At 47.7% G+C, this 246394-nt stretch overlaps 1 protein-coding gene and 2 long non-coding RNA genes across 8 annotated transcripts; 2 read left to right on the plus strand and 1 right to left on the minus strand.

Annotated features, from left to right (window-relative positions):
• Nucleotides 1-14598: 14598 nt before the first annotated feature.
• On the plus strand, nucleotides 14599-22001 carry LOC149353308 (uncharacterized). 2 transcript variants are annotated; one of them, XR_016290955.1, is made up of 3 exons: nucleotides 14599-15373; nucleotides 17493-17735; nucleotides 21665-22001. It is a non-coding gene; the product is annotated as an uncharacterized LOC149353308 (long non-coding RNA). The 2 variants fall into 2 exon arrangements; XR_016290954.1 differs by lacking the exon at nucleotides 14599-15373 and having other exon boundaries at nucleotides 17315-17735.
• Nucleotides 22002-27192: 5191 nt separating this feature from the next.
• LOC149353309 (uncharacterized) lies at nucleotides 27193-34744 on the minus strand. Its single transcript, XR_016290953.1, has 2 exons — nucleotides 34225-34744; nucleotides 27193-33493 (listed from the first exon to the last, which is right to left on the minus strand). It is a non-coding gene; the product is annotated as an uncharacterized LOC149353309 (long non-coding RNA).
• A 43-nt stretch (nucleotides 34745-34787) lies between these two features.
• Nucleotides 34788-152515, plus strand: LOC149353310 (long-chain-fatty-acid--CoA ligase 1). 5 transcript variants are annotated; one of them, XM_089582460.1, is made up of 21 exons: nucleotides 34788-34980; nucleotides 36507-36595; nucleotides 115303-115472; nucleotides 122044-122158; nucleotides 122803-122870; nucleotides 122988-123089; nucleotides 123180-123279; nucleotides 124886-125058; nucleotides 127261-127293; nucleotides 128799-128921; nucleotides 131787-131864; nucleotides 133870-134004; nucleotides 134194-134276; nucleotides 135634-135784; nucleotides 138580-138652; nucleotides 138752-138840; nucleotides 140282-140398; nucleotides 143359-143502; nucleotides 144887-144988; nucleotides 148540-148611; nucleotides 150689-152515. In XM_089582460.1, the coding sequence occupies exons 2-21, from the start codon at nucleotides 36514-36516 to the stop codon at nucleotides 150824-150826; spliced, it is 2148 nt and encodes a 715-aa protein (XP_089438586.1). In that variant the 5' UTR covers nucleotides 34788-34980; nucleotides 36507-36513; the 3' UTR covers nucleotides 150827-152515. The 5 variants fall into 5 exon arrangements, with proteins under 5 accessions (XP_089438586.1, XP_089438587.1, XP_089438590.1 ...); XM_089582461.1 differs by lacking the exon at nucleotides 34788-34980 and adding an exon at nucleotides 36222-36261; XM_089582464.1 differs by lacking the exons at nucleotides 34788-34980; nucleotides 36507-36595 and adding an exon at nucleotides 73892-74074.
• Nucleotides 152516-246394: the final 93879 nt, after the last annotated feature.

Here is a 246394-nt window from a genome sequence, read left to right on the forward strand (position 1 = left end):
CCCTCTATAGGACCGCTGGGCGCATGATGGCCTTAGATGCCTATGTGCCATTAAACCCAGCACAACACAACAACCCTGCATAGGACCAATGGACTTCGTGTGGGTTTTACCTGAAAAACAGCGACAAACATCCGCCGAAAAAAAAAGTTGGCAGTGGCTTAGCTCTGCTAGCAGTGACCTCACGTAGCTCTGCGCCGGCGGCAGCGGCGAGCGCTCGCGGCGAGGCGAGGCGCACCAGCTGTGCGCAGTGACGTCACTCGATCCTCGCGCATGCGCAGTATGGTCGACGGAGGGAGAACGCGAAACGGCGAGACTGTGGCCAGTGTAGCTCACGCTACAAAATTATGGACTCGATTAAAACCGAGACACACCGGTTTCTGGGCATTTTGAGGCTAGCCGACGACAGTTGTCCCCGAAAAACTTTAGTACTCTTCTCTATTTCAAAGCACAGAAACACTCAAAACACTGCCGCCGAACTTTTAAGTATATGTCGAGGTGAGTATCACCACAAGGTTTCTTTTCCTCCTTCAAGGAACCCATAGTCATAGTGGAGCACGCATGAGCAAGCAGCCTACTAGATTCTTGGAAAGTTTCTTGTCATTAGTGCCGAATCTTGCTGGCCGATGCGTGGAACCATTTTTTAAATCTATGGTGAAGAAAGCTCGGGTCCGGCCGAGCTCACGATTATTTCGCTGGGCGGAGTGAACTGGATCACGGCTCTCACCAAGTGCTGCCAGCAACTGGGACTTTAAGTTCAGTGCTCTCTATCATTTATATTACAAAAGAACCTCTTCATGGCGAGACCACCAGAATGATTTTATACCACGCTCTCACATACGTTGGGAAGCAATCGCGCCTATTTTTTTTTCTTTTCTCAAGAACAGTGACGCCCGTCAGAGAGAGGATCCTTTGTCTAAACTCTAGAATATTGACAAAATCTTTATAGAGTCTCCTTTCAATACAAGACATCTGCTTTATCACTAGAGGCTTTGAATACGCTTCAGTCGGGGAAGAACCTCGTATAAGAGGTGTGTCTTCTCCTTGATGCGAAACTTGTCGCCGTGCTGAAGAAGTGGAATCAGGCACCAACAGCAGGCCACTGAAGCGTGGACAACCTACTGAGCATGGTGGATAAACTAAGGATGCACGGCTGCAGCGGAAAAAGATCAGCACGAGTGATTGATGACTGGTGCGAAATAATCTCCATTCGCGGCGCTACGGTTCACGAAAATGCCAAAACGAGAATTGCATGCCTTCCCTAATCCCCAGTCTTATGGAAGGTTTACCAGAAAGTCACCCCCCCCCCCCCCCCCCCGAAATTATCCAGTTTTTTCCCCGCTCAGCCGGTCATCGGTCACTCGTGCTGATTTTTTTCTCTGCAGCTGTACCTCGCAACAATTTTACAGCATTTTACAAGGTGCTGAGACAAGTTGCTTAAGCCCACAGGTGGCCCATAAAGCGATGCCCAAATTGTTGACCTTTGTGGAAAACGGAGTTGCATTCGCTCTCTACGAACAGACCTATACAGGGTGTCCGGGCTAACTTTAGCCAAGGGTTAAAAGATAAAATGTTTGAGGTAGGCCAGGGAAACCACTACATACACGTACCTACCAATCGGCTTGTGCATCATAGGCAATATTTTGTTTTGGAATTAATTAATTAGCAATTAAGATATTTTTTCTAAACGCGTAAATATTTACTTCAGAGAGCAAATGTGAACAACAAAGTTGGAGTGCACTTTCAGAAACCCCCATTCTATTTTTTTGCGAAAAAGAAAGCCTCACGTGTGTCGTTTTTCCGAGCTTCAAAGAAAGTCCGCAAAATACGAAAAATTCACGTGACTAGCGCATTCGCGCGCCACGGTTGTGCTGCTCTCAATCCTGGCTTGAGTGAACGAAATCACCTGCTGGCAAGGCGCGACGACCTCATTGCTACGGCAGGCTGATATGTCGATGGTGGTTGCGGCACAACTTGCGCCGTCACGCTTGCAGACTGACTCGCGCGGGCGTCGTAACCACCTTCGACATATCGGCCTGCCGGAGCAGTTTCTTATTTCGTTCACTCAGGCCAGTATTGAGAGCAGCACAATCGTGGCGCGCGAATGCGCTAGTCCCGTGATGTTTTTTTGTATTTCGCGGACTTTCTTTGGAGCTCGGGAAAACGATACACGTGAGGCTTTCTTTATCGCAAATAAATAGAATGGGGGTTTCTGAAGGTGCTCTCCAACTTTGCTGCTCACATTTGCCGTCTAAAGTCAATATTTATCCATTTAGAAAAATTATCTTAATTACTCCTTAATTAATAGCAATACAAAACATTGTCTAGAAGCGCAAGCCGGCTGGTAGCTGTATGTAAGTGGTTTCCCTGGCCTACCTCAAATATCTTATTTTTTAACCCTTGGCTAAAGTTAGCGTGGGAAACCTGTATATTCGAAGTGGGGGACGAATGCAGCCTGAAGAAGCTTCAGGTGGAGGCCCAAACTTCACGCCACATCGGGTCAGTGCTGTCGTCGTCGCACCGTCGTTCTCAAAACTAAATGCGTGCGGCTAGCCGGCATTGTTCCGGACGTCTTTTAAAATATCGTGCAGTAATGTTTAACGAGTACTTTCGAAATTGGGTTGCTGTGAACACAATCATGTTGACACGGTCAAATGAGCTGGTCAACAAGCACACTCTGCAACCTACTGTGCATACAGCATGTGTACGTCGTCCTTGCCAAGAGTTACCGGGCTTCGTGGCTTGCTTCTGATTCGTATAGTGGAGCGCTTATGACATTATTCAGGCTGTAAATCACGCCGCCTATTTACTTTTGGAAAAGACGATACCTACGAGGTAAAAAAAAATGGTACTCTTTAATTACGCCACACCTAATATCTATGCAGGTACAGTTAGCTCCAATATGATAGGGAACACGTTATCCGCATTCGAGCAATGATTACTCCACTAGTACGACGACTATTGTACGAGCCAAAGCACACTTTTTCGACAAACCCACTACTAAGCTACGCGGACATCACTAAGAATAATATAGCTTTGGTTTTATGGCGTTTAACGTCCCAAAGCGCCCCATGCTATGAGGGACGCCGTAGAGGAGGGCTCAGAATAATTTCTATACCACCTGAACGTGCACTCACGTCACACAGTACACGGGTCTCAAGCATTCTGCTACCATTGAAATGCGACCGCCACGGCCGGTATCGAGCCCCCGTCTTTGGGTTTAGCAGCTGAGCACCATAACCTCTAAGCTACCGCGGCGGCTTACAGAATACTATAGGGTGAGGAGAAGAGTTTTTCCCACAAACTAGCACTTCGCATAATCCAGTCACTATGAACACATGGTACCCCGACATACATGACCCAACCTGCCCCCTATACGGAGAAGCGGGTATAATGTTTCGCATGACATGGCTGTAATTTCAAGACACAAGAAACATTTGCACAACCTATAAGCGTTGAGAGGCTGCCCTGCGCCGCGAGGACCCCGCTGTCCAGAACAACCTGGCGGAAAGGGGATGAGCGGCACTTCAGGCCATTGGACTCACGGACAAAGACCAACTAGCTTTCAATCTCTCGGTAAATATTTTTCTTCCTTTGTTCTAAACAGTTTTCCTCGAACGGATAATAGTCTAGAGTCATTTTCAGGTTCAAGTGTAGAATTAAAAACAGAATTACATCCCTCGTTCAAACTGAGTGCTTCCTTTCATATCGTAGCTAGCTGTGCTTAGCGAGCATGGTCTAAGGAGTGCGTGTGCGGGCCTATGTTCGGGTTCGTGGGGACGAGAATTCTCACAGCACTGTTGGCCACAGCGAGCGTCTGCGGCTGCAAAAGGCTGCAAAAGACGACGCGCCGTCGCACGTACGCATCCGCGCGAGCTGCCCAGCTTCACGAAAGAAAGGAACGGTAAGAAAATTTTCGCAAGCTGATTGGTCATGCCCAGCTTTCCTGGACCATGGCCTCCGAGATCATCTGTGCGCTCGTCTAGCGGGTGATCTCGGAGGCCACGCCTGAACATTCAGCAACTAGCGTCAAACTCGCCATTTTTAAGAAAAATAGAGAGTCCCGAGAGGGTTCTGCGTTAACATGGTGATCTTCACGGTCGACTGTTCCTCCTCACTGTAAAATTTGACCACTAAGATGCTTCCTGCGCTCACACCAACTATTTCCGAAGGCCATGGCCAAGCCATGGCGCTGGCAGCCGGCAGCCGTGTGAACAGTAGAGCGTTTGTCCAGATTTCCTGCTTGTGCATGCTCACGGCTGCTGACTGAACCCTTCAATATCTGGTTGCATTATCCATCACCATGGCTGCACTATTTTCTGCATACCATTGAACCCGTGTGAACTGTCTAGTATGGTTTTTGGTGTTTCAAAAAACTTTTCTTCGGTCCACCTCAACCGCTTATGCGCAGGTGGCTGCGGTGCACGTTATAAGCATTACGACTGTCTGTAAACGCATTTAGGAAGTCATTACGCAATAGCCGGCACAAATTGAGTGCGTCCCCTCTTGCCTGCCCCTCCGGACTCCCCTCATCCGCTTTCCACCTTACGATTCCGCCTTTCCCTCTTCCACCGCTACTCCCTTCCCTGCAATTTCACTCTCGCCCTACTTTCATCCTTTGCCGTACCCTCCACTTTGATAAACACGGTTTTGACGTTTTGACGCCTGTAAACAAACAAGGGTGCTGATGATGATACCATACCCAAAACTCTTCCGGTATCAATGGCATACCGTCTGAAAATGTTTGCGCCGGTGCAGACCACGCGTGTCGCGCTGGTTTTAACAATGCAGCACGGCAAGCGAAGCATCCCGCGCAGTATTTGATGAGGTGCCGGTGCAGGTAACACTCCAGCTTTCGATACTTCTCTCTTTCCATGGGGTTATTGCTTTCTCGAAAAACGCACCCGTCCAAACTCTTCAAAGAGGAAGTGTTCTGGGGCTGAATCGCTGTCTTGCCAGAACAAAAAAAAACGTTCGACAAAGCCGTGTGTAGTCTTGCCGGTTCACCGTGCTCTTCGCTTGGCTATAGCTCTGCCGGTTACGCCGACGACGACGTGCAAGCCAGGAACGAGCGCCTAGCTGCGTTCTAAGATAAAGCGCGAGTAAGCAAAGTAGCCGGCGTGTAAACAGCCGCAGGCGCCGTCAACCGTCGGACGCAGGCGGCGGCGGCAGCTGCCGTAGCGACCGTAGCCGCGCAGCGGGGGCACGCCGTGACGTCACGCATCACGAAAGCGCGCGCGCGAGCGTATGCGCGCCGTGGGAGAGCCCAGCTACTCCACGTGGCCTCTGCTTATCGCGGTGACGTGGATCTCGGCGGCAGCTCGGCCCGGTGGCGTGTTTCCGTTTGCTAGCCGCTACAGACAAGCCCAATGTTGGCCACGCCCGTTCCCGACAAGTGCAATGTTGCCAAAACAGACGCTGCAGCCAAGTTCAGTGTTGCTCACGCCCGTTCCCGACAAAATCAATGTTGCCAAGGTGTTGTCTGCTGTTGCCATGACGCCCAAACAGACGCCCCGCTGGGTGAATGCTAGGGAGCCTACATGTTGCGCGCCACTGTCCTTTTACATGTAGGCTCTCTAGTGAATGCAGCGCCGCGTCTTTCCTGGCCCAAGTGTATTGTAGCAACGTTTGCCTGGCCTGCATATGTGCGAAAATTATCGGTGAGTGGTTCAGCGGTAGAGTGAGATTCCTGGCCTTTCAAGCCAGCATTGGTGGCACTTGTTTTGATTGTCGGTGATTTGACTGTGTAACTGTCGCTTTTTTGAGTCTTTTCTCTTAGCGGGTTTCGTGTAAAGTCCACGGCGGAGTGGTGTTTGTATGATCTAGGTTTTGAGCGTATATTTTCGTGGTTTACTGCAAAAATTGTCGTGACAGCCCGTACTCATTGTGCCCATTCTTCGTCTTAGGTTGTGGCACAATTTTTTCAAATTGCTGAATCGTCAAACTCATATCTATCTCACACCTCTCATGAAAGCTGCAGTTACGGATGACGTTGTCGCAAAACTGAAATAAGGGAGCTGGAGTCAGGTAACCTAGAACAGTGCATTGGGCTGTAAGATCATTTCCTTTAGACATTGTTGCAAACAGTTTCATGATGGCATATACCTGTTGTCTTATCTTATATTGGACACAGGAATGATGATACGTCCACACAAAGTACTAGTGTTAAACGGTTCCGAGTGCAAACAGTAGGCGTTAGTAATATTGCACCCACTGCTCTGTGTGTAATCTGAGATGGATGTGGCAGCCACATATTTTCTGCAGTCTGTGATTTTGTTGGTAGTTCCTAAGCATAGATGATCTGAAAGTGCAAGCTTCTCTCATCTAGAGACCAGCTTTCCATGCTTGGCATATGTGCTTGCTCCTTTTCTCCAATGCATAATGACTCTTTTGGTGTAAATCGTGCCTTGATGGAAACAGCGCTGCTAGCGATTTTTTTAGACAATTTACAACTTCTACATTGACACTTTGTTCCTCAATTCAATAATGAAAAAGTTAGCTAATTATGCTGAACTAATTAATTAACTTTGAAGCACGAAAAAAAAACTGCAGACTAGGTCCATAGGTCGGCACACTCACTCTTGAGTGCACTCATATCAGCTCACATGTGAGTGAGTGGTCGTGCGTGTGAGTGGACGCGAGTGCGAGTGAGTGTGGGTGGTGATGGGTGTGAGTGCGAATGAGTGGACGTGAGTGTGAGTGAGAAGTTGTGATTGCTAGTGAGTGATCGTTGTGAATGCAAGTGGTCATGAGTGTGAGAGTAAGTCGTGAGTGCGAGTGGTTAAGAGCGTGAGTAGACATGAGTACGAGTGTGAGTGAGTGGTTGAGAATGCGAGTGGTTACGAGTGTGAGTTGACATGAGTGTGAATGCGAGTGATTGGTTACGAGTGTGAGTGCACATGAGTGTGAGTACGAGTGAGTGGATGTGAGGGTGAGTGGCTGTGAGTGCGAATGTTATTGAGACACCCCCCATGGTGCCGAGGTATGACTAGGTCACATGACTCTGAACTACCCTCAGTTGGTCTCACGCAGCTAGGACATTCTGTGTTTCTTAAAAGCTTGGATACTTTTAGCTGGGGCACCTCGTATATGACGCATGATAAAATATGGTAGATAGCAACTGCATACCGGAAAAAGGTGCAGTGGGAATAAACAATCATAACAAAACATTTTATTAAGCATGCTCAATTTTACAAACATATTAAGGAGCACCGCAAAAAGAGAACACAATACGATATAAAAGCACTCAAGCAATAAAAGCCGTACACAATAAACACAGGGTTCATTGGCATGGCAAATGAAGGTATTTAAAAAGGACACACTTTTTCAAGTTTTTATGGAATGATGCTTCTGTACTCGATGATTTGATGATTGTTAGTAGTGAGTTCCAGACACAAATTAATAAAACATAAATGAACAAAATGAATAATGAATAAAAACGAAATATCATCATTTTTCAAGCCAGGTATAGGGCTGTTGTCCTCACCAATATCTCTCACGTATTCCAATTACTCCGGGGAATTAAATGCCTTGTACTTTTGGTACACTTACTGCTAACTTTGTATAAGGGTTCCTAAGTCAGCACTGAACCGTAGTTTATCTCAAGCTTGCCTAGAGAATAAACTCTTGCCAGGACAGAAGCATTGCATATTTGAAACACTTTCTCTGCAATTTATTTATTTATTTATTTAGAGCATACTGCAGTTCCAGTGAAGGGCCCTGGCAGGAGGGGCACAATAAGCACAAAACAAATTTGTACAAGGCAAGTCATGAAACAAAAGCAATTCAATGAACGGCCTGTTCTAAAGCATCAGTGTCAACTGCTGATGATGGTGGTAGCTGATTCCACTCGGTAATGGTGCGGGGAAAAAAAAGAAAATTTGGATATGTTAGTTGTAGCAGCTCTGCATGCAGCACACTTGTCCGTTTTCGTTCGATGTTATATGAAACTAGTTGGGACGATGTGCTGTCTTTAAAAGACGTGAATGACGCATATAATGCTTTTTTGTTCAAAGTTAAAACTGTCTATGATAAATGTTTTCCACTAGTCCGTCCGTGCAAACGCAATCCAAAGAAACCGTGGGTTACGCAAGAACTGCTGCGCAAAATAAGGACCAAAGAGAAAATGTTTGCGCAATTCATGAAATCACGGGAGCCTTGCAAGCTTGAGAAATATAAGAAATACCGAAACCAGCTGAATAGAGAATTGCGAACTGCTAAGCTAAGCTATTTTAGTAATGCATTTTCAGTGGGGTCCAATAGAAGTGTTCACAACCATTGTGACCAACTGAACAAATTACGAAATCGCACCTCAAAAACAACTATTACGACAATAATGAAGGATGGTACACCAAGAGGTGGGGAGGAACTGTGTAATGAATGTAATAATTACTTTGTTAACATTACCAAAACATTATGCTGTCCCTCTGACACACCTGTGGGTTACGCGTATAATACACCATGCATTCCTGAATCCCTGTTCATGTATCCCACTGATGAAGGTGAAACAGTGACAGTGTTTAGAAATCTAAGAAATAGCAGAGCTGAAGATAAAGATGGCTTTCAGATCAAACCCTTCAAATTTGTAGTTGACATACTAGCTCCAATACTAATGCATATCTATAATCTAGCTATAGAATCTGGCGTGTTTCCAAAAGAAATGCAGGTAGCAAAAGTGGCTGTCATTCACAAAGGTGGTGCTACCTCAGATATGGCTAACTACAGGCCTATTTCCATTCTTCCGATATTATCCAAAGATCTGGAAAAGATTATTTATGTGAGAATCAATACTTTTCTAGCCAAACATTCAGTTCTATCAGACAGTCAGTTTGATTTCAGAAAACAGAGGTCCACGGAAACGGCACTAATTAAGCAAAAAGAAATAATAATAAATGCGTTTGAGGAAAAGCTCCTTGTACTAGGAATATTTGTTGATTTTTCCAAAGCATTTGACCTGCTTAATCATGCTTTACTGGTACATAAACTCAATAACTATGGAATTAGAGGTAACAGCTTATCTTTAATTGAATCATATCTGAAATATCGTAAACAAATCAACCTTGCAAGCTACCCTCTCTGGTGTACCACAAGGCAGCATTCTGGGCCCCCTATTATTTAATATTTACATTAATGATATATTTTCTGCTCCCCTTCCTCTCAACATAATAGCGTATGCAGACGACCTCAAAATGCTTTCCTCAGGTAACACAGAAACAGACCTGCTAGAACACGTCAATAAGTTCTTAGAATTCCTGCGTCAATGGTCCTTTAAGAACTACCTAAGGGTAAACATCACGAAGACCAATGCAATAACATTCTGAGCTAAAAACAGAATGGTGCGTGCAAATTTTGACCTTTGGTTAGCAAACAAAAAAATTGATGTCGTGCCAGCTGTGAAATGTCTTGGTGTTGTTTGGACTGAATCACTTAATTGGGATAAACATACTGAGAATATCTGCGCTAAAATAAACAAGATTAATGGCATCCTATGCCGCCAGAGGCATACACTTCCGCCTAGAGTTAAAGTATTAATTTACAATGCATTAATATTGCCACATATAACTTATTGTCTCATGGTCTGGGGGACAACAACCAAGCAAAAGCAAATGAAAATTCTAATGGCGCAAAAACGAGCAATTAGATTAATAGCTAATGTGCTGTGGTGTACTCATACGGGTTCTTACTTTGTAAGGTTCAGTATAATGAAAATCTCTGAGTTATTCCCATTCAAGTTAATCTCTATGTATAAAAATGCTGTTTCAACTAAGAATGATTTCCTCTTATCAAGTTTCAACCTCATTCGTTCGATTCCATCTTATAACACACGGAACAAAATGTTATGGTCCGTACCTTTCTGCCGCACTACATACGGTAAGCAGTCACCGACATACAGTCTACCACATTACCTCAATATTGTGCACAAGAACAACATCATACTTGAAAAGACTTCACGGCATAAATTAATAACACTTATTCCTTTGTTTCAATGTGCATAATTTTTGACGTCATGATTAGAACATATACATATAGCTTTGTGTATCTTCTTTCTACTTGATTTGTATCTCGGTTGATTATAAATGCGTTTCCTGTACATAAATATTTTGAGCATCTTTTGTCAAATAATGTCGAGTGATAATAGAGGCATAACATCATGCAAATGTTAATGTATATATTTTGTGGCTGTATTTTCTTTTGTGCTTGCGAGTGCGCTCTTCCACTGCTGTTGTGATTAGCTGCCAGGCGATACCGCCGGCAGAGGGCGCAGGGTGGCCCTCAAGCTGCACCAACGCAGCTTTTTGCCTTGCGTCTTCTCTCCTCTGTTGCTAATGTAACCTTGTGAGAGTTAATAAAGATGTATGTATGTATGTATATGTATGTTTTAGTTAAAAATGCAGAATCAAGCCTGGCTTTCACAAATGCACAGAACTGTCTCAAAGAGGAAACTTACTGAAGCGTTTTAACACACAAGGGACAAAAACACTGACTGGGCTGCTTTACCAATGGCTGTTCTGACAGAGTTGCTCGATGGGAATGCTTACAAGGTGATCTTGAGGCCCAAGATCAGATTATGTTTGATTGGTGCAGCAAGCATATACTTTCTAGAAAGCCCAAGAGGGAACCTGAACTCAAATGTCAGCATGTGTTAGTTAATCCTCTAGGTCATCCTGCTAGGATTGCAGCCACAGCAAAAAAATGTGAAGTTGCTTCCATGCATGTTGCACAAAGCATTATCTAACATTATCTCTAATCCTAAGTTTCAATGTACTCCATAAATGCAGAAAGATGACCCCGAGAAACTGCTAGAAGGCACATGTTAGGTCCAACAGGTTTGCAGCATAAGAATCCAGGTATCTTAAAGCTCTGCTACATTTTATTCCATTGCAATGACAGTAACTTCGAACACTCTGTGGACTGCAGCTACTAGCCTGCTAAATGTACCTATTAATTGAAACAGGTGCAGTCAGACTCCACAGCCTTGGCAAAAGAAAAATAGGAAATTGGAAAGGGGTAGGTAATGCAGCCAGCACTACAGCAGAAACCCTCCCATAACCAAACAGTAAACATGAACATTCATCGTGAGAGTCACTGAATGGAAGAACTGTAAAGTGAGAGTGTGATTGATTTGTGTCCTAAGTCTGTGTACACAATGCTGTATCAAAAGTATCGTTACAACAGGATGCATATATTCTCAAAGACTGAATAGAAAATTCCTGTTGACAGTGTCAGCATGGAGCCTCTTGTTTTGTTTTGAGTTTCAGATCGCTATCTGTTTTGGGGCAAGGAGAATTTTGGGGAATGGAAGATGCCCTTGGAGTGCACATTCAAAATGTAGTCCATTAAGGGAAACACCCTAGGTGAAGTACATTTCAATTAGGCAGTAATTACTCATGAGTTTGTACTTGATCGCAATTATACGGTTGTAGAGCAAAGCTAAACAGCTTTCTCAGAACCTTTGCAGCTGAAGAGAAATCCGTCTTAGTCTGGCGATAGAGCCAGGGACCACTGCCTGCCTGGGCAGTCACTCTACATTTAAGCTAACCAGGGTGCCTAGCAGATGCCATGGTGAGGCCGAATTGATCAGCAACCCGAAGCAAGAACGGTGTTAGTCTCGCTCTGAGTTGATCAATTAGCTCTCTTTATCTAAATGGTGTGAAGCTTCTGACACCATGAGACACTGTGCAGGAAATAGTTGGGGATAGCCCTTGGCCTTTTGCTTCTGACAGCCTATGCAAAAGTTCTCGAGGCAGCATGGTCACATTGCATCAAGTGTATGTCTCTTCAGTCTTCTTTAGATGCTTTAAATTAATCCAGAGCCCTCCACTAAGATGACCCTTGTAGCCAGCGGGTTCGTTTAGGATGTTAAACCGTACAATTTACAATTTTTTTCACGCGCGGGATGCTGGAGCCATAGATGGGGCCGAGAGAAAGTCAAGAAGAGAGGCAATCCATTGATCTTTACGCTGCTCACGAGGCATGACGCAGGTGGTGAGTGAAGGCACAGCGGAGTGGAGGGCGGAGAGGCTGGCAAGCTCGGCCGGGAGCGGGACAGGGCATCAGTGTCCTGGTGCTTGCGGCCCGACCAATAAACGACACGTATGTTTTATTCTTGTAGACGGAAAGCCCATCAAGCAAGGCCGCCGGAGCTAAGAAAGCCAACATAGGGCATGGTGGTTGGTGATCACGTGAAAATGACGCCCATAGAGATAAAGTCTAAACTTGCCAAGGGCCCAGGCAATGGCCAAGCACTCTTTTTCTGTCACGGAGTAGCTGGATCCGGCTTTCATGATGGTGCGACTGGCGTAAGCAATGACACATTGTTCGAAGCCAGACTTGCGTTGGGTGAGCACAGCCCTGAGGCCAATGCCACTGGCGTCCGTGTGTGGTTGGAGCTTTGCGGGTCGAAGTGATGCAAGATGGGTGGTGCCATGAGGAGACTTCGCAAGGTGTTGTAGGCGTTGTCACAGGAAGGCGACCAACTCGAAAAAATCCACGTTGCTGCCGAGAAGCTGAGTTAAAGGGGCAACAATGGCCACAAAGTTGCGACTAAAATAGGAACAGAGGCCTAGGAAGCTGTGCAGTTCCTTAATGCAAGTAGGTTTTGGAAATGCAGTCACAGCATGAAGTTTGGCGGGGTCGGGGCAGACGCCCCCTTTTGACACACAGCGTGGCCTAAAATTTTCAGTTCACGAGCAGCAAATCGACACTTCTTTAAGTTCAGCTGAAGGCCAGCATCCGTAAGGCAGGTTAAGACGTGCTTCAGCCAGGACTGATGAGTCGCAAAGTCGGGCGAAAAGATCACGATGTCGTCGAGATAACGGAGGCACAACTTCCACTTCAGGCCGCACAGAATGGTGTCCATCATGCGCTCAAAAATAGCTGGAGCACTACAGAGGCCAAAAGGCATGACATTAAATTCATACAGGCCATCAGGGGTCACAAATGCGGTTTTAGGGCGATCGTTGGCTGCCATGGTGACCTGCCAGTAGCCAGAGCATATATCGAGAGAAGAGAAAAGTTCCGCTCCTTGAAAGCAGTCCAGAGCATCATCAATGCGGGGAAGAGGGTAAACATCCTTTTGCGTGATTCAGGTGGCAGTAATCAATGCAGAAGCGAATAGAGCCATCTTTCTTCTTCTCGAGTACCACGGGTGAGGCCCAGGGACTGTGTGAGGCCTGAATCACGCCGCTCTGAAACATGGTGTCAACTTGTTGTTGAATAACTTAGCGCTCACTGGCGGAGACACAATATGGGTGCTGACGCAGAGGGGCATGGTCACTGGTGTCGATGTGGTGGGCGACAGTCAACGTGCAGGTCAAAGTAGGTTGGTGTAAATTGAAGGAGGAACGAAAGTGATGAAGCAGTGCGAGAAGTTGAGTGCGTTGAGGTGCAGAGAGAGAGGCGTTGATGGAGGGAAGGAAAACGTCTGGAGGTGAAGTGTTGAGCGAAGTGTGGAGGGCATCTACGTCGAGGGACAGCGAAGCGTCAGTCTCATCGCAATAGAGAATGAAATCAATGATCTGGACGGTACCAAGGCACTCACCGCGACACACAACGGAAGCATATGTAAACAGACTGGTCATGAACAATGCGCTAAGGCCAGCTGACAGGGTGAGGACGGCGTAAGGTATGGGCATGTACTTGTGGCACAGAAAGAGGCGATGGCGTAAAAAGTATGTTGCCGTCGCGAACAAAGTCAGAAGCGATGGGCACAAGAACAGAAGAACAGGGAGGCAGTTGAGTGTCTTCAGCAGTGACGGCTTTGGCAGGAGCAGCAGAAGGGGCATCGGGCAACGAAGAACCGCTGATAGCAAAAAGAACTCGAGTTCAGCCCGAGCACCATCGATGACTGCGTTTTGGCGCGATAGGAAGTCCAAACCCAAGATGATTTCATGAGAACAGTTTGGCAGAATGATGAATTCAATCATGTAGAGGAACTCCTGAATAACGACGCGAGCTGTGCACGTCGCTAATGGCGCAGTAGCCTGCGCGCTTGCGGTGCACAGCGAGAACCCAGAAAGTGGGGGCGTCACTTTTCGCAAGGAGCGGCAAAAGGTGACTGACTAGCGAGGTGGAGCTACAATGGACGTTTTTCCAAGAACTCTCGTCCAGCAAACTTTTGTCCCCGATAGTACATATGTGAACAGCGGCGCGTCGCGTCCGCAAAATATACGGTGCGGCACTGCTGCATTCTTGTACACGCAGCTTATCTTGGCCTGCATTCTTTACCCGTCCTTGTGAATCGCAATACGACGCCTTGAGAAAAGGGATTGAGACTGCAAAATTAATAGCTTCGCCACATATTCCGTGAACCTCCATGAATGCTAGCACCTCCGTTCAGCCGCTGCTGTGGTTATTGTGTTCGGCTTCTGACCCAAAAGACGCGGGTTCGACCCCGGCAGCTGTCGTATTTCGATGGAGGCGTTAATGCTAGAGGCCCGTGTACTGTCCAATGCAGTGCACGCTGAGGAACCGAAATCAATCCTGTTTATTTATTTATTTATTTATTCAAAATACCTTACAGGGCCCAGAAGGGCATTGAGTAAGGGGGGCAAAAACAATAGATTAAGCAAATAGGAACACTGAGTTAAAAACAACGCGCGATACAAGGCAAAAAGTAAACACAATTATAAATATACAGGGCAAAACGTAACTACAAGACATACATCACCGCATCGAAAGAAAAAGCAGTAGCCATAAAAAATATACTAATGGTTGAAATTGCACAAGAAACCAAAACTTAATACTATACCAACGAGAAGAAAAGGGAACCAAGGACAAAGAACAACCTGAAACAAGACACAATGTCGTTAAAGAAAATGTTTGTGCAGCTGGTCTTGAAATGATTGGTGGTTGCCGATAGATGCGATACAGTTGGGAAGATCATTCCAAAGAATAATGGCACGTGGAAGTGCAGATGAATTGAAGGCTAGGGTTCTTCCGTAAATGCATTTAATGCTGTACTGATTATGTAGGCGGTGTGAAATGCGTGAAGGCTCTTCGAGGGGCAAGGGAGATGGCCTGGTGCTGTGACGATATTTATGAAGTAAGCATAAAAGAGCGATGGAAAGGCAAATATGTAATGGTTCGAGGGAGATATCAAGTTTGATCTTAGTGATGCTGGACGGGGGTGGTACTTTTGTGTGATGAAACGAGTGGCTCTATTTTGTACGGGTTCAAGCATGTTGATTAGGTAATTTTGATAAGGAGACCACGTAGGTGAAAAAAATTCTAGTTGAGGACGCACGATTGTTAAGTAAGCGACTTTTCTCACGTTATTAGGGGTGTTTCGCAAGTTCCGCCGCCGGTACCCAAGTGATCTTGAAGCTTTGGCACAGATGGATTGAATGTGCGTGGCCCATGAAAGATTATCCGTGAGGTGAATACCTAAATACTTATAAGATGATGCCCGAGACACTACAGTACCTTCAATGGAGTACGAGAAATTAGAATTAGTATGCTTGCGGGTGAAAGAGATAACCTTGCATTTAGATGAGTTGAGCATCATTTGCCATTTACTACACCAATTTGAAATTAAGTTCAGGTCAGTTTGGAGAGCAAGGTGATCATCCATAGAATTAATGGGCCGATAAATGATGCAGTCGTCAGCAAAGAGTCGTATAGAAGAATATATGTCTGTGGCCAAGTCGTTAATGTATATTAGAAACAATAAGGGGCCAAGAACACTGCCTTGGGGTACGCCAGACTCTACATCACTTAGTGGGGAGGTGAAATTGTTTACTGTAGTGAACTGCTGGCGAAATGAAAGAAAGTTACGTAGCCATGACAGGGTTAAAGAATCTAGGCACAGAGCAGACAATTTTGAGAACAAGCGGGAATGTGCAATACGGTCGAAGGCTTTAGCAAAATCTAAAAAGATAGTCACTTTGAAGGTTACCATCCATGTTGAAATCCAAGTCAGTTGTAAATTCTAGCAGTTGGGTGTCACAAGAAAAACCTTTCCGGAAGCCGTGCTGATTAAGAAAAAAGAAAGAATTAAGTTCCAGATGGCAGTAAATGTGGGAAGCGACAACATGCTTGAGTAATTCACAGCAAATGCAGGTTAGCGAAATGGGGTGGTAGTTTTCTGGTGAATTTCTGTTTCCACTTTTGAACACTGGAATGATCTTAGCAATTTTCCAATCTGTAGGAAGTAAACCAGATGATAATGATTGCTGATAGATGAGGCATAGAATTTCACTGGAGATTGATACAGTGTTTTTCAATATTTTAGAATTTATGTTGTCAACACCAGCTGATGAGGAAACCTTAAGATTTGCAATGAGACGAGCGATACCTTCAGCGGTAATGGTAATAGGGGCCATATATTGGTAATCACGATCAGGAACAATGGGTATGTTGGAATGATCTTCCCGAGTGAACACTGACGCAAAATATCTGTTAAATGCTTGGGGACATTCACTCTCCGAAAGCTGCACGTGATCGTCGCTGTACAATGAAAATTGGTTGCTAGTACTGTCGGGAGATATCACACGCCAGAGCTTTTTGGGATTAGATTTTAGGAGGGCGGGTAGGTCATGAGAAAAATATTTTTTCTTTGATGCCCGGAGGGCCGAACAGTGAGATTTCAGACAATCGTATTTTTTCCAAGCATCCGATGTAGATATACCAACCGAGCTTTTCTGTACAAACGCTTTTTTTTGTTTCGATGACGGCGGAGAGATCTATTGAACCATGGATTAGATTTGTTGTTTGAAATTGAAACCAAGGGAACATATTTGTAAACTAGATTGGACATCATGATCTTATAAAGTACCCAGTTCTGATCGACGGACCTGTCTGCAAATGAGGGCAAGAACGTTTGAATAAAAAAATCATTAAGTGCAATATTCATATCTCTATAATTAGCTCTACTGTAATCGCGAATTTTCCTGGATGTAAGACCTTGAAACGCTAATGGGACATTAAGTCGTAGATGAATGAGCTTATGGTCACTAAAACCGTCAAGGAGTAACACTTCGTTAATCGTTTCGGGCGCATTGCAGAAAGCTAAATCTAAAATGTTTGAACCGCGAGTGGGTTGGTTAATCACCTGAAAGAAATTAAAATCTAACATAATGTTGATAAGCTCTGTTGAGGCGCGGCAAGATGACAAATGTCACCAACCAGTAAGAGACAGCATTTCTAGACCTCCGATATACATATACAGCTTCTAAAGTTCTGCTTGAAATATTACTCGCGCCTGGCAGAATTGCCGCTGCCGTGACGCAGACGCGACTCATACAGAAAAAATAATTGTGCCGCTTTCAGGAATAACAGCGTTTCAATGGCAAAAAAAAAAAAAAAAACCAAAGTCGCTTGTCGAGTTTCAGTTTTGATTTCATGGTTGGCAGTTTTGTGTAAAATCTATTCTTTCGTTATTTTTGCTGTCAGCTCTCATTATTTTTATAGTGCTATTGTGGTGTCGTTTCTTACGAATTTTGAGCCATGCTTCCAGCGCATTTCGCATCAGTTGCAAAAAAAATTGCATTTCGTAGGTGGCGCAGCAGCGCCATCTGCCTGGGACGGCCTGCCTATCGACATCAGCATCATTCTCTGCGTGCCGCGGGTTGTTTATATCTGTGGCTGGATTGGTGCTGTTCGTGCTGTTCGTGTTTTTGTTGCGGTCGTGTACGTTCCAGCTTCAGTTTATTGTGCAGTTGTAACACTAAATGCATTTTTAAGCGTAAACAAAAAGTCATGCTGCAGTGTTCAAGTATGACACGTTGGAACCAGTTCAGGTGAGCTCTCCGTGCTGCGCAGCTGCCTACACGGCCTTCTTTGGTACTGTACTAATTTATGAGAAAACAGCGGTTGAGGTACCTTATGGTCACTTTTTTATCATTTACTTTTATTTTATCATCCAGAAATCTTGAGTCACAGTCATGACCTTGTGCTGCACTGCTATCTTCTGTTTTGTCAGCCTCAAAAGTTTGCGGAATGTGGCTGTATAGGAAAAACTTCATTGCTGTGCCTTGTGTACCAGTTTCCTGGCATTACGCCAGTGAATGGAGCGTGCATGTTCTCTCATGATTGCCTTGCAAATGTTGCTATGGGTTATGGCGCATGTATATGGGTTTTTCTGCGCACCCAAATTTCGTTGGGTTTTGTCAAGATCATACATGTCAGAAGGGCTGGTGGTTATTACATCAGAGCAGTGTGAATGTGAAAAATTTACTGCAGTGGGTAAATGAAAACTAAAAAGCATGGTACAAGGCAAAGCTGCCGAAACCGCTCACCAGTTCTTGAAACAAAGTGAACATAGCAGCACTAATTCTGTTTGGGCGAGTAGGTAATGATCCATTTTCTTCAGCAGTTGTGTTGCTTGTCTTCCTTTCATGTGTCTTCTCTTTCCGCACTGTTTAACAATGATATCACTACTATGCCTCACCATTTTTTACCTAATGTGTTTCTCTTGGGTGGCTTGCAAAAATGGCTCACGCTGGCATATCATGGTCCACTGAATGTTAAATTATGGAATAACTTGGATGGTTCTCTGTGTGCATTGCCGAATAATCAGTTTCAAAGAGAACTGCCATACCATTTCTTTGACATTGCTGTAATCAAATGCTGTGTAACCCATCCCTGTTATGCCTCTAACAGAAGAGACAGCAGTATGTGTAAGTAAATAAAAAATACTTGAATGCTTCCTTCTCAAAATTGACGCCATGCAATGACACCATTTTAGTGAGCAAATTAGTCATGAACTGATAATTCTTATCACATGCTTTGTAGCATTTCAATGCCTGTTTTTGTCAGCCTGTCTGTAAAGGCTTTCTTTGTTTTTGTTTAGGCAAATTAGGTGCCGATTAAACCAAGGCGCAGTGTTAGTGCATGAATCTGTCAATAAGAGCAGCATGTTTATTACTGAACAGGTTCCAGTTGACCTCCACTGAACGTGTTCAAAAATTGAGAAGAAAGTGCTCAGAAAAAACTGTCAACTCAGCATTTATTTTGGCGAAGTTTGCTCGGTTGTAGCACTTGATTTGTTTTTTGCGAGTTGCTTTTTTGTGGGGCTCGAAATTGAGATTTCCCGTGATTATGGAACAATTAGTAAGGCCTTCTAAAAGCGTAATATTGGAACAAAGGTTTACTGGTTAGGATAAGATCAAGAACTGTGGTAGAACGACGCGTGGGTTCAGAAATATGTTGTTGCAATAAAAAAACAAGGCAAGACTGGAGGAAAGTCTGAGCTTAGGATCATTAGCTGGAGCTGTTAGTGAGGACCAACTAATTGCTGGAAAGTTAAAATCACCTATCAATAGTAAGCCTGAATTAGGAAATTGAACAGTAACTTTCCTTAACATTTTACAGAATTCACATAAGATTAAATGTTCATGTCAGAAGGGTAGTAAACACCAATAATGACATCCGTAGAGTCACATTTCACACGAACCCACACTGGCTCGAGGCATGACATGACCTCAATAAGCACAGCAGTGACTTCTTTTTGTAATGGCAAGAAGTACACCCCTACGGCTTACGCGGTCACTATGAAGTATGTTAAATTCGGAGTCGCAGAGGAAAATGCAATTGTCAGGAACCATGTCATTTAACCAGGTCTCGGTAAGTGCGATGATAGACAAACTGCATGAATCAATTAGTGAAGAAAGAGCCTTATTTTCAGATGGAACGCTTCTTATGTTAGTGTACAGGAAACTAACATGTGTCTCGTCTCCCCTTTCTGCGTCCTTCGTGAAGTTCGCGCTGTTTTCGTGTGTGTGCTAACATCTAAATCAGTGTGGCGCTGCATGTGACTGAGAGTGTGGTTTGACTGCCAGTTTATGAGGACTGGAAGGAATACATCACTCGTTTAACATCCGCACTGTGCAGAAGAGTTGTCCAGTTCCTTAACTTATGTTTCGAACAGAGAACTCGCAGTGCCTTGGTGCGAAGTACATTGTAGGAAATGTCTTGTTCGTTGAGAAGGGGTCTGGTCTCGCAGCATCAGTACTAGTAATTTTTATTTTTGGTTAAGTACACAGACAATGAAGACAGAGGAAAGGATGACACACTGCTGCTGCTGCTTGCCATTTACTAATCGCACTCTTGCACAGACTTGTGCAGTAAAGAGTGCTGGCACTGTGAATGCATAAGCATCATCATGACTGCAGGTTTTTGCAGTAAAATGTCGGATGGAGTAGACGTGCATTTTTTTCTTTTCAGACGAGGGATTATTTCTGCTCATACAATTTCTCGGTTTATCAGAAATGCTTCTTCCCGTGACAATATGTCAAAGGTATGTTGGCATCTGCATACTCTGCAACGAAAGTTGAGGAAACCACCATTCTGTGACTTTGATATTTTTGCAATGCTCATGAAAACAGTCATTTTAATGTACCCCAGTCTGCCGTTGAAGAAACCGTACCTAAGACAGCGGGATCCAATGTACAGTGAATCCTGCGCACTGAACAAATCTGATATTATGTTTGTTTGTTTTTTCACATTCTTTTCATGCATGAAATGGCTGGCCTAGTCATCTGGCATAACGATTGCAGCTCGTCTGGCACAGAAAACAACCACTTTGACATTGCATCACTGTCCAATTTTCTCTTGGCTATATATATGGCAGTTTGGTTGCTCTGATGAGCAATGAGGAGACAGTGCCTTAATAAAGGACTGCTTCTGTACAATTCATTCCACCGTAAACTTGTCAAGACAGCTATCGTGAAGACAGCTCTTGAATGTCATGTTCACACCATGTTGGCGTCAGGTCCTCAAACAATGCACACTTAGCAGAAGCACAGGACCTTAACTACATTTTGGCCAATGTTGCTGAAGGCTTCACTGATATAGTCTCCAGGGCACCTTAGCTGTCGCATAGCTTGAAGAAAATCAGACAGCGAAATAATGTCAGTGGTTTTTTCGTGCATAGCACAAGCTGCAGTACTTTGTTGGATGACGGGGGCAACCACTTCTGGAAAAAAAAAATGTTCAAAGATACATGGAAGGGAAAAAATCTTCACTGCACAATATTCATTGTATATTAGATTCTGCTGTCATTGGGCAGGTGTTTAGAAGGGCACACTGGGGTATATTTTTTCTTTCATCTCCTCATGCCACAGTTTCACCTGAGGCTGCAAGATGTGAAGATAAATGTTCAAATGGCCATCTCCATAAACGTTTAAACATTGTAAGAAAAGAATGGAAGCTTCCTCAACCTTTGTTGCGCCAACCTGCATTGCAAATTAAGCAATGTTTGGTATTGAGATATGACTGCGGTTAAGCGCAGAAGAACTCAGCTTAACAGCAGTTCGAAGCTCTAAATTTATAGGTATAAGCAGCAGGAACAATTTTAGTCCAACCAATGAGGGATGAAACTGAAATTAAACTTTGGGAGTTAGGCAGGTCCCACGCTTGACCTCAGCTTTGACACACACTCTAGCATCGATACTGCTGGACTGGGGAACGGCTCAACTCAGGAGTGCAGTGTCTGTCATTGTGGAGCAACATCAGAATGGGGATTTGGTCAGGGAACATGCAGATGGTGCTGTCATGAACAGAGAACCATATGCAAACAAATAGATGTACCAGGGAATCTATGACTCCAGTACAAAAGGTGCAAATGCACACACAAACCTAGAAGGATTCCGCAAAGTCAACAAAGCCCACCTATACATTGGCTCACCATCGTTGTCACAGATCAGCCAAGAAACCGCATTCCTCGCAGGAAGGTCACAGGCAAATGAATGTGCGCATCAATGACATCCTCCTTGCAAGTCTTCAGGAATGCCTGCAGCTGATGCAGTAGACCCAGGAAGTGGTGAACAACAAGTCATCTACAGGGCCATTGTGAATACAACAGCAAACGCAGAATCGGACACCCAGTGCTAATCCTGACATGTCTCTCAAGGCCTGGGAGGCATTTCGCACTGCAGTGCAATTTTTGTGACCAGGAAAATGTTCAATTTTCCAAGATTATAATTTGGAATTCACTGCTTGCTGTTATGCAGAAAAGCATACTGTAACCTTAGTGTATATATCTGAATAAATGTGTGTTTGTTTTATTTTTCTTCCCAATTTGTTATGGACAGTTTTGATGGAGGACCAATGTACCATAATTAACGAGGCACGCCTGTATAACCATACAGTATCCAAAAAACACCACCTGGTTTTGCATGATATGTATGGCCTTCCTAAGAAACATCCCTCGTCCCTGCTATGACAAAGCAAATGCAAAAATGGTAGAGCAGTTAGTTGAGCTCACAGAAAAGGTATTATGCAAAACTTTCTGAAGTAAACAGCAGCCAGCCAAACAAGTGTCGGTGCTCATTTTCAGAGTCCTTTCAATGCTCCTGTTATGAGGAAGCCCACTAACTTTGCATGCATCTTCTACTGCTGTGCCTGTATCAAAGGATGAACAGCACGATAAACACTGCCACTATAGTGGGAGCAATGTATAGGAGGACTCTCAGGATACCAATGATGGCAGGGGGTCACCTTTATTTTGGCCATGGTAGAACAGATGCAGTAACTTGCAGACAGTGGCTATTTAAGAGGGCTAGAAGGTGGCATTTCTGGAGTGCACCCATGCCAATAAACAGCCTCACAGTAAAGGTGTTCCTGCATCACAGTCGGCTGCTGAAGTGTCGAGAAGCTTGATTTCTGCATATTTCCAACCAGTGTGTCGCCGTTTAGTGACTGCAACGAATATGACCGCTGCTTCAAACTACATTTCTGGTCATGTACCGCTCTAGTGTCAAAAAGAGGTGGCACCTTGCTCATTTTAAAAGTTCACTCGCACTTGACAAGGAAATGTGAGAACCAGTCAGAAAGGCAAAGTAGCAAGCAGTACGGCACTTGATGTAAATGATAGGATTTCAAGTCAACGTAATGTGCCCAGCAGTCTGTACCACATCTCCATTTGAAGGGACACAGCTTTCAGCAAAATTTACTTTATTTCTAGCAGTATGAGGATCCATAGCGCACAAAATTGAAGGGACACAACACTTCGAATGAGACTAGAGCTTGTGTTGTGTCGCTTCAATTTTGTGCGCTATGGATCCTCATGTTGACTACCCACTAGCCCGAACCCTGACCCTTCTAGCTGTATCTACATGAATTTTTTTTTAGCAATTTAAAAATAATTTTACTCATCAAATGTCACTGTTTTATGTGCAGAAAATTATTTTCTGATATATATTTTTCCTAAATCTTATGAAAAGGCTGCAAAGCTAAGAAAATGTGGCAGAAGGCTAGTTCAGCATTCATTGCTCTTGCAGGGTGAAGTCATGTAATTTTTTTTTGTTTTGCAAAGGTCAAATTTTTGTTTTGAATTTTTGAGATTCAGTGTTTGTTGACATATTCAAGTTAGAAGACAATTTCATACACGAAGTTTAAAATTTTTAAATGTGAAAAACAAAGGTTGCCTAGACCTGCCGCTGTGGTCCTAGGAGTGCAACAAAACAAGTGCTCAAAAAAGATAAAACTGTTGTGAAGAAGTATGCTCCAGGAGGCAGTATCTAGGCAGAAAACCTTAACAGAGAAAATTGCCCGTTTCTTGAATGTTTCGTCACAATTCACAGCCGCCGAGGTTCACGAAACAATTTTTTTACAGTACTTCCCAGTTTATTTCAAAAATAAAATTTCGGGACTGGAGGGTCATTCCACGCGAAAGGAGATGCGCCAAATTTTTGACATTGTAGATTTGGCTGAGGAAATTCATGCCAGTTAAGACCAGTCCCAACAGAAGTGTAGAGACCTTTCGAAGAAAAAAAAATTTTCTCCAAATATCATGCTCCAAAGTGTAAGAAATCCCCTTCATGTGGGCATTTTGTGAAAATTATGGTTCAGGAGCCGTTCTGCCGGCAAAGTTTCTCTCCGCATGTAGTCTGGTATTGAGATGCCCTGTCATGCCTCAAAAAATAAACCGTGGATGATGCCATTTTGGTTTCAAATGGAAGTGCTTAACATGGTTTAAAATGGAAGTGAAGATTTCCGCATTTTTTGAACTAAACTTGGAGTCTAAATTTAAGCAAACTTTTTTGCAGTTTTGCCTGAAACCTTGAAATAGCACTGTTTGCATTAAAGTTGAACCTTGCGTTGTTCTGTAATTTAATTACAAGTATATCGATTTCTCCGAAAACGGCCACATTGTGGACCAGAAAGCTCTAAGTGGGCAACTGTGCTAGACACAAAAAAAAATCCAAATGGTCAGCCCATTCAATTAGTTTCACATATAAAAAAAACTAGAAAAGTATTTTTTGTTGGTGAGAAATAAATTTTTAAAAAGGAGTTGCAGAATGTGGCGCCAGCATCTGTTATGGTACGATAAAACACTGCTTTTATTTCCAGCCTCGCTAAACTCTAGTAGCTGCCATTAGCATTTGGACATACTGTGAGAAGCCACTGCACTGTTTCAGTTATCTTTAAAGAATATGTTTGGGCAGAATACTCATGGTATACAGGGTGTGCCATGTTATTCCCTATAGATCTGACCTAAACGCAGGATTTAAAAAGCCAGTCTGAACGGGTTAGATGGATAAGCATTTATTATTTACATTTGACTTGACTGAGGCATCAGCCTGTCAGATTATTCAACTTCCAAAGCTGTGGTGTATAGCGAATACATGCAATGTTTAATAGACCATTTGTATTGAATTAAACAGGATGCGCTGTATATACACAAAATATGAAGGGGAGATTGCATAGTACAACAACAAAAAAAAAAAAGCATTATAACATCATGTAGGTCTCTTCTGTGAATACTGAAAATTTTTAAATACCGAATCCAATATCCTGGTATTTTATTTGGTGAATGAATGAAACAGCGTATGTTTAAAATTATTTGGAATGAACTGAATCTGTCCTCAAGTTTGCTAATCATAAGCAAGTTCGAATAGAGCACGTCAAGCAGAACCTGCTCTGGCATTGCACAACTTGTTGTAGCTATCCGTCTGTGCAGAAAGGAGGGTCCAGCACCACGGCACAGTTAATTCGTGAGACGGCATTCATAATGCTCATATATCGCCTTCAAGATTGTGCGATGCTGCAGGGTTGAACCTGGTTTAGCAAACACTGCCGTTTTGCCCAGTCTCTGAGGTCGTGGCCTAAACTGTCGTTCCTCTCATCAACCGAGATATTGCATTAGTTTGTATGCTGTCATCATCGGTAGCAAAAGGTAAATGCCCTATGCAAATTTCCTAAAGATCATAGTGGTAACATACAGACTTCGTGTTGCATGTCCCCTGGAGGACGTCGGTGCTGCGTCTTTCGATTGCTACAGCTGCAATTTCATGACTTATAGCGTAGCCGTTGGTGATTCCTTGTTTCACTTAAACATTTGTTTTGCACTAATATTCGTATAAGTCTGCACAAGCAACTTCAAAGCTGCAAATAATCGCACATATATTCAATTCATATTTCATTCGGTCCTTTCACTGTTTGATTCCTGTTCGATTTGGTTTTTAACTACATTATTCATGTTTTATTCGCAAAGCTGGCCTGCTTGTATTAGATTCAATTTCAAAATAACGCTGTTCGCACGCCCCTAATGCTGGATTTCCCAAACAAGTTTGCAAATTGGGCTCTTGTACACCTATTACATACGCTGGAAGAGGTGCAGACAGTACTCTGTAGTGCAGAATTTTCAAATATCATTCAGTTTCGGAAGACTGAATAGAGGCTGATACAGGGGCAAAGAACGGCGTCCCTCATAGCCTGAGTTGCTTTGGGGCGTTAAACCGCAATAAACCAAACAGAGGCAAAGAACAAACTCATAGCAAGTTCAGCATGTGTACCATTGACTGCTTATTCTTTTGTCTTCTGCGGTAAGTCAGCTGAGTATGCTCAAAAACAAAAATGCACCAACTTGCCGAACTTTCACTTGTAACTGTAATATCCGAGAAATTAAAAATGTGTAATGACAGGCATAGTCCCTTGACCTCCGCAGACTGCCACTAGTGACAATTTCGGTGCACTCAACAAAAGCTCTTTTCAGCTCATAATCGGAGCATCAGGAACAATTCAATAAGTGAGTTGCTGAAAGACTGCCAAACAAAAAATACTGCTAGCTGCTTTCTATGCAAGGGTGTGCGTTAGCAATTTTTCAAAACCGAATCAAATACGGAAGTAAAGCTGGAAAGTGGATAGAATATGAATAGGATAACTTTACAAATATTCACTGTTTCACCACTTGAACGAATATTTGTATGAAACAAGTATGATGTAAAACAGTGAAGCGAAAGTGGTGGCATTGTAGCACGCTGCTATGCTATAATTTATCAATTTTTAGCTACAGCTGTCAAAAAACAGCAGTGGTGACCTCAGCTAGGGACTATGCAGCACTAAGAATATCTATCATCATGTCCAATGTATAGAAAAAATTACATTTGCTATTGATTGCACTATGCTCTGCAAGACCTTCATGCGCGTGTGACTTGTATATATGTTATTATGTTAATATGTAAATGGATTAGTTGCCAGTGTACCTCTCCCCTGTCCTTTCTACTTTCCCCTCACCTCTTTCAATTCCTTTCTACACACTGCCTGCTATCCTTTATTTCAGCTGCCCCAGCTCAGATGCTTCCAGCAGCAATGGCAGATGCCAGGGCGAGCAAAAATCTTTTTCCTTCCATTTACCATGTTTAATAAAACTACTTACTATTGATTGCAACAGCAAATACACCAACGCCCTGCGTCGATAAACACATGAGAGGCAAGAAATACCTATAAGTATGGCCTCAGAGATCAGGGCCATTTGGTAAACCTGCCAGAACACTGTTGCGTCGCCCAATCTTGGGGGCCATGAGTGAGCATTGTGAATCCCACCACACAAATGGATGCCGTCACGAAACTGAAGCCTCTATCTCATGCAGACCAGTACCAGCAAAATGCTGTGTGGTGTTGTAGAGAACGCTGTTTTTAAAACGGTCATCAAAGAAAACTATGAAAACTATGGTGTGCCTGATTCAAGCTTCATGCCCATTATACAGAAACTATTTGAGAACAAAAGAGCATATTCGAACCATTTCATATAATTTTGAAAGTGTGCTATTGAAGGCGTTCAGAGTATTGAATAACATGATGATTCGCTATAACAATTTTTTAAACGTTTGCTCACCCATAGTTTCATGGCATAGCATCACCGTCATTTCATCTAGCTACAGGCTTGGGCAGTATTGAAGATACATATATCTTCTATACTATTTTATGTATCGGTATTAGGTATCGCTTGCCAAGAATGAAAGAATCAGAGTATCCGTATCAAAAACATATATTTACTATACCGTGCATTTTAAAGATACAGTGAATGAAGGCACATTAATGAAGGCAGTGATAGCATAGCAGTAGAGCATCTGCCTCACGTGCAAGATGACCGGGTTCGAATTTCGGTGTTACGCAATTCTCCACCGGGTTAAAACAAAAAACCATGTCGATCGAATTGCACAACCAGGCCTGGTTGTGAAATTCGATCAACATGTTTTTTTGTTTTAACCCGGTGGAGAATTGCGTAACCGGTGACCAGAACCGACAACGCACTCCCTCACCAGAACAGGATTTGGCCGCGTTTGAGTTAATGGCATGATCGTAATATTGACATTTTTTCACGCAAGTCGAAGAGTTTCAAAATGAGTGATTGTGTCTTGTTTGTTTCCTTTTAACTCATCCTGAGGCATCTTTTGACACCACTCACTGTTAACCCTAGCCTTTCCATAAAAACACCATCAATTACTTCCTTTTCCAGGTCGTCACTAGTCTCCTCGCTTAGCTTTTTTATACTGTAAATGACCAGGTTATTTCTGCTGCCTGTTTCTTAAACAGAGGTTCCTAACTGTACTGAGCCGCTCCCGAAGTTCCAATATTGCCGATTCTATGTCTTTTACCTTCGTGGCTAAGACATTTAGGCTCTACAGCAGTTTCTCAATACCATCAATTACGAATGCTCAGTTAAATTGGAAAGTTTGTTCTCAATTATGTTTTCAGATGCCTGCAAGCCCTACATTGTCAAATTAATCTTGCTCTGGCCTTCTAGCAATTCCAATAGCATTTGTTTTTCAGTCGGGCCAGGATTTGCTTCAACATCGCTACAATGTCACGGATCCCCCGAGAACACTCGGGCCGAAAGAATGGACTAGGCGAAAGGTGTACCCCCACAGACGCACATTTAATACACCCTACATGACACAAACACTAGCACACAAAACTAATACAAAACACAAAGACTACCAATACACACGACCCGGGAACACCCAGTCAGCAACTAGCGTTCGGCGTTCGTGCTCATGGTTTGGTGCTGATGAAGCGTTGCATGGGTCCAGTCAGGGGCATCTAGGTAGCCGACGTCGAGGTGGCATTCGAAGTGCTCAGGCTGGCGTCGCCTCTTTAAAGGAGGCATTCAGAGGACTGGATTGGGAACAGTTGGGGATAAGAGTCAATGGAGAATGACTTAATGATCTGCGATTCACTGATGATATTGCCTTGCTAAGTCACTCAAGAGATGAATTGTACATCATCAATGACTTACCTAAAATATAACACGCAGAAAACCAAAGTAATGTTGAACTGTCTCGCAAGGGAACAGCAGTTCGCAGTTGGTAGCAGATGCTAGAATTGGTAGGGCAATATGTCTACTTAGGGCTGTAGTGACCACTGATCTGTATTATGGCAGGGAAATAACTAGAAGGAAAAGATTGGGGTGGAGCACATATGACAGGTTCTCTCAGATAATGAATGGCAGTTTACCAATATCCCTCAAGAGAAAAGTATACAACAGCTGTATCTTGCCGTTACTCACCTATGGGGCAGAAACGTGGAGGCTCACAAAAAGGGTTCAGCTTAAGTTAAGGACAACGCAGCGAGCTATGGAAAGGAAAATGATAGGTGTAATGGAGGTGGGCAGAGTGGGTGAGGGAACAAATGTGAGTTAATGACATCTTAGTCGAAATGAAGAAGAAGGAATGGGCTTGGGCAGGGCATGTAATGTGAAGGCGACATAACCGCTGGTCCTTAATGGTAACGGAGTGGATCCCAAGAGAAGGCAAGCATAGCAGGAGGCGGCGGAAAGTTAGGTGGGCAAATGAGATTAAGAAGTTTACGGGGATAAAGAAGCTGCAGCTGACAAGGGACACTTAATTGGAGAGACATGGGAGAGGCCTTTGCCTTGCATTACACACAGTCAGGCTGATGATGATAATCATGCAGAAGATAGACGGCGTGCTCATATACTTTTGTCGGCATTCTTGGCGATATGAAAGCCTCAGTTACCTTCCTTTCAGTGTTACCTCTTGCCTTTGCAAAGAACACTGTGTTTTCAAGGACAGGGCAGCAGCCATGCTTCTTGCACTTACTACAGTGCATTGCCAAATGGGCATACTCCCACATGGTAGGCGAATCTCAGCCTGCATTCCAATGTGTGTCCCCTTTGAAAACATCCCTTTCAGCGATACCTGATTGGCCAAAATGCCAGAAGCAGATGTGCATTCACTTCCGCCATTTGGGCCAATCAGTTGTCACCGAATGGAATTTTGAAAAAAGATGATGCGCAAAACAGACAACACAGGAGAAAGACAGGCGAAACACGCGCAACTTTGCAACTGTTTATCCACTTAAGCGAGTGAATAAAAGGCAAGAGCAGGCTTCAGCAAGCTGGCTATCCTACTTTGCTGATAAGCTCAGTTGCCGAAGCATTACTGAAAAAGGTGAAAAAGTAAGTGCAATAACAGTGCAAAAAACGATGTTACCAAACAGAAACTTGTGATAATTGCTTATGTTCATAAGATGGCACACAATCTGAAACATGTTGAGAGAAAGTTTAATGTTCCTGTAGTTTTTTCCACCCGCAAGAAGCTGTTCTCCTTGTGTGGCAAAATGGATCCCAACAAACTGAAAAAAGCAGAATGCCAGAAAAAGCATGTGATGCCGCTTGTAAAATGTGCAGTGGGCATAGTTTATCAGATCCCGCCAACGTGTGGGAAATCTTACATTGGCCAAACGGGCTGATGTATTAATTAATGATTGCCTTGCTGACCATAATCGCGCGTTAAAGAAAGGCTCGGGTACTCTTTTACCACGTAATTGTAAAGCCTGCGGGGAAAAAGAGAAAAAATTTCAGGCGAAGCTGAAGGAAACAAAAATTCTACGCAGGGGCAAAGACACCACAGCCCATGTAAGCACGCCCTGTCTTACAATTTACAAAAAAGAAGGTGTCTTTTTAGATATGTGCCGAGACACATTTTTTTCCTTGAGCCTTTTGTTATCTTTTTGTTTCTACTTGTGCGCATGTGTGGGTCCCTCTCTGGTTTTGCCTATATATTCACTCGCTCCCTAGGTGAATAAACAGTTGCACTTGTTTCGTCTGTCTTCCTCCTGCATTGTCTGTTTTGCACGTCTGTTTTCAAAACCATGCACCAACTAGCCCCCCCCAGCATGTATTACTGAATGGGATGTTTTTGAATGAGCCGCAAGTTGGAATACAGGTCCTCGTTGATGGTCATGAGGCATATTGTGTTTGCTGATGTCTTTTTTTTTAACTCTTTCAGCTATTAATCTTTTGGTCAACCTTGGGTACACCTCAGCAAGCTTACGAGAAGAGGTCTAAAATTTTTGGCCTTTAGCTGATGGAACGAAAGACAAGGGTTGTACCAAAAGAGTGTATTCATGCAAACATTTTCAACGTATTTGCCACTGATGTCAGTGCGTTTTTTCTTGTAACAGATTTATTTTTCCTAATATGCTTTGAAATCATTCCTTTGTGACTTTTGCAATTCACTGTTCCCAGTGGCAGTGGTCTCATTTGTGGAAATAAACAGTGGTCCTAGATGAATCTTCACTCCAAAGATGCTGTTGTAGCTCGAAAAGTCGATAGGTGGGCCTGAGACCACAGTGAAAATGGTACAGTATCTTTGTTCATTTTTGTTCTTTCAAGAATGCCGCTGTTGTCTTTGTACCATCTCCACTTTTTTCTCATATTTATAGTCAGTATGTGTATTTGGAAAAGCACCATGAAGCAGTTATGGTTCAAAAACGACGTAGAAACACCACTGTAAGCTTGACAAGACAGAACATTCATGTATTGCCAAAGTTCACAAAAATTGGACCTCGTTGCATAAATGGCATCAAAAACAGGCTTACTCGTTACCTGCCTGCAACTTTCTTGACGTTGTGGGAAACGTAATGCAGGTAATGCACAGAACACACTTGCTTCCTCTCTTCCTTGCTCTTCAAATGGTGTGTGTGTGTGTGTGTAGTTCTCATTTCTCCTCCTTCCTTCCTCCTTGCTTTTTCACGCAGTTTTTTTTAAAAGGAATATATAGCCACTAAATATTTTCTTGCATGTTTTCTTGTTTGAAACGATGCCTTAAGATATTAGTATATATGGATCACCCCGTGTATGCCAGGACTGCTAAATAATTTACAATCGAATTTCATCTTGGTGCTCTTTCGGTTCCAGTGGCTGGGAGATGGGATGGTTGTGACATCAAAGGTCTGCGTATGCCACATGCGCATAAAAAAAAACTGCAATATAATTGCTCCTTCTTTGTTTCCATTAAGTGCAATGCTAAAACCAGCCTGTCTCAAGAGCGATAGTGACTACAAATGAAGAAGCAGTGACCTATATTGACCTTTGATGTCATAGTGATCGTCTGGCTGTGTAAACTGTTCAAAAACAGCGCAAGAAAATAAATTGAATTTCAAATTATTTAGCAGTTGTAGCTAAATACCATGTGGTGATCCATGTATTCTAATATTGTGTGCTTCACTACAGAGAAAACAACATGCAACTAAAACTAGGTGTCATTTCCAAAAGTGAGTGACAGTATGACATTCACTGCGACCTCCCTTTATCCTTGTTTAACCATGTTAGGACCTTGTTCATAATTCATCAACCTTTTCATGCAGTTCAGATGATAGTAACTGCATGAAGCTTATCTATGTAATAAGGTACACTACCTGTGCAATATATGACACAACTCGGATTGGCACCTACAAAATGTGCCATCTTCTGTCAGGAGCATGTTTGCAATTCGTAACAGTGGGAGAAAGCTAAGCTGGTAGCACAAGCGGCCACTTCAGTGAGAATGAAGCAATTAATGAACTCATTGACACCGCGCCTGGCCTCTTCTTTTTTTTTAAATGCATATAATTTCGTGTATGTAGAATTGCTAGCAAAATTAGCAGAGCTCAAAATGGGACTAAGAGCCTTTGCAAGTTTGTCCAGTGTTACACTATGTGTATGACCCTTTTAATTGTTGAGGACTGGAAGTGATTTCCTCACTAAATTCCCTTGAGATATAGTTTCATGCATCTACATTTCGAGCAATCTATCCCGAGTCAACATACACTGCAGCTGGGTGCAACACTAATGAGGTGTATACTTCAGTGTTTGCCATTCAGCAACTTTGTACACCACAGCTGTCTGGAATATGAAATTGCACACACGAAAGCTCTGTTTTTAGATGGACAAGCTTATTATTAATCATTACACAACCTCACTTACACAGCTTTAGACTGGATATCTAAAAGCAATCTTTGTACAACGTGCAGTTATGAGCAGGTTTTATTGCTCTCTCAATGCATAGCAATCGTGAACTTCATGTTAACAGTAAATTATTTAAAGAGAAAGTGCACTTTTTAAAGTAATTTTAAAGAAAGCTGCATAACTACACACAACTTAAGCTTCAGTTATCACTGGACAACCAACTGATCTTAAAAGGGAAGCCGCCGCTATGGCTCATTGGTTATGGTGCTCGGCTTCTGACCCGAAAGACGCCAGTTGGATCTTGGCAGTGGCAGTCGCATTTCGATGGTGGTGAAATGCTACAGACCCATGTTCTGTGTGATGTCAGTGCACTTAAAGGAACCCCAGGTAGTCAATATTATCTGGAACCCTCTATTACAGCATCCCTCACAGCTTAAGTCGCTTTGGGACGTTAAACCCCATAAATCAGACAAAAATTAAAAGGACACTGAGGATAAATTAAAGTTGACCTGCTTTTCGACAGACTATGATATTTTAATGACAAAGGAACTGCTCTCGCCAAAAACTAAGCTTTAATAAGATGAAAAACACCAAAAGTCGAACTACAGGTGTTGTCATCACCAGCTGATTTTGCAAGTAAACTGCGTGCGTAAGCACCAAATTTTTGGGTGTGGATTGCAAAGGCTATGCAACATTGCCATTCACTTCAAAACAGCGGTAACCCGACCTCCTCAGTTCGGATATCATGAGTGTGACCATAGAGTATAAAGGAGGCTATGGTGTGACTCATGGGGCGGGGAAATTTTTAAATTCAAATTCCTCAGCCATAATTAGCGTTTGCCGGACAAACTTCAGCATATCAAAAAAAAAAAAACTCGAAAATACCAGAAGATTCTAAAACATTTGCATGACTGAACAAGATGAAAATAGCCCAAGTTGTGGGAAGTGGACAATAGTGGCTTCACCCCGACAACACACCAGCACACAAAGCTGCCTGTGTGTGAACCAAAAACAGCATTACCTAGAATATTTACCTCTACCATTCACATCACCTTGTTCTTCACAACTTCTTTCTGTTCCCTGAAAGAAGAAAGTCCACAGGGTAAACTATTCTGTGGTCGTGAAAGAGGTAGAGAGAAAAAAAGGTGCAGCCACTGAAAGACCCCACTTCTCGCAAGAATTTCTGGACTGGTTCAAAAAAGTGAAAAACAAATTTCACAGCAGAGCATTGGATCAAATGGGCGTTACCTTGAAGGAGATTAAATGTGGGGCACCGCAAACTAATTACACAATTTTTTTTTATACCAAATCTCTCCTTTTAAAACAAAATGTTTAGTTCATTTCGGCCATATATTTGTTCACAGTATAAAGGACGATTTTGTGACAGAGGTGACAAGATGCACAACAAAAGAAGCACTAAAAAAAAACATATCTCTATATGCGGCTCACAAAGTCATAATTTCACACATTTGTAAAATCATGCGTAAAGTTCGTAAAGTTAGTCATGTATTTCATGCAGTCACCGTGGTGAAAAATGCTACTTATTCAAGTCCGAGTTCCTCAACTATAACAACTGCTGTACAATGTTGAGCAAGTGGAAAAATAGATGTGAGAGTAAACTGTTACACTTGAAGAGAGAAATATAAAATGAATATGGTTTTATTTTCCTGCATTAAACATCCCAAGCGGCAGACATCGTTGCTTCTCAAATGGCGTGTAAAATTACTCACCGGCATAAAATAGATTACCTGCGTTATCGAAAAGCACGACAAGCTGCCATCGAAAAGCATGAAAGCGAATAAATTACTCACCTTGAATTAAGCTTGTCCAAACGGCACTGTGATGGTCATCGCAAGCGGCAGACATCGTTGCTTCCGAACTGGTGGGCATCGATACGCCCTAAGCTTGCCCAAACGGCACACATCGTCGCTCCTGATAATCACCGCCTCACCGGCGTTAAATAAATTTACCTGCGTTGTCGAAAAGCTGGACAACTTGTTATCCTAAAGGCACGAAAACCGGAAGGCGGCAGGGCGCCGCCATTTGCAATTACCAGCGTCGCATTTTCTTGCCTGAGTTGTCGTAGCAACAGCTGCTCCGCGCGCGCGTTGGCGTAGGCAACATTGGCGTGTTCATAGTTGTCATGGCAACAGGTCCTCCGCGCGCGCGTTGGTGTGGGCAACATTGCGTTTGTCTGTAGCGGCTAGCAAACGGAAACACGCGGCCCGGTGCGCACGCACGCGACTTTACACGACCGGCCACCTCTTCCCCCTTGGTCTCTACGCGTCGCCCTCCTTTCTCTCGTTCCCTATCACTTTTCCCTCTCGCGCAATGCTGCTTTCTTTCTCCGTCGTTAGCTGTACAGCGCCCTCTCCGTGTGTACGATAGCGTGGCTGCTGCCAGTATAACCGCACGCGACCCAAGACGCGGTCGCGAGAAGACAACACTCTCGACTCGTCGCGGAGCTGCGCCTGTTGCTTTTGCTGAGCGCTGCCCAACTCTGCCGCTGCTTTGACGTTCTGTGACTCTCGTCCGTGATCTGCCGCTCTGAGCTGCGCGACCGAAATGTGAGTACTTATAAGACTCCATGTACTGTCAGTATACTTAATTCATCGCCGGGGCTGCCCGAAAGCCGCGAACAATAAATAAAACAAATAGTGCGCTTAGTTGAGGCAGCAGATTAAGTTTCACAACTGAGGTCGTTTACTTATGCTCGCGGATGTATGTACTCTCCCGATAAAAAAGAAATGCGAACAGCGGAGTGCCAGACGCTGCGCTGTTCGAATTTCTTTTTATTACCCCTGCAGGTATGTCCACGGAAGAGACAGAGAAGAAAAAAATGATTGAGTGCTTACATGCCACAGTTACGTCCGTGCTATGAATCGCGCCGTAGTTAAATACTCCTGGTAATTCTTGGCCACGTGCGGTCGTTTAACGTTCCTCTAAATCTTAGCACACCGATGCATTCCATTCCGCCTCCATAGAAATGAGACCGGCATCGCACGCGCGACCTCACGCTCAGTAGCAAAACGTCACAGCCAGTGGGTTACCGCCTAGAGAGTTTACATTTGCTTGTCAAATCGCTCTCCTTTGAAAATTTTGTCAGCAAAATAGTAATAGATCGTTTTCTTTCTCAGTAAACTGGCCCGGAGCACCCAATTTGTCGCTTTTCGCCTCGAATTATTATTTATGTGTGTGTGTGTGTGATTCTCTTAACGAACCCTTGACAGAGTCGTCAAAGAGAGCTTCACAACTCGTCCATTTCTCCCTTCCTCGTAATTTCCGCCCACAGCGTCGTAAACTTCCTTTTCCTCTTGTCGCCGAAAGAGTGAGGCGGCGTGGATTTTGATTGCTTCTCAGCCAACCGGGCGTGCAAAGAAAAAACTGGGCAGATTTCTCAAATCTTCACGGAGTGGGCTAAGCGGACAGGAGACGGTTGAGTTCAAACAGACTGCTGAGTTCCGCCTTTCAGTCCGCGGACGAGGTGTCATAGGCCGCACAAACGAGGTTATTGGATGTTGCTGAGTCACTCGACGCTCAGTCCCGTGGCAGAAACGACGGTTCCGCCTGCCGTCAATCTCTGTCTCTCTCTCTCTCTCTCTCTCAGTCGTGCGGCATCTCTTGTGGGTTATGCTACGCCTCTTAATGCGAAGTGCCACCATTGGTCGGGCTCCCCTCGTGTACGAGAATGGAGGAGAGCGCATTCGTGACGCCAGCGTCAGGAAAGATGATGCAAGAGATGCAGCATATCGACTCGCGATTGGCCGATGATGTCGGGCGTTACCTGTGCGGCGCCCGCGCTGCACGTTCCAGTGTGCCAGCAGCGCCGAGAAGGAGACGACCTGCAGGTAAAGAAGCTGCGCCGTCACGGGAAGCATTTCAGGTCCCCTTTGAATGTGTCATAACGAGAACCCTGGAGCCCTGTAGGTGCGTTCAGTTTAATATTAATCGGCGACCATCTTAATTTAAACTACGGCTCCTCGGACATTTGTTTCAATAAAGCACTGCGGCAAAGGAAAACCAGAATACACGGGTGAATAGTTCATTACTTCATTTTGCTCATGTGCGGTTATATTTTTCTCTCCCTAAACAGAGCTGCAATGGCTGACACTGGCGCGAGACAAAAGCAGGAGAGGGACGACAAAGCTGGGGCCCGGGAGACCACGGAAGTCGCCAAAAAAAGTGAGCATCCGCGGTGTACTTTATTTTCCTGCTTTTTCTGTACTTTATTTTTCTCTGAGCACCATCGTTGACGCATGTGAATGACTGATACAGTGCACAGCCTTGAGGGTTAGTTGGGGGACGTGCAAATTCGGTGTCGCTTTCAGGGAGAGAATGGAAATTCTCATTCGGAATGGATGTGGGTGAAGCTAATACGCGCTCGAAATTTCTTGCAGCGCGCACCAATTTTCAGCCAACATTATTTTTTTTTTCATTTATATAGGTCTCTCATTAGGCCTTCCGTTTTTCTTTTTTAGATAAAAGCATTTTCCACAATGTTACTGGTGCACTAAAACATTGCAAGAAGAGCAAAGGAGGAACCACATTGAGCACCCTCTCAAGCAAAATAGTCTGAATACGTTGTTTGCGCTCAGCGCTTATTGTTACCTTGAAAACCGCTATTTCGACAGCATAATTTTATATTGCGTTTTATAGCAAACGAGTACCGTTGTTTTTCAATTAAGTTCCCGAAGCACCGGTATCAAGGCTACACACGTGAAGTGAGTGCGCCGGAATGCGAATGGCACTCCTTTGAAAGTAACATTAAATTTGCAGGTGGCCCGTTTGACAAGAGTTTAAATCTTGGGTGAGAGCTGTCATCTTCTTGAATCTTATAGAATGTTGAATCAGAGCTAGCAAACTTCACCGGCACAGCCTTCTCTACCCAATAACAATAGCTCTTAAAATGTTTCTCGCGCATTTTACAACGTTGCAGTGTGCAGCGACCTCTCTATGTATGTCGCGTCATTCACTACGCTTCAACGATTTCTTCTTTGTGACCAGGTGGTAGTTTTTACACGCTCGCGCCGCCTGCAGACTCCCTCTTCTTTTCATTGATATTTTCTTTTTCATTACTGACTCCGATGTAACCTCACTAGAAAATGGCAACGCGGCTTTGAGATCCATAAATTAAAATGCATATGCCTTGGAGGTTCATACATAAAGAAAGAATTCGTAATTGTTAATTCTGTAAAAGCTGCGGTGGCGCAAAAATTTATGGAGAAATTAAATGTGCAAAGTAAATATTTGCGAACAACTGTGGTTGTGGTGTTACTTGTTCACGAATCACCGTATCGACTGTTTTTATTTGCCGCCGCCGCCTACTAGAACCCTGGGCCGTGAATTCACAAGCGTTCACGTTTCTGGTCCGGGAGGAACCAACCTCACAGTGCAACAGCGAAGCAAAGTATTTGCGACTCTAGCTCTTTCCAGACCTGTAATAATAACAGTGCTTTGGGCAGTACAGTGAGAATTCTTCCGTATGGGGGTCAATAAAATGAGCCGCGTAGGCTTTTGCAAAGGCCAGAAGAACTTACTGTGTACGGGAAGCGTAGCGGAAGTCTAAATACGGCACTCACGCGCAAACAGAACGGCATGGCAACGCGGTGTTCCGGAATATCAGCGTGCCAGAGTTGAAAATTGAGGTCCTGCGACAGTGTCCACCTATTTGAAAGAGCGTGAAACGTGTGCCAAGTGCCGGGCCCTAAAAATTCAGGGGGCACTTTGACTGTCTAAAGTGGGTAGAGGCGAAAGCGTTTTCCGCATCACTTTGCCTGCTTCTGTAGCACTGGTGGCGTCACATGTAATTGAGTAGTAATTACTAAGTGATGACAAATCACTAATTAATGATTAATTACTTATTAGTGTCTGAATACTAATTAACTGCTGATTAATGACGCTTAAGCTTCGCCTTTAGGAGTGGAACGCGACAGCGTGTTGAAGCGCTGCCAGGGAGTCCACGGAACGCCACTACCCGTTCGGCGCGACGCTTTGCCGTTTGAACGCAACGCTTTTTGAGGAAAGAAAATGGCGCAGTAATTCTCTGTCATCTCGGTGGACACCTGAACCGCACCGTAGAGGAAGGGAGGAATTGGGAGTGAAAGAAGAAAGACAAAGATGGCCCGTAATGAAGAAAATGAAAATTGTATTTGAGGAAAGGAAATTACGCAGTAACTGTCTCACATATCTCGGTGGAAACCCGTGAAAATTCAGGGGGGGTGCACTTTTTTTACCTAAAGTGCGGTCACTGATGTGTGGTTAAGATGTTAAGCTTCGCCTCTCAGAGCGGAACGCGACAGCGTCTTGCAACGCTGCCAGGGTGTCCATAGAACGCCATCGCCCATTCGGTTCTACGCCTCGCTCGTCGGTAAATTGGTTTTTGAGGAAAGGAAGTGTATCAGTCTCTCATATCTCGGTGGACACCTAAACCTCGCCGGAAGGGAAGGGAGGAGAATGGCAGTGAGCGAAGACACCGTATTCACTAGACGCGCCTTTGTTCATTCCAAACCACCGAGCTGGCATGGCGGAGTGGATAGCATGCTCGTCTCGCACTCCGAAGACCGGGGTTCGATTCCCGAGCTCGAGTAATTTCCTACTCGGTTTTATTGATTTATATGGCCTGACTAGAAAAGATAATTAGGCTAATTGGGTAATTAAGCAATTAACTAAGCTCAATCCCATTTACTTGGAGCATCACTATATGATCCCTTCAATTGGTTGCATGGTTACTAGCCAAAGTACAATTGGCCCCGTTTGAAATTGGCGCACTGTGACGTCACGACCGTTTCGACCAACTGAAAAGCGTGACATTTCTGTCGACAACTGCTGCTTACAACGATGAGACATTAAAGGCTTTCGCCTTAATATATTTATTCAGTATCTTCCTTGAACCTCCCGACCGATTGCTCGCGCCGACGGGCGGTCTCTTTCTTCATTAAGCTGGCAAAAGCTTTGTACTACATTTTTCTCGTGGGTCCCATTCTCACCAGTTCCTCCTTTCCTTTTATTCGCAGCAGCTATCAAAGAGCCAGCACTGTGCAAGGTAAAAGTCGGTCGCACATAGCGCCGTAGTTCGACCGTGTACCGGCGACCGCGGCAGGGCCGAAATCAATCGCTCGCGTTTCTCGGCGGCATTGAGGTGCATGGCGCGACTAGGAGCGTGGTAGGTGAGTCGATTCTCTCGGGGGTCGCCAAGGCGGAGGACATTTGGCTTTTGCTTCCGCCCGGCGAGAAAGAAAGACGCGCGGCGCGCTGTCCCAGAAGACCTCGCTCAGCTCGAGGTCTTATTCTTAAGCACAGCACGTGCAGTCGCAATGACACGCTGCCCGCCCAGAGGAAAAGGACATCCGTCGGTGATTGTGCCTGCCTGACCGCATCGCATGGTCATATGCCGGCACGCTGTGAAGGCCCTCGTACACATATGAACCTAGAAGACCGAACTGAACTTCAGCGATGCTCGCATTTCTCTTTTCTCCCGTTACGGCTTATTTCGGTCGGTCGGGCAGCGATACCGTACTGAATGCCTCGAAATGGCCTGCTGGAACTGTTACTTCCCTCGGGTGATTACGCAGGGGATATATGAAGGCGAATCTCCATGGGCCCGTCCGAGGCGCACGAGCGCAGCGCCTACGCGTACCAGCGTACGCCGGAGCCGGTCTGCGCATGCGCGAGGCGCAGACCCGAGCTGGCGCTGGCGCTTGGCTATAGTGAACTAGAATACTATTCTAGTTCACTATACGCTTGGCAAATATCTGTCCATGTCAGATATTCGCGCCGGCGCCGGAAGTGGCTCGCTGGTTTGCGGTCGGTGTAACCAATCAGAGAACGCAGTTCTCTCGCCATCCTGTAGGGCCCTTCGCGCCGTTTTATTCGCTGAGCTGAGCTAAACGCGAGTACCAGCGACAGGAGGCGACAGGCCATCGAGTTGCATATGTTTTCCGACACTTGTCCTGGCGCGGCGCTGGGCGCGTAGCCGCTGCGCTCGTGCTCCTCGAATGTGTCCATGGAGGTGCACCTTAAGTGAGTTTATTGCCTTCGGCCACTCTGCCGGCCCAGTTGTGTCTCATATAATTAGAAAACTTCCTGCATCATCACAAGTGTCACAGGTCTGGACGAGCAAGAGTACTGTCGCTAACATGACAGAGATGGGTCGGCTAAATCCAGAGTGCTAGTGCATTTGCGAAGCTGTTGCCCGAAGCTTGCCCGAAGTCGAAAACTTCTCGATAAAAGTGGATGCTCGTCAACAGATCAGAGCTAGAGAAAAAAAAAAGTGTTTCCCAAGAGAAACACCTTTTCTGGTTTCATATGAAGCGGGGTCTGCGTCCCGTGATGCGTGCAGGTGAGGAGAGTGATGAGATGATAGGGTGGCGAGTGAAATAAATAAGGGTATTTAGTTCCCGTCTTTTGCACGTCTTGCAAAATCGCTACCATGTGACTATTATGGCAACTACGACCTTTTCGCTTGTCGAAACTTGTAATGGAACACGTTCGCATTGTGGCACAGGCAGTCGTTGGTTGGGTTCAGGGGCCCCGTAATGAAATGTTCTTCAAGATTATGTCAAAAGAATATAAAGACGCTACCTAAAAGAAGAGAGAAAGGAAGCACATGGCAACTTGCTGCACGTCAGCCGCATAAAGGCCTCCGAGACAATGGGCCATGCGTTACTCATTGTATTTTGTTTAGATCATAGGAAAGGGCAAAATTTTACCACAAAAAACACGCCCACACACAAAGACAGGCAAACGGACTTAAATCAGGAGTAAAGGAAGGCCACGGCATACAAGTCGGCAAAGTGAGTGCGAGGGTGAGAATACATTCCAGGAAGGATTTATGTATACACAATTAAAAGAAAAGCGGAATATCAGAATTGCGCAGCGCAAATTCAGGAAATTCAGGAACAAATGAGGTGCTTCTCACAAATATTCATACATAAAAAGATGGCACTAATGAAAACGTAAATGCAATATATGGGGAAAATTAGAAGCGAACTTAGTCACGAGAGAAATTTTATAAGTGACGGGAAGATAACTGTATCATTTGTAAGTGCGTTTCGTTTTCTGACTGCTTATGGAAAGAATACCTAAATGTATCACGATAAAATCTATATTATTTTAAATGATTATATTGTTTTTGTGAGTGTTTCGTGCTCATGAAGAGGGCGAGCACTTATTTACATCAACTTTTAGTGTTCCACTCAAAAGCAGAAAAAGGAACTTCAGACGTCGAGAAACGGGCTCGGCTAGTGATAGAGGGAAGGCAAGATTAAGAAGATCGCTAGGAGAATCGTCTCTTCGATATGTATTACACAAAAATCGAACTGCCTTTCTTTGGGTACCCTCTATTTTCTTATTAGTTGTTTTAGGTTAGGGAACCAACAAATATTCTTGTACTCATGTGTAGAATGAACCAGTAGAGGGACAACTCGTTTTGAGGGAGGAAAGCACGAAGAGAGTTTTACCGTTAGAAAAGTAACGAACAGGAATGCGCGCTCGTTCGCTCACTTACTCTCTATTATTTTCTTCCGTGCATGCTGCACAGGAAAGCCGTTGTGTCACGTTGGGTAATCAAGCGTTTGCGCCTAATTACGACTCCTGCTTCGTGCCTGTAGCTTTCGGTTAAACAGAGTGCCAAACAATCTTTGACACTCAGGGTAATGCAGAACAACCGAGCTTTTTTTGATGACGCAAGTGCGAACTGTGAGCATGTAAAACAGGGCAATCACATGGTCAGTTAATAATGCCGACCTGCACGCGTTTTACGTATAATGTGTTTCGCAGGGGAAAAATAAAACTGCTCCGCAAAACGTCCGGACTGAATGACTTGATTTTGTGTTCAGGGATGCGTCAATGGTGTTATTGCTCCTTCGTGAGTGGTCAAGTTACCTTTGATGATCAAGGAGGGTCCTCTCGCGTTCAGCGCCATATTTATCATACGTACACAGCTTCGATCCCCACCAAACCTTGGTGTCAGCAGCCTCGGAGATTGGTTGGTAAAGTGCGATTAAACGAAAGATTTTGAAACAATCAGAGTGTTTCGCTTAATTGGTGCCCTCGGAAGTTTTTCACCTCCACTTTCCCTCCTTCTCTACAAGGAAAGATAGGAAGACGAGACGTTCACTCTTTAAGTATACGGCGTTGCAGTCTTTCAGTTTCATGCACCCGCTTGAAAACATGTGCTAGTCCATATCGCGTTAACCCTGACTGTCCGTAATAAATGACGTTGATTAACGTTTTTTTTTTTTAATTTTGATACAATGAATAGCTTTTGTGCGGAGTCGTAGATCAATGGGTGGTCACGTGCGCTGTTGCATTTTTGAGAGGGATGGCCGGAACCTTGGCGTTTCGCTAAAAACATGCTCAATGCGGAGTCTGTGTTCTTAATACGGACTATAAGTTTCCCCGATCACAATATAGTTGTTGAGAGAACTGAGACAGACGCTCATTAAAATTTCCGCCACGTCCGAAGTCACATACGCAGTTTTCAGAAACGCACGCGTTTCAACCTTTAGGCACGCAGCCACTTCGTGGAAAGTTTCTGGGAAGTACGTAATTCTTACGAACTTGCCAAGCAGGATTATCTTTTTGAAAGGGCTAGAAGCTTCCAATATGTGTAGCGCATGGCCGGCTCAGTGGAAAGGATAAAAAAGAATAAGGGCATGAGCGAAAATTGCACCATTGCTATAGCGTTAGAGTGAGGCAGCGTCACGTAACTTTCGCTTTCACAACTCAAGTCAAGTCATCTTTATTTCAACATCACAAGGATGCTAGGGGCGCAGCCAAAAAGCCTATTAAAGGCTTGACGAGGGGCTGAGCCCCGTACAAAAACTTGGTAACTTCGGCGTAAGAGTTGACTATGCAATGAAATATATTTTTAACAGAAACAACAGGGCGAAATGGCACTTTCATATAATGTTTAACTAAAGACTGTAGAAAAGGGGACATACGATTGCGGCAAAGAAGAAAAAAAAAACTCAAGAGCAACGTCCTCCGCCTCGGCGCCGTTCCCTGAGAACAGATTTTGTGAACGGCTTATTTTTCGCGAGCTTAATATTTGGCGAATGCAAGTAAAGTCGCAGCATCAGAATATTTCGCGAGTGCTAAATTTCGCGAAGCAGAGATGATAGGCACCTTAGCTCTCCTTTTGCCCAAATTATTCGCGAGGCAAATTTTTTGCGACGCCCATGTGGTTCGCGAAAAACGCAAAGGTTAGGTCTCGTCGGAAGTTAAGTCGTTTACATTTATATGTATATACTGTACACGGCTTACGTTTCGCTGAGACCCAACCTAACCTAGCCAAAAGGCTATGGACAGAGGGCCTTTTGAAAGCTTCGCTTCTGTGGAGGCTTGCGTCTCACGTTGTTTGGATTGGTTCAAGTCTGATGCCCCCCCCACCCACCCATCTATCTATCCTACCTATATACGCACACTGTACTTGCCCAGAAGTATCGAACAATAAGGGAGTAATTACTCCCTAACAGAAAGCTACTGTACATTGATGCAACCGAATACATTGGGCTGACCGTCTCGGCAGTGCTCGTTTTGGCGACCTCGGAGTTTATTTCCGGTCTTTTTGTATGTATACAGAGTGCTTCAGCCAACGTGCGCCAAGAGCCTGATTTGATAATTATTAACGAAAAATTACTAAGACTGCATATATCTTTCTTCGATATGTAGGTTCCCGTTAAACACTTGTAAAGACTATACAGAGCCACTCATCTGGACACCGCGTTAGTGTTGACCCATGGATCACGCCAACCGTTTTTGCACAGCACACGAGTCATGTGTCGACTTGGTTCAGTTCGAGGCCAACGCCGCCAGTCTAGTCGTCGACACTGGGGCTGGGGTAATGCAAGGATTTTCTTCTTAATCTACTATACCTTCTCGCTTTTCGTCTTTGGCTCAAGAGTCGCCACGTCTCTGTTACCGCGCCGGGAACAGCCAGTTATGGTTTCGGACTATCGATAAGTATGTAGAAGAACCGAAAAAAAATTATTACTATACTTTACTGGCCCAGGTGAAATTCCTCGTGACTGCCATTTTCTACCTGCCCCGCCACCTCATTACACCCGCCAATTTTTGCGTGTGTGTGCTTGTGGTTAAATTTATGCACAGAGGAAGCAACGACGTTGTCACTGTGCACGGAATGCATGATGTGAGTGGCGCCGGTCGCGTCGCAGTGAGAACGCAACCCATTCGTCAGCCACGCAGGATATGTGTCTCAGTCCCGTCCGCAAAACAACATCCACGACAGGGAGCCGCCGAACAGGGCCGGAAAAGCGATTTCTCGTGTGTGTTTGCATAGTCGGCGGGTGGTACTGGGTGGTAGTCGCATAGTCGGCGGGTGGCGGGTGGCTGGGTGGTACTAAGAGAAGACGCCAGCCCAACTGCACAGCTTGAAGCGACTGCGCGATAAAAAGTAGCCGCGACCAGTGACCGGCCGGAAGAGCGGCTGAAACATATGGCTCACGCAACGATAGGAGGTATCGCCAGCAGCTTCCATGGAGAGAACTCGGCCGGCTCCTCACACACTCAGTTCTCCCTTCTGTCCATCTGGACCGCGTAAGCCACGCCATTAAGCGGTAGATAAGGTTTTCCTCATTTTTGGAAGGAACGACTTCTTCCCTCTCGTTCATCCTTCGCGCCATCTCCATTTCGGAAAAAAAGACAGGGCGGCTGAAACGCCAGCTTCACATATCCGCCACGATGAGCGGAAAGGCAGAGTTTTTACCAACAGCTCCCATATATAAACCGAGTGTTATGAATTTGACTCGCCATTGGGAGCCCTTTTCCGTCTTTCGCGCGCTCATGAAAGCGCTCATGCGCTTTGACACGCAGAAAAGCAATGGGAAAGTCGACATTCTTTCTTCTTGCGCGTATTATTTCGCCGCCGGTATCCGCCAACGGTTATCTGCATCCTGCGGCGCCCTTTGTTTGTGCTCCACGCGCTGAGAGGGCTGCGTCCGTTCAACGTCACCTTCCTTGTAGGAGATCCTTTATTTTTCATGCAAGTGGTCCCGTCCTCGTGTCAACGCAGTGCGGCTATCGGCACTGGAACGCTCTGAAATTTTGGTAGCGGAATTTTGCTGCGGACGTCGCCTTTCTGGCGGTTGCATTAGCCTATACACACTGCTGAATCGTTGCTCTCGGGGACGAGTACAGGCCTCGCGCTGTGTGCCGCAATAGTTTCAAAGTAAGAGGAACGTCTTACTTGCTGCAATCTGACCGATTTCGTTCTGGAAGATTTGGTGGGGTGCTTCTGCATGTAGAAGGGAGATACTTAAAAGAAAAGCAAAATGTACTCAGTGCGTCGCTCCGCAACGCACGAAATGTAAAACGCTCGTGACGAATGTCAGCTGTCGGGATCGTCAGCTCTACGTTGAAAGGAGTAGAGGCGCCAAATTTTAAAAGGATACAGACAAAATGTCGAATGAAAGAAAACGGAATGGTTTCTTTCATGGGCGTAAGCAGATGTCTTCCAGCACGTTGAGTGGAACGTGTTTAATGTCATTGTTAATGTTGCCCGAGGAGCCGCTCGGCATTTCCACCCATATCGTGTGATGTCAGGGTGCACTTGCTCTAATTAATGTGACGTCACCGAACTCAGTGGTTGTTCAGTGGTTGTCCTATGGAATGTGGTAGTCCAGGCTGGCCGGCTGACCGTGACGTCAGTGAGCACTTCAGCGCAGGAGCCGACCGAGACCGTTACTGGCAGTACAAAATCGTTTGAAATGAAGTATTATCTCTGAGCGCTGGTGGTTTGAGCTAATTTTCATTATTACTAGGCCAGTAGGCCTTTTTCAAGGCAGAAAAAAAAACGGACACCCAAAAACCCCTTTAAGGCAGCTCACCGAATCCCGCTTCTTGTTTTACTTCCACAAGGAGGCGTACAGGCAAGTATCAATGGCAGGCAGTGCCTAGAACGTATTTTTCGTTCCTATTTTAAAACATGAGCAATCGCGTTTTATCGACGTCGAGAACATATCGCGAGCGGCATCAACGTGACGCATGAAAGGGTTTCACTGATACGGAGCCCTCCTGACCTACGTCACCGGCGCACGTATACTGGCTTGGTGGGCAAAACATTCGGCTGCCGTTAGCGCGGCTCAGCAGGGGCGTGACGCGCATGAGCCCCTCTGATGGTACAAGGAAACGCGGCGGGCAGACTCGCCAGGGTATGCATGCGAAGCACGTTTTTGAATCCGCGCGAGCAACTGTGCACTGCTGTGCTTCCCCACCTGTGACGCATTACTGCTGCCCCAACTCACAGAAAGCGAAACTACCGCGCTGATGTCGCGCGTCATTAAGCCACCAAAGGCGCACAGGGGAATAAATATATCGTGTTCCAGGGTTATGATGCTGTACGCGACGCTGGTGGCGAAAAAAAAGAAATATGATCCGTAAATTTGATGTCTAATCTTTTGTAAAATAGCCCGAACAACGTCGGACAAGAACAAGGACACGAGACGAGCGCTGACTCTCAATTAAGGTTTTATTAGCAACACCTGGTGCTTGTAAAGGAAAAAAACACACACAAAGTACATCACATGTTACACTAAAAATCGATAAAACATGAGGCAGAGAAGCACGCGACGCTCAAAGGCCACCAAGAAAAGCTATCTCTTGGTCACTCAGAGTGACTGACGGTTTGCTGACACACTTTGGCTCTTGACTGATGTGGAAGGCTTCCATTACTTCTCGCGTGGCCTGATCACAGTGCGTGTAAAGATTCTTTGTGCTACGCCACATGTGGCTGTGCATTTTTTCTTCTTCTTTTTCATTACCTCACAATTTTTACAGTGGCTTACAAAGTACGAAAATTTCTTGTGGTTGTCTAGATTATTTCTGTGCTCCTGCAACCTTTCATTTAAGCAACATCCCGTCTGCCCGATGTACCGGGCTCCGCAGGAGAGTGGAATTCCGTACACAACCCCTTTGCGACAGGCGACGAACTTGTCTCTGTGCGCGGGGCCACAACCTTTCCTTTTTTCCGATGGTTCCCTCTTCCTTTGGATTGCCGTACATAACTGCTTTAGTTTCATGGGAGCTGATATAGCTACATTTACTTCATATCGGCTTGCCACATTTTTTAGCCCATGGGTGATGTGATATAGGTAAGGAAGAACAGGAACTTTTTCTTTTAAATTTTTTTATTTTTGGTTGTCACGGGTTTGCTGAGTCTCGGAGAAGAGCACGTGGCAACAGCATGTGTCTCTCTTTCTGCATCGAGGCCTTTCATCCCTGTGCGTCAGTGACCCATTAAGGATTCTGAATTCCGCTGCGCTCGTTCCTTTCCGGAAGGATCGCAGCCCAGGAAGCCGTGTAGCCTTCAGTATCGACGTCAAAGTCTTGTATTACAGTGTACTGTATGCCAAACGGTTGGAACGTGTAAAAATGTGTATTACAGAAGATAATGAAGAGCTAGCCTTCGTCACGAAGTGTGGTCTGACAGTTGAAAGTTTCCTAGAGCTACCCCGGTTTTACCTGTGTTCGACTGTCGTGGGTTGGCAGAGCAAACTTTATTCACAGAAGGCAGGAGTGTGTATCGTGTCAAGCGTCGCCCCGGTCCTTAGCGAAATTTTTCTCATGTACGTGGATAGGGACCTGGAGAGGGAACTATCGGGAGTGCGCTATAAGACCGTCAGGTATGTGGACGACTACCTGGTGTTTACAGAGCGCGATCGCTTAGAAGCGCACATGGCTGACATTTTGGAGGTATTCAGAAAATGTGGTGCAGGGCTGGAATTCACTTTAGAGGCACCATCTGACGATGAGTTGCAGTTCTTGCATTTGCGTTTGCGGTTCGGTCTTGGTCATGTCTGCTAGAAATACAACCCTATAGATCAACAAAACCGCTCCTTAGTTCCCTATTTAGTCATTCAAAAATTGTTAAAAACGGCATTGTCAGTTCCGGCCTTCGGAATTCTATGACAAAATCCTGTCACCATGTTGCTGTTCTTCCTTACCTACAACGCATCACCCATGGGCTGAAAAATGTGGCAAGCCGATATGAAGCAAATGTAGCTATATCACCTCCCATCAAACTAAAGCTGTTATGTCCGGCAATCCAAAGGGAGAGGGAACCGTGGGAAAAAAAGGAAAGGTTGTGGCACCGCGCGCAGAGACAAGTTCGTCTCTTGTCGCAAGAGGTTGTGTACGGAATTCCACTCTCCTGCGGAGCTAGGTACATCGGTCAGACGGGACGTTGCTTAAATAAAAGGTTGCAGGAGCGCAGAAATCATCTAGACAATAACAAGGAACTTTCATACTTGGTAAGCCATGTAGCTGTAAAAATTGTGAGGTAATGAAAAAGAAGAAGAAAAAATGCACAGCCATGTGGCGTAGCACAAAGATTCTTTACACGCACTGTGATCAGACCACGCGAGAAGTAATGGAAGCCTTCCATATCAGTCAAGAGCCAAAGTGTGTCAGCAAACTGTCAGTCACACTCAATGACAAAGAGATAGCTTTTCTTGGTGGCCTTTGAGCGTCGCGTGCTTTTCTGCCTCATGTATTGACGATTGTTAGTGTAACATGTGATGTGCTTTGTGCGTGTGTTTTTCCTTTATAAGCACCGGGTGTTGGTAATAAAACGGTAGTTTAGAGTCAGCGCTCGTCCCGTGTCCTTCTTGTTCTTGTCCGACGTTGTTCGCGTGGTTTTACAAAAGATGCATCTGTACCAACTTGCCCAACCGAACGTTCTACTTGATGTCTCTGCTTCTTTGAAGCCACACTTCGTTCGTAAGAAGAAAATGAGGCTGCACAGTTCGTCTTTAATTTTCATTTCACATTGACTAACTTTTCTAGGGGGAAAAAAGGACACAGCAATGGCTTCAGGGGAAGTTACTTGCTGTTCCCTTCGGCCTCCAGTGTGATGCTGCCTTTACGAGTAACCGACCGTAAAAGACTGCGAACTGCACGTTGCTGGGCGATGCGACCGATGATAGCGGTGTTCAAGAACGCCCCTTTTACCCAACCTGAACCCTTGATCAGCATTGACTACTCCTTTCGGTCTATTTGGGCAAATGTAAGCACTCCCTAGATTTTGTTAACTTGATTCGTGAAAGGTATATGCCAAGAAACTTGCTCTTGTTCCACTTCAACGCCGATTTAGTTCGTATAGCTTGCTTCGCAGGTGATGCCCTTGGTGGGAAATGAGCGCGGTGGGATGAATACCGCATGTTTCAGCTTTTACGGATATGCCTTCATGTGACTGAAACGTGTCGCAAGTCCATTATTCAGAAAGACATCACTGCCAATTGCGTGTCTAGTTATAAAAAAAAAAGTTATTAAAGCTATTTGTAGAGATCATGAGCTGCGTGTCTCAACCCTTCAACTCACAGTCACGGCCAGACTTATAGGGCGCTCGAGCGGTGCTCTCCGGAGCAAAGAAAGCGAAACTTTAAAAGTGATACTGGGTTCCACCGCAGACTATGCTTGCGTTCTATACAGCGTAGACACATATACATAAAAGCGGCATGGACACGAGCATTGGGTCTTTAGCAGATCAGCTGAGCTGAGAGTTCCCTACACATGAAAACCCTGTTAATTAGGATTTCACGGGACCGGAGAAAATGTCCAAATTAGCGAAACGTCTTAGCCTGAATTGACTTTTGCACACATGCTTTTGAATTTCTGAGGCGCGGAAAATACAACGGGTACTTCATACTTTGTAGCCACTTTTTTTAGCCTGTGAGACAAGGCATGCACATATGGCAAAACAACAGGTCTCTTATCTCTTTCACTCGCACTTGCAGGCTTCCCTTTCAAAACTTTCCGTCTTCAAAACTTTTTCCGCGACCGAGACCAGCGACGGGTTTGTGTATCCAGCGTCCTTCAGACTTGCAGCCTACAAATTAACGCTAACAGGCCTCAGCTATGTTCCGCTTAATCAGCTTGGAGTGTGCGGAGTTGTAAAGAAGCAAGCCCTTTTCGCTCCTTGTTTTGTACTGCCAGCAAATGTGAGGGCCAATTTCAATGTCTAAGTCAAGAAATTGGCGGCAGTTGCCAGAGGGGGTTTCATACGTGAATGAGAGACCTGGATGAGCTAGCTGGAATTCGATCAGCGTACTTTCCACCAAATCGTTCATTGCGCATCCCACTTCGGCACATATCAGAAAATCGTCAAAGTACCTATAGCACGCCGTGATGCCAAGCGGAAACAGTGTGTCACGTAGGACACGGTCGCCTCTGGCTAGAAAAATGTTGGACAGCACTGGCGCGATGTTGGAGCCAATGCATATCCCGTCCTTCTGCAAAAAGACCTCGCCACCAAACTGCAAGTACAGGGAAGAGAAATTGCGATTGGACAACAGCTTTTGTGGCAAACAGCTTTCGGGCTCCAGTCACACGTGCGGCCGACGCTGAGGTATAGGGCACTTCGTGCTCCATAGAGCAATGTGTGGTTGCGTTTCTCTTGAAGCATCTCGCATTAAAGTACCCTGCAGGGGAAAAAAAAAAAAGACAAGCGTTCTTGAACACGTGTGTCAGTAAGATTTTCCGTCAATGAATTTGTCTGCAACCTAACCACGCGCATCCTGCCACGTGAAAAAGAGAATTGACCTTGACTGTCTCTGATTCCCTCAAATCGATGAAGGCTAACGCTTGAGAGACGGTGAACGGTTACCTGTCACTAAGAGCTCATGAAAGCCCTTTCGCAACCATCGTAAAGCGACTGAAATCCGCACAAGTCTCCTTGTATTCCATAAGCCTCCATTGGGCCTCCTTTCAACCAGTCCGTCATGAACCAGCGATTGGCGTACCCGATGCCACCACAGAACTACGCGTGACTGAGCTTCCAAACGAACCTTTCCTCGAAGCGGTTTTCGTGGCAGTTATTTCTCGGCGAAAGCTCTCGTGCGGCAAAAAAGAAAAAGGAAAGAAACACGTGGAATCGCTTATCAGCGCAATGCCCCGCAGGGAGTTTCGCAAACTGCGAATGCTTCCAACAGACGCCATTAAGCCTTCCCCGATGTCAATAAAGCGTTACAGTGACCGGTCTTCGCGAGGAAAAAGAAACACGCGTGTGCCTGATTTACTTGCGCCCATTAGTCACAGCGCGTGTGAATAACCCTCGAGAACGCGAGGACCCAGCTTTTGCATTTAATGTTTGTCCATCATCTCCGATGCGCTGTCGTTTCTGGTCATTTTCTGAAGCTGCAAAAAGGCTAGCGAACACATATTTGGAGCGTATACTGTAAGGCCCCGCGCAAATGTTATGCTTGTCCTGCTAGACACCAGTGTGGTCAGTAACACGCTATACTGCAGGCGCTGTTTCGAATGTATAAAACATACGGACGGCTACGCGCCACTAACCAGCATTCAGCGCCAGAATACGCGTTGCCGATCAAGCGACGCGATGCGCTTCCCCGCGTTGTGTACCTTGTGGTCCCTTTTCGAGTCTCAGTTTCACAAGCACGAAACTCGGCGGATTCTGCGACCCGCTGAGCCCATGTCAAGCTAGGCACGCAAACTGAACTCAGAAAACTGCCGTTGAGATGAATGTCTCCGCTTTTGTGGTAAGCGCCGGTGTGGCTCCGGAAAATCTGTTCCCGTCCTCTTGTTTTGTGTGCCTTAGCGCTTTAAAAGGCCGGAAATAAGGTGAATTGTTTACGTAATGTCTTCTTGCAGAAATGAGTCAAAAGAAGCGTGACCGAGGCCCTAAAATTTATGTAAAGACACTTTGCGGCGACGTGAGAACTAGACTGAAATTGCAAAAATAATATTCATGGAGGGCGGAATTTTTTCCCGCGCAATCTGAAATTTTCATAGTTTTCATATTACTTGAATCTTGACTGAAGAGGCTGTGCCTTATTTAGCCCTTTTTTTTCTCTGGGATCTATTATTTTCAAAAATTCGATCTTAAGCGCTGAACAAAACTTGATTCAGTTGTCCTCAAAACATTTGGCTGCTAGCACGTGTAGCATGTAAACCAGTTCATTATCTATATGGTGTGAGGGACGTCCTATATACGCGCAGCCCTTCCTACATGATTTCTCCGCTTGTAGCCTTGCTCTCCGCTGAGCACGTCATTGGTCATAAGCGGTGCTGCAGCGCTCGCTGCTGTGTAGCGCTGCCACCGGCATGAAATTCCCACCAGGCCGAACATCGTCACTCTGACCGCCGGAGACGCCGCTGCCGCTCGAAACAGGATTTGCGCTGCGGCGACCGAAATAGCGAGAGATTTCGCTTGTTTGTGAAACAGCCTCTAGGAAAGGCCACGGTCTGAAGGAAAACGAGAATAGACCTCTGTGCGTCGATAATTTGCGACGATCGTAACCAGCTTTCCTAGGAGAAAGTGTATACGCGAACATCTTTCTCGCTGTATAGCTCAAACATTGCCGTCTTCTCGTCTGTACGCTTCTCGCAGTATACTTGTGCTAAAAGAAGAGTATACAGCTTAGCCATTCGTGTCGACGCTGCAGTTGGTGCCGGATAAACATTTCTGAGGTAGTTAGGCGAAGATGAGCTAGAACCGTTAACCGATTTCTCTTTGAAGACAATCAAAGTGCGACGAGCGGGCGGAGGAAAAAGTACTCCGCGCTTTTAGGTGATGCGCTGGTCGCATACGAACATGCGTCCACGCCTGCAGTTCATCCGCGTCAATCTGCGTCCTTGGACATTCGTTCCTTGGGCTGAAACTGGAGCTCATTCAGAAGCAAACAAGGCAGTGTCACGTTGTCGCCGGGAGATAAGGTTCTGCCCTTGCTTCTCTAGCATTCTGCGCGCCAGACAAGAAGTTGACGAACGCATGCACAACAAACACCAACCCCGCGGCATTGTAACACGAGCGAATAGTCGCGCGCACTCTGCGGAAACTTTGCTACCCTGCGCACCCTTATCGCGTCCCGGTAAGATAGCAAGCGGCTCACGGTCTGCACGAACTCCTGCTTTCCCCGGAATCCGACCAAAGCCCGAGCCGAAGAATGGCCGGTGCCTGGCGCTTGCGCGCTTTTCAATTCGCTCGAATCGAACCAAGAAGCCTCCTTTCGGCGCGTGCTGCGCTATAGTCCGCGTGGCGCGTTTGATTCGTCGACTCATTAACTTCCTGTTTTTCTTCCGCCTTTGAGAGCACGCACGCTTCCGCTTGGCATCTCTGGTCACGGGTTTTGTCGCTGCCGATTTTTCTCGCGGTCGCCGAGAATCGCTCCCAGCCGCATAGCGGAGCTTTCGTTTTTTCCTGCTTCCACTGTTTCTTCTTTTTTTTTTGTTCCCCTGTTTCGCTTCCTTTTTTCCACTCATCCAGTTCAAGGTCGGTTACGAGGAAAGCGAGAGAAATAAAAGCGCACCCTTCCCACAGCCTTAGCGACCTGGCTGGCACCGGCAAGGTCGGCCCCTTCGCTCGTGGCGCGCATTGTTTTATCAGCAGTCCAGTTCCTCTGGGAAAGGACGGTCGCCGCCGCGCGCCGGCTCTCTCGTTGTCCTTCCCGTTGATTCTCGGTCTTTAGGCCGCCGCCGGACCTCGACGAGGGAGTGAACGCGCGGTGAACTGCTTCCACTGAAACATGTTTCTTTCTTTGTTTTTCTTTTTTTCCTTTTGCAACGAGGCTTCGTCTCGCTGTGGAGTGCGATTGCAGACGGCCAGCATAGGAAAGATGATGGCGTAAAATCTGCGAGAGGAGTGACGTCGGAGTTAGGTTGTACGATCATTTGCATTATCGTTATCATCATTGTGTTAGGCTTGTTTGTGCGCTGACGGAGCCGGATACTATGGCGGCGAAAGGTTTTCCTTATAGTATCGAGTACACGAGAAGAGATGAGGCTTGGGCATGTTGGTATGACATACTTAAGGGAAATAAATAGCGCACAATAGAAGACGGGACAAGCGAGGGGAGACAGACAAGCGCTAACTTTCAACAGACGGTTTATTGCAAAATCGGGAGCATATCTTGTCTTCGATCCTGTTCTTGGTTGCCTTTCTGGACATGTGTATATATGCTCCCGATTTTGCAATAAACCGTCTGTTGAAAGTTAGCGCTTGTCTGTGTCTCCTTGCTTGTCCCGTCTTCTCTTGTGCGCTATTTATTTCCCTTAAGAGTACACGAGGTTTTACTGCCTGAGCACAGACCAGACCTATACATACACGGGTCGTTAGGCTCCCTTGAATTCCTTAGCTAACTGACACTCAGGGCCGGCGTTTCGAACCGCTGGGTTTTCTTCTGTTTGAGAGCCATACGTAACTTGGTGAGACAGCAGCATGCTTTCTTGGAGGGTATTTTTTTTTTTGCGCCTTGTCATTCGCAAGGAATTAAAAGAATGGCCCCTGAAGGACTTCTCGATTTGGAAATCAAATGCTTATTGTTCGATTGTTTTTGTTTCGTACTCTTGCAATACCTTCGTAGACCTGCTTTGTGCATAGACCTGCTTTGGTGTGAACACCAAGGTAGAAGAAGCGACGTGCTTGTTTGAACCAGTTATTGGTTTTTGTTTTTTAAGAAAGGAAATAGCGCAGTATCTGTCTCACATCTCGGTGGATACCTGAAAGAAAGAAAGAAAGAAAGAAAGAAAGAGAGAGAGAAAGAAAGAAAGAAAGAAAGAAAGAAAGAAAGAAAGAAAGAAAGAAAGAAGGAAAGAAAGAAAGAAAGAGAGAAAGAAAGGGAGAAATGAAGAAAGAAAGAAAGAAAGAAAGAAAGAAAGAAAGAAAGAAAGAAAGAAAGAAAGAAAGAAAGAAAGAAAGAAAGAAAGAAAGAAAGAAAGAAAGAAAGAAAGAAAGAAAGAAAGAAAGAAAGAAAGAAAGAAAGAAAGAAAGAGAGAAGGAGGTGCCGTAGTTGAAGGTTCCATAATAATTTCGACTGCCTGGAGTTCTTTAACGTGCACTAACATCGCACAGCACACGGGAGCCTTTCCGTTTCGCCTCCATCGAAACGGGGCCGCTGCGGCCGGGTTCGAACCCAGGAGCTCCGGCTTAGTAGCCGAGCGCCCTAACCAGTGAGCCACCGCGCCTCCGAACCAGTTAGCATTCTAATTTTATGAAGCACGCAGCACGAGAAGGAAGGGATACGAAGGAAAACGTCGATTGCGCACTGTTTGCGTTAACGCCTCCCTTTGTGCCCCGTGTTTTCGCGCTGTCTGCTCCGTCAAAATAAAATGAGCGAAACGAGAGAAAGACATTACCCCGCCTATTGAGGAAAAAAGTGGCAGTAGCTGCGAACGCCCATTGTAGAAGAACAACGATCGAACGAAGTACGCTGAGGAAAAACTGTACTTCCATAGATTGATGGTTTCGGGGCAGACGTGAGAGGTGGCTTGTTTTTCTCCCGTGCACCGGCCAGCAGATGCGCTAGTGGGCACAGTCACGCCCCTCGAGCTTAATATGCGGTAGCTCACGATGCAGAGGGGCACCGATGCAGGCACCGCCGCAACGCAGGCGTCTTGTGAAGAAAAGAGGACTCGGTAAACTTTATGCTCGTGGGCATATCTTTTGTGCACAATGTCTGTGGCTTGCCACCTAGTGTTAATAACTGGTTGCTCTACACCCCATATTTACGCAATGGCTCGTTTCACAACTCGTCTCGCGTTGTATTAGGCAGTCCAGCTTGACATGTCGGGTTTTACTTTACTCTGTTTCGTCGCTCTCAGAAATGACAGCCACGTAGTTGACGATGATTGCACTTTTTCTTGCACCAAGCTAAGAAGCACGAGAAAGTTGAAGCCATCGTACAGTAGCGCTGGCAGTTTTAGGTGCCTGGTCAACGACGACATTTCGAATTTGGCGCCATAGGCATTCACTGCAAGACGTCACCAGCGGACGGCTGCGTTTTCACTGAACCTCTTGCGCATCTCAAAAGCTCAGTTTCGGTTTTGTGCGGTAAATTTGGCGCCATAGGCATTCACTGCAAGACGTCGGTTTTGTGCGGTAAATTTGCGGTTTCGGTTTTGTGCGGTAAATAGTGGCAGGGCTTTAGAGAACGCAATTTTGTTCGCTTTAAAAACAGATATGAAATCTTCTTGGCCGTGGCTGCGAACTCGACATTAGCCCTAGTCACTAGACTGCGTTAATTTAAAATATAATTGATGATTTTACTTAATTAACAGCTAAATAGCATGGTTTTCAGTATAACTGACGTCCATTGCGGCTGGCAGTTTTTTTTTTTAATATTTCCTTTCTATTTAGACCAGCAATTTTTAGGAATATTTTAGGGCTCGCTTAAGACAGCTGGTATATTACCAGAATAACATTGCCAAACTTGCTCGTTTTCTTCCTTTTTTCAAGACATCAAGAATTAAAAGTGACACTGGCTCCAAAACATTCAAGCTAGTGGTACTTATAGCAGATGCCGTTGATATATGTATCACCTTTCTTTTGGCCGCATTGACATTAGCTGGCATTATTCAGAATACGGTTCCTGTGTAATGTTCCAATAATGGAGGGTATGGAAGCCTACATGGAGCTTCCTTCTGTTATGGTGCCGGTTTTTCGCGCCAGCGCAGGGGAAGAAGGAGCCCCAACCGAGGCCAGTTGCACAATGGCAGACACTCCGCAGTGGAGGAAAAAATAGCATGATCGATACATGCTACGCGGCTGTTTTTTCGTGCGGATAAAACGCAGGAGATTCCTTGTGTTATTATTTCTGGGGCTACCTAAAGCAAGCCAGGGTAAACTACTGCACTTATTCTATCGAGCTCTTCTCTGCAGTGACCCTAACAATCCGATTAGTTAAATGACGTAAATTATGTACAAGTTTGCGCTAAATGAAGATGTGTATGTTGTTGTTATTTGTTTGTTTTTGGTTTATGGGTGTTTAACGTCGCAAAGCTACTCAGGCTATGAGGGACGCCGTAGTGAAGGGCTCCGGAAATTTCGACCACCTGGGGTTCTTTAACGTGCACTGACATCGCACAGTACATGAGTCTCTGTAATTTCGCCTGCATCGAAATTAAACCGCCGCGGCCGCGATCGAACCCGCGTCTTTCGGGTCAGCAGCCGAGCGCCACAACCACTGAGCCTCCGCGGCGGCCCTGTGTGTGTTGCGTTGCTTACAACATCCCCGGCTACCATTTCGTGGATGCGAGGACGCTTAGTGCTGATGTGAAAACATATCCAGGGTTGCACGTGCAAAAGTTTTCTTAGGCTCTGCGTGGTCCGTTGGACGCCTAGTCGCTACGCGCCTCTTCGTGGTTCCTGCGGGATAATTCTCACCTTCATGTCTTGTGTGCGCCTTATTTTCGTAGCCTTTAAATTACACCGTTTCGTGTTAAGTTTCCCAAGAAACGAACTAACCCTCATCGATGCCCTCCTCTCCCCCCCCTACCCCCCGCCCTCCACCCTCCACTTTTTTTCTTCTCGCACCAGGCGCGGCACGTGGGCTTTCTTGCCTCGCGCGTGCCAGCGTCATTAAACCACAGTCACAGGCGATCCCATCGTGCCGGGCGTATTTTTCTGTTTTCTCAGCAGCGACTCCAACCTCGCATCGGCGACCTTGATCTTCACGCGATAGTGGACGTGGGGGTTGCCCGACGGGTAACCGACGGGCGCCGCAGTAACGCATGTCTGCTTAGCCATCGATTGATGCGGCATGGTCACCGCTAATGATGAGCGGTGACCGCTCACGCGAGTCATCGCGTGGGGAAAGCAGTGACGACATGTCGAGAGCTGCCAGCGCGTGATTAATATCTTTCGACCTGCAATTTCTTCATATGTGTTGCTATCCCTGCAGTCAGTTATTATGTAAGTCCAGCATTTACGGACGCACTGACAATTTGCGCAAGAAAACACTAAGGGCCCATTCACACTTGCGAGTCCCAAAGGGCATGCGACCAGGCAGCAGCTCAGCAACACCGTTGTTCACACTTGCAAGCCCGACCTGCGGGTCGCCTTCACGTTTGAAGCGAAAGCGCTTGGGAGTGACGTTGTTTGCGCGCTTCTCGGGGCCGGCCTGCCAGCCTGTATGCCAGCCGCCGGCGCCAGAAAAATGCGCCAATATTTGTTTGTTCGATAGAGTTCATACCAAGCCCTGGGGTACAGGAATGTCAAAAATGAATCATTTTTGTAGATCGTTGGCCAATACAGAGTTGCTGATAGAAGTGACAACTGCGATGCAAGGAAATTTCTTCCCGTAACCGCGTTGCTGCTGCCCTGTGTGGCTCGCCTGGCGTCTGCTATAACTGCTGCTGAAGGCGTCGCGGAAATCGAGCATATCATTAATTTAATATGAGACGAGGTTCACAGTAAAAGGATGGCGAGAATAGCACCTTTATTACAATGCTAGGCAGTTCCTAGGCGCCCTCAGCTACGGCATCGATGAGAAACGGTTAGGCTTAGCTACGACTACGGAAGCGAGAGAATAGCTCAGTTCATTGCCCGGTGCGTCCGCGGTCGGCGTCGTTGCCGAAAGCTCGACTCCCTAGCTGATTGGTTCAGCGGATTGCTACTCGCAGTCGTAAGGCTGGAAAATCGAGCAGCGGGCGACTGGCTTGCGACTGTCGCTTTTCGACCAATGCGACCGTTTGCGACTGCTTTTCGACTAAAACAGTCGCACAACCTCTGCGACTCGCAATTGTGAATGGGCTCCGGTGCTGTGTACCGCACTAGTACGCAGTGAATCGTCTGAAGGAACTATTCTACTGGTTTTAAGAGGGCCCGCCTAGAGCCACAGAGAAATAGGCAAGGACGTCCGCAGAACACTTTTTCCAGGGGGGGGAAGGGGGGGGGGGGGGGGCACCTGATGTCCGGGGATGGGGGCGGCGGTAGGTTAGCACCAAAAAGGAACTAGTACATAAATAATATCCGTATTTCCAGGGGGGGGGGGGGGGCAACCGCCCCCCCTTGCCCCCCCCCCCCCCCCCTTCCAAACGCTGATGGAAATAGGGGTCATTTCATGCCTCACGGAAGCGATCAGCTTGAATAAGAGTGTCGACCACTCTCCACGAGACTCGGTGGCAGGCGTGCCCCGTTCGGAAGTCGTTCTCGAACGCTCGAGCCGCGGTTCTCCCACCGGGACGCACACATGAAACGCGGAGAACGTGACGCCAACAAACTGCATGGAATGGCTCGCTGCTGGTGCATGTGCGCGCGCTAGTCAGCGAATGTCGAGGCGGCGACGACGACGACGAAGGGCGATCACGGCTGACCGCGCAGATGAGCTGCTCGCGCTGGTCGCCCGTTCGGGGCATTTCTTCTTCTTTGCAACGGTCCACGTTACCAGGCGCTGGCAACCACGCGGGGGCGTGTGCCACGCCACGAACGCGTTTGGCTCTCGGGTTAGCGGCGGTGGAACGATCGCAGACCGATCGCGAGTCGTGTGACAACGCGGCGCCGTAGTCGCACCACGCATCGGAAGGGCCTCAGAAGATTCACGCCTCGCCCAGCCACCGCGGTTCCACCGGCAACCCGAGTCGTCGTCCTCCGCGCGGGCCGCTTCCAAGCCGTCCCCGACGCGCCACAGTAAGGTGATATTTCCTGCCTGGCGTTCTTCAGTGCCCGCTCTCCTACCCCCGCACGGGGAGGTGCGCTGTGCTGGCTTCTTTTTTTTTGTTTTTGCGCTATCACGCGTGTACGCTCTCTGCGTACAGCAGTGTCGGTGGGAGAGCGCCTTGGGTTCCCGGCGGCGCCTCGCTTTTGTCTTTGCCGCGGCGTCTACTGTTGCGGCGCCATGGTCACGCGTGTAAGCGCGATCTGTGCGACGTGGCCGACTGGTTGAGCTTAGTCAGACGCTTTTGGCTTGTCCGGCGTAGCCGGTTTGATCATGTTCGAAGGTGTCAGGAATAGAACAGCCGTTTGTCTCTGCTCACTCCGCGTGTCGTATTAGTGCGGCAGACAAGTTTTTAAGCGATGCATTCGCTTGACCCTTCTTTGCGACGCAGTGTAGCTATGCCTTTCGGGGCCGGTGGCAGAGACCAAAACCATTCCTTGTTCGCGAGTCACGTGCGCCCTACGCGGACGCTGCCGGCTCGTGATCCACTCCACGTGGACTGAGGTCACTCCATACGTGCACGAGTCATGGCTGTTCTACACATGGCTTCTGAAAGCGAGCTAGCGCGTGGCCCGCGTTCCAACCTAGGAGAGCGGCCGGCGTCTCGTGAAGAGCTCTGCGCGAGCCGGACAACAGGTGGCGCTTGGAAACGTCGTCCGTTGCTGCACCTGAGGAGATACGGTCAACGAAGACGAATGGCAAAACGTACTACTTGAAGCGGGGACCACACATCCGCTTCTGCTTATTCGTAGCGGAGTGCTGCGCGCACTGAGAGCAGAGTACCTGATAGTACTGCACAGGAGTTCCAGTCGTCTGCTTTCAATTCGCGGCCTACCGAGCGGTGTAAATTTTTTGTGGCATATACGTGCAGAACCTAAGCAGACTCACGCTGTGCCGTGGTCGCGTATTGAAACGCGAAGAGCGGAGCGCGTTCCTTGTCGTATGGCGCGATGGAAACGTGTATAGTGATCTCGGCGCGAGGGCACCAATCTCATACCCATTATGCGCGCGACTGCCCGCTCGGTTGCCTTCGCGTTTCGGTGCGCTGCCGCGACGTGCTGCAAGCTCATTCACACCAGGCTGGGTGGGAAATTTTCCCCGAACACACGTATTCGTCGCACTAATTCACCGCAATTCGCTTCCCTGCTCGCTGGTCACGTGCACAGCGTACGATAGCACCAGTGAGCGACGCACCGCTCTCCTCATTCGCTGCCGTACGCTGCGAGCCAGGCCGCTCGCCGATGGAAGTGGGCGGTCATGCCCACTACCGTATGCTTACTGCGTCACTTCTACCGTGCGCGTTGAGAACACAGTAGCATGAAGTTAAAAGCTCAATGACGCGCTCCTCAGGCTCTGCTCGCAAAAAAAAAAAATAGAGGTCGACTTACAATTGTGAGCATACACAGTTTAACCTTGTTATGGCAAAGTTAAAGAGGCCCGGCGATCACTTCGTTATAGCCGTAGCTTCGTTATAGCCCGTGTTGACCGAGCTTCCATGGGGAATCGTCATTCCTTCGTTATATCCATTATTTCGTTATAACGATGTTCGCCTGTATAGAACTAATACGGAGCATGCTTCGGCAAGCAACTTACTCTCATAACTTGGGTAGTGGAAATTATATTGTACTTAGTACAATGCCGCCGCTGCGCTCTCGCATGAATACAAGTCACCTTCATACTTCCTTTACGTAACTCGTAAGAACTCCGTATCCTGCTCGCGACAGTACGTTTCCTAAACAGGCAGAAAAACTACGAATCTGATTAAGGCGGTAAGGCCTATATTGACGCGTTTGATTGTCATGGAGCACCGAATCCTGGCTGAGGTTACTGATAGGTCGCAAACTCGTATCACGGTTATGACGAAACAAACTGTAAACATTGAAGGTTTTATTGCGGAGCAGGAGTGCAATAAATTGTCCCCGGCATGATCACTGGCGTTCACAGGAAAAGAATGCAGAAACTGCATGTCTGTGCTCAAGACAGTCATTCTCTCTGTCACGAACAAAGCGACGCGGGCGCTTGCAGCCTCTTGCGTGAGCGCTCAGACGCAATCAAAGAGCGAGCGAGCGACGATGCGCCTACAGAGCTCGCCGGAAGCGCGCCCTCGAAGCGTGCATGGGCCAGCGCAAGATCCCGCACGCCTCCCCCCCCCCCCCCCCCTCCCATTCCCTCTCCATCCCTCAAATTCGAATGCCATGCTCGTGTATTTTCCTTCAGTGCCGCTATGAGGCACCACCGGTGTCAGCAGACACGCGCTCCTCTGTTCGCGTTTCAGTAAGCGAGTACTGTTCTCGCGGCAGCATACTTTAACAACGCGTGAACATCATGTGAGGAAAACGACTGTGCTATAAGGATTATTTTCGTCCAAGAGCAGGAAAAATCAGCGCAGGTCCAGCTGCTGATATCCGCTAACTTTCCGCTCGATCATTATACATTGCGACATTCGTGCTCTGGGCGTACCATCGCAACGGCGTAACGGCCGTGTCTCGATGCGATATTTGTCGTTCTTCAAGGATCTCTGTGGCTGGTTTCTGTTAGGGCACCATTCCAAAAGACATCGAAAAGGGGGTTTGCCGTAGCGTGTGGGGATTAAACGTCCCGAAGCTGCACGTTGGCTATGAGATGCGCCCACGGTGTAAGTGGTGGATGCGCCTGAGCGGAGGGCTCCGTGTTTGTTGCTACCTCCTTGGGATTTTTAATGTGGTCAAGAATCTCGTTGAACGAGCGTTCTTGAAATTGACCTCCGTCAAAATGTGGGCGCCGCGGCCCGGAATCGACACCTCGGTGTTGTGCCGAGGTGCATAATTTCATTTCCCCAAAGCCACCGCGGTGCATCTGAGCTATTGTTTTACCCGCGTGATGCTGTTGAGAGTAAACCCTCGGCATTGCAGTATCTGCAGTCGTGATGGACCCGCTGAGATTCTTGAGACTGCGCTCGGACGCTACAGTACACTACACAGCTCCGAAAACAAAAGAAAGAGAGGCCTTGTTGCCCTTTGATTCTTTTTGTTGCCAGTTATGTAGGTGCCTCTTTACTACAATCTGCTGTTGGTTTCGAGCCAATTCCTTTGTTTGGTTCGACGGTGGGTGAAGTTTTAGGTTGGCTCTTTCTCGCTATCCAAAACGGGCGTCGTCATCGGGACGCTCGTGATGCTAAAGAGCATATGTGAAGATTAACGAAGCCTGACAGTCGTCGCGTTACTCGATTTCAGATGGGAACCAGGTGAGTCCCTCAGAGGCAAACGCGTGCGTTTTAACCCGGCCGCTCCTGCTCGCGCGCGATTTCCCCTCCGCCCCGTAATGCTCGGCCCTGCTATTTCTGACCGGCGGGCCATGCGCGCGAGTACTGTGTGCAGATAGCGGCGAGCCAACTTGGCACCAGCGCCTCTCGCGCCCTTTTCGCATCTTGTCCCACAGACGCTTCGCGAACGGGCTTGCACGAGGGCCTGTCTTGCGCCGGCAAGGCTGGCAACGGCAACGCTCTGCAACGGCAGCACGCTGGATCGCCGGCGGTATACCTGGGTATCTAGTACACGCTAACCAGGGTACACGGCATCTTACTTCCCGCCCGCGTTGGGATGCTCACGGCCGCCTGGATCGGGTGCACAGCGAGGTTCCAGGCGGCCGTGGGGAGCTCATCGCACCGCTAGGGTGTCCTAGCACCGCGAAATCTCCCGCCTGTGCACTGAACTGCAGCAGCGTGTGAATGCAGCAGTGTAGCGATCGCCGCGGCGACGCCGCTTTCAACCTGACCTCGCGCGCGCGCTGCGCGCTTCAAAGCTCTGCTGCCGATGCGGTCGCCGCAGTGGTTCCCCGTGCTGCGTGTATGTATGTACTTGCAAGTCAGTTTTGAAACGACGTGTTCGCTCACGCTTCTCGCAAACACGATGATACGGGCGCTGTTCTTACGAAGAAACGTGTGAGCGGGAAGAGAGAGAGGAAGAGGAAAAAGAAACGTGCGAGAAAACGGATTTTTTCCCCTAATCGGTAACGATGCCAAAGACACCTTGCTGTCGTGACAAAGGGGGCCTCTCCTCTTCCTTCCGTTCCGCCAAACCGTCGTCCTTTCATCGAACACGAATGTAGGTCATCCGGGCACCGCACTTGAGCCGGAAACCTCATCGGACCAGCGGAGACTGCGCGGATGCTGCGTCCTCGTCCAGTCACGCTGGCCAACGACCGCGTGGCGGCGCTTTCGTCGCCGCGGTGGCATGCGGCGGCCCGCTGGAGCGCCGAGTGGCCGAGTCTGCGCTACTTCTGCTGCAGCCCCAGGCAGAGTGGCTGGCGGGCAGCCAGGTCAGGCCGAATTGAAGACATTTTGTAATTCAGGGTGGCATTTAGATCCCGGCTGTGGGACTTCGTTGGGTGCGCAGTAGAGTGGCAGCTTTGAGTCAGCTCGCGTTGATCCGCAGTTCGCACAGAGTGGCTGAGTGTAAGTCTGCGAAAGGTCGTGTCGTGAAGCGTTATATCGAACTCCACGGTTACCTGTCTGATTTGGTCCCGTGGAGGCTCCCGACTGTCAAGTGTGGTCACGTGTATATATATCCTCTGCTGGCAGCGTGCGTGGACGGTGACTGACGAGGCAACGGTTTAAGCGTGTGCTCAAACCAGTTGCGTGTTGCATATAGAATGACAGTGTTTTCATACTGCAGCCTCTTGTTATCGCCTCCCCTTCGACACTTGTTTGTATTCGCCCGATTATGCCTGCACAACTCACAGTTAACTGTGCTATATAAGCTTTCATATTCAGCTGCCGCGGTGGCTCACCGGTTTTGGCACTCGGCTGCTGACCCGAAAGACGCGGGTTCGATCCCGGCCGCGGCGGTCGAATTTCGATGGAGGCGGCGAAGTTCTAGAGGCCCGTGCACTGTGCGATGTCTGTGCACGTTAAAGGAACTCAGATGGTCGAAATTGCCGGAGTTCTTCACCATGGCATCCCTCATAGCCTGAGGCGCTTTGGGACGTCAAACGCCCATAAACCATAAACATTCTTATTCGTTTTAGACATTCAGAGCAGTTGTATGTCGTGCACATGTGCGTTTCGAGAAAATCTCCGAGTTGTTACTATCCTCTAGTCAGTAGACGTATAACTATTTAGTCGAGAGACGCGTTCTGGGTACCATTATCTTAAACTGCTGTTATAACTGACTTAATTAAGACTATTATGTCCAAAGTTTGGCTAAACATGTTTTGCGTCGCCTTGCTAGCCTATTTTTCTTCCATCGTCGCTGCATTCTAACACCATAGTTGCAGCTTTTCCGCCGAAGTCGAATGCTGGAGTTACCTCGTGCAGAATCGAACTTCTCGTAGGCCACAAGATGGGTGAAACTTGACATAGGCGGAACCATAGCGCCGAGAAGCTGCCCTCCGACTCGTCGTGGCCGGCAAATCAGTCCACCGCTCCGTACTCAAGCGACATAAGCGTACAGTTAGCGTTGCCTTGTTAGGGCGGTAAACTTTTCACACCGTGCTGTAATGTTCTGACGACTTTGTAGGCGCCGTGTGTTGTAACCGGAAACACCCGTTTTTGGTCGCGGTAGGTCAGAATGTTGGCTTGTTTGCTGCACCAATGAGAGCGCGTCGTGTTATAAGCTCTTGCGAGACTCGTTTTCACTGTGTTTTTACACTGATCTTGGCGGCCGGAGAGCCTACTGCAAGGTCATATACCGTGCGAAGCATTACGCTTGCAGACGAGCGGGCTCGTCACTTGCCTTTTCCGTCGGCACTCATTGTTTGCTGCCTGCATATGGCGTAGCGCCTTGGCCGCGTGCCCCGGCGACGGCACAGCGGAAGGGAAAGAGAGGGAGATGCGGCCGCTGACTAGCAGAGCGCGGCTCTGTTGGGTCATCAGTGCCGGTGTATACATTGTATAAGCAGCAGCTGGTTGCGTCAGCCCTTCGACGCAGCGCCGCGGACGCTGTGCAGTCTGGAATGGCGCCGCGCCAACCCGACGCATTTCCAATGCGTGGCTGCTGGCCGCGTTAGCAGCCCCAAGCCCTGCCAGCTGCTCCAGCGCGTTTAATCTCTTTGTAAGCAAAGCAGAACGCTCGCTTTCGTTCTCATTTCAAACCGAACGACGCCTGGGAGTATCGCTGTCCACTACATCGGCTTTTTTTTTTTTTTTTAGTGCGAAAGCTTTATTAGCCACATGTGAATCCATGGGGTCGTACGTTCATGATTGTCGACGACCGACTTTTCAGACTGAAAAATCGGCCAGTCCGAAAAATCAAATTTTGGTTTGGTTTATAATGGTCTAACGTCCCAAAGCGACTCAGGATGCGGGACGCCGTAGTGAAGGGCTTCGGAAATTTCGACCACCTGGAGTTCTTTAAGGTGCACTGACATCGCACAGTACACAAGCCTCTAGAATTTCGCCTCCATCGAAATTCGACCGCCGCGGCCGGTATCGAACCCGCGTCATTCGGGTCAGCAGCCGACCGCTATTACCCCTGAGCCACCGCGGTGGCTGTAAAATCAAATTTCATCGAAAAAATCGCTTTAACTATTGCCAATATGCTGGAGGAAGGGGGTCAGAAGTCTTGTGCACATTCTGAAGCTCCTGATGAATTAATCTCGCCGCGCTTCGTGTACGTGGACGATGCGCGACGACCGCTTTAACGAGCTTTGCGTGCGATGGCTGTACCGCCTTGGGCATGTCGCCGACGAACGCAATGGTTCGGTCAAAGTGTAGACGCGAAAGCGAACCCTCCGCTACGGAAACTACGCCGCCACCGCAGCACGAATAGCCCGCGGAACAAGAGGGCGAATATAGTGAAATTACAAGAACCGATAAACGGCCGAAGCAAGCGCTCCGTCGTCGTTGTCCTTCATAATTGGGGAGCCAAAATCGGCATCGTAGCCGGCGATACGCACTCAGCGGTGGTTTGCGTATAATTATAGTTGTCTTGCCTGTCATCAAAACTTCATTTGTTGACGGTTTTTTGAAAGGAGAGTCAGGATTGAGGTGCGTTTTGCCGCGAGTACGCTCACCTTGCTTTGAAATATCCGCGCTCGCCGTCTCTGTGAAGCTGTACGCCTCCCACGCGCTTCGCTGTTACATCTTCCCGCATTCGGGACGAAAGACTGGGCACAGACAAGTTCCGCGAACTGTGACAAGTTTTCAAGTCTGCCCGGCGGACGACGTCTAAGAACGGTAGGAATTCGAAACCACGCAGGCGCAATGTGCCGACTCGTGGAGAATATCAGCCGCGCCACTTAAGAGGCTCCATTTGATCGTGAATTTCGTTTTGTTTGATTGAGTTTTCGATCTCTCTAGCAGTTTTAATTAACAAGGTTTCACTGTACACATTATATGGCGGCTTGGGTATTGGCAGCGAGTGCGAACGAGGTCCGAAAAATCGAGCAGTCAGTTGAGGTGCGTCCGAAATTTCAGGCGCTCTTATACATTGGCTCTATGGGCCATGTCGCGGTGCAGCGATAAAGTCCGAATAATCAGGGCTGTCCGAATTTTCGGTCGGCGACGTACGGTTACCTTGCGCACCGTTCACTACTGTCGCGTGAGGAGCTACGTGGGGGTGAGCCCATCCATGCGGTGGCTTATCGGGCCAGATATTTGCATACGAGAGAAACGAACGCAGTAACACGTGATTTACAAACACGTGTCATATGACGCATTTGTGTCGGTTGCCATGGGCATGTGCAGGTAGCCAAACCCATTGGAAAGTGCAGTTAGCGATACGCGCCTTTGGCTGCCTGTCGGCAGCCGGGAATATGGCGGCGTGCCGAGCGACGCTACACCCATGGTTAAACCTATCGGCGGCCGCCTTTGAGGAGAGGGGACGGCATCTCTCGCTGCTATCGCGTTTCTCGTCACGCCATGGGATGCGGAAGGCTCTGGCGGCGCTGTCACGTGGTCTGGGCCTGGTCATGGCAACAGCTACGACGTACAGGTCGGAGAAACGAGCGGATCCGGTGCGAGCCCAGTCGCGCAGGCCAACCGGAGACGGCGCCACCAAAAGCGACAGGAAAAAAACGCATAGACATTCATTCCTTGATTCCGAGCCACTAGCCGAATAAGACACACGCGTCGTTATCTTGTTTAAATATGTTCTGTTTACCTTCAGAGGAAAAAACGTTCATTATCCCTGTACTGCAGCCAGTAGAAATGCGAACTCTGCAGCTTAGTTAATACGTGAACTAACAGAGAAAGAAACTTTGCTAACAGGTATACTTTGACTCGTGGGCAGTGAGTCAAGCGCGTCGGTTTATCGGCAGATACGGGACAGGACCAACTTATATGAAATGAGCGATTTCTTGAAACCGTGCCAGCTTCTTGGGGCGCCTGTCCGGAACTTTATTTATTCGTCCGCGCCGCTCCCTCGCATTCCATCTCGTTACACGCTATAGCAGTGCGTTGTTGACGGCTGTGAACTTTGTGTGTGAACGGGAAAGCCGAGGAAAGAATAAAAAACGCACCAATACCTTTTTTCATAGATCAAACAAATCAGGGTCAATCGCCAATCAGCTCGTCAGTTGATCGGCCTGTAAGTTGATAATTTAAAAATCCTACCAGTCTAGCATATTACGAGCGAGAGATCATGGTGCTAAGTTGGTACAAATGGAAGTGGGGGGGGGGGGGGGGGGGGGCGAGGAATGTCGCGTTCTAGCTTGCAGCATTGCGGTTATCTTGGTGTCGGGGCGAAAGGAGCAGGTGTACGTGCTCTGGCTTGTCTTTTCTTAGACTATTTATTTAAGACTGGGGTGCAGTACTGTTTTAGACTCCTCTAAATATAGCAGGAATATCGGGAAAGCTATATAAAGCTCACCCTCTTCCAGCGTAAAGCAAGTGACAGTGAATACCCGGCCCGTGCCATTGTTACTCGACGACTACTCAAACGAGCGTGGTCACTGCGAACGCCCTCCCCATTTTTTTTTTTTAACTCGTGCACTTGTAACGCAGTCCTAAGTGCCAGGAATGTACCTGACTAGTAGTGCGCTGCGCTTATACTAACGTGTACAAAGCTAAAACTGTAGCGACAGGGAGTTGCAATGGCACAAAAAAACAAAAAATGGAACAAAATGTGCGAGTCGTAACGTTGACGTTATATTTTCACTTTCACTTCTGCGTGTGATTACGTATGAAACGTACGACAAAGCTCAGCCTGTTCTGGTGGGCATGTTTAAGAAATAAACGTCATCCCTTTCGACATTATTTTATGATTGCAGATAACATTAATGACTTTGTTTGCGCTACCGTGCCAAGCGCTTTCAACAGAGTATACAAGCTAAAGAGAGGGGCACTCAGCGGCATGTAATCCTTGCACACTTTTCGACCCCAGAGCTATATCTTCATGGTACGCGCTCTGCGCGAGGGCACGGTCTGTATATTCGGGCTTATGCTTATATACCGTCAGCGCTGTAGCTTACTCAGGAGAATGGTAAGAATTGTTTCTTGGGATCATCAGTCAGCTAAGAGTGTTATCAGCTTTAACTGTCTTGCGATGCCTCCATCATCGATTGGCACTAATTTGCATAGGTCGCAGCTTGGCTCACTGCCCGGTGTCTGGGGTGGATATTTCGGTTAAGTGTAACAAGGTGCGCTGCTGTCAACACTGCCGCAAAGAGCTTGACCTCTCATTCCCGATCTTTCCATTGTTTACGCACAGGAGACAATAGAAGACTGTTGCGAGCAGGTTCAGAACGCTCTACAGCTACCACTCTCCCCCGTGCTTGCGCTGCGTGCTAGCCCACCGAGGGACAGGGCGAAGCACATAGGAAGGTTTTTTTGGGAAGAGCTGTTCAGTTTTCATCAGCTGGAGTGTCAAGTTCGGACACCCATAGCTGCCGCCTGCATGCAGAAAAACGCACCCCTTTTGCTTGGTTTGGTTTAGTTTATGGGGTTTAACGTCCCAAAGCGACTAAGGCTATGAGAGACGCCGTAGTGGAGGGCTCCGGAAATTTCGACCACCTGGGGTTCTTTAACGTGCACTGACATCGCACAGTACACGGGCCTCGAATTTCTCCTCCAAAGAAATTCAGCCGCCGCCAATGCTAAACCCAATTCGCCGAACGAGTGCCGCCTTCGCTTGCCAGCGGAGCAGGGTCGTCTTCTCAAATGCCCTAGAGCTTAGAAGCTATACCTATAGGAGCGAAGGCCCACGCTCCTCATTTCGCGCGAGCGCAACCGAGGCTTTCCCAGAAACACTACAGCTCCTTGGAAAATATGCCGCTCTCCCGGCGCGCGCGCTGTAAAGAAGTCGGCGGGGGTGAGTGAATGTTGCCATTCCGGCAAGCGGTGGAGCGGCCGCAAACAACCGCCGAGCGACGTGCGACGCGGTGTTTACTGAACCTGCAGTCGAGCCCTTGGATGCAGTCCAAGTGGGTCGCTGGCTCAACCCCCTCGCCGAGCTCCCACAAGGGGGCTTCCCTCGAGTGCGCTGCCGCTGACGTCTTGCCGCGGCGACGTAAGACTGCCGCGCGCTAGGGCCGGGCCGAGATCAGGCGGCACATGCGGCGTCGTGCGGTCGGCGCATTTCGCTGGCACATGGCGTTCCGCTCTGTAAGCCGCCTTGACGACTTCTTGTGCGCCGCTGCGGCTTACAGCAACCCGCTTGACGCAAAGCATTGCTGGCCATTCGAGCTAATCCAGCACGCGTCGTTGTGTTGTGTGTCGGGCGCTGATTGGACGGCTGCGTGCTGCTATTTACTGCAATGGCGCACGCACTGAGCGCTTGCCTGGTGCGGCGCCTAACGTGATTAGAGGGTCTGCCCTCAACTCAGCTCCTTCTCGCAAGCTTAATTTACACTCATTGTAAGTGGCTTCTAGAATAAATGACAAAAACCAGCGATATTTTTTAACGAGAAACTGCCACTCATTTTTTTTTCGGAAATTTTGAATAATGTTGGAATATGACATATGCGGGGCGAGGAAGGGGGGGGGGGTGCATTGCTATGACAGCGTTTTTTTTTTTTTTTCAGCTATGCGCGCCGAAAGCGGGCGTACGTGCTTTCGTCATTTGACGTGGCCCGCAGAAGGTACAGGAGGAGGAGGAACAAACATTTATTTGTTATATGACAAAGAGGGTAAGGGAAGGGGTTAGGAATGGGGTTTAGACAGGCGCGTGCACCTCTCGACTGCGCCAGGTGGCTTGAAGCTCATGCTTATTGGCGATCTCCAGGCTACAACCCACTATCCGGAGTTGTACCTGCGGGTCAGAGCTTAACAGCGCAGTCTCCCGCTGACTTTGGTTTGAGATTCGGAGGCTCAGAGCGGGTTGGCCCTCTGGGCACTCGAATAGGACGTGATTGAGGTTTTCTTTAGAGTGACTGAAGTGATTGCAGCGGGAATTTTATTCCGCCGTATACATCAGGGATTAGACATAAGGATTTGTGAATGCACCCGTTTGAAGCTGCGCCAGGCAACCTGCTCTGCTTGGTGAGGGATTTGTGCGGGGGTGGGTATTTGAACCTATTGTTACGATAGTGGACGGTGATTTCATGTCAGGTCACCAGCGCTCCCTTCTGAACCAGAACGTACAGTCGTTAAATGTTTCGTTTTACATCTCGTCGCTTTCTTAAGGATCTACCTATGAAGCGGTAATCGCCTGGGGCGATGTTTCGTCGCCATGCGACTCTATGGCGACGGCTCTCGCCTATCGCTGCCGCTGGTACATCCGCACGAAGCGACGAGACTTTGCGATACAGCGACGTGTTTTCAGTGTTTCTGGGTTATGTGGTTCTTATAAATGGAAGGAATTACGTGCAGTACTTGCTATTGTCTCCGCTGAGGGTCACGATCGCTGCACTGCACAGGGGTTGGGGAGGGGAAGTAAAGAAGATAGAGTAGGGCCGTGTTTCTGGGTTGCCGCTGCTTCAACGTTGTCACCGCGTGTTATCAGGGATACAGCACAATGGCGCCGAACTGTATTTTGTGGTGCTGAGACTTGTAAGAACTGAGACATACGCCACAAAACCCTTTCTTCACTACTCCTGCCGCCAGCCGCACTAGAAAACTAGCTTCGCTGGCAAATTCGCTAGATCGGAAGTTTTGTACCCGCAAAGCCTCCTGCTATTGGAGGAGGCTTTGCGTAAAACGTAAAACGGGCCCTGAAATGCGCAGTGCGTAAAGGACTACCCGCCGCATACTTGGAAGCTTCTTGTGTCTTTTAAACGTTGGCAGTGAAGCCGCAGCAAATGGTGGGAGGGTGAGGGAGTGTCGCGACGTCATTTCCACCAGAAGTTCCATCCCGCGAAGCACAGTCGTCCATTAAAACGCAGTCGACTTACCGATTCGACCTAGCAATTTCTTTGTTGTAATTGTTGTTGGGCATTCTTGACGAAGGCTGTGCAAGGACTTGTAGCGGTCCTCAGTTAACCTCCTGGTGAACTTAGATTAGGAAGCAAATGGCTATGGCGAGGTATGAAATAGGCGAAGCAAAAAGCGTGTGTATAGTCAGTTACGTCTACTTAATTGCCGCTTTGTTGAGACACAAATGTGATTTCAATGGCAGCTGCCAGCGAAGAACTCGTGGCACGTATGCTTTGGCTACGACAAAGCAATAGCTAAGAGCCGTAGCGAAAATTATAATAGCAGAACTAATAGACTATCTGCTTAAAAACTAATAGATAATTAGTCTAATAAGAAATTCATCAAATAGTAAGTCTCATAGGCTATTAGAATCTCTGACACTCGGAAGTAGCGTTTTCAAGGCTGTCACCTAAGCATGCGTACACTAACGTCCTTTTGGGAACATACCGACATCACAAGGACATTCACAGCATACATCCTCCACATCTTACCGTGTATAAATATGAAGCCTTCGCTGGGCTTTATAGCCCCTCTGAACAGTGTACCCATACGTACTGGTGGTCAGTTGTTCATCAGCACAGCTACCTAAAAAAAATATACTATATATTCGTTATGTGCCGTGTATAAGTCAGCATGTTCGCCTGTGACGTTCTGTTAACTGAGAACCGCAATAACTACTGACGCCAAACAAGTTGGTGCTGTTCTTGTTTCAAATTGCATATGTCGCTTTCCCTCAGACTAACACAGATAAGATTGATAAAAGACCTGTAAGCAAATACAGGAATGTTTTATACCAACACATACTGTGTTTATTTCTTCATTTATAATACCTTCAGGGTACAAATGTACACTGCAGAGGGGAGGAGGAAAACAAAAGCAGAAGATACAAAATAATGTCAAAATATAGAACATAACTATACAAAAGGCGTTTAAAGCAAGGTCAAAGGGAAACGCTTGAAAATTGAGGTATACAAGAAACAATTGTCCTGGAAGTGTCTTAGTTACATTAGAATTTTTGCTAGGGAATAATAGGAGAGTAACGTCACTTCACTTCTTGCTTTGTTTTTGTTTGCACTGCAGCAGTTGTGCTTCGAAAAGTCGAAAGAGACGCGGCTAATCCTTCCATCGAAAATACGCGCGCGCGCCTCGCCGCAAAGAAGCCACATTTTTCAGTTAAAACTTGTATCTCATACACAGCCGCGCTAATTTCGCGCCTTCCCCAGCGGTGCCTCTTCCCACAGTAACGACGCCCTGCAATTTCGCGCCACACACGGCGATGTTCAGACCGAGCACGACGCTTTTCGGACATGACACGTGACAACAGGAAAGCCGATCGGCAGCGTAGAAGATACCGCGGCGGTTCATGCCAGCAATTTTAGCATCTTCACGAATGGTAGCTTACAGCAGCTGTTTTGATCCGAGAAGAATTTCGGCGTGAGGAAGTGCCGCGCATATAGGCCGCATCGGAGAAGCTCGGCCGTACGAGGCCAGCAGGGTACGCTCAACCACGCCGCGGCCTCTCGCGTGCTTACGCAAGCGCCGTCTGTTCTCATCGCCTGATGTGCGTCAGCCAATGGGAAGCCATATCGAGACACCTGTCCCAAAGCCGCGTGACGTCAGCTGGCCGCGCGGCCATTTTTGATGCAAGGAAAAGGTCGATAAAGGCGTTGGGAAAGCCCGGCCTAGGCGCCTCTTTTCTGCTTGCTGTCCCATCGATTTTGGAGCGCGGTATGCCGGGATTCCCTTTGGAGGCGCCGTACCCTCGTGTTTCCCGGTTCCAGACTCATGCGCAGTACAGAAAGGCACTGTGGAAACGCCGGCTTTTTGGTTTCGTCCACGAGCGATATTGGCCTGTTGTTTCTGTAGTTTCGGTCGTCATAGCTGCGCAAATATATACCGGACTTCTCGGACCATCCAGAGTCGAGTCGCAGAGGAACCGACGCATGAACGATAGTGTCTGAAAGATCTTCAGGTCTCTCTTCCCAGGTGGGCACAGTTCGATTCATTCACGGCCGGCACGGCAGTACCAGCAGATGTGTAGCATAAATCTCAACGGATGCTGTTTAGTTGAAAATATCACTTATGCTGCTCTAGGCAAAAGTTCTCCCCATGTCACACATATTTCCGCAGACTGGGGCTGCAATGCCAGAAAGGTCACACCATGTCCAGTGGTTAATTACGCAGCATACGAGCAGGTGTAAAATTTGCACGTTGGCGTGATTGTGGTGCTAAAAGCAACCCTTTTATCTAACAATAAAAAAAAAGTTTGTGCACTAAACAGTCATGCTATATGTTTACCGCTAAAACGTTATTTGGTCACGTGAGAGATCAATAAAAGGGAAAGCAGTGATGACATTATTGATATCGCGGTGTGGTGCACTGCGTCACTTCCTTGACAAGGTGGTGCGCTCATGCGTGGGACCCTTTTTATTTTTATTTTAAAAAATGGGAGATAACATGATGCCATTTTTCAGTTCCCCCAAGTACGATTTTCTATCAAGTTATTTCTATCCATAAAAATTTGTCCCCGAGCGCTAGTTTTCTCTTCTTTCTTTTTTTTTTTTGCAGGACGTAAGACGCCATATATTCACAAGCAAGCTTTAAATTTCCTTAGTTTTTATTTTAGTTCTTGCATTTCGTTCCTACTTTACCATTCGCATTCGCAGTATTTCTATTTTCATGCCACGTCCGCGTGTTCCTGCGCATGCATGCTCTGCGAAAAAGAGGCTTTCAACGCTGCATCTAACATTTGGACATTAGGAATGCCAGGTGTGGCTCCTCCCTCTTCACTAGCGGGCTGTATCTGGCGGAGGCCTTCAAAAAGTATCGAGGGAAAGAAGGCACGCTGGAAAATGGCGAATCCTTTTACCTAAATGCGTGAACACATTTTTACTGAGGAATATTCAGATATTTCTTTTTATTGCTCCGTTCACTGCTTAACCGGAACGCAAGCGCATGAAACGACTAAACGCGCTATTGCGCAATAGTGTTGTGATAGGCATTTTTTTCTTCTTGTAATTAGATTTGTGCCATTGCAACGCAATAAGCATACTTTACATGGGCGGCATAGTCGAGCCCTTATTCTTTCGTGCTAAGCAATATCAAATAGTTTAGAAGAACTTCTTGTTGGGCAAATTGGTGCATTGCTTTGAATGAACCAAGTTGCGCTATAAAAAAGAGAGCCACAGGAAAAAGCCAAGGAGACAGACAGAGCGCAATTACAGGAAAAAGCCAAGGAGACAGAGAGCTCTGTCTGTCTCCTTGGCTTTTTCCTGTGGCTGTATTTTTTATAGCGCAACTTGGTTCCTTCAAAGCAATATCAAATGCAGTTGGATTACATTACTGGGAAAGTCTTTTCTGGCGTTGGCGCAAAAAATAAAAATAAAAAAGTACTTGGTCTCTAGCGCAGGAATATTTCAACGCAGAGAGCCAAGCACGTACGTGACGTAGCGCGTTAGTGAAAAAAAAAAAAGTTCTGAAACCGCTGTTCGCAGTTATATTTAGTCTTTCACCGAAGGCACATGACATCAATTTTAGACGAGCTTAGTGTACAGTCATTCACAGACCAGTCTAGAGCGCTCGAAAGATGCGCTGTGCTGTGCATTTGTGGCAACTGCCTGTGCTTGGCGGGCCGGGTGCAGCTTTTAAAGACATGGAGCGTTAAAAACAGTCAATGGGGATGTGCATGCGCGGTAAGGCCTTGTTTCGAGCCCTAGGCCACTCTTAAATGACGCAAGTATACTCCCCGATGCGCCGTCTGAGTGCTCTAGACAGGTGTGTGGACTGCTGTATGTGCGTGGGTACTCGGCAAATATGCAGCTGCCCCTGCGGGAAAACCCTGGTCCACTTAATCCTCATCGGCCGGCTCGTATGTGCTCCAGTGGAGCTAAAGAAAAACTTATCTTGCGCTCTGTACACGTAGCAGCCAACGTTTATATAGCGGGCGCATAAATTTTCACTAGTATTTTTTTCATTTTTACGGTAACTCGTTTGAACACTTTCTAACACGTTCGTACCAGAGAATTTTGAGTGGTGTTCGCCACACAACACGTGTATTTTTAGGTTTGTTTGTGCTGTTTTTACTACCCTTTTGCCACCTGGTGTCGCTCGTCACAACGATGGAACGATGATTTCCGTTCTGCCGCCTAGGTGGCGCTACACGTATATTCACTCGTTCTACGTATTTAGTGTATTGTCCTCTGCGTGTGGTGGTGGTGGTGGTGGTTGTCGCGGGTTACGGTGGTGTTTGTCTGCGGGGTGTTAACGTCCGTTTGTACTTAGTGTGGCCTTTATGTTGTTTGTTCCGCGTAAGTTAACGTTTCTACCGCTAATAATCCCTGAGGAAAGCAGCGGCTTATGGTAGCAACTTTTGCAACGCTGTGCTGATTTCGCCGTCAGCTGCCGGCATGGTCGTCCATTCAAACCCGCTGAAAAACCTCGGTGCGTATCACCTTTGTGCTCTCTCTCCTCGGCCGTATGCGCGCCAGCGTTTCGGCGGCGTACGTCTTTGTTTGACAGCTCGGTTTGTTGAGCGCCTTATTGCATAGAAAAGTGCTCAGTCCGTTAATGTTTCTGCTGTAATAGTTTCTTCCGATTTTTTAAAAAAGTTGTATGTAGTGTTCTTGTAACGTGCCGCACTTTCAGCTTGTTCAAAATCAGAATTGAAAAAGGAAAAATAAAGCAAAGGGTTCAGTGCAGTCAGTAGCGCGCCGCAGCGCTTTGATGAGTTCACTAGACTTTCATATGTTAACGGTCCCGTGTCCTTGACGGAGCGCTGCGACGCTGATCGCCGCTAGAAGTTTAGCTGGCTAATTGGAAAGTGTTGTGCTTTGAGCGTCGTTTGAGGGTCATGTGTGGGCAGGTGTGTGTCGCGCACAACGCATAGTCGCTGCGGCAAGTACACCGGCGTAGAGGTCAACGACTCTGCATTGTGGCACCACCGTACCGAAACGCTCTGGCGTGCCCTTCTTGTTCTTTAACGCATCGCGAGCTTTGCCTGCATGCCTAGGCGCGCCTCTCTAGCGGGTCTCGTGCGCTCAGTGCAGAGACCGGTCCACGTTGTGCTCACCGTAACACGCATTTTCCTCAGGTCAACCAGGATCGACGCCATGCGCGTCTTCTCTCTACAAAAATTAATCGTAGTTATCGAAAAAAAAAAAGATGAAAAATGAAAGGAGGAGGAGGCAGGGATGTCAGGAGCGCGCAGCGCGACTTAGCTGGTCACCTCGTTGGATCTTATCGCGGGCAGGGTTCTTTGCGTAAAGTCGGCTTCTTTCATCGGATGCTGTACGCCCGGTCGACGTTGCTCCTCTTTCACGCGGTTTTATTCTTTCTGTACGGCCTACGAAAAAAAAAGGGGGGGGGGGAGAGGGGGGATTTCCAGCTGGCCCCTGTCCGGCCGCGAAGGCAGCTGCGAGTCTGGTCTCTATCGGTACCGATGAGGTTGCTGCGGAGTTGGTTTAGCGTGCCTATTCCCGTACCCTGTCATTTTTGTGATCTAGATTTCGCTCCGTACTTTTGGAATTTTTTTTTCGCGCTTGTTTTGTAATCTGTAACTTTGCGCGTAGTGTACTGATGATTTCGTGCCTTGAACAGCGATTCTGTCGCGGCTTTTCTTATATTCTACCGCGTTGACTCGGAACTTATCCATTGCCTTAATCAAACCGTTAAGCAAATTTTCCTCCTCATTTCGCTGTTCGTTTTTTATTATTGATGAGTGAAATGTGGGTGTTGTTTTTGCTTTTCCGAAGAAGCGTGCTCACACAAGAGTGAAAAATGCTGGTTGTCCACAAAATGCACTTCGATCAGCATTGTTTTAATGTTTTTTAAAAAGCAGTTTCCAGTGCAGCAGGGCGTCAGATAAAAAAGCCAGCGTGGCGAACCCGCTTTGTGAGGAGTGCTTCGGTTAAGCGAAAAAATTAATGCAAAAAAAAGCAAGTGGCGTTCGCCTGGCCACGTCACCTTTTCCCGCGGTGGATTGTTGTGGTGCGGGTCGTTAACGTTCGTCAGGACGGCGCGCAGGATATTCGTTGAACTTTTACTTCGCATCCTCTGCAGCTTTGCAATGCAAGACATTCTGAACGCCTTAATGTGAAACGAATAATAGCGTCTCTCCCAGTTTACACAATGTAGCCATTTTCGCTTGAGCTGCCAGCTGGCAGATCGAAAGAGCGAGTGTGCGTGTTGCATTATTTCGTTTTTTTTTCTTTTTCCTTGTTCTTAGTGACCTTTCACAGTGTGCCACGTAGCAGGGCGCTACGATTTGAAATTTCAGCAGGTCGGTCTCGCCTCAGAGACTCATTTGCCTGTAATCTACTGCAGCTCGAAGTTGTAACGTAAGGACGGGCCAATTTCTGGGTTGTAATGTCTCTCTTTTAACTTGTCGACGCAGTTTTGCTGTGCCAGAAAACTGATAAAGTGATGTATTGGAATCGAGTTTTTTTGTTTTTTCATTACTGCGTGGTCGTTCTAACGCCGCCCGATGGTGGCGGCATGACCTAACTTACCTTGGGGGGGGCGATATGTAGTTCGAGCAATATAAATTATTATTATTTTTAGCGGCTCGGTTGCCACTGAAGAAGCAACATCGAGACGCTCGTTCTATCCCGGCCGTGTCCGTCGAATTTGGGTGGAGGTGAATCCGGAGCCCTTCACTACGGCGTCCCTAATAGCTAGTTGCTTTGGGACGTTAAACCTCCATACACCAAACTAATTGAAGGTAAACGTTCTAGTCCTCAGATTGCGCGGTGCTGATGACGTCACGCTCCTCTCGACCTATCAGGGAATTTCGTCACGGAGAAAACTGGTGGTTTTTTCAAGACAGCCGCAACGCTATCGCATTAATGGGCGGTAAATTATCTCGGCTTTCAACTTGCTTGACGCAGATTATCTCAGTGACAGTTCATTCTTACGCTTTTCGTTTGGTTTTTATGGGGCTTAACGTGCCACAGCAACTGAGGCTATGAGGGACGCCGTGGCGGAGGGCTCCGTGTAATTTCTACCTGGGGCCCTTTAACGTGCACTGACATCGCACAGTGCACGGGCCTATAGAATTTCTCCTCCATCAAAATGCGACCTCCGCGGCCGGGATCGAACCTCCTTGTGGGTCAGCAGCGACCCTGCACCGTTCAGGCGGCATTGACAGTTTCGAACCTCGTGCGTTCTGGCGGCGTTCGAACTAAAGGTGAGAATGCCTCAATACATTCTGGCTGTCAAAGGGGCGCGTTGGTCGCGTATTGTATGGGGCGAGTGGGAACCCGCCGACTGTCATCGACGGTGCGCAGCAGCGCAGCGTGACGCGGTGATAAGCTTTCACGCAGAAACGACGGCGCAGACAAAAAAAAAAAAAAAGTGGCAAGTTGGGAATTCTCCGGCGGCAAAGAGAGGAATAAACACGAAATGTGCGTCGCGAAGTTAATAATGAAAATTACATCTTTTTTGTTGTTGTTGTTGGAGAAGGCAGCTACGAGAAGGGCAAGGGCGGAGGAAGGGGTTCTGACCTCCCCGCAGTTTCTCAGCCCTCGCCCTCCACCTCCTTTTCAACTGCGTCGATTCTTGTATGCTTCGCCTGTCATTCGGCTGCCGCATCCAGCCTTGCGTTTTAACTTCTGCACCCATTTGAAAGGTGCGGGCGTTCCGCGCCCTTTCAGAGCAACTCGGCGCACATTCTGTTTAACCGGGTGTTTCAGCGAACGCTGGAAAGAATTCCCAATAATGGAGTGCTTGAAATGGAAAGAGAAGCTTCTCAGAAACACATTGTCAGCCGCGGCGGACGTAAGAATAACTCCAATTAACTAATTAACTCAGGTGTACTGTTAAGCTTGTGAAGTCTGTTAGTTAATGTCAATGGCGAGCTTGCAGCCTTGGACAAGACTATGCCATATCCGTTTTTGAAGCGAAGAAACAGTTGTCTGAAGCCCTGCAGCGCCGGTATATGGTGCTTTTTTTTTTTTCGCACAATGCCGAAACTTGGCCCACGATGCGTGCAGGAAGCCCAGTGCAAACGCAACGTCCGCTACTGACGTGTTTCAAGGCCTACGGCGCCTAATTGGCACCGCCTGCCTTATTGCACCACGACATGCACTTTCTTTTAAGTCGGCGTTCAAAACAATAACTGCTACGTGTACGCCATTTTCCTAACACCAAGCGATCGAAGCAGAAGAGAGTGCTTGACGTGGTACAGTAACGCTGGCAGTTCGAATTTTGCGCCGTAGTGTCGGCAACACGTCACGGGAGGAGATTGTGTGTTCCTGAGAAATATTTCAAACACCCAGTTTTTTTTTAGGAATTTTTTAAACGCCCGGCATAATCAACGTTGTTCGATTTGGCCAATACCCGAAGCATCCCGTCTTTGTGCGCTTAAATTTCCCCGAATATAGGGTTAAGCTTGGCATCTCTCTGGAAGTGTTTGTCCGGAAACTGCAATTGTTCGACGCCTGCTGTCATCCGGATAGATTTCAGTAATGTCTTCATTTGTCCATCGTAACTTGCAGGGCCACTTTCAAGCCAGCTTTAAGACAAGCCCTTATAAAGCTAGCTTCACGAATCGAGCATAAGTCATCCGCCCCAGACAGCCGGCCTCATTCGCAGCCGGCTGGACAGCATTTGCATTGCTTGCGCAGGATCCGCTGTCGCTCGGCTGCCTGTCAATCGCCGCCGGCCGGTGACGCTACAGCAAAGGAAAGGTTCGCGTAGGGGAAAGCATTCTATACTGATCCGATGTTGAGGCTGCGTTCCAACAGCCGACAGGGGTTCAGAGGGAAGGCTTTAGGACGCATGCTGCAAAGCGGATGGCCGCGTTCACAAGTGATAACTTCGGAGATAAATGAAAGTAACAAATGATGGTTTGGTCTATGGGGTTTAACGTCCCAAAGCGACCCAGGCTGAGGGACGCCGTAGTGAAGGGCTCCGGAAATTTCGTCCACCTGGGGTTCTTTAACGTGCACTGACACCGCACAGGACACGGGCCTCTAGAATTTCGCCTCCATAGAAATTCAACCGCCGCGGCCGGGGTCGATCCCGGCCGCGGCGGCCGAATTTCGAATAAATTCATGTTAGAACGCGCGTTACGACACAGTGTATTACACATGAAAAGCTTACTAGCTTGGTTTCGTGCTGTGTAAAAGGAATGGGCGTGGCTGTCGGGTGGGAGCTATTCCGGGCCAACTATAGCGCGTCGCTTGGTGTTTTACTTCGCGTGTGCTTGATACCCGAGCCCACGGAAGCAGAAGTGCGTGTTTTCCACTGGATCGCGTGTTTCCAAGCTGTCACGCGACTTTCGCAAGAGGGGAGTCGCCGCTGCTTGAAACTCTAGAAGTCCCACTGGACGGTCTCTGCCTTTTCTGTTGATAGGAGTTTGGCGAGTTCGCGGAGTGTTTTTAGCGAACATTGCGGTGATAAGGCCGGCGCCGGAGCTGCGTAATACTAGAAGTCTTGCGGAAGGCACTGGAGGCGATAGGGGGGTCAGCGGTCCGATGTAAACACAGCGCGAGGGCACGGACTCTAATGACCTTTCTTGAGCTGATCGGTGGTGTTTGTTTCCACGGTGTCTGTTCGTGGTTCTAGCACGGAACTCGTAGGTAAAGGGCGTTTGCGTTTTTGGGAACCGACATTATCGGCGGGATGCGGAGCACGTGTTGATGTATTTCAGTTTTGTGTGTCGTGAGTCAGGCCTACCTTGCGACGAATGTGGCTGGCTCACAGTGCCGCCTGTGCCATCTAAAATACTGCGGCAACATCTGTGGCAACCGCGTATTTTCCCAAGCAGTGCTTGCTTTGAAATTTTCTCTCGTCCGCTTATTTGCTGTTGCGTTTATGAAAGCCGGTTATTTATGGGCAGCTGTGGATGGCAGTGTGATCGGCGGGCCTTTGATGACCGAAAGCTTTGTCTCTTTTTGTGGCTGTTTCCGTTCATTCATTATCGTGGGTACGTTTCTGCAGCGCATTCTTTGGATGCGTCCAGGGGTGGTCGGCCCCGCGTTCCTGTAGCTTGTTTAATGAATGCAGTTTTCTGCCGTTGTCTTTACCAGGCGTACTTAGTTGAGTCTTCGTATGCCTGGCGTGCTCGAATAAAGCGCGAACAGTAAGCGTACTAGGGGATTAGAAAAAAAAAAAGAAAACGCTGATGTACTTCTGAGACATTTTGTAGTTTGCGGACGGATCCGCCCTCCGCAGCATGTAATTTCGCATGTAGAACAGGAGTACATGCTGCCGGGATAGTTGAAGTAGTCAGCGCGAAAACTAGATGAGGACAGAAGAGAAGAAACATAACAAGTTCAGGGAATGTCTATGCGTGCTTGCATTATGATATCGAGCTGCGAAACCTGACTGTTCTCAGCTGCTTTCATCCTTAATGGAGGTTAGCGTGGCACACGCGGAGAGAAACCGGCTTTCGTAAAGCGTTGTCGAAGCGGAGACAATTTTTCTTACACCCGTATACGCGAACGGAGGTTGCTTCCACACGCCTAACTGGTCTATCGACGTCCCATATCGGTTCCGCGGAACGATCTGTTTCCCTTGTTTTTGTTTTTCTCGCTTTCGTTTGCACTCGCTCAAAATGGTTCATTGCCGCGGCCGCCGCAGACGACACGGATGAAACAGTAGCGAGAGGCAGAGAAGGAAAGAAATGCAGTCCGTGGTTAGCGCCCTTTTGATGAACGCTTATGCGTTCAGTGATTGCAGACGTCTCTCTTCACTGTTTGCCTACTGTATAGAGTGTACTCTAGTGGCTCTCAAGATAGCGGCTGCTTTTTTATTCTGGATCGCGTCCTCTCGATGCCGTCTCTCTGGAATACTTGGACCTAGTCCAAGATTGAACGGGGTCGGGTTGTTTCCCCCTTGTACGCGACTCTAAATACGAACGTCTGTGAGGAACTCCTCAAAATTACAGATAGGTCCCGTAATAGCATGCGCGAAAGGCAAATCTACTTTGTTTTGACTCGTGACATGGATACCTGGGTGGGATCGTGGCGTGGAGAGAATTGTGAATGCCGACTTCCTGAACAAATCCGTTCACTTCGCATGTGCTCTGACTCGAAAAGCTCGTTGCCGAGTGGCTTTCGTACGACCGTGCGCGGCGCGTCTGCAGTTTCTTCGTACTCTCGCTTTAAAGGAACCTAAAGCGGACGAGAACGTGAGGTTATATACAGAATTAGCCATGATTTGACGTGCTAAACGAGGAATTCGTTCGGCGCAGAAGATCGCATAAAACAAGATGAAGCGGCTTTCTACGGTGAATGTGTGGTGCTGTTGGTGTATCCCAACAATAATTGACGTACGTAAGCTAGGTGTTGTTAAATTCAACTTTTACAATTCATCATCGTCATGTATTTTATCTGCTATTACGCTCTCTCCACTACGTCCGCTATACACTTGTCGGAAAAGCGGCGTCCCGGGACTTCGCGTCGACGTATCGGGCGACGGAGGAACGGCAGAATAGTTGCGGCCCTCAAACATGGCACGCACATAAGTGTCCTTGTACCTTGCATGCTTAAACACACACTTGTACAAGCTTGTAGTGTCGCGATAAAACTGAAGTGCGAACAGCGGAGCGCGTAGATACCGCTCTATGCACATTTCTTTTATCGCCCTTGTACGCGCATACCGGATGTTTCACCTTAGATGTTCGGCGTGCAATTTTTTTTTAAATAGGCTTTTCGAGTTAGAAGCGCGCTTTTTTTTTCGGAGTAGAATTCTTAGCGGTATAGTGCATCAGAATACAGCTAAGACGTGTAACTTGCAGGCTGGTTAACTAACAGTGAGATTTAACTTTTTACCCATTTTTGTTAGTCACCTTATTTATTAACGCGCATGTCGCCCACCGTAATTAATATCAATATCAGTTTTTAGAATCTCGAAAACGCTGTGATCCAACAAATTGTGGCTATTTTGAGCTTACGTGGTCTGGAGTGGTTGCTTTGTTTGCAGGTTTATCGAGAGCGCATGTATTCTGGCGCGATTTAGCGAAAATTTGTTGGGCCACAGCCCAATAAAACCCACATCACTTTGGGCCACAGCCCAAACTGATGTGGACATTACTAATGGTGGGTTAACACGCCTCTCAGTAAGCAAGAAGGCTAATACCCGTGCCACACGGGCAGATTTAATGCCATTAAGTGCTTACTGCCTTAAGTTTTAATGGCATTCGTGCGGTGCCACACGCATAAATTTAATGGCATTAGCCTTACTGCCATTCGCGACCTACTGAGTTCGCCACAACTCATTCGCCCGTGCAACGTGTACTCTCGTTCCCATTCCACACGCAGAAAAGCATGCAGCTTTGTCAGTTACAACTGCCTAGCCCACTATAAAATGGTTAATTCTCAACTTTCAGCCAGATGAGGCACCTAAACCGCATTTTCGATGCGAATGGAGCCATTTTAACCAGCCTTATTGACTGGTACTCTCGACTTATGTGCTGACATGCGAGTTTATGGCTACTTTTTCGACTTGTAAAGCAGGAACAGCCGTATTTTCTGGAAAATCGTTTTTACATTACATTTGAACATCATTCCCGATATATTCTGCTCATCAGGAATGTTTATATTAAGATGAAACTTTTGACTACCTTGCAAGCGTTATCGTCATCGTCACTTTCGATAATGGCATTAAAAGTGGACGTGTAGCACCAACTCCGAAAATAATGGCATTAACAAACTTAAGGCCTTAAGCATTTACTGCCATTTCTTGTGCGCGTGTGGCACGAGTATTACAGTGATAGGTAAAAGGTTAACTACTGAATTGTTGTTAACCAGCCTACTAGTTAGCACGTCTTAGCCGTATTTGGCGCGCTACACCGCTTAAAATGCTATGCAGAAAAAAATAAAGCTTTTCTAACTCAAAAAGCCCATTTTTATAAATTGCAATCCCGAAGGAATATGCTGATATACGGAGGATAGCACTGTTCGACGAAGGGATTGCGTTTTCGCTGTTTTAGCGCCTCATTCGTTTCCGATTTCCCTCACTTCCCAGCTTGCACTTATTGTGCTCGCATTTCATTACTTCCAGCGTCAGGTTAGGCAAAAACGAGTGCACCCAGTGATGGGGAAAATTTCTCTTATGAAATTTTTATGGACGGTTCTAACGCTGCCGCAGCCGGATTGTGCCAACGAAGAGGGAAACAAGTACTTGAAAATGAGACGTCAGTCCCGATAAACTAATCAGCTTACGTTTGTGTGTGCGTACAATGCGTGTAGAGTGTGTCGGAAACTTATTTTTTTTTACATTTCTTCTTTTATAGCTGTGTCCTTCCGTCTGCTTGCACTTACGGGGGTTTGTGTAGAAAGAGCTGAGGATGTCCATTTTGCATTTCTCGTTTTTTGTAGCTGCGTCGCTTGTGCGCTGCTTCGTATAAGTCTGAATATATAATCCTAAGTGCTTGCCAGGTAATCTGATCTGTTCTTACCTGAAGCAATTTATTGTTGCTGAAGTTGTGGTGCCTGTGGCGGCTTCAAGCTGCTTTGCGGTAATTTCCAGGGCGGAACCCCGCCCTCATCTTCACCCTCATCTGGGCGGTGGCTCCCCCCCCCCCCAACCTGAAAAAAAAAAAAAAAATTCCGAATGTCCGTTTTCGGGCTCTCATAAACTGCGTTTACATGAATGCGGCAGAAGTCGTGTCCAGTCCACTTTTTGAGGGAAAGTGCAAAAACGTCGTGGAAGAGAGTAGAGGACGAGTCACGCTTTCCTTCTCAAAACCTGCTCTCCCTCTCAAAAAGTTGACTGGAGTGAACTTCTGTCGCATTCATGTAAACGCGGCTATAGGGCGAGATGTGAATTTTGACGTAGAACTGCAAAACTTTTTCGTCTGCGATGCATCAGGTAGTCCCCTGCCTTGTACGTTCACCATGTTAGCGGCTGTCTTAATTCACACAATTCTACGTTCGGCAGGTTAATAGCTATACGAGTACAATTCGTAGTGATTGTCGAGGTATAGTGGTCCTGCCGTGCCCCCGCCGTTGTCTTGCTTTGGCGCCGGCGCGGCGACGACAGCCGCGGCGGTGCTATTCACCTCCGGTTGCGGTGGCCAGCAACCTCGTCGGGGCGGCAAGGAGCCACCCGTTCATCCCACCATGGGGGCACAGCGACGCCAGAGAGGGGATCATCCCTTTTGTTGGCTTGACAAGGAGCGCCGACCAGCCAGCGCCTTGTCGGAGGGGACCGAGGGCGGAACAAATCCTCTTCCCAGAACTGAGTAATGAAGGCCGCCAAACCTGCTCGTGAAATGCCCGGGCAGGTGATTTGACCTTCCTGGACACGCCGTGGCGGGATATCGCAGCTGACGAAATGCTCACGTAACCGTTAGCATTCAAAGCATGAATTATGGTATGACATCTATATCGGTCGCCATTTATTTTTCAACAGAACGCACAAAAATTGTACAAATAAAATGTGAATAAAAAATAATTTCTGTATTTTCTTTTTTGGCATCCAATCTCTGGGACCGCCACTGGACGTGGTACACTGTGCCAGCATTAGCATTCGCATTGGAATCCGGCAGCTGGGACCTCTACACAACGACGGCCGTTCGATCTCCGTCGCAATTAGGCCTGACCTGTCAACTGTCGTTGTGTTTTAGTTACCGGATTTAAAGCACAGCTGAATGGCGGTCCTTCGTGTTTTGCGGTTTGTAAATCACCACTTTCCGAACAGAGCGTCTGCCTCGTTGAATACTGTGATGCCTACAACTGAGGAGACGAACTTCCCCCTTTTTTTTTCTCCTCTGATGCGCCCGCTAAGAGCCCTTTCATTCTGCCATTTTGCAGCTATTGAAATCTATCAGATTTTCGTTGTAATAACTGTCAGAGGTATTGACGCCTCTGTGTCAGTTTAGTGGCGCCGCGGGGAGTGAGGCCGTAATGCGCCAAACACATCGTTTCGGAAAACCTTGATGTGTAAAAAAAAAAAAAAAAGACGATTGATATTAGCGCAGTGCATCGTTGAAAACTCTTATAACAGTATTGTCTGCGCGTAACTGTTGAACAAAAATGAACCAGCATTACTCGTACAGTGTCAGTGATAAGGGGAGGTCTACTGTTAGTGATGTTTTGCTTGAGTAGTTCGTTTCCTCTTTGTGTACTCCTACGTCAAAAATAAAAATAACCCCGTTTCTGTTGAACGGCGCAGATGAATTTCAGGGAGGTGCTTTTATATAGCAGTGACGTGGTAATTTGTCGTGTTCTCTAACGCTTTGGGTTGTGCAGTTAAATGTTGAGACCGCGTCACCCTTAGTTCTATTATTAGTCCACATTTTCGCTTCCAAGTGTGTTTAGATAACGGCGGACGCCGACTTGATGTCAAATATCGCCAGCTGCTCGCTTCAAAATGCTCGGCTCAAATACTTTGTCGTGACTGGGTCACAAGCAGCTCCGCCATCTGTGCCCACATGTGGAGCATTGTAACCGTGCGGGCAACGACAGGGATGTGACAGTGCTGCCAGTCGTTGGGTTTCCGGAGTAAGGGGACAGAACGTCACATTGTGTCGCAGTTGTCTTGCACCCGAGTGGGATGTGCAAGTACGTTGCTTGTAATGGGAGGTGCGCGTTGGTTTTATTTTTTCCGGGATGAAGAAACAAGAGCAACATGTGCGCGCGACCTGGTATTGCAGGATGTGTAACAGCACAACAGGATGTTGTATTTATTTCCCGTATCTAGGCGTCAACATGCGTCTTACTGCTGCGTTTTTATTCGATTTTCGCTCATTTTTGGTTTTCATGCCAGTCGTTTGCGAGTCTAGCCGGATTAACTCAACACGTCCGGCGCACGCGTCCGACTTGTATCACCGTTTGCAAGCCCTCGCTGGCTGTGGTGGAAGCAAGCAGTTCCTCGCGATGAATTTTTGTTTTTGTTTTTATTTAGTGTTTACGCTACTGCAGATTGCGTGTGCAGAGCCTGTAGGCTGCTTGCTGAAAGCGGAAATGTGGGCATTCGCTGATTTGCAGCAGGCGTTTCGTAGCTGTCTTCCAGACGTTTCTGCTTTCCGGTGTACGCCCGCCGCGGTGGCTCAGTGGTTACGGCGCTCGGCTGCTGGCCCGAAAGACGAGGGTTCGATCCCGGCCGCGGCGGTCGAATTTCGATGGAGGCGAAATTCTAGAGGCCCGTGTACTGTGCGTTGTCAGTGCACGTTAAAGAACCCCAGGCGATCGAAATTTCCGGAGCCCTTCACTACGGCGTCCCTCATAGCCTGAGTCGCTTTGGGACGTTAAACCCCAATAAACCAAACCAAACCTTTCCGGTGTACGCCCTTGACACCGTGTACATATATAGTATAGCTGACGTTGTGTCTTGTAACAAGTATTAAGGTACATTTAGCATTGCTTTTTTTTTTTTTCGAGCCAGGAGTGGTGGCGCAGTTTCGCTGCGTTTTCTTATGCTGCACGTTTCGAAAGCCGGGCCGATATTTTTTTTTTTTTTTCTGTAGTAAACACTTGGGAGCCGTGTGTGCCGCAGAGCTGGCGTGTGGGACAAATATAGCGCCTGCAGTGATGCATATATGCGAACGCCGGTATTATTAATCCATGTGCGACCTCCGCGTTGGCCCTTATTCATCCCCGGTCCGGAGAGCCGTACAGTCGACGTAGTTCAGAGGAATGCGACGTGTGTACGAATCGAGGGCCTCTTTACTCGCGTTTCGAGCGCTCGTTGTCGTTCGAGTGGCTATCATTGGCAGCGACGTTTTCTTGCGTACACACCGATAAGGGCCAGTCGTTCGCGCATGCAAAAAAAAGGGCTGAGCCTGGACGTGACACACGCCAGCTTCATATTTCCGTCAGTCGCCACCGCGCGCGCGCATAGCCCATCCCATCACGATTACGGCGGCAGCGAGCTGTCAGAAGTGTGCTAGCCAAACTTGCCGGCGTCCCACTTCTCAACTGCGGTGGCCCCGGGTCGCTCTCTCTATCCGCTCGCTTTCTGGCGATTGTGGCTGGGTGCACCCGCCGTACCACTTGGCACTGACGGTGGGGGAGGTGACTTGTGCCGGGCGCCTGTTGTGATTATCGACAGACGTTCATCTTCGGTCGCGTGGTGCGAAGCCGTTATCTTCCGTCGGCGGCTGGCCTGTATTCGTATGTCCAGCCTTGCGAGCGCGCGACTGGCGCACCACTCGGGACGTGCGCACGCTACGTGTCTTATCTTGAAGCGAGGCACCGACGAAAGACGAGCCGCTTTCCCGTGATTTGCGGCAGCTGACAGTTCGTCAGCTGTTCCGCTCCCCTCCTCGGCCCTAGGTGGCGTGATTTCGCTGCTTGTTTTGGCCCTGGAGCACTTCTCGGGGGATTAGGGTATCGCTTGTCATGCGAGCTTGCTCGGAGCGCCGAGGATTCGGGTATGGGAGAAGTGAGGTGTAATTAACTTGTTTACGTGGCAGAGGAACTGGGGATTGGGACAGAGTTTGGGATATGCAATCTTGGCTGTGCGGGGGGGGGGGGGGGGGGCGTAATTTAACGGCACAGTACGGGCACGTGACCATATGTGTGCGGGTGATGCATCATGCCTGTCTTTCGGAGCTAGCTTTGTCGGAAGGCTAGACAAGTTTTTCAACTCTTGCAAGTAGCGCATTTCAGTGGTGCAGAAGAAACTCGCTGAGGACTTGAGCGTTCCATCGATAGCACGCTTGGTCCGCTTGAACCAAGCGCGACCAACAGCCGCAATATTTTGCCCGTCATGCAGAAAAAGATGGCCATTCAAAATGCCAGGCCTCGTCAGTTTATCACCTCACAACCACGGGGAGTCTAACAGTGCATATACTCCGCTGCAGGTAATATACCCTCAGATACAAGCTAACTGAGCTTCCCTCCCGAAGTTACTCGGGCCACTCTTCCGCCTTAAACGGCCGCCGCGGTGGCTCAGCGGTTATGGTGCTCGGCTGCTGACCCAAAAGACGCGGGTTCGATCCCGGCCGCGGCGGCTAGAATTTCTTTGGAGGAGAAATTCTAGAGGCCCGTGTACTGTGCGATGTCAGTGCACGTTAAAGAACCCCAGGTGGTCGAAATTTCCGGAGCCCTCCACTACGGCGTCTCTCATAGCCTTAGTCGCTTTGGGACGTTAAACCCCATAAACCACAAACCATCTTCCGCCTTAAACTCGTCCAGTCTAACCGACAGTGCTCGTCTCTCGCCCTCGGATCGGCAGGCGCAGTAGGTGGCCCGGTCCCAAAAATAAAGGCCTCCTGCCCGGTATAGACAAGTCTGGCTGGCCCCGTTCTCCGGCTGGCCGAGACCAGCGGCGGCGGCAGCTGGCCGTGCACTCCTCTGCGTCTGGATGATGACGCCGGGGCTCTCCCCCATCCCTGGAGGGCTGCCAGCCGCAGGTGAAGAGGCCGCCGAACACGGGCCGAGAGCCGTTTGCGAGTGCGGGCCAGTGGCGCGGACACGCTGCGCAATTACGGAATCATAACCTTGTTTCTGTCGGACGCGGGCGGCGCACGATGAAGCGCCCGCGCAACAAGCCTGGCACGCTGCCGAACGCTCCGCGCCGGGGGTCGTCGACGCTGTGCATATTTACGGAAGGCAAACAACCGCGCGTAACGGCACCCGTTGTGCCTGCTGAGGCGGGCTTTGTGGAGTGTGTGTAGTGCGCTCTGCACGTGAGTCATTTCGATGGCGAAAGCTTTGCTCCCTCTCTTTTTACTGCTTCCAGGCGTGGTTTACTGTGCGCTAATGTGTCATTCTGACGTATACGTCTGGCATGCAGTGGGAAAGGTTGTTCACTTGTCGGTCGGCCGGTGCCAATTTTCTCAGTCGAGTTTACCTTATATTTTACCCGCGAGTAAATATAGGTCGCGTGTCGCTCCCGAGCCACGCGAAGAGAGGATGACCGAACTCTGGGCGCTTGGATCGATGGCTAGCGCTAGGTAAAGGATGCATGCCAAGTAGGTCAGTGTACTCGGACGTTGCGATGTTCTTAACGTCAGGAAAAAAAAAGGGAGGGGAGGGGGGGAAGGGCAGTCGTTAGGGTTAGTCCGGCACACGCGTTTAATTGATAGGGTGTGCGCGCGCATAGCGGTCTGGTCACCAACAGGCGAGGCCTGGTTACGACGCGGACTGCGTCGCTTTCCTTATACGCAAGTATAGTACTAGAAAACCAGTCTGGCAGCTGCAATCACGTAGTTCACTGCCGTGAATTCTCCTTAACAGTTTGCTGACGCCAGTAATTATGCTCAGAAAAACGGCGCTGCGAGGTATACTACCGTTCTGTAGGGTCAGGTCCTTTTTCTTGTATTGAGATTCGTATAATTTCTCGCGCATTTATTCTTACTAAAGTCCTAAAAGAAAAGTTCCCAAGTCTGCTTTGAAAAAAAAAAAGTTACAAATGAAAGGGTGAGGGGCAGAATTTTAACAGCTTGCGCTAAGGGTTTACCTGCTTTTACGGTACAAGCACTATTATCGTTTGTTAGTCAGGAAAAAAAATGCGCGTAATAGGCTTCTTGCAACACTGATGCTGCTTCTTTACTCAGCATTTCTACAAATGCCCCCTTTTTTAGGGGCCAAGGCTCTCTTCCGTCGTATAATCGAGCAAAAGCTGTTTGACGTGCTGTTTCATCTTTCCTGGTTACCGTTCTGCGAAGGTGCATTCAGAAAAATTTGTCGCGCCTCATCGAATCTTGCTTGCATGCAGCCACTACGCGCTTTTTAGCTGCAGGCTTTGGGGCTATCGGAAGAGTCCGCCTTCGAGGTGGTTTCGCGCACATGGCTTCAGATTACGGGGCGAAAAATCGCTGGCCTGTTCCTGATGGTATGGGGCTCCTGGTGATGTCGGGTCGCTTGTTACTGTTTACTTTTCTGTGTTCTGTCCCAGGCGCGCTGATTGTTTTGCATTCTTCTTGTAGTAATAATATAGCTTGTGTTTGTGATTTTTTTTTTTGTAACACTCTTCAATTCTGCGCCACTTAGGCGCTGTTGCAAATTATTTACATTCTCAGTGATTCGGTAGGAATAATCTTGGAAAGAAATCCTCATGTGCAGACATAATTTTAAAAACTGCCTAAGGCACACTTTACGTGAGCATTAATGACTAGATTCACCGCATTCAGTTGTCATCAGCCGGAGCACAAGCAGATAAATACATCCTCTTTATACCGCGCATTTCTACGTCCTTCTGAGACAATCTAGTTGTAATCACGTCAACAAACGGTGACGAACAAAACATGCGAAAGCTCGACAGGCAACAGCTTCTTGTGTGTCACGGAGTTGTATTGTTCATTTCGGGGTTTAGAGCTAAGTGTGGGGAGAAGGTATGCTGGGTCGGGGCTTCACAATTTACTGTTGCAGGTAGTGTGGGGCACGTGTGTGTGTGTTTTCTGTAACGAAGCACGGCCGTTCTGTGCGCCGTGGGGGTCCCTGAGAACGGCGGAACGTGTGTATGTCTGTGGTGGCTGGGCCTTCTTCTAGTCGTTGCATCTCGAACGCTGCATCTGCCGCCGGTTATTCCTTCTGGCCTTCTCCGGAGCGCGTCCCTTTCTGCTCTTGTGCTGGAAGAAACGGTCAGTTGACAGCGCTCGGACTCTCTGTAACACACTGTCGGCAATTTATGGGATTGAGTCAGTGGACGATTGTTTGGGAAACGAAACGCGGTGTTCTTTGTTTTGTTTTTTCAAGTAACTAAAATGAAGCGAAACAAGCCAGAGCTCGAAGCTCCCAGCTCCGTTCGCTTTCTGACTGAGGCCAGTCGAAAGCTTTGTCATTGTTGCACACGTTGCGAGAGCTATGAGGTCCGTTTAACGCGTTTTGACTTCACGGCAGCAGAACGTGCAACACAAGGAAAATGTGCCAAGCGCCGGCCTTAAAGAAAACGCGCGACGAAACGAAAACAAACTGGTGTGTTTAATCCCCGATTTCTGCGGCGCGTTATTACTATAGGCCGATTTGTTTTGCCTCAGACATTGCCGTTCTTTTCTTCCAGCGCTTTGCCCCCAGTGGCTGTTGCTCCGCGGTCCTCTCACCATCGCTTCTTTGCGAAAAAGGTCGTGTTTGTGTGTACAAGGGCTGACCCTGGAGTCTCCCGTTCTGTGTATAGGCTTATAGCTCTGCTCTGTGTGGCTCGCAACTTGTTCATGCTTGCAGGGAGCGCTCGAGTGAAGGGTGGTGCTTGAGTGTTTTTTCAGCCTCTGGCTTTACTCGCCCAGTTTACGAGTGCTTTGCTTGTTTCCCAGCCTTTCGTTCGCCGAGCTTGCTCCACAGTAGCGCCGGCACCGTACAGGCTGAGAGTTGTTCTCTTAGCTTACTATTTGTCTCTGTTTTCCTGTTTCGCTTGGCATCGTTCCCATATTTCGAGCCTCACCAAGCGCGGAGCAGTGAATTGACATTGTCTCGAGTCATTGTTGCCGCAGCTATTTATAAAGTTCCGCCTATTTCGAAGCGGCTGTGAAAGGCGCCGCGGAAGGCCCGCGACGCTGTGTTTTCAACGATGCATCGATCATATCGTGGTGATGAACATTTGTCTCCGCCAACTAACTAGAGCGCCTATCTGAGGTTGGTAGACGGAATCGGGGGGTTATGGAAGGTGGCATGAATTTTCCGCGAGAATGACTGCTATGACCGGTAACATAGCGACCAGTTTAGCCATTTTATGGGTGTAACTTAGCGAGTTCAGTGCTAATCAGTCGGGCGTGACAGCTACACTTGCGGCCCGAAGCGACATGAAGGTGATCGTTCGTTGTTAAGTTCGTTCAGTAAAGCGACATTTTGACTAAGTGAAATGTATACCTTAATTATCTTGGACGAAGTTGTCTGAGTATCCGATTCTGTTGTAGGCGCAGGTGCCTGTCCTGATTTCATTTTTCCTGACCACTGCACGTCCTCCTCTCTGCACGTCCACTGTGCCTCGCCAATAAGAAAACTTCTTGTTCTGACGCGTTCGTTTCAGTTTAGCTGTTTAATGGGAAGATAGACAGACAAGGTAATGTTCGCTGTTCACGTCACTGTGTTATTTGTACGTGTATCGCGCGTCACTCTACTCTGTCATCCCGCGGCACATTTATTGCGGCTTCAAGTTATGGCTTCTGTTCCACGCACAGGTCACTGTTCTCATCACTTAAGTATTCGCAGACAGCGTGGAGAAGCTCGAACTGTAACCAGATGTTTCAGCAGACATCAGAGAGTTTTAGTTTTGCGGGCTTTGCGTAATTGCGTGCATAGCGGAATAGCGGGTCCAGAGTGCGCATGCGCAGAACACTAACGGGGAAATAGCGTTAGCGTACGCACGCAACTTTCAGAATTTAGCGTTGCGGCTTTTGCGCCCTTAGCGTGGAAACATGGCGGCGTCCTTTCAAGCGAGAGCCGCCCGCTTCAGCCGATTCAGCAGCTCTTGCGATTCCGGTCGGCATGTTTACCGGCAACTACTGGTGTTGTTGGTTTTCGCTATGACTTACCTTGCTTCGACAATAAAGTTTAAGCTGCAATTCAGCCCAGTTTTTGAGATACGCTCTCGATTCTGGAGCGCGCAAGCCTAATGGAAACTCAAGCTGCACTGCTACCGTCTGCAACGGCCCGAAACGCAGCAGAAACCTAGCAAACACGTCTGGAACGAGACAAAAATAAATTTGGAGGTTTTTCGCGATGTTTTATGGACTTAAATTATGTAAAAAGAGTTTATATTAAATTTACATAAGTTTTTTGAACATTAGACGTCATGTGATGGCAAATATTCTTGCTCCAACGGCTTGTAGTTAACATTGCCTTTACTAGATGGCGCCACTGTTTTACGTTTTTATTTCATTTTATTGTAATTTCGGGGTCATTTTGCAGACGAAAATGAACACTGCACTAATAATTCGTATAAAAAACTCGGAAATATTATAATTTGGCAAGTTAGCGGCCGTGTCGACCATTTTAGAAGGACCATTCGCATCCATGTCAAGCAGATGGCGTTTAACGTTTTCAAAACGCTACACTAAAACTGTCTGTGGGGATAAGTTGCTTGCGGCACGCTAACGTAATTTCCCTTAGGTCCGCTATCACGCTAACGCTATACTAAAACTCTCTATTGTGCGGTGCACGAAACTTTTTACATTCATGTCAACACTGAGGGCAAAGCTCGCTGCATGTGACGGAGAAAAATCAGCCTCTGTTCATTCTGTAACGAGGGGTCAGGTGTATCCATAAGCTGTAGCGATGAGAAGGAAGTCTAAAGCGGACCCTAACATCCCTCACCGAGTTTGAGTTAAGTGTGTGACGACTGAAGATTTCAATCGAGGTTAAAAGGGAGCCTTGTTATTCGTGCACAGGAGACGCGCGTTTATTGCGCTGTTCAGTCGATATGTGCACTCCCGTATCGTTAGCAGGCCGTGCGTTATGTCGCAGGGATACATCCTGGATCAGTTTGGAACGTCGTGTAACGAACAATAGCCCACACCAGGGAATCCAAATCACGACCTATATTGGAGCAGATCGGCAGTCTGATGCCGGTATGGTGCCTGGCACGGGCTCTTCAATTGCCGAGTGCAAGTCGACATGCGTCGTTCACGTGAACCCGCAGCAGGCGCCTCACCGAAACCAGCTTTCGGCCTGAGTTCTCCTTTTTACTTGATAAACTGCGGCGCGGGTCTCCGTAGACCGTGTTTATCTCGGTGTCTCCTGCAGATGGACTGAGGAGCGGATGAGCAAGTCGTCGCGTGATTGTTCTGTCTCTCTCTCCTGTCCGGCTATCGCTCCGCTCTGCAATTCTTCCGGTTAACGATAAAGCTAGAGACTCTGAATGGAGAGATTCTAATCTGGATGTATTGGACACCGGGGTAGTCCCAAAGAGTCTCTGAGACCGGCCTTGATAAACTTAGTCCCAATCGCGAAGCTTGAATTAGAAGGCACTGATTTCGAAGAAGTGGTTGAGGTCGTCTTACTTCATTGTGGCGCAACGCATTCATATACGCGAACGGCCGCGTACAGACTGTGCAGAATCGCAGTGCCGCATCGCTCGGAGATGTTCGCTGTACGCTCACCACCGCACGTAAGTGGTACGGCTGCGCGAAGCTCGGCTATTGCGCGCGCGTGCATGGAGAAGCTCAACGCGCGGAGCACCCTGACTTCAGTGGACTACGAGTGTGTAGTCGGGCTAGTTGGTACTCTCTGCAAGATTGGGTTGGGACACATGTCAGGATCCGTGAACTGCCGCATCCTCGGCCCGCAAAGGACCTAATACTTGAAAGGATGTATGTGCAGTAGGCGATGATTCGGAGGTCAAGAAAGTTGACTCCTCTGCGATCAGGCAGCCATTTCAGTTGTTTTCTATCTTGTAGGGTCAAGCCGAAAAGCTCGTTAAGCGTTGTGCTGTTTGCATGTTGTTCCTGGTTATTCTTGCACGAATTGGGAAAAAGGTTAGGCTATGCTGCTCGTGTTTTTCGTCTCAAAACATGTGGCTCAAACGTGTACGTGTTCATTATATCATGAGATAGTAGTGTAACAGGAAGTTTGTGAGTGTGCAATGTCGCGCCGGCAGTGTCGTCGTGTTACACCGATGCCTTCGCCACCCTATAGCTGTTTTCCACGCTTGTCGGGGTCGCTTGCGTAAAATCGCGAGGTACGATTTCCGTAGGCGTCCGCATTGAAAAGAACGCGCTCAGTGAGATTCGGTATCCTACAAATGTATGCTGTCACACTCGTACGGTGTGGCATGAGCGTCACTGCACTCAGCGACAGCACTGTGCAAAATACGCATGACCTTTGTCCGGTTGCAGTAACGAAGTGTGTGCCTCGGTTATCTTAGAACATAGATTGATTGGCCCCGATGACGGTCATCAACGCAGAAGTTCGCATTCAAAACGTGTCTCGTGGTAGCCGTCTTAATAAGTTGTGTGAGGACATTTAAAAGCGCTACTTTCTTCCATTGGCCCCGATGACGGTCATCAACGCAGAAGTTCGCATTCAAAACGTGTCTCGTGGTAGCCGTCTTAATAAGTTGTGTGAGGACATTTAAAAGCGCTACTTTCTTCCCTTCGGCTCACAGAATTACCGGCCTCCGTGCTTTCTGCTTCTGAGCAGGTGAGGGTTCGTATCCCGGCCGTGGGCGTGTTTCGATGGAGGTTAAATGCAACTACGTTGTGCCTCACTGCACGGGTATAACTTGAGTGCATCACTACCGTCAGATCTTGGCCTTCAAAAGTGGTTCCGTCCACAAACGCAGTCGCTAAAAGTCCTGTAGCCATTTATGACGTAGATCCATGCATTCATTTACAGGTCGTCATGAACAGAGCGATGGAACGCGTTCTCGTGTAGTTGATAAAACATGTTATGTTGTGTGGCTAAGAGTTGGCAGTCTTAGTGAGTAGGTCCTGTTTTGCGTTGTCACAAAATGCCAACCATTGCCCCAGTCGCCGGACCATGCAGCAGTGGGGTTTTGTGCGCCCGAGTCATGCATGTTGCAGCGTTTCGAATCCTGACCCACGGAAACGTATGTTCTACGGAGGGCTTACGCGTCTCAAGGGGTAACGCGTGTATTGCAAAAGGAGAAAATGTTACTGCGGTCTTGGTTGCTTTTCCCACTGCAGTATTAAAACCACTTCTATGCTACATAATTAACATGTACGCACCGGCTTTTTGCTCTCCCTGGTAACGCGTGCCGTGCCTGCATGCGGTACCTGCGACACTAGGCGCTTACTGTGCTTGCATATCACGGAATAAGAAGTGCATGTCAAGAATATGCTATCTTCGGAATAAGAAAGCGTATGTTAGCGACAGCGACAATACGAGTTACGACGAGCGTTCTGAGAGTAATGCCTGCTGTTCATTTCCTTGGAAACTTTAGGAGATGCAAACGGCCTGAGAGCGCGTCTTCATATCGCGCGTGAACAGCTGTAGCACTCAATTTTTAGGCCTATATTTGCCTGTGTATTTTCCCCAACGATGACTTAAGAGCCTCCGTGCCGCGCCGGTAAAAAGTCTGCACCAACTTTGAGGGCCCACTGTAGCGGGCCATAGTGGTCTGGCCGAAGACCACGACACGCAACACGTCTGCGAAGCGCGGGCAGGTGGGATTCTGTGGCTTCGCGACCGAATGCCGGCGGCCCCGTTCCGCCGATTCACACGACGGTCCGTTCGCCCGCGGCCCGCTCACTACGTGTTCAAGCGTCACCACATTGAGAGGCGCGCTGTCGGCCCGCGGCCTGGTCAGCGCGCCTCTCAGTGTGCTGACATGAACACGTGATGCGCGGGCCGCGGGCGAACGGACCGTCGTGTGAATCGGTTTTAGCAGGTCCTGTCAAATGTATTGTGGAGACTGCGCATTTACTTTTTGTCTGGGATTATTCTCCGCAAATTTATTGCTCGGGGTATGGCTGATAAGCTAGTTTGCTCACAACGCGAGAACGGTGGCATACAGGGATTTGTGCCGCCTCGCCGACAGAAAAATTTACCCGACGCCAACTTCATTGTGGCGAAGACGAAGTCGCAACGTGTCATATTCGGATGAGGCGTAACATCCCAGTCGAAATTGGCGATGTGCAGCGCGGCCTTCTGTTTGTTCTCGATTGAAATGGCGCTCAGATTGCCATCAGAAAAGACACACATATGCGTCTGACCGCGTATGTGATGTCATCTGAGCGCCGTTCCAAATGGGGACATGCACCACTTTAACCAAAGTCTGCCTTTTTGATATGTCTTCGGATTTGTTTGGGTCGTGATGCTGCCGTGTTGCGAGGTAAACATTTCTCCCTGTCTCTTGCCTGACTTCGGAAAATAGTGATTTTAGTGTTGTCGTTCTTATTCGACAGGCTTAAAGAAATCCATAAGGTGTGCCCCGTTTTGTTTCCCGAAAGACTGTGGTCATCAGTTTAGCTGTTGAAGGCTACGTGCGAACTTTTTTTTCGCCGGTGGCGAAGGAACGTGTCGCCGCTGTATGGACTGCCGTTCTGACTCGGGTTCGTAGTGCCGTGCCCACGTCGTCGCCGGTGGTGGTAATATCGAGGAGGCTGCTACGTTTTAGCGTCTCGTTGGTCTAGAATGTACCGGTAAGTTTGCACAAGATGTTCCTTGTGCTATCATTCAGGGACTCACTCAGCGCAAACTCTGCGATACGGCAGCGCTGACTACATTGTTCTAAATACATTTAAGCCGATATACAGCTGCGTATAGTTATTTTGTCGCAGTTCGCCGATTCGTGCGGATGATCTGATCGAGCAGTTTCGTCATTTTGCGCGGAGAAGGTCGTGCAGAGCCATTCTGAACGCGGTTTCCCTTTTTCATCTCTGTCGTCAGCCGTAAGGGCTCTACAAGCGTCGATGCATATGCCGTACTCACACACAACTCAGTAGCGCGCCTAAGCGTCTTAGGCACGTCAGTATCAAGTTGCTTGTTGGTAATTCTTGACGCAACGGCGCACAAAACAGCACAACGTCACGAGCGCTGACACAGCGCTCGTGACGTTAGCGCTCGTGTCGTCGTCTGCCTCTATGTAGTGCACTGCCCTACATCCGAGGTACCTATAGCGCGCCTGCCTGCGTGTTTCATGGTTTAAACTGGCTATGCTGTAAACATCCGCACATCTTGGGCTGACATGATGAAATATGAGTCTTAATTTCGGAGCGACCCTCGTAGCAAAGCGCCAACATCGCGGCATGACGTTCCGTATACGGCAGTTGCGTTTGCGGGCGTACGTGTCCAAGCTGCACGATTTCTTCCGCTTGCAACCTAACGGATCGCCTTCAACTATGCCTCCCTCGAAGCAGTATACGTGCTATGCTATAAATAGTCTCTTATATAACTGTTGTGTCCCCATATTGCTTTTGTGTGTGTGCGCCCCCTCCTAACGACCACTCGATCCTCCTCCTAACGACCACTCAATCCTCCTCCTAACGACCACTCAATCCTCCTCCTAACGACCACTCGCATCCTCCTCCTAACGACCGCTTGCCCCTCGTCGCACGCTGTCGCCGGATGCCCCCCCCCCCACGGTGCGCCCCCGCACCCTCCTCCTGTTCTGGGAAGCCACTCCCTGCCGTGGACGCTTCTCCACTCCCTCCTTTCTTCGGGCGGCCAGTTCGGCTCCTGCCTCGGTCGACGCTGGTCGCACCCTCTTCAGCTTTAAATAAACGAAGTCTAAAAGTACCGTGTGCGTCTTTCGCTGCATTCAACACAGCGACCGGACACGACAGTGGCGACGAGAAAGTGGATTCGACCCGCGCTACGCAACGCTATTGACAAGCCATGGCTACGCGAGGGTTTCCCAATCAGATACCAGAATTCAACGGCTCATCGTGGTCATCGTGGGTTGGACGCCTTCAGTTCTACTTTGAAGCTAACAACATCACAGACCCAGCCTTGAAGAGGGCCAACCTGCTGACGCTGTGCGGGGAGCAGACCTACGATACTGTCTGCGCCCTTATTCAGCCAAGCACACCAGCGGCAGTGTCTTACGACGACATCGTAAAAGCGCTGCAAAACCACTACGACCCAAGGCCATCCGAGGTCTACAGCCGGGCTCGCTTCCAACGACGAGATCAACTGGGAGGAGAAACTGTGAGCGCCTACGTAGCCGCGCTCGAGAAACTCGCTGCCGACTGCAATTTTGGAACGCTGTCGACAACAGCTACCGGGCAGGAGGGAGACGCAGCTTCTTCTGCTAACACCACCATGCTTCCCTTGGACGTGATGTTACGCGACAGATTTGTGTGCGGACTGAGTGACGAGTCACTGCAGCAGCGCCTGTTCGCTGAGAAGGACCTCACATTCAGCAAAGCTTACGACATCGCCGTTCGAGCGGAGAGCGCCGGTCACCAGCAGAGAGGGATTCGCCGGAACACCGAGCCGGTACACCAGACAAGCAACCAGGTGCGCAAGCCTTCTGTTGTTGTAAAATCGGTCAAAAAGGCACAACGCTGCTGGCGGTGTGACGACCAACACAACCCCCAGGGATGTCGATTCCAGTCAGCCACGTGTAATTTTTGCCACAAGCGAGGGCATATCGAAAGAGCATGCATTACGAAACGGAGACTTGCCAAGATAAAGTCACCTTCCCAGCCTAATCACAGCGTCAACGCCTCAGAGAATACGCCGCTATCTGATCTCCATGGAACAACATCAGCAACACCATCTGTGTTGTACGACCTGAACACCATGAGTCTCGGCACGCGACCGAAGATTTTTACAGAAGTAAGCGTACATCACCAGCTGATTAAGTTCGAGGTGGACTCCGGCGCAGCCTGTACTCTGATCAGTGAGGACACGTTCCGAACTTCATGGCCATCTGACGCACCAGCCCTGCAACAAGACGACACGCACCTGCGAACGTGGTCAGCACAGAATCTGCCACTATTGGGCTCTGCCAACGTGCAGGTTAACTACAACGGCCAGACCCATACGCTACCTCTGCTTGTTGTGAAGGGCACAGGATCAAGCCTTCTAGGGAGAAATTGGTTTTCTCCACTAGGCGTGATGATATGCGGCATACACCAGACGCCGAGCCAGAACATGGTTGAGCAACTGCAAGAGAAATACGAAAGAGTATTCTCGGAAGAGATTCCAGGAAACGAAGGGCCCCCGGTCACACTGGAGTTGTTGGACAACGCGCAACCCAAATTTCTGAAGGCCAGGCCGGTGCCGTTTGCTCTCCGAGATTCAGTTGAAAAAGAGTTGGACAAACTGGAGCAGCAAGGTGTCATCGAGCCGACGCAGCATTCCATCAAACTCTCAGCGTACGACTACGCTCTGGTCTACCGCAATGGGAGTAAACATCAAAACGCCGATGCGCTAAGCCGTCTGCCACTAGACGCAACTGTTGACGAACCATTTCCACCAGGAGACGTTCTGATGTTCGAAGCACTGCCAGAACCTCCGCTTACAGCAGGCACAGTTGCAGCATCTACGCAGAAGTGCGCAGCTCTCCGGCTAGTTTACACAGCTGTTCAACAAGGCAACGTGCATAAACTCAAAGGGGACAACTTCGACGCTTACCGCAGGCGAGCTACAGAGTTGAGCACCCATCGCGGCTGCATCATATTTGGGTCCCGAGTTGTGATGCCGAGAGAACTACGCGCACAAGCTATGTCTCTCATCCACGCCGGACATCGGGGCATCGTTGCAATGAAAAAGTGTGCCAGAAGCTACATGTGGTGGCCTGGCATTGACAACGACATCGAAACAGTGGTGCGAGAATGCAAGCCTTGCCAGAGCAGCCGGAGCGCCCCGCCGAAAGCTCCTGTCCCAGAATGGGAAAAGCCAGACACACCATGGCACACACTGCACATTGATTTTGCAGGACCAATTGAGGGCTGCACTTTCCTTGTGGTCGTAGATGCCTACACAAAGTGGCTTGAGATAAGGCAAATGGGACAGACGACTTCGGCAGCAGTCATTGACAACCTCCGATCACTATTTGCAACGTTCGGCCTGCCGCGCAAGGTAGTGTCGGACAACGGAACACCGTTTGTGTCTGCGGAGATCCTCAAGTTTTATCGCGACAACGGGATCTCATCAGTTACATCGGCCCCCTACCACCCAGTGACAAACGGACAAGCCGAGCGCTACGTAGCCGAGCTAAAACGCGCCCTTGAAAGAGATCAGACAGGCTCGCTGCAGCGCCGCCTTGCGCGCTTTCTCTTCAAGCAGCACACGACGGTTCAGAGCACAACAGGCGAGACCCCCTCGAAAATGATGTTCGAGCGTGAAATGCGAACCCAGCTCACAGCCATCCTCCCCGAGCCAAAGGCAGAGACGTTCCGGGAAGAAAAAGCAATTCCGCGCTGCGGCACGCTTAATGAGGGGCAGCGCGTCCTCGCCCGACAGTTTCTGAAAAAGCCACGCTGGGAGGAAGCTACAATTGTCAGACGCATAGGCCTGCGCTCTTGGCTCGTCAACATACATGGCACAGTAGCACGCCGACATCTCAACCAGCTGCGTAGATTTACGACGCCGTCTGAGAGCTGTCCGCCAGCGGAGAGAACACGTGCACCATCTTCCCACATAGCCTGGCACCTCTTCTCGGAAAAAGAGACTTCGCCCAGGACAGACCTAGGAGACACAGCGAACAACAGCCAGCCTACAAGTCTTTCTCCCCCGAGCGCACAAAGCCAGCGCGCCTCCACGCGTGAGCGCCGACCCCCTGCACGATACCAGGCAACTTTCTAAGGGGGAAGGAAGTGTTGTGTCCCCATATTGCTTTTGTGTGTGTGCGCCCCCTCCTAACGACCACTCGATCCTCCTCCTAACGACCACTCAATCCTCCTCCTAACGACCACTCAATCCTCCTCCTAACGACCACTCGCATCCTCCTCCTAACGACCGCTTGCCCCTCGTCGCACGCTGTCGCCGGATGCCCCCCCCACGGTGCGCCCCCGCACCCTCCTCCTGTTCTGGGAAGCCACTCCCTGCCGTGGACGCTTCTCCACTCCCTCCTTTCTTCGGGCGGCCAGTTCGGCTCCTGCCTCGGTCGACGCTGGTCGCACCCTCTTCAGCTTTAAATAAACGAAGTCTAAAAGTACCGTGTGCGTCTTTCGCTGCATTCAACACAGCGACCGGACACGACAATAACTGTCTTGTGGCGGTTGTTTAGGCGCAGTCTGCAGTTCCGTGCTTCTCGTTCGCGTCGTCGTCTTTCTGTGCTTGTGCCTTCCCAAACATGCCACGCGCTGCGCGCCTGCGCTACGGGCAGAAAGGGACGGAATAATTTTCCGCAGCTTGGTCCCCGTGCACAACGCTCGCTTTGTTTGGCGTGTCAGTCTCGGGGGCTTTCGTTCTGAGCCGAACGCGTTCATGGAGGCGTGGAGTATGCCTGGGCTGTTGCTGTCTTGCGTATTCTTTTCGCATCCACCCTGTATTGTGTACCCCTCAATCATTAGCGCCTCCTTCTGGGATAGCCCGGCGTGGAATGATATGTAGTTTGTTCCTCCGTGCTCCAGAAACTCCATACTGCGCCTAAAATTTTCCCATAAGCTTCCATGGATGCGACTCCGGGTCCATGTTTTTCCATTCTCCTCCTGCTGCATTTCCGTTATTTTTTCTTTCCATTTCCGTTGTTTTTTTCTCTTTGATGGCAGACTGAAACCGAATGCGGCACACAGGCCATAAGAGTTAGCGTGCGGGGGCGCTTTTGCGTTACACGGGCTGATGCTGAAAATACCGTGGTAATGACTAGCTGTGGAAATTACTAACAGTTGATCGTAAATGTAAAAACGGCGCCCAGAACAGCGTGTCTTTTTTTTTTTTTTTTAAAGAGCGCGATTGCTTTTAACTTACTCGCCGCGCACAGCTATAGGTTACGCTTAGGTTGGTTGAGGCATTTCAGATCGAAAAAAGCGTCGACGGGTGTGTGATCCAGCCTGCCCTGTCATTTCATTAGAAAGGGCTCGCTTCTACTGGTGGCCACTAGTTATTTGTATGGCGTGGTTATTCGTTTGAAAGCTGTTGTCATTCATGGCTTCTGTGTATACATTCTTGAGTTATAGGTTTATGGGGGTTTAACGTCCCAAAGCGACTCAGGCTGCGGGACGCCGTAGTGACGGGCTCCGGAAATTTCGACCACCTGGGGTTATTTAACGTGCACTGACATCGCACAGTACACGGGCCTCTAGAATTTCGCCTCGATCGAAATTCGACCGCCGCGGCCGGGATCGTACCCATGTCTTTTGGGTCAGCAGCCGAGTGCCATAACCGCTGAGCCACCACGGCGGCATACATTATTGAGTTCAGTTATAGCCGCGTGCCAGGTTTTCAGCGATCATTCTGATTTTCTCGCTGTTTTTATCTGCTATAATGAACATACCGATTTGCGAAAGTTTAGAAGCGCTCATTAAAACACCTTAGTCAGTTTTCTGCTTCGACGTGTGCTACAGTAATGCAGTGTCGGTATAATGTGCGATATTATACGCTCGCTGCATGGGCGTCCGGAGGGGGGGGCAAGGGGGGGCGGCTGCACCCCCCTGGAAAATCACTCACTCGAACCGTGAGTGATGGCCGCACGTCAGGGGCGGCGGTGCGCTCAGCCAAAAGAGTAAAAGCGGCCCTGCTTCCACGCTTTGGGTCACATCTGCAAAGTGCCGCGTCCGGGGACGCGTCGTTGCAGACATACAGCGGCACCGGCGAGCATGTGTTTCGAGCCGTCTTGAGATGTGTGCCTGTTTCTTTGATCTCTAGAGAGATAGCGACACGGAGGCAGACAGTGCACACCCCGGCCACCGATGAATTCTTCAGGAGGGAGGGACAAATCAGCCGTGTCCATCCCCGCTTTGTCGGACTGCTCAGGGGCAAGCGGGCGATGAGTTGGCGCCGCCGCCGCTCGCTGTCTCCTCCGATCCACGGGAGAGCGCAGTTCGGTACAAGCGCCGCTTTCAGAATTTTCGGCAAAGGGGATTAGCTGCTTTTGTTCACGGCGACGCAGTCTCCAGAGGCGCCCCCACACCAGCGTTCCTTGCGTCTTCTCCGGAAACCAGCGCCTTTGGTCAAGGCAGCCCGATGGCGCCTGCCTGGCTCGCCTGTCACCTCTGGCTGGGCCTCAAATACCAACAGCGCCCATGTACTGTCCGATGTCAGTGCATGGTAAAGAGACCGTCCGTCCCTCATAGCCTGAGTCGTTTTGGGGCTCTGAACCTCATAAAAACACACAAAACAAATTTTCCGACCGGAGTGGCGAGTGTCCCTTCCCCTCTGAAGTCGCGCGGCGTTCCTTGCGTGTGCTGTAATGATCGGAGGCCCAGCCAGCGGAGAACGGCGAGACAGTCAGGCGTCATCAGGTATGCGGCCAAAAGCGCTGCTGTTTCTCGGAGAAGACGCAAGGAAAAGCTGGCCTGGAGGCGGCTTCTGGCTCGGCGTTTGCGGGGACAAAGGCTCTAATCCCCTTCGCCGGCGATGCTGAATGCGGCTCTGGTGCCGGACTGCGTTCCTGGGGACTGGCAGCGGAAACAGGCGAGCCAGACCGGCGTCATCAGGCTACTGCGACGGAAAGCGCTGCTGTCCGGGGGAGACAAAAGAGACACTGCGTGGGGCAGCTACTGGCGACGGCGTCGGCGTACACAAAGACGTCTAATCCCTTCGCCGGGAAGGCTGAGCGCGGTGCTTCTCCCGGACTGCCCGTGGACTGACCGACGAGACCCAGTGGCGACGACGGCGGGGCGGCGGCGCCGCTAACTCATTACCCGCGTGCGCCCTGGGCAGCAGACAAAGCCGAGGGGCGACACGGCTGATTTGTCCCTTCCACCGAACTGAAGAGGTCACCGGTGTGAGCGGTCAGCGCTCGCGTCCCCATCGATCAGGATCGTCACTCAGCAGCAAACGACCTTTGGGCCTGGGAAAACAGTTCGCGACTCAGAGACGCCAAGTTCCTCCTTGCCCGTGTATGTGTGTGTCTGTGCGGTGTGCGCCGTCACGTGGGGAGGGCGGAGCCAAAGAAGACGCTAGCAGCCCATTGGACGCTCAACCCGAGATCAGATTCCCTACCTGGGTACCTGGGGAATCTGAACTGCATTTAAGCAGCAATCTGTGGGGTGCCAGATCATCCTCCCTCATTTTCTGACTTTGGTCTCCGTGCTACTGTACAAAATGTAAAATAAACCTTCCAGCTTTGCTATTCCTCCCGAAGGCTTCCCTCCGTAGTCTGGCTGCTTCGTCCTAATGCGGTGAAGACCCTGGTCCCGATCTCCGAGCACAACAGTGCGCGCCTCTTTGTTTGTGCTTCGGTGTTTTTAGTGGCCGGTTGTCAACGAAGCTGAGAACAACCAAGACAGCGGACGAGAAAACGACGAGCGGCGAGTAGTGTGTGTGCAAATACTCGACTGTGCGGTTGCGCGAGCAAGATGGAGCGAGGTGTATGAAGCTGCGAGCGTGCATTTATCTTGTAAATAAGTTTTCGCTGCATACATAGTCATTTTTTGTTTTCAACGTACGCATTCAACCGTTTTTCCAATCAATGTGTATATATTTTTAACACTACCAACCCCGAGGAACTCCATAGCCAGCTTTGTCTCGCGCGGTCCCGAATGATGGATATTCGACGCTTCTTCAAGCGTCAGCGGTTGTCTGACGAAGCATTATCCAAATGCGCCCCTGCAGATTCTGGTGTGACATGTGACAACGGTGTAGCATTTGAACAGAGTGATGCAAGCTTTTATCACCGGACAGTAGCTGATGTCGTCGACTCCATGGAAGGGACTCTGTCAACAGTGAGTTCAGGTGATGCAGCAGGCCGAGATGATTCCATTTCTCCTTTCTTGGGATTCAAGTCCGGATTTGACCAGAGCGATGCAACCTTTCATCACCGGACAGTAGCCGGCGTCGTCGTCTCCATGGAAGGAACTCCACCAGCGAGCTCCGGTCACGCAGTAAGCCGAAACGATTCCCTTTCTCCTTGCTTGGGATCGAAGTCCGGAGACAACATCAGGAAAACAAATAACTTGCCTCAAGAATATGACTTAGGAGAGTTTCTAGGCAAAGCTAAACTCACTGGCATACCGGACTTTTTGAAGTTACGTCTTCTTACTAAGCCATGGTCGCCAAATGTCACATATGATTTTAAAAAGGATGTAACACCTGGAAAGAGGCCTTTTCGACATCAGTGGCTGGGAGATTACGCCCCCTGGCTTGCGTACTCAGCGACAGCGAAAGGCGCCTTTTGTCGTTTTTGCGTCATTTTTCCTCCGCGTGTTCACCGGGGTACTCAAGGTAGTTTTATCGTGCGCGCTTTCAGTAACTACACAAAAATGCACGAGGCGTGCAGGGATCACGTAAAATCCCAATGGCACCATGAGGCAATGACGGCCTCACAGAACTTTATGGATGTGATGAAAGGCAAGCAGCTACCCGTTGTACAGCAGCTGAACAGAGCACTGCACGCGCAAGTTGAAAGGAACCGTGAGAAACTATTTCCAATAGTTTCCACCATTGTCTTTTGCGCGACGCATGACTTGCCGATTCGCGGCAAGCAGTCCGATAGTGGAGTCTTCAATGATCTGCTTGACTTTCGTGTAGAAGCTGGAGATACTCTACTTCAGGAGCACTTCGCTTCTTCTGCTGGCAATGCCAAGTACACTTCTGTCCGCGTCCAGAACGAGATCATCACAATCTGTGGCGACATCCTGAGAGAGCAGATAGTTACCGAAACTAACAAAGCGTTTGCTTTTTCCGTTCTTGCTGACGAAACTGCAGATATTTCAGGAAAAAGAGCAGATGTCTATAGGCGTTCGCTTTATTGACAAGGCGGAAGTCGAAGTGTGCGTTCGAGAGCAGTTTTTGGGATTTGTAGAGCTGGAGCAATTAAACTCCGCTTGCATCGCCGCGGCAATCTTGAAGCTTTTGACGAATGTCCGACTGATTCTTTCGAACCTCGTTGGACAGGGGTACGATGGATGCTCTACAATGGCTGGAAAAGAAGCTGGAGTGAACAAAATTATACAAAAACAGTTCCCGAAGGCACTATTTTTCCGCTGTGCAAGTCACAAACTAAATCTCGTCATCAACGATTTGAACGACGTCTCTGAAATTCGAAACACAATTGGGATAATCAAACAAACCATAAACTTCTTCCGCGAGAGCGTGCTCCGGAGAAAATTGGTGCCCAACATTCCGATGCTGTGTGAGACAAGATGGTCTGCAAAGTACAAGTCTATTAGGATCTTCTCTCAGCATTACGTGGCCATAGTCGAAGCACTCGAGCAGCTCGCGTCCACGGAATCATGCTCGAACGCTGCAACTAGACAACGAGCTCACATCCTCTACTGCGCAACAACAAGCTCATCTTTCATCGTCTGCTTGCATATTGTAGCGAAGTACAGCGCTCGGCTCGAACCAGCTACGAACATTCTGCAAGGTGTATCCATGGACTTCCATTCTGTGCATGGCCACATCACTGAGCTACAACGTATTTTTCGCGGCCACCGGACAAACGCTGTAGAGGAGTTCTCTAACATCATGAATGCAGCAAGGGAGGCAGCCAATCACTTAAATGTGGTGATATCTGTACCAAGACAAGTCTCTCGTCAGGCCCACCGAGACAACTACGGGATTCAGTCGCCAGAGGAATACTACCGTGTGGCAATATATGTGCCGTACTTGGACTCCCTCACTGCTTCTTTAGCTCGGCGCTTTTCTGAAAGCAATGAGAGGAGCTTCAAACTTCTCCAGCTGCATCCATCAAAAATGAAGCACTTGAGCCGTGTTGAGTTCGCTGTTCTCGCCGAAGAACTCCAGTGCTTTTACGGCATCGACAACTTCAAGGAAGAGGCCATCTCTTGGTACGAGATGTGGTGCAACAAAACTGGGGACCCATCAGAAATAACTTACTGCGAGCTTCTACATCAGGCCAAGACATTCTTCCCTGGTGTTGCAAAAGCCATTGAGGTGGCTCTGGCTTTGCCAGTTACTACCTGTACGGTCGAACGCTCCTTCAGTACAATGAGGAGAGTGAAAACGTGGCTACGCTCAACGATGACAAACGACAGACTGGACGGCCTTTGTATGATGAGTGTGCACCGAGAGCGTGTAATGAAGCACAGAAATGAATTTATCACCAGTGTCATCACGCAATTCGCCCAGAAAAATCCGAGGCGTCTACAGTTTCTGTTCAAGGAAGACTGACTGAGTGACTGTCGTTGCGTGTTTGTGAACATATTGTGCTGTGTGCTGGTCATCAATCCGGGTGTGTCGAGAACCCGTATGCAGCAAGACTGAGCACTCTTCTTCACGAAGTGATAGTATCTTTTTGCATTTTTATTAATTTTAATTGTTTCTTCGTTGATAAACTCCAATGTATCTCTCCTAGCCTCGCTTTAATTTGCTGTTTGTAATTTTTCTTTCATGCGTGTATTTTACTTATTTATTTTATTTGTATATAAATAAATAAATTTACTCCGCAAATAGTGCCTTTTTGCTACGAACATACCCCCCCCCTCCGGCGCCAACAACCAATGGGGCCCCCCCCTGCAAAAAATTCTGCGGACGCCCTTGGCTCGCTGTCTCGGGTTTCTTGTCCTTCCTTTTCTTTTTGTCACGGGCAAGATCGCTGAAGCTGAATTATTTCACTTCGCGTGCACTGCAGCCGCGCGGCTCGATCCTCAGTGCCGACGGTAGCCACCGGTTTAACAATACGTACGAGTTTTTTTCCTGGCCCAGTGCTCTTCTTCTATTGGGTGAATGCTTGAGAAAATGAGCCTTCGGCCTCACCTCGTGCGGACCGAAATACGCTATCCGCGGGGCTGTTTGGCCGATCAGCCTTTGTTCCATTAAATTAAATCATGATCGTCGTCATCGTATTTCACTGCGCTTTTAGACGCCATGGAGTGATTGCACATGACTTTTGCGCGGCTCCGTGTTCGCACTGTAGGGCGCATTGCGGCTCAGTCTTTCGCGTGATTCATCCGGATGCCGTTTCTTTTCATTTTGTCTGGCGTCCCGTACAGCTTCAGGGGAGAGGCGGGGCGGTTTCCGTCGTGAGGCGTTTTGCGATATATCGAAAAAACAGCTGTTGGTTCAATAACCGTCTCCCTATATGCGGCGCGTACTAAGCGGACGTATAAGCGCAAAAGTCGTCCCATCTTTCGGACACGCCCACGACCCCATTACCTGGAAATTGCTCCTGCGGCATAGTTTCTGTGATCCAGGATAATGTGGATAGCATGCTTGGCGCTTGCAGTAATGCCGCGCATTATTCTACGCAGTCGTCGAAGCCGGCTGCTGCGGCCTTCCCGTGTTCTGTCTGGGGCCTTCAGGGACCCCGCGCTATAGGGTTTCGATTGAGGCCTTCTCTTTCCCTGCGTTGGTGGTTTGCCGGAGGTTGCAGGAGCATCCGCGGTGCTTGTGCAGCGCTCGACAACGCACCTACCACGCGGCGTCATTTTTTGTTTTTGTTTTAACGATATTCATTTTCTTTTGTGTGAGGAGCCAGTTTTAGTGACATGTTAATTTTTTTTTTCGTTTTTGGACGCATTTAAAGGCGTAATTTCGCACGAAAGACGGCCGCACTCGGGGACAACTTTCTGTGGCGCAGCAGTGAGGCGAGGATCGAATCGCAAGTTTCATTACACGTCAGAACTCATTGACACAAAATATCCCACCCCTCTTTCGCCCTCTAAACGAGGGCGATCGCGCAAGCCGCCTCTCGCAATTATTGGGTTAGGGGAGAAAGCAGCTGTCAATGTATGCGTCGACGGTGTGTACGACCGAAGCTTCGGTGTTCGGTAAACAAACACTAGCGCAGCAGCACACGAAAGACAGCCACGCCGCTTCGGTATAGTGAACTGGAATGTTCTAGTACACTGTAGCTTTGGTGTTCGGTTTAAGGGGGGGGGGGGGTGAAGGAAACAACTCTCATTAGATACTTTCAGTATAGCGCGTACCGCTACCGCTTACTGTGTACCGCGAGCCGCCACGTTCCCGTCAACAGAAGTCAACAGCGCTTGCGTCTTGAGCGTCGGGACCAATCAGCGTGTGTGTAGTAGCGGGCCGCGGTAAGCTGTAGCGATACTTGGCGCAGTGTCACGGCACTGGGACAAAGGACGTTTCCAACCCCCTTCCTGTCTGGCCTCTGCTGCAGTGCCACAGAAAGTTGACCGCGAGTGTAGCGCTATTAAAGAATCGAGACTTTTGGCATAGCGCATACCGCTGCTATACTGCTACCGCGCACCGTAGCGGTGCGCGCTAAGCTAAAGGTCTAATGTTGGCACCGTCGTACGGTAAAATACGCTAAATGCGGCACAGTGTGGCCTGGCAACCGCAGCAGCGGTAGCAACAGCTACGCACTGTCCGGCACTGCTAAAACTCAGTTCACGCGGAGTACTCCGGCGCGAAGGGATGCGCTGGGCGACCGCTCCCGGCTGCGCACCCTCTCCCGCGCCGCATTCACACGTGCAGCCGGGAGCCGAGGGGGACATCATTGTTACCATACGACCCACCGGCCAAAAAAAGTAAGAGGGAGGGGGGGGGGGGGGTGCAGCCGCAGACGCCCGCAGAACACGGGCTGCAAACTTGACAGACGCGAAGAAAACGCCGCTCAGCAGAATCTCTTAAAAAAATAAAAATACGGCTGGGGAGGGGACCGTTTGTGCCGATCGAGCAAACAATGCCCGCCTTCGCCGCTGGACGAAACCGGAAGCTGCGTCGCCACGCAGCCTCTGGAAGGCGTGACTTGCGCGCAGTCGCCCTTGCTTAGGGATTCCATTGCTCGTGTGAATACCGTGTAGAGGGTTGCAGGGATGGCTCTGGGGCCTTTTAAAGCGGACCATAAAAGTGGTGTGCGTTCTGTACGCTAAGCCGCATAGAAGGGCTGCTCCAGTGGCCCTCCTCATGAATCGGCACAAAATTTCCGATCGTAAAGCGTGGTTCTGTCGCGTCGACCTCGCGCCCTCTGAGATGTGACGGATGCCAAGCCGCTCCATGTATGACGAACGATTCTGTTTTTCAGCGGCGCACGCACGCTAAGTATACACACGCCCGTCCTCTCAGCGCCCAGATGAGGCGTTGCAGCTGCCGTGCTCGAAATCGGCCGGAGAGTCAAGATCGGCGCGATGGATCATCGCGAGCGCGCGCGTGTGCAAACCCAGCGCTGGCGTCGCGACGCCGCGACTTCGTTGCACTCGTCGGAGCTGATGACGTGCGCGTGTAGCGTTGGGAGCAGCTGTGTACTTTCACATCCTGGTGTACTCCCCTGCACTCCTTTCCGAGCGACTGCCATGCGCTGCTTCGCCCAGTGATCAAGGACCGCGCACTATTCCTCTGCACACCCTTGAAAGAGGAACCGACGCGCTCTTCCGGTCGCGGCCTCAAGCGTGCGCTCGCACACAGCGTTGTCCTTCAGTTAGTTGCTTTTTAGTGCCAGCGCCTTTCGTCCGCGCGCACTGAGGGCAGACACGATGGTGAGCTCGGTGTAAGCGCGTTTCATCAGGCTGCTGGGACTGTTAAGTCATTCGCGCTCCTGGCACTTTCGTGCGCCTCGAGTTTTGGCTTGCAATGCTGAAGGCTTGCAACGCTGAAACCAGTATTCTGTCTTCGCATTGTGTTCGAATCGCTTGTTTCTCGCAGCAGCCGTTGCTGGCACTCTAGCGGGCGGTGCGTTCGATCACTGAGCGAGAGCAGTGTCGTATCCCAGCGTTGTTCGCGAGCGGACAGCTTCCGCGGTGGTGCTTCGTGCGCAAGCCCGGAACAATGAAAGGCTCTCCCAGATGCGTACGGGGGCGCAGGGCAAGCGGAGAGCGGCGCATTTTGCGTTGCAACTTGATCTTCCGCGCACAGCGACGGCGGATGCACATGTCCGTGCTTTTATTTTGCGCATTAAGCTGCCTGCGCGCTGTCTCTCCCTCCCTCCCTTGCGTCGCCGTGTGCAACTGCGCATGTGAGATGGGCTGTTTCGCTTCCCTTGTGTTTTTTTTTTAATTTGCCTCTCCTACTTGTCGCGCTCGCAAAAGGTACTATTGTTACTCGAACTTCTTTATAGATTTTGTGAGTTTGTGCTAGCGTGTCCCGAATTTTGTCTAATGGCTGCCGTAACACTTTCGTTCGGTTTCGATAAGTTTGCCCGTCAGCGCAACATTACCTGCAGCTTTCGCATTTTACTGGCGCATAAATAAAAAAAATGCCCGCAGACGCTGAGAATCTTGTTAACTTCTGCAAAAATCCGCGCAAACGACACAAAGGACGTAGGAAATAACATACACGACGACAGGCGCTGTTCTTCTTTCCTACGTCCCTTGTGTCGTTTATGCTCTCTTGAAAACTTCGCACGGCGTGATTCACTCCCGATTAGTATTCCGGAGAGGTCAAGCCCAACACTCGCCGTTAATTTCCTCGCAATGGCGAATATGTAGGGAGTGCAGTTTCCATGAGAATAAAGTTGCTCGAGGCAGCCACAAATCCTTTTGGCGGTTGGGTTGCTTTCGATCGGCATGACATCGCTTCCTTCCGGCGTTAGCTGCGAAAGCGGCGAGCTCTCCTGCCAGCGAGAAGGACCGGGGAGGAGTGCCGTAGGCCTTTCGCGCCACGTGTCGAGAAATATATACGCGCTCCTTTTTTTTTTTTTTTTTACTTCCGGAAGCCTCTCGATGCATGGTGCCGACGTCAATTTCGCCGCTACGTCAGCGCGTAACATGGGTCGTTGAGAAGCGTAGTCCATGCTCGCCCGTTTTTCTTTCTTTTTTTAAATTGGGAGCACGGCCCTCGGGTGTTTGGTGCACGCGCGTCACGGACTGACTGTGGGAGGCGAGGCAGGGCGCTTCCGCCTCGGGCGTCGCGGGGGTCGTTCTGACGCTCGGCGTGCCGGTTCGTCTGCAGTGGCGCGTTTTCGTCCACGTTTCGGTTGGCTGAGCTGGCGCCGCATCCTTCCCCCCCCCCCCCCCCCCCCTGTTTGTCGTCCCCGATGATGGTGCCACTGTGCCAAGGTGCGCAGTCATCGCAATCCGCTCTCTCGTCACACGTGCGGGATTCATCGTGTGGCGTCGGGCTTGTGTCGAGTGCGCATTTCCCTCTTCCGAAATGCAAACCCCAAAGTAACTGCCCTCTTACCTGGCTTGTAGCTGCATTATTTTCATGAAACACGATGTCGCCGGAGCAAATGAAAAACTCCTCTTACTCCTTTTCTCTCTCCTTCCTCTTTTTTTTTCTTTTTTTAAGCGGACTGTGTAAGATCGGTAAGATCAGTAAGACCGTGACAACGAGTACACTCTGCTCAGGCGCATCATGGCGGAGGGATAGTGGCAGTTGACGACACTAGATGCGTAACGGGCGGCGGAGCGGAGTAGTTGCGTGGCAGTTGCATTCCTTCATTATGAAACTGAAGCAGCTTGCGTCCTGTTAGTGTTTTCCGCTAAGTCCATAAGCTTCAGCGCGAAGTGCACGGATCACTGCTATTACTGTGTGTTTGCCGGTGCCTCGTGAAATATCGCGCTTTCCCCCGGCAACAGCCTCCTTTGGCTTGAATGTCGCGATGCGCTCACGTTCTAGGCCGTTGGTCGGCGCAGCTTTCAGTGCTCTCCCTTTCGCTCAACTTGCACACCTAAGCAAGTTCATAAAGCCAACAGCCGTATGCGGTGCAAATCCAAGTGTCATGTAGCATGAAACGGACATCGCGTGAAGCACCGGCTGGAGCTGCTGGCACTCAGAGAGCTTTCTAATTCGTGTCTTACTTGAAGACTGGCACGTGTAAATATACTCGCAAAGTCAGGGGAGCTTGGACGAAGCGGGTGGGCTAGGGGGTGAAAGAAAAGGCTGTTTCCCGAAGCTCGCAGTCAAGCCACAGATGGCGTCCGTTGACTTGGTGAAAGAGAGAATCCTTCCAGAGGCTTTGGCGGTGTGTCTGACCGTGTTTGATCCCGTTCTCTGCAGGACCATCCCTGTTCGGGATGAGCGAATACCTGTCGTACGTGGGCGGCGTGCACGGCCTGGCGGCAGCGGCGGGAGCGGCGGCGGCGCTCGGACTCACCTACATGTTCGGTCGCTCGGCGAACACCATCGAGCCCACGGTCAGCCTGGACAACCAGAGCAGGCTGCTCACGGTAAGTTCGCGCCGGAGTTTTTTTTTTTTTGCCGTCTCCCTGAGGGACAGTGGGGGAGGGGCACCAGTTTTTTTTTTCATGTCTCTGTAACGACCTTCTAACCTAGTTGGGTTCGATTTATGTGCATTCCGTTCGAGCTTGATAACTGGCTGTGAAACGTCTCGACTTTTTATTTTTGCTTTAGGTGCTGTTTTGATCAGGTAAAAGTAGCTCTGTACATTGCACACACGTATGTATAGCCTTTGTAGGAGCCCAAGGGTTTGGCTTCTAAGCCGCTTAATAATGCCCGCATAACATCCGTGTAAGTCCTAACATTGGAGTATTGAGGAAGAGAGTTCCTCTCAGCTTCAAGAGATCTGGAATTCTAGCGATGCATAACGAGCCGCAGAAGCGAACCCTGTGGGCTCTATAAAGTTTTCACAACGGCTGAACAACATGCTTACATCGCGCACATTCAGGTGCGTTTAACTGCTCCTTGTGGCATTTTACCGGTCTCCGCATGTACCAACGTAAGCAGTCACCTAGTTATGCTAAGAGAGTTATTATTTGTAATGTTTAATGCGTATTTGAATAATTTAGGTTCCAGCACACAGAGCTTGTGCTGGCAACTTCATGGTGCCAGCACAGGTGGGGCTCATTTAGGAACTCGTGCATTCCCCATATCCTTTGTTAATGGTGATGCAGCATTATTTTGAGAATCCCATGCTTGCATGCATGGTTTAGAACTTTTTGTTGGGCTAGATGGTGCATGTTGTAAGAAAAGAACAGTAGCGCAACCAAGACGAACACAAGAGTCCTGTGTGGTCCTCTCTTGTGTTCGTCTTGGTTGCGCTACTGTTCTTTTCTTACATTTGCATGCATGTAACTTTTTTTGTCTTGTTTTAGATGAAAAAAGAATTTTATTAACTTCTGTTTAGTTTCTGCTCGCCAAGGTTCAACTGGTTTTTGCTTAGTAAGGGCTGAATGGCTTCCTGCCTGTAGCTACTACAAACATGGGATGTAAGAGTCTGGAGCACTTGTGTCCCCACATTCTGCTGATAAGGGAGGAGTACTTGTGGGGGCTCTTATTTAGAGTGTGTGTGTGTATGCTCTTCTGTTATCACACGTGCTTATCATTTCAAGCAGCTGAAAGCAGGAAGGTTGAATGTGGGCTCCGGTTCAAGTGTGCAATTTGTTACAAACATATGTCATTGGTATTTGTTTTCTTTAAAAGTGAAAGCCCTGGCCTTTGAAGTTTCCCAGAAGCATGTTTATAAACTGCAATCATCAGGGGTGAGGTAAATGAAGATTGCTTGGATTGACTTTCAAGATGCAATCAATAATTTATGGAAGGAAATATGGAGAGGTTGACCTGAACAGACTCTGAAGCAGTGGGATGATATGGAAAGGGGGATAAGTGGTGAAGACAGAACAGGCTAAAGTTGACCACGGTAACCGTGCGTTTCGCTTAAAGTTTGCCTCACGCAGCAGAATCTCGTTATTTCGAACGGGCTTAATTCGAGCCTGTTTTTTGTTTTGTTTTTTTTTTTGTACTCACCTTTCGGTTCCACCAAAAGCATGTGTATTTAAACTGTATGCAACGGCTCGAAATAACCGCGCAGCCGCAGCCGGCGAAAACTTGCGCCAAGAAGCCCGGCGGTGCGGGGTAAAGGAATGCGGTACTCCCTGAAACGCCGCCCAAGATTCCATCCTGAAGTGATCACTGCATGGCGCGACATCCTGTGCGCCTGCCCCGTATAGCAGCGCAGCAGTTACGATAAAGCCGCCAGCGGCGACGTGGCTGCTCATCAGTCGCGTTGCGAAGGGCCATGGATGTAGCCGAGGCGTAGCGTCGGGCGCTGAACGCTGCACGTATGCGGAAAGCAGGAGGCACATATACGTGCGGCGGGTCGAACGCAGGGGGCGAATGCTCTCGGGAATGCTCACGTCCGTGCCAACGCATTTCCCACACAACAAGGCAATCGTTGTAACCCTCCCAAAGCGAAAACTCAATCGTCACCCGTTCACTCGTGTCAGCAGCATTCAAAGCAAATGCAGCAGTTGCGGGCATGCTAGCGCTGATCGTTCGCATTACGGCGGGTGTAATCGTCATTAACTTTTTTTATTTGCTTCAGATAATAGTCGGAACTGCGCACAGGTCGCACATACTCAGGAATGCTGGACAAGCGCCTTTTTCAACGGGAAGTTGTTTATATGAGCGCAGTTTTTTAAGGCGGAAGCCTTACTAGCCCCATTACGAGAAGAACTGGCGGCGTGTGTTTATTGTTAACAGAGAGCTTTAGTATAGGGTCACCCTATCGCTTTGGGGCATAGGGGAATAGCGGGACGCTACTGCGCGTGCGCAGAACGCTAACGGCCCTTGGGTGTTTGGGTGAGCGGGCGACGCTAACGCTAAATCGGCGAAATAGCGTGCGTTGTTGTTAGTGGCTATTTATTGGTAATAAGAAATAAAATATGAAGGGAAAAGATGTTGCTAGCCGCGGCATCTGCCATCGAAGCCTGAAGCACCTGAGCTGCGGCTAGCGGGAATAAAATGAGACGGAGAGGACAGGGAGAAGGAAAGAAAGGGGGGAGCGATAGAAGAAATGATAGAGGTAGGGCGGCAGTATACACTATGTACGAATACAGGGAATAAAAATAAAGAAATAAAATAAGTATGGGGTGCTGCCCGCGCAAGGTTGTTGAGAGTGCGCGGGCGTGCAAATTGCGTGGAGGAGGGGGAGCGGCCGGCTGCAGTCCCCGCGATGACTTTCCAGCCGGCACAGGTGCGTTGCCCTGCGCCAGTGAGGGCATCGCGCGGGCCATTGTTCGTGGGGGAGCATAGGGCACGCGTACATTCACTTGGTCGTCGCAGGCCGGCCGCTCAAAGGTAAATATTGGAATGCCTCGCGCGTGCCGTGTTCTGTCCCGAGGGAAGAAAGGAAAAACGGGACAAAAGCACACGCTCGCGGCTCACTGTACAGATAAGCTGGTGTGGGGGCGCCCAGCTGTAAAGCGTCCGAAGGTAGCACACGCGGAGCGTTTTGACACTGCGAATAACTACCTGGCGCGGAACAAAACGGGACGTCAAGCCCGTCTGTTCGAAGTATACACAGAGGCTCACCAGAATTCGCTCACGGGTGCGCGTACTGCCCTTGGGCCACAGGAGCGCCGAGACACTGTCCGGGATGAGTCCCTGCGCCCTGTAAGCCGCAAGCGTGTCGCGACGCGGTTGGGCAAGCGTGGTACAGCGGAGGAGCAAGTGCTCCAGTGTTTAAACTGCACCACAATCGCCACACACGTCGCGTGTAGCTAGTCCGTGGCGCAGCCGTCTGTCCCCGGGCCACACGCATCCTACACGCGCACGGAGGATCATCGCGCGCTGCTGCCGTGTCAGGGAGCGGGCACTGATGCTGTTGATGCGCTCCCCTCGTGCGATGCGCTGGTCGGGGTGCTTCTGTCAGAGGTGGTCTAAGATGACCGCGCGCACGTCCTCCAGTGCGAGAGGGATCGCTAGGAGGTAACTGATGTGCGGCGGTCGCGAGTTCGTCGGCTTGCTCGTTGCCCGCTATTCCGCAGTGGCCGGGCACCCACTGTGCAGGTATGACGCAGCCGTGCTGCGCCAGTCGCTCTAGGCGCGAGCGGATTTCACACAGTAGAGGGGTACCGCAGCCTCGGGTTTGCAGGCGGCGGAGGGCGGCGCGGGAGTCGCATAGCAGAGCGCATCTGGGCGGCGGCGCGGAGCAAGGGAGAGGAACAAGTCGAGCCCCAGACGGATGCCCGCAAGCTCCGCCGTGGTGGAGGAGCCCGTAGAGGCGACGTGTCTGTCTGTGCAGGTGCAGGGCGGGGATGGTCGCCGCCGCTGCAAGCGAGCAGCTTTCGCCCGCCACGGAGCCGTCGGTGCACACGAGGAGGTGGTCTCGAAGTTCCTCGTAGATGACGGCTCCGGTCAACTGCTGTACTGCACAGAGCGGGGTGCTCCGCTTTCCCGCGATGCCGACGATGTTTCGACGAGGGGGGCGTGGCGTTGGTTAGTTGCTCGTAAATAGCATGCGCCCCAAAGCCGCTGGGTCAACTTGGCGGCGCCCATCGAAGCGGGCCCTCTCGCTTCATCACCGATTCGTCGTTGCCGCTACTCTGTGGCTCACGCTCACGGCAAACTAAAGGCGCACGAGGCTTTCGCTTTGACTGAAGTTGCCTGAACCACAAAATTTTAACGATAACACACGCCAAATTTTCAGATTGCTTCCGTGTTTACAGAACTGCTAGGCTTAGCGAGTACGCGTCGACTGACGTCAGAAAGCGCGGGAGGTTCGAACTACTGATCTCCAATTTTGGCCCCAAAAAGGAGTCTCAAAGAATTGGCATCCCGGTAACACGCTTTTCTTATTTACGCAGTATATTTTATTAGCGCGGACGTAAATAAAACTGAAAATAATTACATTTGCGAGAGTTACCATTCCGGGTTCCGCCCGTGATGGCGCTGCGCGTGGCAAACAATAAAAAAAAATATGAAAAGCATTTCTTGTACAGCTAGCGCCAAAGCAAGCGCAGAACTTATGCATAAAAATGAAGCAAGCACGCTCACGGAGGAGCGATCGGCTGTTAGTACTGTTAGCGACGGCAACTTCTGTGTGGGTAGTCTTGGCTCGGATTGAACATGTCCGCATTATAAAAAAATATTTGCATCATTTTTCGCATTTCCTAAGTAGAAATTGGTAATTGCAACAGTTTGCGTGTCATTTTATTTACACAATGAAAAAGTGCAGCATATATATTAACTTATTTGTTCTGAAAGCTTCTCTTTCCCGCCGTTATGGCGCTGCCTTCAAGCAACGCAAAGCGACCATCCGCGTTCCCATAACGCTAAGCGCATGCGGATGGGGTCACTCTATAGTGTGCTCGCAGATGATACAGAAAATACTTATCGATGGCAAGAAAAATAGGCCGACGTCATCAAGCGGCCCGCATACAGCAAGCCGAGCACCGCCAGTTCAGACTCATATTCGCTCGTCTGATCTCAGTGTGGCGCCAGTTTTCCAGACTACAATTCGTGCCAGAATTGTGAACAACCGTTCGTCGTACGCCGTTGCGTGTGGTTTCGTACGATTTCTCGTTGCGTCGTGCGTATAGCATACGTCTCCCAGGTTGGAGGCCCTTGGGCCTTTATGGATTCAGTGTTTGTGGAATCAGCGTACGGATGCGCTTCTTTGTTTAATTTCTCACCTTGCAACCTGCGTCGAGGTCGAACGCTCACGATGACACACTAATGTTTTAGAGGCTCGTGTACTGTGCGATGTCAGTGCACGATAAAGAACCCCAGGCGGTCGAAGTTTCCGGAGCCCTTCACTACGCGTCTCTCGTAGCCTGAGTCGCTTTGAGACGTTAAGCCCCATAGACAAAACCAAAACCACGGCCGTTTGATGCAAAGCGCCAAAACAATCCGAAAACGTTTCCCGTGTTTTTTCGAAAGAAATATCTTGCTACGCATCAGAAGAATGGAATATTTCATAGCAGCCGCCGCGGTGTCTGAGTTATGGTGCTCGGCACTACCTGAAATACACGGGTTCGATCCCTACCGCAGCGGTAGATGCCACAGTCGCGCGCTGCGCCAAGGAGGTTTGAGGAGGAAACCGGCAGGAAAGGGAGGCTGAGGCCAAGCGCGGCAGCTCATTGGCTCGCCTCCGGCTGAGCAGCAGCAAGCGGTCCCCCGCCGTTAATCATGGGTACCGATCACATGATAATCTTGAGCGCGCCGTCATAGGTGCTGCTGGTGCTATGTACGCGCGCTGATTATCATCCGTGAACACCTGTCAGCGCATGTTCGCCGTCGCTAGCTGTGTTCTCCCACCGCAAGTGCGCGGAGCAACCCGAAAATCAAGACCTCTTCGCCTGCTTCTAATCGCGGAGGTCCCGGCCCCCGCCACCGAGGCCTGCGTTTCGTGGACGGGGAGTAGGGGGCTTCCTTATCTGGCGGAAAATCAAGTTGATATCATCATCAAAAACGAGCACCCATCTCCGCGCTCTGGCAACCCGTGGTCAGCCTTCAGGCAGCCCCTGGTGGACAGTCGTAGAGGTCCTTTGTTCGGTGTGCGCTACGCACGTTGCCTTGGCACCTTCCGTCAAGGCAGTCGTCGTTCCGCACTTTTTCTCCCGTGCACCTTTCTCGGGAGGTTTCCGCGGGGATATTTTCTAAAATACGTACCGCATACTGAGGCGCAGTACGTCAGCCCCGTCCGGTCGGCCTTTGTGTAATTCGAACCCCGCGAAATGTTTGTGCAAGGGGTGCTCTTTGTGTGGTGCATCTGCACCTGTGGGGACACCGGTCGCCTGTGGAAGAAAGAAAAAGAGGGTTACCTTTTGGAAGGTAACCCACTTGAGCACCCTCAGAAGGTAAATGCTAGAATGAGGTCAATTGATTTTGGGCTCTTTGTAAGTACCTTTGTCCATATTTGATGCTGTGTAGCACTTCTCTCAGGGTGACATTTTTTAGAGTGTGGCTGAGATGCTTATAGTTCTCAAGATGTTTTTAGGTTATAGAGCAGGGTCTTTTGAGACAAACTGTCATTGTGTGTTCTTTTCTTCTTTGCAGGGGCTGGAACGCATCAGGACATCAAGGTTATGCCCAGATGGGGAGCACATAGAGTACCTCTATGAAGACTGCAGGACATTATTTGATGTCATGTACAGAGGGGCCAGGGTCTCCAGTAAGCAGCCTTGACATTTTGTTGTGCACTTGATTCTGAATTGCTGCTGACTGGCATGCTTTTGTTGTATTATATCTTTGTGGTCATTGTGCAATGCAGCCATTATGTGAGCTTATAATGACCAGTAAATATACTAAAATCAAGGATGCAGTGTGCATTCTTGGGTGAGGCATGTTTATAAGAGTTTGGATATGTGCTTCCATTCCCTTATGTTACTGCAAGACGAGCTTATTTTTATATGCCACAAAATTCAACACTACAAATTTACTCTGCGCATGCTATACTGAATAAATGTTCAGTTGTTACTTCTTTTTGTTGCCATAGAATTGCTTGACTGACAAGAAACATGAGTGGTGTTTCCCAGAATACCGATTAATTCAATGCATCTTGTGCTTAGCTCACTAGTGCCTCAGAAAAGGCTTATGTGGCATTGGAGCGTTGGCCAGTTTGTACTGCACATTTTTGGAGGTAACAATGAAAAAAGAAGTGCAGACTGAGAGGAGCATGCAGTGCTTGTTATGCTGTGTGTTCTCTGCTCCCCTCCATCCACATCTTTTTTTTTTTTTTTCTACTGTTGCCCACATGTGGGACTTGTGGGAGTGGTGCACTGGGTGTTATATCTATGCTGATACTTATCTTTCTAGATAATGGCCCTTGCATGGGGTGGAGGGTCCCAGGATCGGGCGAGTACAAGTGGATCCACTACAACCAGGTGAATTCTGCAGTGCATTCTTGGAAGCTTTCTCTGCTTCCTCCTTTTTTAAAAAAAAATCTGACTGAAGTGGGGATAAACTGAATTTTTTCCTGGCTTTCTTATTTGCTGGCATAGGTGTTGGAAAGAATAAAATGCATTGCCTGTGGCCTTGTGAAACTGGGGGAGAAACCTGGGCAGCAGACATTTATAGGCCTTTACACACAGAACTGCGTTGAGGTAAGTTTTATATAATGGCAGAATCATGTGGTCCTTTGACAGTGCTTGCTGTGAATTTTTTGTGACTGTTTTTTCATTCTTCTTTTGTAGTGGATTGTCACAGAACAGGCCTGCTACTACTTCTCAATGATCATTGTTCCTTTATATGATACACTGGGAGCTGCGGCCTGTGCGTTCATTATTAACCAAGGTTTGTTACCAATTCAAGCAAATAATCATTCCATTCACTTTTTGGCAGAAGCATGGAAGGCTCACTTGCTTGTGTTTTTTTTTATCATTCGATGGCAGTGAAATCAGCATAAAATGTTGAGGTTTGAGTGTGTGATAGGTTGAAGTGTAACAAGTGTTTGTCTTCAAATATTAAGGCCCTACTATCTTGCTGTTGTTGATGCCTGGACACATTAAAGTTGGTGCTGGAATGCACTTAGCCTATGACTGAGGCTTCGACTTGTGCATCTAGATAAGTTTACTGCTGGTCATTGCTGACTTTGGCCTCTAATAATTGTCTTAGAGTTCATGGTCATTTGTGTGTGATGACAAGTAGGCAAGCAATTAGGCAAGCAATTAAGAGGGAAGACAGCCATGCAACAAGATGAAGGCTTTCGAAGTAAACTGTTTATTTGGACACAAAAGAAACTTGATGGGGATGTGTTACATATTTGTCAAAAACTACCATGGCTTTTGACCACATGATTAAAGCATGACATAGAGCAGGTCCCATCATTTGCGAGCCTTGTGGAACAAAGCATGTGTCCTCCCAGTCATATGTGAACAACCTTGCCAACTGTTGTGATGTACCGTCTGTCGCAAAAGTTTACAATCCACCGCGCTGTTCATTCCAGTGGCGCAGTGGACTGTAAACTTTTGCAACAGACTGCACCATTGTTTTCATTGGCTTTTGATAACTTGTCCTGCGTAGCAAAAAAAAAAAAAATGTAAGAGTGTGCTGATGATTATCAGAAAACGAGAAAGATGAAAAGCAGCTAAGCAGAGCAGGAGTTTGGGAACTTATGAATGAAGCATTTCAGATCAGCAGCCTTTCTGAAACCTGTTTTTGTCTGCTCCCAGTTTTTGTATATTTCTGATAGTGCGAAGTTGAATTTCCTGCTTTAAGTTGTGCTGTGAGTTCTGTTAGAATTGGTGCTCTGTAAAGGGAAGTTATTCCTCTTTTTGTGCTTTGAAGGGGTCTGCACCAGCAACTATTACGAGGCTGTGGTTGCTTATTTGTAGTCAGAATTTGTAAAACTGGCAAGCATAATTTGATGCCTGTTACACTTTAAATGGGAAACAGCTAGTGTAGGGACAATATTTATGCGTACTTGTCATGTTCTTTAATGCTTCTTACACTTCAAATGGGAAACAGTGCAGGAACAATATTTATGAGCACCTGTGGTGTTCTTTATTGCTCACAGATTACATTTTGCATGTTTATTTAATCTGTATGAAAATAATCTTTCTTGCCTATTCTTTCCTGTCCACAGATGTCAAATAAGATAGTACCTTGGGAGATGTCACAGTTCCTTATTCTGTGTTAAAATGATGTGGTCTCGGAATTTTTCTTTCATGGGTTTACATAGGCATGCACAACACAAATTAGTCTAGAGTTGTGTTTCATGTTTCTGTGGATTCCTGTATCCTTCACAGTTAGCTTGAATTCAGTCCGAAAAAAATGTGCCCTGGTACGAAAGGGCTTCTGATTGTGCATAACTTTGGTTTATTTGATGGAAACATTTTCTGCCGTAGTCATGGATTTGTGCTGGGTGCACTTCCCTGAGTGTCGGTGTATTTGTTCTCAGCTGACATTGAGACAGTGGTGTGTGATACTCAAGAGAAAGTGGAGTGCCTGCTGAGACAGGCAGCGGAGACACCCAAGTTGAAAAGGATCATTGTCATCAAAAATGTCTCGGAGGACGTCAAAGAAAAGGCCAGGAATGCAAATATCATGCTCATGAAGTTCTGCGAGCTTGAGGTAAATGCTGGTTCTTGATGTGCATTAAAAAGCATCTAGCATTTGGTGACTTTTGCTGACTGATAGCACTCGGCATAGGATGCTTCCGACTCAAGAAATGCATCTAAATATGGAAAACCTGCTTTTTTTTCGACAGTTCAGTACTCATACAGATGCAAGAACTTAAGCGTGCGTGTGGGGAGAGACATTATTCAGATTTTGATAGTGTGCATTTCCTAAAACAGTTTACCTTGTATACTTTTCAGGTAAAAATATTTGTTCCAATGAGTGCTAAAATTTTCTGGAAAAAATCGTAAAAGTGGCTGCATGTGTTATTGTCCTCCTTTCTAAGCATGCATGGCCGCCGCGGTGGCTCAGTGGTTATGGTGCTCGGCTGCTGACCCGAAAGACGAGGGTTCGATCCCTGCCGCAGCGGTTGAATTTCTTTGGAGGAGAAATTCTAGAGGCCCGTGTACTGTGCGATGTCAGTGCACGTTAAAGAACCCCAGGTGGTCGAAATTTCCGGAGCCCTTCACTACGGCGTCTCTCATAGCCTGAGTCGCTTTGGGACGTTAAACCCCATAAACCAAACCAAACCATCTAAGCATGCATGTTGTACTTGCAGGTTATCTGCATGCATGCTTTTATGTACAGAGCTTTGATTTCAAGTGTTATATCTTTAAAAATTTGAGGGATAACTATTGCGCGCTATTTTTTGGGTTTAAAAGCTGGCGGACATTTTTTGTTTTTAACTTTTCTGAAGTCCAGATTCAATTGGGTGCTTTTTTTTCAGTGCATGTCACGAGCACTTGTTTTGTTGCAGGAATTGAAATACATTAAAGATGCAGTGAAGCGGAATCTGAACTCGTCTTTTTGCCGTGGGAACTCAATCTACACGTTTCGAGCATTCTTAGAAACTTCGACTGATTGCCCTGTGTGGCCGATTTCCCTAATTAAACCAGATTAATGTCCAGCTCCAGCCTTTTTTTTTTTAATTCTCCCCGTACGGTGGGCGGAGTCGACCAACGCGTCGAGTGCCTTTCAGCCAGCTCCGTGGAGGCTTTGCTTTCGCTTTATTTTGTTTTTTAGGTTTCCATGAATAAATAGTTTCATTCGCAGATAATATAGCCGCAAAACAAGCCCACAGAAATAAAAATACGCGCACACTATTTGCTTTCACGTATTACTACGTATTACTCCGCCGATGGCAGAGCGGCAAGCCTCCACGGAGCTGGCTGAAAGGCACTCCATGCGTTTGTCAACTGCACCCACCGTGCGGGGAGAATTAAAAAAAAAAAGGCGGGAGCCGGGCGTTAATCCAATTTAATCAGGGAAATCGGCCACACAGGGCAGTAAGTCGAAGTTTCTAAGCATGCTCGGAACATGTCGATTGAATTCCCGCGGCAGAAAGACGAGTTCAGATTCCTCTTAACTGCACCTTTAAGCTGTAAAAACTAGATTGTGCCAAACAAATGATTTAAATGAGCATATTTTTTCTTTTTTTTTAAGTTTTCAATTGTTATTTTTCCATTTATATTATCGCATTCACTGAATTCCTGGGCATGCTCTAGGCTGCTGAGCCTTTGTATGCACACAAGTGCGATTCGATAATGTAATTGCCTTTTGGAACGTACAGCTACTTCAGATCAGTGCAGGCTAGTGAAGGTAGCACTTGCCGCATTGATGGTAACCTGTGCTTTGGGAGCTTGCTTTTTATGGCTGATGTCGTAATTGCCTTTTGGAACGTACAGATACTTCAGATCAGTGCAGGCTAGTGAAGGTAGCACTTGCCGCATTGATGGTAACCTGTGCTTTGGGAGCTTGCTTTTTATGGCTGATGTCCTACTTCATTTGGAAGTGAATTCATTCCTGGAACAGCAAGGGCTAACGAAGGGTTAAGATATGTGAAGTATGTGAAACGGGATATCTTAGGTGGCCCTGTGATGAAACCACTGGTTTAGATATGGTACCTCAGAAGCATGGTACTATATTTTTGTTGGGTAAAGATCTTTTTTTTTGGGGGTAAAGGTGGGGTGTGTCCTGAAATAACAAAAATAGCGTGAAAAATGATTTTTAGAAAACATTTTCAAGGGTGCAGAAATCGTAGGAAATTTGTTTTTCGTAAAAACAAGAGGCCATATATGTATAGTAGATTGTATACTCATGCAAAGATCAGTGTCACTGTGTTTTGGTCTTACTTTATGGTCCTTTTTTGTTTTGCAGGAACTTGGAGAGAAAAACTTCCGGCACCCCTTGGTAAGACACACACATAGTCTTGACATCGCCATCTGTTTCAGGCCCACTTAATGCACAATTTCTTTGCTGTAAATTTTTGTAAGCTGCCTAAAGAGCATTTCTTGTAGGGTACTGGTGGACAGTGTTGTAGCAAATGTGTGAAAAGACACGACGATGGTAGAGGAGACAGGACCAGTGCTGGACTTCAACTGCAGTTGAAATCCAGCATTCGTCCTGTCTCCTGTACCTTCGTCCGTGCCTTTTTTAGCTGCTGGAATGTCTCACAGTTGTACTGGCAACCAACTAGCCCAGCTTTCTACGCTTAGTGTGGCAATGAATTTGATGGAAATCTTTGGGACTGCTCTAATGATCCATAATAAAATCATTGAGACCTTATTGGCATACTGGCAGGAGAGAGAGAAACGTATTGGTTCTTTCAAGTTGGTCTGAGCTGACACCTTCTTGTAGCAGTGGAATATACAGTAGATTTGTGGTAATTCAAACTTTAAAACTTCACACTTTCGGTTATTTCAAGCAAAAGCAAATTTTTTAACTTTGTTTGGCTGGCCATATTTTTAATGCTTTTCTTTATTCGTACTATTTTGGAGCAGTCCTGCTTCAACAGTTCAGGCTGTGTGTGCACGAAATAAAGCATTGGCTAAACAGTGAGAAATATACGTTTCCGTGGAGTTTTCGCTCAAAAGTAGACGGCCATTGCCTTTTTTCTCACCGGTTAAATTTATTATGATGCCAGGTGATCTTTAACAGTGTCTTGAGGGGTCGTTTGACCTTTGGATGATCGGATGTTTGTTCCAGTCCCTTGAGACCCCAATTAATGCAGTTTTGCTGTATTGGGAAACCAGTGCATTTTTTATAACTCTCTTCAACCACAGAACCAGATCGAGACTGCTGGTTGAGTAAACACATCAGTGTCTTTCACCCTTATTTTATGGTGTGTGAACGCTTATACTATCTACGTTTCCACCGAGGAAACTTTCCAAAATGCTATTAATGTGCATCGATATCTATAAAGTAAATTGCATTTAGCCTTGGATCACATTATGACGCAGTAAACAAAAATTTCTGGTCCCTTGAAGTTTGCAAAGCTGTACTACTCAAACCAGGAACTACATCTTCCTTTTTTCCTCCCTTGCATTGATTGAAGTTGGGATGCGTAACGAATGTTTCCCTGTAATGTGCATGTATATAAGTGCCAAGAGTCGATGGATCTACTATTGAGTACATTGTTGCATACTGGCCTTTTGAGAAAGAGGGGAACTTTTTATTGGTTCTTTCAAGTTAGGAGGGTGGTTCTCTCTTAAGTCCGGGAATCCAAGGATGGTTGCAGCCTATCAGGCCCATACTTCGCTTCTTGTAGAACTGGACTTCCGGGCGAATGCCCTAATGGCCTGACTGTCTTGTTACCTTTGTAGGCTGGGGTTGCTCCGATTATAGGAGTTTCTTGCATGCTGTTTCTGGTTGATCTGATGAGCTCTTTCTCTCCTCTTCTTGTTCTCTTGTATTAGCCTCCACACACAACTGACCTGGCCACAGTGTGCTACACAAGCGGCACTACGGGTAACCCCAAGGGGGTCATGCTGACTCACCTCAACATCATCTCGGACCTGTCTGCTGTCATGCGTCAACTGGTGGGTCCTCTGGTTGTTGTATTGTTCGAAACATTTTACCTTAGCTCAATGAGTGCCACTGTCTGCTCTTGGTTGTGTAATGGGAAAATGTTCTCATTGCTGCACTCAGTGGGGCTAGCAGCTTCACACAACGTCAAAGGTGTGTGCAAAAATTACTTAGCTTTTAAAATTGGCTTTAAAGGCTGCATGCTTTGTGATACAGTTTGAAAGGTTACATACTAATCAGCTTTTCAGCATTTGATGCGGTGGTACCTATCAAACTGTTAATTTTATGTTTTACTACAGCATGGAGTGTGCTTTTCAGGAGTAGCTCACCAGTGCATGGAAGTGTATAGCAGAGTGGGTAAACCATTGGCACTGAACACGGCTTCTCATTTCCTTACCAAGATATATGGGGAGGGCGTCTTCAATTTAAGGAAAGGTTTTGTTGCAGACAAAAACAATTTGCTTGTGCCTTATTGTCATTCTTGTGATGTTACCTTTGCATGGGAAAATTGCTAATGCTTCCTTGTGGACACACCTGCCATGGTAGCTCAAAAGTGTGTGGCTGCCGAGTCCAAAGTGACGTTTCGATTTCAGTGCATGTTAACGCTGTAATGCCTTGAGTGTCACACACGTACAGCCCTTAGTTTCCCGCGATTCCGGGAAAAATCGCAGAGTTCAGCATTTTTTGCTGAATTGTCTACTGTTAGCAGCGAAACACTTCTTCTTTTATGGTATAGTGTTTGTGCATGTCAGTAGTGATGAATGAATGATGGGAGTGTGATTGATTTAATCGTCTGAATTATCTTCAAATGTAGAATCTGGAAACAAACAACGTCCTGCTGGCTTGACATGCTTTTTCCCCCATCTGCTCAAACAAGATAGTGCGTCAAGCAGTACGGTTCTGGCAGCAACTTGCCCGCACCCTTTTGTGGGATTAGTCACGATATTGGCGTCTGTTGAAAGCAATACAGTAGAAGCCTGCTGTTATGCCCCCGGGGGCTGTGTTTTCCCTGCTGCAACATTCTCGTGAGCCAGTCCCGTCCAGGGTTCGGCGCAACGCGAAGTAGTCTGTTGCGTCGCAGCTGTGACAGCATTCCCACATACTGTATTGCGAATGTCATTTCACGATAGTGCTTTACCCCGTGCTGGCATTTTGATAGGCTATGTTTAGTGCACGCAGAATGGCGGCAGCATAGCAGCCAAAGCTGGGCTCTCGACTCTATTGCCGCTTGGCAGCCACCGTGTTCTGCGGCTTCCGGCGTTTTGCACCCGTGCTGACACAGAGCGCGCTTACGGGCGGCGTGAATCGTGTTGCGGCTGTTTTGTTGGTGCAGTTCCATTGCTGCTGTGGCACGAACGGCCGAAAGCGCGATAACGAAACTATGCAGCGGTAACCGCCGCGTGGGCAGCTCTGTACAAGATACAGTTGAACGGTTTGGCTCCGGGGCATGTTTCTATCATCCGCGCTTTCCTAGTCTCCTGCAGCTTTTTGAAGCGCAATTTCTAGGTTCAAATCGACGAGGATTGTGTAGGATTAAATTGGCTGTCCGAAAACTGCACAGAAGTGCACATGCGTGTCCAAACTTTGTCCGCTCCGCATGCCCTCCCACTTCGCTGCTGCCTCCTTTCCACAGGATGTTAGGACATTCTGTGCGTGTGAACAAACGAGTGCTGAATCTCACTCACATGAAGGCAAATGCTAGGGCTGTGGGCGCACCTGGTGTTATTGCTGCTGTTATCTGTTTACATTGGCTGTTTCACAGCTGGAGGTTCGCCGAGAATTTATGCTTACGATCGAGTTCTCTTCTCCTCTTCCCTTCCGATCTCTTCTTCGTGCTCTTTACTGTTCCTTTTACCCTTCTATATCTTCTCTTCTGTATTGTGTCTCTGTTTACCACTCTATCGGATTTGTTTTGGTGTGATACTGCTGCCTATCACTTCTCTGCTCTAGAAGAGACGGGGGTGACAAGTCTGGGAGTTCAGAGAAGCTTGTTGTGCTTGTGAGAACTAAGAAACAAAAAAAGACGACGGACTATGATGTGCATTTCGTTCTACTGTACTACTGTAATCAAACAAATGTCATGCATTTTTTTTCTTGAATTATCTGCTTCCTACTACCTCGCGCTATGTTTGGAACTAAACTGCAAAGTTGTTTTTTCGCTGTTGTTTGAGATACCTACAGCAAGCTCACCCACTAAGCTCGTGAGCTGTGTGGAAAAGCCAATTTCTCAGTGACCGTCGGCCATCAAAGCGCGCATGCTGCTGCTGCGCAAAAGACTGCATCTGATACGTGCGGGAGGCTTCCCGCGGAATGCTGCAGATTTTTTTGCTCTCAATTCGGGGAATTAAAAATTTTCTGCCGCAGAAAGTTAGGACCCTTACAAATACAGTACTGACTACAAATGTCAGTATAGTTCTTGCTTCTGGTTACAAAAGAATATCAGATCCTCTAAATGCTTTGAACTCACTTACTCTAAAACTTTTATCTTCTTGGCAAGACAGCCTGAAATTTAAATGACAAACTGCTGCATAAGCAGGTATTGAAATCGTGTTGAATTTCACTAATTATATATTACAGGTGTCTGAGGATGTGTACTTAGTTTTATTGTGTTCAGGCATTCTTAAATTAGTTTAAGCTGCTAATTTAAATTTTTATCATGTGGGCTTGGGAAGTGGGAGTTCATGAGAATGCACCATTTCTCATCATTTGGAGAAGATGGACCTGGGAATGAGTGCACTTGAAGGAATGTGGAGGTAGGGTGCAGTACAGTGATCAACACTAGAGTAATTTAAAGGTTTAATCCACAGCTTTACCAGGGATATGTTGTAACTGAACATGTGTGGCTTTAATGACTTCTGTTTTGTGCTGTTATTTTGCAGGGTGATGTCGCTCCAACAGGTGATGATGTGATGCTGTCATTTCTTCCTCTGGCCCACATGCTGGAAAGGTGTTGTGAGGTAAGCACTTACAGTTCAGCGTTAGTGAGTGAGTTATTAAAGGTGTGAATGCCATTGGTACAACATTAGTGAATTATTATTGTGAGTCTTTTGACTGAACTACTTTTTGTTGGTTTGTCTGTTTAAAAGATGTTTTCCTTATCTAACAGTTTCAGCTGGTTCATAGAGCTGAAAAGAACAATGTTTACATGCTAAGTATATTTACTGTTAGGACCAGCCTAAAAGTTCAGCTCATTAAATTAATTGTTATAGGGTTAACAGTATAACAGGTTAACTTTGTTTTAAGCTTTCTTTACTGTTATATACTTCACGTAATACCCCATACCTGGGGCCTTTAAGGTGTACTCTGAAATAAATTCAGTAGACTGTTCTACTACCATCTGGAGTTCATTACTATAGTGAAGGCTTTCTGGTGACTGCCAGGTTGTCTGTAAAGATGAAATTGAAGTGGGCCGAACAAAGTGGAGAACCCAGCTATTTTACTACTTCGAGCGATTAGAAGATGCAGTACAGAAGGCTTCAGTATTTGTCTCAGAAGTGCCTTCTTAAGATTTCTTCACTTTATCCTTTGATGATGTTGTCACTGAGCATCGGTACTGGTGTGGAAGGCTGTGCTTTAGGCCTCAATTTTAGTCACTTCATAATAAGGGCGCCTTTAAGCACCAATTTGTCGGCATCGATAAGTGCTGTGGAATCTGTAAGGAGCCTCCATAGCAACATTTTATTTTTAGAATCTTTCCTAAACATGCAAGCAGAGCAGTGGAACTAAAGGTACAGTGTTTAGCTTTTGCAGTTCAAACTACTGTTCTCGCAATTTTATCTTAACTTGGTCCTATAGGAGTGATACCCTACATCATACCAAGGCTGTGATCAGTCGCCATTGCCCATGATGATCTGGCTTTTACCGCTGTCTTTAGGAGTGGTGCTGGAGGCTGTACAGTGGATCGCAGGTGCTCATCTCTCATGGGCAGCTGCTCTATGAGAGCATAAATCTGATGCAAAAGCTTTCGTAAGGAATGCAGGAGAGCTTACTTTTTTATTTTGTTTGTGAGCACTGTGCATCGTGAAAGACTGCATATCTTGGCTGAGATGTTTGCAGTAACATACCTGCTTTGCCAGAAGCACCAACTCGTGACACTCATTATTGCAGTGCAGGGCATTCAAGCATGAGACAGACAGAAATCAGAAGCTTAGACTGTAGCATAAAAAGCATACTTACCTCACTAATGGCCTCCTTATCGGCCGGAGAGATGTGCACCTGCCTTCTTCAGTGTGCATTTAGATTTATTCTTTTGCTTTTTGCCTCACTTCAAAAACAAAACTTTCTGTCAAGTTGAAAACACATAGTGGAAAGAATTGCCAGATGTGTTCATTTGGAAACTGTAAGATGGCTCCACAATCTAGATGCTCAGATGAATTCGTGTTTTTATTAGCCAAAAAGTAGTCATATTTAATAATGTTTTACCAATATATAAGTTACAAAACTTTTAAACATTCTTACATAGTTAACGGGATCTGCAAAGAGAAAGCATCTTAAGTTTGATCATTTTTGTTGGTGAAGGCTCCCAACTTTGCACAATTACTCTGTGTGAAAATTGCGAGCGTGTATGTTTGAAGATAATTGCAAGCTGTTGTATTAGCGGCACATCTCTAGCGTAATCTCTTGCACAGAAAAGTTGTGCATTTCAGTTTGTGCATTTTGCATGAATTTATTTTTAGCACAGACTCAGTGGTTGAGCTAGTTTATTTGAAATTTATGGAAAAAGTCTACTCTACGATCTCAGGAAGAACATTGTTGACTTGTTGAATTGGGATGGGATGTATGCCTAAGCTATAACAACTTTTTATAGCATGTTGTGCTATGAACTTGCACATACCGTTTTTAAGGTGCTGTTGTCTTATTTCTTTGGGTTCTGCTTTGCTTAACAATAGCAAGAGCCTTGTGAGGTGCATGCAAGTTGCAACCCAATTGAGTTCATGTTCTTGACGTCCACTATCTGCTCAGATGGCAATCTACATGATTGGTGGCAAGGTTGGCTTCTTCAGTGGTGATATCAAGGAGCTCGGTGAAGACATGAAAGCCCTGCGCCCGACAATCAGTCCCACTGTGCCACGTCTGCTGAACAGAATTCATGATAAGGTGTGTTGTTGGCTTTCTGCGGCTTACATTATGGTCTCAGGTTAGTGTTTGCGTGGTCTTCACGTCACCATTGTATGTTCATGTGTCTCCCCTCTCGCTGCATGTGTGTAGTCATAGCAGCGCTCTCCAGTCATTTACAGCTAGTTTATGGAGGGCCCGGCTAACACAGCTGAAATCTTCTTTCCAAAGGTGATCTCTGCCAGCTGTGGCAGCTTCTTCAAGCGCACGCTGCTGAACCTGGCCCTTAAAAGCAAGGAGGCTGAGCTCCAAAAGTAAGTATTGTTGTGTAGCTGCTGCTGAACTGTTTGTTCTGTTTGTCACATTCTTTTGCTTGCCACGGTGGCTCTGTAGTTATAGTGCTCGGCTGCTGGCTCGAAAGGTGCGGTGTCGATCGTGGCTGCAGCGGTCGCATTTCGATGGAGGTGAAATGCTAGAGGCCGTGTGGTGGGCAACGTCACTGTGCGTTACGAAGTTATCCGGAGTCTTCCACTATGGCGTCCTTCGTAGCCTGAGTCACTTTGGTACGTTAAGCCCCATGAAATCAAATCAAATCAAGCAGCTATTGCTGCCAAAAAATTGGCAACAGGAGGTAAATATATCTCACACATGCACATATCCTTTAGTTCCGTAGCGGTTGGGCTCCCTAAATGTTGCACACTGCCGATGGATGCCCCTGTTGGTGATGGGAACGCTATACCGAGAGACATACCGCATTTATTCGAATCTAGGCCGGTAGTCTTTTTGAAAACGCGAGGCATGAAACTTTTAGTACGGCTTAGATTCGAGGATTTCGTTGTATTTTTAATGAACTTTTTGCTTGCGCCACAACGAGGAGGGCCATCACAGGCCCGAAGAAAGGCTGCATCCCGAAGTAGGATCAGCACTAGCAGAGTTTGGGAAATTGTGGAGGTCAGCGGCGCTTCCAGTGACCACAAAAGTGGTACAGGCAAAAGTGAGAGAGCTGGTAAGAAAACGAGGCATTCCACGGGACCAGTGAGACACACGAGCTTACTCCAACAGGTCACATCAAGCGCGCGTCGCTAGGAGTTGTAGCTGGCTAGATTGGTGCAGCCTGGGATGACATCCTGGAATGCTTGGTTGCGCGCTCGTTCCAAAAGTGCAGCATTTCCAGTGCACTTGATGGCACAGGAGATTGTGCTGTGTACGAGGAGGACAGTGATAAGGAGGCCAGCAATGACGAGGACGAGTGAGCGGGAGCAGGTTTGTTTAAATAAATGCCACTTGTGTGCTGCCCCTGCTGTCGTTCTCAATTGTTTTCTCAGGCAGCTTGCATTTGAGGAAAGTTGTTTTTTTTTATTTGGCCTTCAACTTTCGGGTGTCTGCTTAGTATTGAGGCCAGCCTAGATTTGAGTAAATACAGTAGCATTCCCATCACCCCCTTCTGACTATGCTCACTTCATTCATTTGACAGGGATAATTGCATCATTTTGCCCATAACTGTTTGCTATCATATACATTGTGTGATAACGTCTTTAAACAACTGCTTCATCTGTGTGCCTATAGCACCACATCAGTTTTGACACCAGTTTCGCACATTGTCAGACTCATGAACAGAAATATTGCTGTGCTTGTTTTTTAAAGCATTCTTCTTTGTTTTCACCAAAACAGCTTCATTGTGCGGCGAAACGGCCTGTGGGACAGGCTGATCTTCAAGTCTGTCCACGAAAGCATGGGAGGTCGCCTTCGGCTCATGGTGGTTGGCTCTGCACCACTTGCACCTAGTGTGATCACTTTTGTCAGATGTGCCCTGGGCTGTGTGGTGAGTGTGCATCTAAAACACACTTTTGCTTGTTGCATCTCTGCTAACACTTTGGTGGCAAGGAACTGCCGGTGGGATAACTTGCAGCGGGCATGGTTAGGTCTGGTCTGGCTTGAAACAGGATAGCTGATGCACCACCGTTACAGGCTGTGCCACATATTCAGTTTGTTACTTTTGAAAATGGCCAGCAAAGCTTCTTTTTGAATGGGTTTTTAAGTGAAAAGAAAAAGCTTAGGTATTCACATTGGGCACCTTGAAGTTTCATGTGCATGCATTTTATGAATTTCAATGCACATACAGTCGGCGACAGATTTTTCGGACTCTCTAGGGACCGCGAAAACGACCGAAAAATCAGGCAGTCCGGAAAATCAAATTTCACCGAAAAAATCACGAATTTATTACCAGTATGCCGGAGAAAGCGGCCATTTGTATTGCACACATTCTAAAGCTCCTCATGACTATATTTCGCCGCGCGACATACCGTATAAACGCGTATAAGGGCCGCACTTTTTTTTTTTCGAGATTCGAGGGCCAATTTTTGGGGTGCGACCCATACATGTGCGAAAAAATTTTTTTTTTTTTTTAAGTGAAAACACACCAACCAGGGAATGAGCGACATTTATTCTACGTTCAGTTGTCACTCGCGAAGTATTTCGACTCTTGAGCTGGTGCTGTCCTCTGGTGTACACTCATCCCAAAAGAAGCCGCGCAGCATGTCCGCTGTCAATGCATAGCCGTTGTTCCGAAAATTCCATCACATAGAGGAGCAGCTCTTCTTCCAGTTCGAGAAACTCGCACGACTTGCCTCGGAAAGCGCACTTTTTGCAGCTTGTTTTTCTCTTTTGGTTGCACCATCATCGGACGCACTTCTCGGCCACGTCGAATTTCCTGCCCGCCGCACGCTTACCGTGTTCGAGAGCTAACTCCCAGCCGTGTAGCTTAACGTGCTTGCTCATCGCGCTAAAACTGCGAAACTCGGCGGCAGCATGCGAAAGCCACAATCACAACTATTACGGCGAACGAGCTAACACACCACAAAAGGCTGGAGCTGGTGATACCAATGCCGATGTGGATAGCGGAAAATCGCGGCGGAGAAAAAAGTTGTTGATGATGATGATCACGGCCTAGGGCGCCATGCATGACGGCACTTGGAAGCTCCTGTGCACGCGTTGGCATCCGCGAACGGCGTCGTGTCGGAGCAGATCGCGGAGGCCATGGCGCGCGCCGTGGCCGCTGCGATCTGCTCCGGCGGCGCGCCCAAAGCGCACTTCGATCGCGGAGGCCACGGCACGCGCGTAGCCTCCGCAATCGTATTCGCGTTCCGTATTCGGGGCGAAAGACGCGGCACAGATGAGTTCCGTGAACTCAGACTACGGTTCAAGTTCGTGCGGCGGAAGAAATTCAAGAACAGTACGAATTCGAAAACACGCAAGCGCAATGTGCTGACTGGCACAGAATTTCAGCATCGCAACTTAAGAGGCTTTCTTTAAGCTTTAATTTCGTTTTGTTTGATCAAGTGTTCGATCTCTCCTGCAGTTTGAGTTAATGAGGTTCCACTGTACACATTATATGGCGGCTTGGGTACTGGCGGCGAGTGCGAACGAGGTTTGAAAAATCGGATGGTCAGTTGCGGTGCGTTCAAAATTTCAAGCGCTCTTACACATTGGCTCTATGGACCATGTCGTGGTGCCGCGAAAAAGTCCGAATAATCAAGCATGTCCGAAAAATCAGGCGTCCGAATTTTCGGTCGTTGACTGTGTCATCTTGCAAGTGCATTTTTTGTCTAAACTAAGAAGTGCACTGTACATGGGATTGCAGTAGCTTATGTTTGAACTTTTTCCTTCACCAAAACTGGCTCATGGCCTTTGCTTTCTTGTTGTAAACAACATGTCTGATACTTCAAAGCTGCAGAAATTGAGATAGGCTGTTCCCCTCAGTCTTTAGGTTTTTGGGGCTGCTGGGGTGCTGTGCGAGCTCAGCTACATAGACTAATATCAGCTTCAGTCTTGCATGCATAAGCCATATATTTTTGGCTATTGTACCTTCATGTACAGGTTGCATTTTACAGGTCGTGTCAGAGCTCAGCATATGATGTGTAGGAGTGAATTCTGTGATAGTTTAGAAGGTTTGGACATGAGCTAATATGATATGTAGTACGTTTCTGTCGAATAGGGTGTTTGCATTTGCATGGCATGCATTGAAGGGGCCTTATACTGCTGAACTCTCACAAGTAATTTTTTTGTACCCTGCCTTCCTTTATGACTTTCAGCTTGCCACTCTTGAAACACATCACTGCAGATAAAATGCTACCATTGGCCTATTGCCTTACACGAGTGTAGAGGAGGGCACACTCACAAGTGTATTGTCAGAGAAGGGGATAAAAGGACTACCATTGGAGCATATCATTTGCTGAGCATCTAGAGTAGTGTATGCCTACATCAGTAGGCCTGCTCCGGTAGCTTCTAGCACTTGGAATAAGAAGCAGAGAAAGAGAAAGCCTCATGTGCCAAGACACCCCAACTGTTGCAAGAGATGTTCTAAGTCCCATTGTGGTTATTGCGTTGTTTTACTACTGTTATTTTTATTTCATTGAGTGAACAGTTACTGTGTTTCTGCATTGTGACTGGTAGAAATTTCGTGTGCAGCATTTTTGATTATCTTGCCCTTCCCTTTTATTACTTCCAAATGAAGTGATTATTTGCTAGAAATCAGCAGTACAGGCAATCCAGGCACTGTTTTTTAACATGAAAATGGCATGATTTTTCAATTATACACATTCATTCCCTCTTTATTAGATCGTGGAAGGCTATGGGCAGACTGAATGCACTGCACCGTGCACCCTGACATTTCCTGGTGACTACAATGCAGGTGAGATGAGCAGAATGACATGAACCTTGCCAACGTATAGAGTGCCAGTGAAGAAAAGTGTCAATTGATTGCTTTTATACTTTTCTTTCTGGAATGCAGGTCATGTGGGCCCTCCCATCGGAGCCTGCAACGTGAAACTAGTGGATGTGCCGGACATGGAGTACTATGCAAGCAACAATGAAGGAGAGGTGGGTAAATTACATTGTCCCCTGATTAGTGCTGAAAAATGATTATCTAGTACTGTCGAAATGTGAAAAATGTGCTGAAGTGTACACTGCTTTATTTTTTTTTCGCTGTGAAGGCCTGTATTTCTCCTTGTTTAGAGGACATCTGCATTAGTTTACTGAATCGTACGTGAACTACATTATATTGCAGTCCATAATACCGTATATACTCGTGTAAGGGCCGCACTTTTTTTCAGTAGTTCTGACGGGGTGCGGCCCTTGCATGGAACTGGCGTTTTCCGCTAAAAATTTCTGCTACAGTGCAGCCCCGGTTACGCATCCATTTTTTATGTGGCGATAGCCATTTTTATGATGAATTAGAGCAGGTGCGACGAATCCTTCGAATACACAATGCATTAAATGTGTAGATTGTGCTCGCGCGATCTGCGCGATTACCACCCGCAGTAAGACAGGTTGCTAGCGGTTGCTTGGTCACTGTATTACTTTACTGGCAAATTTCACGTGATCCTAAGTTTAGATCCACCTAAGGTGCGGCGCTTGTGACGGCTTGGAGCAGCGCGTCACCGACCTAAAACGCGCCACTCGCATTTTCTTGCACGGTGAGGCACACCCATCACGCCTGCACCCCATCCTGGCTTTTGCACAGCATAACGTTTTGTCAATCCTTTCTGGTGCGAACTCCGAGCGAGCTAGCGTCGATGACGGACCGCGTGTGCGGGGTTCCAGGCCGAGCATGGCGCGCGGGACGACGCATTCGTGGTCGTAGCGATTTTTACGCGGCCAAAATTATGCGCGCATGAAACAGATTTTGGCTCACTTTATTTCGAATTGCCAGCGGCCAAGTTGGGGGTGCGGCCCTTACTTGGGGGCGGCCCTTACACGAGTATATACGGTATGTGTTTTGGCCAGTCCCCATGTTACAGTTGCAATTGAGGGCTGCTGCTTGCCATAAAGCATAGAAATTTTTTGTAGCTAGAAATCATTGTACATAAAATAGGCTAAAGCTTCTAGTGGCCTCTACATTGGTGTCTGTTTTTTATCTGTCGTCATGTATAATGCAGCCAGTGTGTTTCCATGGGATGCTAACCTTCACATTTGATTGTCAAGCTTTGGGAATCGAGTCAGCAATTCGGTATACATATAAACATAATCTGCCTTTTAGTGGCTCTTGACTTGACACTGGCAAGGCAAGTGAAGTTAGCTGAACACTAATCTCCTGTGTAACAAATCTTTTCGGTGTAGCAAGCCATTTGTAGATGGCCCAGTTGTATGTTTGTGTGTGATACTTCGTCATTGCGTCACAGAAGTCTGTTGTCTGGAAAGAGTATAAAAATGTATGCAAAGTAGAAGTTATGTGATGAAAACATTTTGATGAGGGAACTGTTTCTAGCGTAATAAAATGTTGCTGTGATGAAAAATATTATATTTACACTTTTTTTTCTAGATTTGTGTGAAGGGACCAACAGTCTTCCAAGGCTACCTGAAAGATCCTGAGAAGACAGCAGAAGTGCTGGATAAAGATGGCTGGCTGCACACGGGTGACATTGGCAAGTGGCTGGATGTAAGTGGGGAATCCTCAAGCTGATATTATCAGCTCACAGCTGAAGCACAAACTGCAGCTTGTGGCTTGCTGCAATTCGAAGTGTGTGTGCACATTTCATGCTTGCTAAAATTTTATTTATCGCGATGACAGTTTACTAGTTAGCGTCATTTTGGCATCTCATGCTAGTCGATGGTACTTGCAGTTGTCCTTGTGCCTATCAATTTATTATGAGGACAAAATCTTGACAGACTGTTGTGTTGTGCAGAGAAAATCTAAGAATAATTACCTCAGCTAAACAGCTGGCTTGTTTCCGCTCAGATTTCTCACAGGGGTGGAATTTGGCGGCGATTTTAGTCCGAAAGTTCTACTTCACACGGTCCCAACCAAGCATCTTGTGTGAAGCCTCGGAGTAACTCGAGTAAGCTCGAGTTAGTCTGGAAGAACGTCGCGCCAGTTGTAGCCAGTGGGAGAGTAACCCTGAGGGTGACCTTGGCCAAACCTAGCATAGCGACAGGCCTTGCAGAAAGAAAATAAATATTCCCGCAACTGGCTGAACAGATCAGCTTCACTGGCCACTGCACGAGAGCGCTATGCTATCACCGTAGCCAATCATGCCTCCGCCAATCATGCCGTAGCCAATCATGCACCCTCGCACTGTGCATTGCACATCGTCATCTTCATCAACTTCCATCTGCGGTGCGAACAAATCAGATAAGCTTAACCTCGATCAGAACCCGAGTATAATATCGTTGCCAGACTTGCTGATGACCCAGCAAAGCAAAACCATGTACCAATCAGGCTAAACACATGATTTCGCATGTCTACTCGGTTTAACTACGATAGAATCCTACTACTCGTGTTTTTAGTACGTTTTGGGTATCCCTTTTAGTACGTTTTGGGTGGGATACTTGCCTGATTCGGTCAGGATAATCAGAAATCCGCATCATTGGGTATGATGCCGAACAAGAACAAAGAAAAGCAAGCTTTCACAGAAACACGGTCGCTAGCCCCATCTCCTGCCTGCCAGAGGAATTAGCACTCTGCCATGCAGGTTGTGGTGAAATGCTGAATGGGGGAGAGGTTGTGCAGCTGATTTGAAGGTGCTATTTTTTTGCTTTATCTTGTTTGTTTGCCATCTTTGTTTCGCATCGTCTGCTTTCGTCTTTCTGCCACCGACAACAGCTGTGCTGAGTTTGTATGCGAATATTTCGGCTTTTGTACTTTTTCCTTCGAGATATCGGAACGTCAATCATAATGTGAGTGTACAGTGAACAAGAGCGGTCCATGGCTGTCACTTGGCTGTGTGAGTCCAACAGCCTGTGTGACATGCAAAAGCAGTTCATAGTGAGGTTTCATCGCTGACTGCCCCATTGCTCCTGCGTGGAGAGGTGAATTCCAAGCTCAAAGAGCTGTATTGAAGGCAAGGAGATGAGATGCTGAGAGCCTCCCGTAGCTGTACTGGAGATGCCATTGAAGGCACATTGAAGGGGTTCGTGAAAAGAGAGCACAAAGCATAGCACTGGCTGCTGCTTTATCAGAACAATTACTGCTCAATTTACGGCCCTGCTCAGGGCTCTCCAGTTATCAGCCTGGTGAGAGATTGCGCACCATTGCGGCTTTGCACCCTATCCTCTGCAGATAAAGCAAAGCAGAATGCTGACCACACAGACAGTGTGGCCCAGTAACTGCTTGTGATATTAAATTATGACAAAGTCTGTCATCATCAAATTCTAGTCGGTAGCAGAATGGCAAAGGCATCTGATGTTGAAACAAAGGTCAAAACGCTGTATTAGGATTGACAGAAACCAAACCGTCGAACTTTGAGGCAGTATCGTGCAAACAGTGTTTGCTGTGCATAGTGCTGATAAAATAGTTGAGAAAGGATCTTCATACCACACCCAGCTGTGCATTTTATTTCATCACACTCTCTACGGCTGAGCATTCATTACTCTGGCAGGTGCAAAATGGTGCCACTAGTACTGTCTTCTACAAAGGCTTGTATTTTTGGTTCGGCATCACTGCAGACTATTTGGATTTGCAGTTACCTCTGCCTAAATGAACCAAGTGCCCCACCTAAACGTAGTACAAAACAACAATTACTGTAAAGTGCCACCTCTGTACAAAATATCAGCACAAACAGACCAGCAGGTTAGCCAAGAGAATTATTCTCCTGTTTTCTCTGTGTGATGCTGCACACTGTATGTCTAAAGATGAAAAATAAAGCAGCACAAATGTTTGGTACAATCATTAGCGCTTCCAAGACTGATCGTTGGGAGAGGGTGAGATGAGGTTAAGCTAAGTTATGTTAGGCTAGCATCCTGTGAGAGGCCACTGTGTGGTGTATGTAATATGTCTCATGAGTGGCCCAGAAAGTTGTGTGAGACTGGTTAAAGGGTCCCTGAAATGATTTCGATGGGCATATTCTAGTGCGACAGATCTGTAGAGGTGGTCTTTGTGGTTATTCGAGTCAAATTTGAAAGTCCTGCGTGGGCCCTATAATTAAGAAATAGTTTTTAAAAATCACTGCTCGCAGTACTCCGCAACCAATTAAGGCGACACACCTCGCCGCGCGTCCCGTACCCCAATGATGTCAGTGGGCAGAAGCGCCAGCTCAGCCCGTCTGCCCACTGACATCATTGGGGTAGGGGACGCGCGGTGAGGTGTGTCACCTTAATTGGTTGCGGAGTACTGCGAGCAGTGATTTTTAAAAATTATTTCTAAATTATAGGGCCCACGCAGGGCTTTCAAATTTGACTCGAATAACCACAAAGACCACCTCTACAGATCTGTCGCACTAGAATATGCCCATCGAAATCATTTCAGGGTCCCTTTAAACTTAAAGAAGCTGCTTTAACTTAGCTCAGTGCTAACTGTAGTGTCTTTCATTTTGATATTTGTTTCTACCTTGCACAGCAGAAACATATGCCCTAGATATTTGCAGTTGACGTCTGGTGAAGACTTGGTGTTATTTTTTCCAGAATGGTTGCCTGAAAGTCATTGACCGCAAGAAACACATCTTCAAGCTGTCCCAGGGCGAGTACATTGCACCCGAGAAGTTGGAAAACATCTTCATTCGCTCCCTCTTTGTGGCCCAGATCTTTGTTCATGGGGAAAGCCTCAAGGTATGTGGCTGGGCCATGAGAAAGAGTCCTTTGCAATGTCCACAGAAGTATCAGTATGAACACAGCAGTATGTGGGATACGGTACTTTCCTTCCTATGCCTCTTAATGTTGACTAGTTTGAATGACAGAGCAAAGCACCACAAAAAACATGCTCTCGTCTATTTCTGGATGTGTAACTTCACCCTATGTGTATAGCTGGGAAACTGTACTACAGCTTCAACTTCTGTTTTCTTATCGTCCATAACAGGATGGTGTCTTTGTGTTCATTGTGGTATGTTATTGAATGTGGTAGCATGTCAAGCTGACTGTGCTGTGACAGCAGCTCTTACCACTCAGTTTTGTTGTGTCAGCATTAATTTCTTTGACGTTTGTGATAATGATGGCTTTGTAGTTTGCACCCATCCAGTAACTTAGTGACATCAACGTCTAAGGTGATCAGCCTCAGTCGAATTTTGAAAAGAAAACATAAGCCGCAGGCCATGAAGGAGTGTTGAAACTGCGAGTTTTGCCCGAAAAATGCTGAACAGAATGAAAGACAGATCAGCTGAAACCACCTAGTTGGTCTCGTTGGTGCGAATTAAAAATTGAAACAAACCAGTGCACTCAAGAAGAAGGACAAGCAAGAGAAATGCATGCCAAGACATATGCTGAACTGATCTTGCTAGTTGGTCTACTTTGCAGACATTCATGGCAAACAAACCAGCATGCTCAAGATGGAGCCATGTTAGTAGTGGTGTTTCTCTCTTGCTTGACATTCATCTTGGGTGCACTGGTTTGTCATAAATGTGACGAGTAGTATATAAATTTTTTTTTTTATGACTGTGAGTTGCTTCTGTACTTAATAAAAACCACCTCAGACTGCTTTGGAAATGGCATAGTGGTCACAGGAGGCTAGCTTTATTTTTTTTTCACAGATTGGGAAGTTTGGCACTTGAGAGTTTTGCAGCTTTTTACTGTCTTTTTCTTTTCCAATATAGTAAGCTATGAAGTGTATTTTTGGAACCTTTTTGTCCTATTTGTTGGTTTCCTAAATTCACTTTTCTTTATGAACTTTTGTCGGTCAAACTAACTTTACCACTAAAAAAAAAATTTTTTCATGATATGCAATGACAGTCCTATGATTTTCTATACATTTCTGAAAGAAAAGTTTCTTTAACTACATTTCTGCTCTTCAGTAAACTAAGATTATAATAAAATCCGAATCAAATTTTTACTGTTTCAAAGACTACAAAAGAAATATACTTGAAGGTTCTCTAATCTGCTAGCTGAGCACTGGGTACAATGGGGATGTTAGGAAATTGATAATGATTGCAGCTGCACATTTAACGGTTACATATTAAAGTTGGAGTTTACTCACTTGAAAATTTTTGTTTTTCTCTTTCAGTCCTGCCTCGTGGCAGTAGTCATTCCCGATCAGGAATACTTGATGCAGTGGGCAAGAGAAAACTCTATATCAGGCACCTTTCAGGAACTCTGCAGGAACAACGTAAGTTGATGTTTTTTTTTTTTGTATCAGCCAGTCTGTCTGTCTCTGTGTGCATACATGCTTGTGCGTGTCTGTACACATGCACGTGCGTGAAAATGATAAATTGTAAGGTTTAATGTTCTGAAGCAACACATGAGCTCTAAGGGACAGTAAAGTGGAGGGCTCCGGAATAATTTAAGCAACCTGAGGTTTTTAAACGTGCGCTGACATCACGCAGCACATGGGCACCCTTTTATGTTTCGCTTCTATAGAAACACAGCCTCCGTGCGTGCATGCATGCATTCATGATGTTGAGTAGTGCACAAAATTTATTATGATTTTTATCGGGCCTGGTCTTGTGTAGCTATAGAAGCACTCAACGATTTCTCCCCAGTAGGGCGATTGTATAACTTCCATATGCCATCTTGCACACTGCTGCATTGTAATGCTGAAGTGCTGCATTGTAATGCTGAAGTGCTGCATTGTAATGCTGAAGTGCTGCATTAGCTTTGCCCAGCCAGTCAGAAAAAGTGAAATCTCGGCCATGCAGTCATTGTCGTACTTTGAGAGTTGTTCAATATTCAGTAGACCTCCAGAATAAAAGCTTACTACTGAATTGATGGATGTGTTAGGGCAAGACTGCTGCTGGTGCATGCATTTGGTGGTGGATGGCATTTCATCGTCACTTGTAGTTGGTTCTCGCTATATATGCTCATGATCCAATGCATGTTAACCTGTACTCAAAGGAGGATTGCTGTATACAAATGGCATGTCATTTGTTAGTCTAGTAAGCTTGTAAGCATGTCATTACGTATGTGATTATATAGTTACCCATCTATCAAAAAATTGATCTAGAGGCCACATTACACATGATAAAAACTACAGAAGTCTCAATAATATCTGTGATTGATTACCTTTAGGTCGTGACCTTGAGGCTGTTCTAGATATGTGGGCTTGTTTTTGTTGTTCTAAAATGCCTAAAGCATGAAAAGCAATTCTAGAAGGCTAAACGTTTGTCATGAGTAGCTTGATATGCTCAAATTGCTTATCAAAGTTCTGTTTCTCGGATAATGTATGCATGTATTTTGGTGACACTTCGCTGTCCAAAATGTTTTCCATAACATACATATAAGCTAAATCATGTAGCTTTATTTAGTAGTTAGCCCCGCCGCGGTGGCTCAGTGGTTAGGGCACTCAACTGCTGAGCCTGAGGATGCGGATTCGATCCCAGCCATGATGGCCACATTTCAATGGAGGTGAAACACAAGGTGCCTGTGTACTGTGCGATGCTAGTGAACATTAAAAGAACCCCAGGGGGTCGAAATTAATCTGGAGCCTTTCACTAGGGTGTTTCCGCAGCCTGTGTCGCTTTAGGACGTTAAATGCTACACCTCGCCTCGCCTCACACCTCACCTCACCATCATACCATACCATTTAGGTAGTGCATTTAAATCACATTGGTGTATTTGAATACTTCAGTGAAAACAATTTGTATCTGTACCAAGCCTATTTTTCCTCACTGCCTGGAACTATTCTGAGATTGAGCCGCCGCGGTGGCTCAGTGGTTATGGTGCTCGGCTGGTGACCCGAAAGACGCGGGTTCAATCCCAGCCGCGGCGGTTTAATTTATTTGGAGGAGAAATTCCAGAGGCCCGTGTACTGTGCGATGTCAGTGCATGTTAAAGAACCCCAGGTGGTCGAAATTTCCGGAGCCCTTCACTACGGCGTCTCTCATAGCCTGAGTCACTTTGGGACGTTAAACCCCACAAACGAAACCAAACCTATTCTGAGATTGAATCCAATTTGCATCACTGTCTGTGAGTTTTTGCATAATTTCATTAACTGGGGTAAGGTACCTGCAGCTTTTAATGGTGGCACTGTGGCTATGTGTTGACCCTTTACTCGAAGATAATTGCTTCCTGTCACTGCTGTCTTCATGGATTCAGAGTGTGCAAGAACGCTGTATGAATTCTGGAGCGTTCAATGTTTTTCTGAAACAAGTCGAGCAGTGTCATTATTGCCAGCCTAAGTTCTTGAGCAAAATATGAAATGTCATCAGAAAATTGTTAATTTTTTTTTAGGAGCTATTTGTCCACCAGCACAAGAGTGAGATCTTACTAACCCTGTGTTTGGTGCATAATAGCCTCAGCTGCTTACGTGCCATAAAACCCAACACACACGTACATGCATGCATGCACACGCACCACACGCACCATGTGTACGCGCATGCATGTGCACACACATGCACAGTCATGTGCACACATGCACACACATTTTTGCTAACTGCTGAACAAGTGAGGGAAATGGTCTCAAAATGTTTGTGCAGTATAACCCCGCTATAGTAAACTCGGATATAGTCAAAACTCCGATATAATAAAGTGCAACTGCAGTCCCATTTCGTCTCCCATAGATGACTGTACATTTTTTTTTTTCGGTTATAGTAGAGATTACTTTCTAATGGCTGTAGTAAAGTGTCTGGCTGTGGCGACGTACCTCCCGCGGAATGATGAAAATGCAGCACGGGCGAGGCCGACATTCGGAGGCAAATGCATACCAAAGATGATAAAACGGTGCTCTTTGCGATGGTTTGGCCACGAGGCTCAGAAGCTGGAGGAGAAGCCAACTTCTTAAAGTTTTTGAGGCCGTGAGGCAAAGCGCGAAGCATGCATAAAAAAAAAAGTAGAGCTGGCAATGAACACAGAAAGGAGGAGGCGAGGCTCACTGACAAAGGAAATACAGTAAACTTTAGTGAAGAGTAAGGAAGGGAAGAAAAGGGTGAACATTCGCAGCAGGGCTGCGCGAAGCTCAGGGAAATGGTGGCAAAAAATGGAGGTGCGGCGGCACTGCTTCACTGCGCCTCGACTGTGTCGTAGATTTGGCTGTTTCCTTTTAAACGACGCTGAGGCTGCAGAAAATGATGCCATGTTCACGCAAGACTTTGGTTTTTCACATGAAATTAAACTCTTGTTGTATTCATAGCCTCATTTTATTTGTGCAAATGTGGTACTTCCTCAAGATGTAAACAGAATCGAAAATGTGGTAACGTGAAATGTGATAACTGAAAATGATTATCACATAAAGGGACAATAAGAGCAGGATGGAAGGTATCTGTGAGCTTATTTTTTTTTATAAACCGGCTCTGTGTTTAGTAAGTATCCAATCAATTACCAGCGAGCATCCTCATGACCATGCCATCACCAACAACTGATATAGTAAAGACCCTGACATAGTAAAGATATTTGCTGGCCCGAGTCACTGTACTATAGAGGGGCTCTACTGTATGGTATCTTCTTCGAAAGGTTTGCCTGTGCTTTGGCCCTTTTACTTCATTTACTGTACTGGCTATTCTGAATGCTACTACTAATCATTGGCAGTGGGCTACCATATTTATCTTCACACAGTTTGAATTTTTCGAAGAACAAGCAGCGCAAAATAGTGGACAAAGGGGATGAAGAGACTTATGCACTCGTGTGTGTCCTTCGCCTTTTGCACTGTTTTTCATTCAAAATGTTCAGTTGTCAACTTGGCCAGAAACATACACCCACTGCTTGTTATGTTTACTTGTATAACAGATTGTCAAGAAATCCATTCTGGATGATCTCTCTCGACTGGGAAAGCTGGCTGGACTCAAGTCTTTCGAGCTGGTATGTTTTGCTGTAATTATACAATGTTCTGAATGTATTTTGTGTCTTATGTGGCTTATGCTGCATTTATTTTTCGTGTTCTTGTGTTTGAAAAGTTACATTATTTGCCTTTATTTTAAGCAATAAAGGGAGGGCCTTATAACCGCATTCTTTGTTATGTAATATGAGTGCACATGCTCAGAAATTCAGTTTACTAGTGTCTAGCATGGCTGATAATAGTTGCTATGGTACTCTTGTGTGTGTTAGTATACTTAAATTTGGTTTTTTTAAGAGCTTTGTTTTTTTCCTTTGGCTTTGCCTGGGAACTGTTTTTTTTTATCTGTTCATTGTAAGATACCTCTGTATGTAGTCATTTTGCTGTAGTATAATGCTTGTGGCTTGCAGTGTGAAGGAATACAGTAAAACCTCGTTAATATGTACCCGCTTACCAAGTAGTTGCAGTTAAAACGTGGTTGTGAGAATTCCCAGCTTAGTCAGCATTGAAACCGGCGTATTGGCTGACCACTTAAGGCATAGTGGCTCATGAAATGCCTACCACTTAATGCATACTTGCCGTCGCAGTTTGGCAGGCGCTGTGCTGTGACGCAAAACATAGTCCGCCTTTCCGAAAAGCATTATCAACATGCGGACTGCAGGTGATACAACATTGCGACCATTTCAGCCATGTTCCCCTGAGTAATATCGTCACCAGCCCTATCACAGTAACCATCACCATCCATCCTGCCCATGTAACCTCACGACCTCGCGCTAACCTCTCACTGCGCGCATTATGTTGCGCGTGCAGTTGCGTTGTGGATGTGTTGTGGGCCGTGGTTGTGGGTAGTCAACACACGTTTTGCGGTGGCGTCCTTTGTCCCGAGCTAGTGCTGTGCAAAGCATAAAGCGGTTCTTGCTTCAGTGTGTGTGCGCGAACGATTGGCTCTCTGCCGAAAACTACTCGACCGAAGTATCGCGTACTGGCAGTGATGGAGAGGTGGGACGCTATTCATTCCATTGCAAATGGAACAATGAAGAGTGCACTAATGCGTTCGTGGGCAACTGAAAAGGACAGAATTTTGGTCAGCAGCAAACAAATGCAAATAAAGTGCATGTGCTTACATGTTTTTGTGGGAAATTTACTGTGCCTAAACTTTTCCTATTTTGGTGTAGGAATAATGGCAGATTTGCACTGGTCAGTTAAGGTGTACTTGCGGATAGTGTGTACTTTTCCTGCGTCCCTGCCAACTACATATTAACGGGGTTTTACTGAAGCATATTAAAGGGCAACTCTGGTGGTTTTGCAACATTTTTATCGCATCACATTCCTTGGTGTCCTTTATCCTTGGTGCAGCAGACCATTTTTCAGAATACCAAGTAGAACTGCTTTAAAACAGCAAGAGCAGCAAACTGAAACCAAAACTCTGTTCATAACCAGGGATGCTCCAATTAACACAGCAGTGGCGTTGGACATTACTGGAAAACGTGTGTGTGTTGATTAGCTGAAATAGCGACTGGAAATGAAAACTCTGTTCATAAAATGCCTAAGATGACCTGCTACAAGCCCCAATATTTGTCGTGCACGGAGGGAGCTGGCAATAACTTGCATTGAATATTTGTGATGTCGCAAACACAAGTGTTGCCCGCAGAAACCACGTGAAATTGCCTGGAACGGCAAACATTAAAATCAATTTGTGAAGGAATGAATTACTGCACAGCCTCTAAACTTAGTGGAACAGCGGAGAGCAAAACCTACAGGAAATGTTTTATTAGGATACATCAGTCTTGAAAAACTGCTTGAGTTGCCCTGTAAACATGTACTAATTTGACTTTTATTGAGGGCTCTGCAATGAGTAGTAATTTAGGGAGTATGTTTTGCTCTACCATTAGCACAGTACTGCTAGAGAAGTAGAAATGTAACAAATATTGCTATAGAGCTGCAGTTAAGGATTCCTGAGGTTTTTAGTTTTGGGGAGCATGTGCTAGTTTAAGAAAGTAGCAGCTATAAACTTCATCCTCATTTTTCTCTCTTGGTAGATTGTGAAGTGCAGTTTTGAGTTATGTGGGAACTAAATGGTGTTCTTGTTTCTCTTGTGCGCAGCTGAAGGACATTTACCTTCACAGTGATGTTCTGAGTGTTGACAACGGCCTCCTGACGCCCACTTTGAAGACCAAGCGGCCCGAGTGCCGGAAGTACTTCCTGTCCCAAATTGAAAATATGTACAGGAGTCTAGCCTAGAGCCCTAGGGGTAGTCAAGAAGAGACTTCTTTTCCTTTTTCTTTTTCTTTTCAAGCAATAGAGGCATCGTAGCAGAGGGCACAGAAGCCACCTTTCTCCATACTACCACGCATTGCCCTCCCGTGCTTCTAGTACATAGAAGAGGCAGCATATGACCGGTGCACTTACTTTCCATGCCAGTTCTCGCTGTCATTTTTTTTTTCTCTTTCTCTCTCCAAAGCTTAGCGGCTCTGGAAAAAAGTGCACCAAGTGTACTACTGCTGCTCTTTCTCAAGGACCACTCCTTCTAGATTGTGTAAAATGTTGACCTTGCGTTGCTGTTCTCTTTGTGTCATGCTCTGCGATTGTGTGCTCTTTTTCTTTTTTCTCATTGTGTGCAGTACTTGTTTCCCTCTTGAATAGTGTGGCATTTGCAGACTCTGGATTTGAGCTGAAGTAACCTAGTGGTACGGCTCAGGTAGAATGGATATACACAAGTTATCCTTCTTTTTTTTCTGTCGATAAGGGCAGCTTAAGGTTTGGGGATGCCCTTGTCGCATGGGAGTAGTGAAACATCAGCTTGTACGTTTACAGGCAAGCACAGTTTTAACAGTTCCTTTCTGCAGTGTTTCTTGAAATGATGTGGTTGCCTGAGCCTGAAATAGTGTGTTTATTCTCTTGCAAATTGTTATACGTGTTTCCTTGTTCAACTTTTTTTAACATTCTTTTATTCCTTCAACTTACCCCAGCTGCTTGCTTTCATGGGTGTCTGTGGCCGGCCCTGCCATTGTCAGTGAGAAGGACATGTTGTGTGTTGCATGTATCATCTGATTAGTGTTGTTTATTCTAAGTTTGCTGTTTGCAAATCCAGAGACTGTGTGTGCAGTTGCAAAATGAGATATGAAGAATCGTCATTTTCATGTTTTCACAATTCAAGCACCCATGCTTGCAGCATTCTTGCTGCTTTGTGAAATTTTCTCTCTAAGAGTACATAGAAAAGTATCATACATGTATTTATTCTGAAGTTAACTTTTCTTCTAGAAAACTCTTTCTGGTGAAGCCTTTCGAGCACTGTGAAAGACTTTCTTTGCTTTACCTCTGGTTTGGATGTCATATCATGTGATAGCGCTGAAGTCAGAACTACAGACTCTAGTCCAAACAGAATTTTCCTCTGTTTGAAGCTTGCTGTGACAGTGGTAATATAATGTAGCAACTATGTAGAGCAAAAATTGGGATCATGTGCTGTGTGGCTGACCACCTTTTTAACTGAGCATGTCCATTTGGCGCAGTTCTGTCTTGGCTAGAATGGTGCTCTTTCTCCTTCGCTTTTATACTTAAAATTTAGGTTAACACATCGAAGTTGTTTAGTACCATTTTTGTGCTTGTTCTTTCTGATCATAATTTTTTACATTCCACGCTCCCAATTACTACTCAAAGGTTTTAGGCCTTCCACCTTTATAGCCATCTCTTACGATGGCGTCTATGCGACTTTGGCGACTAGAAGTTTTTGCATTGACACATTGCTTGACTTGACCATCTTTTGGCATGCTAGCGAGTGTTTTGCAATAATCATGAGCAAAAAATAGAACATATATTAGTTACACTTTCTAGTACCAAATGACCAAAGAGTTAGTAGTACTTAAAAAGACATTTGAATGTATCTATGACACTCATGTTAGGCTTTCAATAATAAAAAGTCTGTGATCTTCACCTGCTTTCATTTTTTGTACTTTATTGGTATCTTGTTGGCTTAGTGGCCTGATTTGTAACTACTACAGTGTCTTTAATTGCATACTCGAACAAGTATATGGGATGTATATGGGAGGTCTAGCTGTTGCGTAGCAACAAAAATTGGGCAGGCTGACTTCAGTGCAGAGAAGCTGCTGCTGCTGTGCTACTGTCGTTTATTACCAAGAAGACTTATTTTAATGGAACTGTCAAGAACATGGAATGCATTCAGGCTCTTTATAGTGCGAGAGCATGGGCGCTGCTGCTTTTGGTCACGTGATCTTTCTGGCATCACTGGCTTTCCGGTTTACATAGATGACTGCTGGCGCGCTGGTGCCCTGCTGCAAGGCACTGTTCTCGCTCTCACTGTGAAAAACGAGCTGGTGGATGGCACAAAAACTTCGTTGTCAAACTGCACAGATTGCAGGCAGAGTATTTTCTGAGGTTGCTTTCTAGAGCTCTGTATTTTTGGTGAAAAGGGGGAAACCGACTTAGAAATGTTCACCGCTTTTACAGGATTGACAACTGACCGTGCACGCACTTGTGATCAGACGGTAATTGCTCACATACTTTGCATTCTGCTAACGTTCCAATTTCCAAAGGAAGTCTGTGTGTCGGTGCAAATGCAGAGGCATTCAGGTATGCGTTCTGGCGAAGAAAGACTGAAAACTAGTGCTGAAGTTCAGGTCCTGAAGGTGCGTTCAGTCAGAGCAGGCAGAAATATATAATCTTTTGGCGAGAAATTTCACCAGTGTCCCATGCATTTAAAAACTAAAAGCTTAAGATATTCGATGTATTGGACCAGCAGTGTCGTCAAAATTGAGCAAGGTTGCAGGCAGGCACACGTTGCTTTCTCTATGCATTGACTTTATTTAAAGACTTATGCACTAATAGGTGCAACAAGGTTGTTTTTAAATTTCGATTGTGTGTTTTCTTCTTCATAATGAGGCGTACGAAAAAAAATTAGGGGGACACATTAAGGAAGCTCTGCCCTAACAGCACGACTCCATAGCATTTATAGGTCTCTTCAGCGGCCTGGGGCACTCTCTGCGTATCACTTGGTAGACGAACACAGACACTTATCACTTATATTATTTTTTATTTAATTTATCTTACCGCCAGGCTTCCCTTTAACCAATTCTAACGATCGTTCCTCGGTGGTTGGGGGTCAGCGCGCCCGACTCGCTACCCAAGGGGTAACTGTTCAAATCCGGCTCGATTTTTTCTTTTCAGTGCAATTACTTTTCTTTATTTATTGTGAGAGGGAAATAACTGGAAAAATAAGAATGGGGTGGAGCGCACATGGCAGGTTCTTTCAGATCATTAATGGCAGTTAAGCAATGTCCCTCAAGTGAAAGCTATGCAGCAGCTGTATCTTACCGGTACTCACCTATGGGGCAGAGACGTGGAGGCTAACAAAGAGGGTTCAGCTCAAGTTAAGGACCACAGCGAGCTATGGTGAGAAAAATAGGTGGAACGTTGAGAGACGGGAAGCGGGCACAGTGGAGCAAACGCTGGTTGACATCCTAGTTGAAATCAAGAGGAAGAAACTGGCAGGGGTAGGGCATGTAATGCGAGGGCAAGGTAACCTCTTGTCCTTAAAGGGACACTGAGGAGAAATTGAAGTTGGCTTGTATCGACAGAATACGAGCTCCTGATTACAAAAATGCCACTCATACTGACAACAAAGCTCTTGTAACCTAGAAAAGAGCAACAACCAAAATACAGTTATCGCCGCCACAGGCCAAACTCGCAACGACAAGCGTGATGACGTCATAGGACAAAACAGTGTTGCTAGAACCAATGGTTCTAAAACACTAGAACACGAGGAGCCACGAATCACTGAGGCGCAGCCAACGCATGCGCAAATCTCCTTGACGTCGCCAGATGGCGCCACGTACGCCGCGCGCGCCTGCAGCATCGGGACCAATCAGCGCCTGCTCACCGGCGGTAGGCGGGCTCCCGGTATTCCGCTAACGGTAACAAGGTACACGGTATGCTAAAGGTGTGTATTTGCTAGAACTTCGTTGACGACTTCGAGAACGGAGTTGTCGCGCCGCAGCTAGCGTGCGTCGTGGTAAAGTGTGAGGAGTGTCGCCGAAGGGGAGCAGGGGAATGCGCAGACAAAAGGAGAAGGACCTAAAACGGCGTAGCGTGCGAGTGTCGTGCTTCTCGGCCCCAGCGAGTGGGGAATGGTGTCTTCTCCGAAGTCGGTTTGAAACACGAGACGACAGGACGGCTGGGGTGGACTGGCGCTGTGCTTGTTTTCGTTCCTGCTAGCTGGCCAGAGCGGCTAACAGTGGAGCGTGTGTTTTAAATTGTGTTTGTATCTTCTTGTAATAGCTTCTAGTTAGCCACGGAGGCTTACAGCGAGGTGTGTGTTTTATATTGTGTACTTGTCTTTTGCGTTGTGACATCTTTCGTCTCAACGATGGCGGGAAAGTCATCTATTGGCTAAAAAGTAAGTTTTAGCGGGAGGATTGTCTATTGGCTGAGTTGTATGGAGGTTTTGGCGCGAATGTGACGAGATGGGTGCGCGCGAAGGAGAGCGCCGGGGTTGCGTGTGTGGCAGCCGGACAGATCGGTCGTGTGTGGCCGGTGGTGGTCCCGGGGCCGAGAGTGTAGAGTTGGAGACGCGAGTTAGTTGAGCGGCTGCCGGACGGGTTGGCCGTGTGGTGGCCAGCGGTGGTCCGGAGTCGTGGAAGTTTTGAGGTTTTATTTTTAGTTAAAGTGGAGAGGCCGAAATCATTCGGCATATGTAAATAAGTTGTGTATACATTTGTAATAAATAATTTCTTGAAGAAAGCCTTCCAAGTGCCTCACCATCCGAAGACCTGCACACCTGTCTAAACTCACCAGTCGCGAAGTACGTCCCCCGGGTCACTCATGAGACCCGCCCTCTACCGCTCCACATCAACATCGAAGGAGAGCAACATCAACGAGAAAGAGAGAGGGAAAGAAAATTCGTCACTGGGATCCATCGTAACGCTGGCAAAACGCCGGTGCAAACGTAAACGAAGCGACGGCCGCAATAGCCGATAGATGCCTTCAACGTGCGGCCGGCGGTAGCTTTCGTTTCGGCTGTTGCTAGACCGCACTGCTGGCCGCCAGAAATCACGGAGCCTGCGTTACGTCATGTGCATGTCATGTTCACGTCACTTAGTCCTGTGTCGTCATAGGAGAATCCCAAGTTTGAATCGGAGCGGCGGGAAAAACTTTTTCAACTTCGAATCCAAATTTCTTAGAAATAAATGCATCTTTCGCTGCCGGCCAAGTGGCAACAAAGCCATGAAATGCCGAACTATCGGATTTTGCTGTAAAAAAAAAATATTAATAGAGCTCTCCTCACTGTCCCTTTAAGGGTAATGGAATGGATTCCGAGATTAAGAAGTTTGCCGGGATACGGCGGCCGCACCTGGCAAAGGACAGGGTTAATTGGAAAGACGAGAGAGAGGCCTTTGCCCTGCAATGGGTGTAGCCAGGCTGATGATCGATGATTCATAGGCACTACATAATGATGGTAGAATGACGTCACGACCCTGTAGACCAGTCAGGAATTGTGTAGTGACGTATCACTGTTGTACTGTGGTCGTTGTGGGGTGTTTTTATTACCCGCTCGAGGTCGTGTGGTTGTGACTGACCTCCCTCTCGACCAGTTCCAATTCTCTCGACAAGCAGACGCCAACTACACCGTTTTCTCCGCTGAACGGGACTCTTAACGCATCGCGGTAACGTCAACTGGAATTTGTATACATCGGTCGCCACGTGGTGCCTGTTTCGGTGTCGGTTTCAACAGCCGAGCGATGGCTCTAAAGGTATGACCAAAGTCCCCAGGGGCTTTGGGTAGGACGAGAGCAGTGGAATGTGCACCCTGAGGGTTACGGTGGAAGGAGGAGGGTATTGCGAATGCGAGGAACGCGCATTCCATTAAATACCTCAACAGCTGTCGCTGAACTTCGCGTTACACAGTGGTACCGTCCTGACGGTTTTTTTGACGCGTCAACTCGGAGACGTTATTTCCTCACAGATATCTCTGCTATCCTGGCTACTTCATTTTCGAGCACACGGAAGCAGTTATCAGCTATTTAGAAATTGCTCAATTCCTTGCTTTATTTAACGCTGTCTTACCTTAAACCTATATTAACGCATCTTCAGTGGATTAAATATATGAGTTGAATGAATGACGCTAATAAAAACCGCGGCTTAGTGGGAGACCTAATACAAGCGCGACAGGGTTGCCGACACTGGAATCAGTGGGTACATACAGGTTTTAATTTGAACTCTGAGAAGTGCCCAACATTTGTAGGTGTGTTCTAAATATTTATACCATTCTTATTTGACACTTTTTCTGGGTAAACTTGCTTTTATCCGCGCACACTGAACCGAGAAAAACGTCCTCTCAGATCAGCATGTTACCGGCACCTGTCCCTGTGCAAAAAAAAAGTACCTCGCCTCCTCACCCCCTCCCCCCGCAACCCCTGTTGGCTGCTTGGAGAAAAAAAGTAACTGGATGACCAGAAAACCTTATGCGAGAAAGCTGCGATAGCAGTTGGATTTAGCCTAGATTACTTTTGCGCTTTTACTCTAAGCCGAGGTTTCACACACGCGACAATTTTTCTGAAGGTGAAAGTGGGAAGCCCCTTCTAGGGGGCACGGTAGGGAGGTGACAGGTGTGTGGTGGGTGGTGCTTCTGTGGGTTGGAGACTTCACTCTCCGAGCTTCACAAAGACAACGCCGGCATTTTTGGGAAGTGCCACTGGTACTGCTATCGCAGTAAAATTGGTTTTTGAGGAAAGGAAATAACGCAGTATCAGTCTCACATATCTCGGCGGACACCTGAACCGCGCCGTAAGGGAAGGAAGGAAGGTGGGAGCGAAAGAAGTACCTCTTTCTCTTTTTCGCTCCCACCTTCCTCCCTTCCCTTACGGCGCGGTTCAGGTGTCCGCCGAGATATGTGAGACTGATACTGCGTTATTTCCTTTCCTCAAAAACCAATTTTACTGCGATAGCAGTACCAGTGGCACTTCCCAAAAATGCCGGCGTTGTCTTGCCGCAGTAAAACGCATTATTGTGCCATGTATTGCGCCGATTTGTTAGGGCGTCTAATTTCCGTTTTACATTAATACTTAATAGCCTCATAAAGGCCTTATCTAGACACAGCTAGGTGTTTTCGAAACTCTTTTTTTTTTTACATGAAGGTGCTGCCCGCCAGCATGGATGGGTACACGCCTCTTGGCTGTCAGAGACGCGCGGCATGGCGACTCCTGCTTCGACCTGCGGTGCCATGGGTTTAGGATTTTCAAAAGGCCTCGTTAAGCTTATGTGCAAAAAAAAAGAAGAAGAAACGGTTTTTTGCGAAAAAAAAAAAGGAGTGGGGGTGGGAGGGATGGACACGGCTGGTTTCTGGCTCTTCGGCGTCAAGCAGCCATGGGATTAGGGACAGGAGAGAGGGGTAGAGATCTGATTAGGTTTGGGAGACAGGGCAGCCAAAACCGGAGGCGTGTCCGAAGCTGGTGGTCTTGCAAGATTACGCCGAAAGGGAGATGCAGACACTACGGGCGTGGTCGCACAGGCAAGCGCTCTCTTGCAAACGGTCGTGTTTGAAAAGCGCGCTGAGTCGGTCGGTGGGGGCGTTTTTTCCGCTTTAGTTGAGATGGCGCCAACGCTTCATATTTAGAGCTGTTGCACGGAACCGTGGTGACCGTGGTAAACGTCAATAGTAGTGTTCTGCAAGGTGTTGTAGTTAACCATGGTAACCATGGTGCACCGAACAGTCCAAAGTGGCCAACCTTAGTGATATATATCTAGATAACGGTTTTTCGTTGTTGTTTAGAGATCCAGCCTCTTTTTTGGGAAATCTATAGGGACTGTTTAAGCGATCCAATTTTTTTTTTCGTCGCATGGCGTAATGGCTATGCAGAATGGGCGACCGCTGATTGTAACGGCAAAATGGGAAACACCGCTCACTGCTGCCCGCTATGTTTGTTTTAAAGCTTAGGTTATAAATAATTTGGATATGAGAAAAGGTACGGCGCAATAACTGTCGCTCTGGGTGGGTATCTCAACCGCGCTGTAAGGTGAGGGATGAAGACAGGAATTAAAGCTACTAGAAAGTGAAGGGCTCCGGAATCATATCGGCCACCTGAGGTTCGTTAACCTGCACTGGCATCGCACAGCGCAAGGGCTTCTTTTGCAGTTCGCCTCCGTGTAAACGCGTAAAGCTTATGTAATGGCTTCTGCGCTGCGAGACGAAAAGCGAAACTTTGGTTTACTGAGTGTTAAACAGCGCGTACCAACTTTAATGTCACAGCATGGCGGCTACTGCGCTGTGAAAGGAAAAACGTACAAACGTTAATGTCACAAACATGGCGGCTACTGCGCTGTGAGAGGAAAAGTGAAACCTTGACGACTTGAACCCTCCACAGCACGCTTTTAGCGCTCAAGCACGTGCTGAGACTTTCACGCGCGCTGCGCTCAGCCGGTCAATGAAAGCTTCTGGGATGTCTGGACGGTGAGCAAGGTGAGCTACAGAGAAAGAAAACGGCAGTGCGCGACAAATAATACGTGGTAAAATACGAGGCAAGTGTCCTCCTTTTCCTGCAATGTGCGTGGCGCAGATTACAACGGAGAAAAATCTGAAATTGATCGCAATCGCGGAAGCATTAAACGCAAGGAAAGATCTGTAAGCTTACAGTCCATCCACGAGGTAACGTATACAAGGTGTTTCAGGGAAACCCGCGACTTTAAAAAATATCCTTTCTTGAGGTATACAGATGGCTTTAGCGGAATAGTAATGCCAGTGCTGGTTGACATCAGAAAACGGGTCATTCATAACTAGGAAGCTGGTTATGTAATTACTGTTAGTAAACTTTACTAGTGCAGACAGGCGCCTGGTTGCAGTTAGATACTTAGCCGGGCGATAGTAATAGCAGAGTCCTTAAAGGGAGACTGAAGCACTTTTTTTGAAAATCGGGCTGGCAGCGGCATCCTATAGTTTTTCATGCTGTATGCTGGAATATCGCATCCAAATAAGGCAAAAACAAGCGTGAATTGCCTTTTTTAGCCGAAATATGCGGCCTGTGCCGCGGGGCACGCCGCGCGGCGCGCCGCCACCCGTGATTGGTTAAGAGAGGTCGTGACGTCACTTTGAGGACTGGAGAAGCTGCCGATGCGGATCCGGCGCTGCGTTGAGTGCTGATCGCGGCTTCTCGTGTCGTTGTAAAAGCGAATACGGCGACTATTTTTTTTTACTGACCTCCGAAGAAAAGGATACTACAGTTTGCTTGTTCCACGTATCGCTTGAAACCAAAAAAGACACAAGCAAAAATTCTACGCCTAGCACAAGCATACGCCAGCGTCAAAGACGCGATGCAGACCATACGTAAAAGGTGCCAGCACAACCTCGGCTCGTATTCTCGGAAAGGAAGGGGTGCGAACAATACTCAAGTCAATTACCACCACCGGACGCCTCCTGGCTCGCCCGGAAGAGCGTCATCCTAAAGAAAGGCCCAAAGCACTGTGTACAAAAAATCCTGTTCTCAGTACCCGGCGTTGCAGGTTGGGGCAAGAAAGTATTTCAAGGAAACGATGAAGGAAAACAAAGTTGGTGTTAAAATTAGCGAAGCGCAGTGGCCAAGCACTGCGAGGCATGTGACCACAAGATAGTGACGCAATCATAGTGCGCTGGAAACCAAGCCAAATACGCGCAGAAGGCTGCTGCTTCACTCATGGCGCGTTCAGCAGATGCCAGCAAATATTAATCGCTGCTTCGGAAACGTTCGCCCTTCCTAGATTTGCAGTTTAGGTTCAGTGAAGTAGTGGCCAACTATATCAGTGTTTAAAAGCCTAGCTAGCTGCAACTCGCCCGCTGCCACAACTTGATGAAGAAAGCGAGTAAGGTTGCGGTGTTTTCTTGCAAAAACTCGGTTGGCATTCATTTCTCTCATAAATATGCAGCCGAAATCAACGTCGAATGCTTTCATTTTAATTGCTTAGCTACGATTAAACGAGATGCCGCGTATGAAGAGCTTCGATGCTTGCTTGCTTTGCTTTATTGTGCTTTGCTCTGCTTGCTTGCTTGCTTCGACACGTCGAACCGAGTATAAAATCACTAACCGAGCCTTGCTGAGCACGTCTCAGGTGGTCTGGCCGCACCTAAGCTGAGGAGAGCGACACATGCTTGAGCCTCTATAAAGTTTCTTCATGGGCTAAGTGGGCATGTTTCTACTTTTAAAAGAGGCGCTTCTTCGGAATGTGACACGCCTCTCATGCGCGAGAAAATCGAAGGAACTGTGTCATGGTTCAGCCGCGCCTTTTCGACAGAAATCTCCAGAGGTCACATTAGGGACAAGCTCTGCATGTAGCCGCTCTTACGAAAGTGCTTCGAGCAGAGTAGGCTTGCTTTGGTCAGCTTGAATTCTTTGTCACAGCAGCGAGCGCTTGCGCTGCGAGCTTTTGATCTTGCTAAAAACAGTGGAAGACGGCACAGTCTCGGCCGTATTTGTTCTGACACGAACGCAGAGTAGTACCTCGTGTTGAATCTGATTCTCAAGGTCGGCTGACAAACTTTGTACGTCACAACGCACGCAGCACGAGAAACAACGCGCGCTGAAAGCTCGCTCGGGTGCGCCGAAGTATCCCCGGCTCCTCAACGTGACGTCACGTTGGCCGACATGGACGAGGTTTCCCTCTCCGCTGTTCTCCTCTCCTACGCTCGCGCGGGGCGCGGGAGATTTGAACATCGCGTTTTTAATCGGTGATTGCGCCACTGTTTTAGCCAAAATCGAAAAAATAATTTCACAGACGTGATCACCAATGACACTACTTCAAAATCCTAAAAAAATAGCTGATTCGAAAACCGCCTCAGTATCCCTTTAAGGACTTTGGTAATAGCCATACAATTAAGTTTTTTAGAATTTCGGAGAAGCGAGTATACCCTTTGCGCGGTGGCTCAACAAATTTCGGCAATCTCGTCGCTTTGGCTAGTGAAAAGCGGCTCCCCCCACCTAACGTCACCTCGTTGCTCACATGCCACGCGACCTCTGTCCCTCCCGCGCTTCGGTGCTCGCCGCTGCTCGCTGCTCCAGCCCAGCCCACGCGGGAGAGAGGAGGTCACGTGATGCGTGCGCAGTGAAGTGACGTGTGGTGATATGGACGTCGCTTAGCGCATAGCAGACCCGCGCGCTTTCGAAAGAGCGTTGATGTCCACCAACACTAGTATTACTTTGCCGGAAAGCCATCTCTTTACCTCGAAAAGCTTATGTTTAAAAAGTTCAGTGGCAGGCTTCCCTGGAACACATGGTATATATGCATTCTGTAAGGCAAAATGAAGCCGAAAAAAACTGTCAAAGAGGCAGGAATCGTGCTTGGCGTCTTCAACACAGAGTACAGCCTGCCATTTCAATTGTATGGGGAACATGGTTGATATTATTAAAGACATGAAGGAATAAAATTAAAAAGTTCGGAATTTCTTGCACAATCTAGGATTTTTTTGGCGATCATTGAATCAGTAGAGAGAACACTTCGGACTGAATTGGCAACGCTGTCGCAATCAGAGGCGGTATGTAATCCAGTGCGGCGGAGTTGTCCGTTTTCACTTCGAAACTTCGTGGCACCTACGCGCATCGCTCCTGCGTAGCTTGTTGCAACCTTTAAAAGCTTATCCCTGCTGTACGGTGTCGTCTGCCATCCATGCATTTTAGTGGCATAATTTAGGACTGTGATTTTTTTAGATTAGTCCACTGACTAAACAATGCTTAGATCGGTGCATACTACTTAACGCTGCTCTTCATTCTTTGTAATGGGATCTTTTGAACAAGCATTTTGTTGTTTCTTCAGGATCAATATTAAGGTTAGGTGTAATGTACTCGTGTGTAGACCTCTATAGCAGGGAATGAAACTTCTTATACCTCCCAGCGGCCACAAATTAGAGACGCTAGCGCCAATGCCTCATTCAGTTACGTTCATAGCGGTTGGCGGACGAATAACGGCGTATTAATGTTCATGACAATGGACGATCGAAACACATGGGTGGGGGGTTTCCATGGTAATGTGTGTGACACCAATAGAATTCAGTTAACATATAGTGCATCATCGGTTCCCACGATGTGCCGACTCTTCTGCGGACCAAACACGATGACTGCTTCGTCAACAGCAGTGGCTAAATCCTATAGTCGGATACAACTTAAGTCTGCATTAAAGCTCCGCCCACATTCAGCCTCCGCGCGCAGAATTCCTCCACGACGAAAAATTAGTGCGCTGCTTAAACGTTTCTTGTTAAGTAAACAAGAAGTCTATCACAAGAAAAAAATTGTGAGCCCTAGAATTTCGATACGTGGATTGTTTGATATAGTAAAACATTAAAAACCTGATTTCGTTTACAGTTGCGATTGGCCAGTGGAGTAATACAGGACGCCGCGGACCGCGGCCCAGTGTTAGCAACTGCTGTTTTTTTTAAGTTGTATCCTACTATAGTTCACGATTCACGGCGCCGAAATGAGCGGTGGATCCAGAAAGCGAGCCCAGGTAGCGGTTCCCGTCGTAACCGTGCGTGTCTCGCTGCACTCTTCGCAATTTCGAATGTCACGAGCACAAAACCAAACACCATCGTAGCTGCTGCAGCATCGATATCACTAAAACATGAAGGAACACGACGCTAAAGTGTCTGTGACCAGCGCCGCATAGCAGGCGACAGCGCCCTAGAAAACGCGACTGACGGAGTTCGCGAAACGCAAAGGATGAGGTACGGTTGCAACGGCCGCGCGGGTGTGAAAGTCACAAGGGATAGAGAAAGAGGGAGAAATCTCTTGTGCTTTCAGAAACTTCTTGCGGTTAGATCTCGCTCTTTATTACAGACGCTAGCGCCAACTGCTCCTTCAGTTACGTTCATAGCGGATGGCGGACCAGTTACGGCTTCAGCGGAGGTTTCTTTAATTAGTCGGGACGTAAGTTTCTCGCGTTTTCCTCCCCGCGTCTATAGTAGAACACAATTTAAAAACAACAGTAGCTCGTAACAATGGGTCGTGGTCTGCGGCGTCTTGTATTAATCCGCTGACTAATCACAACAGTAAACGAAATCAGCTTTTTTTGACTACGTCAAAAAGCGAGAGGCATAAAAATTCTTGAGCTTATAATTTCGTCTGATGGTTAGCTTTTAGTTTAGGTAACAAGATAAGATTAGACAACGGACTCCTCTTTTCTCGCGGAGAAATTCAGTGGGGCTTCCTGAATGTGGGCGGAGCTTCATTGCAGACTTGAGTTGAATCCGACTAGAATGCATTTCATTTTTGCAAGAAGGTCGAGCGAAATACATGGGCATGCCTCAAACCTTCGTTCCCTTCATCTGTAGCTGAGTCCAACAAATCAACTACTTGTACTTAGCACTGTTACGGAGTTTGCCGTCAGTGAAGAGAAATAGCATGCTGCAGTTTTTTTTTTTTTTTCAGAATACCACCTCACCCCAACCCGCTGCAGTACCATGGTGTCAACAGCCGGTTAAATTCATTGATTTAAAAAAAAAGAGATAGCTCTTAATTTTGCTCTAAGCGATGTCTTGACAGAAATAACAAGAAAGGTAGTGAGTGACAAGTTGTCAAGACAAGTTGTCATGCGGTACAGTCAGTTATCGCGATGAGTCCACGGGGTGTGTTTTTGTGGGCCTTTACCTGTCGCGAATGACAGCAACTAGTGGCCCGCTGTCACGTTTCCAGAACTGACCAGGCATGTGTTTTGCTTCTGTGTGGATCGAAGTTCCCGCCGGCTGGTCCTCTCATTTATTTATATATCGACACTGTAGAAAGGGTTGCAAGCCGAAATGGGGCTACATAAAAAAAAGATCAGAATGCAAGAGTGAATATCGCGTAAAATCAGTAGAAAGAAATGAAAAACAAAACACTGAAATTGTATCATACGACACCACCACACCGTGTTACCATGCGTCAGTTGCATTCTCACAATTTTGCAGTCGTAATGAGAAAGTGCTACCAGATGAATTTCAGGACTCCTCAGCATGGTATTTGAAGAAATGGTATTTGGTTAGCGCAAAGAAAGATGTGATGGGAAGATGATGATGCCTTCCATAGTCGGATACCACTCAGGAACAAAGTGGCAGATGCCCCTCAGAGGAGGCCCTCCAGCCAATGAGGTCCACAGATTTTCATGACGCCGATGTTAATCCCTTTCATCCATCTCCCCTGAGATGTTGTGCTAGCAGGTCCAAGGGGATTAACCACGACGTCATGGGAATCAATCTGCACCATTGGCTGGATGGCCTTCTTTGAAGGGCAAATCCGCCACTTCATTCTTGAGTTGTATCAGAATATAGTTTGGGAATACGTGGAGGACAAAATATAATTACTTTATGAAATATGCGTGGAATTAGCAGTAGGGTGAAAACCACTAGAGCCAGAAACGCCCCCCCCCCCCCCCGCGCTTTTTTTTTTCAGAGCGCTAGCTCTTATGGGGAAGGTACCTGGGAAAGAGGTGGTAGTTTTTGTAGTTAGGAAGTGTCTGCGGACAACACGAAAGGCGATGGCCCGCGTGCTTTCACCGCCACCTCGCCCGTGCCGTTAAGAAAGGAGACATAAATTGGAACGGTGCGCAGACGCCACAGCTAGGCTTCGAAGGGAAAGGAATAACGCAAGTAACGGCGAAGAAGCCGGAACGAAAGCTGTAGAACAGTCCCGGTACTCTTAGCGAAGGAACGCCCACCAAAGCCACAACCCTTTTAAATGGGCGCTGAAACACCTTCTGAGAAGAGTGCATAAACTCGCTCAATCACTATATTCTCTCGTCATGAACACCTGAGCCAAATAATACACTTCTACCCGCTGCAGAGAACCCGCAATCGCGCGCGAAAGTTGGCGAGTCTTTTCCGGCGACTTTTACACGCTCGCACCCTCCTCCGTAGCACGCTGCTGCGTATACCAATTCAGAGAGGCCTATTGGTTAGATTCTTTCGGACGTCAGGCAGCTACCATTGCCGCGGCCAGTAAGCAGCGTCGCTTCGGCGGGCCAGGAAGCTCCGCTCCCGGCGGTTGGCCCGACGGAGGAGCGCCGATCTTCGAGCGTGAAAAAAGTGACGAGAGGAAAGGGAAAGGCGCGAAGACGCTGAAATTCCGATTTTAACTACAGCTGACTCAGCTTCTACAAAGCGTTTAAAAAAAAAAATTCTTGCTGGAGGATATTCGTGAAGGGGCGTCCTTAACACCCAGGAATACAGCAACTTTCTAGAGAGCCCATTTCAAAGCCCCTTTAATGACCAGCGAGTCAGCAGAAAGCCGCGAGGTTCGCCAACGAGTCCTGCTTTTCGAAGCGGCCGCCGTCGTGCAGCTTCCAGCAGGAGCTCATGCCGATCGCGTTGCACAGTCCGAAAGTGTAAAAGTACACGCGGCCAGACACTCATTGCAGGGCTTGATATTAGGGGTCGAAGTAGGGGGAGGCGGTGGCGTCGAAGGAAGACGTTCGCAACCTCTCCAGAACATAGCTCTTCCCCTGTTACCTTCAGTCCCCGAGCGATAACTTTTGCGGACTTGGGGTGCGCCGAGGACGAAAAAACTAACGAAAGAGAGAAAGTGGCTGCCTTGGTTTACGCAACTTTTGTGAAGGCGTCCCTGTGGCGTTCAAACTCGAAGTTGTCACCAGGGTGGTGTTGGTCGCTGAACTCTTCGAAGCGGCACCGATGACCTCGGCTGGCTTCTCGCTGCTGTTGCCGAGAACCGCGTTCGGGTGCAGCGCGTGTGGCACCGTGGTCGTCTCATTGAGCGCGCCTTGGATGGCCACCATGGATGTTCTATTCGGCGCTCCCGCATCTCTCCTTGGTTCATGGCCCGCCGCTGGAAGGGCTGGTACCGGGGCCTTCGTGGTGGTCGATCGGGCATCCGCCGCGGTCCCCCACCCGCTGCTGGCGCTCTGCTGACGCGCCATCTGGGCTTGCATGGAACCGAAGTAGTGATGCATGTCCACAGCGTCCCGCTTTAACTTGCCGTAGCTCCTGAATGAGTAGCCCAGGACGCCCGCACATCCCAGGATGGACATGCTAAGCACGGCGATGACGATGCACAGGACATGGCGGTTGATGAGAATCACAGGAAAGTTGAGCCGTGGCTGCCGCTCGGCCTCCATGGTGGTGTCTTCCTGGTGGTAGCTGCAGGCCTAGACGTACGACGACTCCACGGCGGCACTTGGAACGGTAGCTGTGACAGGAGCTTCGGCTGTCATCAACTATCTTCCTGCTTCTAATGATGAATCATCGCCCTTGGTTTTCAAGTGTTAGGTGGTGCGCGTGATTTGGACCGGCGGTTTCGTCGTCTTCGTGGTCGCCGCCATTGCCGCTGGAAGACTAGAAAGTGACTCTCACACACCTCTATGAGCGCTTCGTCGTGCCTTGACAATCCAGTCTTCTCTGACTTTAGGATCGAGGTTAACGTGAGCACCGAGTAGACATGGCAAACCGCCGAGAGAGGTCCTGTTGTAAATATTTAGTTTCTTCTTATTACCTTATGAGACAACGACAGCGTCGCACAGCGTCAAAAAGTTCGCGCAACCTGTAAGGCGTGTTTTCTTTTCTTCTTCTTTTGAATTCGTAGTACTCAAAACAAAAAAAAAATGGTGGGGTTTTAAAGCATTTAAACTGAGTAGACGTGCCAAAGCATGTGTTTACCCTGGCTGGCTCACAGTTTTGCTTTGCTGGGTCGTTGGCACGTTTGGCCACGATATCAGACTCACGTTAAGCTCTGATCGAGGTTAGGCTGATTCGCCGGATTCGCAGGATTCGCCGGGCATGCCCACACCATGTGATACGTGTCCGCAAACACTTCCCCACAGTGTGGACACTCGCCCGAAAAGGCCGAATTGAAATGTTTGAGCACTGCCGGGCACAGTACCGTGTTGGTGTAGAGGCGAAGTAGCCAACGCTCCTCTGACTTACTGGGGCCTTTACAGGGAGGTGGGTATCGGCCGTGAGCGTTTTGATACAGGAGAGAGATCTCCCGAAAAGTAATAGCCGGATTAAAATCAGTAGCCGGATCAGGCGGCGAGAGAGGCGATGCCCGGTGGTTAAGCGCGCGGCGTGGTCGGCTGCGGCGATAACACAGTGCTCTCGTGCACTGGCCAGTGAAGCTGATCTGTTCGCGCCGCCCAGGGTTAGAAACCCGGTCGCGTCTATATTTTTTTTATCTATTTATTTAGGTCAGGCTTCAAAGATGAAATGGCGTTTGCAGCTTTGGTCGTGAAGTAGAACTTTCACTTTGGAAGGACGCGTACTATAACACCTACGTTGAGGATTCGTCCCGGTATCTTCTTCCTTTGTCTTCTCCCGTGGCTCGTTGCCTCTAAAGAAGATCCAGTCACTCAAAAACAACCCTATTCTTCTACCCGTCTTTAAGCATTTACCTCGTTTTATGACGTAACCCCAACTATAACAGCTGTGCACTTTCTCGAAGATTTATAAAGCAAAAAAAAATTCTTCCAGTTTGGGGATTTGGAGGTGCCCACTAATAATGCACTCTGCGCATCCACTTATTTGTAGCGCCAAAAAATATACACTCGCGAAAAAAAAAACAGAAAAGAAAACCATCGACGTCTCGGCGCCCTTACGGATGCCTTGTTTATACAAATTACAATGAAACAAAATGTAACCACTGGTGCTTCATATGAGCATAATGTTTCATAAGGACTGCATGCATATCTCTGGAATATTTCCTGCCTCATATCAGGTTTCTCGTTTGTGGTGCAGACTGAATGTGCATAGATTCCTTAAGTAAGCGCTTTGGTAAGTTTTTTTTTTTTGGTACTTACACGAGCCGCATACCAGTCAATGGCAGGGTCGGTATTTTCGTGACCACGGTCCGCTAATGCGTTTGGGCTGGGAATGCCTTTGTAGACGTCATACTGATGTTGCTTGACATCTCTCTTGAAATTTCCTGTTTCGCCTATGCAGGCAGCGCCACAATTACGGCAGAGTATCTCGGGGACAACTGAGTAAACAGCCTGTTCAGCGAGGTCCCTATTAAACGTACAGGACGTTGTCGTAGTTTGCTTGGAGGACACGGCCCACATGAACGTCATAGTGAAATAGTATTCAGGGTTTATTTCACACCGTGGGCATAGGGAATCGGCTCTAGCTCTTCCGCTTGTGCACACCTCGGTTTGATGTCATTGTGGCCGGAGTATCGGGACTCGATAGCCGTTGTGCAACAATTGTGGCCTGACTTGCTTTACTCCCGATGCCCGTCTTTTTCGTCTGGAACATACCCCGAAAGTACAGTTGAAGAACTGTGAAGCAACTGAGCTCTTGCAGTAGGTAGGATGGGACGACTGGAAGTTCAGGTATTGTCCAGTGTGGGCGGGCTTGCGATAAGCACTCATCTCAAGACCCTGTGTTGTGGGTTTCTCGAAGATGTGAAAGAAAGCAGTGCGGCCGTCCACTTCTTCTACAGGGAACTGAATGCTTTGTTTAAACGAGCTGAAGTGGAACAAAAGCTTTATACGTCTTGTCAATTGCGGACGAAGAAACAATCAGCAACCACAGAGAAAGTTTTAAAGGGATGCTGAATCAAGAAGCGCTGAGGTGTCGGTAGGTTGTGAGGCAAGGTTCGCACCTACAACTGAGACGGTAGCACCCATGGCGGTTCCGAAGGTATGTCTGCAGATAGTGTTATTGAAGCTGAAGTAACGTATTTGAGAGACAGATTTTCAGCAGTCGGCAAAGGCCGTTAGTTTTGATTGAGTTCGTTCCAAGAGAGTGGCGCCTTCCGATAGAGTAACAGGGTTTCCTTGTAACAATGAACCGCGAAACCTACCAACCTTACGTCGAAGAAAACCATGATTTGGACATCGTGAACAGAGGCGCTGTGTAGCTTTCCGACAAAATCTACAAGATTCTCGACGTGCGTAAAATTTTTTTCTCGCTAAAGGCGCGAACCTCTGGTGCCGGTTGCCGAAGAGTACGCTTAAGTGTGAACATATGACATCCACAATGGGGCGGAACGGTGTCCCATTCATTTGTGTTGAAAATTTTGCCTGCAAGTCACCAGAAAAAGAAAAACAAAAGCGTTTCTTCAGTTTATATCCTAAGTTTTAGACTCCTCAGTTAGCGCAGAGAGTGAGACGCTATTGACAAGTTCAGTTTTTATGTTCGTCGACGGTATTTCGCAGGAAAGGAAGGGTCGAAGACGAGGAAGAAACGACGAGAAAAACTGCGAAGCTGGTAATAATCAGTGCAGTCCCGACAATATTTTGACAAAAGAAGCAAATTCGAGAGGTTTGAGGGGAAGAGTATGCAGGAGCAGGGAAGGCGGAGAGGCGGAGGGAGTTTTCAGGGCATGTGTTGTGCATGATTGAGAGTACGAAACAATACGATGCGAAAATTTGGTGCTGCTTTGACGAGCAGGGCCAGGGTACCCAAAAAGCGTCTCAGAGTACGAGAACCGCGATCGATGATTCTTATGACGAGCTGAAACTATAGGTTCTGCGCTCCCGCTACGCTTTGCAATGGAATAATGACAACTGGGGCGATTCTGCAGCCCCGCAGTTGTCGCAAAGAACATGCTTAGTTTGTCTGAGACGGTGACCGTTCGTGTGAGCGACGTCGAGACAAGATCGGTTGCAAGTGTTCACGAATGTCACGGCAAACGCCATGGGGGCCCGCAGCGAAATTGGACATTAACAAGGGTATGATATCCACTCAGCGGAGAACACCATGGTACTTCAATGCGTAAAGGACTTTCCTTTCGCTGATTTTCCGCCTCCCTTTTGGAGTTGACTGCTTTTCTTAAACTTCCATCGTGAGGACCTTTGCAAGCAGGCTCATTTACTGCCTTTTTCGCTGATAATCTTTGTCTTTTACCGAAGAGAAGGGAGTTGCCTGCTGCTGTCGAGGAGGGAGCTGTCGTGCACAGGCTTTTCACACGATACAGTTCCTTCACGGTAAACGATGTCCTAACCAAAAACTCCTGCGTGGTCACGTGAACCATGTAGTCCAGTGCCCGACCGAGTGGGTGGCCAGACTAGGATATGGCCATACAAGGCCGGAGAGTGGGCGGGCTAGATAATGGGCGACACACATGCGGGTCTGGCAGCGGAACCTCTTGTTGACTGGGAGGGCGAAGGGTCTGGGAGTATTTATTATGCGAAGCATATTAACGTAGGTTTCGGGCCTTCGCGCGACGCCCGGCGGTGGCCACCATTGACCTTGAAGTGAGATCACATGATGTGACGTCACGTGATGACGTCACACCGGGATCATCACTGAGAGCTCCAACCGCCGCTACAACCTCCTAAACTATTTCATCAAAATATTTTCACCACCACCACCGGTTGTAGACGATTCGGTTTCGATAGAGGCGCGGTGCGCCCGTCTAGCAGCGTCTTGAGCGCGCCGCTTAGCAAGGCGCTTTTCGAGTTCTTCTTCAGTCTCCGAAGCCCGTTGTCTTTTCCTGGCTTCGTCAAGCCGACGTAGCCTCCCTTTATAGGCATACCGTCACACCACTTATCAGCTGCAGCAAACGTCAGAATGATGTAAAGGGTCATAAAAGCGATAAAAGACACAAACACTAAAAATACGACGTAGCTAAAAACGTTAAAAGCGGTGGAAGAACATTAAAAGGCATGACACGTGGTGTATAGGGCCAAAGAAACACGACACAAAACGAAATTGCAGAAAAAACGTAACAACACGTAGCGTCTGAAATTTCGTTTTGTTATCATCCTGTTGGATTCCATTCAGTCGTGTTTCTTTGGCCCTGTACACCACGTGTCATGCCTTTTAATGTTCTTCCGCCGCTTTTATCGTTTTTAGCTACGTCGTATTTTTAGTGTTTGAGTCTTTTATCGCTTTTATGACACTTTACATCATTCTGACGTTTGCTGCAGCTGGTAGGTGTTGTGACGATGTGCCTATATATTACGTGTTTCTTTCAATAAAGAATCGGTTGTCAGTATAGCGCGTTGTCTTGACCACGTTTCTTGTGATTTTTTCGTTTTTTTTTTTGCGCTAATGTCTTTACGTAGATCGTTCAAATTCTACGGGTTGGTAGATTAACTCTTCTTCTATAATAATCATTCTTTTTTTTTTTTTTGCAAGTATCTAATGGATCTTCTTCACTGCGTGTAGCTAATGAATTTCAAGAAGCAACAGGCCATCATGGAGTTTTTGTCGAAGGAAGGATGCAGGCCATCCGACATCCACAGAAGGCTACTGAATGTTTACGAAGCTAGATGACACCATTGATAAGTGCAGTGTACTTAGATGGATCAACAAGTTTAAACAAGGAATACCAGCGTTGAAGGCAAACCATCCAGTAGAACAAATGCGACCACTGACATGAGCCGTCAGTATGTAGACGGATTGACGCTGGCCTAAATGCATCGCAGTTGTGATGGAGACTACAAGGAATAGTACCTTTGTATTGAGAAAGAGTTGCTATGCAGGCATGTACAAATCGAACGACGTACAGGCGCGGCCATAAGTAAACGGAGCACGCTATTGCGTTCGAAGTGCAATCATGCTTTCTCCATTGGTAATGAAGAAGCGTTGTTTGTCTACAAGAAAGCCCACCAACCTCCACTACCAGCATGCACGTACCACTGCTGGAAATTTCAATTAGGTGACGCGTTAAAAATATTCGAAGACAGTTGCGTGCTCCGTTTGCTTTTGTCCGCGCCTGTACGTCTGTTGATAAAAAGGTTATACCAACTTTTACATTACTGTCGGTACAACTCTTACAAGCGTTCACTGACGTAGTGAACGCTGCTTCTATGATGTACACTACGCTTTAATCCCTAAGTCCACGGAAGCATACGGACACCTCACAGGGCGCCGCGCCTAGTGTGAACTAAGGGCTTGCTTGCAGAAAACTCGAATATGTTGCGAGTTTTAAGATTTATTTCGGTTTTATGGTTTCACGGTTTCGGTTTTAGCGACTCAGGCTATGAGGGACGCCGTAGTGGAGGGCTCCGGACAATTTCGACCATCATGGGGTTCTTTAACGTGCACTGACATCGCACAGTACTCGGGCCTCTAGCATATTCGTCTCCACGGAAATGCGACCGCCGCGGCCGGGATCAAACCCGCTTCTTTCGGGTCAGCAGCCGAGCGCCATAACCACTGAGCCACCGCCGCGGCCTGTAGTTTCCTTATGGAACAAGCTCACAAGGAAATTATCTTTTTAAGCTCTTTAGTGCACCATAGATAACTATAGAAAACGTGGTGTGACAGGCATCTCTTCCACTGTTTCATTATTTTTTTTTTCATGTTGTCACGTGCTCATGTCTGGTTTCATTGCTGAAGGGTATTATGTGTGATCTTCACTGAAATAAATTATTTTGATAGTCCAGCGTCGTCCTGTTTGCCTCTCCATGTCCGCGTCCTTCCGCTGGTTTTATTTGTTCGAAATATGTACCAACTGGCCTAGCCCTTCACTCTAATTATTTAGGACGTTTGATTCCACACTTTGTAAAGCGACTAAAGCCCTGGAGGATAAAAAACTGCGGGCGCTCCCGCGCGCTTACAGTGAGTGCGGTGGCGCCCGCAGCGTTTCAATTTCGATAAATAATTTCACTTCACAACCTTAATGCGCCTTGCTCTAAATAGCTGCAAACGATGCTATTTCACTTTCACATTTGCGACATCAGCAGCAGCTTTTTATAAGCCCCTGCCACACGTTACATGACTGCCCTGTGTATAATATTCAGCGGGCGACTCACATTATTCACTGCTGGCAAGGATAGCAGCAGGGCGCGATAGGAATGGTACTGCGCGTCGTCTCTATGTGACAGGAAACGTCCCCATTGCTGCGAAGAACTCGGACGATTTTATTGATAAAGGTATACTTTTTTTTACTGCCACCGCTGCCGCTCAAGACTGTTGTCGTTGTCACGGTTGGCTATGGGCACACGGGGCGCGGACTCTTCTTAGTTTAGACAACTTTTGCATGCATTGTGATCCAGTCCAACCGTTTTTGGGACGTAGGATCATGCTTGCACAACAGCACGTGACAAGCTGACCTGAAATGGTCCATGTCAGGGCACGTGCAAGTATGCGGCGGGAGCACGGTGTAAGCGAAAGTTAGCTTTTTACGGTACTTTCAGCTATATGTAGTCGTGGCAGCTTTCTGCCTTCTTTCAGCATTTGCCAGGATCCTATACTATACTGTCCCCACCGCGGACGCGTACATGCTGAATACCGATGCTTCTGGGCGAAGTCTGACTTATTTCTTCATAAAACCTGCCGTTGGCAGCTGACGAACATGTCTCCTGCTTACATCGAAGCCTCGCACTATTAATGTAAGTTCGTCAAGCTCTCTGCGAAGATTTGCTCGCTTAAAAACTGACCACCTAACTCAAGGGTCGCAGATGCGCGGCTTGCGATAGTTTGACGGTCAGGTCCGGCTGCCTTTGGAGATCACTAAGCTTGGGCGGAATGGCAGGCCCAATAGCTCTGCCCACTAAAAACAGGACATAAATAAGAAAGCTGTAACAGATAGAATAGTCGCGCAAACTGAAGCGATGGCAGGTGCAAACACTTCATAATGTGCGGAGCCAGGTTCTAGATTTCTTCCCCACTAGAACGGAAGACTGCGGTACCTCATACAGGCACAAATAGCTCCGTACTGTAGACTTTCATTGCAATACCTCGCTGCACACACCTACATTAGGACATAACTGCTGCTATAAACACCGACGAAGATTCGACCTCAGTCGTTTCTTTCCGCCGGCCAGGAACCGGCCGTCATATCTGATTATTTTAACACACCTTTCTCCTTCCCTGCGTTCATGCGAAATGAAGCACCCGTGTGCAAGACACTCGTTACTCGCTTGAATCAAGGCGAGCTGTTACGTTCGAGCTTTGGTACTGAATACCTAAGCGCGTGCAAGTAGATAAACTCCAAATGATACACTGCCTTGGCTTCAGCCGCATTCAGCTACATGCGGCAGCAGCACCACCTATATTTTTTTTTCCTTTATTGTAGCCATATGTAGTAAACTTTTGCCTTGTGATGCTACTGATGCTGAGACAGAACACGAGCCATGCCCGTTAGGAGGCGCCTACATAATGGAAGGGCGGCAGGAGGAAGGTTGGGGTGCGAAGTAAGAGAAAATGAAGAAGTGCCTTACGCAAGGCTCGTCTTTTTCTCGGGTCCCGAGAATAGCGCCGAATTCCTTACAAGCCGGCCGTATACCTCCTGGGCACAATGAAACAAAGAAGCGGCAAGATTACGATCGCGCAAAGCAGGCTAGACACGGCCAGAACTCGGATCACGGATGACGCAGGTTGGCGTGTTACACACGCCATTTCAGCTCTTAACGACAGGAGGAGAAACGAGAGAGCGCCGGCAGTTATCCGACGCCGCTGCTTCTCCGAACGCACGCCCCGGAGAGAAGCGGGTCAGGCTGGAAGCCAATGTGGCACAGGCCGCGATGCATATCGCGCGCGTCCATGTCAAGCCCGTCCACGTGTCGGGCGTAACCTTGATTTGCGCACATTTCGGCGCATCCAGCTCTTAGGCGGAAAAGTGAGAGATATAAAAAGCAACAGCAGAAGAAAAGAGCGTTCGCCCGCTTCTGGAGAAAACCGGAGCGATGGGGACGTGCCCGAATGGCGTCGGAGCGTGCGAAAGCCCAAGCGCCTCGGGAAGAGGAAGATCCTCCATCGCTGGCAATCCGCGCATGCGCGGGGGATAGCGTTCGCGCGGATACAAAACGTGGTCTTATAAAAAGTTGGAGATCACATCGTTACGCTTCACGGTGTGTTTGCTTTTTCTTTTACAGCTAGCTGTATAGGACCGTGGTGGAAAAAAAAAAAAGAAGAAAGAACGACGTTCGCGAAAACCAACTCGTCGCCTTCGTGTGTTTAAGAAGAGCTTTGGTTCTCGTATATGCGGAAGCGGACGCCATTCTAATTCAACCGAATGCGAAGGCGCCCGCTGTGCTCAAGATCACTGCGCACTTGAAAGTGCCGAGACTGAGATTATCTGGAGCCATAGGGACAATGGAATTTTTTTCAGGAACCACTTTCTCTGCGCCAAAAAAAAAAAAGAAGCAAATGACAGCCACTGATTGCAGTGTATTATAATATAGTTAGGTTTAAGCATGATGAACTGGCTTTTAAGATCTTTAGTGCTTTCTGAGAACAGTTTCTGCGGCACATTTGCTCGCGTTTCAGCGCCGAGGACCAACACATTTTTCCGAACCAAAAGAACTTGATATATGACAAGTTCAGCGCTTGCTAAACATATACAGCCCGTCGGGTTTTGTTCCAGGCCACGGAGTGCGGCTCGTTTTACATCGTCGGCGTTCCGAACCACTCGAAGACGAGATAAACAATCGTTATCACCCGTCCGATGATTAGGACTTCCGGGGATCTTAGCTCCATGCACTACGTGGTACAGAATCAAATACTTTGGCCTTTGGGCTTTATATTTTGCAACGTTAGCTGTTCCAGACTCGTTCCTCAAAACTGTGGCGTCGGCGGCGCCATGCGCGTACCCCTCCGTGCACACACCGGTAGTAATGCACTTCCGACTTATGAGCCAAGCCCCGCCCAACACCTCCCGGATAAGAGGCGGATACACTACGGCTCCGTTTCTTCGCGATCGCAAGCCAGCTAACGCTCGATATTTCACGTTGCTTATTAGTAACGCTCCTTTGTGTTTCTTTTTTGTTGTTGTTGATGTCAACGGCTGTACTTCGGGATAGTAGAGATGGCTTGTAATGAGATGCCGATAACTATAACAGGCAAACACTATCCAGTCTATTCTAGTTAACCAGCTCACCGATTAACACGTCTTGACTGTTTGCTAACGTCTGCCACATAGAGGACGCTGCCATCCCAAACAGACTATCTCTTCGACTTGAAGTGCATATTTTGAAATAATATCTGAATGTCCTGGATGAAATGAACGGGGGCGTCGTTTGTAACCTAACCGTTTATTAAGGAACGGGGGATGCATGAAAAGTTTTGTGCATAAATGCTGTGCGGTTACCTGACGATAAAGAAGCTTCAGGGCTGTTCCACGTCGTCCGCCTGCACTTCCATGCACTTTTCCCAACTGTGCTCAAGATTTACCAAGCCTTTTAAACAGCATCAACAAAAGATCTATCTTGAAGGTCGATCGCACCACTCAACAGCAGGCTTAACTCCATCGCAAGTTGGGAATTGCATTCCTTTCGGGATTTTAATCATTGCTCGGAAAACGTGGGTCAGATCATGTGATATTAGGCGAATAAGGTGAGTGTGGTAACAGTTCAAAACAGTAGGCATTGATTTTTTCCAGGGTACTGCGTGCTATGTGACGGGACGCGTTGCCCTGGAGAGAAAGGGCACCAATCTCTAGCGTCCCAAGACATTTTCTCCCTATAGTGAGCTTCAACTCACCCAGGGGGTTCGAGTAACAGTGGGCTCTGACTGGCTGGCCTTTTTGGAGGCAACTGATATAGGAATTCTTTTAGAGTCCTGAAGACGGGGTCCAAACTCTTTCCCGCAGTTGTTTGCTGTCGGAACGCTTTTGGGTGGAGAGCTCGAACGTCTCTGCTTTATTCACTCTTTCTTACTTCATGGTTAAAGGTGGTGCACATGAATTTCACGTGATAAACCATGCCCAGGAAGCCTCCTGGTTGGTACGGAGACACTTCAGGTGAGTAGAAACAATTATGTCTCAGTTGCTTTATTCCATTGCAGGATTTCGTGACATCCATCTTTTGGAAACCTTATTCATGAGCAACTCATGAGTCAATAGCGGTATGCCAATGCTCGTGAGACATGCCGACTCGTCTCGTTATGCATCGCAAGGACATTCGACCATCTTGTATGATGAGGTTGTGAGAACGTGTCATCTTGTCTTCAGTGGTCTCACTGTCCGGACGACCCGAACGGTGCTCGTCTGTGAAGGACTGCCGTCCTCTCCTCACCGCAGCTACCCAACTCTTCCCTCTTGCGTAATGATCCGGGTGGGTCTCGCTGGCTGTTAACCCTTTTAATAGCAGGTAATGAATCAACCGCTATTTGCAGTTTGGCCCTCACTGCTGAAGCTCGCCATTCTGCCTAACGTTTACGGCTACCGGCAGATGGCAGCGCGTCATATCTACTACAGCATAGGAAGATCGGTGAAGGAAGGTTTCAAGTTCAGGGTTAAAAATCGTGAGTAATGAAAAATGGCGAATTTGTATATAATACCGGTAAGTTTGGCGGATACTTAAACAATATAAAGGAAGGGGAAAAAAAGCTAAGCATGCTGGCAACTGTCACCACTCCGTTGCAAAAGGGACGCTCCTACATTTTATCCAATCATCCATGAAACTTAGTGTGAAGCATGAAGAATTGTTGCGCCTTGGTAAAAAAAAAAATTTCTTCCAGGATTATTCGTGGAACGCTTGGTTTAGTATACGGGGCGGTAAAAGTTAAGCATTGTTGAGAAAGATGTCGCCAAAGAAAACTTGAACAGAGGATCCACTGCTGAGCGCTGAAGGGTGTTGTATATTTGCGCATTTATATGATCAAGTAGGGTTCGCAAAAACATAAGCTGTGGAGAACGAGGCCAATGGAAGCCAAAAATGGAGGAGGGCTGGAAATAGAAAATGGACTGTGAGTGAGCAAGCGCGATTCATATACACTAATGTACGTCTGCACAGTCAGAAAGTGATGCCTATATAAGAGAGATTCGGGCTTCAAAGTACAGCACGTTGTTAGCCACAAACTTAGGGAAGCCAAGGCACATCTGAAGCGCTTCCCGGTCCAAAAGAACAAGAGTACGAAGCTTGTAGGCAGGCGAGCCTAAAAACAACGCAGCTCCGAGTTCTGAGATGGGTCTGATATCTGACATCTGACATTGTGCAAATTATTGAAGGCGTATATCTCCACATTACAGATAGTATACCACACAACCTACGCAACGATCCCCTTTCGCCGCGACATGGTAAATGTGTGACCGCCGGGTTAGTTTGCCGTCATAAATGGCGTCCAGCTATTTTAGAGAGTGAACTTGTGGAATTGGCTGAAGCTGGCAAGTCATGACAAATATGTGGGATTCCGTATAAAAAAAAGCAAGGACAAGCCACTTGCTAACCTTTAACGTGAGATGTAGCTACTTAACAATTGCTCGGGAGTACTCAAATACGACTGCAAGCGATCATAAAGAGACTGGATGTTAGACACAGCCCAAAAACGCAATGTCATCCGCATAGACGTAGTTGCGATCTTGGCGATGGATAGCAGTGGAGCTCAGGAGAATGTTAAACACCCCAGGGGAGAGGGCACCCCCTTGTGGCACGTCTCCTGTCTGCTTATATTTCGAAGAATGTAAGTACATCATCTTAGTCTACAACTCCTTCCGCTTCTTCTAAACTCGCCCTGATCACATGGATACTGCTTATAGCCTCGTGCCAACAAGGCCGCTAATGCAGTTTGCGCTGTGCATGGCTACGTATAGCGGGTGTTCAAAAATTTCAAAACATGGGGTGGTCGAAATAGAAAAAAAAATTCGCTGTGGCTTAGCTTGGTTAAGCCCGGTAATTGCGAAAGCAATATCCGTACCTACGCCATGGTTCAGCTGGTGGTGGTGCTTGTGGTTAGACTTGTGGCGATGCATCTGTTATACAGTCCAATCCAATGCAATCCAATGCAATCCAATGCAATCCAATCCAATGTAATCTAATGTAATGTAATCTAATCTAATCTATTCTAATCCAATCCAATCCAATCCAGTCCAGTACAATCCAATCCAGTCAGGCCGCCGTTCATGTGCACCGCCGTCGCACACGGACGGCGCGAGATCGCGAAGCAATGTTAAGCCGCTGGTGGTTGGCACAGCTACTGCTTTCTAGCGACGTGAGTCGAGCCTAATCTCTTCAGCGTAACGCCACAATCGCGCTCCTAGCGGAGAGCGCAGGAGTTAGGCGCCGGTGGTGGCACCGCCGCGGCTTGCGACGGCGCGAGTCGGTTGCCCTTCTCTTCGGCGTGATCTCACACATGACGTCACACAGAGGTAAACTAAAGGTCAATGGTGGCACCGCCGCGCCACGGCAAAGGCTGAAAGTGCAAGTAGTAAAGCTTTCGCTTTAAAAAATCTTTTCAGGAACAAACCGTCAGCCGCGGCGTTGGCGGTTAGGTCGAGGGGTGTCAGTGGAAATCGCGGGACAGGAGGAGCGAGCGGGGTGGTCTAGGGGCAACCGAAATGGAAGCTACCGCCAGCCGGGCGCTGCAGGCTTGATTATCGGTCGCGCCTCGATGCCTTTACTGTGAGTCCCGTTTGCGCTCGCGACAGCGATGTACTTGCGAACTGAATTTCAGCGACCTGAGTCTGACCCAGCGTGACAAACGTACTGAGAGCCGGAACTGAAAAAGAACAAGTAACCCATGGCGAAACGTCTGTTTTCGTTGTTTCATTTTCGACGCTTACTTTTTTATTTTTCCTCACTCCTGCGGTGTAACTGCTCTAAAGGTTTCGAAATGAAACTTGCCTGAACTTTCAGGGCATTAGCTCTCGTTGTGTCATATCTCAACTTCATCAGCGTCAGTCAATCTGCGTAAAGTCGACTCGGACGCGCCGTGACCGGACGTCTTTAGTTTTTCGGTCTTTTCTAGCCTGACTTCCAGCTTCAGTGCCAGCAGCCCCCTTGTCATTGGAAAGCATTAATTCATCCATCTAGGCCAATATTATTCGTCTTCAATGCCCTTTTAAGGGACACATGAGGGACATTTATGCAGCTTCTCCACATTGCCGAATGTCGAGCCCGCACCACAGACGCGTCGCACGACCACATATCCTCGCGTTTCTCGCACTTCTCTTGAGATTGGGAGAACGCGACGAGCCACCACCGAATAGTGCGGGTTGTGTACTTCGGTACTACTCGTTGCTCCAGTGGCGCTGTGCAAGAAACCGCAGTTTTTCAGGTCGGTATTGCAGCTGAGTGTAGTGTTCGTTAATGCACCGACTTTAAATAGAGCAGCAGCTGTTTATTCACCAAGTGTTGTTATAGAATAACCGAAATAATAACGCGCAGGACATACATGAAAGCAGCGGCATATCACATGACTGATATGGGCATCACTATGGAGTATCTAACTGACGCCGAACATCCATTACGGTAGTGCTAAGCATTGGCCCTGTAAACGTTAAGCGTTCGGAAAAGCTCTCAGGCTTCTCGCCTTGCCTGGCCGTGAAGGTGATAGCAGAAAAAAAAAAGATGAGGCTAAAATTTAAGAATTAATCTGTAGGCGCCCATGATAAAGCCGGATCAAATGCTATTTCTTTTTCCGAGCAAACTGGTGCTACAACACAGTCACGTTCAAACAATAAGCATTTTGTACTTTTGTAAATGTGAAATAACTGGAAATACTACCGCATATGACACGATTTGGACTTACTCCATACAATGCAGAAAGCAGAGGAATCAAAGCGTTTTCATTACATGCACTAGATATCATCTCTGAATATTCAAAGTAAATTTAGTAACACGGATTGCATTTGTTCCAGCTGTTTACTTTTTTTAGGTGAGCATTAAGCGCAAGTTTGCTTCTCGAAAAGATTGAATTACGAGCAAAATGCATTGCCCTACTTTTAAATTATGGACATCATTGCGAACGGCCATATTACGAACTTAACGGCGATATCGTTGAATAAGCGACGTTATAAACTGCTGCAACAAGCTGATGTGTGGCTCTCAATTCGCTTCACTACACTAGCATGCAGTCGCCGCTGGTTTCAAAGGTTACGTAATAACAAAAGACGTAGTTTCATCTTGCTAATACTTTTCCCTGTTGCATCACTGCATCATTACACTGTAGTCCAATATACTGTTTAGTCCATGAAGACAGCAACGTTAGAGGGAGCTATATCGAGAAGACACTGCCGAATGGTGCGTCGGCGAGCGGAAGTTTGCTTCTAAGCAGGGTTTCGCAGAACGCGAGCGTTCTGCGAACTGCTCCTTTGTGTTCGGTAGGCACCCAAATCGATGGACCGCACTGCACGGAGCGGCCGGTTCTAAGCATGGCTTAACCGTGAATTGATCCGCCGTTGCCATGCAAAGCGCACTCACCCATCGCATCCATATGCATGTCTCAGGCCATTTTCCTGGTTCGCCCACTACAATAAACCTTCGTGAAAGCTCCAAAAACTTTATTCTAAGTGTGCTTTCGAAGCAGCGTCGAGAGGAGAAAGAAGGTAGTAAAGTGATTCCTAAATACTTTCAGACCCCTGATAAGACTGCTTGCGGTAAGCAAAAATTCAGGTCCCCAGTATAGCTAATGTGAACGAAAAAGTAGCGATAACGTTCGCTGGGGCCTGTTAAGTTTCCACTGTTTGCGTTTGAGGACATGACGCTATTTGCTGGGTTGCATCCTGGCTCGAACCACGAATCTAGTCCGAATCTTGTACCATGAAAACGAAAGTCGAGGCACATTTTTGCGCAGACAGCTCGACCTGTTTTGCTGCCTGCTCACCATATACGAGGTCTGTTAGAAAAGTATCCGACCTTTGGCCGTAGAAAAAAAACTTGCATAACTGGAACATTGCAAACCTAGTCACCTTCAAAGTAGTCTACTTGGGACTCCACACACTTCTCCCAGCGGTGCTGCCATTGTGAGAAGTATTCCGAAAAGGCCCCTTTCGGAATGGAGTTTAGCTCAGCTGTCATTGAAGCCATAATGTTCTTCCTTGTCTGAAATCGCGCTCCTTTCAGTGGCCTTTTAATTTTGGGAACCAGCCAGAAGTCGCAGGGGCCATATCAGGACAGTAAGGAGTCTGTTGACTACAGGAGTCTGGTTTTTCGCCAAAAAATCTGAATCGAGTGCGAGGAATGTGCGGGAGCATTGTCGCGATGGGTGCGCCAATTTCCTGTTGACCTCAGCTCCGGGTTCTTGCGCCTCACAGCATCACGTAGGCAACGGAGGACATCCCTGTAGTACTCTTTGGCCATTGTTTGACCCTGTGGAGTGCGTACTCGTGGTCTGCCATTCTGAGGGTGTCAAAGAAAGCACCCAGCATCACTTTCACATTGCTGCGCACTTGGCGGGCCTTCTTAAGTCTTGGTGACGTGGAATGTTTCCACTGTGACGACTGGGATCTGGTTTCCGGGTCGTACCTGTACACCCAAGACTCGTCAGCAGTGATTATGATGTTGATGAAGTCGGGGTCACTGTTTGCGGAATCCAGCATGTCCTGTGAGACTTCAACACGAAGCTGGTTTTGCTCCACCGTGAGCAGCTTCGGCACGAATTTCGCCGCAACTCTCTCCATGGCCAAATCTTCAGTGATAGTGGAATGTTCGGAAAAATTGCTCATGTCCACCTCTTCCTCAATTTCTCGGATAGTCACGCGACGGTCCCGCATCACCATAGCGTTCAGTTCGGCAATGACCTGGTCATTTTGGCATGTTGATGGCCGATTGGAGCGTGGCTCGTTCTCCACCGATGTGCGGCCATCTTTAAATCAATTGTACCACTGCTTAATCTGTGTGCTGCTCATAGCATCGTCACCGAAAGCTGTCTGAATATTTCGAATGGTTTCCACTTGGCTGTCGCCCCGTTTATGGCAAAATTTGATGCAGTAGCGCTGCTTCTTTCACTCCGCCATTTTCCTTGCAATAAAAATCCGACGAGAGCACTGCGCCCTACCTCACTCAAATGCTGCGTCCCAGCGACTGACGCTATCGGCAGGCGGGAAAAAATTCGTGCATGCGCATGAAGGTTCAAGGTCGCCTGATGCAAGCGCGCTTGTTTCATATCCATCAGGTGTTCGCAAAAAAAAAAATAAAGTCGGATACTTTTCTAACAGACCTCGTATACTGTGCTCGGTTTAATGCTTCAATCCCTTTTTTACTAGCTCCCAGAACGGTTTTCAATATCTGCAAGATTAAAGCCTATGCATAGTCTTTCTTACGCAGTTCAGTTAATGAAGATTAACTGAGCCTTAACCGCGGAATAGTATGGATGCGAGACTGAGTGCTGCGAATGCGGCTTGGCTATGTCTGCCATATCCACCGCCTTTAGGATGACCGGTAGCGTGTGAACGTGGCATTATTTGAATATTCGAAAGTGTCTTTTAGCTCTTTCACGTAGAAGCAGCAAATGGTGGGAGTCGAAGGCGTATAAGCGAGTGGTCTCTTTATCTGTTTAGTGCGAAAGCACTGTTGCGATGGGTGAACCCGAGCACAATCTTGGGATGTTTGTATGCTTGCGGGTTAGTGAGCTTGTGCCAAGTGGAAGTAATAAATAAGAAGAAATGAAATAAATAATTACTACTGGGTTTAGAACCCGCGGCGGTGCGAACAGATAAGCTTCGCAAGCTGCTGCGCGAGAGCCCTAGGCTATCGCCGCTTTTCTTTTTCAACATGGTATTTATTACAATGATGCGATGTTTTATGTACATGAGCTATCTACAAACATTAAGAAGACAGTGGCACATCAACACGTGTACATGAGCAACGAAGCTCGAGAAAAGAGTCAATTCGGAGCACATAGCTAATACGCCATAACACGACACATCTAAGCAAGAAAGAACGAGAAAAAAAGGCAATGAACAACACAGCACTAAGAGTGAGTGCCACTGCTGTTCATACTCGGACTGGGCACAGAATTATTTTAGGCGTACAGTCATTCTACTGAAATGGTCTTTAGCAGAAACAACAGATTGACAATGTCGGTCCATCATGCGTGTTTTCCACAGGCCGTGTAATCTAATTAAAAATAACATATGTAAGGGTTCACAAACAAATGGTAGTGAAGTGAGAAATCGTACAGAATGCGGCGTCAAATTAAGTCTTTTTTTTTTCAATGTCCATTGCATGATGTCCCCGAAGAGTATTGTATCTTTACAAATGATGAAACAATGCCCAATCATTTCAGGAGCATCACAAAAGCTGCAGTTAACCGTAGACACCACAATACCCCTTTTCTTTAGCCATGTTTTAACTGGTAATGTCTCAGTGTGTAGATTAAAGAAAAATATTTTTGTACATGGCGAGAAGGGCATTTTACGTACTCTCTTGAGTACGTCATGCCACGGTAAACCAAAATAAACATAGTGATACATTGGTGGAGGAAAGAGCATACAGATTAAGTTCTACTACAACCATTTCCTCGACACCGAAAAAAGGAACTCAGGGGAACAATGAACAGACAAATACACTTCATGCATGAATCCCAACAAACACGGACGATCAGAAGCATTAGAAGACACATTGATGATCGGTAAAGCATGAAATAAATTTACACACAGGAATGCACGCATTATTGGGTGTGTCCCGGAAAAACATGAAACGTGACATCACCTGTCAGACACACAGGTGGACTAAACCGAGGCCGCCAGCGCTTACAGGCCGGAAAAGGTTATCACGCCTCACTGATTCAAAACACGAACCCCCCTACAAAAGTTGCGAAAACTCCGTGGAAACGACGGATATAAAGTCTTGTGCAATGAATATTTTGCAGTACATAATAAATTTTAGTGGCGAGAAACAGATTGCACGAGGTCGCCCTGCCAAAAGTCGAGAGACCACGGGGCACAAAAGCCTGAGCACAGCGCTGAAGAGTAGGCACGTGGCCTTTCCAGTAATGTGCACTGTGCTTATAGGCACTCAAAGGAACGCCAGGGTACTTTGGTGGCGTACGTGTCCATTGTATACCAGCATATTCGGTAGGTGTCGTTCCCCACATACCAAACCATAGACCGCAACTCTTAGAACGATTAATTCGAGCTCCTGACACTGAACCGAAGTCCTCTGTGAAACCAATAACCTCATCGGTGCTTTCCTTATCAGAGCAGAAAAAGGCGAGGTAATCCGCGTAGGCTAATACCTTCAGTTCGTGGCCCATAATACGGAAACCATGGACAGCTGGATTGTTTATAACACTTAGACAAAGTGGCTCCAAGTATACTGCGAACAGAAATGGAGACAGCGGGCAACCCTGTTACACAGAAGACTGAATTTGAACTGCTTGTGAGATACAGCCATTAACAATCAAGCGCGTTGAACAGCTTTTGTAACAAATGCTTTTGTAACAAAGGCGCATCCCAGTAGAAAGAACTGAACCAAGATTGACGTGATTTAGAACAGAAAAAAGAAACGAATGGGAAACCCGATCGAACGCCTTTGCTAGATAAATTTGCAGCAGTGAAAATTGTTCATGAGCCTCACTGCAATACTGCAACACTGTGCGCGCTATATGTATATTAGATTGCATTGACCGACCCCTCAAGCCACACGTTTGATGAGGTCTAATCAAAGTAGCCATTGCAAGCTGCAGACGATTTGAGAGGACTCTAGTGAAGATCATATAATGGACATTAGAAAGCGTTATAGGCCTGCGGTTATCTATCAATTGCATCTTCCAATTCACCCAAGGTTTAGGACTACTTATTATCACGCACTCATCCTCAGAAAGCGGCGAAGCCATAGACACCCAGCGCGCTACATGAACATAGTCGGCGGTGCTTGATGCAGCAGCAAAAAGCGAGGCGTAGTATTTTGAAAACTCGGTTACTATTTCATCTGTACTTGTGACCAGGGCGCCACCACAGTAGAGCTCAGAGCTGCGCTTGGCACTCGTGTGCCGACGCTCATCAAGCAAGGCCCGTCTAGTTGGCTCCTCACAGTGCAAAGCACGATTGCTGCGGGATCGTGCACGGGCCGCTCCACGGGCCGCTCGAAAGCGTTCTGCACCGAACCTTTGAAGGTGCACTTTACAGTTGCAATTTCTTCTGTGTGCAATCCTGGAGTCTCGCATTCAAGTTCGTACGGACTCGCGCATACGGATGCAGGACATTCTAACCTAACCAACTTGGCTTTTTTTGCCTTAACACGTTACTTAACGCTGAGTTCACTTAGAACAGTCCTCAATTTGTAGTCAGATTTTAGCTCCCCAAGTTTGCTCTCAGTCATCCTAACTTCAATGTTAAAGGGAGAATCGAAGCTGTGATCAATTGATTAAAATCTGACTTACCCGAGTAGTGTATTCGTCAGTTAAGGGCAGCGAAATAAGTTCACTTTGTTTTTTGTTGAAAGATCCCGAACAACTATTCCACATTTAGTCTCCTATACGTTAAAAAACTTCATAATCTCATTGTCATTCGTACCGCAAAATAGCGAAGCATGGCTGAAAAGATTACTCTGTGTTGTGCAGATTTATAGACGTGATGTTTACGCGCATTGCTAACACTTCCGGGCCGTTTTAAAGCAGCGCTAGATATTCTTATGCATTTTCCTAGCTCCCCTAGGAAGAATTTACCATACTTTATGCGAAGAACGCCACAAAGCGACGTGATGACGAGAACGCGCTGGTATATTGCGTGAAAATAACAAAGAAAATGTAGAAAGTCGCATCTGTTGAAAGTATTCGTGTAAGAACATAAGCAGGTGTAGTGCTGTCACGTTCTCCCAGCATTTGGATCACAAAGCGTGACTTCGGGCGGGTATGCTACAAATGCAGATGCCTGTTCCTCCGTGCATCTGCGCAGTCAGGAACGAAATGTGGAATGTCGTTCCGATTCACGTCACGCGCGCGGACGACCTCGAAAAGCGCGCACTTTTGTCTGCGATTTGGCCAACGGCTTAGAGGTGCAAGCGACACGTAACAACAACCAAAGCAACGACTCTCCTTTGGTCTCAGATATCACACACGTTCCGCAGAACTCTCTCCGCATGCAGCCCACTGCAAACAAAAGTAGTAATAATAAGAAAAAAGAGGTAAGGGAAAAGCGGCAGGGATGTTTGTAGCTCGGCTGAATTGTAAAACATTTCACTTTGGTATGAAAACATCACTTCGAATGATCTTTTGGCATCGTCGTTTCCGTCAATAATTGTTACGGAATTGTTACGGATTGTTAAGGCATTCTAACACTGTCGGTCTACCTCGCTTTAATGCTTGTTGCTTTAAGTCTTTGTGCTGGATTCTTACATTATGCGTTGTATTGTTTAGTGTCGCATAAGCATCTAATCTTTCATTGTGCAACTTGCCTTTTACATCGACAGGTGTTAATGGCAACCTGTCTGGGAATCTCGTCGTACGTCATCCGCTCTAGGCACGTGCTCTAGGACCAAGGCATGAAATCATTAAAGAACAAGGCACCTCGCTCGGCGAGCGGCAGGTGCTCGTGGTCTTCTCGCGCCTACAAACAAACAAACAAACAAACAAACAAACAAACAAACAAACAAACAAACAAACAAACAAACACACACACAAACAAACAAACAAACAAACAAACAAACAAACAAACAAACAAACAAACAAACAAACAAACAAACAAACAAACAAAAACAAAACAAGACAAACAAACAAACAAAAACCGCCACGTTACTGTGCCAAAGCACACTGGCAGATGCTATGTGACCTCCTAGGCCATCATCGAGTTCAGCACAAGGTGCTCAATAGCGCCGTCGTGAGCGCTATTGAGAACGTAAGCGTCGACTTTGCAAACCACACGAAGTGAGCTCCCGCTAAGCTCAATGAAAACGGCAACGAAACAGGACTCTGAAGTTCGCTATCGGGGAAGCCGAGACGAAACGACAACAGCAACAGGATCCCGAGTTTTTCGCTCGAGAAGCAGAGGCTGTCATATGACGAGAGGCGGCTCATGTTGGCGTTACGTGGGCGTTTGAGCGTTTAATAACAACCAGTTTGGCTTTGCATGCCAATAATAATCACTGCCTTGTTTTGATACAGCATGTATATTCATAATCGACAGGCGTAACAAGTGCTTCTGAAATTCGCTACTTCCGTGATGATCGCCTGTCAATTTTTTTCTTGTATTTGTGCGCTGTATTTTTAGTTGGTATGTGTTATATTTTTGTCTTCGTTGCTTTTTTCATTGTGTTTTTATCTATATTTATTTAAATTGTCCTGTATTTTCATTTCACTGCTTACTGCTAACTAGTGGAACGGTATGGTATGGCATCTGGTTTATCGTGCCGACGGTGCTGCACCTGGGGTATATGGGACGCGCCGTAGTGGAGGGTTGAAAAGGAAATTCGACCACCAGAGGTTCCTTACCTGGTACTGTCATTGCGGAGCATGTGGGCGTTTTACATGGCTAATGTATGACCTGCACTCCTGGGCTGGCGCGTCAGCTTTCTGAACGGATGGATGGAATGGATGGAAGATAGTAGTGTCCCCTTAGAATCGGGGTAGTGGCTGTTGCCACCATGCTCGTCAGCTTTCTGAACGGATGGATGGAATGGATGGAAGATAGTAGTGTCCCCTTAGAATCGGGGTAGTGGCTGTTGCCACCATGCTCGTTTTTTTATCTTTTATTGCGAAAGCACTATTCCAAAGGGTGAACGCCGAGAGGAGGTGAATTTCTTTTTGTAGCTTCGCGTTCTAAGATAGCCTGATCCAGCTTCAAAGAGTAGGGCACCGCCTCCTGAGTTTTCATAAAACGATTCCTTCCAGATCTGCCTTTTCCACTTCCTATATAGTTCTACAATCAGTTTTTTTCCATTAAATTAATCCATTTTTAACCGTCTGCGTTTTTCAATTGTGGTTCAAAGCTCTTTATTCTTTCGTCTTCCTTTCCTGCGTACTTATTGGTTAGTTTCTTAGTCCTATTCCGCCACTGTTAGTCAACGCTCTTTCTGTATTTAAACACCTTAGCTGCCCACCTGTTATCGAACACTTTCATCAGGCGTTCATCGCATAATATTTTACTCTGAGCTCCCGTGCTTCGAACGACGCCTAGCCCATGTCCCCCTGTACTGCCTCGTTTGTCGTTTTGCCGTGGACATCTAATGCTAATCTCCCAACAGCTCTCTGATTTATTTATAGCACCGAAAGCACTTCTGCTTTTAGGCACAAACCATATTGCCAAAAGTAAGCCCTGGCACCATTATTTCTTTCCAAGCCCTTGTAACTCCATAATGCCCCATGTTTCATTATCGCGGTATCTCTTCGCCCTTTCTCTCTAACAGTCCATCCGTGCTTTTCCACGTATATTGGTCCTTCGTTCAGCCGTACATTGAGATATTTATATTCTGCCATTCTGGGTATTTCATGGCCTTGCATTCTGAGCGCCTGATCAGCGGAATTGTTGAAAGGTTGCGGACCTGACTTAATTGCGCTAAAAGTGAACCTTACAGCATCTCTTTCGTCTCTGCAAGAATTAACCAGGGTCTGCAGATCTTCCTGGCTATAAATTAATAGTACAATATCGTCCGCATACTTGCGCCTTAGTAAAGCCTAAGGAGTGTTTCATAGCGGTCGCGGCGCGTACAAGCGAATGCGACGAAAATTGGCCTGTACCCTTGGGCACGCACGTCGGGCGTCTACCACCAACGGTTGTACGGGTGTGCCAAACAGGTAAAGAAGAAAAGTGCCAGAGTGTGCAGTTGCAATTTGGACGCCGACAACGCGCAGCAGTAGCCAACGTAATTATCGTCAGGCCGCGTGCTCACAGCCAGCACGAAAGAAAACGACGTGCTTTCGTATACTCTACCCCCCGGAAGCCGGTAACCACTTGGCCATCGCCGCATTGCTACTAAAATTGCTTAAAAAAACAAACCGAAATGAACGTTTCTGAACATGCTCTGCAACTTTTACACGAAAAAAGTTGCTCTGCATGAAGTTAACGATAAAATAGTTGGTTAATTTGTGCTCGTTGATTAGAATATCAGGCGCTTTTACCTCACATCGGTGGCTTAGAGGTTTTAGCGTTCGACTGCTGATCCCAGGGTCGCGTGTTCGATCCCGGCTGCGGCGGCCGTATTTCGATGGAGGCGAAATGCATAAAACGCCCGTGTGCTGTGCGATGAGCAGGACACTTTAAAGAATCCCAAGTGGTCTAAATCAGCCCGGTGCCCTCCACTACGTCCTCCGTCGTTTCGGGAAGTTAGACCCCACAATTTACAATTCAGATCACGCGCACCGAAAATATATGCTGGCGTGGTCAAGATGATCGCCTACTCTTGTCGAATCTTCGTAGGTGGTTTTTAAAGTTAGACGCGACTCAGCTGAAACAGATTGTATTGCTCCCATGAATTATTGCGCAGTCTGGGAATTACAGCGATTTCGCGTTTACAGGACTTCGTGCGTCGGCAACAAAATGGTTATCGAATTAACACAGCTACACATGCTAATTCGTTTAAAAGCCTGCAGCAGTGATACCTGAGTCTCATGTTGGGATTGTTGTCGCCTGTGTCCTCCGATCTTTCCAGTTACGAAACTCCGAATGAAAATCCGGGAATAAGATGTGGCCAGTTTTTCGAGATTCGCAGGTGGTGGCGCCGCCTGTGTGCAGAGCAGTCAATCAGCTAACGATGGCACTCTGCAACTTTTCTTTCTCTAATATATCCGTGTCTTCAACAACCCTAAGCAGTTCATCTGAATTCCGCAAATGGCATGATGATAAGCAAGTTTGTCCTAACTTTCAATTTCGAGACTTTCGCATCTATAGTGGATCAAAGAGCTAAAATTGTTCCGTAACTTGGAAGGGTCTGCTTTGCCAACCCTACTTGATGCTTTCAATCAAGTGTGGCATTTTGGTGTCATCCCTGGAGAGTGGAAGCATTCTGTTGTGGTCCCAATACACAAGTCAGGTCAACCTCCAGTATCTCTTTCGGCCCTTCATCCGATTTCTCTCACGCCTACCATCTGCAAGCTTAACGAAAACATTCTCGCCGCACGCTTGTCGTGGTGGCTGTAATCACACGATTGTTACCCAGATTTTCAAATCGGTTTCTGTTCGGAGGACGGTCTTGCTACTTTGGCTGCTGACGTGCTTCACCACTCTCTGCAGAGTCACCTTGTTCGAACCGTAATCGCTAGAGACATAACAAAAGGATAGGATAACATCCTTCACTCTGCTATTCTTGCCTCCCTTCAAACTTTCGGTCTCCCTCACCGGTTTCTCCTCTCCATTCACGCCTTTTTAACAAATCGAACCTTCAGTGAACGTGTCCACGGGCTTTGGTAACTTCACTTCCAATAGAGGAGTGCCCCAGGGCTCCGTTCTCCACCCACATTATTCAATGTGGCTTTTATTCCTCTTGTTCGAGCCCTAGAGACCATCCCTTCTATCCGTGTGCTTGCGTACGCCGATGACAAAACCTTGTGGTGCTGTTACCCAGATGCGTCTATCCATCAGTCGGTCCTCCAACATGCGCTAGATGTCTTGACATCTCGCCTCCCACCTCAGGGTCTAACCCTCTCGCCTACTAAATCATGTTTCATTCGCATTGGAAACAAAGCCGGATTACGGAAAGCTCCCCCCTTTAAATTTTACATTATATAGTTCTCCGATTCCTGAGGTAGAAACTGTTCGTATTCTTGACCGCCTCCTTCATACATCTGGGACTGGCACCCCATGGCTGACAGCCGCCCGTAAATCGGCTAACGCTACTATAGGTCTGATTCGTCGCATAGCTATGCGATCTGGTGGCGCGCGTGCTCATACCGCCCGCCAGCTTGTGCGCTCTATATTTCAGCCATGGATAATGTATCAGGAACAATTTCAATGGCTCACCCGCAGACAGTGGGACTCCCTTGAAGCTATCAATCGTGAGGCTATGCGCGTCATAACATATTTGCCCCGTTTAACACCCATACCCGTGCTTCGGGAGTTCGCTCAACTTAATACTCTCAGTGAACTCATCGACCCGCGGGTGGCAAACAGAGCTCGCAAACAGTCTCTATAACCTCATCGTTTAAAGACGCCCCCTCCGTGGTCGTACTGTCAGCTCACAGACAATCGCCCCACTGTTTCCCCGTCGGTATCAGCCGCGTATCTGCCTGAAGGGTGCATATTGTATATGTACATCAATGGATCATATACTTCAGAGCGGGGAGTACTGCTGTATATAGTCCCCCCCATCTGCATCTCAACTCTTGTGCGACGTATGCACCGCGGATACATGCACCCCCCTGGCATTGAAACTTCAAGCCATTTACAATGCCATTGCTTCCCTTCCGCTCGTTCCCACATTCAATTCAGTTCATCTTTACACCGACTCCCTCGCCACCCTTAAACAGCTTAATGCTCTTCGACGCACATTCCAGATTACACAATCAATTCATCTGCTTTGCGCAAAGTCCCCATGTCCTGTACGCATACACTGGATTCGCGGCCATGCTCGCGATCCATTTAACATTCAAGCAGATGCTATGACTACATTGACACATCAGACGACCCGCCACCTTCCCTTCTTCCCCCAGATCCGTTCCTGCCCCATGTCTCCGATTCACAAGCTCTGCGCCAGCGAACACGCGCTCTAATTTCTCCGTGTTCGCACCCTTTCCTCATAGTATTACTCGACAGGAGGAGAGATCAGTTCGCCGGATTCGGACGGGGGTGGCTGTGACCCCATCTGTCTGTCATCGGTGGCGTGATAAAGATCTGCCAAAAACTGACAGGTGCCCTCACTGCGGCGCTGCACCGGACGTTTGTGATGTGCGGCACCTGTTTTGGACTTGCCCAGCAGCGGCCCGTATTAGAAAACGGCTCCTCTGGGAGGTGGGCCTGCGGTGGAACCGCGAAGAAGACTATGTGAAGTGGACTATGGACAATCAGTTCACCAGCAGCCTATGCGACTACCTCGCCGAAACTGGTCTCCACCCCTTCTTTTAACTTTCTATATCCTACATTCCACTCCATGTTTCTCAACTTATGCATCATGTAAGACTTTTCGAATAAAACAAAAATGTTGCGGAACTCAGAACTTCCGGTACCTTGCACAGGTGATGAAGCAGTTCGCGGACGACGACATTTGTCGTTTCAGACACCTCTTTTTGTTCGCTTTACGCACGCTGAAGAGAACAATTTTCCTAATTTGTCATATTATTTTTTGCTTAGTCATAATTTAACGTTGTGACTCCGGTCTTCTACAATTTGCTGCCTGTGGCAAGTGCGGCGATTAGAGGCCCTTCTTCAAAGTTATCCGTCTGTTAGCCGAAAGAATAGATTTTTTTTTCTTTCGAATTCAACAATTTTTCTTCACGTTGGCGCATATCGCTAGGCTAATGTACCACTTATACGTTTCCGATGTGTTAGAAATTGGCAATCCGTGTTTGGCCTTACGCAAAACGTCTTTTTAAGGTGATATACATTATGTGCACTAAGGTGTTGTATACATTCAGGCCTTACGCCGACGCGTGCGGATTTGCTTGGGGAGATCGTGCGGAGTCTGTGTATGGTGCTCGACGGCACACTCGACCGCAAGTACGATATGTGGGCTTAAATGAAGTTTCTGATACTAAAACAAGGGACTGCGAGCTTTGTGGGATGCTACGACACCGCGTACGGTGATAAGCGAGATAGCAGAGACATCACACACGGCAAATTTTCAGTTGACTACAGAGATCATTTGTTTTGACGCGCTTCAGGAGACAGCAAGAGGAGTGCCAACCCACGCTCTCAATCCCTTTATGAAAGAACTCTACTTAAGGAGGTATTAAAATTCTAGAACAGGCTTTCGCTGATGTATTCACCCTGCAGGTTCATTCATGGGCCATGCAATCGCTTGAAACTGGCTCTACACGTATTTTTCGTAACTCAAATTTTTCATGCCAGTAGGAAAGAAAGAAGTTGCCGCATAAAACTGAGAGGATTAACGTTCCCGTGAGCTGCGCAGTCTTCGCTCATATAGTACGCTTGATCCATTAAAAGCACGCTTCGTTAGGTGCCGCTTATAGCGGGATTTTCCTTCGCATTCTGGGCCAACAAGTTTTAAACGCTGACAATGGTTAAACTTTGTGCTATGCGGAGGGCGCAGGATTAGAGCGTTGTATCGCTGAAAAAAAAAAAAAAAAACATGCACGGGATAAAGAGCGATGACGGGAAAGAAAAGTGTACACGCAGTAATATAATGTATGGAGGGTAGAGCTGTCTTGCTGGGCCGTGTGCCCATTTTTATCGGATTGTTTTGAGTCACTCAACCCTATTCTTTTCCGCAGATTGATGCAGGGAAACTTACTTGCTCTGTCCCTATAGTGTAAAGACACAGATCATCACTTAAGCAGGCGTGCCTAACACATTCATGGCTCACAACAGCGTTGATGGAAGTTTTTTCAGCAGTCATCCACACTCTAGTAAGCAAAATAAAATAGAAGGAGAAGGACTCCTCGTTCTTTTTTCTGTTTTTTTTTAGATATGAGAACTGCAAAGCACGTCGTAATATCGCTCAGCGCTTCTTAAAACCACGATTCAAGTGTGGGCGCGTGCAGCCTGCTCCAATTTCGTCTAAGGTGACGTAAAGCGCTAGCGCTCTATTTAACCTAGTTCCTGGGATGCTTTTCCTAAAATATCCCATATTGAAGTGGGTTCTTTTGCGGGCGAACCCACTTCAACTTCTACGAACAGAGGGAAACGAAGCTTCTTTTTTATATTCCCTTTGAATTCGCAGCGTGCGACCATATCTTCGCTGCGCGAGAGAGCATGAGCGGGGCTAATAAACTCAAATGTCAAGTGATCTCATTTTCCTTCACTCCCGTCTGCACACATCTGACAAATTACCAGCGCGTTGGTGGAGGGCATCTCTTCCTCGCAGCGAAGACAGCGAAGAACACTATGCGGCTGGCTCGGCACACAGCAGAGATTTGACGCTGCGCTCCCCATTATGGAATGCTTTTCGAATGAGAGGTATTACATTAAGCCGTCGTATTACTCATTTAGAAAGAGTCAGTAAATCGACTTGCCATCATGCCAATGTCTTTGTGTCGATATTACACTGGGTTCCTTGAAAGACTGTTTACTTTGCCGTGGGAGAAACGTCAGGCAACCGGAGGCAGCTAGACGGCAGTTTCCACGAAAAAAAAAAAAGAGAAAGAAAAGGTGGGTAGCTTTCGAATGGCGCTGAAGGTATTTTCCTTTCTGGTGCAGCAGCCTTGGGATCGTTGTTGTGGGTTAGCAGAAGTGATTCTTCTTCGAAAACACCGTTTTCGATGCGACATCTGTCTGTGCCAGGAAGGAAACATTCCAACTGAAAAGCCATTGAGAACGCTAAACTGCGTTTTGATCGGACACATTGGCGACCGGAGATTGATCGAAGGTTGATTGCTTGAAGATCGAACCCAGAGATTATTTTGAGCCTAGTCTGATTGCAACCAAACCGGCGGCAATGCCCAAAGGTCTGCAAAAGAGACGTAAGAAGCAACACATTCCAAAAATGTTTATGAACGACAGAAAAAGACACGTTCCAAAGACAAACCAATGCGACAATTCTGCGAAAGCAGTTGGATTTACCCTCGATGATTACTTTAATGCGCTAGCTCTAAGAATGTTCAATAAGTACTTTTGTTTGGGCGCGTTGGTTCATTTTGTATTAAAGGAATAAACACGCAAAGAGCGAGGAAGAAAACAACGACATGACAGAGCGCAACCTTCACCACTTAAAAAGTCCTGTTTAAGGCTGAAAGTCCTTTTTGTTCGAAAAGTGGTACAGGCATCACGACAAAGCCCTCTTCCTTATCAGCCTGTAGTACAGTGGTTCCGCAGTGCTGTATCGCGTTAGCTCTCTTCAATATATGAGGCTTTCTCCTCTGGAAAGCGTCCGCAGTCCGTAGTCGGTAGTCCACACCATCACCAAGCGCTCTCACCTTGTTCGTTTTCCTAGCTTCCGCAGCCACTGCCCTTACATGTCGCATCGCAGCTGAACTTCGGTCCTTTTTGAAGCGTTCTTCTGACGTCCTCAGGTAGCTGCACTTTCTTCTTTTCGGGGCAAGTTGCTGACAAAGCGGCGCCACTGAAACTCTGTAGACTGGGCAGACAACTTCTTGTACTCCGGACAACTACGACAACTTCGGACATTTTCGGTACGCCGTAGTACGAGGTGTACCGAATATGTCCGAAGTACGAGGTACTACGGCGTACCTCTTAGCACGCAGTGTTATTGGGCACGCAAAGACCCGTCAGCCATGAATTAAACAAGAGCATAACGAGACAAGTACTTCAGAGCAAGCAGGTTTTAAACACGCTCTCGGAGGCGGGCTGTGTGATGCGACTCAGGAAAATGATAGGCACGACGAGTCTGCGGGGCTTTGTTCATAATTACAGTACAAGTTTTACAGTGCTGGATAGTTACTGTTCGACCCCATGGAGAGTGAATAAGGCTATTGCGGAAGTATGAATTGTTATTTGCTTGCTAAGGATGCAGGAGTGCATTAGCCATAATGCTGAAGTGTGGAGAAAACCTCTCTTTGCTGCACATGGCTGGCACAAAAATTTTGCTCTCGCTTAGCAAGTCAGTTCTCGCATTCGCTTTGGCAAGCTTTTTCTGCCCAGGAGTATAGATAAACGAAATGTCCCGTCGGATCATATCAACAAGTCGCATTTCTGCATTCAGGGCAGCCGAAAAGTACCACTCTACTTGGATCGCTGCCTTATTAGCCTATACGCCCCGTGTACCGTCTACACGGACGCCACTGAAATCAGCCTAGCAGTCGCTTTCAAAAGTACGCTCGCGAGGGCAGTCACCTCCGTTCATTCGTTGTTGCGAGGACGGCCGACGTTGGCGGCTGCAATTTTTTTTTTTCATTTACAGCGAAAGCTGCTAAGCGCCCGTTCCTGGGTTTCGCGTTGGAGTAATAGTAGAAGTAGTTTTAGTAGTAACCGGTGGGCGCGTTGCGTTGGGAACCACTCGGAAGGTAATTACCGTGGTAGGAAGAGAGTTTTACGAGAACAGAGGAATTCGTAACCGGTGTATGGTCACCACCAGAACTACCCGGAGGGTGGTTACCGTGGAAGAAGCAGAGTATGGCGAGAATAAGAAGGGTCAGTCCGGTGAGCGTTTGCCACAGGAACTATTCCGGGGGTAGTTACCCTGAAGGAGGAGGGGGGGGGGGGGTACCGTTGAAGGAGGAGGGTATGGCGAGAGCGTAAGAAGGCGTAACCGGAGGGGGGTTACCAAGGGAGCCACCCGGAGGGTAGTTACCGTGGAAGGAGGAAGAATATGGGGAGAGCGGGGGAAGGTAGTACGTTCCATCTGCGGGGGCTACTTCGAAACGCGCCACCGGAGTAGAAGGTGAGGTGGCTAGTTAAAAAACGAGTTTATACAGGGTCTGTTCTGAAAGTAGTAGGACTGAAAGTAGTGGGCGAATGGGCGGACGAGAGGTGGTCTGCGCGTGCAGTATCGTTGAAGGGGGATATTGGGAATGCTGGGGAAAATCGGCTGTCGGTTCTCGGCCGTTGAAGAGAGGAGGTCGCTTGTATTGTGAACCCCTGTCGAAACGTCTCGTCACGCAGAATCGTCGAGCGTTTACTGGATCAGCGATACGCGATCAAATTTTGCGTAAATCTTGGTAAAACGGGCAAACAGACTCACAACATGATTAAGGAGGCCTACGGTGACGCTTCCATGGGTAGGTCAGGTGTTTTTTGAGTGGCACAATCTTTTCCGAGAAGGTAAGAGTGAAGTTCGCGGTGCCGTGTTTTGTTTGCTGCATCCGGTCGCTTTATGGGAATGCCCATTAAGTCCTTTTTCTTAGGCCCTCCGTACAACCGCACAGAAAGGGGTCAGTGAACCCAGCGGGAGAAGGGAGGCGCCGAATGGCGGGGGATTACAGGAGACGTCAAACTCCCCTCATGGACTCAGTCGTTAGGCTGCATCCTGTGTGCACGTGTGTACGGCGAGGCAAACCCGCGTCTCAGTGCGTGGCTTTGTGCCATGTCTCCAGCGGCGTGCTTTGACCTATTGTCACGCTAGCTGCAGGCATGAGGAGCGACGATGGGAAAGAGATGGATTGAAGTGGCTTTCCTCGAACTTCGGGCAACCGGACGTTGGCAAAGCGAGTGTTCGCGAAGCTCGAAGCGGGAAAGCATAATTATCCGAAATCGTGATGGTGGAAAGTGTGCATATGTGTACAGTGTCGCGATGAGTTACCTTCTTTCCCCAATCATTCACTGGTTGTGTTATTCTTTCCCCAATTGCTGACTGGTGGTATTTTCCTTTCCCCAATACGTTATTGGGTGGATGTTTGTATAGTACTTGATTGGTTATTCTCCCACCGAGGGCGGGGACATAGGATTTAAAACCCGCTGCTTCGGCAGGACCGAGGGCTGGTTTCGTCACCTAGAACTGCGAGCCAGTCAAGTGTAAATATGTTCTCTCCTTGCTTGTATCTTCCTTTGTGCTTTTAATTGTTATAAAAGTTTAACTTCTCCAGAAGTGTCCTCGTGCAATGTGATTGAGCAAAACGAATCTGCAAGACGTCAAGAATCCTACAACAATCATCATTAACTAAATTTCCCTCTACGAGATCAAGAGAGGGAATCCAACTGTAAGGAAAGAGTGGAGGAAGACGACCGCTCCAGACGCCCTTCGACCAGCAAGACCAACGAAAATATGTAGCGAGTGAAACATTTACTTAACAGTGATCGTAGAATGAGTATCAGAATGATTGCTGATGACTTACCTCAGAGGTAAGACTTCGATGCACTTAAGGCGCGTCATATTCAAGGCACTAGCTGAATCTATTATAACCTACGGCATTACATTATATGGCACCTGCTCTGATCACAAAATGGGATCCATAAATCGCATAATTAAAAGAATTGTAAACAGTATAACTTATGGTACTATGCTGCAGGAGGTTGATAAGGAGGAAAAATACAGTATACTAGGTGTACTGGAAATGCGGGAACTATTTTATTACACAGTGCTCACACGTCATTACTTTACAAATGCTTTCAAAATACCCGTCAAGAAAAACGCTGCCTTAAGAAAGACAGAAGCTTATATTAAGCCGCGCTGCTTCACGCATTATGGGAAAAAGATACGGAGATATTACGTGCCACAGGTATTCAATACACTTGGTGAAGAATTTTACAATTTCAAAACAAAACGTAAAATGACTAAAGCAATAAGAAAATGGTGCATATCCTTGCAGATAAATCACTGATGGCCTCTTACATGTTATAATCTACTTTCTCTGTTTTTGCTATAATCTACTTTCCCTTTTGCTTCAGATTTTAGAGTTGTTTAGATATTTTTAGATTTGTTCAGTTGTTTAGATGGCTCATTTCAAGTTGTGATGACGTCTGTTCATGTTTGTTTTCGTTTTTCTCGAGTTGCATTCCTATTTGCTCAATATGCATACATAATTTTTGTATAATATGCATGCATTAGTGTTCTCAAATTTATTGTTTTGTGCATAATTTTTTGTACACATTCGGTGATTCACTGTACTGCCTGAACAACCAACAAGCACGCTGTGCTTAGGTTGGACGGGAAAACTCATGTACTAAATGAAAATGAATAAATTTGATTTGATTTGAAAAAAAAAAAAAAAGACTTGAGCATTCCTCAAACCGAAGTTTTTGAGATCGTGACCGAAAACTTATCCGTGAGGAAAGCGTGCGCGAAGTTGGTGCCGGGAGTGTTGTCAGAGGAGGAAAAGGCCAACCGGTAGGCTTTTCTTCATCATGTGAATGAGGACCCCGATTTTTTGCCCAGCACAAAGCGGCAACGCTGCCTCAGCCCCCTACAGCCTCGACTTGGCCCCGCCAGACTTTTTTCTATTCCCGAGAATAAAATCGACGCTCGAGGGGAAACATCACGGATCGGTAGAGGTGGTTCAACAGGCCGTGACGAGGGAGCTAAACAGCAGTCCAGTCCAGGCGTTCCTGGAGGCGTACGAAAACTGTAAAACTCATTGGCAGCAGCGTGTAGGTGCGGAAGGGTGCTACCTTGAAAAATTGTAATCGTTTGTACTATTCTCTTGAATAAATTTTGTTTAAAAAAATGAGTCCTACTACTTTCAGAACAGACCATGTATGAAAAACTAAATAGAGTGATCTAGAAATACACAGGTATGAAGAATCTCTACCTCAGCATATCGTGAAATATAGATACCTTACCAGCTGTTGTTGAATCTCAGTGGTAAGCGTCCTGTCTCTTTCTTTTTTTGCAGTGCTTCTGGCGATTTCTTCCATTCTGGCATCAGTAACGTGGAGGTGTGCCCTTGCGAAAAAGTAGGCACGTTCCTGGCGCTGCAGATATCCGGGAGAATCCAATGCGTATACGCTTCAGGTAGCCCCCGCAGACGAGTGATAAACAGCCCATATAGCGGAGCGCTGCTCAACTGGTTTGTTTCACCGATTGATTAATCATATCAGGAGTCGAATTCGCTGTTCGTTTGTTCTTTTTCTCCACATAACCTTGTATCTGCATTGCAAACGCCTGTCATGTGCGTAGAATGTAATGTTGCGCGTAGACCCTAAACTATTGTGCCGCCCGCTTCAGCACTGCGTGGGGATCGTTCGCGTGTGTATGGCTTCATGAGTGAACTTCTCTAGTTTTCCTTTTGGAATATGTAGCTCTGCGGAAAAATTGCCGCTGCATCAGCCATTTCGGGCATACAAGATGCACTTGTGCTGATGTCATGAATTCATGAACGTAAGAAACGATATAATGCGAGCGCTTGTCATTCGCTAAATTGCACCCTTCATAAAACCTAGGCAGTCCTAGGTCGCCAAAAATATCCAGTTAAACCGCTCTCAATAAGCTAATTCATTCAACGTTAAATACATGTACAATGCTCTTGGAGCAACTATTCCATTCGTTGATTCCAGGGCTCTTCGCTCATTTGAGTCATCGTTGCTTTGCTCTCGGCACCTACGAAAAGTGACTTGTAAGAGCCATGAAAACTACGCAGCACTACGCAACAGGTGCGAGCTCTGAACATTTATACGCATTAATCGGTCTATTTTCTTGCAGATCTTAATGCGAATGGCAGGGAACGTCTGGCAATTCATGACATGATGTTTGCGTCCGATAACTTTCTGACATAAAGATAAAAATGAGAGTATCATGCTCTGTTATTTATTAAAGCAAAATGTGATAAAACTGCGTTCTTCGCCGTGTTGCTGCCCCAACTGGGAACAAGTAAAATCGTGTCAGATGTTCATTTTGTGATGCTTGAAAACACGACGTGAGAAGTTGTTGTTGGACATGGTTTTAAGTTTGCGTCACAAGTGCACCTGCAGGAGATGTTGCTTATATAAACGCCGAGGAAAAATGGCATGGACGATTACGTTACTTCTTAATGCGAAATTTGAGCGCAGCTCACCAGCTGTTCCAGCTTTTCGATAGATTGAGGGAGAGCAAGAGATGTATGCACAATTAGAGACAACTTGTTATTTTTCACACATATTCCTTCTTCAAGAAACACTCCACTAACAGTTCTTGATTGTCATGGAGGATGCTTTCTGGACGGATAAATAGATGGATATGTGCTCGACTTGCGGCACCAATGCCTGGTTCTCAAAGACGAGGTCTGGGCAAGTATTTCGCGAGGTTGTCACAGCTGTAGGAGCCGTTGCAAGCGAGAGGAACGGGATGTTCTCCCGCATAAGTGGTAAGAAATTCCCGCTTTTCTTTATATCTACATTAAAGTCATCACCCACCCTGCCACCCTGGCAGGTGGCAGCGTTTTTGGCACATCATTGTCAATGCCAAAGCATGCAGCGCACATCTGTGACTACTGCCACGTAGCTTAAAGCGCGATTGAGGTGTCCACTGTTCCAAGAGGGCAGTTATGCGCCTTCCCTCTGGTTCAGGTGTCCACAGAGATGTGTGAGACAGATACTGCGCATTTCCTTTCCTCAAAAACCAATTTACAAATTTTACCCTCTGTTTTCCAAGCCTCGCTCTATTGGTTTCGCAGCTGTGGGAGACAGATACTGCGCATTCCTTTCGTCAAAAAAATACCGAAGACACTTTGGAAATTCTAAAGTATGCTTGGCGAAAGCCTTGTGGTCAACCCACTGCCGCTTCCCCGAACCGCTTGGCGCGGAATCACTGGGCCGCTTCGGAGCCATGCGTCTCACTCACTCTACTGCAACGAGACGTCTGGCGAAGGAGCGGCGGTGTAGCTGTCACTGCCGACGCGCAGACGCTCATTCTACCGCTACTGTGTGACGTCATGGTTACTATACACAGCTGCGCCCTCCACTAGCGCGCCGGTTGCTAAGGAGGGGAGGAGGATGCGCTTTTACTTTCTACTTTCCAAGCTCCCGCTCGTGTCCACTGCTGGTTACAACGGACAACGGCGACGGCGACGCCGCGAAACGCAGAAACGGGCGCCTAAGAGGTGCGCTCTAAAATGACATGGACGATGCGACAACAGCGCAGAAACGTACTGCGAGCGGGCAGTGCGTCCGGCTCCCTTCCCGAGCGCGCTTGGTCAACCCGCCAACAAGGGCGCAGCCGTCGCTTTGTACGCCGCCTATGGACATTATTACTTACGCGAACTGTCCGTCATAAAGATGGGAGGAACGTGTTCGTAAGTTTGTTTGAACTATGTACGACATCTGAAACGGGGAGCACAAGGTCGTAAAAAAAGCAGCTACAGTTGAACCTCGGTATAACGAAGTTGAAGGCGCCCGGCGGTTACGAACGAGCTTCCTAAGGCGATCATCATTCCTTCATTATATCCAATATTTCGTTATAAACTGTTGCGTTATAACGAGGATCGACTGCACAATCACTGGTAGCATTTTGTTTCTTTTTTTTTTTTTGCGAGTGCTTGCGCGAGCAGAAAGACCGTAGGAATAATGCCGCGACTTACCTGAGTACGTATAGTCGCGTGGCCATGGCCCTAACATGTGCAATTTAATTCGCGGTCTTGGAATACGCTAAACTTATATCACTCGCGGTCACGTAGCGCTATTAGTATGTCCGCTACCATAATTGAAGTGAGATTAGGAAGACGAACTGTTCGTATTCATTCATCTGTTTTGTCGGCATTTAGCTCGTGCCAAAACATAACTTTTGGAGAGAAGACATAATGACAAAACTTCACGTATCTGGCTCGCTACTTTAAAGGCTTTCGGGTGCAGATGAGCTTCGCATATTGGAAGGCATACAACAAAAGAGGCGGTCGTGAGATACATAGCGTTGCATTTTGTCGGTTTTATAAAAAAAAAAGAGTGAGTGATTGACCTAAATATGTAGAGCAACTGCAGCATGGCACTTCTTTCGCTACAAAAGAAACTTGCAAAATGACAGGTTAGTTCTTCGCCTACATTCGTAAAAACCATGTAGTTTTACATTCACCAGCTCGAATGAACAACTGCTGCTACTTTCGAAAACAGAAGTACCGCATCCATGCATTTGCATCGAGAAAATTCTGCTCTGTTGTGTACAGCTCGGTACTGCTGTACATTTTCGACCACCATCACCAAGACTGTGTTCTTGATGGGGCATACGTGCGCTGCTGGATTGGCAACATTATTCACCCAGATGACGGTGAAAAAGCCTCAAAATGACGGGCTCAAGACAGAGCTGATGGAAGTTGGGGCGCTAAGAAACAAAACCTTAGCTGCGTGTTTCACAAACGTCACGGCGAACAAACAGATCGCAAATGGAACAAACCACAGGCTTCACGCGCCCTCTTGATCGTCCAAAAAGCGCAGCGATGTTCGAAATACTCGAGCGTACGCACTCTATGATGGTGTGCTGCCCGCAAAGTGCATCCGAGTGATCTAGACAGAAAACGATTCAACCTGCCCGTCTTCGTAAGCGACCGTCATTGGGTTCGTACTCATTTGTCTTCGCGGTGTCGCGCGCTTTGTTGCGACGAACGTTTGCTTGTCTTCGCGGGCCCTCGCGCAAAGGTACACGTATACTTGCCAGGCGAACGCTTCAGCGACCTCATGTGTACACGGGGCACCGCTTCACAACGCACGCGTAGTGTCGCTCTGCACTTCGCCCACCGAGCGTGCGGAACGAAACGTGCGAGCTCCGCGCGCGGCTCAGGCGCACCGTGCCGTGTACACTTTCGGCGACCTGCGCACGCACGCTGCGGCGAACCGTTTCTGCTCCGTCGAACGTCCCTCCGCGGTCCCCTTCGGCACGGGTCGGCATTTGCGCGAAAGCGCGCTCCGCATCTCGCGCAGCAGCCAGCGGCCGCAGCGCGTATTATATTGTGGTATGGCGGCGGCGGCAGCTGCTGCGCTGCAGCCGGCGCACGCGACTCGCTATTGGACCTTAATAACGCGTCGCATCTGCATAATCCCCTCTTTGTGCGTCCCCGTGGCGAGGATTTCATTTTCATCAAATAAAGCACAGCCGGTATGCGAGCAGCCAGAGTTCGTGGTGGTTTCTTTTTCTTTTCTCTTAGGCCTCTCGCAGGAGATGGGGTCGAACAGGGCGGAGTGCGCGCTCCTGGTGGTCTGATTCTGCTCTCTGGTTCTACGTTTGGGGTGCGAGATCCTGAGGGGTTTGTTTTTTTTCGCTACGATGACTGTGCCCCAAATATTATGCATGCGCTACTTTTGCTATTAAAGCCTCTCAGTGTAACTGGGGATGGGGAGGTGGCTTTTTTTTTCCCCGTGGGTTTGTGATTCAAACTGGGCCCCGTCCTACGGCGCAGTATCTCGTGAGTGCGAATGTGAGCGTCCTTTGTTCATTGTCATTCGGGAACGTTTTCCACTTATTTGACAAATTATAGACCATAGCGTGAGCAAGGATATAACGTCTGGTGTGTCACTTGGAAACTAGTAAAAGGCGGTGGGGGGTATTTCGGTGAGGCAGCCTTTGGGTACACGATCGAGTTCAAACCATAACGGCTAACAGGTAGGCTGCTTCAGGCGACCGACGCACAAGGGCAAGGTAAACCAGGCGCCTATTACAGCTAAGTCGCTGCACAAGCATGTACCATCTGCGTCACCCTTATGTGTGGAGCGCTCGAGTGGCTCACTTTCCTGCATAAACGTTGACAGCTCGTCTCATCTTCTAGATTTTAGAGGCAATGCTTGCGAAGAAGTAGAACTACGCAGATCTGTAAACTAGGTGGGCACGAGCACTTTGGCCGGAAACCGTCGGCTGCATTCTAATTTCCGTTTTTATTGCGTAAGCAATATTACGACAGGTTTCAGGCCTTCGCGTCGGGGCGGCCGCGAGGCACGTTTTACCTTGAAGTGCGGCGCGAGGCGCGGCGCACTGCAGCTGTAGCCACGCCGCTGCCGAGTGGAGGCGCTGCCGTCGCCGCGCTCTCGCCAGCTGCGGAGTGTGGAGAGGAGGCTGGAGAACGGGGCGGGGAAGGGGAGGGGGTATAAAATGTCTTCGCTCGCTTGCCGGCTCTGTCGTTATGCCGCCTGATAAACAGAAAGAGAGGTTACGTCGGCTTGACGAAGCCAGGAAACGACAGCGGGCTTCGGAGACAGAAGAACGCGAACAGCGCCTTGCTAAGCGGCGCGCTCAAGACGCTGCTAGACGGGCGCACCGCGCCTCTATCGAAACCGAATCGTCTACAACCGGTGGTGGTGGTGAAAATATTTTGATGAAATAGTTTAGGAGGTTGTAGCGGCGGTTGGAGCGCTCAGTGATGATCCCGAATGGAACGCTATGGATGCTTATGCAACCTACCAGGTTTAACCAAAGCTAAACCCCAGCAAATTTTTTTTTCGCGTGGTGCACCCTCCTCAAGCGCTCTGCACAGAGTGTCGCGGACTGTACGTCCCTTGAAGGAAGTGCGTAAGAAACTGATAGCAAAAAAAAAAAAAACATCATTCTTGAAACAGCTAAAATTTCCGCACAGTTTTCAGCAGGAATGGCTTGCGTGTACGTGAAACTTAATCTTGCCCTTCGTTTACGAAGAGCAGACTTAACACACGCATGCGAACCTTTCAGACTTGATGGACGCAGGTCCAAGAGACTGCTTGTAGTCTGCGTATCTGGGATGCATCGCCTCCGTCTCTCTGATTCATTCTCCCATTAATCTGACTTTTCTCCCCTTCTGTTGCGAGAAACCGGGCCTGAGTCATCCGTTATCGTCTTGTCTCTTGTTTCCACATTCATACAATCTGTGCCATGTAACACGAGGTGGAGTGTAAGTAAAGGTAATGAGACAAAGAAATCTTCCAATGCGTGTGTGTGTTGTTTTTTTCTGGGGTTGGAGGGAGGGGAAAGAGTGGCGGAAATGGTCTAGCTGAGATCCGATATTTAAGGATTACATCATGTCTTGAACTGACGTTCTACCCTCGCTCGAAATAAAGCCTGCTATTTACCGTATGTAGCAGTGCATCTCTGGCGCACAAAGCAACGAACTTGCTCACGACGAATAAAGACTCAAAGACTCCTCGCCCTCCCCATCAACAAGAGGGTCCGCTGCCAGAGCCGCATGTGTGTCGCCCATTATCTAGCCCGCCCACCCGCCGCCCTTGTATGGCCATATCCTAGTCCGGCCGCCCACTCGGCTGGGCACTGGACTACGTGGTTCACGTGACCACGCAGGAGTTTTCGGCTAGGACATCGTTTACCGTGAAGGAACTGTATCGTGTGAAAAGCCTTTGCACGACAGCTCCCTCATCGACAGCAGCTGGCAACTCCCTTCTCTTCGGTAAAAGACAAAGATTATCAGCGAAAAAGACAGTAAATGAGCCTGCTTGCAAAGGTCCTCTCGATGGAAGTTTAAGAAAAGCAGTTCACTCCAAAAGGGAGGCGGTAAATCAGCGAAGGGAAAGTTCTTTACGCATTGAAGTTCCATAGTGTTCTCCGCTGAGTGGATGTCATACCCTTGTTAATGCCCAATTTCGCTGCGGGCCCCCATGGCGTTTGCCGTGACATTCGTGAACACTTGCAACCGATCTTGTCTCGACGTCGCTCAAACGAACGTTCACCGTCTCAGACAAACTAAGCATGTTCTTTGCGACAACTGCGGCGCTGCGGAATCGCCCCAGTTGTCATTATTCTATTGCAAAGCGTGGCGGGAGAGCAGAACCTATAGTTTCAGCTCGTCGTAAGAACCATCGATCGCGGTTCTCGTACTCTAAGACGCATTTTGGGTACCCTGGCCCTGCTCGTCAAAGCAGCACCAAATTTTCGCATCGTATTGTTTCGTACTCTCAATCATGCACAACACATGCCCTAAAAACTCCCTCAGCCTCTCCGCCTTCCCTGCTCCTGCATACTCTTCCCCTCAAAGCTCTCAGATTGGCCTCTTTTGTCAAAATATTGTCGGGACTGCACTGATTATTACCAGCTTCGCAGTTTTTCTCGTCCTTTCTTTCTCCTCTTCGACCCTTCCTTTCCTGCGAAATGCCGTTGACGAACACAAAAACTGAGCTTGTCAATAGCGTCTCACCCTCTGCGCTAACTGAGGAGTCTAAAACTTAGGATACAAACTGAATAAACGTTTTTGTTTTTCTTTTTCTGGTGACTTGCACGCAAAATTTTCAACATAAATGAATGGGACACCGTTCCGGCCCATTGTGGATGTCACATGTTCACAGTTAACCGTACTCTTCGGGAACCGGCACCAGAGGCTTACGCCTTTAGCGAGAAAAAAATTTTACGCACGTCGAGAATCTTGTAGATTTTGTCGGAAAGCTACACAGCGCCTCTGTTGACAATGTCCAAGTCATGGTTTTCTTCGACGTAAGGTTGGTAGGTTTCGCGGTCCATTGTTACAAGGAAAGCCTGTTACTCTATCGGAAGGCGCCATTCTCTTGGAACGAACTTCAATCAAAACTGACGGCCTTTGCGGACTGCTGAAATTCTGTCTCTCAAATGCGTTACTTCAGCTTCAATAAGACTATCTGCAGACATACCTTCGGAACCGCCATGGGTGCTCCCGTCTCAGTTGTATGTGCGAACCTTGCCTCACAACCTACCAACACCTCAGCGCTTCTCGATTCAGCATCCCGTTAAAGATTTCTCTGCGGTTGCTGATTGTTTCTTGGTCAGCAATCGACAAGACGTACGTATAAACCTTTTGTCCCACTGAACTCGTTTAAACAAAGCATTCAGTTCCCCGTAGAAGAAGTGGACGGCCGCATTGCTTTCTTTGACATCTTCGAGGAAACCACAAAACAGGGTCTTGAGATAAGTGCTTATCGCAAGCCCGCCCACACTGGGCAATACCTGAAATGGAAGTCGTCCCATCCCACCTACTACAAGAGCTCAGTTGCTTCACAGGACTTCAACTGTTATCTCAGGCATGCTCCAGACGAAAAAGACGGGCATCGGGAGTTCAGCAAGTCAGGCGACACTTGTTGCACAACGGCTATCGAGTCCCCATACTCCGGCCACAATGACATCAAACCTAGGTGTGCACAAGCGGAAGAGCTAGAGCCGATTCCCTATGCCCACGATGTGAAGTAAACCCTGAATACTATTGGACTATGACGTTCACGTGGCCCGTGTCCTCCAAGCAAACTATGACAACGCCCTGTACGTTATAGGGACCTCGCTGAACAGGCTGTTTACTCAGTTGTACCCGAGATACCCTGCCGTAATTGTGGCGCTGCCTGCATAGGCGAAACAGGAAATTTCAAGAGACATGTAAAGCAACATCACTATGACGTCTACAAAGGCATTCCCAAACCAAACGCATTAGCGGACCGTGGTCACGAAAATACCGACCCTGCCATTGACTGGTATGCGGCTCGTGTAAGTACAAAAAAAGAAAAACTTACCAAAGCGCTTACATAAGGAATCTATGCACATTCAATCAACACCACACACGAGAAACCTGATATGAGGCAGGAAATCTTCCAGAGATATGCATGCAGTCCTTATGAAACATTTTGCCCATATGAAGCACCAGTGGTTACATTTTGTTTCATTGTAATTTGTAAACAAGGCATCCGTAAGGGCGCCGAGACGTCTATGGTTTTCTTTTCTGTTTTTTTTTTTCGCGAGTGTATCTTTTTTGACACTACAAATAAATGGGTGCGCAGAGTGCATTATTAGTGGGCACATCCAAAGTTACTCAGGAGAAATTCCCAAACTGGAAGAATTTTTTTTTGCTTTATAAATCTTCGAGAAAGTGCACAGCTGTTATAGTTGGGGTTACGAAATAAAAAGAGGTAAATGCATAAAAACGGGTAGAAGAATATGGCTGTTTTTGAGTGACTGGATCTTCTTTTGAGCCAACGAGCCACGGGAGAAGACAAAGGAAGAAGATACCGGGACGAATCCTCAACGTAGGTGTTATAGTACGCGTCTTTTCAAAGCGAAACTTCTACTTCACGACCAAAGCTGCAAACGCCATTTCATCTTTGAAGCCTTACCTAAATAAATAGATAAAAAAAATATAGATGCGACCGGGTTTCTAACCCTCGGCGGCGCGAACCGATCAGCTTCACTGGCCAGTGCACGAGAACGCTATGCTATACCCGCAGCCGATCACGCCCCGTGTTAAACTGCAACCCATTTTTGTTGTTGTTAACCTCGTACAATGGCGCATGCCCACACAGGGGGTCGGCAGAACAGTAAACAGAAAGCAAAAATACCAAAAAGAAACGGGAAATGTATAACGCACGCAGGAGATGGACTCTGTGAGATTTGTAGCCGAGGGATTAAAAAAATAATAATAATAGTAATAATAAGAAAAAAGGTGATAATGATAATTTAAAAAAAAATGTTAGCAAGTTAACCGATTAGATTCCAGTTAAAGATATTGAATGGCGGTAAAAACAGACCAGTGGACACATTCTCGCGCTGAGCGTTGTACATCGTCGTCTTCATCAATTTCCATGTGCTGCGCGAATAGATCAGATCAGCCTAACCTCGATCAGAGCTTAACGTGAGTCTGATATCGTGGCCAAACGTGCCAACGACCCAGCAAAGCAAAACTGTGAGCCAGCCAGGGTAAACACATGCTTTGGCACGTCTACTCAGTTTAAATGCTTTAAAACCCCACCATTTTTTTTTTGTTTTGAGTACTACGAATTCAAAAGAAGAAGAAAAGAAAACACGCCTTACAGGTTGCGCGAACTTTTTGACGCTGTGCGACGCTGTCGTTGTCTCATAAGGTAATAAGAAGAAACTAAATATTTACAACAGGACCTCTCTCGGCGGTTTGCCATGTCTACTCGGTGCTCACGTTAACCTCGATCCTAAAGTCAGAGAAGACTGGATTGTCAAGGCACGACGAAGCGCTCATAGAGGTGTGTGAGAGTCACTTTCTAGTCTTCCAGCGGCAATGGCGGCGACCACGAAGACGACGAAACCGCCGGTCCAAATCACGCGCACCACCTAACACTTGAAAACCAAGGGCGATGATTCATCATTAGAAGCAGGAAGATAGTTGATGACAGCCGAAGCTCCTGTCACAGCTACCGTTCCAAGTGCCGCCGTGGAGTCGTCGTACGTCTAGGCCTGCAGCTACCACCAGGAAGACACCACCATGGAGGCCGAGCGGCAGCCACGGCTCAACTTTCCTGTGATTCTCATCAACCGCCATGACCTGTGCATCGTCATCGCCGTGCTCAGCATGTCCATCCTGGGATGTGCGGGCGTCCTGGGATACTCATTCAGGAGCTACGGCAAGTTAAAGCGGGACGCTGTGGACATGCATCACTACTTCGGTTCGCACGCCCAGATGGCGCGTCAGCAGAGCGGCAGCAGCGGGTGGGAGACCGCGGCGGACGCCCGATCGACCACCACGAAGGCCCCGGTGCCAGCACTTCCAGCTGCGGGTCATGAACCAAGGAGAGATGCGGGAGCGCCAAATAGAACATCTATGGTGGCCATCCAAGGCGCGCTCAATGAGACGACCACGGTGCCACACGCGCTGCACCCGAACGCGGTTCTCGGCAACAGCAGCGAGAAGCCAGCCGAGGTCATCGGTGCCGCTTCGAAGAGTTCAGCGACGAGCAACGCCACCCTGGTGACAGCCTCGAGTTTGAACGCCACAGAGGACGCCTTCACAAAAGTTGCGTAAACCAAGGCGGCCACTTTCTCTCTTTCGTTAGTTTTTTTTTTTCGTTCACTTAAGGCAACGCCTAGAGTCGTTCAACTCTAAGTTGCCTTTGTGAACAAAACAAAAGTGAACAAAAACTACACCCACTGTGCCCTGCAGGTGCCGAGTGACTTGAGTGGCACTGTTTTTTTCTCGCTTTTTTCTTTTACTTTGGACATCGTTGGTAGAGAGGTGGCATCTTTTCGGCAAGAGTTTCCGTGTACTTTGCTCGCTTTTTCTTCAAGTTTACTTTCATCCGTGTTTTTTTCTTATCTGTGCGGTTCTCGCTTCATGGTAGCGCGTTCCCTCGTAATTCTGACTGGGGCTTTTGCTCGCGCTCTCAGGGTAGTTGCTCCGCTCGTCCTTTTCTGTGTGCTTGTGTGCTCAGTCTTTTTTTTTGTATTTTATGTCTGACGTCAAAGACTTTGTCAAGGCATTCGTCTCCGTGAGAGAACTTCTATGTTTTTACTTCTTGTTTGGTTACATAAAGGTGTGAAATGACCAGCATCCACTTGCGAACTCTTGATGTGAATGGAACATGGTTCGATTGCTCGAGTCCACCGCCCCTCATCTCTACATCGACAAAGAAAAGTTAACAGCCTACCTGAACGCCGGGAGTGGTAGGCAAAAGACGACAACACAATACTATTGCGCAATTTGGCACACCAATATTTTGTTATTGAATTTAACGGTTCGCACCACGTGTTGCTGCCACCGCGTGTTGCTGCCTAATTGGCTTAATTTATGTCGTATTTGTTGGCCTTCCCGTGAATGGCAGACACACACACCCAAATTAGGGTACTGGCCAAGAACAGAGCCAACGGTTATGCTCACTTGCGGAAACCACCGTAATTGCTACCACCACCTTTCCTACTGTCATCGAATACGGTGGTTGACACATTTCTGCAAAATCATTGGTATTCGGGGCACCGCTTGGCAGTTTCAACGTTACTTTTTTTAGGCGTGAAAGTGGTCCAGGATTCGAAGCCGGGACCACCGCTTCACCGGAGCAGTCGTTCTACCAACTGAGCTACCACCAGGAAGACACCACCATTCAGGCCGAGCGGTAGCCACGGCTCAACTTTCCTGTGATTCTCATCAACCGTCATGACTTGTGCATCGTCATCGCCGTGCGAAACGCACAACAACAGATAAACTAAAAGTAGAATGTTTAGGATTTGCAGGCTGCTTTGTCTCGAATTGGGCCCTTTGCTTTCCCTCGTTTTGTGCATGCTTTCGCTTCAAGAACATGCTCTAGGTTACAGTTAACCCACACGCTATTCTGGCAGTTAGCTTTCATCACATAGCAAGTTGACTGAATATTCAGGTAAGATCCCTGATACGTTATAGTATCCTTACCACGTTAGCTAATTATGCTTGCTTGTATATTAGGGCGAAATCGTGACTTGTAGAAATGAGAGCAGCACAAGGCGTCTTGACGAACTTCTGTCATCCTATCAAGATGTAAGCGAAAACAGCCAGTGCTACTAGCAAATTCAGGGCTGCTCCTAATTAGCATTACGCCCATCTTAGTTGCTCATACTTATCCGTACGCCTCTCTTAGTCAAAATCCTTCTTTACTTTGGAACGTAAGAATGTGCAGTGCCCTCATCTATGTCCAATTCAACTTCTACGCGTACATTGTTCCTAAGTCGTATGTTCACTTAGTTTACTACATGTTCCACTTAGTCGGGTGGTAAGAATGGGAAGCAACGTCAGATCAGTGCTAATGCACCGAAAACGCAGTAAGCAGTGTCGAGTTTGTTGAGACAATGGGCTTTGCAAGAATCGTAGTCTGTTCTCGGTTGGCCTTTAAATGGCGTTTTGTAAGCCAGTGAAGGGAGTAGCTTCGGTCAAAGGGTGTGCGCATGTGCGTATATGGATTATGCCACGAACATTTTACTAGTGTGTTATCTACGTGGTTATGAATTGCACCTACATGCCGCTAGTGTCCGTATCACACCCCATGCGGGCCATAGACAGGAGCGCTTGCAGCTGTCAGAGCCTAATCTCAAAAGCGACTGCCCGCGAGTAGTGGGCGCCGTACCAGCTTCATGCAATATGCAGGGCATTCCCGCGGCAACGGGCTTCGCTACCCGACCGTGCCAAGCTTTATAGCACTGATTGTAGCTTTCTCCACATAATCACTTTGCATTAAGCACGCCCGCGTAGAAGCCTTCCCATAACGCCCTTTCACTCATGTGGTCTTGTATGACATGTTTCCTGCCATCGTCTTGAAGGCGATGTTTGCTTGTTTCCTCCAGGCGGAAGTGGCGGGGGCCGCTGCGTTGTTGCTGTAACGCGCGTTTCTAAATCTGCACATTTTCATCAACGGCGCTTTCTTTAAAACATCCGTTTTCTCTGTTTTCCATTTTCATGCTTTTTATTATCGGACTGTAAAGTATTGTTGAGAAGCTGCGATCAGATTGAACGGGAACTGGTGGAAGCCTATTACATTAGAAAAAAAAAAGGAGATAACTGCAGCAGTGATTCATCTGTGACACTTCGCCGATCTGAAACGGTTTTCTTAGATAGACTTCTGTAATCGCCTGCCTTTGGATATCTTTTGGTGTTCTCTGGTACCCACGTGCTTGTGATTCGCACAGTGGCGCTTGGGTAAAGCGATGGTATATTAAAGGTCTACGTCGAATAAAGCCTGTTGATAGTAAGCGCTCGTCCCTGTCTACTTCTATGTCCGTGTCTTTTATTGCGCCCCTGTGTCCACCTGGAAAGTTATGAACCAACACGCCCAAATACAAGTACTTCTGGGCTGCTTTCTAATTTCAGTTTTTTTTTTCGTGTGGTGCACCCTCCTCAAGCGCTCTGCACAGAATGACGCAGATTATACGTTCCTTGAAGGAAGTGCGTAAGAAGCTGATGAAAAAAAAAAAAAACATCATTCTTGAAAAAGCCAAAATTTCCGCAGTTTTCAGCAGGAATGGCTAGCGTGTACGTGAAATTTAAACTTGCCCTTCGTTTACGAAGAGCAGACTTAACACACGCATGCGAACCTTTCAAACTTGATGGACGCAGGTACAAGAGACTGCTTGTAGGCTGTGTATCTGGGATGCATCACCTCCGTTTCTCTTATTCATTATCCCATTAATGTGTCTCTTCTTCCCTTTTGTTGCGAGAAACCGGGCCTGAGTCATCCGTTATCGTCTTGTCTCTTGTTTCCACAATCATACAATCTGTGCCATGTAAGACGAGGGGGAGTGTGAGTAAGTAAAGGTAATGAGACAAAGAAATCTTCCAATGCCTGTGTTGTTTTTTTGTGTGGTTGGAGGGAGGGGGCGGAGGGGCGGAAGGGGATTAGCTGATATCTGATATTAAAGATTAGTTCAGGTCCTGAATGGACGTTCTACCCTCGCGCGAAATAAAGCCTGCTATTTACCGTATGTAGCAGTGCATCTCTGGCGCACAAAGCAACGAACTTGCTCACGACGAATAAGGACTCCCAGACTCCTCGCCCTCCCCACCAACAAGAGGGTCCGTTGCCAGAGCCGCATGTTTGTCGCCCATTATCTAGCCCGCCCACTCGCAGCCCTTGTATGGCCATATCCTAGTCTGGCCGCCCACTCGGCTGGGCACTGAACTACGTGGTTCACTTGACGACGCAGGAGTCTTCGGCTAGGACACCATTTACCGTGAAGGAACTCTATCGTTGTATGAAAAGCGTGTGCGCGACAGCTCCCTCCTTGACTGCAGATGGCAACTCCCTTCTCTTCGGTAAAAGACAAAGATTATCAGCGAAAAAGACAGCAGATGAGCCTGCTTGCAAAGGTCCTCAGGACGGAAACTTAAGAAAAGCAGTTCACTCCAAAAGGAAGGCTGCAAATCTAGCGAAGGGAAAGTCTTTTACGCATTGAAGTTGTTCTACGCTGAGTGGATATCATCAGCTTGTTATGCCCAACTTCGCTGCGGGTCGCCATGGCGTTTGCCGTGACATTCGTGAACACTTGCTACCGATCTTGTCTCGACATCGCTCACACGGACGTTCATCGTCTCAAACTACGCGTGTTCATTGCGACAACTGCGATGCTGCGGAATCGCACCAGTTGTCATTATTCTATTGCAAAGCGTGGCGGGAGAGCAGAACCTATAGTTTCAACTCGTCGTAAGAATCATCGATCGCTGTTCTCGGACTCCAAGACGCACTTCCTGTATCCTTGCCCTGCTCCTCAAAGCAGCACGAAATTTTCGCACCGTATTGTTTCGTACTCTCAATCATGCACAACACATGCCCTAAAAACTCCCTTAGCCCTTCCGCCTTCCCTGTTACTTGATACTGTAACGTACTTGCTGACGAAGGGGGGCTTTATTAGCAGGCACGAAAGGGAAGGCCAGGCAAGCTGGGGCAACAACAGCGACAGACTCCACACGGCGCGAGCCCTACTTCGTCGTCGTCGCCCTACTTCGTATGCGCCACCTGGCAAGACTAGGTGGCATTATTCCCCCCTTACAAAGAAAAAAAAAAGAGCGCTGTCGCTGTCGGCGTAAGGGTGAAACAAAAAAAAAAAACAAAAAAAAACAAGCAAACTGCCGCACACTGAAGCGCGCGAAAACATCAGCACGGTTGCGTCACCGTGTATAGTACGGCTTAAGCCGCACAACGTGCACAATGTCAGAGTCGGGCTGTCGGCGTCTTCGTGTCTGCGGCCGGACTTGTAGACAATAGTAATGTCAAATTCCTGGAGCCGTAAGCTCCAGCGTGCCAGGCGTCCAGATGGGTCTCGCAAATTTGCCAGCCAGCATAGGCAGTGGTGATCGGTGACCACTTTGAATGGGCGGCCGTAAAGATAAGGGCGAAACTTCATGGTGGCCCACACGACCGCAAGGCATTCTTTCAGACGTGGAGTAATTGCTCTCGGCGCGGGAGAGAGTACGGCTAGCATAGGCGATAACCCTCTCAAGGCCCTCTTGGTGTTGAACAAGGACCGCGCCAAGACCGATGTTACTGGCGTCGGTGTGGACCTCGGTATCGGCATCTTCGTCGAAGTGCGCAAGAACGGGAGGTGTTTGAAGGCGCTGGCGGAGCGTAGAGAAAGCGGTCTGTTGCTCAGTGGTCCAGAGAAAGGAGGTGGTATTCCTGGTGAGGCGCGTCAACGGCTCAGCAATCGTGGAAAAGTCCGCAATAAAGCGCCGATAATACGCACAGAGACCGAGGAAGCGCTGGACAGCTTTCTTGTCGGTCGGAACGGGAAAACGTGCGACGGCGGCAGTCTTTGCGGGGTCCGGCCGCACTCCCTCAGCGCTCACAACGTGACCAAGAAATTTGAGCTCTTCGTAACCGAAATGACACTTCTGGGGCTTCAGGGTAAGGTCTGCCGAGCGGAGGGCTTCGAGGACAGCCCGCAGGCGCTGGAGATGTTGGTCAAATGTTTCCGAAAAAACTACGACGTCGTCCAAGTAAACAAGACAGCTTTGCCACTTGAGGCCTGTGAGGACAGTGTCCATCATCCGTTGGAACGTAGCCGGGGCGGAGCACAAACCGAAAGGAAGCACTTTAAATTCATAGAGGCCATCTGGAGTCACAAAGGCGGTTTTTTCGCGGTCCCGTTCGTCTACTTCAATTTGCCAATAGCCGCTCTTTAAGTCAATGGATGAGAAGTACTTAGCGCGCCGTAATCTATCCAGCGAGTCGTCAATGCGCGGCAACGGGTAGACGTCCTCACTCTCAGCCGTCCTGCTGAGAGTGCCACCTGGCAAGACTAGGTGGCAATACTTTTCCCCTCAAAGCTCTCTAATTTGCCTCTTTTGTCAAAATATTGTCGGGACTGCACTGATTATTACCAGCTTCGCAGTTTTTCTCGTCCTTTCTTCCTCGTCTTCGACCCTTCCTTTCCTGCGAAATACCGTCGACGAACAAGAATATTGAGCTTGTCAATAGCGCCTCAATCCGTGCGCTAACAGAGGAGTCGAAAACTTAGGATATAAGCTGCAGAAAATTTCTTGTTTTCCTTTTTCTGGTGACTTGAAGGCAAAATTTTCAATACAAATGAATGGGCCACTGTTCTGCCCCATTGTGGATATCATGTTCACATTTATGCATACTCTTCCGCAACCTGCACCAAGGGCTCGCGCCTTTAGCGAGACAAAAATTTTACGCACGTCGAGAATCTTGTCGACTTTGTCGGAAAGCTAAACAGCGCCTCTATTGATGATGACCAAGTCATGGTTTCCTTCGACGTGAGGTTTCATTTCATTTATTTCATTTCACTTATTTTCTCTTTAAGGGCCCGAGGGCATTACATAAGGGGGAGGCGAATTAACATGATGTGAAAAAAAAATCTTGAACGTGGAAAAATGTGAAGAGCAAAATACAAAATACAATGAAGGCAAGCAAAAACAAAAGCAAGAAAAAAATACATTAAAAAATGCAGACATACATCTAAGTCAAATAACAGCAAACAAGCAAGCGCAAGAGAAACAAAATTACGCTAAGGCGCAGAAATGCAACTAAACTAAGTAACAAAAGAGTACAAAGGGGACAGTATTCAGGATGGCTGAAGTTTTAGCTTATTACGGAATTGTTTTCTGTCTGTGCATTCGGCTATGTTTTCGGGTAAGGAATTCCATAAGACTATTGCATGAGGGAAAAATGAGCTACTCATTGCAAGGGTGCGGGTGGAAATTCGTGCTAGAGACTGGCTGTGGCTTAAACGGGAAGATCTTCGTAGTGGTGTTGTTAGTAGCTCATGTCTGAACCGTGGGTGATAATAGAATGTGTGAAGTAGGCACAAACGAGATATGATGCGGCGTGATTCGAGGGACGGCAAGTCGAGGTCTCTTTTCATTGAGGTGACGCTGGAAATTCTTGAATAGTTCGAGGTGATAAATCGTGCTGCACGGCTTTGAATGGCTTCTAGGTTAGCGGCGAGGTATGATTGTGACGGGTTCCAGATGGCTGATGCGTATTCAAGCTTTGGTCTGACGAATGTGAGATATGCTAGCTTTTTAATGTCTGAGGATGAGTCGGAGAGTCTACGCCGCATGTAGCCGAGAACGCATGAGGCTTCGGAGCAAATGGTTTCAATATGTGTTATCCATGATAGCGATGGTGTCATGTGCAGGCCAAGATATTTGTATGATGATGTGTAGGCAACGGGTGTAGAGTTGAGGTAGTAGGTAGTCTTAATCTGGTTGCGAAGGCGGGAAAATGTCATGACTTTACATTTTGTCGTGTTTAAAGGCATGAGCCATGTTTCACACCAAAGTGAGATAGCGTTTAGGTCTTGTTGGAGGGTGCACGTGTCGTCTTGGTTAGTTATGGCGCGGTATACGATGCAATCATCGGCGAACAATCTCAGTTTAGATTTAATGTTGGAGGGCAGATCATTGATGTAAATTAGGAACAGTAATGGGGACAACACGGCGCCCTGAGGAACACCGGATGTTACGCTCGAGAGAGGAGATGTGTAATTGTTAGCGCATGTGCACTGAACACGTCCTTTCAAGTAGTGTTCTAACCATGATAACAGTTTTTGTATTAAACCAATGCCGGACAACTTTAGCAACAAGTGATTATGAGGGACACGATCAAACGCCTTCGAAAAATCTACAAAGATGGAATCGATCTGGTAATGGTCATCCATGTACTGCAATAGATCATGAGTAAATTCGGCTAGTTGCGTTTCACATGAATATAGTTTCCTGAAACCATGCTGTTGAGCATAGAAGAAGTTAATTGATTCAAGGTGCGCCATAAGGTTAGATGCTATAATATGTTCAAAGAGTTTTGAAGGAATACTAGTCAGGGATATTGGGCGATAGTTAAATGGGCTTGAACGGTCACCTGATTTAAAAACCGGTATTATTCGGGCTTTTTTCCAGTCGTCAGGTATGTTCCCAGTGTCCAGTGATTGAGAAAAGATTAGGCAGAGTATGCGGCTCGACAATGATGCAGTGTTTGATGGATTTCGCGGTACAATGCAACAAGGAAACTCTGTTTACTCTATCGGAAGGCGCCATTCTATTGGAACGAACACCAATCAAAACTAACGGCCTTCGCCGACTGCTGACATTTGTCTCTCAAATACGTTACTTCAGCTTCATAACACTATCTGTAGACAGACTTTCAGAACCGCCATTTGAATGTGCGGACCTTGCCTCACAACCTACCGAAACCTCAGCGCTTCTTGATTCAGCATCTCGTTGAAGCTTTCTCTGTGGTTGGTGATTGTGTGATTGTTTCTTCGTCAGCAGTCGACAAGACGCATAAAGCTTTTTTCTACTTTAGCTCGTTTAAACAAAGTATTCAGTTCACTGTAGAAGAAGTGGACGGCCGCACTGCTTTCTTAGACGTCTTCGAAGAACTCAACACAGAGTCTTGAGACAAGTGCTTATCGCAAGCCCGCCCAAACTGGACAATACCTGAACTTCCAGTCGTCCCATCCTACCGACGGCAAGATCTCAGTCGCTTCGCGGGCCTTGAACTGTACTTTCGGGGTATGTTCGAGACCAAAAAGCGAGCATCGGAAGTTCAGCAAGTCAGGCGAGACTTGTTGCACAACGGCTATCGAGGCCCGATACTCCGGTCACGAAGACATCAAACCGAGGTGTGACACAAGCCTAAAAGCTAGAGCCTATTCCCTACGCCCACGGTGTGAATTAAACCCTTGCCCGAATACTATTGGACTACAACGTTCACGTGCGTCCTGTCCTCCACGCAAACTACGACAACGTTTCGTGCATTCTAAGGACCCCACTGAACAGGCTGTTTACCCAGTTGTCGGCTCTGCCTGCATAGGAAAAACAGGAAATTTGAAGAGACGTGTCAAGCTACATTAATATGACGTCTACAAAAGCATTCCCGACCCAAACGCATTAGCGGATCTAGCGCCACGAAAATACCGACCCTGCCATCGATTGGCATGCGGCTCGTGTAAGCAACCCCCCCCCCCCCCCCCAAACAAAAAAAAAGCGGTTATCAAAGCGCTTGTTTATGGAACCCATGCACATGCACCTCACACAAGAAACCGGAGATGAGGCAGGCAACCTTCCAGATATTACATGCATTCCTTATGAAACGTCATGCCCATATGAAGCATCAGTGGTTACATTTTGTTTCATTGTAATTTGTGAACAAGGAATCCGTAAGGGCGCCGAAACGTCGATGGTTTCCTTCTGTGTTTTTTTTCGCGAGTGTATGTTTTTTTTTTGCCAGTCGGTACAAATAAATAGATGTGCAGAGTGCATTATTGGTGAGCACATTCGACGTTCCTCGGATGAAAGCGGCAAACTGGAAGAATTTTTATTGCCTTGTAATACTTCGAGAACGTGCACAGCTATTATATTCCGGGTTGCGTCATTAGACGAGGGAAACGCATTAGGACGGGCAGGAAGCATAGGGTTGTTTTCAGTGAATGAATCTCCATTTGAGCTAACAGGCCACGGGAGAATACGAAGGAAGAAGATACCGGGACAAATCCTCAACTTAGGTGTTATACGTGTCGTTTTAGAGCGAAGGCTCTACTTCACGACCAAAGCTTCAAAAACCGTTTCATCGCTGGAGCCTCACCTGAATAAATAAATAAAATGAATATTTCCGCGACCGGGTTTCTAACCCGCGGCTGGCCAGTGCACGACAGCTATATATGCAATCGCCACAGCCGATCACGCCTCGTGTTAAACTGCGACACACTCTCGCGCGGTGCATTGCACATCATCCTCTTCATCAACTTCCATTTCCTGCGCGAGTAAATCAGATACGCTTAACCTCTATCTGAGCTTAACGTGAATCTAATATCGCCGCCAGACGAGCCTACGACCAAGCAGAGCAAAACCGTGAGCCAGCCAGGCTAAACACATGCTTTCGCACGCCTACTTGGTTTAATAATAAGGGAATAATCACTCATTGACATCCACCCGAGCACAGCCATACGGCTACATAGGAAAGCTATACATATTTCTCAGAAACTTCGTATGTAAAGAAAAGTCCTGGTCCAGGGTTCGAACCGGGGACCGCCGCTTCACCGGAGCAATCGCTCTACCAACTGAGCTAACCGAGACGGCAAGCTTATCGTGGGGCGAGAGCGAATTGATTTATAGCTCGAAGTGGGAACTGTGTTGGTCAAATGCTTAGGGGAATCCCCCAAACTGGTGTAGATTTGTAATATGGGAGTACCTACTCATTGACATCCACCCGAGCACAGCCATACTGCTACATACGGATAGAGGTCTAAATACGTTAGAGCCATACCATTTTTTTAGTACTATGAATTCAAAAGCAGAGGAAAACACGCCTCGCAGGTTGCGCGGACTTTTTGACGCTGAGCGACGCTGTCGTTGTCTGATAAGGCAAAGAAGAAGAAACTAAATATTCACAACAGGACCTCTCTGGGCCGCTTGCCATGTGGACTCGGTGCTCACATTAACCTCGATCCTATAGTCAGCGAAGACTGGGGTGACACGGCGTGACAATGCGCTCATCGAGGTGTGTGAGAGTCACTTTCTAGTCTTCCAGCGGCAATGGCGGTGAGCCGAAGACGACGAAACCGCCGGTCCAAATCACGCGCACCATCGAACATCTGATACCAGCTACTGTTCCAAGTGCCGCCGTGGAGTCGTCGTACATCTAGGCCTGCAGCTACTACCAGGAAGACACCACCATGGAGGCCGAGCGGCAGCCACGGCTCAACTTTCCTGTGATTCTCATCAACCGCCATCACCTGTGCATCGTCCTCGCCGTGCTTAGCATGTCCATTCTGGGATGTGCGGGCGTCCTGGGCTACTCATTCAGGAGCTACGGCAAGTTAAAGCGGGACGCTGTGGACATGCATCACTACTTCGGTTCGCACGCCCAGATGGCGCGGCAGCAGAGCGCCAGCAGCGGGTGGGGGACCGCGGCGGATGCCCGATCGACCACCACGAAGGCCCCAGTACCAGCACTTCCAGCGGCGGGTCATGAACCAAGGAGAGATGCGGAAGCGCCAAATGGAACATCTATGGTGGCCATGCAAGGCGCGCTCAATGAGACGACCACGGTGGCACACGCGCTGCACCCGAACGCGGTTCACGGCAACAGCAGCGAGAAGCCAGCTGAGGTCATCGGTGCCGCTTCGAAGAGATCAGGGACGACCAACACCACCCTGGTGACAACCTCGAGTTTAAACGCCACAGAGGACGCCTTCACAAAAGTTGCGTAAACTAAGGCGGCCACTCTCTTTCGTTACTTCTTTTTTTTTTCATTCACTGAAGGCAGCGCCTGGAGTTGTTCAACTGTAGGTTGCCTTTTCAAGTGAACAAAAACTACATCCACTGTGCCCTGCAGGCGCCGAGTGACTCGAGTGGCACTGTTTTTTTCTGGCTTTTTTTCTTTTGCTTTGGACGTTGTTAGAGAGGTGGCACATTTTCGGCAAGAGTTTCCGTGTACTTTGCTCGCTTTTTCTTCAAGTTTACTTTCAACCGTGTTTTTTCCTCCCTGTGCGGTTCTCGCTTCATGGTAGCGCTTTCCCTCGTAATTTTGACTGGGCTTTTGCTCGCGCTCGCAGGATAATTGCTCCGCTCGTCCTTTTGTGTGTGCTTGTGTGCTCTGAGTCTTTTTTTTGTGTATTTTATGTCTGACGTCAAAGACTTTGTCAAGGCATTCGTCTCCGTGTAAAAACTTCTATGTTTTCACTTCTTGTTTGGTTATATAAAGGTGTGAAATGACCAGCATCCACTTGCAATGTCTTGATGTCAATGGACCATGGTGCGATGGCTTCAGTCCACCGCCCCTCATCTCTACATCGACAGAGAAAAGTTAACAGCCTGCCTGAACGCCGGGAGTGGTAGGCAAAAGACGACAACACAATACTATTGCGCAATTTGGCACACCAAAATTTTGTTGTTGAATTCTACGGTTTGCACCCCGTGTTGCTGCCACCGCGTGTTGCTGCCTCATGGGCTTAATTTATGTCATCTTTGTTGGCCTTCCCGTGAATGGCAGACACACACACCCAAAGTAGGGTACTGGCCAAGAACAGAGCCAACGGTTAACTTCACTTGCGGAATCCACCGTAATTGTTACCACCACCTTTCCTACTGTCATCGAATACGGTGGTTGACACATTTCTGCAAAATCATTGGTATTCGGGGCACCGCTTGGCAGTTTCAACGTTATTTTTTTTAGGCGTGAAAGTGGTCCAGGATTCGAACCCAGGACCACCGCTTCACCGGAGCACTCGTTCTACCAACTGAGCTACCACCAGGAAGACACCACCATGGAGTCCGAGCGGTAGAGCTCAACTCTCCTGTGATACTCATCAACCAGATGACCTGTGCATCGTCATCGCCGTGCGAAACGCGCAACAGATAAACTAAAAGTAGAATGTTTAGGATTTGCAGGCTGCTTTGTCTCGAATTGGGCCCTTTGCTTTCCCTCGTTTTGTGCATGCTTTCGCTTCAAGAACATGCTTTAGGTTACAGTTAACCCACACGCTATTCTGGCAGTTAGCTTTCATCACATAGCAAGTTGACTGAATATTCAGGTAAGATCCCTGATACGTTATAGTATCCTTACCACGTTAGCTAATTATGCTTCCTTGTATATTAGGGCAAAATCGTGACTTGTAGAAATGAGAGCAGCACAAGGCGTCTTGACGAACTTCTGTCATCCTATCAAGATGTAAGCGAAAACAGCCAGTGCTACTAGCAAATTCAGGGCTGCTCCTAATTAGCATTACACCCATCTTAGTTGCTCATACTTATCCGTACGCCTCTCTTAGTCAAAATCCTTCTTTACTTTGGAACGTAAGAATGTGCAGTGCCCTCATCTATGTCCAATTCGACTTCTCATCTATGTCCAATTCGACTTCTACGCGTACATTGTTGCTAAGTCGTATGTTCACTTAGTTTACTACATGTTCCACTTAGTCGGGTGTTAAGAATGGGAAGCAACATCAGATCAGTGCTAATGCACCGAAAACGCAGTAAGCAATGTCGAGTTTGTTGAGGCAGTGGGCTTTGTAAGAATCGTAGTCTGTTCTCGGTTGGCCTTTAAATGGCGTTTTGTAAGCCAGTGAAGGGAGTAGCTTCGGTCAAAGGGTGTGCGCATGTGCGTATATGCATTATGCCGCGAACATTTTACTAGTGTGTTATCTACGTGGTTATGAATTGCACCTACATGCCGCTAGAGTCCGTATCACACCCCATGCGGGCCATAGACAGGAGCGCTTGCAGCTGTCAGAGCCTAATCTCGAAAGGGACTGCCCGCGAGTAGTGGGTGCCGTACCAGCTTCATGCAATATGCACGGCATTCCCGCGGCAACGGGCTTCGCTACCCGACCGTGCCAAGCTTTATAGCACTGACTGTAGCTTTCACCACATAATTACTTTGCATTAAGCACGCCCGCGCAGAGGCCTTCGCATAACGCCCTTTCACTCATGTGGTCTTGTATGACATGTTTCCTGCCATCGCCTTGAAGGCGATGTTTGCTTGTTTCCTCCCGGTGGAAGTGGCGGGGGCGCTGCGTTGTTGATCTAACGCGCGTTTCTAAATCTGCACCTTTTCATTAACGGCGCTCTCTTTCAAACATCCGTTTTCTCTGTTTTCCATTTTCATGCTTTTTATTATCGGACTGTAAAGTATTGTTGAGAAGCTGCGATCAGATTGAACGGGAACTGGTGGAAGCCTATTATATTAGAAAAAAAAAGGAGATAACTGCAGCAGTGATTCATCTGTGATACTTCGCCGATCTGAAATGGTTTTCTTAGATAAACTTCTGTAATCGCCTGCCTTTGGATATCTTTCGGTGTTCTCTGGTACCAACGTGCTTGTGATTCGCACAGTGGCGCTTGGGTTAAGCGAAGGTATTAAAGGTCTACGTCGAATAAAGCCTGTTGATAGTAAGCGCTCGTCCCTGTCTACTTCTATGTCCGTGTCTATTATTGCGCCCCTTTGTCCTCCTGAAAAGTTATGAACCAACACGCTGAAATACAAGTACTTCTGGGCTGCTTTCTAATTTCAGTTTTTTTTTTCGCGTGGTGCACCCTCCTCAAGCGTCTACACAGAATGACGCAGACTGTACGTTCCTTGAAGGAAGTGCGTAAGAAACTGATGAAAAAAAGAACATCATTCTTGAAAAAGCCAATATTTCCGCAGTTTTCAGCAGGAATGGCTTGCGTGTACGTGAAAGTTAAACTTGCCCTTCGTTTACGAAGAGCAGACTTAACACACGCATGCGAACCTTTCAAACGTGATGGACGCAGGTCCAAGAGACTGCTTGTAGGCTGTGTATCTGGGATGCATCACCTCCGTTTCTCTTATTCATTCTCCCATTAATCTGTCTCTTTTCCCCTTCTGTTGCGAGAAACCGGGCCTGAGTCATCCGTTATCGTCTTGTCTCTTGTTTTCACATTCATACAATCTGTGCCATGTAAGACGAGGGGGAGTGTGAGTAAGTAAAGGTAATGAGACAAAGAAATCTTCCAATGCGTGTGTGTTTTTTTTTTTGTGTGGTTGGAGGGAGGGGGCGGAGGGGCGGAAGGGGACTAGCTGATATCTGATATTAAAGATTACTTCAGGTCCTGAGTTGACGTTCTACCCTCGCGCGAAATAAAGCCTGCTATTTACCGTATGTAGCAGTGCATCTCTGGCGCACAAAGCAACGAACTTGCTCACGACGAATAAGGACTCCCAGACTCCTCGCCGCCCCATCAACAAGAGGGTCCGCTGTGATGTGGTCGGGGATCGGGACCAGGGTCTTCACCGCGTTAGGACGAAGCAGCAGACTACGAAGGGAAGCCTTCGGGAGGAATAGCAAGCTTGAAGGTTTATTTTACATATTTACAGCAAGTAGACGAAAGTCAGAAAATGGGGGAGGATGCTCTGGCACACCGCAGAATGCTGCTTAAATGCAGTTCACATTCCCCAGGCAGACCAGCTAGGGAATCTGATCTCTGGTTGAGCGTCCAATGGGCCGCCAGCGTCTACTTAGGCTCCACCTTCCCCACGTGGCACCGCACAGACACACACACACACACACACACACACACACACACACACACACACACACACACACACACACACACACACACACACACACACACACACACACACGGGCAAGGAGGAACTTGGCGTCTCTCAGTCGCGAACTGTTTGACCAGGCCCAAAGGTCGTTGCTGCTGTATGATGAGCTTGATCGATGGGGACGCGAGCGCTTACCGCTCACCGGTGGCCTCTTCAGGGACAAATCAGCCGTGTCGCCCCTGCCTTGTCGGCTCCTCAGGGCGCACGCGGTTAATGAGTTGGCGGCGTCGTCGCCCCCGCTGTAGTCGCCACTGGGTCCCTTCCGTCGTTCCACGGTCAGTCCGGGAGAAGCGCCGCACTCAGCCTCCCCGGCGAAGGGGATTAGACGCCTTTGTGTACGCCGACGCCGTCGCCAGTAGCTGCCCCGCGCAGTGTCTCTTTTGTCTTCCCCGAGCAGCAGCGCTTGGGCCGAAGTGGCCTGATGGCGCCCGGCTGGCTCGCCTGTTTCCGCTGCCAGTCCCCAGGAGCGAAGTCTGGCACCAGAGCCGCATTCAGCATCGCCGGCGAAGGGGATTTGAGCCTTTGTCCACGCCAACGCCGAGAAACAGCAGCGCCTTTGGCCGCATACCTGACGGCGCCTGACTGGCTCGCCGTTCTCCGCTTGCTGGGTCTCCGATCACTACAGCTGCCAGAGCCGCATGTGTGTCGTCCATTATCTAGCCCGCCCACTCGCCGCCCTTGTATGGCCATATCCTAGTCTGGCCGCCCACTCGGCTGGGCACTGGACTCGTGGTTCACGTGACGACGCAGGAGTCTTCGGCTAGGACACCATTTAGCGTGAAGGAACTCTATCGTTGTATGAAAAACGTGTGCACGACAGCTCCCTCCTTGACAGCTGATAGCAACTCCCTTCTCTTCGGTAAAAGACAACGATTATCAGCGAATAAGACAGTAGATGAGCCTGCTTGCAAAGGTCCTCACGACGGAAACTTAAGAAAAGCAGTTCATTCCAAAAGGAAGGCTGCAAATCCAGCGAAGAGAAAGTCTTTTACGCATTGAAGTTGTTCTACGCTGAGTGGATATCATCAGCTTGTTATGCCCAACTCCGCTGCGGGCCCCATGGCGTTTGCCGTAACATTCGTGAACACTTGCTACCGATCTTGTCTCGACATGGCTCACACGGACGTTCACCGTCTCAGACAAACTACGCGTGTTCATTGCGACAACTGCGAAGCTGAGGAATCGCCCCACTTGTCATTATTCCACTGTAAAGCGTGGCGGGAGAGCAGAACCTATAGTTTCAACTCGACGTAAGAATCATCGATCGCTGTTCTCGGACTCCAAGACGCACTTTCTGTATCCTTGCCCTGCTCCTCAAAGCAGCACGACATTTTCGCACCGTATTGTTTCGTACTCTCAATCATGCACAACACATGCCCTAAAAACTCCCTTAGCCCTTCCGCCTTCCCTGTTACTTGATACTTTTCCCCTCAAAGCTCTCTAATTTGCCTCTTTTGTCAAAATATTGTCGAGACTGCACTGATTATTGCCAGCTTCGCAGTTTTTCTCGTCCTTTCTTCCTTGTTTTCGACCCTTCCTGTCCTGCGAAATACCGTCGACGAACAAAAATATTGAGCTTGTCAATAGCGACTCGTTCCCTGCGCTAACAGAGGAGTCGAAAACTTAGGATATAAGCTGCAGAAACTTTTTTGTTTTCCTTTTTCTGGTGACTTGCAGGCAAAATTTTCAATACAAATGAATGGGACACTGTTCCGCCTCATTGTGGATGTCACGTTCACATTTAAGCATACACTTCAGGAACCTGCACCAAGGGCTCGCGCCTTTAGCGAGACAAAAATTTTACGCACGTCGAGAATATTGTCGACTTAGTCGGAAAGATAAACAGCGCCTCTATTGTAGATGACCAAGTCATGGTTTCCTTCCACGTAAGGTTGATGGATTTCGCGGTACATTGCTACAAGGAAACTCTGTGTACTCTATCGAAAGGCGCCATTCTATTGGAAAGAACACCAATAAAAATTAACGGCCTTCGCCGACTGCTGACATTATGTCTCTCAAATACGTTACTTCAGCTTCATAAGACTATCTGCAGACAGACTTTCGGAACCGCCAGTTGAATGTGCGGACCTTGCCTCACAACCTACCGAAACCTCAGCGATTCTTGATTCAGTATCTCGTTGAAGCTTTCTCTGTGGTTGGTGATTGTGTGATTGTTTCTTCGTCAGCAGTCGACAAGACGCATAAAGCTTTTGTTCTACTTTAGCTCGTTTAAACAAAGCATTCAGTTCACCGTAGAAGAAGTGGACGGCCGCACTGCTTTCTTAGACGTCTTCGAGGAACTCAACACAGCGTCTTGAGGCAAGTGCTTATCGCAAACCCGCCCACACTGGAAAATACCTGAACTTCCAGTCGTCCCATCCTACCGACCGCAAGATCTCAGTCGCTTCGCGGGTCTTCAACTGTACTTTCGGGGTACGTTCCAGACACAGAAAACGAGCATCGGAAGCTCAGCAAGTCAGGCGAGACTTGTTGCACAACAGCTATCGAGGCCCAATACTCCGGTCACAAAGACGTCAAACCGAGGTGTGACACCAGCGTAAAAGCTAGAGCCTATTCCCTATGCTCACGATGTGAATTAAACTCTTGCCCGAATACTATTGGACTACGACGTTCACGTGGGTCGTGTCCTCCAAGCAAACTACGACAACGTTTCGTGCATTCTAAGGACCCCACTGAACAGGCAGTTTACCCAGTTGACCCCGAGATACTCTGCCCTGATTGTGGCTCTGCCTGCATAGGAAAAACAGGAAATTTCAAGAGACGTGTCAAGCTACATCAGTATGACGTCTACAAAAGCATTCCCAACCACAGCCGATCACGCCTCGTGTTAAACTGCGACACACTCTCGCGCTGTGCATTGCACGTCGTCGTCTTCATCAACTTCCATCTGCTGCGCGAGTAAATCAGATACGCTTAACCTCTATCTGAGCTTAACGTGAGTCGAATATCGCCGCCAGACGAGACTACGACCAAGCAGAGCAAAACCGTGAGCCAGCCGGGCTAAACACATGCTTTCGCACGCCTACTTGGTTTAATAATAAGGGAATAATCACTCATTGACATCCACCCGAGCACAGCCATACGGCTACATAGGAAAGCTATACATATTTCTCAGAAACTTCATATGTAAAGAAAACTCCTGGTCCAGGGTTCGAACCGGGGACCGCCGCTTCACCGGAGCAATCGCTCTACCAACTGAGCTAACCGGGACGGCAAGCTTATCGTGGGGCGAGAGCGAATTGATTCATAACTCGAAGTGGGAACTGTGTTGGCCAAATGCTTAGGGGAATCCCCCAAAGTGGTGTAGATTTGTAATAAGGGAGTACCTTCTCATTGACATCCACCCGAGCACAGCCATACGGCTACATCCGGCTAGAGGTCTAAATACGTTAGAGCCATACCATTTTTTTTACTACTATGAATTCAAAAGCAGAAGAAAACACGCCTCGCAGGTTGCGCGGACTTTTTGACGCTGAGCGACGCTGTCGTTGTCTGAGAAGGCAAAGAAGAAGAAAATAAATATTCACAACAGGACCTCTCTGGGCGGCTTGCCATGTGGACTCGGTGCTCACGTTAACCTCGATACTATAGTCAGCGAAGACTGGAGTGACACGGCGTGACAAAGCGCTCATAGAGGTGTGTGAGAGTCACTTTCTTGTCTTCCAGCGGGAATGGCGGCGACCACGAAGACGACGAAACCACCGGTCCAAATCACGCGCACCACCGAACATCTGATACCAGCTACCGTTCCAAGTGCCGCCGTGGAGTCGTCGTACGTCTAGGCCTGCAGCTACCACCAGGAAGACACCACCATGGAGGCCGAGCGGCAGCCACGGCTCAACTTTCCTGTGATTCTCATCAACCGCCATGACCTGTGCATCGTCATCGCCGTGCTTAGCATGTCCATCCTGGGATGTGCGGGCGTCCTGGGCTACTCATTCAGCAGCTACGGCAAGTTAAAGCGGGACGCTGTGGACATGCATCACTACTTCGGTTCGCACGCCCAGATGGCGCGTCAGCAGAGCGCCAGCAGTGGGTGGGGGACCGCGGCGGATGCCCGATCGACCACCACGAAGGCCCCAGTACCAGCACTTCCAGCGGCGGGTCATGAACCAAGGAGAGATGCGGGAGCGCCAAATAGAACATCTACGGTGGCCATGCAAGGCGCGCTCAATGAGACGACCACGATGGCACACGCGCTGCACCCGAACGCGGTTCACGGCAACAGCAGCGAGAAGCCAGCTGAGGTCATCGGTGCCGCTTCGAAGAGTGCAGCGACGACAAACACCACCGTGGTGACAACCTCTAGTTTGAACGCCAAGAAGGACGCCTTCACAAAAGTTGCGTAAAACGAGGCAGGCAATTTCTCTCTTTCGTTAGTTTCTTTTTTTTTTTTCACTGAAGGCAGCGCCCGGAGTTGTTCAACTGTAAGTTGCCTTTTCAAGTGAACAAAAACTACACCTACAGTGCCCTGCAGGTGCCGAGTGACTCGAGTGGCACTGAATTTTTCTCGCTTTTTTCTTTTGCTTTGGACACCGTTGGTAGAGATGTGGCACATTTTCGGCAAGAGTTTCCGTGTACTTTGCTCGCTTTTTCTTCAAGTTTACTTTCATCCGTGTTTTTTTCTTATCTGTGCGGTTCTCCCTTCATGCTAGCGCTAACCCTTGTCATTTTGACTGGGCTTTTGCTCGCGCTCGCAGGAGAGTTTCTCCGCTCGTCCTTTTGTGTGTGCTTGTGTGCTCTGAGTCTTTTTTTGTATTTTGTCTTACGTCAAACACTTTGTCAAGGCATTCGTCTCCGTGTGAGAACTTCTATGTTTTTACTTCTTGTTTGGTTATATAAAGGTGTGAAATGATCAGCATCCACTTGCGATATCTTGATGTGAATGGAACATGGTGCGATTGCTTGAGCCCACCGCCCCTCAACTCTACATCGACAAAGAAAAGTTAACAGCCTACCTGAATGCCGGGAGTGGTAGGCAAAAGACGACAACACAATACTATTGCGCAATTTGGCACACCAAAGTTGCGTTGTTGAATTTAACCGTTTGCACCACGTGCTGCTGCCACCGCGTGTTGCTGCCTCATTGGCTTAATTTATGTCGTCTTTGTTGGCCTTCCGGTGAATGGCAGACAGACACACCCAAATTAGGGTACTGGCTAAGAACAGAGCCAACGGTTAACTTCATTTGCGGAAACCACCGTAATTGTTACCACCACCTTTCCTACTGTAATCGAATACGGTGGTTGACACATTTTTGCAAAATCATTGGTATTCGGGGAACCGCTTGGCAGTTCAACGTTTTTTTTTAGGCGTGAAAGTGTTCCAGGATTCGAACCCGGGACCACTGCTTCACCGGAGCAGTCGCTCTATCAACTGAGCTACCACAGGGAAGACACCACCATGGAGGCCGAGCGGCAGCCACGGCTCAGCTTTCCTGTGATTCTCATCAATCGTCATGACCTGTGCATCGTCACTGCCGTGCGAAACGCACAACAGCAGATAAACTAAAGGTAGAATGTTTAGGATTTGCTGGCTGCTTTGTCTCGAATTGGGCCCTTTGCTTTCCCTCGCTTTGAGCATGCTTTCGCTTCAAGAACATGCTTTAGGGTACAGTTAACCCGCACGCTATTGTGGCAGTTAGCTTTCATCAAATAGCAAGTTGAGTGAATATTCAGGTAAGATCCCTGAGACGTTATAGTATCCTTACCGCGTTAGCTAATTATGATTCCTTGTATTTTAGGGCAAAATCATGACATGTAGAAATCAGAGCAGCAAAAGGCGTCTTGACGAACTTCTGTCATCCTATCGAGATGTAAGCGAAAACAGCCAGTGCTACTAGCAAATTCAGGGCTGCTCCTAATTACCTTTACGCCCATCATAGTTGCTCCTACTTAGCCCTACACCTCTCTTAGTCAAAATCCTTCTTTACTTTGAAACGTAAGAATGCGCAGTGCCCTCATCTATGTCCAATTCAACTTCTACGCATACATTGTTCCTAAGTCGTATGTATGTTCACTTAGTTTACTCCATGTTCCACGCAGTCGGTTGGTAACAATGTATGTAAGCGTGTATGAGTTATAATGCGGCATGATAAGGGCTTCATGATCAGTTCGGTACCAGGTCTCAGTGAAAAATATGATGTCAAACTCGATATCAAACTAGCCAACAAATGCGATTATTTCATCCTCTTTACTGCGCAGAGATTGTGCGTTAAGATGAAAGAATGACGTTACTTTTTTGTTTTTGTTTTTTGCAAAAAGGCTATTGATATCTGCAAGTAGAAAGAACTGGGAAGCCATGCCTTATCAAAAGGGAAATCTCAGTAGGCGCACGAAATCCTCAGACTATCTTTTCCAGGTCATTGACGCAATCGATCCGGACCACTGAAGAAGTTACATCCTTCTTAGCAAAGATGCGGCCATTCCTCGTCCACGCAAACTTCCATCGCTTATCTTTCTTACGAGCAACAGTGAGTCCCATCAGCTTCTTGAGTGAAGGGCACAGGTGCACATTTATACAGACAGGATTTGCATCTTCATCAGGGTGCCCAAGATGGCTTGTGGTAATTCTTTGTTTTCTGGCTTTTTCAAGGAAGGCGTCTCGTTTTGAGTGTTTCTGAAACCGGAGCACTATGTTCTGGCACGAAGAGTTTTTAGTAGGCACACGGCGGCACACTTCAATGTCGTCGGATGTCACGGGTACATTCAAAACTTCCCCGATCCTCTCAATAACCTCCGGAAGGTTTTCCTTCTCGGTTACCGACAGGCCAGTGATCTCTAAGTTCCGGTTCCTGGAATATTGTTCCAAGCTGTTGAGCCTTAGTTCATAGTCAGGCACTTGTCTTTGTAGCGCATCACGGTCAGAGGTAAACGCGGCATTTTCAGCCCTTAAGGATTTGTTATCTTCCTTCAGCGCAGCACACTCCGTGACCATGTCTTCGTATTGCTTGCTACAGTAATCTATAGTCTGTGAAACTTCTCGCAGCTGCTTCCTCAAGTCACCTTCAAGAATGCTTCACAATGCCGCAATGTCTTTCGCAAGTTCTTTTCTTAATTCATCCCGTAATTTCTCAAGATCTGATATTTAAGGATTAGTTCAGGTCCTGGACTGACGTTCTACCCTCGCGCGAAATAAAGCCTGCTGTTTACCGTATGTAGCAGTGCATCTCTGGCGCATAAAGCAACGAACTTGCTCACGACGATTAAAGACTCCCAGACTCTTAGCCCTCCCCATCAACAAGAGGGTCCGCTGCCAGAGCCGCATGCGTGTCGCCCATTATCTAGCCCGCCCACTCTCTGGCCTTGTATGGCCATATCCTAGTCTGGCCACCCACTCGGCCGGGCACTGGACTACGTGGTTCACGTGACCACGCAGGAGTTTTCGGCTAGGACAACGTATACCGGGAAGGAACTCTATCGTTGTGTGAAAAGCCTGTGCACGACAGCTCCCTCTTCGACACCAGATGGCAACTCCCTTCTCTTCGGTAAAAGACAATGATTATCAGCGAATAAGACAGCAGATGAGCCTGCTTGCAAAGGTCCTCACGACGGAAACTTAAGAAAAGCAGTTCACTCCAAAAGGAAGGCTGAAAATCTAGCGAAGGGAAAGCCTTTCACGCATTGAAGTTGTTTTACGCCGAGTGGATATCATCCCCTTGTTGATGCCCAACTTCGCTGCGGGACCCCATGGCGTTTGCCGTGACATTCGTGAACACTTGCTACCGATCTTGTCTCGACATCGCTCACACGGACGTTCACCGTCTCAGACAAACTACGAGTTTTCATTGAGACAACTGCGATGCTGAGGAATCGCCCCAGTTGTCATTATTCCACTGCAAAGCGTGGCGGGAGAGCAGAACCTTTAGTTTCAACTCGTCGTATGAATCATCGATCGCGGTTCTCCGACTCCAAGACGCATTTTGGGTACCCTGGCCCTGCTCGTCAAAGCAGCACCAAATTTCCGCACCGTATTGCTTCGTGCTCTCGATAATGCACAACAAATGCCCTAAAAACTCCCTTAGCCCCTCCGCCTTCCCTGTTCCTTCATACTATTCCCCTCAAAGCTCTCGAATTTGCCTCTTTTGTCAAAATATTGTCGGGACTTCACTGATTATTACCAGCTTCACAGTTTTTCTCGTCCTTTCTTCCTTGTTTTCGACCCTTCCTTTCCTGCGAAATACCGTTGACGAACAAAAATATTAAGCTTGTCAATATCGCCTCACTCCCTGCGCTAACTGAGGAGTCGAAAACTTAGGATATAAGCTGCAGAAACTTTTTTGTTTTCCATTTTCTGGTGACTTGCAGGCAAAATTTTCAATAGAAATGAGTGGGGCACTGTTCCGCCCCATTGTTATATCACGTTCACATTTAAGCATACTGTTCGGCAACCTGCACCAGAGGCTCGCGCGTTTAGCAAGAAAAAAATTTTACGCACGTCGAGAATCTTGTCGTCTTTGTCGGAAAGCTAATCAGCGCCTCTGATGATGATGACCAATTCATGGTTTCCTTCGACGTAAAGTTGATAGGATTCGCGTTCCATAACTGCAAGGAAACCCTGTTACTGTATCGGAAGGCGCCATTATATTGGAACGAACACCAATCAAAACTAACGGCCTTCGCCGACTGCTGACATTATGTCTCTCAAATACGTTACTTCAGCTTCATAAGACTATCTGTAGACACCCTTTCGGAAACGCCAGTTGAATGTGCGAACCTTGCCTCACAACCGACCGAAACCTCAGCGCTTCTTGATTCAGCATCTCGTTGAAGCTTTCTCTGTGGTTGGTGATTGTGTGATAGTTTTTTCGTCAGCAGTCGACAAGACGCATAAAGCTTTTGTTCTACTTTAGCTCGATTAAACAAAGCATTCAGTTCACCGTAGAAGAAGTGGACGGCCGCACTGCTTTCTTAGACGTCTTCGAGGAACTCAACACAGCGTCTTGAGGCAAGTGCTTATCGCAAACCCGCCCACACTGGACAATACCTGAACTTCCAGTCGTCCCATCCTACCGACCGCAAGATCTCAGTCGCTTCGCGGGTCTTCAACTGTACTTACGGGGTATGTTCCAGACCCAAAAAACGAGCATCGGAAGTTCAGCAAGTCAGGCGAGACTTGTTGCACAACGGCTATCGATGCCCGATACTCCGGTCACAAAGACATCAAACTGAGGTGTGACACAAGCGCAAAAGCTAGAGCCTATTCCCTATGGCCATGGTGTGAATTAGACCCTTGCCCGAATACTATTGGACTACGACGTTCACGTGGGCCGTGTCCTCCAAGCAAACTACGACAACGTTTCGTGCATTCTAAGGACTCCACTGAACAGGCTGTTTTCTGAGTTGTCCCCGAGATACCCTGCCGTGATTGTGGCGCTGCCTGCATAGGAAAAACAGGAAATTTAAAGAGACGTGTCAAGCTACATCAGTATGACGTCTACAAAAGCATTCCCAACCCAAACGCATTAGCGGATCAAGCGCCACGAAAATACCGACCCTGCCATCGACTGGCATGCGGCTCGTGTAAGTACCCCCCCCCCCCCCCCCCCCAAAAAAAAAAAAAAATAGCGCTCATCAAAGTACTTGCTTATGGAAGCTATGCACATGCACCTCACACGAGAAACCGGACATGAGGCAGGCAACCTTCCAGAGATTACATGCATTCCTTGTGAAACATCATGCCCATATGAAGCATCAGTGGTTACATTTTGTTTCATTGTAATTTGTGAACAAGGAATCCGTAAGGGCGTCGAAACGTCGATGGTTTTCTTTGGTGTTTTTTTTTAGCGAGTGTATGTTTTTTTTGCCGGTCGGTACAAATAAATGGATGCGCAGAGTGCATTATTGGTGAGCACATTCGACGTTCCTCGGATGAAAGCCGCAAACTGGAAGAATTTTTATTGCCTGGTAATACTTCGAGAAAATGCACAGCTGTTATACGAGGTCTGTTAGAAAAGTATCCGAGCTTTGGCCGTAGAAAAAAAAAAACTTGCATAACTGGAACGTTGCAAACCTAGTCACCTTCAAAGTAGTCTACTTGGGACTCCAAACACTTCTCCCAGCGGTGCTGCCATTGTGCGAAGTATTCCGAAAAGGCCCCTTTCGGAATGGAGTTTAGCTCAGCTGTGGTTGCAGCCATAATGTTCTTCCTTGTCTGAAATCGCGCTCCTTTAAATGGCCTTTTAATTTTGGGAACCAGCCAGAAGTCGCAGGGGCCATATCAGGACAGTAAGGAGTCTGTTGAACTACAGGAGTCTGGTTTTTCGCCAAAAAATCTGAATCGAGTGCGAGGAATGTGCGGGAGCATTGTCGCGATGGGTGCGCCAATTTCCAGTTGACCTCAGCTCCGGGTTCTTGCGCCTCACAGCATCACGTAGGCAACGGAGGACATCGCTGTAGTACTCTTTGGTCATTGTTTGATCCTGTGGAGTGCGTACTCGTGGTCTGCCACACAGAGGGTGTCAAAGAAAGCACTCAGCATCACTTTCACATTGCTGCGCACTTGGCGGGCCTTCTTAAGTCTTGGTGACGTGGAATGTTTCCACTGTGACGACTGGGATCTGGTTTCCGGGTCCTACCTGTACACCCAAGACTCGTCAGCAGTGATTATGATGTTGATGAAGTCGGGGTCACTGCTTGCGGAATCCAGCATGTCCTGTGAGACTTCAACACGAAGCTGATTTTGCTCCACCGTGAGCAGCTTCGGCACGAATTTCGCCGCAACTCTCTCGATGGCCAAATCTTCGGTGATAATGGAATGTTCGGAAATATTGCTCATGTCCACCTCTTCCTCAATATTTCGGATAGCCACGCGACGGTCCCGCATCACCATAGCGTTCAGTTCGGCAATGACCTGGTCATTTTGGCATGTTGATGGCCGATTAGAGCGTGGCTCGTTCTCCACCGATGTGCGGCCATCTTTAAATCAATTGTACCACTGCTTAATCTGTGTGCTGCTCATAGCATCGTCACCGAAAGCCGTCTGAATATTTCGAATGGTTTCCACTTGGCTGTCGCCCAGTTTATGGCAAAATTTGATGCAGTAGCGCTGCTTCTTTCACTCCGCCATTTTCCTTGCAAAAAAAAAAAAAACCGACGAGAGCACTGCGCCCTACCTCACTCAAATGCTGCGTCCCAGCGACTGACGCTATCGGCAGGCGGGAAAAAATTCGTGCATGCGCATGAAGGTTCAATGTCGCCTGATGCAAGCGCGCTTGTTTCATATCCATCAGGTGTTCGCAAAAAAAAAAAATATAAAGTCGGATACTTTTCTAACAGACCTCGTATTCCGGCTTGCGTCATTAGACGAGGGAAACGCATAAGGACGGGCAGGAAGCATAGGGTTGTTTTCAGTGAATGAATCTCCATTTGAGCTAACAGGCCACGGGAGAATACGAAGGAAGAAGATATCGGGACGAATCCTGAACTTAGGTGTTATACGTGTCGTTTTAGAGCGAAGGCTCTACTTCACGACCAAAGCTTCAAAAGCCGTTTCATCGCTGAAGGCTCATCTAAATAAATAAATAAAACGAATATAGACGCGACCGGGTTTCTAACCCGCGGCTGGCCAGTGCACGACAGCTATATATGCAATCGCCACAGCCAATCACGCCTCGTGTTAAACTGCGACACACTCTCGCGCTGCGCATTGCACATCATCCTCTTCATCAACTTCCATCTGCTGCGCGAGTAAATCAGATACGCTTAACCTCTATCTGAGCTTAACGTGAGTCTAATATCGCCGCCAGACGAGCCTACGACCAAGCAGAGCAAAACCGTGAGCCAGCCAGGCTAAACACATGCTTTCGCGCGCCTACTTGGTTTAATAATAAGGGCATAATCACTCATTGACATCCACCCTACCACAGCCATACGGCTACATAGGAAAGCTATACATATTTCTCAGAATCTTCGCATGTAAAGAAAAGTCCTGGTCCAGGGTTCAAACCGGGGACCGCCGCTACACCGGAGCAATCGCTCTACCAACTGAGCTAACCGGGACGGCAAGCTTATCGTGGGGCGAGAGCGAATTGATTAATAACTTGAAGTGGGAGCTGTGTTGGTCAAATGCTTAGGGGAATCCCCCAAAGTGGTGTGGATTTGTAATAAGGGAGTACCTACTCATTGACATCCACCCGAGCACAGCCATACGGCTACATACGGCTAGAGGTCTAAATACGTTAGAGCCATACCATCTTTTTGTAGTACTATGAATTCAAAAGCAGAAGAAAACACGCCTCGCAGGTTGTGCGGACTTTTTGACGCTGAGCGACGCTGTCGTTGTCTGATTAGGAAAAGAAGAAGAAAATAAATATTCACAACAGGACCTCTCTGGGCGGCTTTCCATGTGGACTCGGTGCTCACGTTAACCTCGATCCTATAGTCAGCGAAGACTGGAGTGACACGGCGTGACAAAGCGCTCATCGAGCAGTGTGAGAGTCACTTTCTAGTCTTCCAGCGGCAATGGCGGCGACCACGAAGACGACGAAACCACCGGTCCAAATCACGCGCACCACCGAACATCTGATACCAGCTACCGTTCCAAGTGCCGCGGTGGAGTCGTCGAACATCTAGGCCTGCAGCTACTACCAGGAAGACACCACCATGGAGGCCGAGCGGCAGCCACGGCTCAACTTTCCTGTGATTCTCATCAACCGCCATGACCTGTGCATCGTCATCGCCGTGCTCAGCATGTCCATCCTGGGATGTGCGGGCGTCCTGGGCTACTCATTCAGGAGCTACGGCAAGTTAAAGCGGGACGCTGTGGACATGCATCACTACTTCGGTTCGCACGCCCAGATGGCGCGTCAGCAGAGCGCCAGCAGTGGGTGGGGGACCGCGGCGGATGCCCGATCGTCCACCACGAAGGCCCCAGTACCAGCACTTCCAGCGGCGGGTCATGAACCAAGGAGAGATGCGGGAGCACCAAATAGAACATCTACGGTGGCCATGCAAGGCGCGCTCAATGAGACGACCACGATGGCACACGCGCTGCACCCGAACGCGGTTCACGGCAACAGCAGCAAGAAGCCAGCTGAGGTCATCGGTGCCGCTTCGAAGAGTTCAGCGGCGACCAACGCCACCCTGGTGACAGCCTCGAGTTTGAACGCCACAGAGGACGCCTTCACAAAAGTTGCGTAAACCAAGGCAGCCACTTTCTCTCTTTCGTTAGTTTTTTTTTTTCGTTCACTGAAGGCAGCGCCTGGAGTTGTTCAACTGTAAGTTGCCTTTTGAAGTGAACAAAAACTATACTTACTGTGCCCTGCAGGTGCCGAGTGACTCGAGTGGCACTGATTTTTTCTCGCTTTTTTCTTTTCCTTTGGACACCATTGGTAGAGAGGTGGCACATTTTCGGCAAGAGTTTCCGTCTACTTTGCTCGCTTTTTCTTCAAGTTTACTTTCCTCCGTGTTTTTTTTTTCCCTGTGCGGTTCTCGCTTCATGCTATCGCTTTCCCTGGTGCTTTTGACTGGGGCTTTTGCTCGCGCTCGCAGGAGAGTTGCTCCGATCGTCCTTTTGTGTGTGCTTGTGTGCTCCGAGTCTTTTTTTTTGTATTTTCTCTTACGTCAAAGACTTTGTCAAGGCAATCGTCTCCGTGTGAGAACTTCTGTTTATACTTCTTGTTTGGTTATATAAAGGTGTGAAATGATCAGCATCCACTTGCGATGTCTTGATGTGAATGGAACATGGTGCGATTGCTTGAGTCCACCGCCCCTCATTTCTACATCGACAAAGAAAAGTTAACAGCCTACCTGAACGCCGGGAGTGGTAGGCAAAAGACCACAACACAATACTATTGCGCAATTTGGCACACCAAAATTGTGTTGTTAAATTTAACGTTTTGCACCACGTGTTGCTGCCATCGCGTATTGCTGCCTCATTGGCTTAATTTATGTCGTCTTTGTTGGCCTTCCGGTGAATGGCAGACACACACACCCAAATTAGGGTACTGGCCAAGAACAGAGCCAACGGTTAACTTCACTTGCGGAAACCATCGTAATTGTTACCACCACCTTTCCTACTGTCATCGAATACGGTGGTTGACACATTACTGCAAAATCATTGGTATTCGGGGCACCGCTTGGCAGTTCAACGTTATTTTTTTTAGGCGTGAAAGTGTTGCTGGTTCGAACCCGGGACGACCGCTTCACCGGAGCAGTCGCTCTACAAACTGAGCTAGCTACCACCAGGAAGACACCACCATGGAGGCCGAGCGGCAGCCACGGCTCAACTTTCGTGTGATTCTCATCAACCGTCATGACCTGTGCATCGTCATCGCCGTGAGAAACGCACAACAACAGATAAACTAAAGGTAGAATGTTTAGGACTTGCAGGCTGCTTTGTCTCGAATTGGGCCCTTTGCTTTCCCTCGTTTTGGGCATGCTTTCGCTTCAAGAACATGCTTTAGGTTACAGTTAACACACACGCTATTCTGGCAGTTAGCTTTCATCATATAGCAAGTTGAGTGAATATTCAGGTAAGATGCCTCAGACGTTATAGTATCCTTACCGCGTTAGCTAATTATGCTTCCTTGTGTTTCAGGGCAAAACCTTGACATGTAGAAATGAGAGCAGCACAAGGCGTCTTGACGAACTTCTGTGATCCTATCGAGATGTAAGCGAAAACAGCCAGTGCTACTAGCAAATTCAGGGCTGCTCCTAATTAGCATTACGCCCATCTTAGTTGCTCCTACTTATCTCTACGCCTCTCTTAGTCAAAATCCTTCTTTACTTTGGAACGTAAGAATGTGCAGTGCCCTCATCTATGTCCAATTCGACTTCTACGCGTACATTGTTCCTAAGTCGCATGTTCACTTAGTTTACTACATGTTCCACTTAGTCGGGTGGTAAGAATGGGAAGCAACATCAGATCAGTGCTAATACACCGAAAACGCAGTACGCAATGTCGAGTTTGTTGAGGCAGTGGGCTTTGTAAGAATCGTAGTCTGTTCTCGGTTGGCCTTTAAATGGCGTTTGTAGGAGTAGCTTCGGTCAAAGGGTGTGCGTATATGCATTATGCCACGAACATTTTACTAGTGTGTTATCTACGTGGTTATGAATTGCACCTACATGCCGCTAGAGTCCGTATCACACCCCATGCGGGCCATAGACAGGAGCCCTTGCAGCTGTCAGACCCTTATCTCAAAAGCGACTGCTCGCGAGTAGTGGTCGCCGTACCAGCTTCATGCAATATGCACGGCATTCTCGCGGCAACGGGCTTCGCTACCCGACCGTGCCAAGCTCTATAGCACTGATTGTAGCTTTCTCCACATAATCACTTTGCATTAAGCACGCCCGCGCAGAGGCCTTCGCATAACGCCCTTTCACTCATGTGGTCTTGTATGACATGTTTCCTGCCATCGTCTTGAAGGCGATGTTTGCTTGTTTCCTCCCGGTGGAAGTGGCGGAGGCCGCTGCGTTGTTGCTGTAACGCGCGTTTCTAAATCTGCACATTTTCATCAACGGCGCTCTCTTTCAAACATCCGTTTTCTCTGTTTTCCATTTTTATGCTTTTTTTTTTATCGGGCTGTAAAGTATTGTTGAGAAGCTGCGATCAGATTGAACGGGAACTGGTGGAAGCCTATTACATTAGAAAAAAAAAAGGAGATAACTGCATCAGTGATTCATCTGTGATGCTTCGCCGATCTGAAATGGTTTTCTTAGATGGACTTCTGTAATCGCCTGACTTTGGATATCTTTTGGTGTTCTCTGGTACCCACGTGCTTGTGATTCGCACAGTGGCGCTTGGGTAAAGCGAAGGTATATTAAAGGTCTACGTCGAATAAAGCCTGCTGATAGTAAGCGCTCGTCCCTGTCTACTTCTATGTTCGTGTCTTTTATTGCGCTCCTGTGTCCTCCTGAAAAGTTATGAACCAACACGCCCAAAAACAAGTACTTCTGGGCTGCTTTTTAATTTCAGTTTTTTTTTTTCGCGTGGTGCACCCTCCTCAAGCGCTCTACACAGAATGACGCAGACTGTACGTTCCTTGAAGGAAGTGCGTAAGAAAACTGATGGAAAAAAAAAAAAACATCATTCTTGAAAAAGCCAAAATTTCCTGTAGTTTTCAGCAGGAATGGCTTGCATGTACGTGAAATTTAAACTTGCCCTTCGTTTACGAAGAGCAGACTTAACACTCGCATGCGAACCTTTCAAACTTGATGGACGCAGGTCCAAGTGACTGCTTGTAGTCTGTGTATCTGGGATGCATCGCCTCCGTTTCTTTTATTCATTATCCCATTAATCTGTCTCTTCTCCCCTTCTGTTGCGAGAAACCGGGCCTGAGTCATCCGTTATCGTCTTGTCTCTTGTTTCCACATTCATACAATCTGTGCCATGTAAGACGAGGGGGAGGGTGAGTAAGTAAAGGTAATGAGACAAAGAAATCTTCCAATGCGTGTGTGTGTGTTGTTTTTTTGTGTGGTTGGAGGGAGGGGGCGGAGGGGCGGAAGGGGGCTAGCTGATATCTGATATTAAAGATTACTTCAGTGCCTGAATCGACGTTCTAGCCTCGCGCGAAAGAAAGCCTGCTATTTACCGTATGTAGCAGTGCATCTCTGGCGCACAAAGCAACGAACTTGCTCACGACGAATAAAGACTCCCAGACTCTTCGCCCTCCCCATCAACAAGAGGGTCCGCTGCCAGAGCCGCATGTGTGTCGCCCATTATCTAGCCCGCCCTTTCTCCGGCCTTGTATGGCCATATCCAAGTCTGGCCGCCCACTCGACTGGGCACTGAACTACGTGGTTCACGTGACCACGCAGGAGTCTTCGGCTAGGATACCATTTACCGTGAAGGAACTCTATCTTTGTATGCAAAGCGTGTGCACGATAGCTCCCTCCTCGAAAGCAGATGGCAACTCCCTTTTCTTCGGTAAAAGACAACGATTATCAGCGAATAAGACAGCAGATGAGCCTGCTTGCAAAGGTCCTCACGACGGAAACTTAAGAAAAGCAGTTCACTTCAAAAGGAAGGCTGCAAATCTAGCGAAGGGAAAGTCTTTTACGCATTGAAGTTGTTCTACGCTGAGTGGATATCATCCGCTTGTTGATGCCCAACTTCGCTGCGGGCTCCCATGGCGTTTGCCGTGACATTCGTGAACACTTGCTACCGATCTTGTCTCGACATGGCTCACACGGACATTCACCGTCTCAGAAAAACTAGGCGTGTTCATTGCGGCAACTGCGATGCTGAGGAATCGCCCCACTTGTCATTATTCCACTGCAAAACGTGGCGGGAGAGCAGAACCTATAGTTTCAACTCGTCGTAAGAATCATCGATCGCTGTTATCGGACTCCAAGACGCACTTTCTGTTCCCTGACCCTGCTCGTCAAAGCAGCACCAAATTTCCGCATCGTATTGCTTCGTACTCTTGATAATGCACAACAAATGGCCTGAAAACTCTTTTAGCCCTTCCGCCTTCCCTGTTCCTTGATACTTTTCCCCTCAAATCTCTCTAATTTGCCTCTTTTGTCAAAATATTGTCGACACTGCACTGATTATTGCCAGCTTCGCAGTTTTTCTCGTCCTTTCTTCCTCGTCTTCGACCCTTCCTTTCCTGCGAAATACCGTCGACGAACAAAAATATTGAGCTTGTCAATAGCGCCTCACTCCCTGCGCTAACAGAGGAGTCGAAAACTTAGGATATAAGCTGCAGAAACTTTTTTGTTGTCCTTTTTCTGGTGACTTGCAGGCAAAATTTTCAATACAATTGAATGGGAGTCTGTTCTGCCCCATTGTGGATATCACGTTCACATTTAAGCATACACTTCAGGAACCTGCACCAAGGGCTTGCGCCTTTAGCGAGACAAAAATTTTAGGCACGTCGTGAATCTTGTCGAATTTGTCGGAAAGCTAAACAGCGCCTGTATTGATGATGACCAAGTCATGGTTTCCTTCGACGTAAGGTTGATGGATTTCGCGGTACATTGGTACAAGGAAACTCGGTGTACTCAGTCGGAAGGCGCCATTCTATAGGAACGAATACCAATGAAATCTAACGGCCTTCGGCGACTGCTGACATTATGTCTCTGAAATACGCTACTTCAGCTTCATAAGACTATCTGTAGACAGACTTTCGGAACCGCCAGTTGAATGTGCGGACCTTGCCTCACAACCTACCGAAACCTCAGCGCTTCTTGATTCAGCATCTCGTTGAAGCTTTCTCTGTGGTTGGTGATTGTGTGATTGTTTCTTCGTCAGCAGTCGACAAGACGCATAAAGCTTTTGTTCTACTTTAGCTCGATTAAACAAAGCATTCAGTTCACCGTAGAAGAAGTGGACGGCCGCACTGCTTTCTTAGACGTCTTCGAGAAACTCAACAGAGAGTCTTGAGGCAAGTGATTATCGCAAACCTGCCCACACTGGACAATACCTGAACTTCCAGTCGTCCCATCCTACCGACCACAAGATCTCAGTCGCTTCGCGGGTCTTCAACTGTACTTTCGAGGTATGTTCCAGACACAGAAAACGAGCATCGGAAGTTCAGCATGTCAGGCGAGACTTGTTGCACAACGGCTATCGAGGCCCGATACTCCGGTCACGAAGACATCAAACCGAGGTGTGACACAAGCCTAAAAGCTAGAGCCTATTCCCTACGCCCACGGTGTGAATTAAACCCTTGCCCGAATACTATTGGACTACAACGTTCACGTGCGTCCTGTCCTCCACGCAAACTACGACAACGTTTCGTGCATTATAAGGACCCCACTGAACAGACTGTTTTCCCAGTTGTCCCCGAGATACCCTGCCGTGATTGTTGCGCTGCCTGCATAGGAAAAACAGGAAATTTCAAGAGACGTGTCAAGTTACATCAGTATGACGTCTACAAAAGCATTCCCAACCCAAACGCGTTAGCGGATGAAGTGCTACGAAAATACCGACCCGGCCTTCAACTGGCATGCGGCTCGAGTAAGCACCCCCCCCCCCCCCCCCCCCCCCCCCCCAAAAAAAAAAGCGCTTATCAAAGCGCTTGCTTATGGAACATATGCACATGCACCTCACACGAGCAACCGGACATGAGGCAGGCAACCTTCCGGAGATTACATGCATTCCTTATGAAACATCATGCCCTTCTGAAGCACCAGTGGTTACATTTTGTTTCATTATAATTTGGGAACAAGGAATCCGTAAGGGCGCAGAAACGTCAATGGTTTCCATTAGTGCCTTTTTCGCGAATGTATGCTTTTTTTTGCCGGTCAGTACAAAAAAATGGATGTGCAGAGTGCATTATTGGTGAGCACATTCGACGACCTCGGATGAAAGCCGCAAACTGGAATAATTTTTATTGCCTTGTAATACTTCGAGAAAGTGCACAGCTGTTATATTCCGGCTTGCGTCATTAGACGAGTTAAACGCATCAGGACGGGCAGGAAGCATAGGGTTGTTTTCAGTGAATGAATCTCCATTTGAACTAACAGGCCACGGGAGAATACGAAGGAAGAAGATACCTGGACGAATCCTCAACTTAGGTGTTATACGTGTCGTTTTAGAGCGAAGGCTCTACTTCACGACCAAAGCTTCAAAAACCGTTTCATCGCTGGAGCCTCACCTGAATAAATAAATAAAATGAATATTGACGCGACCGGGTTTCTAACCCGCGGCTGGCCAGTGCACGACAGCTATATATGCAATCGCCACAGCCGATCACGCCTCGTGTTAAACTGCGACACACTCTCGCGCTGTGCATTGCACATCATCCTCTTCATCAACTTCCATCTGCTGCGCGAGTAAATCAGATACGCTTAACCTCTATCTGAGCTTAACGTGAGTCTAATATCGCCGCCAGACGAGCCTACGACCAAGCAGAGCAAAACCGTGAGCCAGCCAGGCTAAACACATGCTTTCGCGCGCCTACTTGGTTTAATAATAAGGGCATAATCACTCATTGACATCCACCCTACCACAGCCATACGGCTAAATAGGAAAGCTATACGTATTTCTCAGAAACTTGGTATGTAAAGAAAAGTCCTGGTCCAGGGTTCAAACCGGGGACCGCCGCTTCACCGGAGCAATCGCTCTACCAACTGAGCTAACCGGTACGGCAAGCTTATCGTGGGGCGAGAGCGAATTGATTAATAACTCGAAGTGGGAACTGTGTTGGTCAAATGCTTAGGGGAATCCCGCAAAGGGGTGTAGATTTGTAATAAGGGAGTACCTACTCATTGACATCCACCCGAGCACAGCCATACGGCTACATACGGCTAGAGGTCTAAATACGTTAGAGCCATACCATTTT

Source organism: Amblyomma mixtum, chromosome 3 (assembly GCF_055824585.1).
Source record: "Amblyomma mixtum isolate Tamu chromosome 3, ASM5582458v1, whole genome shotgun sequence".
NCBI lineage: Eukaryota > Metazoa > Arthropoda > Arachnida > Ixodida > Ixodidae > Amblyomma > Amblyomma mixtum.

Coding starts and splice junctions, on each gene's coding strand:
- LOC149353310 (XM_089582460.1), top strand. CDS start 36,514: ATGGCTGACACTGGCGCGAGACAAAAGCAGGAGAGGGACGACAAAGCT. Junction 36,596..115,302: donor CACGGAAGTCGCCAAAAAAA/GTGAGCATCCGC, acceptor CGTTCTCTGCAG/GACCATCCCTGTTCGGGATG. Junction 148,612..150,688: donor GACTCAAGTCTTTCGAGCTG/GTATGTTTTGCT, acceptor TCTTGTGCGCAG/CTGAAGGACATTTACCTTCA.